We start from the raw sequence: 288,358 nt of genomic DNA, 5'->3' as shown, positions 1-288,358 counted from the left end.
GAGACTGAACCGGGCCTGGGGCAGGACTGCCGCCACCGGGCCCAGGGCAGAGCCGCTGCCACCCCCTTGATCGCTGCCGCTGCCACCCCTCTAATCGCTGCTGCTACTGCCCCTGATGGCTGCTGCCCCTCCCAATGGCTGCCGCTGCTGTCCCCGCAACAGGATTAAAATACTTTGGCTGGCGTGGATCCCAAGGCCCCGCCAGCAGAAGTTGTCTTCCTGCAGCACTGACTGCCTGCCCCTGCGGCTGCTTTTCCTCTTAGGGCATGCTCGGTTTCAAAATCGAGCATATGCTCTTGAGAGGAAAAGCAGCTGCTCAGCAATGGGCAGAAGAGAAGTGCTGAAGGAAGCTCCGGGTCCTCCCCAGCCTCCAAGGGGGGCCCGGCACCAGAGTTTTCTCTCTGATGCTCCTGTCGGGATACAATAACTCTGGTCCCATCAGGCGCAGGAGAGAGAGAGAGAGACCCCGGTTCCAGGGCCCCCTTGGAGTCCTGGCCCTGGAGAATTCCCCCCCATCCCCCCTCTCAGCGGCTCTGATTAGGGGTCAAGCTGCCAAATAGGGGGTTGTCACACATGGCTTTACTTTGCATAGTATTATAATGCATAATAACTTCAACAAAATAAAGTGTGTCTCAATGTATGGGGTTGGCACTTGCATTCTATACTGTAGCTCACGGTTATAAAATTTGTGAGCTTTCAGTCAGATGGGACCCTGAGAAAGGGGATTTTCCATAGCTAATTTGCACTGAATGTTTATTTTTGTATATACATCACTATGAAGATATCACATGCACTGGTGAGTCTCTTATTCTCGGCACTGTTAAATCCCTTGAATAAACAGCAACAGATTTATGGACTTCTCTCTTAGTATGTTATGAAATGTTGGCTCCTACCCTCAATGAGCTAGCAGTCAAGTTATATGGGCAACACCAGCTCAAGCTAGTTAACAGTAATCATGCATCACTACTTAGGATCAGTAGTTAACCTTGCTTGGCAACATTCTGCCTTGAAATTCAGTGCTGCTTTTTATATAGGTTATACCCAGTCAAATCTGCTTTGATCATGGACTCAGATATTCTTCTTACATGTCCATAATTTCTCCAACCTGCAAACAAACATTTGAAGAATGATTCTCTAGGGAAAAATAGCATCATGCATTTCTGGACTATGCACGGGGCGAATGTGCCGAATTCTGTTTAGAATTCTTACTATATTAATTACCTGCCTGACTCTAGATGACTAATGAAGCCATAGGGAATCTTTATTTTACAGATCATGAGTAAATCTTTTTGGTTTCATTTTTTTTATCAAATGGAATTTATGTGATTCATTTCCTACTGCTTTCAGAAAGTACATAGTCTCCATCATGTTGGGAGGTGTAGGATGTTCACCATAGCAACAGATGTTCCACATGGAGGCAATTATGTGATCCGCACTATCCATCTGTCTGTATTGCTATATTGCTCTGTCTCTCTCTTTCTCTCTTCGACAAGCACAGAAGAACAAAGATCCTCCACAGCAAAGTCACAAGAAAACACACACAGCGGGGGTGACACGAAAGATAATGAAGACAAAAATATCCAATGGACTATAACAGTTCACATCAGAGACTTTATTCACTGTAAAAATGGACTTGACACGAAATTGTGTTTCGGCCACAAGGCCTGCCTCAGTAGTCCCTAAACAAATGCAGAAAAGAAACATGTACATATAAAAATATCATAATACTTTAAAAATATATACATACATTAAAGAGGGGGTAATCCACCTAAGTGGATGAACACTCACTCCCACGAAAACACAAACTGTCAAGGGAAAGTGGGAAGATAAAAAAGTAAATAAAAAAGTTTAAATATATAGCAACAAAAATGTATAAATATAATCATAAAATGAAACCAGTTAAAACTTAGATATAAACAAGAGATGAGCTGCTATACATAATCAAAGAGTAGCAGCTCATCTCTTTTAAGTATTATGATAGTTTTATAATGTATGTGTTCCAGTGGCGTAGCAAGGGCGGGGCGGTGGGGGCGGTCCGCCCCGGGTGTCATTGGGTGGGGGGGGGGGGTGCTCTGCTCCCGCTGCTACGCCTTAAAAAAAATTTTTCGAAGCGCCGGAGAGTGGCAGGCAGCGCGCCTCGCGTCTGCCCTGCTAGTAAAGAAGATCTCGCTGACGTCGTCGCCCTTCCCACATTGAGTCCTGCCCCCCTCTGAGGCAACTTCCTATTACCGCGAGGGTGGGCGGGACTCAGTATGGAAAGGACGACGACATCGACGAGATCTTCTTTACTAGCAGGGCAGACGCGAGGCGCGCTGCCTGCCACTCTCCGGCGCTTCAAAAAAAAATTTTAAAGGCAGGACAGGGTAGGAGCAGCAGGAGAACGGATCTCAGCTGTCGGGTCGGGGGGGGGGGACTCAGAGGGGAGAAGGGGATTGGGGAGGGGTGGAGGAGCTCAGAGGGGTGCTTAAAGGGGATTAGGGAGGGTAGGGGAGCTCAGAGAGGGGAGAAGGGGATTGGGGAAGGGTGGGGGAGCTCAGAGAGGGGAGAAGGGGATTGAGGAAGGGTGGGGGAGCTCAGAGGGGTGCTTAAAGGGGATTAGGGAGGGTGGGGGAGCTCAGAGAGGGGAGAAGGGATTGGGGAAGGGTGGGGAGCTCAGAGGGGTGCTTAAAGGGGATTAGGGAGGGTGGGGAGCTCAGAGAGGGGAGAAGGGGATTGGGGAAGGGTGGGGGAGCTCAGAGGGGTGCTTAAAGGGGGATTAGAGAGGGTGGGGGAGCTCAGAGGGGTGCTTAAAGGGGATCAGGGAGGGTGGGGAGCTCAGAGGGGGAGAAGGGGATTAGGGAGGGTGGGGGAGCTCAGAGAGGGGAGAAGGGGATTGGGGAAGGGTGGGGGAGCTCAGAGGGGTGCTTAAAGGGGATCAGGGAGGGTGGGAGAGCATCAAGGAGGGGAGAAGGGGATTGGGGAGGGGTGGGGAGCTCAGAGGGGTGCTTAAAGGGGATTAGGGAGGGTGGGGGAGCTCAGATGGGTGCTCAGAGAGGGGAGAAGGGGATTGGGGAGGGTGGGGGTGATCAGAGGGGGAGGGGAGTGCTCAGATGGGAGAAGGGGTCTGAAGCTGGAACTGGGGTCTGACAAGAGGGCAGGAGGGAAAATGGGTCCATGCCTGGGGCAGGTGGGAGAATGGGTCTGGGGCTGAAAAGGGGGGATGCAAGGCATATGGTGGATGAAGGGGGCTGAAACTGTGGGGACTAGGGGCTTTAAAGGGGACAGGGAGAACTGGCTGGGGCTGAAGCTCGGGACTGGTGAGAGAAAAGGGCTGGGGTTGAAACTAGGGGCTGAAAAGAGGACAGGGAGAAGTGGCTGGGGGCTGAAGCTCGGGACTGATGGGAGAAAAGGGCTGGGGACTGGTGGGATAGTGGGGCTGAAAAGGGGGGCAGGTGGGAGATGTGGACTGGGGCTGGAACTAGGGGCAGGTGGAATAAGGGGGCTGGAACTGGGGGCTGAAAAGAGGGGGCAGAGAGAGAGGGGATAGAAGGGGGGAGCGTGAGGGAGGGCAGACCCTGGATGGATGGTAGAGGGAGGGCAGATGGATTGAAGGGGCAGAGAGAAAGGGCAGATGGTGGGTGGAAGGGGGAGAGAGAGAGATGGCAGACTGGGGCAGATGGTGCATGGAGGAGGCAGGATGGAAGGGAGAGAGGGCAGACAGTGGATGGAAGGGGCAGAGAGAGAGAGGGCAGACAGTGGATGGAAGGGGCAGAGAGAGAGAGGGCAGACACTGGATGGCAGAGAGAGAGAGAGAGAGAGAGAGAGAGAGAGAGAGCGAAGACAGATGCTGGATAGAAGGAAGACAGTGAAAAGATGAGGAAAGCAGAAACCAGAGAAAACGAACTGTAAATATATATTTTTATTTTTTTGCTTTAGGATAAAGTAGTATTGTAGCTGTGTTAATAAATGTTTATAATAGAACATGTAAATAAGGTAATATTTTTATTGGACTAATTTTAATACATTTTACTTTCGGAGAACAAAACCCCCTTCCTCAGGTCAGGATAGGACACTGTAACAGTACTATACTGAATTGACCTGAGGAAGGAGGTTTTGGCCTCTGAAAGCTAAATGTATTAGTCCAATTAAATGATATTATTTGTTTTATTTCTATTTGTTAATTTGTAAAGTGGTGATTGGTATTTGTTAGTTTTTTCAAATTTACATCTGCTGTCTTTATATTTTGCACAGTACTAGAGGACATTTTCTGTTTCTGTGGTGTTGCATTGTATGCAGAGTCTGGCATCTTGGGGGTTCAGATTAATTTTTGTCTAAATAGAAAGTTTATGATTACTTATTCTATAGTGGATTAGGGTGTATCTGTATTTGTGAAAAAGACATGGCTTTCGGTTGGCATTGACTGTGCAGGATCGACGATCTGTACTAATCTGTCTGTTTTCGTTTTACAATAGGTGAATTGATGTTCTAGTGCTCACTGTAGTGTTTAAGATGCTTTCCTTTTCCTTGTGTGACTCGTACAAATTACTGCTTATGGTATGGTAGAATTGTTCTACAGGTCCTGAGTGTTTTGTATTCTCGGTATGCCTAGTACTGGATTTCGGGGGGGGGGGGGGGGGGGGGTTAAAAAATGACCGACCCCGGGTGTCAACTACCCTAGCTACGCCACTGATGTGTTCTCTCTCTTCCCCATGCAGTATTCAGTATAGTTTGTCTCTCTTGTGTCCTCCCATCCAGTATGGAAAAATTATTTTCTTACCTGATAATTTTCTTTCCTTTAATCATACCAGACCAGTCCAGACCAATGGTTATGTCCATCCACCAGCGGAAGGAGACAGAGAAAATAATTCCAAGTATTTCTTCCCCTTAAGGGTGTCATGCAGCCTGGAATACTCAGTATTTCAAATAGCCAAGCAATGGTGCGCTCACCTTCTACAAACAAGAACACAGTAAACAGGAAAGAAAGCTTACCGGAAAGCCAAGAGCATCCAGATGGGAGTCCATCTGGGCTCTTGTGTGACCAATGGCCAGACAAACCACCCATTGAGGGTCAAGGGAAGGAACCAATCATTCCATGCATCTATCATGCAGATGCACCCCATAAGCAGGAGAAGCAGCTCATCAGTGAAGCACAATTGAGAGACGTATAGAGATGGCATCTCCAAATGGCATGGCGAGCAAAGGCAAATTCTGCCCTCCCGACATGGCCCCTGCTTCCAGAAGCTCAAAAGGGACTCAGTCACCGACATGGAGTAGTTGAGCCCTAGAAGAAGCAAAACAGACAGGGTGGGCATCTGGACTGGTCTGGTATTTATTTATTTTATTTATTTATTTGTTGCATTTGTATCCCACAATAAAGGAAAGAAAATTATCAGGTAAGAAAATAAATTTTCCTTCCTTGTCATCAATACCAGACCAGTCCAGAGCAATGGAATGTAGCACAGCAGTTATAGCATTAGGGCAGGAAATGAACAGCAGAAACAGAAGAACAGCAAAACTCCACAATGACAAAGGAAATGTCAACGAAGATACCAAGCCTCATAGGACCCGAACAGAAGCGGAGCCAGGTTGATGGCGCGGGGGGAGCGAGAGCGGACTTCCGCCAGCGCTGGTGCACATTTTCAATGCAACACATTGAGAAAAACATAGGTGCCAGCGCCGGCAGAACTCCATTTGGGGGAGCAGCCGCTCCCCTGGCTCCCCCCTAGCTACGCCACTGGACCCGCATCAGGTGGAGACACCAGAGGTTCCAAACTGTGGGAAGCAAGTAGATTCCTCAAAAGAAAGAGAGAGAGGCAGAAGCATCAGGAAGGAAGCCAGAGTCCTGAGATCCAGAGAATCTCGAGGAAGAAGCACAATGAGTTCTGAGGGCCCAAAACCAAAGAAGAGGAACCCCACAACTGACTGAAGGAAACCAAGGAGTCCCAAGGCTGTCTGAGATGAGACCCAAAGTGAGAAAGGATGCGCACAGGCTCCATGACAACACCATCTATCGATGGTGACACAAAGGAGAAAGGAAGCAATGTCTCAGTCTCTCAGCTGACGCTGCGTGAAGCTGTCACTGTAGCAGCAGACAGGGAGCCTCGAGACAGAACCAAAAGAGCCTGAAGCTGGCCATGACAATGACGTCCCCCCATGAAAGACGGAGGGAAATGCCACCAACTGAAAAAGAGGCAGGTAGCACCAACTTGAAGGCAGTCAATCCTAGAAAGGCAAAAGGAACCAACCCCCCCCCCCCCCCAGAGGGAAAAGTGCCAAAACCCAGCAGCAAACAGTCCGCACCCTCAAAGGAAAACGGGGGTGCACTCCCCTCCGAGGTAGAGTCAAAGCAACAATCAAAACCACGAGGAACTGTGACAATGCCCTGAGAATGGCCAATGGTTTGCAGAAGGGAAGGAGACTACTCCTCTGACTAGGATGAAGCTGCAAGAATCAGCAACAACAGAGGCCTGTGCCAAAGGAAGGAACGGTGCCCCATCCAAGAGCCAAACACAAAACTCTGATGCCTGACCAGAAGTTGGGACAGACACCTCAGGGTAAGAAGTAAGTATGGCCCACATATATTCCACGAACATAGGGAAGGCAGCCCACCTAGCAATGAATAAACACTCCATCTCTAGAGAGAAAGAATCTGTCCACGAGGAGAAATGGGAAAGAAGTGACGAGGCACAGCCAGAAACAGAACCCTGGAGGGGGCGGTCTAAGATGGCGGCATGCTGAATGCTAACGTTGGAGCTCTCTGCTAACCTGTTGAGCTTAACCTATTTTCCTTTAAAAAAAAATGCCTCATACTAAACGTAAGGGGAAAGTAGCAACCTCGGCTACTAAAACCTCTTCTCCGGTTCAACAGTCTACTGAGAGATACACCACGAAGCAACCTACCTTGGAGCCTGGAAGGGGCCCTGCTGTTTCCATCGGTGAAGACTCCTTTGGCGACTTGGGGCTTGAGGTTACACTCTCCCCTCCAGATCTTCATCCACCGCCGATTCCCGAAGAACGCCTACTCTGGCGAACCCTATCTGACCCGGAAGAGGTCGATGCGGTTTCGAATAGAGGAACAGATGCGGCGGTTTCTGAAGGCAGCCTGATGGCAACGGCTAAACATCTTACCCCGATTTGTAGGGAGAATACGGCTGTGACTCTCGAGAGCATTTGGACGGCTCTTCAGAGAGTAGAGTTAACGGTGGCCAATTCCGCTAAGGAAATCAAAGATTTAGTAAGTACTGTTGCAACGCTATCCCAGACTTTTACAATAGCACAGCAGGAAACAAGAGAACAAATGGAGGGCCTTAAATTGGAAGTAAAAAATATGAAAGAAGTCTCTGTAACACTTGTTAAAGAAAATATGGCGACACAACGAAGATTAGAATTGTTAGAAAACTTCAATCGGAAATTAAATCTTAGACTCTTGAATTTCCCGAAAGAAATGGGTATTAACCCCCTGGATCCATTTAAATTATACTTGCAGGAGGTTTTAAATTTTCCCCAAGACTCTATTCCACCTCTGAATAAAGCATATTATATTACTTCAAAAAAAATACCCCCAGCAACTACAGTGGTGGAAATAAGTATTTGATCCCTTGCTGATTTTGTAAGTTTGCCCACTGACAAAGACATGAGCAGCCCATAATTGAAGGGTAGGTTATTAGTAACAGTGAGAGATAGCACATCACAAATTAAATCCGGAAAATCACATTGTGGAAAGTATATGAATTTATTTGCATTCTGCAGAGGGAAATAAGTATTTAATCCCTCTGGCAAACAAGACCTAATACTTGGTGGCAAAACCCTTGTTGGCAAGCACAGCGGTCAGACGTCTTCTGTAGTTGATGATGAGGTTTGCACACATGTCAGGAGGAATTTTGGTCCACTCCTCTTTGCAGATCATCTCTAAATCATTAAGAGTTCTGGGCTGTCGCTTGGCAACTCGCAGCTTCAGCTCCCTCCATAAGTTTTCAATGGGATTAAGGTCTGGTGACTGGCTAGGCCACTCCATGACCCTAATGTGCTTCTTCCTGAGCCACTCCTTTGTTGCCTTGGCTGTATGTTTTGGGTCATTGTCGTGCTGGAAGACCCAGCCACGACCCATTTTTAAGGCCCTGGCGGAGGGAAGGAGGTTGTCACTCAGAATTGTACGGTACATGGCCCCATCCATTCTCCCATTGATGCGGTGAAGTAGTCCTGTGCCCTTAGCAGAGAAACACCCCCAAAACATAACATTTCCACCTCCATGCTTGACAGTGGGGACGGTGTTCTTTGGGTCTCTTCCTCCAAACACGGCGAGTTGAGTTCATGCCAAAGAGCTCAATTTTTGTCTCATCTGACCACAGCACCTTCTCCCAATCACTCTCGGCATCATCCAGGTGTTCACTGGCAAACTTCAGACGGGCCGTCACATGTGCCTTCCGGAGCAGGGGGACCTTGCGGGCACTGCAGGATTGCAATCCATTATGTCGTAATGTGTTACCAATGGTTTTCGTGGTGACAGTGGTCCCAGCTGCCTTGAGATCATTGACAAGTTCCCCCCTTGTAGTTGTAGGCTGATTTCTAACCTTCCTCATGATCAAGGATACCCCACGAGGTGAGATTTTGCGTGGAGCCCCAGATCTTTGTCGAGTGACAGTCATTTTGTACTTCTTCCATTTTCTTACTATGGCACCAACAGTTGTCTCCTTCTCGCCCAGCGTCTTACTGATGGTTTTGTAGCCCATTCCAGCCTTGTGCAGGTGTATGATCTTGTCCCTGACATCCTTAGACAGCTCCTTGCTCTTGGCCATTTTGTAGAGGTTAGAGTCTGACTGATTCACTGAGTCTGTGGACAGGTGTCTTTCATACAGGTGACCATTGCTGACAGCTGTCTGTCATGCAGGTAACGAGTTGATTTGGAGCATCTACCTGGTCTGTAGGGGCCAGATCTCTTACTGGTTGGTGGGGGATCAAATACTTATTTCCCTCTGCAGAATGCAAATAAATTCATATACTTTCCACAATGTGATTTTCCGGATTTAATTTGTGATGTGCTATCTCTCACTGTTACCAATAACCTACCCTTCAATTATGGGCTGCTCATGTCTTTGTCAGTGGGCAAACTTACAAAATCAGCAAGGGATCAAATACTTATTTCCACCACTGTATACAAGCAACTCCAAAGGAAATTCAGGAAGAATCTTTGAATACTACTAACATATTAGAGACTACTTTAAATGTGAACTCTGAAAGGTCTACTCTAATTGTTTCTTTTGTTTTTCAGCAAGATTTAGATGCAGTATTACGATTATACTTTAAAAAAATGCAAACAATGTTTAGGGGTAAAAGAATCTGGATATATCCTGATGTAACAAAACATACTCAAGAAAGGAGGAAGCTGTTTTTAACTTTAAGATCAGAAGTTATATCTTTAGGGGCCTCCTTCTATCTTAATTACCCCTGCAAATGTGTTATAAAATATCAGGGATTGAAATACATTTTTTACCAACCCGAGCAACTTAAAGCTTTTCTGAATATGAAGAAATTGACCAACCGTTAACCTATTGAAGATTATTATAATTGTATGTATTAGATAGGTCAGCATGTTAAGCAAATTTCTACTTTACGATTGTTTCTTTAATTTTAGTCTTCAGATGTGGTAGATCCCCCCCTATTTGTGGTCTAAAGAAGATAAAAATCTTTTCCTTTGATTTACTTTAGGGAGGGGATGTCTTTCTCATATAATATAATTCTGTTTGTATTTCATGTTAAAGGTAATAATGAATATTTCTTTAATTTCAGTCTTCAGATCAGGTAAAAGAAGATAAAAAATTTTTTTCCTTTGATTTATTTTATGGGAAGGGATATTGTTTCTCATATAATATAATTCTGTCTGTATTTCCTGTCAAATGTAACAATAGTTTAATTTGATTAAAATAAAAATATAAATTAAAAAAAAAAAGAAAAAAAAAAAAGAAACAGAACCCTGCTCGAGCTCCCGAGAGGAAGCCACGAGCAGGCCCTAGATAATCGGTATTGAGAGATTCACTCCCGACTCACAAAACAGAAGCCCGACTCTCAATGTCGAGCGATCAGGAAAGTCATCCTCTAGAGATTGAACCAGGTCCAACAACCAATGGTGAATCCAGTCTCCCTGGACAGAGATGAATCGAAGCATGCCCTGGAGTGACATCCCGAGGCTCACTGCCCAGAGACCCAGCTCATCCTAACTAGTCTCAGAGAAGGAGCAAGGCCCGACATCCAGAAATACAGCAAGGCTCGGCATCCAGAGAAAGGAGCAAGTCGCGACATCCACAGATAGATGAAGGCATGACCACTTGAGATGGGTCAAGCGCCAACAGCAGTAGAAGGGGCAAGTTTTGACACCTAGAGGCAGAGTAATGCTCAATTTCCGGAGACGGCGTGAGGCTCAACAACCAAAGATGGAACAAAGCTAGACAGCCATAAAAGGACAAGACTCGATTTCCAGAGATGGCGCGTGACTCAATGTCCAGAGGCAGAGCAAGGGTTGACATCCTGCTGTGCACCTGAGTTGATATCAGTTTTCGTGAACAAGACAAAGAATACCAGGCCAGTCACCGGTTATCCTGGTCTGGGAACAACTATTGCCCAGAGTCCTCTCCCACCACAACCAAACACCTCCCGTGGATTGATAGAGTCCATGCAAGTGGACCATCTTCCCTTATCTGCTCAGGAGAAACAACAATGGCATACCCAGGGGCTCTGCCTCTATTGTGGAGATAAAGGCCACTATGCTCAAGTTTGTCCCAAGAAACCAGGAAACCAGTGGCCCTAGTCCTGGCTGAGGAGGAAGGATTCGGGTGTAAAGAGGTTTCCCCTCAGATACAGGTTCTGGTACCAGTCCTTCTGGCTGTCCAGCTGGAAATTTGTGTTGAAACTTTAATAAATTCTGGAGTGGGTGGCAACTTTATTGATGAAACTCTAGTACGATGCCATCGAATTACCACACAAGAATTATCATACCCTATCTCTGTATCTTCAGTCTTCTGTCATATCCAGGGGGTCCTCCGAGCCAGATCTGTATTGGGGTACTTCACCAAGTACCCCAATTCAGATCTGTATTGGGGTACTTTGCGAAGAGACCATCTCCTAATATATTCTCCAGTCTGTATTGAACCCCCTCATCCTGGGACTTCCATGGTTGCGGCAGCATAACCTTCAAATTGATTGGCAACAAGGACAGTTAGCAACCTGGAGCCCAGCCTGTCAAGTATCCTGTCTTGATACCGTGACCCTTCCTAAGAGACTAGAACTCCAGGTGGCCCAGGCTGGTCTATAGCTTCCATCTCTATACTTGTCCTTTAAAGACATCTTCTCTAAGCGTCGAGCTGAGAATCTCCCGCCACATCGTCCATATGATTGTACTATTGAGTTGGTCCCAGGTGCCAAACCTCCCAGGGTCGAGGTCTACCAGTTATCCCAGCCAGACACAGAGGGAATGTCTCAGTACATCCAGGAAAATCTCTCATGAGGCTTTATGTGCCCCTCCAAAACTCCTGCATTGACTATAGAGGGTTAAATGCTATAACCATCAAGGATAAATATCTCCTCCCACTCATCTCCAAGTTATTTGATTGCCTTCAAGCGGCTAAAATTTTCACCAAGTTCAATCTCAGAGGGGCCTGCAATCTTAGAATTAAGGAGGATGATGTGTGGAAAACCACCTTCAATACTTGATATGACCATTACGAGTATCTAGTAATGCCCTTTGACCTTGCCAATACTCCGGCGGTCTCCCAAGCATTCATGAACAATATCTTCCGGGACCTGCTGTATAAATTTGTACTTGTGTATCTCAATGATATTCTGATTTTCTCTTGTTTTTTTGGAAGTACATTATCAACATATCAAGACAATCCTTCAGCACCTTTGAGATAATCTACTATATGCCAAACTAGAAAAATGTGCCTTCCATTGTAGAGAGCTGCCATTTTTGGGCTACATCATTTTTGATTGCGGTTTAAAGATGGACCCTAGCTAGCTTTCAGTGATTCTCTGCTGGCTACAGTCCACTGGGTGTAAAGCATTGCAAAGGTTTCTTGGGTTTTCTAACTACTATCACCAATTTATTATAAAATACTCCATGTTAGCAGCACTGTTGATGGCCCTAACCAAGAAAGACACTGATGCCCAACACTGGCCCCAGGAGGCTTGTGAGGCTTTTGAGCACCTCAAACAAGCCTTTGTTTCTGCCGCTATACTCCAACATCCTGATACGACCAACAAGTTCTTTGTGGAGGTAGATGCATCCTCAGTGGGCACCGGTACCATTCTCTCAGAGGCCCATGCCAGTGGCAAGCTACTACCCGGTGCCATCTTTTCCAAATAATATTTGCCTCCTGAGAAAAATTATACCATTGGGGACCAGGAACTACTAGCAATTAACCTGGTACTTGAAGATGGGTGACACCTCTTAGAGGGGGCTCATATACCCTTTAGTCTTCACAGATCATAAGAACTTATTATATCTACAGGAGGGAAGATGTCTCAATCCTCGGCAGGCTCATTGTTCTCTGTTCTTCTCTTGGTTCAATTTCGTCTTGACTTACCTCTCTGCCGACAAGAACACCAAGGCGGACTGTGTGTGTGGGTTTAAGCAGAGTTTCTTTGTGTGTGTGTGTTCCAGTGGTACGTCCAGTCTCTGTGTATGTGGGTTCCAGCAGTATTTCCAGTCTCTGTGTGTGGGGGATTCCAGCGGTACATCCAGTCTCTGTGTGTGTGGGTTCCAGTGATAAGTCTAGCTTCTCTGTGTGCGTGGGTTCCTGAGAAACATCTAGCTTCTGTGTGAGTGGGTTCCTGAGAAGCTGCCTGCTTCTGTGTGTGAGTTCCTGAGAAACCACCAGCTTCTGTGTGTGAGTGGGTTCCAGAGAAGCTGCCAACTTCTGTGTGTGAGTGAGCTTCTGAGAAGCAGCCTGCATCTGTGTGCATTTGGGTCTGAGCCCTGTGGCTTTACTTGTATCGGCCTACTCTGGCTTTGTCCTGTTCCAGACAGTTTGGGCCTGTTAAGTATACTGCTTACTAAGATTCAGTCAGTTCAGCCTACTGTAGATCTCCATGAACCAAGGGCTCACTATCCTGAAACATAACACTCATCTAGTATTGTTCAGTCTTTTTCTTCCCCCATCCAAGATTACCCCATCTTTCTCTCCCCCTCCAGTATTGCCCCTCTCTCCCCCTACCCTGCTGCAATGCTGCACCTTTGATTTCCTCCCTTCTGTTCCCACCTCCACTGGATTATGACAGTAAACAAATATCAAAGATAAGTGGGACTACTGCTCTCTTTGTGCTGCTACTGCTTCCTCTGTGAGCCCCACCTCCAAAGTGGGCAGGCAGGGTAGGTGAGAGAGAGGGGCAATACTGGATGGCAGAGAGGAGAGATGAAGCAATACAGAATGGGAGGGTGAGAGAGAGAGAGAGAGAGAGAGAGAGAGAGAGAAAGGGGCAATATTGGGGAAGCAGTGGGTATGGTAGGGGAGAAGAGGGATGATAGTCATCTAGAGAGAATGCTGGCCACCTCGGAGGGTAAGGATGGGAGGGATAATGTTGACCACCTGGGTAGGGAGGGGAAAAGCAGATGCTAACCACATGAGGGGTAGGGGCGGGTAGGGGGATACTGGCCACTTGGAGTAGAGAATAGGGAAGAGAAAGGGGATGTTGCCTACCTAGAGGGAATGCTGACCATCTGAGAAGAGGAAGGGGCCACCTAGGGGGTGTGCTGGCCACTTGAGGGAGGGGAGTAGGGAGGAGAAGTGGGATGTTACACTATGGTGGGAATAGGAAAGGGAAGGGGAGATTCTGGACTACAGGGGATGGGGTAGGGGAAGTGCATAGCTGAATGTTCGCATAGGGTGTCAGATACCCTTGGGCTGACCCTGCATAGAAATGAGCAAATCACTGCCTACAAGCACTTCTCCAAGCTACAGGTCTCACAACACAACCAAAAATTTAACATATTAATCAAATAATTCATAGGTTAATATACAATAAACTGATTCAGCAAACACTTACATTTTTGAGGCATGCCAATGAACCAAATGCACATGAATGAATGCATATCCATAATGCTTTCTCTATGAGCAAAATTCTGCTGATAAGTTTGTCCCTTTAGAAAATCACTGGTTGTGCATATTTTGCCCGTTACTGTTTGTAACTCCTTACAAGTAACAGGTAGCTATGTAAAGAACCTAAATATAATAACTAACTCATACAGAATACTACAATTCCTTCTATCTGATGGAGTATATAAACTGAGGAAAGTGAGCTTGAAAACTTTTACCCTAAGTAAATTCTTTAACATAGAAATATAGAAAATGATGGAAAATAAAGACCATATGGCCTATCCAGTGTGCCCACCCATACCAACTACTAAGCTCTACAATTCCTTCCTTTCCTTTAGAGATTCTTTGTACTTGTCCTGTGCTTTCTTGATTTCACATACAGTCCTTGTCTCCAGAGCCGAGATCAGTGGTGGAGGTGGAGGGTAAGGGCAGCTGTCCTGGGCATGAGATGGTAGCGTGTGCCTGAGCTCATATTCCTGAGCAGTAGGATGGGCTCTGAAGTTAAGACTCAAGGCCAAGCTGCTCAAACCTTTAGCCAAATGTGCTCAACATAGCAATATTGAAGCACTGCTGGAGTGCTGCACCCCAGTTGCCTCTCCCCAGTCATACTTTTGCAGCCCTGTGCCTCTGGCAGAATAGAGAAACAGGGAGGCTGCCAGATGATCTGCTGCTTTTCTGCCTGTTGTGCTGTATCGCCCCCACCTGTTGGGGAGCAGAGAAAAAACAAAGCAGAGTCGCCATCAAGTTGTTGATGCTAATGGGCTGGTTATTGGGGGAAGATACTGGAGGGGAGGGATGTGGAAGAGAGGGGGCGAGAAGATGGACACAGGAAAAAGGGGAAGGGGAAAGAAGGGGAGAAAGACATAGGCAACAGTAAGGTAGGAGAGGGAGGTGAGATGCGCTACATACAGAAAGGGGGGAGGAGGGAGAGATGTTAACATGCTAGATGCTGGGAACAGGAAAAGTGGAAGGAAGGAGATGGGGTGAGATGTTGGATGCAGGAAAGGAGAAGGAGAGCTGGGGAGAGAAATGTTGCATTCTGGAAAGGGAGGAGGAGGGAGAGGGGGTGAGAGGCTGCTGTGCTACACTGTACAAAATTTGTTCCTTCTTTATAGCCTGCAGAATTTCTTCCAGACAATTTTCAGGCTGTGGCGGTCATCATTATTTTTAATGCTGGCTACCATGGACTGATTTATTTATGAATATTCAGTATCAGGCCACATCCAGCTATCTGGAACTGAATATCTGGGTCTTGAGCTTCCACTGGAACTTACTCAGATACCTCTGATACTCAGAGCTGGTTTCCGGAGAGCTATCAGGGCACATCAGGATTGCCATTTATGTGGACTTACTTGCCTGAATAGTTATCTGGCCACTGGCACCTGGATACCTTCTGACTCTACCTGTACTCCCCTCAGATTGCCCTGGCATTAAAGGGGCAATTCTCTAGCAGTTTGCTGTTCCTGCATCAGAGAATGAACATCAAATTCCTCTATTTTGTTAGAAATATTTGAAAATTGTACCGGTAAGGAGTCATCCATCTTAGATAGAACATCCCAGAGAGAGTCAAGAATGACTACTGCAGGCTTGACCAAATGCCTCTGAGTCCCATTGGAAGTCAATGGTTCCTGGGCTCCATCCTGTAAATGAATTTCACCCAGCAAAGCAGCTCCACTTTCCAATTTGGAGTCTCAATTTCGGGAATTTAGTGCTGCTGAAGCTAAAGAAAAGGGAATTCTTCAAAGTAGGATGGAATATTTAGAGAATCAAACTAGAAAGAACACTTTAAGATTTTTGAATGCCCCCAAATCTCCCTTAATGATTCCAACTGAGATGCTGAGGAAATATTTTAAGGACATTCTGAGTCTTCCTGAAGATAATCTATCCCCTATTGTGAGAGCAGTATATTTACCTGTCTCAATGTTCGATCGTGGTGAAGCAGCAGATAGACAGGGGTCTGAACAAGGTGACTTTTTAAATTCCTTGAATCATCATTGGCGCCAAAGCATCTAGATCTACACTCCTGGCTACTTTTGCGCTACAGTCTGACCATAATTCTGTTCTAAAGCTTTACTTTCATTACATGTCACAACAGAGTTTGGGATCTTTAATTCATGTATTTCCCGATATATCTAAGATGACCCAAGCCAGACGTTGGGAGTTCCTTGGGTTAAAAGCAAGGGTCCTTTTGGGGGGGGGGGGGGGGGGGAGATTTCTGTTAAAATTTCCTTGTCAATGTTTTATTTCTTTAGGTGGGCATAAGTATTCATTTTTTGATCCTAAACAACTACTGGAATTTTTGGTTGCAAGAACCCTCTGTAATAGTTTCTTAATTTCTTAACCAATTTGCTGACATCATTTAGGCACCTTTCATGTTACTGAATTTTTCCTTTTTAGTATATTTCTCTTTTTGACTTCTTTATTTTGCAGGTGAAAGCTTTGGTATTTTGATGACCCGATTGTGTATTTTTTCGCCTTTATTTATTTCCTTCATTCTCCAATGCTTTTGTGTAATGTAATTTTTGAAAGTTATAAATAATTTTTTAAATGGTCAATTCTATAACTGAGTGCCTCCATTTAGGCACTCCAAGGGTACTCAGGGGAGCCTATTCTGTAAAGGATAACTTGGTGTATATACACCTGACATTTAGGCATTCACACATTGGTTAACTAGGAAACCAATTTCACTACTCAGTAAGCATTGTGTTTTTCACTATTCTGTTAAAAATGTTACCATTGACTTTTCCTTTCCTTTTTTACTATTATCTTGAAATGAGCATAACATTTCTTCATTAGTATTTCTTTCCGTGCTAGCTCCAGTGCCCTTTTCTAGTGGGTGGCTGTGACAGCACCATGCTGTCTCAGGCAACAGGGATACAACAGAGTTCAAACTGAAAAAGGTCAGTGAATGCAAATGTGATATTTATCCACAGACATTTTGCTTAAATGTGGACTTCATAGATAGCAGTTAATGAATGCTGCTGAAGCCAAATCAAACTTTCTTTCACCTAATTGTTTTCCACCATATCTTATGAAGACTTAAGATAAGGTGATATAAACAGAGTGGTATTTATACACAATTTGATCCAAGGAAAGGGATGTCAGACAACTGGATTGCAGAATAATTTCATCCCTAAGCAATATTATCCATGGATATACTGAGTTCAACAAGCCATCCTTAAATAGTCTAATGCAGGGATACTCAGCCCAGTCTTCGGGACACACCAAGCCAGTCATATTTTCAGCATAGCCACAATGAAAACGCATAAGATAAATTTGCATGCAGCATTTCCATTGTAGGCAAATCTCTTATGCATATTTATTGTGGGTATCCTGAAAACTTGACCAGTGAGGTCTGTCCCAAGGACTGGGTTGAAAACCTTGGTCTAAGGCAAAAATGAAAGCTCTACCCTTGCCCCAGTGATGAATATCTGCTGTTTTCTTTCAAATCAGATTTCTTTTAAATCAGTTAACAATAAACAGACTCAGAAAATGTATTATAAGTGACACAAACTTTTAGAAGACATGGCAATCAAAACATCTACCATCAACAAAGAGAAACAAATTGCATTGTACAGGAATGTGGAATAAAAAAACACTGGCCACTTGAAGGAAAACCACAACGTGCATAGGAAGTGCTGAGAAACTGGTACTCATTTCCAGAATCAGAGCTTTCACTAAATTATTTTCCTCACAGAATTAACCCAATATACAACACCGGATTAATTTACAAAACGACTCTGTATGTTCTTGCCAGCTGGCCCCGTGCTGAATTTACCTTTCCAAATTACTTTTGTGGATGGAGAAGTACCACTATAGAGGAACAACGGTGACACTAGCATCAGTTGTTCTTTCAGTCTGTTAGACTGGATCAAATGTAGCAAAGCGATCTTAGCAGTTCAGAGGTGAAACCCTGTAAGATTTTAAAAACTAAACAAGCAGCTTTGAACTTGAGTCTTTCTGCTATGGGAAGCCAGTACAGTTTGTTAAGATGAGTTGAAATACTAGTATATCTATTCAATCTGTATATTAGTCTAGCAGCTATATTCTGTATGATTTGCAGTTTTTTTCTGATTTTTTTTTGTTACATTTGTACCCCGCGCTTTTCCACTCATGGCAGGCTCAATGCGGCTTACATGGGGCAATGGAGGGTTAAGTGACTTGCCCAGAGTCACAAGGAGCTGCCTGTGCCTTGACACTTAATACTAAGAAATAGAATGTTACAGTAATCCAAGTGAGGTAGGACTGACATTTGGACTAGTAGTTCAAAGGCTTTTTGGTTGAAGAATGATCTGACTAGATGTTTTCTTCCATAGCTGGTTAATATGGGAGGAGAAAGTGAGTGAAGAATCAAGCAAGACCCCTGGTACTCTGGTTTCAGATTCAACTGTAAAGCTTTGACCATTGGACAAAGATATTAATGATGGGACCTCAACGCCCTGATTTTGGAACCACAGGACCTTGTTTTTTTGCGCATTCAGTTTCAATTTATTGCTCAGAGCACAGGTGCTAACAGCAGTCACGCCATCCGCTAGAGACTGAGTTGTATCTTTGTTTGATGCTGTCACTGGTAAGAGAAGCAGGCTGTTGTCCGCATAGGATAATAGTAGTTCATTAAGTCCCAGGTGTATTGAGGCAAGGGATGACATAAAAAGGTTGAACTGGATCGGTGCGAGGGGAGATCCCTGTGGGACTCCGCAGTTAATAGACCAGTAGTTGGAAAGTTGGTTATTTTGCTTGACAGAATAGCTTCGATTTGAAAGGAATTCACTGAACCATTTGAGCACAGTCCCTGTTATTCCTATCTGATCCAGGTGTTTGAGTAGTAATATGTGGTCAACCACATTGAATGCTGCCGATATATCGAATTGGAGAAGAATTGCTTGTCTTTGCATAGGTGTTGTTTGAAATATGTAGTTAGAACTAGCAATAATGTTTCCGTACTATGTGATCTGAAGCCAAATAGTCTTTCTCTAATCCTGTGGAACCTCCCCTGTCCCCAACGATCTATTGAATGCATCCTGAGTTCCCTCAGTATCCTGGGATGTATCTCATCTAGCCCCATGGCTTTGTCTGCTATCACTTTTGCAAGTTGTTCATAAAATCTTTCTTCTGTCATCTGTGGTATCTTTGATCCTTCTCGAAGATTTTCTTCTGTGAATACTAAACAGAAGTACTGTATAGTATTTCTGCTTTTTCTTTTTCACTCTCTACATAGGGCTGGCACTACCACTGGGTGAATGAGGTGATCATCTAGACAGCAAAACTTTTGTGGTGGTGGTGGTGGTGAGAGGACAGAAAGTTCTCTCAAAAACCCCCTCCAGTGTTGGTCTTTGATCTCCCTTCCAAGATTATCATCTCCTTACCACAGCCACATCTTCAATGGCCGTGCAGTGGCAGCATTTGAATTAAAAGTGAAAAGATGCATCACAGTGCCTCTGAAGAGGAAGTTTGCATCAAAGGGGCTGGGCATTCAGATAGATTTGAAGGCTCCATGCTGGCTTCTTTTGGAGGAGTAGCCTAGTTAGTGCAGTGGACTTTGATCCTGGGGAACTGAGTTCAATTTCCACTGCAGCTCCTTGTGACTCTGGGCAAGTCACTTAACCCTCCATTGCCCCTGGTACAAAATAAGTACCTGAATATATGTAAACCGCTTTGAATGTAGTTGCAAAAACCTCAGAAAGGCGGTATATCAAGTCCCATTTGCCTTTCCCTTTTCTGTTTTATGTTCATTACTAGTAAAAAAGGCCCGTTTCTGACACAAATGAAACGGGCGCTAGCAAGGTTTTCCTCGGAGTGTGTATGTTTGGGAGAGTGTATGTGAGAGTGACTGTGTGAGAGACAGAGTGAAAGTGTGAGTGTGTGTGTGTGAGAGAGAGAGTGAGTCTGGGTGTGAGTGTGTTTGTGAGAGTGTGTGTGTGTGAGAATGAGAGTGTGTGCAAGTGTGTATGTGAGACACAGTGTGAGAGAGAGTGTGTGTGTGTGTGTGTGTGTGTGCGAGAGAGAGAGTGTGTGTGAGATACAGATTCTCTGTGAGAGTGAGTGTATGAGACCAAGCGAGTGTGTGAGTGACTGTGTGGCACATAGAGAGTGAATGTGATACAGTGTGAGACAGAGTGTGTGAGAGTGTGAGTCAGAAAGACATTGTATATGAGAGAGAGTGTGAGCCCTGCCCTCCCAATCCATGCCCATCTGTCCCCTACCCCCTCCATTCATCCTTTTCCAGCAATTGCCCTCTTTCCCTGAGCCCTGCCCTCCCAATCCATGCCCATCCATGCTACTCTGTCACCTGCCCCCTCCATTCATCCCTATCCAGCAATTCCCCTCTCTCCCTGAGCCCTGCCCTGCAATCCATATCCATCCATGCCCATGTGTCCCCTCCATTCATCCCTATGCAGCAATTCCCCTCTCTCCCTGAGCCCTGCCCTCCCAATCCATGCCCATCCATGCTCCTATGTCCCCTGCCCCCTCCATTCATCCCTTTCCAGCAATTCCCCTCTCTCCCTGAGCCCTGCCCTCCCAATCCATGCCCATCCATGCTCCTCTGTCCCCTGCCCCCTCCATTCATCCTTTTCCAGCAATTCCCCTCTCTCCCTTCCATGTCCCCCCCCTCGCATCCATGCTCCTCTCTCTCCCATGTCCCAGCCTGGCCAGGCCTCTTCTCCCCCCCACTTCGAATCCATGCCCCCCCTTCGCATCCATGCTGTCGTTTCTCCCCTGCCCTCCTGCTCCCATTGTTCAACTTTACTGCCCACCCTCTTCTCTCCCCCAACATCTCTTTTTGTTTTTTTTTTCTTTTTAAATTTACCTCCGTGGCGGTTCCGGCAGCGCAGCGTCAGGGAAGGAGGCGGCGCTCCCGACGTCTAGCCTTCCCTTCGCTGTGTTCCGCCTTCTTCTGACGTCATCCTTGACGTCAGAAGAAGGCGGAACACAGCGAAGGGAAGGCTAGAGACGTCAGGAGCGCCGCCTCCTTCCCTGACGCTCCGCCCTCGACATCATGTTTGACGCGTGGGCGGGGCAGACACAAAGCGATCTCACCCCCTTCACTTTTGGAACGTTGGGTAAGTGAGGCTTCATTCGAACGTTGGAGGTGCGTTTTATATAGAGAGATTGCTGCTGCAGCTCCTGGGCACATATGGAGCATTCCTGGAATGTCCTTCTCTAACCCTCATAAGTCAACTTTGTGTTGCATTCTTTCCTGTCTGAGGATGGTAGTTGGGACTCAAGAGAGGATTTCCTGGGTTTCCAGGCTTTGGGAGTTTTCTCTGGTTGCAGGAGGATCTTAAGGTAAGAGAACCAAGAGATCAAGGGGCAGTGGGGAATTAGTCCTTGTGAGGGAGTGGATGGTATAGGGAAGAGCACGCCCTCACTGATGATACAGTTCAGCTGCCTTGCAGCAGATGGCACTAGTCTGCCAAGGCTGATGCTGTCTGAGGGGTGGGGCTCAGATCAGGCTAGAGGTAAAAGCCCTGAGGCTGAATAGATCAGGGAGGCCTCTTTACAGAGGTTTCCAGGAGGGAGGTCCAGAGAGGAAAGGGGAAGGGACTTGATATACCACCTTTCAGTGACTTTTCCAACAGTTTACATAGTATGTACAGGTACTTATTTGTACCTGGGGTAATGGAGGGTTAAGTGCAGGGGTGTGCTGGTAAATTTTTAACAACAGGCTCTTTCTCCTGACGTAGCCAGCTCTGCAGTTGGAAGGGCCAGGGGTGGCCGGGTGGGGGGGGGGGGGGGGGGAGCAACGCCTCTCTCTCCTCCCTCCCTTCGTGCGGGCACGCTAAGAATACCTTTGCTGGCAACCAATAAATGGACTGCCACCACTCCCAACGTCTTGCTCTGAGCAGCATGCTGTAACTTCTCACACATGCTGGAGAAGTCCCAGCCTGCTGCTCAGAGCTGGAAACAAGGAGCTGGGAGCAGCAGCAGTCTATTTACTTGGCTGGCACCACCAGCAAAGTAAAAGAGAATTCAGCAGGGGGCCCAAGCCCACATTTTGGGAGCCAGTTGTTAAAGTAGCCATGGAGGGCCCTACTTTAACAACTGGCTCCCAAAATTCTTAAAAACTTAACAACCGGCTCTTGTGAGCCTGCTCTAGCACACCACTGGTTAAGTGACTTGCCCAGAGTCATAAGGAGCTGCAGTGGGAATCAAACCCAGTTCCCCAGGACCAAAGTCTGCTGCACTAACCACTAGGCTACTCCTCCACTTCAGAGGACTCCACTGCAAGCTGAGCTGGTGGGGGAAGAGAGGTTGGTGGTTGGGAGGCAAGGATAGTGGAGGGCAGACTTATACGGTCTGTGCCAGAGCCGGTGATGGGAGGTGGGACTGGTGGTTGGGAGGCGGGAAATACTGCTGGGCAGACTTGTATGGTCTGTGCCCTGAAAAAGGCAGGTACAAATCAAGGTAAGGTATACACATATGAGTTTATCTTGTTGGGCAGACTGGATGGACCATGCAGGTCTTTTTCTGCTGTCATCTACTATGTTACTATGTTACCTGAGGAGACAACCAGGGAAGTAGTGTGGCTCACGCTCCATTGGTATCAGAGTTGTGTGGGAAGACTGGCAAGGTAGGAGACACCTTGGTTACCTTCAGAAAGTACTTGTTTTGATGTGTTGGGCTAGGCTGGGAGCTAGCCCTAATTAGAGACTGGACTTGTGCTGGATGAAAGCCTGTGAAGTAACAGGGGGCTCGTGGTATGTCAAATAATAAAATATTTTCCCTTTTTCTTACAAACCCTGTGTGTCTGACTGAGTCCAGGCCATACTCTTGAACACATTACCACAGTCCTGCTGAAGTAGAGTTTACATTTGGAGTCAGAGGGAGGACTACCAGACAGGTAGAAATTCTACAGAGTTACTGTTTGAAAGGAAATCTGCAGAAGCTTATCTGCTATGTGTTCAGGGAAAGAACCTACATTCATCTACATGAAGCTGTACAGGAAATGGGGGGAAGAGTGATTGAGCCAAACAGTATGCTGCTTTCTGGTCCATCAGTCAGCTTGAAAACTGTAGCAGGAGTACATTACATTACACTTATATTCCACAATTACCTATCAGGCTCAGTGTGGATAACATCAAAGACAACCAGTTGATTTAAACTGGGAAATTACAGAAAGAGGCTTAACTTGTTTAACTATTCAAATAGTGGGTAAATAAGAATGCTTTCAGCTTTTTCCTAAATCTCAGATAATTCATTTCTAATCTAACCCCATTTGGCAAGAAATGTCATATTCTAGCTGACTGATAAGAGAATATTAAAATATGTACCCATTTGTATTTCACCTGAGACACTGAAAGAAAATGAAGCATTAGCTGACTTTCAGCACGGAGACCTTTCCTTAAAGAAGGAAATGATAAAAGGGACATGTGCGGAGCAGGAGTTAAGCCATGAATAATATTAAATATAACATTACACATAGCTTAAACAACACCCTTGTCTCTATGGGGAGCCAATGCAACTGCCTAAGCAAAGGAGTTGCATGCTCCCATTTCGCATCCTGATACCTTGCTGATGTATTTCGAAGAGTCTGATGCCGCCGACACAATAGGTCACAACAACCTATATAAAGCAAGTTACAATAATCAAGTTGACTTATTGCTAAAGACTGAAAATTAACCTAAACTAATCAAATGAGAAATACTTTCATATTCTTCTTAATTGTCTTAAATTCCATAAATTGTTTTTCATTATAAAATTAAACCTGAGTCTCAAATGATAATAGAGGATCAAGTAACACCCCAAGCACTTTTATCCCCTACTCATTCTGCAAATCGATATTTGTCAAAGATAAGACACTATTTTTCAGTCGTGGAGTTAATGTACCCATCCACATCATCTTGGTCCTTTCCACATTTAACTTAAGATGATAAATATAAGCCCATGCTTCCACTGCATTCATACATCTCTGTACTAGTACTGTTGGAATCAACTCCATCTGCACATATATAATAGTTTACTGTCAAGGAGCACAAGAATTATCTAGAGAACTCATCATTATGTTACAGTACTGATAAAAAAAAAAAAACAACCTGTCTGGGGTTAAAAGTAAAATAAACTTCCCCTTGCAATTCTAGGCTTGGATGAACATCTCTAGTTTTCTCTTTCCATCTCATCCTGAAAACAGGTTGCAGCCACTTCCGCACTTCCTCTTTTCTTCTCCCATCCTTCAAAAAACCTTGCACCTAAAACTCAGCAGGCTCATGTAAAACCGGGTACTGAAACAGTCTGGACAGCAACTTTACGGTTCCTGTCAGGAAGTATAGTCTCTCTTGGCTTAGAGGCACAGGAAGCTTATCATTGGCCTTTGTGGGGTCAGATGAGTTCAGACACTCTGCAGTATAAATTATAATCTCTCACTGATACTGGTCAGAGGGAGAATTAACTCCATAACTACTGGAATTTCAAAGCCTGAAGCAAAGTGGTGTGGTAGCTGTGTTAATCCACTTTTAAAGGTAATAAAATAAAAATAAATCAAAACATAGAAAAGAAAATAAGATGACACCTTTATTATTGGACTAACTTAATACATCTTTTGATTAGCTTTTGAAGTTAACCCTTCTTCTTCAGATTGGAAATAAGCAAATGTTGGCAAATATCAGAATATAAAGTGAAACACTTAGGCATTCCAATGACAGTCTCACAGGAAAAGGGAGAGGTAGGTTAGGTGAGAAACAGGGAGAGTTGGGTGGATGAGAGAGAGGTGTATGGTAGATAAGAGTGACAAAGAAGTAGAATGTTATGGTTTATAGTGGGATAGAAAGCCCAGATCTTTGTTAAGTCCCGTCTGGTGGGTGTCAAAATATTTCATCATTTTAACTTCAAAGGTTTTATGTTCCTGGATTGTCTTAAAATTTCCTTTTAGTGTTCTTACCATAAGATCATTGATGCAATGTTCTGGTTTTGTAAAGTGCTGTCCCACAGTGGTGGCATCATGATTGGCGTTGGAGTGTTTAATATTGTGCCTGTATAAATTTAGCCGTGTCTTTAGCATCTGGTTTGTTTCTCCAAAATAGCACCCTTCTTCACACTTTTTACATTGAATGTATACCACATTGGAGGATGAGCATGTGAATGAGCCCCTTATTCTGAATGTTTTCCGCATGTGAGTGACTGTAGGATCCTGTGAAATGTGTTGGCAGATTCAGCTGGGAATATTGTAGGGGCGTGTGCCATTTTCTTCTTTTTGAGCTTTTATTGGGAGTTTGCTTTTCCCTAATTTCTATTTCAAATTAGTTGGCTGTCGGAGGGCCAGCACTGGTAGGGCTGGGAATATCTCTTTCAGTACTTCATCTTCCTGGAGTAGTGGCTGTAGATCTTTTATGATTCTTTTCAATTTTTCTAGCTCTGGATTGTATGTCACTACAAGAGAGACTTTCTCTGTGGCTTTCTTCTTTTTGTACTGCAGTAGGTTTTCTCTAGGTATTTTAAGGGAAGAAGCAATATTCTTGGAGATTAGTTTGGGGTTGAAGCCTTTTTGTTTGAAGGAATCAGTCAGGATTTTGAGGTGTTGATCTCTGTCTCTTGGGTCAAAGCAGATACAGTGGTATCATCTGGCTTGGCTGCGTATAATGGATTTTTTTGTACATGAAGGGTGGAAGCTGGAGTTGTGGAGATAGCTAAATCTGTCTGTAGGTTGTTTGTATGTAGCCATTGCTGATGGAAACTGTGGTATCTAGAAAGTTGACTTTTTCTGGGGAATAGTCAATTTTATTGTAGGATGGTATGTATTAAAGGAACTGTAAAATTGTTTGAGCGTGCTTATTTCTGATATGAAGAAGGGCTACCTTTGAAAGCTAATCAAAAGATGTATATTGTTAGTCCAATAGTAAAAGGTATAATCTTATTTTATTTTCTCTGTTTAGATTTATTTCTATTTTATTACCTTTAAAAGTCTGAAGCAAAATCATAGTCCTATTCGCTGCGTCTAGTTTCAGCCTGCAGAATCTCTTCCTTAACTTGAAGCACAGCAAATAGGAGCCAATGCCCAAACCCCATGCAGTGGCAGGGACCTGCATTCTTTAACGTATCCTTTTCTGTTTAGGAATTCATTGAGCAAAGGCTCAAGTATTAAAGGTGAGATGTGACATCAGTGGCTTGCTAGAAGTCAAAAGAATAGCTTGAAGAGATTCTGGCATTTACATGATGTAAAGCATCACATTCTTTCAAAACCATTGCCACTGGCTGGTATAATGGTTAGCATGCTGGACTTTGACTTCAGTAATGTGAGTTCAAATCTTAGTGGATCCTCTGCTTTCCTGTAATCCTCACTACCAGCCAACAGATACTTTAAGAGGTGAATTCTAAAGGGCATTTGCCTCAGGTAAATAGTTGGAACAAAGTGGCAGAAAGTCATCCCCTCCTCCTCTACCCAGGCCTGGACCAAGTAGATTGCCTGAATTGTGGTGGGTTCCGCACACTAGTTCATATGTTTAGGAAATATATGCAGTCCAATAGAGATTATGTCTATGTTTTCAGTACATTAAGCTGGTAATACACCAATTAGCGTGTGTTTATTTCCATTCTTATGCTGGATGCTGCCAAAATTCTGGTAAATTCAGAAGTGCAATATTTGAGTGTGCTCGTAGATTAGTAGTTAACTCTTTACTCCATATCCATCAGTTGGTCCTTATGGACTTGTATAAAATACAGATTTTGGATTGATTGTGCCTATATTTGTCATGGAATGATTTTTGTACTCTCACATTGCTAACCAGATAGGACTTCAGAAAAGGAAGTCCTATCTTTGCATGGTTAGCTGTGCAGGTGCAGGCACTGAATATTGGTGGGCACCCACATAACTTCTGAATCCATAGCTGACACAGATATTCAATATTGGTGACTGGACATGGCCACAGCATTGAATATTTAAATCTATTTATTAAGTATCCAAAGCAGTTGAAAATGAGGATTAATACGCCAAGCAAGGCTATGACAAATCACTTCAAACATAGTTCTTCATAAGTATTGACAGTCTATATAATAAACACGAGAGAACCTAAAATCCCTCTATAAAGAGTCCCCCCCCCCCCCATCCCTCTCACAATTTCCACTCATCAAACAAGTAAATTCTAGGAATGTGAAGAACTGTAACTTCTTATTCAAGATTCAGAATTCTACTATAGGCCAAAAATGGTTTCCAAATGGTTGGAAGTGATTCCATTTTAGGGAATCTGTCTCTTTAACAGTGAATTGTTGACCAGAGAATTGAATATCCAGGCTATTCAGCCCGTAGCAGTCATTGGCTTTAAAACTACTCACTGCCATAGACTGAATATTGGGGGGATGGTTTTTAGTGACCTTCTATGAGCATTTGACTTACTTCCTCTTGTGTCATTTGTTGCCCTTTTCCTTTCTGTGTATATGTGTGCCCTGACCACGGGTGCTACTGTGAGGCAGGCTTGGAGGCTGGGTTGGTGCAGGAGTTGGTCCACTGGGCCCAGCAGTTAATGACCTTGATTGCCCATGGAAGTTTGGGAGGTCCAATTGGTTGGCACCGGGCCCTGATTGTTCCAAGATAGGTGAGGAGCATGATCGAGACACAGGGAAGGCAGAGCTGTCTTTTAGATTGTAAGCTCCTTGAGCAGGGACTGTCCTTCCATGTTAAATTGTACAGTGCTGCGTAACCCTAGTAGTGCTTTAGAAATGTTAAGTAGTAGTAGTAGTAGAGTTCACTGCTGACTGGCGGCCTTGAGGGAAGGTTGAGGCCAGGGTGTAGTTTTGGGTCCCTAGGTTTGAATATACAGTTGCATGAATTGGAAGATCCTATCTTTGAGGTCTCTCTTGGCCCTCATATACTCCCTCACAGTTGCTATCTCCTGCTAGACCTCAGCCAGCTCCTGGCAGAGGCTCTCAACTCCTGCTGCATGCCAGTGGCCTCTGAGCAGGACCTGCTGTTCAATGACCTTCCAACAGTTCTGACACTCTCTGCCTCCTTCCTCTCCTTCTTGTTCCTGCTTAGGGTGGCCAAGATCTTCTGGACATGCAGGGGCCTCATCCTCCTGATCTTCTTCCTCTATTGGTGGTGGCTCCAGCTCCTGATCCTCCTCCTCTTCCTCTCCTGCCCTGTCTCCACACCTGTGTCCCTGATGTCATCATCTTTCTCCAGAGGCAGAATGTTGGCTTTCTTCGCCACTACTGGACCCTGCTGTTACGGACCATGGGGCTGTGAAGGGCCAGCAGCATCCTCCACCTTTGAGACAGCCTCCTCTTCATGGCCTTGCGCAGCAGCAACGTGCATGAAAGGATCAACAGACACATTAGCATAACCAGACCCATGTCAATATGGGGTGTCTGCACACCAAATAGGGACCATGCATGATCAACTAACTATATTGCAGAGTACTGGACACATCACCTCTATTACATAGTTTGCTGGAGCCACCTGTATCACTGGAGGTCTGACAGTGAGCCCTTTGGCATGGCATTAAGAGGTTATTGGCAAGGAAACTGTTCATTTGCTAAACAATTGCTGTAAATGTTTTTGTAATAGATATTGTAACCCAAGGTTCTGCAATGCCTAACTGTTAAGAAATAGTTTGTGGTGGGACTATTAGCTACACAGTGGTGACTATCACAGTGGATACAATGTGAGGTATTGTGGGGGTTGGGAAGTGGTATGCTAGGAAGGCACCCTGAAGCAACTGTTCTGATGTGGTTATCTCTCACCAAATAGGGAATGAGAAATATAAAGGAGTTGTTAAGACAAGTTTTGGAGGCTGGTCCTAATATATTGGCGCTGATATATCAGTGTGGAAAATTGCTGCTGAAATTTTCGGCACACATCTATTTTAGGGCGAGCACATATCCGCGCTGAACACTATTCTATTCATGGCATACAAAATGACCTGCCGAGAGCTATTCTATAAATGGTGCATAACTTGATCCGTTTATAGAATACTGTTCAGTGTTGAATTTTTTTAGTGACAATTTTTGAGCGCCATATATAGAATCTAGGCCTATATGACTGTGTCTCTTAATTTAATACCACTGACTGCCACTTTCATATAAAATACAGGTTAACATTTTGACTCAAACTCATAAGGTTATGTATTCTGGTATTCCTGCTTGCATGGCTTCTACAAATTTTCTTTATGCATGTCCTAGATTGCAATAATCTCTTAATGATCATCACTCACATATTTCTCCTATATGAGATGAAAAAAATGAAACTACAAGACAGTATGCTTTTTATTATGTAGTGCCTATGCTCTTCCAAATAGTATTTCCCTGGAATGCTCCTGTCTTTTTTAAAGGATTTTTTAATCATTGTATTTGTGTGTCTATTTGATTTTGTTTTCTTTTCTAATTGTTGTAATTATGTATGTTGCCTGTACTCCACCTAGTTGAGGGAGAATAGAAATTTGTAAATAAATAAACTCCTTCTGCTGCATCCTTTTCTTGAAAGGTGGAAGATAATATGTTTTGGAAACCAAAGGTATCCAATTCAGAAGGCAAGGACATATCTCGATGACATTTCTATGGGAGATAAACCCTGGGCCTTTGATACATCTCATATTATGCCTTCTTATCACTTTTTTCAAACCTTATAGTTTACCACAAAGAAACATCATCATGGTTAAGAACCTCTTGAGAGGTCTCAACCTTTTTTTCAATATAAGATCCAATTCTCCTCCATTTCCAGTTAAACTGACTACTTGAGACTGCACAGCTCCCAAATTATTCTCCAGAGATCCTGTCCCATTGCTCAAAGCAATTAACTGAGTAGATAATGATTGACTAAGGCTTACTACCACATTCAAAATATTTTCCAGTGAAAAGGAAGCTCATCTGACAGGCTGAAAAACCGATACCTGCTCCTGAGCTAACTGCCGCTGTTGAGGAACTATCTCTATAGCCTCCAAACACCCACTTGCTGGTTTAGCTAAACCTGGTGTTGGCCCTGTCATAGTTTGTAATCCTCCTTCACCAGAAAACTGCTCTTCCATCGTTTCAGAAGCACATGGTCAACGTTGCACTCCCTACAGCCAGAGCAACTTCATTTACATCATCACTCAGTGACACAAGTGACACAAGTAGCTCAGTTATGCCCAGTGCATTGCCAGGTCTGGGGAGGGGGCATCTACTCCTCAGGGGTCAGCAAAATGATGTGGTCTAGAGAAGCTGAAAGCCCTCCTTCTTCTAGGCTTCTTCTCAGTGACCCATCCTCAACATTTGATGGCAAAGACATAACATTCCAATCCATTGGCTTAGAAGGTGCGGAAGGAACAGGTACAACATGGACTTTCCCAGTCCTAGCTTTACACTTGTGAACTATGCTCTTTTACTGGATCACAGGTATGACTTGCACAGCTTCTCTCAGACATTATCTTGGATTCTCTAAAGTTCCTGGTCAGACTAACTATTCACTATCACAAGTCATCCAGACTTCAACACAAAGTTTCAATCATCTAACCCATATAACATATAATTATGAATCTCAGAGCTCAAAATATCTCATACAAATATTGTGTATTAATAATATTCAATTGATCTATGTATCAATAATGTTCAATGAATCTGTGCTTCTTTCATCCCAAATAGCACTTCAGAATGACAAGCATCATATATTTATTTATTTGTATCCCACTTTTTCCCACCTATTTGTAGGCTCAATGTGGCTTACATAGTTCCGAAGAGGAGGTTACAGACTCCGGTGTGAACAGATTGGTTTGTTCAAGTACAATTAATTAGAAATTGGGGTGATTCATCCCATGCAGAATGCAAGGATGGGAACTGCGGCAAGGAATAGGGTATTGTCTGTTTCCTAGTTTGATTATTGTGCTTCTTATTCGGTGTTTATGTCTGTTCTGTGGGGTATGCCTTTTTGAAAAGGTGAGTCTTTAGATTTTTTTCGGAAGTTTAGATGGTTATTCGTGGTTTTCAGATCTTTTGGTAATGTATTCCAGAGCTGTGTGCATATGTAGGGAAAGCTGGATGCATATGTTGACTTATACTTCAAACCCTTGCATCTTGGGAAGTGAAGGTTTAGGTACGTTCTTGCTGATTGTGTTTCTAACTGGTAAGTCGATTAAATCAGTCATGTAGCCCGGAGCTAAGCCATGGATTATTTTGTGAATGAAAGTACAAATCTTGAAGGCAATGCATTCTTTGATATGTAGCCAGTGCAGTTTTTTGCGAAGGGGTCTTGCGCTTTCAAATCTTGTTTTTTCCATAAATGAGCCTGGCTGCTGTGTTCTGAGTGGTTTGGAGTTTCCTTAACATCTGTTCCTTGCATCCCGCGTAAATTCCATTGCAATAGTCGATGTGGGTTAGTACCATTGTTTGAATCATATTATGAAAAGTTTCCCCTTGGGAAGAATTGTTTTACCCGTTTGAGTTTCCACATTGAGTGGAACATTTTCTTTGTGGTGGCAGTTGCTTGGTTCTCTAGAGTTAAGTTGCTGTCTATGGTAATGCCGAGGATTTTCAGGTTATCTGAGATTGGGTATGTATGGCTGTGGCTCTGGGGTGGATTGTGCTGTGTTGGGATGAAAGAATGAGACCGTGTGTCTTTTCTTTGTTGAGCTTTAATTTGAAAGCCGATGCACAGGAATCCATTATGCTTATGCTGTTCTTTATTATGTTGGTAATTCCTGATGGGGTCGATTTGAAAGGTATGTATATTGTGACATTGTCTGTGTACAGAAATGGGTTAAGGCCGTGGTTGACAAGTGACTTGACTAATGGGGTCATCATTAAATTGAACAGAATGGGAGAGAGGGGCGATCCCTGTGGTACTCCTCAATCGGTTGTCCAGGGTGGTGAAATGCTCGAGTTTGACTTTACTTGATATGACCTTGTGGTTAGGAATTTCTTGATCTATTTGAGTACATTCCCTCCTATTTCTATTTTGTCTAGTATTCTTAGCAGTATATTGTGGTGTACCATATCGAATGCACTTGATATGTCGAATTGGAGTAGGAGGATGTTTTTACCTAATGCAATTTCCTGCTTGAATTTGGCCATAAGAGTAATTAGTACAGTTTCTGTACTATGGAGGGACCTTAAGCCTGATTGTGATTCATATAGTATTGAGAATTTGTCGATATATTCCGTGAGCTGTTTGGCTACGATGCCTTCCATCAATTTTGCTGTTAATGGGATGGATGCTACAGGACGGTAGTTGGTGATTTCATTTGTTTTCTTCTTGGTGTCTTTTGGTAACGGTGTGAGTAAGATGTTCCCTTTGTCCTTGGGGAATAAACCTTGTTGGAACATGTTATTTAGTTGGGATGTGAGATCTACAATGAATTGGTTGGGGGGAGATTATTAAATAGTTGGGACAAACATCCAGTTAACAGTAAGCAGTGTACAGCATATTGGTCATTTGTGCAACTATGTCGTCCATGATCTGGTTGAAGCTTGGCCAGATTCGGTCTGTTGGGTATTCTCCTGAGTGTGGGTCTAGTTCATTGAGGAAGGTATCAAGGTTGGTGTTCTCCTGAGGCATGGTGTTGCGTAGGTTGACAATTTTTTCTTTGAAGTATTTGGCAAGTTCATCTGCTGGTGGAATGTCTGTGTACGATGCGGTAACTGGTTTGGTGTCTAGTAGTTTGCTCAGTAGTTTGTATAGTCTCTTTATGTCTTTGTATCCTGTTCCTAATTTTGCTTTATAGTAGTTCCGTTTGGATTTTTTAATTTCCTGTTTGTATTTTCTTTGTGATTCTCTCCATGTGTATAGAGTTTGAGTGTTTTTGTTTTTCCTCCATGCTTGTTCGAGTCGTCTGGACGTTGTTTTTAGTTTCTTCAGATTGTCGTTGAACCATGGGGTTTTATCGAGCTTGTGTGAGGTTTTTGTTTGTATGGGGGCTATTTTGTTTAGAACGAAGATGCATCTTTTTTCCCATTCTGCGAGGTAGTTTGTAGAATCAGTTGGAGCTGACCAATTGTTGTCGTATATCAATTTCCAAAATGTTTCAGCGTCCACATGACCTCTTGTATTGTATGATGTTTTTTCATCTGCTTGGTGATATCCTTTCTTCAGCCATTGTAGGGTCAGATTTAGTTTGAAGTGGTCTGACCAAGGAGTTTCTGACCATTTAAGTTCTGTTATTTTGAAGCTTCAGTCTGTTGTAAATTTATTTGTGAGCAAGTCTAGTGTATGACCTTTTATGTGGGTAGCATTCGATTGTGGCCATTTGAAGTCCCAGAGTTGAAAGAATTCCTTGCATTCTCGTACACCGTTAAGTTTGAGTCTTCTAAATAAAGGTTAATATCTCCTATGACTAGTATGTTTGAGTTATATGTACAAGAGGCTGATATGAAGTCCATGAAATTTGTCTGGGCTTCATTCCAGTTACCTGGTGGTCTATAGAATATGACACAATTCAGATGGTCAGTTAAGATTTTGTGTTGTATCCTGATTGTTGCAATTTCGAGTTATGGTGTTAGTGACTCGGCTGTGGTTTCAGAGGTGGAGTGAGATCTGTATATTAGTGCAATGCCTCCTCTTTTTCCCTTTCTGGTCCAGTGTGTGATTTTGTATCCTGGAGGGCATAGGTCCAGGATTATGGGATCATTTTGGTCGTGAATCCATGTTTCGCTGATGAACAGTAAGTCAAGGGCTTCTGTTGTGATCCATGTATTAAAGAGTCAAAAATTAAAATAAAGATAAATAAATCAATCCAATAGTTGAAAAGTAGTGCTATAATACTAGACATTCAATAAGAAAACAGATAAAACCATCAAAATGTGCAACTTTCTTTAAATTAGTCACCTTAATTTCTAACTCCTCTTTTTTACCTACCTATATGTTCCATCTTTGCTTATACCCTACGCTGTCTATTAAAATGTTCTATTACATATTGTGCTGACATTTTGTAAGTAGGATACTATGCAATACTTTGTATTGTTATTTGAATATTTTTACTGCTGTAATTGTCTATTGCTTATGTTTGGTTTATTCTTACTGTACACCGCCTTGAGTAAATTCTTTCAAAAAGGTGGTAAATAAATCCTTATAATAATTAAATAAATAAAAATGCAATAACACATCATCCACAAAGTTTCTGCAGCAGTACCTGTTTAACAAAGTAATTAATAGCTTTCTGTTAATTTTAGACAACCAATAACAGATCAATCAATCAATAATTCATTAAATTCAGCAACCCAACTGCAAATAACAAATATATAGCAGCAGCAACATATCAAACAAATATCTAGACTTACATTGGCTAAAGGCCTTCTTAAATAACTAGGTCTTCATCCTTTGGTGGAATACTAAATAGCCCCCAGACTCTCTGACTTCAAGTGCTAACTGAGTCTCTATTGATGGACTAATCCATTTGAAAGCATTCTAATGAGTAGTAGGGAATGATAAATTGGAAGCCCAGGGAAGATCTTAGCAGTTAGCTTGGTGAATAAGAAACCAAGCAATAATTTAAAAAGCTAGGAACCTTTCTGCATATAGATTAAAAAAAAAAGAAGATAAATCAACAAGCCAATGGATAGTCAATATAATTTCTATAATAAAGGGCTGATACTGTCTCTAACATTTGCACCAGAGATGTTTCTTGTTTTGACCTCTTTTATATGATTATTTATGTTTCTAATGGGGCAATGAATATACTGATTGACCTAATGTGAAAACTTTTATGATGACCACAACTGCCAATGGCATCACTTAGGAGATGTTCAACAAGTTAACAGAAACCTGAATGCTACTTATGATTCTTCAATATCTGATGGACAGGCTGGTTAAGAAATCAGCTAAAGGGGTAATTGGGGGAGAATCCCAAATGACTGCTGCTTACGAGTCCCTGCTGCTGAAGCTCATTCATCTTCCTTGCAAGGAGGCAATCAAAGCTTACTCCTCTGAACCTGATCAGTGTTCTGATCTGTCTGTGATCCTTCCTGAGATCTCTTGTTCTAGATGATTTCACTCCAGTAGTCTTCTTACAGCATGTTTTTGGTTTTGTGTTACAAATATTAAGGTCAAAGTTAAACCGTTTCCGACAATGTCAATAAAAGCAGTGAAAAAAAGCACTATTGATAAATGGCATAAGAATGAGTATGTATGGCTGGTAACCACTTGAAAGTAGAAAGATATTAATTACAAATACTGAAAAATTCAACCTATTCAACACCAAAATGTTTTCAGGAGATTATAAGTGAAAAAATGTAAAGAGAATATGGGATACCCTTGTTATGATAAGAAGAAAGGCAGACAAACCATGTCTACTTCATGTCTTTTCTCCTAAAAGAATGTCTGCTTTAAAAAGAATTATCACATTCCTTTCTTCAGATAGTTTATGTTCCTGGCATTCAAACCACAGTTACAAAGAGGGACATGTGAAATAATAAGTATAATAGCTTGGGCATGCAACAATTGTGCAGGAGTGGTATAGAATTGTGAGATTTACATTCACTGATGATGCTTTAAATAACCTCGTAAATAATGGACATTTTTCAATAGGCTTTGGGAAATAAATAGGATATGAAAATAGCCACATGGCCGCCAAGAAACAAAGCAAGGCCTGGGGTAAACAATCTTAAGGGCCCTGCTGCCCCCCCTGCCACACCATCAGACTACTCTGCCAGCCATGCTGTGTTCCGCCTCCTGTGAAGTAACTTCCTGTTTCATGATAGGCGAGACACGACAGGAAGAAGGACCTGAGGTTGTTAGAGCAGTCTCTCTTGATCACTGCTGCCTACCAGCCAATGACTCCAAGGCAAGTAGAGGGCTGGGGGGGGGGGGGGGAGGTTGGAAGGATAAAAAAGACGCTGGATCTGAGCAAGGCCGACAGGCTGGCTTTGGTGTCAGTCACCTGGGCTTCCAGTGCCAGCCTCCCTTGCCCCCTTCCCCCTCAGTGGCCTTGAGTAGTCATAACAAACTGTAGCAAGGCATGCTATTCCTCTAATGAATGAGTTGCAGTCTAACATAAAAAATAATCATGGTATGTTGGATGCTTAATAATATTGTTTTTTAAACCACCAAATCTTGATAAGCTGTGACTGACCTTTTGATAGTTCTAGCCTCTGCAGTAAACATGGTGAAAGTGTTCCCAGTGGATAAAAGTTACAATACATAAGCTATGGCTGCAAGGTAATCACAGTTAAATCTGTGATGAATGCATTAATTATTAAACATGATTAAAAAAATTAATCACAATGTTAAAAATTAATCACGTTGCAGCATCTCCTGTCTCCTCCAAACATCTCTCCTGCTCTCTTCCATTCCCAACCCCTGTCTTCTGTGCAATCCAGCATCTTTTATGATTCAACATCACCTCTCCCCATGCCGGTCTAGCTTAAAGGTAGTCTTCTGTTGGTCCCTGGCAATGGTAGTGTATGGAAGAGTAGCCTAGAGGTTAGAGCATCAGTCTTGACATCCAGAGGTGCTTGGTTCAAATCCCACTGCTGCTCCTTGTGATCTTGAGTGTGTCACTTAACCCCCTATTGCCTCAGGTACAAAATTAGATCTTGGGCAAGTCACTTAACCCTCTATTGCCTCAGATTAGATTGTGAGTCCTCCAGGGTCAGAGAAATACCCAGTGTACCTGAATGCAACTTACCTTGAGCTACTACTGAAAAAGGTATGAGCAAAATTCAAGGGGATAGGATTTGATATACTACCTTTCTGTGGTTACAATCAAAGTGGTTTACATATTATATACAGGTACTTACTTTGTACCTGGGGCAATTAGATGTAACACAATCTTGGTTTCAGTACTACTCTGTTTCAGTGTCAACAGCTGATAAAGCTACAGGTCACAGTGGTCAAGGTAAGTTGGTTTTCCCCTGCCTAATGCATCACAGATGTTTTAAAGAAGAACTCTATTAGTGCCCTGAGTGTGTGCCCCAGCAATCACTGAATGAAATTCTGTTTTAAATGACTGCTAGCAGTGAATAAGTGCTTAACAAATTAAACAAATAATGCTTAAAAACATTTGCATTAGACAACCCTGTGAGTTATTGATAATTAAAGTTACAGTGCTTCTTAGTCCATTCTTTTCAGAAGTATACCTCAAACAGGCAGAAATACAGCATAGAGAACATGGAAATCACCCGTTTACAGAATCAGATAAAGCAAAGATACTTACCTGTAGCTGATGTTCTCCGAGGACAGAAGCTGATTATGCTCACATCTGGGTGATGTCATCCAATGGAGCCTGGTGCAGATGTTGACTAGTGAGTAAGTGGAAAATTCTAGCAGTGTCCCACTGCTCATGTGCTGGTGCCTTCCAACCCGATGCACGAGCGCGGGTCCTCCAGTCAGGTGAAAAAACAAAAAGCTTACAACTAAATTCAACTCCTAGGGGAGGTGGAAGGGTATGTGAAAATAATCAGCTTACTGTCCTCGGAGAACACAAGCTACAGGTAAGTATTTTTGCTTTCTCCAAGGACAAGCAGGCCTTCATATTCTCATATCTGGAATCCCTAGCTACCAGGCTCACTGAAAACAAGAAAGCTAGGATAATTGAGTTTCAAATCATTGAGATTAAAAGTTCAATCAACCTTAAATTATATACCTACTAGCTGTGGAGATGCAGCCTGGAACAGAATAAAATAGAGCCTAGGAGGGTGGAGTTGGATTCTAGACACTGAACAAATTCTGCAGAACTGCCTGTCTGAACCGACTGTCACATTGGGTATCCTGATCCAAACAGTAGTGGCAAGTGAATGTGTGAACTGAAGCAGGGCCGTGCCGATGCGGTAAGCGGGGTAAGCGCCGCAGGGGGGCGCCCACCTCTGGAGGGCGCCGCCGCGGTGCTTACTCTCGCCCCGCGCCGCCGAGGCCTTTAAATCTTTTACCTGGTCGCAGCAGCGTCAGTGAAAGCGCTGCCGACGTCTCCCTTCCCTTGCACTCATTGGTTCCCTCAGTGTCCCGCCTTCTAGAAGAAGGCGGACACTGAGGGAACCAAGAGCGCGAAGGGAGATGTCGGCAGCGCTCCGCTTTCACTGACGCTGCTGCGACCGGAAGTAAAAGATTTAAAGGCCCCAGGGTGCGGAGGAAAGAGCAGAGGCATAGGCGCCCCGTATAAGAGGCTTGGGGAGGCTAAGCCTCCCCAGCCCAACCATGACCTTTAAAACCGGCTCCGGTCCCCACCTGGCAGTGTTGACGGCGTCCCCTGTGCCTTTGAGCAGCTTACCGGCACACGCAGCACTTCTCTTGTTTCTCCTCTTCGTTGCCGTCGCGTCGTCCCACCCCCCACCCCCCCCTTCACGCGATTTGCGAACCGCGCTGCCGCTTAGCACTGCTTAAAAAAAAATTTACACGTCAGCAGGAACAGGCTGCTTCAGCCAATCCCAGGAGCCTTCCTTCAGCCCTTGGGCGGAACACGCTGAAGGAAGGCCCCTGGGATTGGCTGAAGCAGCCTGTTCCTGCTGATGTGTAATTTTTTTTTTAAGCAGTGCTAAGCTGTTCGCGAATCGCGTGAAGGGAGAGGACAATTTGCTGGAAATGGAGGGGAAGGGAGAGAGAGGAGGATTGCTGGTTATGGATGGAGGAGGGAAGGGCAGAGAGGGACAAGGATGGACATGGGGGCCCACGGAGAGGACAATTTGCTGGAAATGGAGGGGAGGGGAGAGAGGAGGATTGCTGGCTATGGATGGAGGAGGGAAGGGCAGAGGGGGACAAGGATGGACATGGGGGCCCAGGGAGAGGACAAATTGCTGGAAATGGAGGGGAGGGGAGGAGGATTGCTGGCTATGGATGGAGGAGGGAAGGGCAGAGAGGGACAAGGATGGACATGGGGGCCCAGGGAGAGGACAATTTGCTGGAAATGGAGGGGAGGGGAGAGAGGAGGATTGCTGGCTATGGATGGAGGAGGGAAGGGCAGAGGGGGACAAGGATGGACATGGGGGCCCAGGGAGAGGACAATTTGCTGGAAATGGAGGGGAGAGGAGAGAGGAGGATTGCTGGCTATGGATGGAGGAGGGAAGGGCAGAGAGGGACAAGGATGGACATGGATGGGAGGACAGGACCCAGGGAGAGAGAAGAAATTGCTGGAAATGGATCTAGAGCAAGAAATGAAGAAGAAAGGAGGAAAGTAAAGAAATAAATGGAAAGGAAGCCCTGGAAATGGAGTTAAGAGGACAGATAGCAGCAGACTCAGATACTGGGCCAGCATGATCGGAAAAAGAAAGTCACCAGACAACAAAGGTAGAAAAAAATCATTTTATTTTCATTTTAGCGTTTGGAATATGTCTACTTTGAGAATTTACATCTGCTATCTTATTTTGCAATGTATAGCAATTTGTTTCTAAGAATATTGCTGACAATTCCTGTCAGTGTAGCAAGTGGTGAGCGATCATTTTCACCGGGGGGGGGGGGGGGGGGGGGCGCCAACTGATAGTCTGCAGGGGGGCGCCAGAGACCCTAGGCACGGCCCTGAACTGAAGACCACACTGCAGCCTTGCAGATCTCCTCTATGGAGGCTGATCTCAAGTGGGTTACCGAAGCAGCCATGGCTCTGACATTGTGAGCTGTGATATGACCCTCAAGAGTCAGCCCAGCCTGTGCATAAGCAAAGGAGATGCAATCTGCTTCCAATTTGAAAGTGTGTGTTTGCTGATGGCCACCCCCAACTTGTTGGGGTCAAAAGAAACGAAAAGCTAGGTGGACTGTTTATAGGCTTTATTCCACTCCCTTGCAATCTAAAAGTATGCAGTACATTTTTGTCAGGATGGGCATGAGGTTTTGGGGAAAATATTGGCAGAACAATTGACTGGTTAAGATGGAACTCTGATGCAACCTTAGGAAGGAACTTAGGGTTCATGTGGAGGACTACTGTGTTGTGATGAAATTTAGTATACAGTGGGTGAGCTACCAGGGCCTGGAGCTCACTGACTCTGCAAGCTGAAGTGACCGCCACCAGCAACACAACTTTCCAGGTCAAAAACTTCAGATGACAGGAATTCAGAGGCTCAAAAGGAGCTTTCATCTCCTGGGTGAGGACTATGTTTAGATCCCATTACACAGTGGGAGGTTTGGGGGGGGGGGGGGGGTTGTCAGCAACAAACCTCTCATGAAGCAAACAACTAAAGGCTGTACTGAGATGAACTCTCCTTCATGGTGATGATAAGCGCCAATTGTATTAAGATGAACCCTTACAGAGTTGGTTTTCAAATCAGACTCAGAGAGGTACAGATGGTACTCAAGTAATTTTTGTGTAGGGCAAGAGATGGGAATAAAAGGCCTTGGCCTCACACCAGATGGCAAACATCTTCCACTTTAAAGAGTAACACCTCTTAGTGGAATCTTTCCTGGAAGTCAGTAAGGTACGGGAGACACCCTCAGGCAATCCTAGGGGTTTGAGTTCTATGTTCTCAACATTCAAGGTGTGAGGGCCAAGGATTGGAGGATGGAATGCAGAAGAGAATCCTTGTTCTGCATGACGAGGGTCGGAAAACAGTCCAATGTTCATGGATCCTTGGAGGACAACTCCAGAAGAAGAGGGAACCAGATCTGCCATGGCAAGTAAGGAACAATCAGAATCATGGTGCCTTGATCTTGCCTGAGTTTCAGCAAAGTCTTCTCTATGAGAGATATGGGAGGATACGTATACAGTAGCTCTCCCCACAATGTAGGAGAAAGGCATCTGACGCTAGTCTGCCATGTGACCCGAGCCTGGAGCACAACTGAGGGTCTTTGTTGTTGTGATAAGTGGCGAAAAGATCCACAAAAGGGGTGCCCCACTCTCAGAAGATCTTCCGGGCTATGCCCATTTTTAGAGACCGCTTGTGTGGTTGCAATATCCGCTCAATCTGTCTGGCAGTTGTTCTTGCCAGGTAGGTAAGGGGCATGGAGATCCATCCTGTGAAGTAGGGCCCACTACCACATGCCCACCACTTCCTGATACAAGGGGTAAGATTCCGTACCCCCCTGCTTGTTGACATAAGACATCGCAACATGGTTGTCTGTTTGAATGAGAACAATTTGGTTCGGGAGCTGATCGCTCTTCACAAAAGCGGTCCCTCTTCACAAAAGTTGAAACAGGGAAGAAGTGGGAAACTACAGACCGGTAAGTCTCGCGTCAGTGGTAGGAAAAATAATGGAGTCGCTGCTGAAAGAAAGGATAGATAACTTTCTAGAAGCCAACAGGTTACAGGACCTGAGGCAACATGGCTTTACCAAAGGAAAATCCTGCCAAACAAATCTTACTGACTTCTTTGACTGGGTGACCAAAGAACTGGATGAAGGACGTTCGCTAGATGTAATCTACTTGGACTTCAGCAAAGGCTTTGATACGGTCCCCCACAGAAGACTCGTGAATAAGCTAAAAGGGTTGAACTTAGGATTGAAAGTGGTGAACTGGATAAGAAACTGGTTGACCAACAGGTGGCAGAGGGTGGTGGTAAATGGAATCCACTTGGAGGAAAGGAAGGTGAGCAGTGGAGTTCCTCAGGGGTCGGTTCTGGGGCCTATTCTGTTTAATATATTTGTGGGAATATTGCTGAGGGGTTGGAAGGAAAGGTGTGCCTTTGTGCGGATGACACGAAAATAGCCAATAGAGTGGATACCCTGGAGGGAGTAGAAACAATGAGAAGGGATCTCCGAACCTTAGAATGGTCGAGGGTCTGGCAGTTAAAATTTAATGGGTGGAACAAAACAGCGAAGTTGACTAAAAAAAGGACGACGCTCCAGGTTAAAAAACTTTTTATTGATCGATGAACAAGACTCGACACAGCTGTGTTTTGGCCTATGGGGCCTACATCAGCAGTCTTGTGTGATCAAAAATTCACATTTTCAAATCCAGGTCCACTCCTGAGATTAGAAAAGTTTTTAAGAGCATTACTTTGATTTGACGTAGAAGACGCTACAGCTCCATTTCAATACCACCCACTGAATGACGAACACAACGAGTGAATTTTTGATCACACAAGACTCCTGGTGCAGGCCCCATAGGCCAAAACACAGCTGTGTCGAGTCGTGTTCATCAATCAATAAAAAGTTTTTTACCCGGAGCGTCATCCTTTTTTTAGTCGACTTCGCTGTTTTGTTCCACCTTCTATATCCTTGCGAAGATTTGTTTCTTCTGTTTTTGCATCAGTTAAAATTTAATGCCAAGAAGTGTAGAGTGATGCACTTGGGGTGCAGAAACCCAAAAGAGAGATATCAGATAGGAGGGCAGAGATTAGTACGCTCGACTCAGGAGAGAGACCTTGGGGTGTTGGTGTCTGAGGATCTAAAGGTGAAGAAACAATGCAACAAGGCGATGGCTGTGGCCAGAAGGATGCTAGGCTGCATAGAGAAAGGCATAACCAGCAGAAGAAAGGAGGTGTTGATGCCCCTCTACAAGTCGTTGGTGAGGCCCCACTTGGAGTACTGTGTTCAGTTTTGGAGGCCGTATCTTGCTAAAGATGTAAAAAGACTGGAAGCGGTGCAAGGAAAAGCTAAGAAAATGGTATGAGATTTGCGTTGCAAACCGTACGAGGAGAGACTTGCTGACCTGAACATGTATACCTTGGAGGAAAGGAGAAACAGGGGTGACATGATACAGACGTTCAAATATTTGAGAGGTATTAATCCGCAAATGAACCTTTTCCGGAGACGGGAAGGCGGTAGAACTAGAGGACATGAATTGAGGTTGAAGGGGGGGGGGCAGACTCAGGACTAATGTCAGGAAGTATTTTTTCACGGAGAGGGTGCTGGATATGTGGAATGCCCTCCCACGGGAGGTGGTGGAGATGAAAATGGTAATGGAATTCAAACGTGTGGGATAAACATAAAGGAATCCTATTTAGAAGGAATGGTTCTGCAGAATCTTAGCGGAGATTGGGTGGCGACGCCGGTAATTGGGAAACAAAATGGGAGCTGGGCAAACTTCTACGCCCTGATTGTGACTGAATAGATAGGGATGGGCTGGAGTGTAAATTTTAAGGGGCTTCGACATTAGCTTCAGAACTTAGTACAAGAACAGTGCTGGGCAGACTTCTACGGTATGTGCCCTGAGAAAGGCAAGGACAAATCAAACTTGGGTATACATATAAAGTATCACATACCATGTAAAATGAGTTTATCTTGTTGGGCAGACTGGATGGACCGTATAGGTCTTTATCTGCCGTCATTTACTATGTTGCTATATAACTTTTCAGAATAATTCTTATATTCCTATGGGCATCTTGGCATTTACCGCCTGCTGATTTCTATAGTGAGCCAAAAATGCTACCACAGCTTAGTAAAAGACCCGCTAAGTGTGGTTTTGGTTATGATGCTGTCAGACTGATGTCCATCTCGCTTGTTTTGTCCCGATCATAGTTTAAACGTTTCAGTTTGTAAAATGGATGTTCATGTTGGATGTAACCAGCACATGGATATCCATTTCTTATGTATTTTAGAATAGGCTGTATGTCGGAAGACCCTGTTCTAAAATACTAGTACTACCAGCAACGTATCAATCTGGACGTCCGCATTCTGAGTTGGATGTCGTTTCTAAAATTTCATTCAGTTGTTAAGATATCCAACATAGCTGGGTGTCCAGGAGTAAAAGGAATTAAGATTCTGAGAGGAAAAGTCCATAAATAATTACCAGTCAAGTTGACCTCGTGAAGCTGTTGGTCACCTCTGGAAGCTGCAAGAAATAGATCTAATCTTTTGGATCTGTTGTGTACTTCTTTATTATCGTTTATTGAACATTTGCTATACCGCTCATATTGAACACAAATCAGAGCGGTTTACCAAGAAAATAAAAGGAACTCCAAAATCATGGAGATAGAAAAGTAAAATATACACACACACACACACACACACACACACACACACACACACACACATCAACCAGAAGGAGGAAAAAGGAAAGGGATGGGGGTAGGAGATACTTAAAAAATTAAACAAGGGTGGGATGGGAAGGAGTCAAGGGAAGTGGGGAAGAACTGTTCATTTAGTCAATCCCTCATGGAATTCTACTGTTAGGCTGAAGGGAATGCTTTGTGATCCTGATTAATCACTGATGGTGAAAGGATGCTGAGCTTTGGTCTGACCCAGCATGGTGTATCTATGTTTTTATGTACTTTTATTTAACAAGACCTGACTGGGCAGTGTTTGTTTTTGGGTGACAGATCTGGGTGACCATCTCTGCAAGAGTGTCTATGTGGTAGGGCCCTGGAAGAAAACATCCTCTCATAGTAGAAAGGGAAAGGAGAAATCCCCAATTTGCCTATCACACCTACAGTCCTCTGAATCCTAAGAAAAGCAGGTACCCTCTGGATACGTTTTCATTGTTTTTTTATTCATAAAATGGAAAAGTAGAAAAAAAGCAATAAGTGAAAATCCCCCAAATAACAATAAACAATAACAAAAAATTGGGCATCTGACAGCATCAGTACTGCTACAGTCTGACAAACTCTTCATTGTTTGGATCTTCTTCCCTGTCTCCTCTATTTTGTACTGGTCTGGCAGGCATCTGTTTTCTTGGCAGAGTATTTCTTGGAATTGCTTGTACCCCCTGCTTCTTTCTGTCCATCCAGCTGGCTCTAAGGCTGTTCGTGCAGTGCTCACTCTCCCGCTGTCCCCCAGATAAATTGTATTGTTCGATGCCATGGTCCTAATGCCCCTTTGCTGCTTCAGCTCCTTGCTTTCTTTGTCTTGGCTGCTGTCTGTCTGTCCAGAGCTCTTCTTCTCAATCTTCCACCAAGGTGCTGCAGTATAAAGACAGTCACATCACAAGAGAGACAGCAGCTATTTATCCTTGACTTCAAACCCTTAATCAGTATTTGACTTTTTTTTCTTTTATTGCACCTGTTTGACACTGTGTGATGTCATAATCGCTTGCTGCAAGTCTCTGCCCTCCTGCCCTGCCCCCACCCAGCCTTTTTTTTAAAGTGCTGGTGCAAGGGAGTGTCAAGGCTGCCCGATAGACAGCTCTGAAAAGTAATATGAGTAATTGAAAAAACTCTATTTCATTGCCAGGGACAAGGGAAGAAGAAAGAAACTGATGTCTGGAGAGAGGGGGAAGACAGTATTGACCGTGCTTAGAGGGACAACAAAAGCTTGAAATCCCTCACTGTCTGAGATTACATATGGTTCAATATGAGCTAGGTTACAGTGAGCCCAAAAAGCAAAAAAGAATTTCTTGTACTCTAAGGAAACCCTATACTACTACTACTACTACTACTATTTAGCATTTCTATAGCGCTACAAGGCATACGCAGCGCTGCACAAACATAGAAGAAAGACAGTCCCTGCTCAAAGAGCTTACAATCTAATAGACAAAAAATAAAGTATACCTGCTACAACATAAAAGATATTTCAGAGGTTTTCCCACCCATCACAGCCCATAGTCGTATCTTATCACTGAAGTGTAATGGAAGGGGGGAGGGCAGCATTTCTATTTGTGATAAAATCCTAGACCCCTAGGCAACATTTCTGAGCAAAGAAATGTGTGTTTTATGTTGGCAGTAGATATAGATGTAACAACAGACGTACGGGAAAACCAGCCCAATTAGAGGAAAGGCACAGATATGGATAGGAGCTGGCTGAACTCACTCTCTGCATCAGGGAAGAATGGAAAGTCCAGATTCTAGATCAATTAAGGGATCAGAGTGCAGAGAGAGACAGAGGTTCTTCTGCTTGCTCTGCAGCAAGAACCGCAGCACCATAGTTTTAAAAGTCTTGTGATTTGTTGGTAAGCACCAACAAGGGCATCTCTCTGCCCCAAAGAATTTTGGAGACCAAAAACTTTCCAGTTCTGTTTGCAATAGGAGAGGTAGACAGGCAGCAATGTGCAATGTGTTTGTGAGCTAGTAGGAAGAGGGTCTCTGCAAAACAGCTTTGAAAACAGAAAACATGCTGCAAGCTGACTGCCTGCAATATGACAGCAAGGACTGCTTCTTATCTGATGGAACCCACTGGAATGGTGGTTGGGATGGAGATGAAAACAGTATCTGAATTCAAGAAAGCTTGGACAAGTACATAGGATCTCTAAGGGAGTGTAGGGAGAGCAGATGGCATGGACGGGCAGACTGGATAGGCCATATGCCCCCTGATACTCAGTTGGTGGTGGTCAACATTTTTTAAAATGCCGATCGTCACCAGCTAAATTATTCTCCGATATTCAGTGCCAGCACTGAATATCGAGGATAATTTTGGGCCACTCGGAGTTTATGCGGGTCCAGCCGATATTCAGCCAGGACTGGGTAAGAGTAATGCGGCCTCGGCTGAATGTCAGGCCAATCCCGCATAACCTTCTTTTTTTTTAAGCCAAAGCCCCCCGAGCTCCCCAAAGGCAATGTCCCCTCTTTCCCTCCTTCTCTAACCCAAACTGCATCAAGAAGACCCCCACGCAAAACCTCCCACCCCTCCACCATGAAGGTAAGTCCCCTGGGCTTGCCTACATTCCTGGTGGTCAAGCGGGGTCGTTGGGGCAGGAGCACAGCCCCCTCACTCTTTGCGGTGCCTCTGTAAAATGGCTGCCATGACCTCTCATGGTAGCTCACGGTACAAGTCACCATGCAGGCTGTCAGTGAGGCTCTCAGCTTTGAGTTCATGTATACCACTAGCCATTATCCTGCAAAGCCCATGAGCAGGGACTGTCTCCTTTAAGAGAAATAATTAATATTGCCCTCTCTGATGTATGCCCTCCTTCAGCTACTTTTCTAGTTCTTACAGAAGAAAGAGGAGGAATCCAGGTAGCTGATACTGAGCTTCAGCGTTGAGAGACTTGGAGTGGCATAAATGAAAGAGGTGCCCAAGTTTTCCTGAGGACGTCCTCGCAGGACGTCCCGGTGAAGGGGCGTGGAAACCCATATTATCGAAACAAGATAGGCGTCCATCTTTCATTTTGATAATACGGCCGGGGACGCCCAAATCGCGAAATTTAGGTCGACCTTAGAGATGGTCGTCCTTAGAGATGGTCGTCCCCGATTTTCGGCGATAATGGAAACTGAGGACGCCCATCTCAGAAACGACCAAATCCAAGCCATTTGGTTGTGGGATGAGCCAGCATTCGTAGTGCACTGGTCCCCCTCACATGCCAGGACACCAACCGGGCACCCTAGGGGGCACTGCAGTGGACTTCAGATATTGCTTCCAGGTGCATAGCTCCCATACCTTGTGTGCTGAGCCCCCCAACCCTCCCAACCCCCACTCCCCACAACTGTACACCACTACCATAGCCCTAAGGGGTGAAGGGGGGCATCTACATGTGTGTACAGTGGGTTTCTGGTGGGTTTTGAAGGGCTCACATTTACCACTACATGTGTAACAGGTAGGGGGGGGATGGGCCTGGGTCCACCTGCCTGAAGTGCACTGCACCCACTAAAACTGCTAAGGACCTGCATACTGCTTTCATGGAGCTGCCAAAAAATATTTAAAATATTTTTTTTAGGGTGGGAGGGGGTTGGTGACCACTGGGGGAGTAAGGGGAGGTGATCCCTGATTCCCTCCGGTGGTCATCTGGTCAGTTCGGGCACCTTTTTGAGGCTTGGTCATAAAAAAAAATGGACCAAGTAAAGTCGCCCAAGTGCTCATCAGGGATGCCCTTCTTTTTTCCATTATTGGTCGAGGAGGCCCATGTGTTTGGCATGCCCTAGTCTGGCCTTCGCTATGCTTACGACACGCCCCCGTGAACTTTGGTTGTCCCCGTGACAGAAAGCAGTTGAGGACGCCCAAAATCGGCTTTCGATTATTCCGATTTGGGCGACCCTGGGAGAAGGACGCCCATCTCCCGATTTGTGTCGAAAGATGGGCGCCCTTCTCTTTCGAAAATAAGCCTGCAAGTGTGGCTACAACTGTCCTAGATACTTGCCATTCTGCTGGGTTGGGTACTGTAATTTTCCTTCTCTTTGCAGCTTCCACTTTGTGTTCCCAGAAATGCCAAGGGTGGTCCATCTCAAAGAATGAGATTTAGCATGCCAGTGAGGAACATTGAAAGCCAAAGATGTGTGTCTGGTGTTCAGATTTGAAGCTGGGCAATCTGACCTCCATATTAGGAGTCAAAAACCAGGAAAAGGATCTTGGAGTCATTGTGAACAATATGCTGAAATCCTCAGCTCAATGTGCAGCAATGGCCAAAAATGAAGACAGAATCTTAGTGTAATCCTGGTCCTGAGGATGCAGTTGGTCTAAGCCTTACATCAAGACCCCATTAAGCATGAGAAGGGCCTGGTCCAGGGTAATTTCCAGTAGGCCAGAGAGGCATTCACCTATGCCCAGTGTCTGTAATTGTAAATACTCCACTCTACACCAATGGGTTATGAAATTAATGTTAACTTTACTGAACAAGTTAATGTATATTAAATTCACAGGAGCAACCACAAAGGGTTAACTTTGTACATTTCTTTTTACATGTTGAATCTCACAGATGATGACAGCTTCCCGCTTCAAATTTTACTCATGCTCAGTCTTATGGCAGTTTCTTCAGTCACTTGGAAATGCCAGACCTTGGAAATCTTTGCACCTCTTAATTCAGTACCCTTCAATTATTCTTTCTCTGATCAGGTCCTTTCGAGGGATCTCTTATGGCCCCTCCAGCTATTCTTCCAGCTCAAGAGCAAGGCTTCCCTGTCACCTATTCTCCCTCCCGGTGTGTATTTTCCCTCCAGGATCTCATCATCAGTATTCCCTCTTCCTTTTTATATGGGAGCAAGCCACTGTTTATAATCCCTGCTTTGTCCTCTATCTCCCTATGCTTCCTGAGTCCAGCCTCCTCTGTCTCTCAATTCCCACGCTGTGCACCTTCACTCTTTCCCAATGTCCAGCATATCTTGTCCATTTTCCTATGCCCCCATGTCCAATAGTTCCCCTCTATCTCCTTATATCCCCTTGTCTCCATATGCTCCCCTATGTCCAATATCGCCCCATTATCTATCTAGGTGCTGCATCTCCTTTGTCCCTGTGCTCAGTACCACCCTATAACCAGCTTATGGCCAGCATTTCCCCTCCATCTTCATATGCTCCCCATCTCCCTGTATCATCCTATATCTAGAATTTTTTCTCTATCTCCCTGCTCCCACCTCCTATATGTCCACTATCTGCCCTCACTCTCCTGATCTCTCCCCATATCTGTTATATGCAATCTCCAGTTTCTCCCCATTTCCCTCTTTCTGTTTAGCATCTTCCTCCATCTCCCTACGTCCTTATTGTGTCTAACACCTACTTTTACAACCCCCCCCATTCCAGCATCTGCCCTCTCTTCCCATGTGCAATATCTCCCTTTGGTCCCCTTATGTTCCTCCCATGTCCAGCATCTTCCCTCCTTCCTCTCTGCCCCCATATCTAACATATCTCCCTCTCTTCCCTCCCTTCCCTTCATCCCTAGGTCCAATATCTATTCCTCCGTCTTCCCTCTCTACATCTCATGGTCCAACTTCTCTCCATTCTCCCTCCCATTTCTAGCATCTCTCTCCCCTCCCTTCACTTCTGGGTCTGGGTGCAACATCTCTCCCTCTCCCTCCCCTTCCTCCACCCTGGGGTCCAGTATCCCTCCATCTCTCCTTCTTCCCTCCCATTGTTCATATTTTCTCTCTTCCTCCACCTCCATCTCTACGTCTGAGTCCAATATCTCTCCCTCCTCTACTTTTCTCCCTTCTTTCATTCCTCCCATTGTCCACCACGTCTCTCTCCCTTCCCTATGTGTCTGGGTCGGTTATCTTCCCCTTCCCTCTCTCTCAAACCTTCCCCCACCTCAGTGGCATAGCCACAGGTGGGCTTGGGTGGGCCAGGGCCCACTCATTTATGGCTCAGGCCCACCCAACAGTAGCTCATGTTTAGTGGTAACTGGTGGGAATCCCAAGCTCCGCCAGCTGAAGATTTCCCCCTGATGGTAACGAAAATGCTACTCTCCACAACACCGGCACCTGCGCATGCTCAGTTTTCAGTGCATGCCTGCTGCCAAGGTGGAAAGAAGCGTTTTCCCACCAGCTGAGATCATTTTTTTTTGGGGGGGGGGGGGGGGGGAGAGCACATGGTGCCCACCCAATTCTTCCCTAGGCCCACCCAAAATCTGTTGTCTGGCTACGCCCCTGCCCCACCTGCAATCTGGGAGCTCCCCTAGGTTATCTTTAAAGGGATTTTCCCCTCTTGAGCACCAGCTGCAGTCCAGGCATCTTCCCTCTGCTGCACCCTTGCGGAAACAGGAAGTTATGTTAAATGCTGTGGGGAGCAGCAGAGGGAAAATTCTGGGGCTGCACGGGCAGCATTATGTGAAATGGTACCGTTGCCGGTACTTGGGAGGGGAAAAACCTGTTTAAAGATAGACGGGGGAGGGGCAATGACTGAGAGAAGGGGGTTGCCAGACCTGGGGAAGGAGGAGAGGGAGAAAAGTGAGATATGCTGGAGTGTAGGAGACACTGCTGCTAGCTGGAGGAGCAGTGAGTTGTTGCTGCAGAGGAGCTGGTGAGGCAGGCTTTTAGCAGCCTTGAGGCTTGGCGCTCTGTGCCACAGCTCACACCTGGTCCAAGCCTTGAGCCAACCTTATCCTTAATATATGGTACAAACATCACAGTATTGGTTTTACCACTTTTTTTCAGTGTGTTCTTGATAAAACTAATACACATTTGAAGGATGAGAACTAGTCTGCAACTTTCCCTGTATTTACTTTTCAGGAAAGAAAGAGTTTAATGATGTGGTGAGCTTGCATTTTCAAATGTGACATCATGCACTGCTCTGTAAGAACATTTTTGGAACCAGATAAAAATGCTTTAATAAGCGTAATGTTCCTATAACAGGAAGCACTTAAACGATTATATCTGAGATGTTGTTATAACTTCTTTAACAGGAATTCTGAGTGGCAATTGTAATCTGCTGTTGCATGTTAGTGACCTATGAGTAATAATGTACATTTAACTGAAAATCATTGTGTTCTTCAAATGCCAATCCCAGGATATATTATTAGTCTTAACTCAGATATCAAATATTAGAAATTATTATGTGGATGATAACCAGAAATCCCTAATGCGAGTTTTTTAAATATGAGCAAGAATATGTCTGATAAGGATTTGCACTGAATATGTTTTATTTCCTTTTTCATTTATTTTTCTTTTGTTTATTTTGTTTCTTTAAAATCAAACAAATGAAACTAACAAGGAAAAAATGTACAAAAAGAAAAAATATCTGGACCTTTTCTTCCTGGCCACTCCTGTCACAGCTTTAATTGTTGTTATTAAGCCACGCTGGATCTCCTTCAGACCCATCTCTTACTTTTTGTAGCGCCAAATTCATACTGGCCAAATCAAGGCCAGTGCCTTTTTAATGTATGGCACGTTATGCAAGTATTTGTCTCCGTCTTTGTTTGTATTTTTGCATATGTGTATGGGTTTGTGCAGTGCCGTAGCGAAGGCAGCTGACACCCGGGGCGGGTCGCCGCTGCGCACCCCCCACCGGGTGCAGCACGGGCACCCTCCCCTCTCCGGAGCGTACCCTCCCCCCTCCGAAGCACCCCCCCCCCCGGAGCGCGTACTTACATAGGAAAGCAGCAAGGGACGGGCAGGAGGGCCGAACTGCCCCAAGTGCATGTCGCTGGGAGCTGCGTCGGCTCCGCTGGTTCCTTGCTCTCTCTGCCCTGGAACAGGAAGTAACCTGTTCCGGGGCAGAGGGAGCAGGGAACCAGCAGAGCTGACACCCCCCCCAGTGGCGTGCACCCTTCCTACGCCACTGGGTTTGTGTCTCTGTGTGAGTCTGTGCACATGCGTCTGAATCTACATCTATTTATTTATTTATTTGTTTATTTTATTAGGCTGTCTGTGTGTTTGTGTATGCCTATGTGTAGGTATGGGTATGAGTGTGTGCATCTGTATATGTGTGTTGGTTGTGTGTATGGGTCTACAACTGAAAGAGTATAGGAGAGAGGAAAGGCAGGAGCCATTGTCTAACCACTCTGGGGGGGCAGTTACAGGGCCGTGCCGATGCGGTAAGTGGGGTAAGCGCCGCAGGGGGGCACTATCCTCTGGGGGGCGCCGCCGCTGCGTGCTTACCCTGCCCTCCCGCTCCCATGTAGGAACTGCCCGCCCTCTTCACCCCCCCCAGATCCCGTTCCTTTTTTTTTTCTTTTAAATTTACCTTCCTCCGGCAGAGCAGCGTCAGTGAAGGAGGCAGCGCTCCCAGTCCCGACGTCTCTAGCCTTCCCTTGTTCGCTGCTCACTGCCCCGCCTTCTTCTGACGTCAAGGAAGGCAGAAGGCGGCACCTATATGTGGGTACTGTGGGTTTCTGGTGAGTTTTGGAGGGCTCACAGTTTCCACCACAAATGTAACAGGTAGGGGAAGTATGGGCCTGGGCCACCTGTCTACAGTGCACTGAACCCACCACTACACTACTCCAGGTACCTGCATGCTGCTTTGATGGACCTGAGGCTGTCATACAGGCTGGTGAGTACTATTTTTATTCACATTTTTTGGAGAGTGGGAGGGGGTCAGTGACCACTGTAGGAGTAAGGGGGAGGGGGTCATCTCTGATTCCTACCAGTGGTCATTTAGGGCACCATTTTGTGTCTTATTTGTTATAAAACAGATCTAGACCAAAATGTTGAAGTTTTCACCCTAGACATTTTCATTTTGTTCCATTATGGCTGAAAAATCATCCATGTGTTAGGCACGCCTTAAACCCACCCTAATCCTGCCTTCAAAATTCCCCTAACATACCCCCTTGTGATTTGGATGCACTATGACAAAATGCATAGATAAATGTCTGCAAAACAGGTTTTGAAAATACCGATTTGGACGTATTGAGAAGAAATCTGTCCAAATGATGCTTTATGACACATTTTTGGACATGTTTCTCTTTTGAAAATGAGCCCCCAAATCACTTAGCCATATGTCATCCTCCAGAAATGAAATATCTTTCTTCTTTTCTTCCATGAAAGATTTAATTTCATCTTTCAGAGACCAGAATCTTACAATCGTTGCTACTCTACTAAGCCAAGGAACTTGGCTGAAGTAGATTACATTGCTAAATTCAGCATCCTGCTCCTGAAGAAAGCATTGAAATTGTCTGTGATTAAGACCTCTTGATCTTATGAAATTGATGGTAGTGACAAGTTTTTCCACAATGTGTTTCATATCCAGTGTTTTAGCACACAACTGTTCTTGATGGAGGATGCAGTGATAGGAAATCACTTCATGGAAACAAGATTATGTCAAAAGAGTCACAAAACCAGGGGCATAGCTAGGTGGGGCCACGGGGGCATGGGCCCCCACAGATTAAGTCCTGCCCCCCTCTACTTTGGACCCCTGCTGCCGACCCTCCCCCGTCGCCGCCACCACCAGGTACCTTTGCTGGCATGGGACCCCCACCAGCAAAGGTACCTGGCGGCGGCGAAGGGGAGGGTGGCGGTGGTGGGGGAGGTCGGCGGCGGGAAGGGGGTCCAAAGTGGCAGGGGGGTCGGCAGCTGGGGGAGGCGGGCTAAACTATGCCCCTCCACATCGGGCTGTGGACTCCCTTCCCGCCGAGTCCCCTGCACAAAACCACTGTATTTGCCTATTATAGCAGGAACTTCATTAGTGATTAAACCACACAGCATTTCCTGCGAAAGGTTCAATTTTCCAAAAACACTTTGCACCTCATTTAATATAGCCCTCCCAGTTGTACCTTCCATAGGGCAAAGGTCAAGTAGCTCCTCTATAACATTGAACGCCCTTGTCACTCCATGCACAAATATGACAAGCTGAGCTGTTTCACTGATATCAGTACTTGTATCTAGCAGTGGCGTAGCCAGAAGTCAATTTTTGGGTGGGCCAACAGGTTGGATGGGTGGGCACTAGACAGTGGTGTGCTGGTAAATGTTTAACAACAGGCTCTCTCCCCGGTCCACCTCTGCGCTCCCCCCCCCCCCCCCCCCCCCGTCCACCTGTGCACCTCCCCTCAAAATTGCAGAGCTGGCTATAGCCGGGGAGAGGGCCTAGGGGGAGGGGGAGGCAATGCATTACTCTCTCCAGGAAAAAAAACATTAAATGATCTCAGGTTCCAATCTAATTCATGTTTAATGTGGGATAAAATGCCATTAATAAATAAGTAAATAAATATAAACTTTTAATGTTGAGCACCTGATTCTCAAAGTGGACATGTTCCAATCATTATAATGAAAATAAAATGATTTTTTTCTACCTTTGCTGTCTGGCGACTTTGTTTTTCTGATCATACTGGCCCAGTATCTGATTCTGCTGCTATCTGTCCTCTTTACTCCGTTTCCAGGGCTTCCTTTCCATTTATTTCTTTACTTTCCGCCTTTCTTCTTCATTTCTTGCTCTGGGTCCTCCGTAGACTTGACTGTCCGGTGGATCCAGCTTCTGCCTATTTTCTTAATCCATTTGCAATTTTCTCCTCTCTTCCTTTCCCCTCATCTCATCTCCTTCCTCACTCTTCCTTCCCCTCCATCCAGCATTTCTTCTCTCTCCCTTCCCTCTCCTCCATCCATATCCAGCAGCCTCCTCTCTCCTGCCCTTCCCCCATCCATCCATGTCCAGCAACCCTCCTCTGCCTCCTGCCCTCCCCTCCATCCACCCATGTCCAGCAACCTTCCTCTCTCCTCTTCCCTCCCCTCCATCCACCCATGTCCAGCAACTCTCCTCTCCCCTCCATCCATCCATACCCAGCAATTCTCTTCTCTCCCCTGCCCCTATCCATCCATCCCCAGCAATTCTGTTCTTGCCCCTTATCCCCTCCATCCATCCATTCCCAGCAATTCTCCTCTCTCCCCTGCCCCTCACCTCCATCCATCCATCCATCCCCAGAAATTCTCCTCTCTCCCCTACCCCCCCACCTCCATCCATCCATCATCCCCAGAAATTCTCCTCTCTCCCCTGCCCCCACCTCCATCCATCCATCCATCATCCCCAGCAATTCTCCTCTCTCCCCTGACCCCCACCTCCATCCATCCATCCATCATCCCCAGCAATTCTCCTCTCTCCCCTGACCCCCACCTCCATCCATCCATCCATCCATCCCCAGAAATTCTCCTCTCTCCCTTGCCCCCCACCTCCATCCATCCATCTACCATCCCCAGCAATTCTCCTCTCTTCCCTGCCCCCACCTCCATCCCCAGCAATTCTCCTCTCCCCTGACCCCCACCTCCATCCATCCATCCATCATCCCCAGCAATTCTCCTCTCTCCTCTCTCCCCTGCCCCCCACCTCCATCCATCCATCCATCCATCATTCCCAACAATTCTCCTCTTCTCCTGCCCCCCCACCTCCATCCATCCATCCCCAGCAATTCTCCTCTCTCCACTGACCCCCACCTCCATCCATCCATCCCATGACTCTCCTCTCTCCCCTCCCCTCCCCTCCCACTCCCACTCCCATCCATGTGTCCAGCGATTATCCTTCACCCCCATGCATCCTTCCCTCCCATTCCACCTGCCCGCCCTCTCTCTGACGGCAGCACTTCCCAGACGCTGCCTACCGCCGCCACGATCTACCTCCTCTCTCTGTCTCACTCTCAACAGCAGCGGTAGCGATTCAAACACGCTACCTCCTGCTTCTAACCCGGAAGCGTCTCCTCTGCAGAGGAGACGCTTCCGGGTTAGAAACAGGAGGCAGCGTGTTTGAATCGCGACGCTACCGCTGCTGTTGAGAGTGAGACAGAGGGAAGTCGGGAGGAGGTAGATCGTGGCGGCGGTAGGCAGCATCTGGGAAGCGCTGCCGCCAGAGAGAAGGAGGTAGATGCAGGATCAGCGCTGCCTGCTCCCTCCGCTCCGCTGCTGGGTGGGCCTGAACCCAAACTGGGTGGGCCTAGGCCCATCCAGGCCCACCCGTGGCTATGCCCCTGGTATCTAGGCACAGGCTAAAAAAACTCACGACTTAGTCTTCCATTCAGAGTTCTCTGGATGTTGGAGACAAAATCATTACCTCTTCGACCAACAGTCTAATGTGAAGGCTGATGTTCTCTACCAAACAATCTTAGCTAAGACTTCAGATATTAGAAAACTGACTTTAGTTGCAGTTTCTAATGTTTGTCTTGCAATCTTGAAGAATGACTGTTGTCCCACAACACTCTGTCTTAATATGTTAACTTGATCAGTCATAAAAATGGAGCACAACGTGGAGCATTTGGGAGGCTGAGAGAGTAACGATTTTCACTGAAGGATTATAAATTTGACTATTCTGGTTTGGAGAACTGACTTAAAACCTTTTGCTAGTACATAAGAACATAAGAGTAGCCATACTGGGTCAGACCAATTGTCCTCTAGCCAAGTATCCTGTTTTCAACAATGGCCAAGTCAGGTCACAAGTACTTGACAGAAACCCAAATCGTGCCAACATTCCATGCTACAAATCCCAGGGCAAGCAGTTGCTTCCCCATGTCTGTCTCAATAGCAGACTATGGACTTTTCCTCTTGAAACTTGACCAAACCTTTTTTAAACCCAGACACGCTAACCACCATTACCACATCCTCCAGTAAAGAGTTCCAGAGCTTAACTATTCATTGAGTGGAAAAATATTTTCTCCTATTTGTTTGAAAAGTATTTCCATGTAACGTCCTTGAGTGTCCCTAGTCTTTGTACTTTTGGAATGAGTAAAAAATTTATTTACTTCTACTCGTTCTACACCACTCAGGATTTTGTAGGCCTCAATCATATCACCCCTCATCCATCTCTTTTCCAAGCTGAAGAGCCCTAACCTCTTTAGCCTTTCCTCACATGAGAGGAGCTCCATCCTCTTTATCATTTTAGTCTCTCTTCTTTGAACATTTTCTAATTCTGCTATATCTTTTTTGAGATACGGCGACCAGAACTGAACACAATATTCAAGGTGTGGATGCACCATGGAGCAATACAAAGGCATTATAGTATTTTCGGTCTTATTCACTATCTCTTTCGTAATAATTCCTAGCATCCTGTTTGCTTTTTTGGCCACCACTGCACGCTGAGCAGAAGATTTCAGCGTATTATCTACAACAACACCTAGATCTTTTTCTTGAGTGCTGACCCCCAAGGTGCACCCTAGCATCAGGTAACTACGATTCAGATTATTATTTCCAATATGCATCACCTTGCATTTGTGCACATGCTAAAAATGTTAGCGTGGCTCAGTAAATGGCCCCATAGTCTTTTGGGGGCCCTTTTTAGTAAAGCAGCTTAAAATGGTATACCATAGGATGCTGTCAGGTGTCCTGTGGTGTGCCATTTTAGCATTTGCTAAAATAATGTTTCTATTTTTTGGGAGGGGGGTGTCAGGGAACATTCCTGTGCTATTTATCGTTGCTATATTACTGTGTGATACCTGGTTAGCGCAGGATTACGCTTGAGCCTGTACATAAGTACAGAAGTATTGCCATACTCGCACAGACCAAAGGTCCATCAAGCCCAGCATCCTGTTTCCAACAGTGGCCAATCCAGGTCACAAATACCTGGCAAGATCCCCAAAAAAGTGCTAAACATTTTCTATTGCTTATCCCAGAAATAGTGGATTTTCCCGCCTACAAAATTGGTGGTGGTAAGTGCACATGTGGTAATTTTTTTAGTTGCCATGTTTTTCAGCTCAGATAAGACAATTATCCTCATTTTTTTAATATTCACATATAAGCTTAGGAATGTGTGGGAATGTTTTTTTGCAGATTTGAAGTTTTTGTATAACCTATTTTCAATCCAATTTGAAATGGGGTCAAATTAATATTTTTTGAGGTAGTATATCCAAGATTTGGTTTTTGAAGAAGTGGTTTTTATACTGCTGTTTTTCCAAATCTGGTGGAGTTGATGATGAGGTGTCTGTTAAGGGTTGCTATAAAAGTTATTTAACTTTCCCTGGACAGTTCAAGCTCTTATTGTTTAAAGATTTATTCTTAGAATTTGACCTGACTCCAATTGGTTTTAAGCAAACAGTTTTTAGATTATAATTTATTGTTAGTTTGCTGTCCATTTTTGAAATTTCTTTTATAATTTTAGCACATGGTCATTAATACAAAAAATGGAAAATTGACCATTTTATGGCTGTGGCAAAAATGGCCTTAGCACGCAGGAAAAACCACTACTATTAATCATTTCTATAGCACTACTTGATGTATGCAGTGCTGTACACATTGTGGGGGAGATTCTATATATGGTGCCTAAAAAAAATCGGCGCTGAAATCAGACTAAGCATATTCTATAATTGGCGCCTAAATCCAGGTGCCAATTATAGAACATGCTTAGTTATCTCAGCGCCTAAAACTACGTGCATCCATGTATACCAATGAAAACATGGTGTAAATCCCAGCACGCAGATTTACACACACTGGGCCATATTCTATAAATACGTGTGTAAATTTCTGAATGCCCATAACCACGCCCCTTTTTACCTGCGCTCATTAGAAGTTTGGTGCACTTTGTTACAGAATACACTTAGAGGGGCATTTTCGAAAGGTCGTCCAAGTATGAATTAGGACGCCCTCACGAAGTCGTCCAAAATCAGGTAGGTATAATGGAAAAATAGTATGGATGTCCTTAGACATTGGGATGTCCAAAGTATAGTAAAAAGGACACCCATCTTCCAGAAACGCCAAAGAACGTCGCCAATACAAATGTTAGCAAATACATTCACTGTACTTGCCAACATTTGTCATATGAACGTCATTCGGCAGTTCTATGAGAAAGACGTCCTTATTAATATACTTTGGACTTCTCTGATGTACCTGGTTGTTCCGCAAGTACAGTGCATGTAGTTGCGGACATCCAGGTAAGGGAAATATAAGGAAAATTCATAGTGATAAATACAGTAACAAGGACGTGTTTCTTGCAGAACTGCCGAAAGGACGTCCATCTTACTAGGCCCACCGAAGGATGTCCACGTGCTGACCCATTCATATATGGGATGGTCGTCCATATATGGAACTGTGCATGTAAGGATGTCCATCACGCATGGATGTCCATATAAGACGATGCACGTTTTCCAACGGATATTCACTGAGATGGCGCTCAGAAGAGAACCCAACTTTAGCACAGCTGAGACCCTGCTTTTGGTGCACCTCTGTCTGCGGCACCGTCGTACTTTATTTCTCCACCATCACCACCTTCCCCCAGGACAGTCTCTATACGAGCCTGGAGTCATAGAAGAGACAGGTTGCAAAGGTAACTGTTTGTTCCCCCCCCTGGTCATGGCCTATCAGGTCCCCCTCCTGTAGCTACACATATAAGAGCTCCCTCAGCAATGTAAGCACTAACTGTAGTCTGCATTCAAGGGTAATCAGTATGTGCACACGCACATTCATTAATAGAATCAATGTACTAGAAAGGAAAAACATTCTCCCTTCCCAACAATACTGCACACAAACGATACTCTCTGTCCTCATGTCCACCTCAATGATATCACCTGTACCAATGTCATGTTCCCCCCCCCCCCCCCCCCCCCATCATCAGTGTTGTGTGTCTCTACAATTTGGCTGCCAAATGATTTTATGTTGTGAAGGCAAGAAGGGCCATCCCCTGACTCCTGGTGTACAAACTTGTATCTTACAGACGTTTTGGCATTAGGAGGGACCTGGAGTCCCTGAGGAGAAGGTTCTGCCACGTATGGCGGGGCCACCCCGATATAATCCAGAGCGTGCGATGGCGCCTCAGGTCTCAACGTAAGTATTATAAACAGGGCACCTGGACTCCTTTGTAAATGTATTTATTTAATAATGCAAATTTCATGTTCAGTTTCCACGTGGCTAATAGGCAAATAGTAAGTCATAACACCTCTGTCCCAGATCAAGGCCTGAGGTTGCAGCTACCCTCCCATGAGTGTGGCTGTAACTTCCAACTAACCTCCTCTGAGATGAAGGAGATGACATGCCTCACTTCTGTATATCCCTTTCTGGGGTGGGTACTGTTTCATGGTATTCTTGCCTGATGTTCTGCTCTTAGTGGATCTCATAGCATGATTTGAAAGTAATGTAAAGAAATAGTGCTTCCACCCCCCCACCCCCCCAAATGGCCATCCAACCATAGTCACAACTCAAAATGCTAACATGCTGCTGAGGAATGAGTGTGCCCTGCCAACACATCTTGCGCACTTCTTTTTCAGACCAGCTATCATGTCATCTCATGCATCTCACTCCCCATGTATCTAGCCCAGGGCTCACCACTGACCCCACCTTTCCCCATTCCTGCCTCATGCCAGCCAGCCAGCTCCTGCACTATGCAAGCCATGTTGAATGTGCTGATCTCAAGGACAATCCTTTTACATACACAGGGCGCCAGCAGCAGGAGCAGGAGGAGGAGGAGGAGGAGGAGGAGGAGGCTGAGGCAGCACCAGTGGTGTAGGAAGAGGAGGAGGAGGAGGCTGAGGCAGCACCAGTGGTGGAGGAAGAAGAGGAGGAGGAGGAGGCGGCGACAACAACAGAAGGGCCAAACCGGTGGCAGGATATGCCTCCCCTTGTGTGTAGCAAGCTAGTCCAGATGCAGAATGAGTGTATAGTCAGTCACCCTATATATTAAAGGCTTGGAAGAAGAGTCAGGTTTCCACCTGCATTCTGAAGTAGAGGTAGTCTTGAGTTTCATGTAGCCCCTCTGGGAGTAAGTTCCAGAGCATGGGGGCTACTCTTGAGAAGGCTTGCAGGTGGGTATCACATCGTACAATTTATTTTGATGAGGGTACAGATAGTGATGAATCTTGAGAGGACCTTAGAGGTCTCAAAGATGTGTAAAGGGCTAGCTTATTCTTTTAGTACTCTGGCCCATTTTGTCTGTGGACCTAGAAAATCAAACATAGAGTTTTAAATTTAGCCCTGTAAGGTACTGGTAGCCAATGTAGCTTTCGCAGGAAGGGTGTGGCGTAGTCATGCCACTTGTAGCCTTCTATCAGTCATGCTATAACACTCTGAATTAGCTGGAGCTGGTACAAACTGTTTTTGGTTTGGCCAATGTACAGGGCATTGCAATAGTCTAGTCATGATGTTATCATGGCATGGACCATTGTAGTCAGACTCGTCTTTTCAATATATGGAGAGAGATTTTATAGCTGCCGTAGGTGATAGAGACAATTTTTGAAGGTTGTTTGAATTTGTGGGATCAGAGTGTGTGATGAGTCTAGCAGTATCCCAAGATTACTGACCTGTGATTTTAGGGGGAGTTCATACTTCCAAAAAGGTATTTTGAAGTTGAATATTTCTCCACTTGTGTTTGGTATCCAAAGAATCTCTGTTTTATTTGGGTTCAGGCAGAGTTTGTTGTTGTTCGCCCATTCCTGAGTTGCAGTTAGGCAGACAGTCAGTTTACTCAGAGCTGAGGGTAGATCTGGTTCAGTGGGTATGAGTAGTTGCACATCATCAGTATAAATGTAGAATTTTGTGTCCATTGACTGAAGCAGCTCAGCAAGAGGCTTGAGGTAGATATTAAACAAAATGGGAGACAGTATAGACCCCTGTGGCACTCCACAATTCAGTGCCCAAGGTAATGATGTGCTGTTGCTGAGTCAATTTTAGCAGACAATGAAAAAGGTGCCAGTACTCAGTACCCCCAAGTACCCCCTCAAAAAAAGCCCTGCTTCTATGTATAAAAACTGCTTTATATGCAGAAAGAACTTGCATGGTTCTATACATGCAATCTGTTTGTCGGCATTTCTGAGATATAGTTTGGCTGGAGGCGGGGTCATGATGCACACACACATTTTATAAAAATATGCAGATGTAAGCATAGAGTACGCAGATATTTATACCTTTTTCAAAGCAGGTATACAATGTGTGCATGGGCATTTGTTTGGTATTGAGGCACATAGGCACTTTTTGAAAATCCATCCATGTGAGCTATGCTAATTGACAAGGAAAACACAAGTACTATCCTTTATGTACCTTTCAAACAAGCCTTAGTTAATCGTGAGAACTGGGCTTTGGATGTGTTTCAGCATTGCCAAATGTCCAGTCCCTTGATCTAGCTCTCAGACCAATTTTGGGCTTTGTATAGCAGCAACACAGAAATATATCTTTCAAAGGGGCACAAAGAGACACTATAAAGGGACTTTTTTCAACAGTGCTTTCTGGCTTTGATCCCTGAGTCATGAGACAATAAAAGGGGATAACGTGTTTGAATTGTCATCTCCCAGAATTTTCTCTGAAAGAAAATAAAAATTAAAAAAATCCATTTTTGTTCTATGGGCAATAGGAGTGGAGGAATAGCCTAATGGTTAGTTTAGTGGGCTGAAAACATGGGGAACTGGGTTCAATTCCCACTTCAGTTCCTTGTGACCCTGGGCAAGTTACCTAACCCTCCATTACCCCAGGTACAAGCTTAGATTGTGAGCCCAACTAGGGATGTAAAAACTACCTGCATATTGGTCTGAGATATGTAAATCACTCTGGGGTCCTTTTAGTAAGGTGCACTTAAAAATGGCTTGCAGTAGTGTAGGCGGGGGGTTTGGGTGTGCGCCGATCCATTTTTTAGCACGCCTGTAAAAAAAGGCCTTTTTGCTGTAACCAGTATATAAAATTATATTTATTTATTACCTGACCCTGGGGGGGGGGGGGGGGGGGGGACTCCAGGAGGTCGGGGCGTGTCTGGGGCGGGTCTGTCGCGGGATCACGTTTTCACCATGATCCACATTGTTTCGGACTTCCCCTGGTGAAGAGGAGGCAGGGCAGACCTGGCAGGAAAAGCCCCAGGCTCCCTGAGGCCTGCAGGAGCCCGGGGAAAGCTGAAAGTGAGCGTGCAACATCGAAGGACGCACTGACATCATCAGTGACGTCTGCGGCGCATGCGCAGTGTCCCTTTTGGGTCCGATGGCTCCAGAGTTGAAATGGACCATCGGGGACCACTGAAACACCAATGTTTTATTAAAAATATCAAAGGGAGGCTTATTGTGACCCAAGGAAGGGTCAAATTAATAAATTATATATGCGGGCAAAATTGGGGGTTATGTGCAATTGCGCAAGCGCGAGTCACGTTCCTGTGGCGCATTTTTAATTAAACTTGGCTCAGAGACTTCTGGGAAGTACAGGGGGTGTTTGGAAGCGTCCTTGGTTGCTATGGTTACACCAAAATGGCACGAATTTCGGCACATGCACAGTACAGTTAAAGGAGACCTGTATTGACACCTGAAAATTTAAAAGTATTAAAAATAAATTTTAAAAAGTGTTTGCATGAGTTTTAATGGTAGAATTCAGGTCCTGGAAGCTTATACTTGCTTGCTATGGGGTTATTGAAGCTTAGATTTTATGCAAATTAGTCCGATTTTATGATGTTCCAGTTTGGCTATTTGGGGCGGGGGGGGGGGGGGGGGGTCAATTTTAATGAAATATTTTATAGAATAAATGTTAGGGCATTGCTATGACCTGTGCTATGTAATTAAAATCCAAAAACGAAGGTTTTATAGACTGTTTTTAACTAAAAATGCACAATAGAATGTCAGTATGGCAGTGGCATACCCCCCCGGGTGCAGCACGATGACATCCCCTCCCTCGGCGCATCGACACCCCCTCCCCCCAACTAGCTCCCGCACCCTACCTTTAAAAAGAATGTCAGAATCCGAGGCGAGGCGCAGCCCCTTGCGCCTGCCCTGCACGTAAAAGAAATGTGGACCGTCGGGCCTTTTCTCGCTGTCTGTCCCACCCTTGCGGAAATAGGAAGTTGCGTCAGTGGAGGGCGAGACAGATAGAGCGAGGGAAGGCCCGACGGTCCACATTTCTTTTACGTGCAGGGCAGGTGCGAGGCGCTGCGCCTCGCCTCAGATTCCGATATTCTTTTTAAAGGTAAGGTGTGGGAGCTGGTCGGGGGGGTGTCGATGCGCCAAGGGGGGGGGGAGCTGGCAGGGAGCACCCCCCCCCTGAGCTGACACCCGGGACGGACCGCCCCTCCCGCCCCCCCTTGCTACGCCACTGCAGTATGGAAATCTGTTCTCAAAAGGAGCTTCCTGATTGGCTGCCCTGCTCAAGTTAGGGTCCTAACTAGTGACAGTTGGTGAGAGAGCAACGGAAGACTTTGATAAGAGAAGACCTGCATCTTGATGTGTCTGTGTGAGAGGTCTGAAAGGAAAGAATATATGAATAACTTTGAGTGAAATAATAAAAGAGTGATTGAGAAGAGTTTAACTGAAAGTACTGAGGATATTTAGAGGTTTGTACTGAATTTAAGAGGTTCAGATTTCTCTCCTGAGAAAGCTTGTGCTTCACAAGTTTATTTTGAAACAATTGATAGCACCGTATTTTTCGGACTATAAGACACACCGGACCATAAGACGCACCTAGGTTTTAGAGGAGGGAAATAGGAAAAAAAATTTTTTCAGACTATAAGACACACTTTTTCCCTCCTCTAAAACCTAGGTGCGTTTTATGGTCCGGTGCGTCTTGTCCGAATGCAGGGCCCCCGATCTCTCCGTTTTCCAGGGGGCCCCCCTCCCTCTGTCCCTCCCTCCGTTTTCCAAGGTCCCCTCTCCCTCGCTCGCTCTGTTTTGCAAGGTCCCCCCTCCCTCACTCCATTTTGCAAGGTCCCCCCTCCCACTCTTGCTCCATTTTCCAAATTTTTAAAGTTTTACCTGGTCATGGTTGAGGCAGCAAAAAGCATGCACGCTGGGTGCGTCAGTCTTCCGTTCTGACGTCTCTCTCTCTCTCTCTGCTCTGGTCCCGCCCCTTGAGGGCGGGACCAGAGCTGAGAGAGACGTCAGAACGGAAGACTGACGCACCCAGAGTGCATGCTTTTTGCTGCTGCCGCCGCAACCACGACCAAGTAAAACTTCTTTTAAAATTTGGAGGGAGCGAGGGGGGACCTTGCAAAATGAAGCGAGGGAGGGAGGGACCTTGCAAAACGCAGCGAGGGAGGGACCTTGCAAAACGGAATTACGGTGCTTTTAAAACTACATTCGGACTATAAGACGCACCCCCCATTTTCCTCCCAAATTTGAGGGGGAAAAAGTGCGTCTTATAGTCCGAAAAATACAGTAGTTCATGTTAAAAATAGTTTGAATACTGTTTAAGAAATATTTTATTCTGAAAAGTGCAGGAAAGCATTAGATTTCAGTAGCCCTTCAGTGGGTTGAGGTAACTGAAATAGGAATTGATATGATATTGTCCCTGAAAGATATCATCTGAGTTATAAAGATATTTTTTAAAGTATTTATTGAAAACCAATAGATTAATATCTGAAGCCTGAACTAGATAGATAATTAAATTAAATTATCTGATATTAAAAAAGTAAAGAAAGGATTTAATTGAAACAAAACCTCTTAATGCTGTATGAATCCAGTGTGGCTGTGTGTGTGTGAGTGATATGAATATTTGTAACCTTCAAGAATTCAGCAACTTCCTGGAAGAGGAACTACTCTCTCCATAGTTAGGGTTAGGAACTAAAAATTTATTAGAAGTCAGGAAAATAGACTCAGAGAAAAATGTATTTTGTTTTATTTTATTTATATTAGAATATCCAGTCCAGGCTCATGTGACAGGTAGGCTCATCTATAAATACATACACTGTAGGAAGGCAGATTCTTTCATTTTATTTTCTTTGTTAAGAATACGTTTAGGGAGAAGATCAAGACAAAGACAACCAAGACAGATGAAAATTTCCTAAAGTCAAGAAAACTGGAATTCAAGCTAAGTACTGAGGAAAAACTAATTCAACAAGACTCTGAAACTGACAGAGAGACATTGTACATTTACATTATTTACTCATTCTTACCTTAAGGAACTGAGGACCTGACAAAAGAAAAAGAAAAAGTTAAATTCGTTTAATTACTTATTGGTAGTACAATTGATTTGTGATATCATTACTGAATACTTACCTTAAAAGTAATTCCTATAGAAGAAAAGAAAATTGGAATTATTAAGTAAAATTTTAATATGACTATTTATGCAAGATTTGTTAACTGTTTATGTGCAGTGCTTGTGGTTTTAGTAATCCTATTGATTTCTATAAGAAAGAAAAATATTTTTGAATGTAGACCTGGATCCAGGAGGGATTTTAATTATTTATTACATTTAATATATTTAAGGTTTTAAATGTTTTTAACTAGTTCTATAAAATTATTAGTGCAATATAATCATTTATTTGCACTTTAATAACTAACTTATTTATATTCACTAGTGTTTGTTCTTAAATTTATGTAAATCAAATTGATTCTCTTCACAGAAATCAAAACTTAATTATTTTCATCTGGTAACAACTTTTTAAGGATGATGTTTTCTTGTATGAAGCCCGCAGAGCAGGTGACATTGTCGAAAATGGATGTGTGGCAAAATCAAAATTGCCGCGTGCCCATTTTGGGTCTGAGACCTTACCGCCAGCCCATAGGCACCCAGCCACAAGCCCCCAAAGTACCAGTACTTTATTACATCTCTCATCCCCCCACCCCCGATGCAGCGTCTATCCCTCTCCCTCCCTCCCTGCGTCACTCTAATTTGATTTCGATCACTGCCAGTAGTGGCACGCCGGTATCCTACTAACTAAAACAGCTTGCTTCGGGGCTCCAGCCTGACGGCATTCCTTGTGACACGTACATCCTGATGCAACTTCCTGCTTCTGCTAGGGCAGGATGCATCATAAGGAAGGCTGTCAGGCCGAAGCTCCGAAGTGAACTGTTTTAGTTAGTATGCTGCCGCGCTACCAGCGGTGACCTAATCAAATTAGAGGGAATGCAGGGAGGGAGCGAGAGGGATAGACACTGCATTCGGGGTGGTGGACGAGGGAGAGGGATAGATGCTGCATTCGGGAAGGAATGAGGGAGAAGGATAGATGCTGCAATGGGGGGAGAAACGAATGAAAGAGATAGATGATGAATTCGGGGGGGGGGGAGGTGGATGAGGGAGAGGGAGAGGGATAGATGCTGCATTTGGGAGGGAATGAGGGAGAGGGATAGATGCTGCAATGGGGAGGAGAAACGAGGGAGAGGGATAGATGCTGCAACGGACAGGAGAGAAACAAGGGAGAAGGATAGATGCTGCAACAGAGGGGGGAGGAGAAATGAGGGAGAAGGATAGGCGCTGCAATGGGGAGGGGGTGAATGAAAGAGACACTGGACTAGAAATAATGGAGGAGGAAAGAGGTACTGGACCCAGGTAGAGTGAGATGCAGAAGGTACTGCTCTGCTGGACCTGGGGGTGGGAGCAGACAGGAAGAGGTGCTGATACTGGAGGGAAAGAGAAATACTGGGCCAGGAAGAGGCAAGAGAGACTGCTGGACTGAAGGAGGGGGAGACACTGGAATGGGGAGGGGGCAAGGAAAGAGGAGAGACACTGGTTCTGTAGGAACAAAACTTAAGAACAGACATACTGGGTTAGACCAATGGTCCATCTAGCCCAGTATCCCCATTCCAGCAGTGGCCAATTCAGGTCCCAACTACCTGACAGAATCTCAAAGAGTAGAAAGATTCATGCTACTGATCCCAGGCAGGGGCGTAGCCACGGGTGGGACCGGGTGGGCCTGGGCCCACCTAATTTCGAGTCAGGCCCGCCCAGCAGCAAAGTTCCTGATGGCGATTCCAGTCGCAAGCTCCGCTCGCAGTCGCAGCGATTCCCACACGCTGCCTGCCAGTGCCGGCTGCCGCTCAATCTCCTTGCGCTACTAAGTGCTAACCCGGAAGTCTCTCCTCTGCAGGAGAGACTTCCGGGTTAGCGCTTAGTAGCGCAAGGAGATTGTTGAGCGGCAGCCGGCAGGCAGCGTGTGGGAATTGCTTCGACTGCGAACGGAGCCTGCGAGTAGAATCGCCGTCAGGAACACTGCTGCCTGGTGGGCCTGCAAGGAGGGTGAGATGCTGCAGCTGCATGGGGGGGGGGGGAGGGATGATGGGGGAAAGATGTCGCAAGGGGGAGGGAAGACGGGGGACAGCAGCTGCATAGGGGGAAGGGAAGATGGAAAGAAAGATGCTGCACAGGGGGGAGGGAAGATGGAAAGATGAGGCTTGGTTGGTGGGTGAGGGAGATGCACGGGGAAAAAGGGAGAGATGCAGCAAAGGGGTGGAGGGGTGAGGAAGGGAGAAGTATTGGCTGTGTATGAGGTGGAGGGGAGGGACACATGCTGCATACAGAGGGGATAGGTGGGGAGGGGGAGAAATGGTAGGCAGAGGGGTGGAGAGGAGGGAGAAATGGTGGGTATAGTGGTGGAGGGAGGGCGGAGCAGAGAAAACTTTGTGCCCACCCACTTTGGGCTCAGGCCCACCCAAAACTGGCTGTCTGGCTATGCCACTGATCCCAGGGACAAGCAATGGCTTCCCCCATATTTATCTCAATAGCAGACTATGGACTTTTCCTCCAGGAACTTGTCCAAACCTTTTTTAAACCCAATGCACTTGTTCTGCCATGCCCACAATCTACATAGCCTTCCCAAAGTATACCCATAACCCCTACTCAGCCACAACCCACCTTACCGCGCACACCCTACTCAGTTTTACCTGTAGAAAAACTTTATAACATTACATTCTTGAAGTACTCCAACAGTAAACCTTCTCCAGAAACACTGAGATAGGTTAATAAGCCCTAGAAAGGCTTATGCTAAGAAGTCCCAAAGATACTTGTACAAATGACTGCCCAATACTATCTTTTTCAAACAGATAAATGAAAACAGGATTTTCAAAGATGAATGCTGGAAAACAGCTGCTCTGAATTCAGACATGTTTTTACAAACTGCTATGGATCAGCAAAATGAGATGGCATACACATGAATAATGTAGCATGCTATTCGGACATATAAACCAGATGCTGTACCTCTCATTTCACATGACTGGAAATTAAGGAGTCCTTTTACTAAGATGCGCTGAAAAATGGCTTGCAGTAGTATTTTGGGCGTGCGCAGATCCATTTTTCAGCGCACCTGTAAAAAATGCTTTTTTAAAATTTTTGCCGAAAATGGACGTGCGGCAAAATGAAAATTGCCACGCATCCATTTTGGGTCTGAGTCCTTACCACTAGCCATTGACCTAGCAGTATAGTCTCATGCAGTAACCAGGTGGTAATGACCTACGCGTGTCAAATGCCACTTGGCGCGCATCCAATACGCATGTCTGAAAATAAAGATTATTTTTTGGATAAACCTATAATGAAATTACTGCAAGAGCCACACGGTAACTCCATTTTGGCGTGCATTGGGTGCGTGTAGACGCTTATGCGGCTTAGTAAAAGGGCCCCTAAAATCTGAAGGAGATAAAATCTGTTCTAATAGAAAAAGAAGAGGTGTAAGTAGGGGCTTTTATGATACAGAGAAGAGGTAGATAGAAACAATACACTCATAATGCTTTTCTTTCATACAGCCTGTTTTTGTTTTCATGATGCAATGGCTTACAGTAGACCATGAACTTGCAAACATAGAATTACCTCATCCTCTCGTAGGAAGACCAAATGCCAAGACTGTATGTCTAATTCCTTGTCTATTGCTTGGGTCATAACCTATTATTATTTTGTTGTAACTAAGCCAGCCGTGTCCATTTTCCTTGTCAAAGATCCAGCAGTGGATCTCACAGCTAGCTTTCTTTTTTCCCCTTAGCATTCTTTTTATGCATATATCTTTAGGTTAACACACATTCACTTAGTACACATTTTCACCTTGCCTAACACAATTGATTATCTTTTGGCTATAGGTCAACCACTTAAAAAAAGAACAAAAAAACAACTTGATTCATTCATCACCCTATGATGCTGTGAATACAAGTCCGAGTGACAAAGAAATTAATGTATGTGAGTAGCAGAAGGAAAATTTGACGCTTTCCTCTTCTGAGACCAGCTTTGGATGGATATGGCTTTTTTTTTTCTCACCCTCCAAGAATATGAGACATGGTTTTCCAAGATTCTTTCTAGATGAAGCAGCTGTACTTGAAAATCACAGCAAAAGATCCATGCTCCCTGACTGAAAGGGACACAACCTATGAGAAATGCAATTCAGAGCTGAGGGTAGGTGCAAGAAGGCAGCCAAGGTTCACTTCTGCAAATCTACTTCTGAACCTGAATGGCTGTAACTCAATCCAGTTAAAGATGGCTGCAGACAGAGAAAAAGAAAAGCTTTATCCTAATCATAGGTAATAGCTTCCAAAAATACTTGCAAAGTATGCCTTATACTGAGCCTGCTTATGCATTTACGTTCTGTATGAAAAGCTGCTCAGAATTTGTATAATTTTTCACATAACAATGATCCTAACCCTTATTCACTTGTTCAGAACCCTTATTTTATCATCCTCACTTTAATATTCCCTTATCTCTTGTTTGTCCTGTTTGTCTGTCCTAATTAGATTGTAAGCTCTGTCGAGCAGGGACTGTCTCTTCATGTTCAAGTGTACAGTGCTGCGTACGTCTAGTAGCGCTATAGAAATGATAAGTAGTAGTAGTAGGTTAGCAGTTCAGAAAATATGCACATACCGGGTAACTCTGTAAGGTGGGTTCTAACATGTACATGCTGATTGCACATGCAAATATTTGGAATACCAATCCACTTAAGCACTATTTTGTAAACATGTGCATATCTTACATAGCACACGTTTTACAGATAGGCAGACAGATAAGGCAGAATCAGGGTGGGACTCACATTTACATGTGCAACTTATAGAATACTGTAAATTATGTGTGTATCTCCAACATTTATACTGGCTTGATGGTATTTTCACCTTTTCCTCAAACTAGTTCTTTGGACACATCCAGCCAGTTTGGTTTTTAGGATACCTGCAATGAATGTGCATGAGATAGATTTGTATAAAGTGCATGCAAATTTATCTCATGCATATTTGTATGGTCTTTGAGAATTCGGCAGAAGGGATGCCTGCTTGAATTCCCAGTGCCTCTATTTTAAACCTATTGCTCTGACTTAGGTTCCAGATCCTCTCCGACCTCTTGACCTCATGCCAAGCTTTTGCTATATAGGAGCCGATATTCAAGCCATGGGAGTTAGCCAGACTGTCTCCCGTGGTCAATGCTGAGCCCAGCTATTCAATGCCGGGTCATTTCCAGTGACTGGCATTGAATATCCAGTTTATTTTTGACCAGTTCCAACTCAACCGGTCAAGCTGGTATTCAGCACTGGCCAGTTAAGTTGGAACTGGTCAAAGAAAGGCCTGCTATTGATGTGACAAAAAAAAGCAGAACAGACAAGGAAATCCATATGAAGATGAATTTATTTAACCAACAATGCTCGGCACAGGCCATGTTTCGCCCATACATGGGCTGCCTCAGAGGCAAATTATATTGAGAACTGCTGTTTTAGCAATGACGCTGGAGGATTCACAGAGCCATCGTGTGGATTCCCTTGTCATATGATTGCAGACATATGAGTTACAACATATATGTGAAGAGGTGTCCAGTTCTCAACATAATTTGCCCCTGAGGCAGCCCATGTAAGGGCAAAACACGTCCTGTGTTGGGCATTGTTGGTTGAATAAATTCATCTTCATACAGATTTCTTCGTCTGTTCTGCTTTTTGTGTCACCATCTTGGATCTTGCAGATAGACTGTCCTGTTGTTTTCTTGAACCTGCTATTGAGGCGGCCACATTTGGCCACTAAACATAGCCGGCAATGCGCTGAAAATCTGCAGATAGCCAGTACTATCACTAGACACTAACTGGTGATATTCAGTTGGAGCTAGCCAACTCTCTCCTGCTGAATATTGCCTGATAGCCAGCTAAGTACCAGGTGCCATTCCTGGCCGGTTAAATGGTATTCAATATCGGGGGGGGGGGGGGGGGGGGGGGGATGGGACCCAGCAATTGAAAGCCTGCATGCTGTGTTACTCAGACTAGTATATTAGCAGGCATTTGGCATGAGATTAAAGACTGCAGGAACCAGAACCTATAACACTTTTGACCTTTTGGATGTATGATGGTGGAGACCCCTCTGCATCTGTTCCTCCTATCCACATAAAAGTAGGAGGGGAAAGTGGGCTATACGTGTGAATTTCATGAAGGTGCTCCGACCATCTCAAGACTGAGGATAATTTTTATTTTTGAGTAGAAAAAAAAGGATAATCTTATTTGTCATCTCTGCGAGATTGCTGGGAATCCAAGTCATCTTTAAAAGGATCCTAATCAGTGACACAGCACTAGAACTCAGAAACCCTGAAGCTCACAGCTACTAGCTGCAGAACTGTAAGTTAATTCAATCAGACTAAATCTTCCTGTCTGTTCTCACTGCAGAACCAAAGATAAGGAGAACTGAGGTTAAGCTGCTATTCCCATGGTGGGAAAAAAGAGATAAAAATGTAGAGCACTACTGATAGTAATCCTCGATAAAACCCTGGTTCAGAACAACATATTTGGAGTCAACTGAGTTATTGAATGGAGTATGCTAATAGTCTGAACTGTTTATCTTTCCTGTTTTTATTTACTGGTGTTCTTTTTGTTTACTGTATTTTCTTATAGATTGTACACTGCTTAGATTTGCTTGATTAGTATATGCTATATAAAAAGTTTTAATAAACTATTCCTATCCCAGCCGTGCTCCCAACAATCATTGTATGTACCTTGTTCCTAGCACTCAGAGCATGCACTAGGCATAAACCCAACATTATATATTCATTGTGGATATCATAAAAACTTGACTGGCTGGGTGTGTCCCAAGGACTGGGTTGATAATCCCTGCTATAAAGAAAGGTAGAGGCCACCTAGGCATCCTCTGAGCCCTTACATATAATCACACTGTTATAGAATTTCCACCTTGGTGATATATTACTTGACTTCACACTCATAGTGAGGACTCAAGAAATCACTATCCACCTTATAATTGAAAGAGAAAAACGCCTAGATTCCGACCCAAATCGGGAGATAGACGTTTATCTCACAAAAACGAATAAATCGGTATAATGGAAAGCCGATTTTGGACGTTTTCAACTGCACTCCATCGCGGAAGCGTACAAAGTTGACGGGGGGGGGGGGGGGGGTGTCGGAGGTGTGGCGAAGGTGGAACTGGGGCGTGGTTATCGGCCGAGGAGAGATGGGCGCCTTTCGCCGAAAATGGAAAAAAAGTATGCGTTTGTAGCTAGAATTTAGGGCACTTTTCCTGGACCCTGTTTTTTCACAAATAAGGCCCCAAAAAGTGCCCTAAATGACCAGATTACCCCCAGAGGGAATCAGGGATGACCTCCCCTGACTCCCCCAGTGGTCACTAACCCCCTCCCACCACAAAAAATGATGTTTCACAACTTTTTATTTTCACCATCAAATGTCATATCCACCTCCCTGGCAGCAGTATGCAGGTCCCTGGAGCAGTTGTTAGGGGGTGCAGTGGACTTCAGGCAGGTGGACCCAGGCCCATCCCCCCCTACCTGTTACAATTGTGCTGCTTAATGCTTATTAGTCGTCCAACCCCCCAAACCCACTGTACCCACATGTAGGTGCCCCCCTTCACCCCTTAGGGCTATAATAATGGTGTAGACTTGTGGGCAGTGGGTTTTGAGGGGGATTTGGGGGGCTCAACACACAAGGGAAGGGTGCTATGCACCTGGGAGCTCTTTTACCTTTTTTTTTGTTTTTGTAAAAGTGCCCCCTAGGGTGCCCGGTTGGTGTCCTAGCATTTGAGGGGGACCAGTGCACTACGAATCCTGGCCCCTCCCACGAACAAATGCCTTGGATTTATTCGTTTTTGAGCTGGGCGCTTTCATTTTCCATTATCACTGAAAAACAAAAACGCCCAGCTCACAAATTGTCGAATAAAACATGGAAGTCTATTTTTTTCAAAAATATGGTTCGGTCTGCCCCTTCACGGACCCGTTCTCGGAGATAAACGCCCATGGAGATAGACGTTTTTGTTCAATTATGCCCCTCCACATCTCCTGAAATTGTTGGGTAAAGGAAACAGGGACAGTGGCAAAGGGGAGACTCAAACTCTTGAACTCTAGTGTCATGAATTGGGGGGGGGGGGGCGTGAGCCCTTGGACACAGCCAAGTTTACACTGCTTAACTAACCTGGAAACTAGCTAGGGCCCGACTAGCGGCAGGCGAGTCACACCCAGGCTAGGAACAGGGCTGATCAAGTCTTGAGGTTCACCAGGTGAGTAGGGAGTACTGGAATGAAGGCCTACAGCAGGTGAGCTGGTCCAGATACCAACAATGGTACTAAAGAGGCTCAAAAAAGTCCAGACATTCCTGTAGTACAGAGCAGACTGCAATGAAGGTATGGTCAGGCAAGCAGGAGTCAGGACAGGTGGCAGTCCAGAAGAATCGAGGAGACAAGCTAGGATCAGAACTGAGAAGAAAGTCCGAGGAAGAGAGCAGGGGAAGGACAGGCTGGCTGGAGATGCTTTAGAACAAGGGCAGACTGGCTGGAGGGGCGGACTGGAATAGGAGATTTGAACAAGAGCAGGCAGGCTGGGGACAGGACCAAGGCAGGAGTGGAAGACAAGGATCAAGGCTGGAGCTGAAGACAAGGAGCAAGGCTAGAGCTGAAGACAGCAACTGACACCAGGCAGACGCTGGGAGACCCATTGCAAATGCAAAGCAGGAGAGTCCCTAGATCCTTTATAAAGGCCTTGGCTCATGACATCATCATCGGGCGTCCTGATGTGCCTAGGGGAGCCAGTGTCAGGCGGAGGCAGCAGTGGTAGTGCTCTGCCTCGCACGGGAAGTAGCCTGGTGTCCCAGAGAGAACTGCGGAGACTGACCCCGCTGCCTGACGACTGTGGGAGTGGCCATGGCCATGGCCGTGACACCTGGATTCTCTCAGTACAATAATCAATACACTATCCCTTGGATTGTGTAAAATAGTGTGCAAATTTCCAAATGCAAAATTACACACAATCCTGAGATGTACATGCAACTAAATTGGCTAAATTGACCCAGCATTGAATATTCGGGTTTCATGCTGGTGGTGGACAGCAAACGCACTGCCTGCCACTGGCTGAATTTCAGGCCCCATAAATTTATGTATGTTGGATTTATGTTTGCATTTTGCTAACTATTATTCTATAATGATCCACGCACAAATCTTATAGCACACAACTTAAAAGGAGGTGTGGCCATGAGAGGGGCCTGGGTGGGTCAGGGGCAGGTCAGGGGCGTTCCCCAAAGATGCACGCAGTATTATTGAATAAAAGGCGCACAACTCAGAGCGCCGTTTATAGAATAGTGCTCTGTACAGATTTTTTCAGCACCATTTTATGAGTGCTGTGTACTGAATTTAGTCCTATATTTTCTCCTGATGCTTTGAGATGTGATGAGAAAGGACCTTACAACTGTACAGATTTTTCCTGGTTAAAGCCAAGCTTTGCCCTAAATACATGGTGGTGAACTGAAGCATGTAGTCCTCTATGCACAAAACTTTGGTTAAGTTTAAAATGAATGCGCTTATGTTGTACTTTCCCTAGCTTTACCCCCATCATTACTCTATTCACCTTTACAGCCTAAATGTGCTACATTTGTTATTTAAGAAAAAAATCAATAAAAATATAGTTCTAAAAAGTGAGCTGCTGCAATGCAAGATCATATAAAGCAGCTGACAAGAATGAGGCCAATAATCCGTGGAAAGTCCTGTGGGTTAGTACATGACCTCAGTATTTTTAATCAAAGTTAGTCAATTGCAGCAATCCCTGGTAGACCACAGAAGCACTACTGAACATGAAGAAAAACCACGATATAGGGAATGAGTTAAACAGACAAGATGAGCAAACTGTGAGAAATGCCAGGAAGCTCATTTGCTGGGCAAACAAAGTGAACAAATTTTGTTAATTTTATTTCTTTCATTTTGTTTTCAAACTAAATGAAATTGGAAATTTCACTGACACTTCCTTTATTTATTAGGAAGCATTTAAGCCATCTGTGATGTCCTTTTTAGGAAGACTGCATTGCCAAAGGGGTACTCTGAGGGCTAGCAGGGCTTCCTAGGCGCTGTTTCATTGACCAGACATTAAAGTTTCGATTTTAGGTGTGTTTCCTATAAAGGCTGGAGCACCTATTGTTGAGGGTCAGTCAGTCTGCCTGTCTGTGCTTGGCTACCCAGTCTGGCTTAGATCCATGGTGGTGAAGGCATCTGGTGCTAGTGGTGCTTATCAATCCCTACTGGCAGAAGTGGCAGCTCCCACAGCAGAGAACCTACCTACTATGGGACTGGCCCTGCAGCAGCTGTAAATGTATGCTATGAGGGGTTCAAAATTAAGATCAGAGGCGATTGGACAACACTTCTCCCTTCTTTGTGCTAGCAGGGATTGAGGACCTCTGATAGCACCAGATACTTTTATCACCCTGGGAGCTTCACATTTTAAGGGGGTGATTATAGAATCAAATTAATGCTTTGTGTACAGCGCTGCGTACATCTAGTACTGTTATAGAAATGATAAGTAGTTGTAGCAAATGCCAAATACTCACATGAGTGATTAGACTTATGGTATATATGCATGTGTATATGCTGGTTTCTATACAGGTCGCACAAAGTTGGGTGCAGATCCCAGATGTGTGTTTAAGTGAATTAGTCAATTAGGCATTAGCAATCAATTATTGATGTTAATTGGCAGTAATTAGTAGTTACGCATGCATCTCTATGCTCCATTCTATAACATGCATGCCTACATATCATAACCCACAACTGAAAAGGGTGCATGACCATGGGAGGAGCATATCTGGTTAAGTTAGACCGGCCCCAAAAAAACCCAAACATTAAATGCTGGTCACCAAAAATGACCTGGTAATGAATATTTGGGGTGAGCTCTGGTGGCAGCAGCTAATCGCACTGCCTGCAACCAGCTGAATATCAGGGGGATAATTTTCATTTTAATCATAGTTACTTATCTTGTATAAGTTTTTTATTTGAGTTATTTTCTTTTGTTTCCCTACAAGTGTTAAATCCTTGGTTGTATTTTGAGAAATTTCAGTAAATATATATATAAAAAAAATTTATCTCCAGCAGCTAATATGCTTTCTCTCACACATTTATACCTGGTAGTGTATTCTATAAAAGGCCTGTTATAATATTAGAACATGCCTAAAAGTATGCACAGTTCAAGCTAGTGTGTCCTTGTACATCAGGCATACCCAGGGAAAAGTCTCGGTGGAGTTCCAAATATGCACATACTAACATTTAGACCTGCTCCCAGGTAGTCGTAAATATCAGCACCTACAATCTAGGCACTGTCCCCCGGATTCTATATATGTCGCACAAAATTGTTGTCATAACTTGGGGTGAGCCCTTGGACTGCAGTTGAGTTGATGCTACCCAGCCAACCCAAGGGCTAGCTAGACCCTGACTGGCGGCAGGCGAGATACCCAGGCAAGGCTGGTCTAAAGATAGGGCTGGAGCTTGAAGAAAAGGATAGAAATGAACTGGGAGCAAAGCAGGAACAGGACTGGAACACAGGTAGTTAAAGGAAACAGGCTGGAACAAGGCTGCAACACATACTAGACAACTCTAGGAGACCTGTTGCAAAGGCACTGGCTGGGAGTCAGGCACTTCCTTATATACTACCAGACAGGAAGTGATGATATCAGTCAGTGCCCTCTTGCAGGGCTATAAAGGAAGTGCTAGGGTTCCAGGACGTAAACTGATTCATCTTGGCACGGAATACTGCTGGAACAGTGAGGGACGTGACAGTACCCCCTTCCAGAAGCCCCCTCCCTGGACCTGTGGGTTCAGTTTTGAAGGAATAAAAGTGATGACCATGTCTTATAAGTGTAGGGGCATGAACACTGGTAGCAGGTTTCCACATATTATCCTCCTTATCCTTCTGACATCTAGAATATTGGGCATAACATAAGACATTTGGGGTCACCAGTATTGATGTACCCCCCAATTGAATGGTCTTCTTCTTTCCTGGGCATCCAGTAGACTTGAAGTTGCACATCCCATGCAAGGTCTGTTTCTTGACCGCTTGGGAACCGGAGTTCTTTCCAGAGGTACAATGAACTGGGAGACAGCAAAAACCTTTGCAGGGTCAAGAGGCAGGGGTGAATCCATCTTGGGCAGGGTTAGCTGAGGTTGAACAGACATTATGCAAGACTGAGAACAGGTTGGAACCAGGCTAGAATATCTCCAGAAACCCATATTAACATGAAATCAAATGAAACAAAATGTAAATAAAGAACAAGTTTTCCTGAATTGTAAAATAAGAATGTTTCCAGGTGTCTCTAAGACAACACAAAAGAAAAGACAAGAGTTTCTAAAACTACGCCCTAAAGCTTTGCAATTGGGTGCTTTATTTTGGTTAAATTTTCCTTGCAAATGTGTCTTAAAGTTAAATTCTATTAAATATGTAGTTTTTGATTCAAAACAGTTAAACTCTTTCTTGGAAACTTGGATAGCTGACTCACCAATGCCACAACCAAGGACTTTAATCACTTCTAATCCATAATAAGTATTAGTATTACTGGGCTCTCTTCTCAGATGTGTAAATTTGTATGGTAGAGATATTAATTTCTATTTCCTTAAGTATTGTGTACTGCCTCCCAATATAGTGGACTATAGATGAGTAAAGGATCATGTGCTTGAAATAAGTTGATATAATAACCATTTCTGTTAGAATTTATTATGACAAATAGTCATCTTTTCATTTCAAGATTTGTACTTGAAGTTAAAATGTAAATTCAATAAAATAAATAAATAAATTAATAGATTTTAAAAAAAGTGTCTGGGAACCAGTTATGGTGTTCATGCATAGATAGTTGTACATATGAATCATATTGCAATCCAAATTCATCAATAAATATTTAAATACATATACACATGAGGTCAAATAAAATAAATTGTATAAGGGGGTTTTCTACAAAGGCTAGGTAGTGTTTTTAGTGCATACTATTAATTAGCACTTGCTAAACACTAGAGATGCCCACCAGCAACTTATTATAATACCGGTGACAGCTTTAACCCGAGTCCCTGAGGAAAGCAGTGTAAAACCTGCGGCATCGGGTGATTCCAGGGGAGAGCAGTCTTTTGCTTCAGCATCTGAGAAGCCCTTAGTGTCCAATCTGCAAGGACGCGGGCTCAAAAGATGTTTATTTTCATTTTTTGATTTTGCAATTTTAGCGAAGTGATAGCTTGGTCATTGTTTGACATGGGTTTATGAAGGTGGTGAAGTGTGCTTTTTATGTTTGATCACATAATCACAAGTGACACGAATAGCACTAAGCATGGTGGTAATTGAAGAGTAGCTCGATGAATACCACTAGGCAAAGGTTATTATCAAGGAGGGCACTCCTTGAAAATCTGGGGTGCCTTATAAATCCGTAACCCCCGAGGAATCTGCTCAGGCTTGCAGTACTACTACTACTACTACTTAACATTTCTAGAGCGCTACTAGTTTTACGCAGCGCTGTACAATTTAACAAAGAGAGACAGTCCCTGCTCAAAGAGCTTACAATCTAATAGACAAGTGAACGGTCAGTCCAATAGGGGCAGTCAAATTGGGGCAGTCTGGATTCACTGAACGGTAAGAGCAGGGGTGTGCTGGTAAATTTTTAACAACCGGCTCTTTCTCCGGACGTAGCCAGCTCTGCAGTTGGAAGGGCCAGGGGTGGCCGGGTGGAGGGGGGGGGGGAGCAACACTTGTCTCTCTCTCCTCCCTCCCTTCGTGCGGACACGCTAGGTATACCTTTGCTGGCAACCAATAAATGGACTGCCACCACTCCCAACCTCTTGCTCTGAGCAGCATGCTGAAACTTCTCACACATGCTGGAGAAGTCCCAGCCTGCTGCTCAGAGCTGGAAACAAGGAGCTGGGAGCAGCAGCAGTCTATTTACTTGGCTGGCAGGGCTCAGCATCCCCACCAGCAAAGTAAAAGAGAATTCAGCAGGGGGCCCAAGCCCAAATTTTGGGAGCCGGTTGTTAAAGTAGCCATGGAGGGCCCTACTTTAACAACCGGCTCCCAAAATTCTTAAAAACTTAACAACCGGCTCTTGCGAGCCTGCGAGAGCCTGCTCCAGCACACCACTGGGTAAGGGTTAGGTGCCGAATGCAGCATTGAAGAGATGGGCTTTAAGCAAAGACTTGAAGACGGGCAGGAAGGGGGCTTGGCGTAAGGGCTCAGGAAGGTTGTTCCAAGCATAGGGTGAGGCGAGGCAGAATGAGCGGAGCCTGGAGTTGGCGGTGGTGGAGAAGGGTACTGAGAGGAGGGATTTATCCTGTGAACGGAGGTTACGGGCGGGAATGTAAGGGGAGATGAGGGTAGAAAGATAGTGAGGGGCAGAAGACCGAGTGCATTTGTAGGTAAGAAGGAGAAGCTTGTACTCAACAAGCGCAGAGCTGTTCATTTCCAACTTGAGAGATGACTTGAAATTTGATAGAATGGATTCCCATTCTGCCTCTAGGATATAACCACCTAATGATGAAAACTCAGTCATATTCTACAAAAGTTCAGAAGCTGCATCAGCACTAAAACTGAAGCCTGTTCGCCAAGAGCTAGTTGCCATTGTGATCAGTGAACTGCCAAATTGATAAGGCACTACTCTACAAATAATATTATACGTACAAAACAGAAGTGGTAGAGATCTAACTAGGAGTGAATCTAAATCATATCTGTGTATTGGTTATCAGGGGAAAGACTCATATGATTATCACGGCAATTTTCATTTCACCTTTCAGGTGAACCTCTGCTCATGCCAGTTTTAATCATAGACTGAACCCCCAACCTTCCTAGATGTGTTCGGCAGAATTCAACAGTTTGTAACTTAATATTTTATAATTTTTAATTTTCACTCATTAATTATAGAACTGTATCTTTGCTTATAATTCTCATGTCTGCCCTACACATTTTTCACTGTTAACACTGGTGGCTCAATAGCACTTATCTATGTATGCCGGTGTGCTCATAGTCCCCGACAGGTGCCAGATTTTACTGCAACAGGAACAGAAATGGATATTTTGACTGCAGTCTTTAGAACCAAAGGGCCTCAACATGCATATAGAGTGGTGCCACTTCTTTTGAAATCTTCAAGAAATTAATTTTTTTCGACATAATTATTTTTGACACACTTTTAAGTGTATTTAAATATCTAGGTTTTTGACTTCAACTGATTGGTTCTAATCAACTTCGGCGTCTGACATCAATCAGTCTATAAAAAGTCAGCCATTTTGCAATGGATTCAGTGCTAGGCACAGGCACCATCAAGACAGAATCAAAGACCGATTCCAGTACAGTTAGTTTGAGACATTTCTAGAACACTATAGACATCGTGATTGTAAGTTCGTAAGTTCTTCTCTTTATGCCCACAGAAACAGTCTCGCCACCAAGACCCTGAAGCAGCTAGACGAAATGCTGGCCATCGTTGGCTTGGGGCGAGGGGAGTGAAAGAACGAGTCAGAATCATGGAATTTCCTAAGTGCTGGCAATTTGAAAGATAAGTGTTCTTTTGAACCCTCTATATTCACTGTAGCACTATGTAGAGCAGTTTGTTATAGTGTAAACACCGAGAGTGAAATCTGAGATTAACCACTGCATTCTACACCTGTATAATTGTGTAAAGGACATCCAAAATACCACACACTATAGAAGGTTTTTGGCCAATGATGAACAGAGGATCTGTATAGATCTGTTTAAGCTCCGATAGATGGTCATAATCTAGGAGCTCTGTGAGGCCTTTTTTTCCTTCTTAATTATAGAACGGTACTACTGTTGAATACTTCAAACTTTTTCATCCAGTGGAAATTAATGAAGTTTGACAGTATCTAACGATTGTATATTTCCACATCCTAGATATTCTTTACACATTTTAACAGATAGATCTCTTACATCTTCTTCCGTAAAGACCGAAGCAAATAATTCATTCAATCTTTCCATTATGGCCTTGTCTTCCTTGTGTGCCTCTCGAGGTGAGAGGAATAGGAAAAGCGACAGCAGTGAGAGGAACAGGAGTTCCACCTGCAGAAATTAAAGATGGAGATGGAAATAGCTCATATCCAGAGCTCCAGCCCAACCCCTACGCTGAGGTCCGAGGCAGGATCAGCAGCCCAGATCGCGCCCAACTTGTTTTCTCAGTTTGATGATACCAGAGGTGACATAGATGGATATCTAACTGCCTTTGAAAAAATTTGCTGCCTCAATGAGATTCCTCAGAAAGACTGGTTGCGCTATCTGGGAGGAAAGCTCGCTAGTAGAGCACTTGAGGCATTCCAAGGACTGTCTATGGAGATGTGCTCCCAGTTTGAGAAGGTGTGCAAAGCTTTGTTGAACCGTTATGCTATTACCTCCGAGATCTACAGACTAAAGTTCCGGACTTTGCAAAAGGGGGTGGATGATACTCACAGTCAGTTTATGATTCAGCTAAGATACCAGCACCAGTGGTGGATCAGTGGAGCTGAAGTTAAAACCCTGGAGGACTGCCAAAACCTGATGGTCCTGGAGCAGTTTCTTCAGCATTGTCATCCAGAGGTGAGGGAACAAGTTCAAGATCACCAGCCCCATACTCCAGAGAAAGCAGCTGAGTTGGCTGACATCTTCATGGATACCATCCCTGGTTGGCAAACAGAAGCTGTCCTTATCCGCAGCAGCCAGGATCTAAGGGCAGCCAGGGCCCTAAGCCAAATATCCGTGTAACCTCAGAGGCTGTCAGCAAACCCTCCAGTGTTCCCCCCAAACCTAAAGACTTTAGGCATGAACGTCTTTGTTTCTAGTGTGGGCGTACAGTGTGGTTTCTCAGATCTTGACAGGAGGCTGAGTAACCAAAGACCCCATCACTCTTTCCCCTCTCTCCTTTATCCCCCCACTCACCCTGCCCCTATCTGGAATCTCTGCACTGGGCTCCTCCCTCTGCTCTCTCTCCCCCAGTAACAATGCTGTTATAGGGATCTCTTTTCCCTTTCTAAAGGATTGTGACTCACAGGAAATTCACTATCATAAAGGTCTAGTCAATAATTGAATAATAGGTCATGTACAAAGAACTATTTAGTTCAAATTCATTTTAAAAAAAAACAATTTTTTTAAACTTGGAGGAAATAGACCTCAGAAACCATGCAGGTTGATATTTACTGTCTGCTAATCTAGGCTCAATTTCTCTTTCATCAGTCTTAAAAAAACCTCCAGTTATTTTAATTATCCATGATTCAAAAGGGATTGAGTGCTTTCAAAAGATCAACTCAAAACTATTAACAAAATGTATAAAACAGCATACTGTCATAAAATTATCCATGGGCTGATTCTCATTCCTATAATAATGCAATGAAAGCACATATCTTAAACACCTGACAAGACCCTTTTTACCTCAGATATTGGCTATGTCAGGGGTCTCATTCGGTGCAAACACTTAAATCCAGCCCCAGTGCATTATTCAATGGGATCATATTCACTTTCTGGCTTGCTGCAGTTGAAAAACATGGTGCCAGTATATAAAACAAATGCTGTGGTTTCTGAGGTCTTTTTCTTCCAAGTTTAATAAAAATAGGTTTTTAAAAAATGAATTTTAACTAAATAGTTCTTTGTCTATGACCTATTATTCAACTAGTGACTAGACCTTTGTGATAGTGGATACTGATTTTTTGGTCTATCTATATCTCAGATTGATATTATTCATAGGAAATTTCTCCACCCTCAACCCAGCAGGAAGGGAATTCTTCTGGGGGTTACACAGAGATGGCTGTGAGAACTGCAGTACTGTTGGTGAAAACACAAAACTGTGTTTCAAACCACTGGAGCTATTCCCAGATATTCAAAGCAGTGTGAGAAAAATGCTGAAAAGTAGTCTTAAATATAACCAAATGAATGTCATCAACTGACCGCTATGGCAGTATTGAATATTGGTAGGGTTACCATATGTCCAGGTTTCCCCAGACATGTCCTTCTTTTGAAGGCACCGTGAGACGTCCTGGTGGGTTTTTCCAGCCTGCCCATTTGTCCAGGTATGTGGGCAGGCTGGCTGGTGGGTGGGCCTCAGGGTGCCCTCCCTTCATGAACCTTATTGCGCCCTGGTGGTCTAGTGGCGCGATAAAGGCACATTTTATATATTGGATTTGGATCTGCTCTCTTTTTGCATCTGCTTTGTTGGGGATCTGTGTAGCTTCTTTGTGGATTCCTTCATTATTTTGCTGCCACTCTTGTTTACCCCTCTCTTCCTGAAGCAGCCAGATGGAAATGTTACAAAGAGTTTAGAAATCATAGACTGCTGCCATAGGAGACCTACATTCCAGACCTTCCAGGGCACCAAACTATCCCCTTCCATCCATGTAAAGAATTTATTTTTGTGCATTGATTACAGAAATAATACTGGATAATTGGATTATTGGACTTTAAAAAAATTTATGGATATTGATTTGACTGTAAACAAGCAAATACAAATCCTCTGTGATTTATATTTCTTTGTAAAGAAATAAACTTTACAGAATAAGTCCTGAAAAAAAATGCTACCTGGTTAGGGGTTCCAACCATGTCCTGTTGTTAGTGAAATGAAAATATCGGTTCTAGACACCCAGTCATTGGAACAAGAGAAGTTTAACAAGCTGCTAATTTATACATCAGTGTGGGAACATAGAGGGGTCTTCGCCAGGACTGGGCAGCATTTCTACAAACAGACTTTAATTATAGGAGGAGAGAGGGGGAGTGGAGGAGTGGCCTAGTGGTTAGAGTGGTGGACTTTGGTCCTGGGGAACTGGGTTTGATTCCCACTGCAGGCACAGGCAGCTCCTTGTGACTCTGGGCAAGTCACTTAACCCTCCATTGCCCCAGGTACAAATAAGTACCTGTATACAATATGTAAGCCGCATTGAGCCTGCCATGACTGGGAAAGCGCGGGGTACAAATAATAAAAAAAAAGTCTAGTGTAATTCCATCTGCTAAAGTTCTTGGACTAAAGCAGGAAGTAATTGAAAGGGCACTTGAGGCCTAGAGTTGGAAATGTTACAAAGAGTTTAGAAATCTTGGACCTGAGAAAAAGCAGGAAGGGAAGGGGGGGGGGGGGGGGGGGGTTGGGAAATGATAGGGAGGGGAAGTGTTCTGATAGTGTATTATGCACTGAGACAAGAAAAGGTTTTGTATTTCTAACTGGCTGTTTAGATTTCAGTTCAGAGAGTAAGGTTTTCGATTCAGGCTGATAAGAAGAGCACACCAGGAATTCATGTGTGACAGAAACAGAGGCAACTATGTGAAAGGAAATTCAGTAAAGGGCACCTAAATATAGGTGCCAATTACACTAATAGATTTATGGAATAGGCACACTTATCAGACCTGCCAAGTCTCCTGATTTCAGTGGGAGACTCCCACTTTTGTGGGTTATCTCCTGCACTCCTACAGGAAAGCTGGGATCTCTTATTGAGTGGTCTCCCCACCAGGGTAAAAGGGGCCCTGTGGTGGCGTTGGTGCGCGGGTTTGCCACATGCCAAAGCCCCCTTTTCCCAGTGCTTGGTAAAAGGTATTTCCAGGCCCAGAATGGAAATGGTCATGTGGTATCTGCAATACTTGCTGTGCGGCCATTTCTTAAGGGAGCCTGGTTGTAACAGGGCAGTGTGTGGCACTGCCCAATTACTGTCATGGTTGTGGCCATGCCCTTATGTTCAGACCTACTGTTTCTCCTTATCTAGCTCTGTGACCTCTCCAGTCTGCTTCATTTCCTATTGTTGTTCTTCCTGTAAGCCAAGCCTCGCTTTGGTCTCCCTGCTTCTGCTTCATTTCCTACTTGTGACATCATCAGCCTACTCCTTTATAAGGACCCAGGGAGCTTTCCTACTTTGCCTTTGCAAGGGGTCTCTTAGTTTGCCTCTGTGTTACCTGTATAGGTCATATCCCTGCTTGGCTTTGTTCCTGAGTGTTTTGCTCCTGACGGTCTGTGCTGTGTTTTTCTGAGTCTTGTGTTTCAATGCTTTCCTTTGTTTCTGTGAGTTTGCTTTTGAACCTTGATCCTGAAGGCCTGGCTCTAGAGCCACACCCTGCCCTTGGTGTCTGTATCTGTTTGACTTCCCTTGGCTTCTGCTTTTAGTCTAGCCCTGTTTTTGACTCTTGTTATAGTTAAGCTCCATGTTTAAGCCAATCTCTGTGTTTAGTCAAGCTCTGTTCCCGTTTTCTGTTTTCCCTGTTCTGTTTCCTGTGTGTGTAGCTCTTGTCTGTTAATTCTGAGAATCTGTAGAAGCCAGCATTGTCCCTAATTATCTCACTGCTATGCAGGTGTGTCTGCTGCCTCTCAATCTGCCTGGCCTTTCCCTTCCAGCTGTGGATGCTGGTAAGCACATTGCTTCGTTGTTTGTTTGTCTTCCCTTAGTCTGCTTGATCCTTTGCCTGCTATGTTTGCTTCCTGGCTCTTGAGCTCTGTTTCTGCTAAGTTCTGTTCCTGTTGTGTGTTTGAGCCAGGTTCTGCCCCTGCTATGTGTTTGAGCTAGTTTATGTCCCTGCTCTCTGTCAAGCCATGTCCCTTTCAGACTCCTGTTCCAGTGAAGCCAAGTCCCATTCCAGAATCCAGTTCCAGTCAAGCCAAGCCTGTTCCAGAATCCGGTTCCAGTCAAGCCAAGCCCATTCCAGAATCCTGTTCCAGCCAAGCCTGTTTGAGAATCCTGAATCCTGTTTGAGAATCCCGAATCCTGTTCCAGCCAAGCCTGTTTGAGAATCCTGTTTGAGAATCCTGAATGCTGTTTGAGAATCCTCAAGCCTGTTCCAGCCAAGCCTGTTCGAGAATCCTGAATCCTGTTCCTGCCTTGTTTATTGTCTTGCTTCTGTTATTCTAGCTCCTACCCTGTCTTGCCTGTCTAGGTGTGCTTTGTCTTGTCTCTTTCAGTCTAGTCCTGTCCGGATCCAGTCCTTGCCTTGTCCTTGTCTTGCCCTTTTCTGGACCCAGTTTTAATCTACTTTCATGTTTTGCCTTGTCTTGCATTTCTGGGTCCCAGTTTTAATCCAGTTCTGAGTCGTGCCTTGTCCTGTCTGGGTTCCAGTTCTGGCCCTTTGCCTTCTTTTCCTTGCCTCATCTGGATCCGGTTCTTGTGTTGTCCATTGTGTTTGGTTACTTCTGTCCTGCCTTGTTGAGTCTGTTTATCCTAGTCCAGTCTGTTCTGATTCCTGCCTGTGTCAGCCCCGGTGATTTGTCTGCCAAAGCTCCGGCTTTGGTTCAAGGGCTCACCATTCCTGACAGTTGTGACAATTACTGCTGGGTAGCCCCCCACCTATGCTACAAAAAAATTAAATAAAATGACATGCTGGAAATGGCACACACTGGGGGCAAGCACTACTGCTGGGCTCCTGCAGTAGCTGGGCGGTAGTCCCGAATTGGCGTATGGCAAACCTGCGTTGGGCTTGCTACACCTTTGTAAAAGGGTCTCTAAAAAAGAAGAGTCTCAGATACATAGATACGTAGAAAAATATTCAGGATTGTCATCAGAAAGAGATATATGAGATGAAAGATTTGACTGCAGTACATCAGAGACTGGAAGCTTTACATAATGCTAACAGGATGAGAAATCTGAGACTTATGAATTTTCCTCATGTTCCAGCTATATCAGCTTTGGACATCTATAAGAAGTTTGTCATAACGGTTGTGAAGGTCACTGCAGAGTCAGTTCCTGTTACTATACTATCTCCCACAGGTGAAGAAACAAGTGAGAGCAGAAATTGCTCCTTCTCTGGCAGCTGATAGTTTGGACTTGATAGACTTTTTGCAAAGATCTGATTTGGACCCTGTGGTTTCTACTTTATTGATTACTTGTGTGCTTGATCCCGATAGAGATTGGCTTCTTAAAATGTTTTTTTTTTTTCGGGCTAAAGATACTACTTTTACAAACTCCAAAGTTCAACTTTCCTTGGATATATTCAAGGAGACGCAGAAGAGAAAGCACTAGTGTCTCCTACTTAAGCCTGCAATTTTGAAGCTAGGAACTTTATATATTTTCTTTGTTACCCTTGTTACTGTTTAATTAAATTCCAGGGTGTGCGGTACATTTTCTATGAACAACAACATTTGTCTACTTTTGAGTCCTCAAAATCTCTAGAGTTTCAAGTATTATATTTTTCTTTGTTCACTTGTCCTGGAAATTGTGAAATTGATGTCTCTAAATTGAGGACTAGTGAAGATTGCAAGTCATATTTTTCTTTGCTGTAACTGGAAGGGAGGGAGGGACGGAGGGAGGGACGATGACTCTGGAACTGGGAGGGAGGGGGGATGCTGGAACTGGGAGGAAGGGGGGACGGACGACGACCCTGGAACTCGGAGGGAGGGAGGGAACAAACTTCTGGTGGGTGAATATTGGGGGTGCTCGAGCACCCACAGCACCCACAGAGTTGGCGCCTATGTTTGTTCCTGCTTGTTTCCAGCTCTGTTTGTTCCTGCTTCTGGCCCTGCTTGTTCCCACTTCCGGCTCTGTTTGTTCCAGCCCTGCCTGTTCCTGTTTCCAGCCTTGCTGTTCCAGCTACTCCCTGTCCTCGATTCCATTGGGCCAGCCCCAGGCTCTTTTAAGAGCCACTCTCAAGGGTTCTTGAAGAGCCATCCTTTAGACCGCTCTGGTCTTGTTCAGGCCAGTCTGCTAGGCTCTGCCTAGTCTTATGCTTCAGCCATCCTGAATCAGGTCCTGCCTTCTCCAGCTTCTGGACTCTGCCAGGCAGTCCAGCCAGTAGTTGTTGATGAGGGCCTGCTCAGTGTATGCACCGCACAGGTAGAGCCAATTTCGTCACAGCCCACGGGCTCACCTTCCTGAATGGAACATAAGAACATAAGAACATAAGAACTTAAGAACATAAGAGTAGCCATACTGGGTCAGACCAATGGTCCATCTAGCCCAGAATCCTGTTTTCCAAACAGTGGCCAAGCCAGGTCACAAGTAGCTGGCAAAAATGCAAATCGTGCTTGGCAAATATGATGCAGACTATTCAAAATGAAAGAGCTGCGGTGCATTTGCCACGCTGGGAATTGCTAGCACGGTTTAGTAAAACAGGCCCTTTGTGATTTATCACAGCTTATTTTATATCCTACTGTATTGCCTACTGTAATTGTCTAGTACATTAGTTAGTGCAAGGGCAGACTTACTAACATATGCAGAGTGTTATTTTATTGCAATGGCTCATGACATTTAAACCCAGTTATCTCTGGGGTTTGGCAAATGTTGTAGATCAGTGGTTCCAAAGCAAGTTTAAATAGGAAAGGTGAAAGGGGTACCTTTTTCTGAAGCCTCAACAAATTGAGAAAGGAGTGGATTATATTCTCTTAGTCAACTTTCGGAGTCTTGTACAAGTCCTTATTCATAGAACAAAACTTTCTATTAAATACTGCAAATGGGAAATTTTCTGCATCTAACAATATTACAAGGCTGGATATCTCTCGCTGCTTGGCTAAATAAGTTATATTAACGAACTGTTTAATACTATTACCTGAGGATCTCCATTTACAAATCCCATTTGATTTTTACAAAGTAATGGAATTATCTTTTCCAATTTCATCTGAAGTAATTTGGCCAGTATCTTCATATCTGTATTAATTAATTAATGAAACAGCCCTGCATGAAGTAGAACCTGTTGTATCTTTATCTTTTTTGTGAAACAACATAATTACAGTGTCTGTTATTGTCTCTGAAGTGCATCAGGAGATATCAAATAATTAGATAATTCATACAGCTGTTGGACAAGATCTTCACTAAAGTGACCACAGAATTTGAGATGTGTCCGTTGTGTTCTGGGCTTTTTACTTGCTGTACCCTTGTCAGGACTTCTCCTGGACAAAAGCATGGATGGAGAGGCTAAGCCCAGGGCAGAGTCAAGCAAGGAAAAAACAAGGCAGGATTGGTAATCAAACATGGAGACTGAATTAGGCAACAGAACAAGAATTACAGCAGAGTGAGAACCAAGTGTGATACAGAAATCAGGTGTGAGACAGAAACCAAGGGGAGAGTGTGGGGCATACATAGATAACAGCCTTTGGGGTGTTATTGGGGAACCTGACAGTGTGAATTACTAAAAGAACGGGAATCTTGTCACGTTCCAGAATAAGACAATGTAGTGTCAGAAGCAAATGTTCCCTCTTATCTCTAGATCCAAGCTCACAATGCCCAAATAATAACAAATCTATCTCTGCAACTAAGTATTATAAAAGTAAGGTACTTATTTATTTACAATAGCAGCAAAGATAATGTGCATAAAGACACAGGAAGTCCTATCATAGAAATAGATCAGAGTCAATGCCCATTACCCTAGACAGAGTTCTAATTCTGTCGACTAATATAAACCCACAGCATTACACAAGAGTACATGGTAAACATACAGCCTGATGCAGACATCCAGCAGGTGGCAGAGTGTTCCTCAGAGGGTCAGTCAGATGCAAAGCAGGGCACAACCTCGGATGGAATGTCAACACAGCAACCTTTTGTATCAGATATGAGCCTTCGGCTAACGACATGCATTCTGGCCTTAGGGCCAGATCAACCTTTTGCTGATCCCCCAAATGTTGTGGCTCCAAGGGCCATAGGATTGTCTCACTGGCACCACATTGAAGGGGCCACCTTGACAAGCAGCCAAGGTTTCATAATCAAAGTGTAGTTTTGCCAGCCACAGCGTCTCTACATCTGCATGGGAGATTCCAAGAGTCCTTGGCAGGTCTGGCCATGACATTGGTGCTGATGACAACATTGTTATTCTGGTACATTGGCCATCCTTGTCAGCATTCCTTTGTCTATATACAAGGCCGAGACTCGTTAAACAACAGGCTTTAGCAATGAAGGATGAAATAAGTCTGAGTTTGCATTTTAAAGTCAAGTTGTTAATGCTGGATAGTGCCATGTAATATAATCTCATGTATTTTATTATATAGGAAAATACAGTGCTGTATATAGTGCCCTATAGTGCTTGTTTTGCTCCTACAAGAGCAGGGATCAAATTTGTAGCAGGTAGGGAAGAGCTTGCGCTTGAAGCTGTGCAAGTTGCTGGGGATAGTAGTAAACAAAGGTCAGTCTCACCAAGAACTGTTGAACCAGCTACTCTAGGAATGGGCTGCGCATTCTACTCCTCATGGTCACATTTTTGGAAGCTCATATTGTAGCTAAGCAGCCTCAGTGTTTCAGCCATGAGTCTCTATCTCTTAGCCTATGAGGCCATTGGCCTGATTCTCAGGAAATTCTTACATCCCTGTGGACTGCCAACTGAGAAATTGGGGTCACCAAGGTTTCCCTTAAATGCACAGCTATCCTGTTTAACAATCCAGACATAACTTTATTAGTAGGTCTCCCATATACAATGAAGAACTCCTGAAATAATTTAAATATAGTAATATACAAGAAGGTTTTTCATACCATACCAGACACTTTCTTTAACCATTCAAGAAAACAATGAGCCTAATTCATTAGCAAGTTCATAACATTTCTGCCATAACATAGATTTTTAAAATTTGACTCCTTTGCAAGGTTTTCACCAATTTACAATGAGTTTTACCAGAGCAATTTTATTTCTTAAAACATTTATAGACTGCACTATCATGCAATTTTAGTTTAAAAAACAACAAAAAAACATACCTAATAAAATGTATTATGTGGTGGTTGGGAGGGGGGGGGGGGCTGGTGGTTGGGAGGCGGGGATAGTGCTGGGTAGACTTATACGGTCTGTGCCCTGAAGAGCACAGGTACTAATCAAAGTAGGGTATACACAAAAAGTAGCACACATGAGTTGTCTTATTGAGCAGACTGGATGGACCGTGCAGGTCTTTTTTCTGCCGTCATCTACTATGTTACTATCAAATAACACAAAAGATCTTCAGATACATATCTTTAACATTGCTTTTGACTCGTAACCACTTGTAACCACTCGCCTCCACCTACCCTCCTCTCTTCCTTCCCGTCCACATTAATTGATTTGATTTGCTTACTTTATTTATTTTTTGTCTATTAGATTGTAAGCTCTTTGAGCAGGGACTGTCTTTCTTCTATGTTTGTGCAGCGCTGCGTATGCCTTGTAGCGCTATAGAAATGCTAAATAGTAGTAGTAGTAGTATATTTGATTTCTAATTCTTTAATCTGCTCTGTAGTTTACACTGCCTGTGGCACATTGCTGTATTAAAATGGCTGGTATATACTATTATTCTGCCCCTGAATATTGAACTGTTTTTTTATCAGTATCAACTGGCTTTTAAGCACTTCTTGAACAGTGCAGAGTCTTTTTTTAACTGAAAGAACTTCTAACTCAAATATTATCTCAAATGGTGGCTTTTTTTAATAGGCTTTCTATGTAACTACATATTCTCTTTCCCCCTTTGTAGGAATGCCAAGTGCACAAGCACAGATATAGGGTTATTCGGTATAGATGTTAGGAGAGTTCCTTTTAACTACATGTGTTGGCATTCAGTTTTCTGGTGATCTTTATTATTTAAGCAGACTAACAGAATAGAATCCACTCCTTTCCCAATTTGTTGGAGCTCCAGAAAAAGGTACCCTTTCACCTTTCCTATTTAAACTTGCTTTGCAACCACTGGTCTACAAGGTTTGCCAAATCCTGGAGATAAATGGGTTTAAGTGTCATGAGTCATTGCATAAAATAACACTCTGCATAAGTTAATAAGATTACAGGAAGTGGCTTGTTCCAGAAATGATGAAGAAACAGAGAATGGTAGAGCAAAGACACGAGTTCCCGCCACTGTGAAGAGACACTGTTCCAAAGGCCCATTCCAATGACATCATCTGCCTATAAAGGCAGCTGCCAGGTGATGTCATTGGAACACCCAAAGAATGGCAATTATTTGGGGGTTTTCAGTGATAACTGATGTAGCTCCCACCCAGAGGGAGCCCTTACCACTGCTATTTTCTGCTGTACGGCAGACCAGGGGTAAAACTTCAGGCAGATAACACTAGCTTTGTTCTTTAACTCTCTGTAAATTTAGGGTTCCAAGCTGTAACCAGTAAAAACTAGGAAGCTGTTAGTACCCCAAAATCCACTATCTCCATGACTTCCCCTTCCCAATAAATCAGTTCACACCAGATGATATTCTGACCCAAGGATTTACTGAAAAAAAACCTTAAGAGGTTGTGGACAAAAATGAAATAATGGCAGAGTAGAAAAGCTATTAAACATTTACTGTCTCTTAGATTACACTTGGACTCTCCTCCATAGGTGGAGAATCCCCCTTCTCTAACTCCTTTCCCCAGACTGTCTTAAAGAGCTGGTCTGAATTCAAATATGGTCACAGGTGAAATAAATTACAGCCTTTGTTGCTCCTTGTCACAGATCTCAGTGATATCCCCACTATCCTTTCCTTATTTTCCAGGATCAGGGCTCCATGCAGCACCTGTATGGTCTAGAGATGTGTACTTTCTCTCAATATTTTACTCCTCTGTTAGCAATGGTGCACTGGCTTATCCAGCCTCAACCCCCCTCTCCTTCTGGGGTGTTGGTTTAAACAGTCTCATATGTGCCCCATAGGGATACACTAAAAACAATTAACATCCTTTTGGGCTTAGCATTTATACTAGCTCCAAATTCCCTCCAAGAAAGGTCTTCCACCATTACCTCACTGGTCAAGAGAGCCCTCCCCTGTCCTGGAAAATGCAAGGGTATGAACAGGTCACAATGCAATACTTTAGCAGAGCCAGTAGAAGTAGAATCTTTGAGGTTTCTACACCAGAAAACCCACATAAATATTAATGCTTAGTTTATAGAACTGCGCTGATAATGACCACACAAGTGCTTTTGAATATTGACCTCATTTATGTAAATAAAGAGGGTATTCAATGCTTGCATAAAATACATGCATTAATGGATAAGCCCCCTGTGCCTATATTTGAAAATGACCTGCATGTACATAGTTTTAGTTTCCAAATATGCCCCTAAAATGTCTCAAGCATGCCTCTTTGCTATGTAGCCAAAAGTGCATATGTTGTGAAAGTACGCACATACTTTTAAGCACTTGAAAATCCACTTGTGTATCGAGTAATTACTTATACTAGGCGCATAGACCCATAGACCCTGACCAAGTCTTTGAACATTTACTTGCAATGTCCCTGATCCTGACAGGTGCATATTTGTGAGCTCTAGTTGAACACTTGTTTTTTGTGGTATTTATGACTCCTTCAGGAAAAGACAGTGATCCTACATACCCTTTATCATTCATTTATTTGATTCACTATTCAACATATAATACATTTTCATTGCTTGTTCACTCCTGTGATAAACATTTTATTGTTCTGCCAATGTGCCAGTTCATACAGATGTGCAATCTATTCCTCATTTATAAGGAGTCCATTATAAATCATCACCTTTTGAACACAAGTGCCAAAGATCACAAAAAACCTCCCAGGCCCAATGTACACTGCAATGGCCGTTTGTTTACATTTTGGAATTAGTGGGCTTTCATTTGGTTGAAGACCAGTTTCTGACAATGTAGAAAAGAAATGTTCTGGAACAAAATTAAATAAGTAACACAACTTACCAAAAATAAAAACCTGGAAAAGGTTGATTCTTCTATGTCCAGCCATACAAGTCTTGCACTGATCTTGTTTTCTTACTCAATTGCTTATTTCATTTGGCATGATTTCACAGGTCTGTAAGCCCATTTCCATGGGTTCTCACAAAGGGGCTTTGTTAAGCTTTCTGAAGTGGTTTTCCAGCTGGTGCCCCTTAATCCAGTTGTTTGGAAACTAGTTTTTCTAAAAACAAAAAAAATATTAAGAAATACTTATTAATTAAAACTTGCTGACAACTGCTGCAGCCTGTTCTGTAGTGAAGGGATCTGAAGGACAGAAACAAAAGATGGTTCCTCAATTTTTAGGGCCAGTCCTACCACTAACTGAGCTAGTCATCTACCAAGAGTGACACAATTTGGGGGGGGGGGGGCAGCACTGGCACGGCAGTCAGCATCCCTAAACAAGATTCAGCACAGCCAATGTTGGGCATTGATCACTTATGTCATTCAAGGCCCTGCACCGGCTATGCTGAGCCATGTGTGAAGATGCTGACTGCTGTGTTGGTGCCACCCATCAAATTTTCCTCTTAATGGGGAGGAGGAGGATTGGGAGGGGAAGGGGATGCTGGACACACTGAGGTGATGGGGGGCTAGGGAAGGGAGGAGGCTGGGCACTTGGGAGATAGGTAACAGGAGAGGCGAGACACTTGAGGAGGATAAGAAAAGGTTGATGGTGGACACTTGGGGGGTAGGGAAGGAGAAATGGATACGAGGGGCATAGGGAAGGAAAGGGAAGAGACTGGACATAAGGGGAAAGACTTTGAGCCCCCCCAGGGGGTTGGTGTATAGATGAAAGTTCACTTAGAGCGTATGATACTCTTGGGCTGGGTCCTTGAAATATCCCCTGTAAGTTTTAAAAACCACCTTTGAATGGAAACAAGTAGGGTGGAAGTGTTTTATAAGGGGGAAAAAATTGAACCAATTGACCCCAATGTTTTCCAGTTTAAGGACCTCCCAATCCCTCTATATTGGAAAGGCCGTTTGCAGCAAACGTTGGTACAGCAAGCCAGTATGTTCTCATTGTCAGAACGGGATATAGGAAGTATAAAAGGTGTAGAGCACCACAGATATGTTACCCATTATACCCCATTCTGAGAAAGTCAAGGAGGATCACTCCAGGTTAACTGACTGATATGAGAAGACACCTGGAGGATCTCATGGAGGCAGGGATTATTTCTGAATCCCATAGCTCATATGCATCTCCTATTGTAGTTGTAAAGAAAAAGGATGGGTCAGTGAGACTTTGTGTTGATTATCATACCCTGAACTCCTGGATCATATCTTACCTGTATACTATTCCTCCCACTCCTGAATTGAAAGTACCTTTGATTCTCTGGCTGGAAGTCAGTGTTTATCTGTTTTGGATCTATGTAGGGGGTATTGCCAAATACCCAAGAGAAAGGCTAATAAAGAGAAAACATCATTTATATGTCCCAGTTTAATCAATTCCTTCGGGGGGGGGGGGGGGGGGGGGGTTATCAAGGGCTCCCACAATGGGCCAAAGATTAATGGAGCAGACAGTGGGGAACATGAATCTACTAGAAGTCGTGCTGTACCTGGATGATCTAATAGTATTTGGGAAAACCTTAGAGGACCATGAGGAAAGGCTATTTAAGGTACTTGAATGATTGGTACAATATGGTCTAAAATTGTCATAGAATAAATATAAATGGAGATGCTGATGTATTGTGCCAATGTCCGGGGACTGGGGTAATTTATCAGAGACTGGAGTGGCAGCCATGTTGGTTAGGCAGGGAATGCCACTGAGCTGGATATTGAGAATGACCACCAGGTAGCAGACAGCCTGAAATTTCCCCATAAAGGCATCACTACTACCTACTGGGATTTTGTGTCTTTGGTTTCCACTAACAAGTCAAGCTTGTAGGACATTCAACAAGCACAGTTAACTGACACCTTGACTGGTAATGTAGGTAGGCCCAGATAATCCAGCTGAGACATTCAGACAACCGGTTGATGATCAGAGAGAGGGATTGCAAAATCAGGTACTATACAGAGAAAGGAAATACACCCACTCAAGTCACCCTGAGCAACTGTGTTTATCACAGGAATTCCATAACGTGGTACTACAATATTTCCATGATGATCACATAGGAACAGAAAGAGTCCTGCAACTGGTAAGTGACAGATTTTATTGACCCAAGGATTTACAAGATGTTGAAAGATACTTCAAAATTATGTACCATTCTATTAAAAAAAAGAAAATAAAAAGAAGACTTTTTACCACAAGGAGCAGCAAGGCTAGTAAATATCACAAGACAAACCCTAAGGACTTGGTATGCACAGACCTTTTGACTCTAGAATGGACTTCCAGTATAAGGTGAACATTCTGGTTGCAATAGACCATTTCAATAGGTATGCACAGGCATTTCCCACCTAGGATGAGGGCAAACAGTGTCACCAAGGTACTGTGAACTATGGGCTCTCAGCTTTCATATACCCTGACCAGGTCAAGGACTTTGAAAGTAGACTCATTAAGGAGATATTACAAGTAGCTTGCATTAGAAAGTCACCACTTCTCCCTGCCATCCCCAATGAGATCCCCAGATTTAACAGAACACTTTTGAACATATTGGGTACTTTAAAAGAGGAACTTGAACCTGTATGTTACTTACCTGGTAAATGCTTACAACTGCACTTACAATGATGCTACCTAATTTTCAACCTACTTTTTAATGTTTGAGTGAGAAGCCTGATTACCAATGGATCTGATTGTACATTACCTCAGACTTTTCAGATTTATTTAGAATGTTAAAAGAACAATTGGGGGAGGCCTATAGATTGGCTGCAGAATTTCCCTACACACTGAGTCAGAGAAACAAACACTAATATGCCCAGAGGGTGATGTAGCATATGAGTCTCAGAGGGCCCCGTGAGCAGTGGCGTAGCTGGGGGGGGGGGGGGGGCGCCAGGGGAGCAGCCACCCCCCCCAAATGGAGTTCTGCTGGCGCCTATTTGTTTTTCAACGTGTTGCATTGAAAATGTGCGCCGGCGCCAGTGGAAGTCCACTTTCGCTCTCCCCGCACCTTCAATCTGACTCCGCTTCTGCCTGTGAGCTCTACCATTACTCGTGGCTGAATACCTCAAGCTCACAGCTCACCCCTGAGCTCAGAGACAATTAAAGTAACTTCATCTCCAAAGTCTTAAACTATGGAGAGGAATGGAAACTAAAAGGATTTTAAGACCCAGTAACCAGACAGATGGTAAGTGTAAGTTACTTGTTTTTATTTTAAACCCAATTGGGGGTATAGAAAAGTTGTTCACAAAACATAATTGGTTCTTTTGTTGCATAAACATATATTCAAACAATTATTCTGGTAGAACACTTAACTAACAACTTAAATTTATTTAACAGGTACAATAGTATTGCTTTGGAACAATAGCGAAACCGTCAGATAAGTATTGACCAAATTATCTTATTTTCTTTCTCTTACTCTATAGCTACAACTTTCTTTTGTAGTGTATGTCTTAAGAATTGATTTATTTTATGTCTTTCAGGTGCAGACACCTAGAACCAGTCTCTAGAAAAGGTAAGCTTACTGAATTAAATGATTTATCAATGTCCTTTCTTTTGCTGTACATGGAGGTGCGACTAATCTTTACTTTGGTCTTTCTATGTGCTTCTTTTTTTCATCTTGCTTGACCATTGGAGCTCAGGTTCTTTTCTTCCAGCTTTGGAACTAATGCCTCACACTTTACAGTAAATCAATAAAACATACTTTCTTCCTGTTTAACACCAGGAACAACTCTGGCTAGTGCACAGGGATTAGTGGGGCATTCTAGCTGACAAAACAAAAGATAATTTTGCAACCCTAAATAATTATCCTATTCTTTACTGTATACCCTGACTAAAGAAGGGCAACTCTTCTTTGTACATTGCAGTCACACTGCCCACAACTATACGGTCTCTCCAAAAGGGTGCAAGCTCCCACACTGACACACTAGAAAATCATGCAGAACACACAAACTGCAATATTCCAGGCCCAAACTTAAGCCTTGGAGACCAGTTTTCCTAGTAGCTTAACTGGGATTAATCCACTTAAATAAACCTGTCTCATTCAATTACACAATTGGTTTCTCTTCCTCAGTCTTAACTGTAAAACTTTCAAACAGCATATAAGTAGCAAAAAAAAGTTTCAGATTTTTCCTGAACAAATCACAGACCTTTCACTTTCAACTCACTTCACCTTCACTCAGCACTAAAGCACTTGGAGAAAAACTCAACCACTCTTCAACACAGTCAGAGCTCTCTCACACAGGTCTTCACTCTTTGGTGTCTTTAGTCCCTCTCTCCACTCCCAGGCAAGCTGTTGCTAAGGGACATGGTGACTCTGAGTCAGCAGCTGACCTCTGCTAGCCAATCAAGTCTCAGATCACAGGATGTTCTGAGGCATGGACCCTAATTGGACTTTTTCACAATCTCCATTTTGAAAAAGAATTCTCCATAGAAAATAATAGAAAAGTTACATTTTTAGTAAAAACACCATAAAAATTACTATAAAATTTGGTCAAAATATCTTCTAACCATTAGTGCTGTCGAATTACACATACAGTACATTTTTCATACATTTAAACACAGATTTAAAGACGTTCACACATTTTTGTTATAAATCACTATCAAAACCGCCATAAAACCAGAGATGTTCACTCTAATAAAATTCTTCATCACCCCATGCACATGCCCAAGCAACACCCACTCAAGACCATTGATCTGACCCTGTATAGCTATTCTTATGTACGTTTGTTCCTCAGCCACAAAGGATTCAGTGACTGATAGATCGTGCCCAAAGAGGACTCCAGTCAGGTCAGCCCCAGATGTATGCCTACTATCTTAGATTTCACTGCTTCAGAGAGGCTATCAGTTGATCCATGACTCTTCCTGATTGGAATCCATCATAGCTAACCATCTTCGCTGGACCACCCAATGAAGAAGTAGCCCAGCAACTTTAAAAGAGGACTGTTAAGTTTGGGCCTTTCTCTTGTTCTTACAATGGGAAAGAGTATTTAGGCTGTGGAGGTGTAGCCTAATGGTTTGTGCAGTGGCCTGAGAACCAGCAGAACTAAGTTTGATTTCCACTGCAGCTCCTTGTGACTCTGGGCAAATCTCTTAACCCTCCATTGCACCAGTTCCAAAATAAGTACCTGTATATAATATATAAACCACCTTGATTGTAGCCACAGAAAGGCAGTATATCAAATTCCATCCCCTTACTGACTTAATTTTTTCACTGCTTGAAAAAGGCCTCCTGTTGATCACTGCTGCCCTTTATGGCCAGATACCACTGTAGTTTCCATGGCCCTAGATGACAGCATCACTGTTTTGCTTCTTGAAAAAGTAGCCTGGTGCCTTTAGCTATTTGCAGGCAAGTAGAATACAAGAAAGATCACAATAAAAAGGTATGCTGCTTTGTATGTGGTCAGGCACATAAGTACATAAGAATTGCCATACTGGGAAAGACCAAAGGTACATCAAGCCCCGCATCCTGTTTTCAACAGTGACCAATCCAGGTCACAATATACCTGGCAAGATCCCCAAAAAGTGCAAAACATTTTATACTGCTTATCCCAGAAACAGTGGATTTTCCCCAAGTCCATTCAATACCGGACTATGGACTTTTCCTTTAGGAAGCCGGCCAAACCTTTTTAAAACTCTGCTAAGCTAACCGCCTTTACCACATTCTCCAGCAACAAATTCCAGAGTTTAATTACACGTTGAGTAAAGAAAACTTTTCTCCGATTCGTTTTAAATTTACTACATTGTGGCTTCATCGCAATGTCCTGTTATGTTATGATAAGTACATAAGTACTGTAAAGAGTATGTAGGACAGGCCCCAAAGGAACCCTGGGATAGGCCAGAATACCCCCGTTATAGGCAGGCATTCCCCAGGAAAAAACTAGAAATAAAGAACTACAACTCCCAGCATGCCCCAAGGGAGACCGGGGATAAGAGAAACTATGTGCATTCCCAGGAGTCTCCAGAGGAGGGCCGCAGGGGAAGGAATAAGGCTGATTCTCCAACCTGGTGGAAGAGGTGGTGGAAGAGGTGGGTGGAGAAAGAAGAGCCACCAAAGAGCTTTAATGAAAGAAAGGGTGAGCAGCTGGGAGAAGGGCGGGGCGAGGAGAATATGGATTGGGCTCCTGAGGAGAGAGAGGCAGAGAGTGAGCCTTGCCCTATGGAGTTGACTGAACCAGAGAACACCCTGGAAGAGCCGATGGACTTTTCAGCTCTGGCTCAGCGAAAGCCAAGGAAGTAGCGGAGCCCAGGCCGGGTCAAGCGGGAGGAGGTCAGGTAGGAGTATGACTGACCAAGAGGGTGGGACCCTAGGCTTTGAGCCCGCGCAAAGCCATTACTGTGTGTTTTGAAAGCCTGGCTGAACTGAGCTGTGTTTTGAAAGTTTGGCCTAAAATTGAACTGTGTTTTTTGAAAGCCTGGCTAAATTGAGCTGTGTTTTGAAAGCTGGGCTAGAACTGAACTGTGTTTTTTGAAAGCCTGGCTAAATTGAGCTGTGTTTTGGAAAGCTGGGCTAGAACTGAACTGTGTTTTGAAAGCCTGGCTAAACTGAGCTGTGTTTTGCAAGCTTGGCTAGAACTGAACTGTGTTTTTGAAAGCCTGGCTAAACTGAGCTGTGTTTTGCAAGCTTGGCTAGAACTGAACTGTGTTTTTGAAAGCCTGGCTAAACTGAGCTGTGTTTTGCAAGCTTGGCTAGAACTGAACTGTGTTTTTGAAAGCCTGGCTAAACTGAGCTGTGTTTTGCAAGCTTGGCTAGAACTGAACTGTGTTTTTGAAAGCCTGGCTAAACTGAGCAGTGGGGTAAAGCTTGGCTAAAAGTGAACTGTGTTTTGGGAAAACCCCACTACACTGAATAAGGTTTTTTTTTGCTGCAACTCTCCCCCAGGAGGGAGGGAGAGGAAGCAGTTGTGGAAGCCTGGACTGGGCAACTAACCAGCTTGAAAAAGGTGAATGATAAATGTGCTTTGTTTTTGTGTTTTGGTGCCACAACCGAGGGAAGGAGGGAAGCCCCTCCTATGCAATAAAAACCTTCATTGTTCTGAGGGAAAAAGGAGCAGTACTGGAAGGTGTTCTTCAGGTTGTGGAGAGCTGCAATCGCTGAGGGAAGAGGATAAGCTTTACAGTACATAAGTAATGCCATACTGGGAAAAGACCAAAGGCCCATCAAACCCAGCATCCTGTCCCCGACAGTGGCCAATCCAGGTCAAGGGCACCTGGCAGCTTCCCAAACGTACAAACAATCTATACATGTTATTCCCGAAATTGTGGATTTTTCCCAAGTCCATTTAGTAACAGTCTATGGACTTATCCTTTAGGAAACTGTCCAAACCCTTTTTAAACTCTGCCATGCTAACCGCCTTCACCACGTTCTCCGGCAACGAATTCAGAGTTTAATTACGCGTTGGGTGAAGAAACATTTTCTCCTATTTGTTTTAAATGTACTACACTGTAGTTTCATCGCATGCCCCCTAGTCCTACTATTTTTGGAAAGCGTGAACAGAAGCTTCACATCCACCTGTTCCACACCACTCATTATTTTATATACCTCTATCATGTCTCCCCTCAGCCGTCTCTTCTCCAAGCTGAAAAGCCCTAGCCTCCTTAGTCTTTCTTTATAGGGAAGTCATCCCATCCCTGCTATCATTTTTGTCGCCCTTTGCTGCACCTTTTCCAATTCCACTATATGTTTCTTGAGATGCGGCGACCAGAATTGGACACAATACTCAAGGTGCGGTTGCACCATGGAACAATACAACGGCATTATAACATCCTCACATCTGTTTTCTATACCTTTCCTAATAGTACCCAAAATTCTATTCGCTATCCTAGCTGCAGCAGCACACTGAGCTGAAGGTTTCAGTGTATTATCAACAACGACACCCAGATCCCTTTCTTGGTCTGTAACTCCTAACGTGGAACCTTGCATGATGTAGCTATGATTCGGGTTCTTTTTTCCTACATGCATCACCTTACACTTGCTCACATTAAACGTCATCTGCCATTTAGCCGCCCAGTCTCCCAGTCTCGTAAGGCCCTTCTGTAATTTTTCACAATCCTCTCGCGAATTAACGACTTTGAATAACTTTGTGTCATCAGCAAATTTAATTACCTCGCTAGTTACTCCCATCTCTAAATCATTTATAAATATATTAAAGAGCAGCTGTCCTACCACTGACCCCTGAGGAACCCCACTAACTACCCTTCTCCATTGTGAATACTGGCCATTTAATCCCACTCTCTGTTTTCTATCCTTCAACCAGTTTTTAATCCACAATAGGACTTTACCTCCTATCCCATGACCCTCCAATTTCCTATGTAGCCTTTCATGAGGCACCTTGTCAAACGCCTTTTGAAAATCCAGATACACAATATCAACCGGCTTCCCTTTGTCCACGTTTGATCTTTTGGAAATCTCAATAGCCATGTAAGCTCCTAGTGTCAGAATCATTCCATATATAATGAGGAGGTACAAACCATTCTGTTTCACTTCCCCATCTGGATTTGCTGCAGTGGTTCATCCTAAATCTGTATAAACTGATGATCCCTAAGTGACAGTGTAGATTTGCTTGTGGTGTTCGAGACAGTATTTGTTTGATTCTGATTTTGAGCTTATGAAGAATCTCCCTTGAATCTTATGTTGTGTCGTTGATGAAGTGCATATCTAGATAGAAGAGGTTGCACCCACCCCCTCTGTGCTGACTATAACATAAGGAGTAAACTGTACAGCTGTGGAGATTCTGGCTTGATTTAAATGAGAATGAGTGAAAACTCCTGTCCAGTGCCAACATAAAGAATGAGATACTGTTTGAGGAACAATTCTATGCAGGAGCTTTGTATATGCTGAAGAGAATCCTGGCATGGAAGGGGGGGGGGGACCTATATAAGAATAAATGTGATGCCTAGTACAAGAGATTAGGATTGTCCAGCAGCTGGAAAAGTCCTAAATCCAAAAAGATTGTTGGAAAAAAGAGATCTTCGGTGCTGATTATGAAGCTATTTCTTTATTTAAAAGGAAGAGAGAGTGTTTAATCAATGCTGCACAATTATGGAAAAACACTACTGCAAAATACCTGTTTAGTTTGGAGCACCCCAAAAAAAGATGTGTGGTAAGTCTAGGACTGAACACCTCGAGCCTTCTAGAGAAATCCCTTCTCCTCCATCGAAGAATCTATCTCTGGAGATATAAGTCCATAGTACTGAGCAAGGTGGAGAGAGAATGGGGCAACAAATAGTTTTTTCTGCATATCTCTTAGACACTATCAAGCCAATATTTAGAATGAGTTATACTTTGTTGGTGGCAGGTGAACATATAACTTCCTTATCCATGGAGTATTGAGATGAAAATCTACCTGAATGGCCCGATACTATTTGTATAGTAAAGAGGCAGAGGGAGGGGTGGGGCAGTTTTCAGTCCTGTTTTTTTTTTTATATTCCCCATTGATTTCCATCTGTTTTTCTGCAATGGCACAAAAAGAGGAACAGGTTGAGAAATTTATTTGGAAATTATAATGTTGCAGTTCTCTGATCATCCGTGTGAAACAGTGAATTCTAGGGTAGAAATAAATCACAGTAGGGTGCGCATCAGATGTTGTAGTTTATGCCATAAAAGGCATAATTATATATCCTAACCACAGACTTTAAATGAACTAGACAAAACCGTACCCCCACACCTGACTGATAACCAAATGACTACTAAGGAAAATTACGCAACACGCACTATCACTTTATTTCTTATGTCAGAAACGAACTCTCTATAGCTGACTATCCAACTTATACCATAATTAACTCTATCACTCAGGAACCTCTATGCAATATCAAATTGTATCATATTTTATTTACCATGTATGCACCTTAAGGTAACATCATTTGTAATTCTCGACCCGGAAATGGCGATCGCCAATACGGCATAATGTAAGCCACATTGAGCCTGCAAATGGGTGGGGAAATGTGGGATACAAATGCTACAAATAAATAAATAAATAAATAAATAAATAAATAAAGTGGTTGCCAACATATAGGCTCCAAGTATGCATGTGAATGACCTGAATACTGGCATATATGCACTATCTGTGCACATGTGTGCATACATGCCGATTTTCCAACTACATTTTATTCTCTTAAATGGCACCTATATGCCATAGTTTGAAGGTGGGAGTATGTAGGGTGGAATCTGGACAGGTCGCAAAGTTACAGCCGTAAATTTTAGAATATTATCATTTGCATGTGCTTCCCGGTAAACTAGACACAAGCATTTACACCAGCACTATGGCTGGTGGAAGTGGGCACTCCTACAATATAGGTATTCATGGGATCTAGGCATCATCATTGATGATACGTTGAAACCCTCTGCTCAGTGTGCGGTGGCGGCTAAGAAAGCAAATAGAATATTAGGTATTATTAGGAAAGGAATGGAAAACAAAAATGAGGACATTATAATGCCTTTGTATCACTCCATGGTGCAACTGCACCTCGAATATTGTGTTCAATTCTGGTCACCACATCTTAAAAAAGATATAGTGGAATTAGAAAAGGTACAGAGAAGGGTGATGAAAATGTTAAAGGGGATGGGACGACTTCCCTATGAGGAAAGGCTAAAGCGGCTAGGGCTCTTCAGCTTGGAGAAAAGACAGCTGAGGGGAGATATGATAGAAGTCTATAAAATAATGAGTGGAGGGGAAGGGTTAGATGTGAATCGCTTGCTTATTCTTTCCAAAAATACTAGGACTAGGGGGCACGCAATAAGCTTAGCAGGTTTTAAAAAAGATTTGGATGACTTCCTAAAGCAAAAGTCTATAGACTATTATTAAAATGGACTTGGGGAAAATCCACTGCTTATTTCTAGAATAAGCAGCATAAAATGTATTATACTTTTTTGGGATCTTGCCAGGTATTTGTGACCTGGATTGGCCACTGTTGGAAACAGGATGCTGGGCTTGATGGACCTTTGGTCTGTCCCAGTATGGCGATATGTACTTATGTACTTATACAATAGGTGCCAGATAGACACTCCATTACAGAAATGCCCTCAAAGCACCCATGTAATAGACTTTATACAGTATGGGCAAAATATACAGACAATTTAGAATGAGACTCTTACTTGTGGTTGTGCAATTTTTTAACATTTTATTAGCCTAGACAACATTTGGATTATATTGTTTGTAAGGAAAGTTTCATCATTGTTCACGGCTTGTACATTTCAATCTGCCTCAGGCCGGCTGTTTGAATTTTCTTTCAGCACAACCGTAAGGGATAATCCTATTTTTTTCTTTTTTACTTTCTAATTGATTACTAATATCTTGGATCCTAGTATTGTAGACTAAAATGATTTGTTATTGTTTAGATAATTTTGTGTTTTTTAATTATTTTTCTTATTTCCTTATTCAAATACTAGATGCATTTTGAATATGGGGGTTGTTTACTAAAGCTTAGCTCAAGTTATCTGCAGCAGGGTCCATTTTATTCCTATGTGCCCTGCTGCAGATAACTCAAGCTAAGCTTTAGTAAACAATCCATGTTGAAAGTCAATAAATAAATAATTAACAAAAAACAAGAGTGAGGCTGTGCACTGTCATAGTTTTAAGAAAAGGCGAACAGAAGCACTGCTGGGAATATGGACATGAATTTTCTTCACTATGTTGCTTTATTAGTGATTTGATCCCTAAGAGTGATCGAGGGGGAGACTAAGGCAAAATTGTTTTGCAATTGGAGCAAAAATGGATTTACAAATTAAGCATGTTAACACCATATGGTTTAAATGATCAAATAGATTGACAAGTATTTTTGTAGTGATGTAGAACAGGGATTACAGTTTAAATAATGACAGGGTTGCACAGTCACATGGTTTGGAGTTTCATATTTAATGTTGGAATCTATGCTGTGGCTTCCAGTCTGTCAAAGAAGAGAGCTAAAGGTTTTGTTAATTATCTGTTATAGTCAGTGGAGTCAATATTCAAAGTGCTTTAACTGGCTAGAAACAGCACCTGGCCAGCTAAACCTCCTGTTTGGGGCTAACCACTAATTTTCAGCAGTACTTAACAGGGCGAACTGAGGGTGGTCTGGTCCTCCCGCCCGGCCGCTGCCTGACACCCCCCTTATTGCCATACTGCTGCCCCTCTACCGCTGTAGCCACTGCACTCACTTCCCCAGTCCTAACTGAAGGGCCCTGGTGGTCTAGAGGTCTCTGCGCTGCTGCTATTCTCCCACCTGCTGGTGCTGCCGTGTTTTCAAAATGGCAGCTGAGACTTCCCACTGTAGTTTTGCGGGCCTCGGTAGTCTCGCAAGACTTCCGCAGGGAGTCGGCCACCATTTCTAAATTACGGCGGTGCTGGGCAGGGGGAATAGCAGCAGCACAATGGGCAGGAAAGAAAATGTTCCCCCCCCCCCCCGCCCCGCAAAGGCCACTAGATCACCAGTGGTGTGCCTTTAAAGGTAGGACCGGGGAGGGCTGTAGTGTGTGGCAGGCATCTGGGCAAAGATACTGGGCCCCCTAGTGCCTCTGGGCCCTCGAGCACTGCCCAGTTGCCCAAACCTCAGTCCACCCCTGCGTTAGTGCTGCTGAAAATAACCTTTTAACGCCAAACTCGAAACTAGCTATTTTGGGGGCATTCTGGGGCAGAGTCGGCACTTGGCTGGTTAAATGCTGATAACCGGCCAGATTAACTTCGTACATAGGATTACATAAAAGTCAGTCTTATCTTTATACGGTAACCCATAGACAGTTAAATGCTGAGTATTGCACATATTGCACTTAGGGGCTCTTTTATCACCTGGTGGTAGGGCTACCACCGGGTTTGCATGTGGGAAATCAGCCCTACCACTCTCCCAGGAGGCCAATGGTAGTTTTTGATCTGCCGCGCGCCATTTCCGGCGCTAGAAAATATTTTTTATTTTCTAGTGCCAGTGGGCAGGGAGTGGGCATGCCTGGCAGTAAGGGCTCCAGCAGTAAATGACTGTGTGGCAATTTTTTAATCACCACATGGCCATTTACTGCCTCCTGCAAAAAAAATCCACTTTTACCCGTGGTAGTAAAAGGTGGCCTTAGCGTGCGGTAATCCCATGCGCCAGAACCACCGTGGGTCATCTTTTACCGCCACTTGGTAAAAGGCCCCCTTAACCGGCAATGTGTTAGTTGCCTCTGGAAACCCAGAAATTCAATGCCAGTGTCTGAACATGGCCCATCACTGAATTTCTGGGTTAATGCTGGTGGCAGCAGCAAAACGCTAATCGATGCCAGCTGAATATTGGGCCCAGTATGACTTACCTGGGTAGGAACAGCTCCTACCTGGATAAGTCCCACTGACTGGGCCAATACCTGGATTTTCAGCAGCATTATCTGGATAATACCACTTGGATATCCTGTTAGGCCATGTTAGCACTATCTGGGTGGTCCAGATGTAGACTATAGGCAGAACTGGGAGTTAACCAGGTCACTGCCCTGATAGAGTTTGAGAAAAGCTGTCCTTACTTTATCCAGTTACTGATCTGGGTATTGGTCTGAATATCGGCAAAACTCAGATAAAGAGCACTGGCCAATCTATGCCCGGATTTTTAGCGCTGGTACTGAATATCTGGGTATAAAAAGCTCACAGTGGCTGGAATTTAAAAAAGGCTGACCACTGTGGGCCAAATATTAGGGGATTGCTCCCTCAGAATTGCATGCTCATATTTCGTGCTGTAATTTTGTTAGGTCTTTAAGATCTTCGCAACAAGCTCTATGTCTGATCCCTAATGATGTGGGACTTGTTTTGACTAACAATAGGGATTTCTCATATATAAGCTTGAGACTATGGAATGCTCTTCTTCATGAATTAAAACTATTTTGGATCTTGCTTCTTTTCCAGAAGCTTTGTGAAAACATACCTGTTTGAACAAGCTTTTGATGCAGGATAATATTAACGTAGTAAATGACAGAAGGAAAAACCAGTAGAGTCAATCTAGTCTGCCTAGTAAGGTGGCTACAGTTGTATTCACTGTAGTCTTGTTTGAAGTTGTACCTGCTGCTCTATACAGGTAACATAAAAACATTAAAAATGATGGCTGATAAAAGACCATATGGCCTATCAAGTCTGCCCATGTATATCATCCCTTCCTCTTCCTTAGAGATCCTTTGTGCTTATCTCATATTTTTGGAATTCAGAAACAGTCTTTGTTTCCATTACATCCACTAGGAGGCCATTCCATGCATCTGTGACCTTGTTTGAGACTGTACCTGCTGCCCCAGCTTACATTTTACTGAAGACTATATACTGCTCCTTCATCTGTATCTATGATCCCTTTATGTTTCTTTTCCAGTTCTTTTCGGTTAGTGCTTTCCTGATTGCTGGATATATTTAGTCCCTCTGACTGACCTTCATAGCAGAAATATACAGGGGCCTCCCCTCCACTATGGGATCCTTTTCAACACACAGACTCTATCCACAAAGGAATTTTCCACAGAGTTCCTTCTCTCCTTTAGTCAAGCTCCAGTTTGATGCCTTCTCTCTCCTTCACTCTTTGTTCATTCCTTGCTTTGTAGTCAGGCAGAAGGGTGAGTAAAACCTCTTGTCTTCTCACATGCACTTCACAAAGTACATTAAACTCAAGTGAAGCTTGTTGACATGTCATAAAATATATGGGCTCAAGGACTGCAAATATACAGTGCTTCTCACTGCAAGCAAATAGAAATCCACACCTCAACAGAACTGCTATGTCTCCTGCATTCAGCAGAAGATCCTACTTTAGCAGGTCTTCTGTCACCCTCCTGCCAAGGAGGTTGGCACTCCCATTCATGCAGGAGAGGGGGTGTGGATTTTAAGAAAGCACTCTCTAAAATGGCAGAAGTGAAAGAAGGGGCAGTGTAGGACCTTTGAGTTTGTGCAAGCTCTCAGCATCTACTGGTCCTGCCTCCTCTTATATAGGAAGTCTGTGTTGGAGAGGTGACCTGCAGATGATGAGCATGTGCTCCTAGGTCATGCACTCTCTCTTTTTAAACTTTTGTGGTACAGGTATGACAATGATAGCACTGACAAGGAAAAGGTGAAGGTAATGCTGGACTGATGGGGAGGGGAAGAGAGGAAGAGATGATAGATGGTGGGGGGGGGGAGAGAAAGAGATGCTGGATAGAGAGGACAGAGAATGATGGATATGGGGAAGGAAGAGACAGGGAGATTCTGAAGTGGAAACATGATGCTGGAAATGGAGTAAGGAAGAAAGAGGAGGGAGATACTGAACATATAGGGGATGAAGAAAAGAGAAGGGAGATATGTCTTGCATGGTTGGAGGGTAAAGGAACAGAGAGAGGGGAGATATTATGCTGGACATGGATACTCTGAGTGGACAGAGGCATAAAAATGAAAAAGCTGAAAGTGAAAGATCAGTGCCAAAGGACAGGAAGTGAAAAAGATAGGCATGAATTAAAGAAATAGCAAATGGACAGGAGGCCTTGAAAACTGGGTCAAGAGGGCAGACAGAGGAAAGGAGAACCAGTAACTGGGGCCAGCAGGATTAGGAAAGAAAAAATCCCTAGACAACAAAGGTTGAAAAAAATAATGTTATTTTCAATTTAGTGATTTGAATATGTATGTCAATTTTAAGAGAATTTAGATCAGCTATCTTTATATTTTGCATAGCAGAGGAGGAAAAGTATCTCTTTCTCTTCCATCCCTGCTATCTCCAGTGTAAATCAAGTATTTTATGGAGTGGTTGTGGGGTGGAGGTGGGTCAGATGGTGAAACTAGGTGATGGAGTGGGGCAGGGCAGGGCGTGGAGCTAGAAGGCAGAGTATGGCGGGGCAGAAGGGTGTATGCTTAAAATCTCCCTCTCAAGAATTGTTCCCTCTTGGTATCATTGACTACAATTCATACTACCGCTAGGGAGTCTCTGGCTTATGCAGAATCATTGCAGCCCTCACAGAAAGGGGTGCGATAGTAAAACAGTTTACAATTCTTCACTATACCAAATTTCTGTGCCAGGAGCTCATGGGGTTAGTCAGAGGCCCAACAGGATCCATATATAATATTACAACCTCCACGGGAAAGCAGGTCAAGGGGTTACATTTGCCTCCCAGGTGCTAGGACTAGCAGAATATTGCAGAGGCCAGGTCATCACTTTTATGGGAACTTAAGAATTTGAAAGGTGAATGGCTTTATCACTATGAAAAATAAAAGTCCCTTGGTAAAACAAGGAATCATTGTGCACATAAAAACTATTTCACCACCTGCATCTTTTTACAAAGGTTGTCACTGTATTTTGCCTAAAATGCAGAGTTATCTGAAGTGCAGAATGTCTATAAACATATCTTCTTAAGATAGAGAGCTATAAACTTTACACACATGCTTCATTCTTCTGGAGTTCATCAGCAATGCACTGTTGATTTTTTTTTCCTTGGGATCACTCAAGATAATAAAAATATAGACCAAAAGATCCCCTGCAGACATAAAAAAACAGATTGCATGTTAGTGTTAACTTCATTCCCCCCCCCCCCCCACCCAATTTTTGTCTAGTTTGAAAAGCATAGTCAGACTTGAGTTGAACCATATGCTCCAAGAACATTTTATGGGCTGCAAATATTTTTTGAGAAACTTTCTGAAGAAGTTTAAAAGGTTCAGAGGTAAAGTACAAATGCCTCATTTAACAAAACAAAAATAATATATCTATGAAAGAGAGAGGGGAGAAATTATGCTGGACATGGATGGAGAGTGGATATAGGCAGAAAAATGGAAAATAAAAGCTGAATAATATATCTAACAGCATCCCAATATGGACTAGATTCTATATATCACACCTAAAAAAAATCAACAGAGCAGTGCTGATGAATTCCAGAAGAAAGAAGCATGTATGTAAAGTTTATAGCCTTCTATCTTAAGAAGATATGTTTATAGTTATTCTGCAGTTCAGATAACTCTACATTTTAGCCAAAATACAGCGACAACCTTTATAAAAAGATGCAGATTGTGAAATAGTTTTTATGTGCACTATGATTCCTTGTTTTACCAAGCGATTTTCATTTTCCTCAGTGAAGAGTTGTAAGCTGTTTTACTATCACATTCCTTTCTATAATGGCTGAGCCAGAGATTCCCTAGTGGTAGCATGAATTTTAGTCAATGATAACAAGGGGGAACAATTTTATTTTTTTTTGTTACATTTGTACCCCGCGCTTTCCCACTCATGGCAGGCTCAATGCGGCTTACATGGGGCAATGGAGGGTTAAGTGACTTGCCCAGAGTCACAAGGAGCTGCCTTCTTGAAAGGGAGATTTTAAGCACATACCCCTCTGCCCCGCCATACTCTGCCTCCTAGCTCCACACTCAGTCCTGCTCCACTCCATCACCTAGTTTCACCATCTGACCCACCTCCATCCCACAACCACTCCACAAGATACTTGATTTACACTGGAGACAGCAGGGATGGAACAGAAAGAGATACTTTTCATCCCATACTGTGCAAAGTATAACGATAGCTGATCCAAATTCTCAAAATTGACATACATATTCAAATCATTAAATTGAAAATAAAATTATTTTTTCCACCTTTGCTGTCTAGGGATTTTGTTTTCCTAATCCTGCTGGCCCCAGTTTCTTGTTCTCCTGTTCTCTATCTGTCCTCTTGACCCAGTTTTCAGGGCCTCCTGTCCATTTGCTATTTCTTTAATTCATGCCTATCGTTTTCACTTCCTGCCCTTTGGCACTGATCTTTCACATTCAGTTTTTTCATTTTTATGCTTCTGTCCACTCAGAGCATCCGTGTCCTGCATAATATATCTCTTCTCTTCCTTTTCCCTTGCCCTCCATCCATGTAAGACATACCTCTCTTCTCTTTTCTTTCATCCCCCTCTTTCTTCCTAACTCTATTTCTAGCATCATTTTTCCACTTCAGAATCTCCCTGTCTCTTCCTTCCCCATATCCATAATTCTCCACTCTGTCCAGCATCTCTTCCTCTCCCTCCATCATCTCTCCCCATCCCCTTTAGTACAGAATTACCCTCATCTTTTCTTTGTCAGTGCTAAATTTTGTCATACCTGTACCACAAAAGCTAAAATAGAGGGATCACATACTCATCATCTGTAGGTCACCCCTCCAACACAAACTTCCTGTATAAGAGGAGGCAGGACCAGTAGATGCTGAGAGCTTGCACAAACTCCAAGGTCCCACACTGCCCCTTCTTTCACTTCTGCCATTTTAGAGAGTGTTTTCTAAAAATCCACACCCGCTCTCCTGCATGAATGGGAGTGCCAACCTCCTTGGCAGGAGGGTGAGAGAAGACCTGCTAAAGTGGGATCTTCTGCTGAATGCAGGAGACATAGAGGGGCATAATTGAACAAAAACGTCTATCTCCATGGGCGTTTATCTCCGAGAACGAGTCCGTGAAGGGGCGGACCGAACCGTATTTTCGAAAAAAAATAGACGTCCATGTTTTATTCAACAATTTGTGAGCTGGGCGTTTTTGTTTTTCAGTGATAATGGAAAATGAAAGCGCCCAGCTCAAAAATGAATAAATCCAAGGCATTTGTTCGTGGGAGGGGCCAGGATTTGTAGTGCACATGCCAGGACACCAACCGGGCACCCTAGGGGGCACTTTTACAAAAAAAAAAAAAAGGTAAAAGACCTCCCAGGTGCATAGCACCCTTCCCTTGGGTGTTGAGCCCCCCAAATCCCCCTCAAAACCCACCGCCCACAAGTCTACACCATTACTATAGCCCTAAGGGGTGAAGGGGGGCACCTACATGTGGGTACAGTGGGTTTGGGGGGCGGTGTGGAGGGCTCCCATTTACCAGCACAAGTGTAACAGGTGGGGGGGGGGGATGGGCCTGGGTCTACTTGCCTGACGTCCACTGCACCCCCTAATAACTGCTCCAGTGTCCTGCATACTGCTGCCAGGGAGGTGGGTATGACATTTGAGGGTGAACATAAAAAGTTGTCAAATGGCATATTTTTGTGGTGGGAGGGGGTTTGTGACCACTGGGGGAGTCAGGGGAGGTCATCCCCGACTCCCTCCAGTGGTCATCTGGTCATTTAGGGCACTTTTTGGGGCCCTATTCGTGGAAAAACAGGGTCCAGGAAAAGTGCCCTAAATTCTCGCTAAAAACGCATATTTTTTTCCATTATCGGAGAAAGGCGCCTATCTCTGATCGGCCGATAACCACGCCCCAGTTCCGCCTTCACCACGCCTTTGACACGCCCCCATCAACTTTGTTCGCATCCGCGACGGAGTGCAGTTGAAAACGTCCAAATTCGGCTTTCGATTATACCGCTTTATTCGTTTTTGTGAGATAAATGTCTATCTCCCGATTTGGGTCGCAATATAGGCGTTTTTCTTTTTCAATTATAAGCTGGATAGCAGTTCTGTTGAGGTGTGGATTTCTATTTGCTTGCTTTTCAACTAAGTGACTTAGAATTTATGCACATCACATTATAATTAGATTGTAAGCTCTGTCGAGCAGGGACTGTCTCTTCATGTTCAAGTGTACAGCGCTGCGTACATCTAGTAGCGCTATAGAAATGATAAGTAGTAGTAAGTAGTAATAAAATAAGCTTAGATAGTTCTGCGCGTAAATTCTAATTAATGCCAATTAGTGTCAATAATTTCTTGTTAATTGGCAATTATTGGCACTGATTGGCTTGTTAACTAATTAAGTTGCATGCACAAATCCAGAATATGACTCAATTTGCATGCGCAACTTAAGTCCCACTATATAGAATCCAGGGGTATATGCATCAACTCATAATTCGTCCTGCTAATAACAAAGCTACTATGTCAGTTCAACAGATTTATTTGAAATATTCAGCAGTAAAAAAATGTAAAATATAGGCATTTTTTAAACTTCTGCTTTCCCTTACTTTTCTGTAAATTTGTGGAATTCCTTACCACAACTTATCAGATTTGAGAGTGATTATGACGCTCATTTTTGAAACAAAAAAATATCCAAAAAGTGGCACAAAGTAGCGAATGGACATTTTTGTTTGCCAAAACATCCAAATTGCTATTTTCAAATAAAACCCATTTTTAAGATGGTTTCCTATGCAGTGTATGCAGTGCATGCAAATCACAAGGGGCATGCGTGTTGGGGGCCGGATTTGGGCATTCCCAAAATTTGGATGTTTATCTGCCACAATAGAACAAAGCAAAAGTGTCCAGTTACTAGATATATGAACAGTCACTACTTGTTTTCAGTAACTCAACCCACAGCAACACAGCATGTTATTTTGCAGAACAAAATATTGGATTTATGAAGATCTATGCAAGATCCAATTATTGCAGAAACTTTTTTCACATTATCAGAGGATACACCAGATAAAGATCGAGTCAGAGGATAATCAGCATGAATGTTGAGGTCCCCAAGAATGAGGAAAGGGAAACATGATTTAAGATAAAAAGGAAAGCCAGAAGTCAAACAGTGAGAAAAGAAGAGAGGACTTATAGGAGGTTGTTAAATGACACATTCCTGAAGAGCTAGTGGAGTGAATAGGTGCATGGAATGGACTTCAAAGGAAGAAAAGAATGAGACTGTTGTAGAAGAAGGGCTGGAAACCTAGACGAAAGGAAAATAGGGGGTTGACACCATCACCACCATGATTGACCAGTGAGATACATGGGAGAAAATGTAACCTCCATGACAGAGGGCAGCAACTAAAGCAGGTAAAAGCCAAGTCTCAGAGCAAGAAGATGCAAATTATGAGAGATAAAGAGGTCATGAATGTAGTCAAGCATGTTGGAGACAGAGCAGACATTCCACAGGGAACATGCAACAGGAAGAGAAGAGGGAAGGAGAGGAATAGAAATAAAATTGGAGGAGTTGCAGGTAGATTTGTACAGGTGGGATGAAAATTGCCTTGGAGGGCCAGGATCAAGATTGGTATCCCTCACTGAGAGAAGGAAAAGGAGCAGGACAGTACAGAGAAGAGTAGAAGAGGCATAACAGCAATGAAGAAAATGAGCTGTGCTCATTGAGCATGGAAATGGCTGAATGAAAGGGAGAAAACATTAAAGATCAAGAGCAGAGGAAAGTATTGAAGACAAATGGATTGTGAGCTGATAAAAATAGAGAATGGGCAGTATAGTCTTGAGGTATGTAGTAATTTGAGATAGAGAATAAACTAGGGAGAATTATTGTCATGTTTCAAAGCTGGAACTAGGTTTGTGAGCCCTTGGACCACTGCCGAGGAGCGGCAGCGGCAGGCAAAACCACCCCACACCAGAGGCAAGGCAGAACTCTGACAAACAGTGAGACTTCACCTGCACTTAGCCGCCCTTCCCCAGGAGTTGAGCCCCTGGCTCTAGGCGGCTGGCAGGACTTACTGGACAGGGCCAGGACTGGATATCAGCTAGGCAGCATAGGGACTGAGGGTCAGAGGGGAAAGGAATGAACAAGGGCAAAAAGGCAGGAAACTGGGCTAGGACTCACAGACAGACAATACAACACAAGGCAGGGAGTGGACAAGCTGGGGAAAAGAGACTGACAGCTGCAAGCAGCCACTAACATAGGAAACAAGTACGGACAGAAAAGGGCCAGAACTAGAAGCTGCAAGCAGCCACTGAATCAGGGAACAAACACAGACAGACAAAAGACAGAACTGAAAGCTGCAACCAGCCACTGAAGACAGACAACACAGACAACCTAAGAACCACACAAAGAACTACAACCAAGGAACAAGACTAAGAAACAAACAGTAACCCTAAACTAAACTACACACAGACTAACTAGAATCAGACAAGAATCAATACAATAAAACCAGACTAGGCAGACGTGCACACAGCACACCGACAAACCTTGGGGCCTTAGGCGATGCAAAGGCAAAGCAGAAATGTTTCAAAATGGCTAATAAGCCCAGCAGCAGCTGAGGCTCAGCTGCAGCAATCACCAGGCAACTACGGGAGCTGTGTGGGTTCAACCAAAGCAAGCAAGTCCGGCAGCCCGGAAGATCCGGACTGGACTGGGCTGAAATCTGGACAATAACCAGACAGTTCATTGCAGCCACCAGGTCTGGCCACCAGGTGGCGAGAAGAAGGAGAGCACGAAACATGGGCACAACCGTGATAATTATCACCAAGAAGAGAAAATGTAGTGGGGCCATAAGAAATAGAAGAAGAAGAAATACAATCTTGTGGAAATAATATGATATGATATACATCTTCTAGCAAGTGGCTGGATAAAGAAAAGGGTAGCAGAAGAGAAGGCCTGAAAAGGTTGGGGTGGACATGGTAGTCTCCCCATATAACGTAAGGAGAAATGGGCAGATGGGTTCAAATTTATTTATTTATTTATACTTATATCCCACATTATCTAAAAAGTAAATTTTGGTTCAATGTGGCTTACAATAAAACAGTATAACAGTATACATATATTGGAATAATAATTCTACAAATTAATGATTACATAGAGAAATATTTTTTTAAACAGATAAGCTTTTAAAGCATTATGGAATGAAAGATATGAGCTTATGCTTCAATTTCTTTTGGAATGAGATTCCACAATTTCCAAATCTCATCAGCACTTGGTAAGCAGCTGGATGGAGTGTTGGGGTGGATGGAGTGTTGGGGTAGCTGAAATGGAGGCCCAAGTGGGTCAGGAGAGGCCTAGGTGTCACCCTGGAGAATGCTGGGAGAAATATGCACATGGACTGCAAACCTCCCCAGAACCTAGGGTATATGCAATATGCAAGCCTTACTAGATCATATAGATTAAAGCTGCATATTGCTTACTATCCCTTACTAATTGTAATATTAACAGACAGTGGTTAGTCTGCACACTTAGAGAACGGACTCCCAAATGCTGTGAACAATCCATGACCACTTAAACTTCAGGAAATCACTCAAAACTCATCTCTTCAAAAAGGCCTATCCCACCAATCCAACATAAATCTCAGCACCCAGCAGCACAGAATAATTAATGATTGTACTGGACAATTTATAATCTTCACTTCCTTCGACCCTTGATGCCTGATCCACACTTACCTCATCTGAATATATCTTTGTATCTGTTGTCAACCAAATTGGCAAATGCCTCTACGGTACTATGTAAGCCACATTGAGCCTGCAAATAGGTGGAAAAATGTGGGTTACAAATGAAACAAATAAATATTTGATGACTTTTACGTTAATAAACAGATTTAAACATAAATAAATAAAAATAGACCCTTCTGAACTATCAATTAGAGAGTATCAATATATGTTGAAATCCCTGTTGCCAATATGATTTTAATCTCAATAAACATTGTAGTATATGAGTGTATATATAACTTATCCTCTGCTACTTAGGAAACCACCTTAATATTTAGGAGTGGGTATGTATTATAAAATGGAAACAGTCCACTACACAGAACCAAAGTGTAACACACTATACAAATGAGTGGAACCAAAACCTTAGATGCCTTTCATTTTAGGAAGAAAAGGACCTCATATGGCCAATAGCAATGACTTCTGTACAAATCAAGCTTATACAAGTTAGTTTAAAAGGCCCCTTTGTAATCATGGGTCCAAAAAACTCCCAATTTACATACCACATAAACAATTTTTGTCTTTTTTTATCATTTTTCTGTATATCATTATTACAACTTATTATTGTTACTAATGCCTCTGCACCCCTGGACTATCCACAAAATAGCTGGCTTTCAGTTTAGTGGTCTATGGTGATATTATTATTATTATTATTATTTATTGCATTTGTACCCCACATTATCCCACCTATTTGCAGGCTCAATGTGGCTTACAGAGTGTTGTTATGACATAGTCATGACAGGATCTAAGATACAATCGGTAGTATTCAGAAGATGTATGAGGGATTAGAGAGGTAAGTGATTAGGTAGGGTGGTGTAAGAGGTGTATTTTAATCCTTAAGTAGGTTGGGTGGGATTAAGTCATTAAGGGTTCTTTTTGTAAGCTTTGTTGAAGAGATGTGTCTTCAAAGATTTGCGAAAGTTGATTAGATTATCCATGGTTTTCAAGGTTGTGGGTAGTGCGTTCCATAGCTGTGTACTTCTGTAAGAGATGGTAGTGGCGTATGCCTGCTTATATTTAAGTCCTTTGCAGCTGGGGAAGTTCAGATTGAGGAATCTGCGGGCTGATCTTTTGGCATTTCTGGGTGGCAGGTCCACTAGGTTTAACATGTAGAGTGGGGCATCTGCGTGTATGATTTTCTGTACGGTCGTGCAGATTTTAAACTCAATGCGTTCCTTGAGAGGGAGCCAGTGTAGTTTCTCTCTTAAGGGTTTCGCGCTTTCGTATTTAGTTTTTCCAAATATGAGTCTGGCTGCGGTATTCAACAACACTAACTGGTTAAATGCTTCTGATTATCAGTAGCCAGCCCACACAAGAAATTTAACTGGCCATGAGCAGTTTCTGGCCCTTTTCGCATTCTTCTCTGTTGGCAATTAGAAAAGTCTCCCAGTTAGGAAGACTAGTGTGTAATCCCTTTGCTCTTGTTATCACTAGCATTATACTGATTTCTCTGTTACCGTTTGTGAACCACCCCGAAAATAGTGGTATGCAAGAACCCATATTATTATTATTATTGTACCTTGATACAGGGAACGGTGTTTAAAGGTTCTCAGTTCAACTGAGAACCCAGGCTGCCTTCCTTTGGGCCACTTAATCACCTGCCTCTTGTGATCATTTTTTTTTAAATAACTCTACCTGAACCTAAGACTCCGGGAACACAATAATCACTGCCCCAGTTTAGATGAGGGGATCTGTTCCGGATTAAAACAGAGCAGAGTTAGTAAAAGAAATCATGTTTTCACTGTTGAAAGGCAAGAAAAGATTTGGGATGTGGTAAAGGCTAGGTGATAAGATTACAGAAAGGCTTATAAATATTGACAGGCCTCGATCTTTTATGACCTCCAGTTACTGAATCCTCCAGCAATATGAGCGATACCTAGCAAACAAGAAAAAAATCAGTCTATGCAAAATTGCAATCACGTTTGGAAACTAGACAGATATTCTGTTTTACGTTAATTTGCAGGTGAAATGAGTTTGGAGGTCTTTCAGCCTCCTTTAAAAGATATTTTATCATTTTACAGTGTTTCAACACTGTTTGCAATAATCCACAATAGCTGGCATTCTTTCACAAGGACTAAAATGGATTCAAGAGAGATACTGTAGGTCATGGTTAAATTAGCAAACATTGCTGGGAAAATGTATACATTTGCTAACATTATCTGCCGGATACAATATATCTCGTCTAGTGTTCAGCACCTAAATCTAAGCGCATTCCATAACAATGTGCGTACGTTAATTAGCTTATCAAGCCAACCAGCATTGTTAACAACACTTAACAAGCAATAATGAGCACTAATTGGCAACAATTAGAATTTACGCTCTTAACACACTAAACGTATGGTGTAATGAACTGCGCCTAAATTCTAAAGCGCGCAGTTCAAAGGGGCGTGGTTATAGGCGGGGAAATGGGCATTTCGTGGGCATTCCCAAATTTTGGAGCGTGCTTATAGAAAATGGCCCAGTCCATGTAAACCTACGTGCAGGGATTTACACCACGTTTTCATTGGTGAAAATGGATGCGAGTAGTTTTAGGTGCTGAGATATTTAGTAAGTGTATTCTATATACCACACCTAAACCTTATGGAATACGCTTAAGCAAAGATGATTTCTGTGCAGATTTTCCAGGTGCCATATGTAGAATCCCCCCCACTCCACCCCATATGAATTTCTTTTCTCTGGTGTAAGTTTTTCACTTGTGAAAACCACAAGATCAGTCCAAATACAGGGCTTCTCAACTCAATCCTCTGGACACACCAAGTTAGTCAGGTTTTCAGGAGATCCCCCACATGAGACAGATTAAATTACACTGCCTCTACTAATCTATCTCATGCAGTTCACTGGGGATCTCTTGAACACTTGACTGGATATATGTATCCCACAGATTGGGTTGAGAACCCCTGGTCTAATAAAATCTAAAACTAAAATAAGAATTACAGTTTAAAATTCTTCCTTTATATTTTCCTGCAGTTCTGCCTTTCTTCAGTGCTCTCTTACTTGCTGAGCAGATATTATGCGTGTATGTTTTCTCTGTCTACCCTCTTGGAGCCTGGTTTATTTTGATTTATTCTCACGTCACTAGGGTAGTTCGAATTACAACTTTGAAGCAAACAGTGACTTCAGTGCCCTTGGCATCTGGATGCTTCCTTTACATAAACCACAGCAGGCTTTCTGCTCTTAAAGAAGGAGGCCTTTCTTTCATGCCTGGAAGCCATGAATGCTCTAAAATCTTGGTATTCGTAGACAAATTATAACACCAAGGCCTAGGTATACTAAGAGGTTTGTCCTGTTTTACACTATGGGAAATTACTCAGTACTTTGCACTAATTTGGATTTGCATGTGCATCTACCTGCATGATATTCTGTAACACTGCATACCTAAATTGTCTCATGTGTAACCCAAAGGGGGGGGGGGGTGGCCATAGGAAGGACATAGGCGGGTCAGGGGACTTCCCAACATTTAGCCGCAGTGTAGTAGAATACCGGGGTAACACGCCCAACTTGCGTGCCAAGATTTACACCAGGCGTAAGCTCTCATGCCTAAAGCTGGGTGCAGGAATTTGCATTCAGTGATATTCTATAAAGGACACTCAGCCCGGAGCGCTCTTTCTCCAGATGACCTGGCTGAGTCTGTCTGATTGAGTTCACTAGATAGGCTGTTCCTCTATTTCTGCTTCTCTCTCCTTGGCAGAGCAGATGGTAGATTCTAATTACAACTCCAAAGTGTATTGCTGCTAATTACAGGCCACAGCTTGACTTTGCATCATTTCTGAATCATATCTTCTGCACTTGTGATTACAGAGAAAGCCACAAAAGCTGCATAGATAAGCCATGGTACGTGCCATCAGTCTCACAGTGCCTCTGAAGAACCAGGACGGAAGAGTGCAAAAAAAACTCTTTTCTCCCCAACTTGCAGCAGCTAGCATGCCCTCTCCAGGATTATTCCTGTCCTGACCTGAAGAAAGAGGTTTTGACCTCTGAAAGCTATTTATTTATTTATTTAGATTTTGCTCACATCTTTTTCAGTAGTAGCTCAAGGTGAGTTACAATCAGGTACTCTGGATATTTCTCTGTCCCAGGAGGGCTCACAATCTAAGTTTGTACCTGAGGCAATGGAGGGTTAAGTGACTTGCCCAAGATCACAAGGAGCTAATTGAAAACATGTATTTAGTCCAATGAAATGGTATCATCTTTTATTTGTATTTGTTAATTTGTAATGTAGTGATTGGAATATGTCAGTTTTTGAAATGTATGTCTGCTTTCTTTATATTTTGCAAAGTAGAGGGGGACATGCATCACTGTTTCTTTTTCTTTAGTGTTGCACTATTTACAGATACTGGCTTCTTGGGGGTTCAGTTTAATTTTTATTTACATATTTCTGTTTTTAGTTTGTGGTTGCTTATTCAGTTCTGGGTGAGGTTCTATCTGTGTCCTGCAAGTATGAGGAGACTCAGAGAGAACAAGGACTGGTGGGAGAAAGAGGCCTGGTTATAGGAGAAAATGAGTGGAAGAGTAGGAACATGGAGGGTAAAAGGAGGAGGAGGAGATTAGGAAAGGGAAATAAATACGGGAGAGAATGATACCTTGGGAAGGAAAGTATGGATTTAGACTGGGTATAAGGAGGGTGAGTGAGTGAGGATTGTGAGAATGGGAACTTGGAGGGGAGAGAAGAGACTGTGGGATTGAGTGGGAGGCAATATAGAGTCCTGGGGTGGGGAGGAGAAAGCCAGATCACATGGGTAAGTAGAATGAGCATGAACCAGGGTGGACTGATCATTCGGGCAACCGGGCAGTGCCCAAGGGTCCAGAGGCTCTAGCGGGCCCAGAGGCTCTGCTCGGATTCCTGCCGCTCTCTCCACTTCCACCCAATACCCCATTGCCACGGCCATCACTGCTGCTGCTGTTTCAGCAGTGGCGGCAAAAACAGTGAAAAAGATTGTGGGGCCGCCCTGGTCCTGCTGAGATGCTAGATGTAGGGAGAAGAGGAGGGTCAGAGGCTGGATGAAGGGTAGAGAGGGGTCAGACGCTGGATGGAAGGGGAAATAGAGGTGGCAGACAATGGATGTAGAGAGAAGAGGAGGGACAGATGCTGGATGAGAGGGAGAGAGGGGACAGATGCCAGATGGAAAGAGGAAGAGGAGGGACAGACACTGGATGAGAGAAGGGACATATGCCAGATGGAAATGGGGAGAGGAGGGACAGAAATTGGATGAGGGGGAGAGAGGGGATAGATGCTGGATAGAAGGGGGAGAGAGGATGCAGATGTTGGATGGAACTGAGGAGAGATAGGGGCCTGAGTGGATGAAAGTGAGGCGAGAGAGGGGCCAGATGCTGGATGGAGGAGGGAGAAAAAGAGGAGAGACTCTGTATGGAAGTGAGGAGAGAGAATGGTCAGATGCTGGATGGAATGGGGGAAGAGAGGGGGCAGATGCAGGATGAAAAGGGGGAGAGAGGGGGCAGACGCTGGATGGAAAGGAGAGAGAGAGAGAGGGGCAGACTCTGGCGAGAGTTAAGAAGAAATTGAGGAAAGAAAAAACAAGAGACTGGGACTAACACAATTAGAAAAAGTAAACGGCCAGACAACAAAGTAGGAAAAAATGATTTTTATTTTTACTTTATTTATTTATTACATTTGTACCCCGTGCTTTCCCACTCATCGCAGGCTCAATGCGGCTTACATCAATGCGGCTTACATACAGTGGGGGAAATAAGTATTTGATCCCTTGCTGATTTTGTAAGTTTGCCCACTGACAAAGACATGAGCAGCCCATAATTGAAGGGTAGGTTATTGGTAACAGTGAGAGATAGCACATCACAAATTAAATCCGGAAAATCACATTGTGGAAAGTATATGAATTTATTTGCATTCTGCAGAGGGAAATAAGTATTTAATCCCTCTGGCAAACAAGACCTAATACTTGGTGGCAAAACCCTTGTTGGCAAGCACAGCGGTCAGACGTCTTCTGTAGTTGATGATGAGGTTTGCACACATGTCAGGAGGAATTTTGGTCCACTCCTCTTTGCAGATCATCTCTAAATCATTAAGAGTTCTGGGCTGTCGCTTGGCAACTCGCAGCTTCAGCTCCCTCCATAAGTTTTCAATGGGATTAAGGTCTGGTGACTGGCTAGGCCACTCCATGACCCTAATGTGCTTCTTCCTGAGCCACTCCTTTGTTGCCTTGGCTGTATGTTTTGGGTCATTGTCGTGCTGGAAGACCCAGCCACGACCCATTTTTAAGGCCCTGGCGGAGGGAAGGAGGTTGTCACTCAGAATTGTACGGTACATGGCCCCATCCATTCTCCCATTGATGCGGTGAAGTAGTCCTGTGCCCTTAGCAGAGAAACACCCCCAAAACATAACATTTCCACCTCCATGCTTGACAGTGGGGACGGTGTTCTTTGGGTCATAGGCAGCATTTCTCTTCCTCCAAACACGGCGAGTTGAGTTCATGCCAAAGAGCTCAATTTTTGTCTCATCTGACCACAGCACCTTCTCCCAATCACTCTCGGCATCATCCAGGTGTTCACTGGCAAACTTCAGACGGGCCGTCACATGTGCCTTCCGGAGCAGGGGGACCTTGCGGGCACTGCAGGATTGCAATCCGTTATGTCGTAATGTGTTACCAATGGTTTTCGTGGTGACAGTGGTCCCAGCTGCCTTGAGATCATTGACAAGTTCCCCCCTTGTAGTTGTAGGCTGATTTCTAACCTTCCTCATGATCAAGGATACCCCACGAGGTGAGATTTTGCGTGGAGCCCCAGATCTTTGTTGATTGACAGTCATTTTGTACTTCTTCCATTTTCTTACTATGGCACCAACAGTTGTCTCCTTCTCGCCCAGCGTCTTACTGATGGTTTTGTAGCCCATTCCAGCCTTGTGCAGGTGTATGATCTTGTCCCTGACATCCTTAGACAGCTCCTTGCTCTTGGCCATTTTGTAGAGGTTAGAGTCTGACTGATTCACTGAGTCTGTGGACAGGTGTCTTTCATACAGGTGACCATTGCCGACAGCTGTCTGTCATGCAGGTAACGAGTTGATTTGGAGCATCTACCTGGTCTGTAGGGGCCAGATCTCTTACTGGTTGGTGGGGGATCAAATACTTATTTCCCTCTGCAGAATGCAAATAAATTCATATACTTTCCACAATGTGATTTTCCGGATTTAATTTGTGATGTGCTATCTCTCACTGTTACCAATAACCTACCCTTCAATTATGGGCTGCTCATGTCTTTGTCAGTGGGCAAACTTACAAAATCAGCAAGGGATCAAATACTTATTTCCCCCACTGTAGTAACAAGAGAATACAATCTATAGTAACAGAATCAACAAAGGAGGTATGTGATAAGACAAATGAACAAGGAGTAAATGGGATAGAAGAGGTATGAGAAAAAGGATAGGGATAGATAGGTCAAGCCACTTGGGTAAACCTGTTTGAATAGATGGGTTTTCAATAGTTTCCTAAAGGGAAGATATTCATTAATTGACCGAATGTATCTAGGTAGAGCATTCCAGAGTTGGGATCCCAGGTAGGGGAAGTTAGATGCATGGTAGGTTTTGTACTTCAGTCTTTTGCAGTTGGGAAGGTGAAGGTTAAGGTATGATCGTGAAGATGTTGACATGTTTCTTTATGGAAGGTTTATTAGATTGACCATGTAACTTGGTGACACTCCATGGATGATCTTGTGGATTAGTGTGATGGCCTTAAAGTTAGGATAAAGTACAGAAAATGGAAATAAGGTGATAACTTTATTGGACTAATTTTAATACATTTTTGACTAATGTTTGGAGACCCAACCCTCCTTTCTCATGTCAGAACAGAGTACCTTAACAGCAGTATACTATCCTGACCTGAGGAAAGTGGTTTTGGCCTCTGAAAACTATTTGAAAAATGTATTTAGTCCAATAAAATGGTATCATCATATTTTTCCATATTTTGTTTTATTTGTATTTGTTAACTTATAGTATAGTGATTAAATTTATCAGTTTTTGAAATTTGCATCTGCTGTTGAGACCCATGAGACTACCACAGGAAGTCTCGGCTGCCATTTTGAAAACACAGCAGCGCCGGCAGGCGGGGGAATAGCGGCAGCAGAGAGGCCACCAGACCACCAGGGCCCTTCAGGTAGGACTGGGATGACAGGGACATCGACTGCAGCGGTAGGGGGGATAGCAGTGCGGCGGTAGGGGGGGCATTGGGCACCGGCTGGGCGGGAAGCCCAGACCACTCTCAGTCTGCCCCTGGCATGAACAGAGGGACTGAGTTGAGGGGGAAATGCCAACAAGAGGAATGTGACAAAAGAAGAGACAATGAGATATGAGAAATAAAATGTATGTTCATTCAATGAAAGCAGAATGCTAAAACATGGCCATATTATAGGTTGATTAAATTGATGTTATTTTTACACTTTATTTGTACCAATAAATAAATTACTTAACTCTTTTATGTATTATTCACAGGGAAGGGAAAGGCGAAGGGAAAGAGTAGATGGGGAGTACTTGGGGACAGGGAAGATAGGGAGAGAGTGCAAGAAGGAACAGAGGAAGGGAGTAAGTGAGAGGGAGTAGCAGGGAAAGTAGAGTTCAAGGTTGGAAGGCAGGAGAAGAAGGAGAGTTCATTGGTAAATGGCAGGCAGGAGGGGGATTGGCAAAGGGAATGGGGAGAGGCAAGGAGTGAAGGCAGAGGGAAAGAGAAAGTTGCCTACAGTCACACACACAATGCCATCCTGTACCAACCTCAGGAGAAAGTACAGGAAATGAAAGGAGGGTGACAGGGAAGAGATAGGAAGAGAGGTGGGTGGCAGAAAAGAGTGGGGAGAACAGGAGGGAGTGTGGCATAGGATAAAGAGGGCAAAGGCTTCATGAAGATGGGAGGAATACAGTGAGTGCAGGACACATGAAAGAAGCCTACATCCCCTCCTTGCACAGCCCCTACATATCCATCTCCTCTACCCCAACCTGCTCCCAGATACATATCCCCCCATGCACATATTCACACACTCCCAACATACCTATCCCGACTCATGCATCTACTCGCATGTTTGTCCCTCCCCCCTCCCCCACTCATCTGATCTTTTTGGAAACCTATGCACTTGACATCTTTTTTGGCTACTAGGGGGTCTTTAATAAAATACCAAATAATCAGGTTGACCCTTGATTGCCATTGGCAGTGAATTCCACTACTTAGCACCCTGGTATCTTAAGTCAGCAGAGTGAACTGACTTATAACGTACTCTCTTGCAATCTGGAAGATGAAGTCTAAGGTAGTCCCTAGAACCAGAGTTTATATTGAAAAGGGGAATAGTTATTAAACACTGCATATAATCCGGTGTCATGCCATATAATATTTGAAAGACAAAAACATATAATTTAAAACAAATCCTGGCTTTAATGGGCAACCAGTGCAGCTTCCACCCTACTCTTTGGTTTCTCCTACAGTTCTGGAGACCACATCTTTAAAAAGATAAACAGGATGGCGTTGGTTCAGAGGGTGGTTGCTAATTAATCAGAAATTGAATGGGCAAATCACTTAACCCTCCATTGCCCCAGGTACAAATAAGTACTTGTATATAATATGTAAGTCACATTGAGCCTGCCATGAGTGGGAAAGCGCGGGGTACAAATGTAACAAAAAAAAATAATCAGTGGTCTTCATTATAAAGCATTTGAAGACAGACTGAAAAGATCTCAGCATGTATACTTTGGAAGAAGGGTGGGAGAAGAAAGGTATTAAAGAGACATTTCAATACCTCTGTGGCATAAATGAAGAGTAGGTGGGCCTCTTTCAATTGAAAGGAAGCTCTGGAATGAGGGGGCATAGTATGAAAGTGAACAGGGATAGACCCAGGGGTAATCTAAGGAAATACTTCTTTAAAGAAAGGGTGGTGGATGTATGGAACAGCATCCCAGTGGAGGTGGTGGAGACGAGGACTGTATATGAATTAAAGAAAGCATGGGGCAAGCACAGAGGATCCCTATGGGATCTCTATCTTTTATGGGAGAGGAAGGGATAGTAGAGGTTAGTTAGTAATGGATGAGTAGATTGGATATGCTATGTGGTCTTTATCTGCCCTCATTTTCTAATGTTTCTATGTTAGGGAAGAACAGGACAAGGAGAGCAAAAAAAGCAAAAAACCGTTGTGCAATGAGAGCAGTTAAACTGAAGTAGAAGAAGAGAACTGTGAAGTGAATTTGCAGAGTGAGGTCAGCAGAAACATGGAGAAGAAGCTCAGAAGACAGCAGACAAACTGAAGACAGCGTTAAGAGACACTATGAGAGAGAGAACAGTGAGTGAGGTTGCAGTACAAAGCAGTGTTGCCCAGCCTGGGAGAAGCAGTGAAGTCCAAGCTGGAGACAGAGATGAAGTGGAGCAATGGAGTGTTTCTTGAAAGAGACCCAGGCCAGCAGAGAGATGTAGAAGCTGAAAGGCCAATTGGAACAGTGCTCAGAACTGCCAAATGTCCCAGTGCTATGGACCTGAAAGTTGTGCTGTAAGCTACAGTTACTCAGTAGAAAGAGAATAAGACAAATTATGTGGAGGCACAGACAAGAAAGCAAACTGTCAGTGAGAGTGAGTTGCTGTGAACTGTAAGAAAGACCATCTGTATCCTTCAGAGAGAGAAACACCTGCTTCAGAGGAACTGTGAAATCTGTCTGTCTGTCTGGAAGCTAGCAAAGATCTCTGAAGAGAAGTAGATGGCTAGGGCAGTAAGTAAACTTGGGGGAGGGGGGTGTTGCTTGAGCTCCCCTCTGCTCTAATGGCTGGCTGGTATGCCAAGCCCTGCCAACTGAAGAGGTCTCCTACACAAGTCCAATCTCTGATGTCTGAGTAGCACTTAAGTCAGTAGGCATACTTTGGCCACCAATGTCAGTTCTCTTGCACATGCTCAGTTTAGCAACTGAATTGAGCATGTGTGGGAGTGCCAATGTCAGCAGCAAGTTATTTGAAAGAGACAAACCTGCCACTTGCTGCTGTCCATGCACCATCCTTTCTTGTCCCATGCTCTGCTCATATCTCACTTCCAACACTGTAGATAGTAGCTTTGAAGGCTTCAGTACCTGCAAGCCACATTGAAGGAAGGAAAGTACAAGAGATTGCCCCCTTCCATCCCAATGAGTCACAGTCCCCTCTTCAATCCCACAAAACATATGCTCTTCCATATGATATTAAATCCAATATATTACACAACTATAATCCCTTGTTCCCTCCCCCAGGAATGGGTGTAGAACAAAGCTAGACATTGCTCCATAAATCTTACCATACAAAATCATGTCTAATTCTAACTGCATCTCAGTAAGAGCAACATAAATCCTCTCAGTACCAGGCACATTATGAAGTAATACAACATTCTACAAAAACTCACTCAGGACCTACAGCAAATCTACTATTCCAGTATAACTTATAAAAGTCACATAACAGGGACCCTATCTAGGAAAAAGTAGCACCATAAATATGCAGTGGATCCTAGAACATCAGTACACTTGTGGGAAAACTGAAAAAAAAACCAGATTAATACAGATCCTTACATAGAAACTTCCTGCTAAGAGAATGCCCAGTCTTAGTCACACACACAGAACAACAACAGACCCTCACCAAATGTGATCACAAACTGAAAGGAGAAATATATAGACAAAAATTAAACTGAAACCCCCAAAATCACCCTTGCATGCAATACAATATTTTCCCTTGTACTGCACAAAATAAAAAAGATAGGAGATGTATATTGAAAAAACTGACATTCCAATCACAAAATTGAAAATATAAGTTTTCAACCTTTCTCTGGTCATTTTATTTTTCTAACTGTGTTGGTCCCAGGCTCTGATTTTGGCTTCCTCTGTCCAACTTTTCTTAAATCTGTTTCTAGGGTCTCCTGTCCAGTACATTTGCCATTTCTCCTCTCTCCTTCTGTCTTCGCTTTCTCCTCTATATCCTGAGGGCCAAAATGGCTTAGGACTTGAAAGGATGAGTGCCTGGAGTTTTGGGGTTGTCTCCTACATATTCCAAGTGGCTCAGAGAGCTGAAAGAAAGGATTGGCTTTTGGGGGGAGTTTGTTTTCATGGATTCCCAAGTGACTGTGGTGAAAAGATTAAAGAGCATCCATTTTTGAAAAACCCTTTCCAGGTCCCTTGAAGTTCCAAAAGCCTAAGACAAGAAGGAGGAACTCAATGAACTTGAAAAGTGAAGGAGTCTGTTACCAGAGAAAGGCATTCTGTTCCAGCATTTAGAACATAGTAACATAGTAACATAGTAGATGATGACAGAAAAAGACCTGCACGATCCATCCAGTCTGCCCAACAAGATAACTCATATGTGCTACTTTTTGTGTATACCCTACTTTGATTTGTACCTGTGCTCTTCAGGGCACAGACCGTATAAGTCTGCCCAGCACTATCCCCGCCTCCCAACCACCAGCCCCGCCTCCCAACCACCGGCTCTGGCACAGACCATACAAGTCTGCCTAGCACTATCCCCGCCTCCCAACCACCAGTCCCGCTTCCCACCACCGGCTCTGGCACAGACCATATAAGTCTTCCCAGCACTATCCCCGCCTCCCTACCACCAGCCCCGCCTCCCAATCTTGACTAAGCTCCTGAGGATCCATTCCTTCGGCACAGGATTCCTTTATGCTTATCCCACGCATGTTTGAATTCTGTTACCGTTTTCATTTCCACCACCTCCCGCGGGAGGGCATTCCAAGCATCCATTACTCTCTCCGTGAAAAAATGAAAAGGAAAGAAGATTTTACACTGGGGAAACTGATCCTGCTTGTGTTAGATTCACTGTTGTTCATCTTGTACTATTATTGTTTGGTTATTTTGTTCAGCCAAGTCCTCAAGCTCTGTGTGCACATTGCACTTCTTGGAATGAGTGGTTTAAGAGCCTGTTGGGAAGAGAGAAATTTCCCGTCCCCTCCCCCAGGTATATCCAGGCAAAAGGAAGGAGGGAGATGCATGTAAGGCACTTATTTCAATAATCCGTTTAGATTTTTGTCAGATCTGCCTTTCTAATTGGTGCAGAGAAGGCTTATAGTTAGAGTTCTCTTTAATAAGTTTCAGATGGAGCTTGGAATTGGCTTTCTCTTCATGTATAGATTACATAGGAGTTACAATCATCTGAAAATGAAAAACGTGTAGGGACTAAATGGGAGTCTGTTCACAATTCACAGTCCAATTTTATTTACTATACCACAAATAAAAATATTTCTAAGTGGTTCTCAGCAATGTAATCATTATCCAGGGCCATTGGAAAGCCACATTAGGAGGCCTAGGTAACATTCATATTATAATTGGCTATAGGTAAGGAAAATTAAGGTTATTAGCTAAGACACACGAGGAGGGAATATCTATTATACGTGATCCATGTTAATAATAATACAGATGAGAGCAGAGGCAGGGAAACTAGGATCAAACAAAATGGGCCAGGAGGCTCCATGGTTCTGGATTGGAAAACTTGTTATATGGGCAAAAACAGACCATTAAGGTTTGTTTATCTGTGAATTAAGAAGCCTCAGATTTCAATATTGTCCTTTCAGCAAATCCTTCTGCATCATATCCCTGTTTCCCACCTCACTACCCACACCACTCCAGGACACCTAGTTACTCTGTTTTTCCAGTTGTTTCTAATCTTATCATCTCCCAACTAGTCCATCATTATCAGTTTTGATTCGGGCTTTCACTCTGCAGACGTGGTGCCAGAGTTTTATGTTCAAGGGCATTTCATAGAATAATTCTGTAACAGGCTGTCAAAGCACACTTTGCAGCTGTTATCAATTACTGATGCAGACAGCAGATCAACTTTTTCAGGGGCCAGAACACTCAACCATAATGAAACTAGATCTTAAATAGCATTAATGTAGCTTTGAAATTCTACAAGTCAAAGAGATCCTTTTTTCTTATGAATAACGCATATGTAATTTTTTTTGTAGCTGACCCTCCAATCAATTGGGCTGAGGGTGAACCCAGAGGAGGGTACAAAGAATAACGTTAGTGTCTAAGGTTATAACTGTAAAAATCTCCTCCATCATTCTCTCCCAATGCACACTCTCTGAATAAGGCACAAAAAGGTGCCCTAAATAATGAGATGACCACTGGAGAGAATCAGGGATGATCTCCCCTTACACCCCAGTGGTCACTGACCCCCCCCTCCCACCCCCCAAAGATGTGAATAATAATAGTACTTACCAGCCTCTATGACAGCTTCAGATGTTATAGCCAGTTCTATTTATTTATTTATTTATGGTATTTATATCCTGCATTATCCCAAACAACTTTGGGTTCAATGTGGTTAACAATAAACATGTACAAAAAGCACAATACAATTAGTATACGTAGTAATAATATAATACACAAACTTCACTACTATTGAATAACAATAGCAGGGTTCCAAGTATGCCCGAGAGCTAAGGGATTTAGTAAATAAAAATGCTTTCAACAGCTTACAAAATATGAGGTAATTGGTAACATATCTTAATGGATTAGGCAGTGAATTCCATATATTCATACCTTGATAGGTTAAGCTGTATTATGAATAGATTTATAATGAAGCCTCTTACAACTTGGGTAATGAAGGATGAGATAGTCCCTAGATATAGGAAAAGCATTTCATAGGCAGTTCCAGTGCTTTTTTTGTGCCGGTACGCAACGGTACGGCATACTGGCACCTTTTTCTCCTCTTCCCCTCCCCTCCCATTATTTCCAGCGATTCTCCGCCTCTCTCCTGCCCTCCCATCAACGTGCAGCGATTTTTCCGTCCCTCCCCTGCCCTCACCTCTCCCATATCCAGTGATTCTTCGTCCCCCAGCGTCCTCCTTCACTGCCTGCCAGCCAGTCGGACTCAGAAGCGAACGGTGCAGGCAGCAATTGGCTGGCAGCATCGTAGCTTCCCTCTGCAAGTCCCGCCTATGCGTAAACAGGAAGTTGTAGGCAGGACTTGCAGAGGGAAGCTACGACGTTGCCAGCCAATCGCTGCCTGCACCGTTCGCTTCTGAGTCCGTCGCTGGCTGGCAGGCAGTGAAGGAGGACGCTGGGGGACGAAGAATCGCTGGATATGGGAGAGGTGAGGGCAGGGGAGGGACGGAGAATCACTGCACGTCGATGGGAGGGCAGGGGAGAGGCGGAGAATCACTGGAAATAATGGGAGGGAAGGGCAGGGGAGAGAGAATTGCTGGACATGGGATGGGATGGGAGGGAAGGGCAAGGGAGAGAGAATTGCTGGACATGGGAAGGGCAGGGGAGAGAGAATTGCTGGACATGGGATGGGAAGGAAGGACAAGGGAGAGAGAATTGCTGGACATGGGAAGGGCAGGGGAGAGAGAATTGCTGGGCATAGGATGGGATGGGAGGGAAGGGCAAGGGAGAGAGAATTGCTGGACATGGGAAGGGCAGGGGAGAGAGAATTGCTGGACATGGGATGGGAGGGAAGGGCAAGGGAGAGAGAATTGCTGGACATGGGATGGGAGGGAAGGGCAGGGGAGAGAGAATTGCTGGACATGGAATGGGGGGGAAGGGCAGGGGAGAGAGAATTGCTGGACATTGATGGGAGGGCAGGGATGAGAGAATTGCTGGACATGGAGGGGAGGGCAGGGAAGAGAGAATTGCTGGACATGGAGGGGAGAGAGGAGAATCACTGGACGGAGAGTGGAGGACAGGGAAGAGAGAATTGCTGGACATGGAGGGGAGAGAGGAGAATCACTGGACGGGGAGGGGAGGACAGGGAAGAGAGAATTGCTGGACACGGAGGGGAGGGCAGGGAAAAGAGAATTGCTGGACATGGAGGGGAGAGAGGAGAATCGCTGGACGGGGAGGGGAGGACAGGGAAGAGAGAATTGCTGGACATGGAGGGGAGAGAGGAGAATCGCTGGACAGGGAGGGGAGGACAGGGAAGAGAGAACTGCAGTACATGGATGAGAGGGGACAGAGGAGAAATGCTAGAAATGGATGGAGAGGAGAGCAGGAGATAGAGGAGAATTGCTGGACATGGATGGATGGATGGAGGAGTTGGCTAGGAGAGAGTAGAAATGCTGACTTGGATGGAGGAGAGGGGAGAGAATTATTGCTTTATATGGATACAGAGGAGGGAAGAGAGATGAGAAATGCTGGACATGGATGGAGGGGAGGAGAGAGGAGAAGTGCTGGACATGAATGGAGGGGATGAAAGAAAAAAGAAGATGCACATGGATGGAGATGAGGGAAAGGGAAGAGGAGAAAAACTGCACATGGATGGAGAAAATAGGCAAAAGCTGGATCCATGTTATACCTCCTCCAGTCAATTCCATGGAGGAGGACCCAGCTTTTACTTATGGATGCAGGGCAACAAAAGAAGAAGAAAGGAGGAAAGTAAAGAAATAAATGGAAAGGAAGCCCTGGAAATGGAGTTAAGAGAACATAGTAACATAGTAACATAGTAGATGACGGCAGAAAAAGACCTGCACGGTCCATCCAGTCTGCCCAACAAGACAACTCATGTGTGCTACTTTTGTGTATACCCTACTTTGATTTGTACCTGTGCTCTTCAGGGCACAGACCGTATAAGTCTGCCCAGCACTAGCCCCGCCTCCCAACCACCGGCTCTGGCACAGACCGTATAAGTCTGCCCAGCACTATCCCCGCCTCCCACCACCGGCTCTGGTACAGTTAAGAGAACAGATAGAGAGCAGCAGAATCAGAGACTGGGACCAATATGGATAGAAAAACAAAGTCACCAGACAACAAAGGTAGAAAAAATCATTTTATTTTCATTTTAGTGTTTGGAATTTGTCTTATTTTGCACTGGGTATACTGGAGCTGTAACAGCTTACAGAAATTATTTATAATGAAAAAAATCACATTATTTTTCTCCTATACTAGTATAATATTTTCAATGATGTCTGTTTATATGCGCCATGGCTGGTATAAGGGGTGTGGCTAATGTGGGTGTGGCTATAATAGAGGCGGTGCCATGTGTGGTGACCCCGCCCACAATGAGTACCGGCACCTTTTTATCTACAAAAAAAGCAATGGGCAGTTCTATCAGGTTTTGCATGTAGCAAGGTAATAAACCATACAGAATTTGATAAACAAGTCCACAAAATTTATGTTAATCCGAGAATTTATTGGAAGCCAATGTAATTTAGCCAGGAGAGGCGTTGCCTTGGTATAACGAGGAACTCTACATACAAGATGGGCAGTGGTGTTCTGTGCTGATTGAAGTTTCACGACTAAAGAGTACTTTAAACCTGAGTAAATGGCATTACAATAATCAAACTTAGAGAGTACTAGTGTTTGGATCAATGAACGGAAGATTGAATTCGGAAAGAAAGGTCTCAATCACTTCAGCCTCCACAATATATTAAAGACACCTTAATCACCTTAGACACCTGAGGTTCAAATGACAGATACTGGTCAATAGTTATACCTAAGATTTTCATATTGGTAACTAATGGGTAAGTCATATTATCTATAGAGAAGGGGGGGAATTTAATAGGAAAGAAGGACAGTTTCAAAAAAGAAAAGCGTCTATCTTTTTTTTTTTTTTGAAAATAAAGTTTCTAACAAGGTTTTGTGCTTTGGACATTTTGTTTTTTGGTCCATTTTTGAACCCCCCCCCCCCCCCCCCGAATAAGTGCAAAACAAAAATCAAGCCATTGGGAAGTAGGAGGAGCCAGCATTTTTAGAAGACTAGTCCCCCAGACATCCCAGGAGAGCAATGGGGCATCCTAGGGGGCACTTCTGTACACTTCATAAAAATGCTCCCAGGTACACATCTCACCTTTGCTCCCTTATCTGAGCCCTCCAAAACCCACCCAAAACCTACTGCTTCTCGCTATACGCCACTACATTAGCCCTTATGAGTGAAGGGGGCACCTATGTAGGTACAGTAGGGTTTTGGTGACTTTGGGAGGGGTCACAGTTTCCATTACAAGTCTGACAGGTAGAAAGAAATAGGGACCCGAGTCCCCCACTCCATAGTGCACTGCACCAACCACTACACTACTCCAGGGACCTGCATGCTGCTCTAATAGACCTGGCTATACCATCTGAGGCTGTCATAGAGGCTGGTAAGTCACATTTTTGGGGGGTGGGAGGGGGTCAATGACCACTGGAGGGTATTGGGGGAGTCATCCCTGATTCTCGCCAGTGGTCATTTATTTATTTTATTTATTTTTATTTTTGTTACATTTGTACCCCGCGCATTCCCACTCATGGCAGGCTCAATGCGGCAGGCAATGGAGGGTTAAGTGACTTGCCCAGAGTCACAAGGAGCTGCCTGTGCCTGAAGTGGGAATCGAATTCAGTTCCTCAGTTCCCCAGGACCAAAGTCCACCACCCTAACCACTAGGCCACTCATCTGGTCATTTAGGGCACCTTTTTGTGTCTTATTTGTTTTAAAAACAGGTCTAGCTCAAAACATCTTAGTTTTAGTTTTGTTTTGTTCCATTATGGCTGAAAAACGTCTAAGTCTTAGGAACACCAAAATCCCGCCCTTAACATGCTCCAACACGCCCCCTTGAGATTTGAACACACTGCAGATGAACAATATAGATTAACGTCTGAAAAATAGGTTTTGAAAATACTGATTTGGACGTTTTTGTGAGAAAAACATCCAAATGCTGCTTTATTTCACATTTTAGACATTTTTCTCTTTCGAAAATGAGCCCCGTAGGATGATAGGGATTAGTCAGGATTTGGAACTGGGTTTTTGTCTTTGTTTAGTTTTAATTTGAAATCATCAGCCCAGGATTCCATCATATTCAAACTGGATTTGATAGTGGGCAAGATTTCAACTATATTGTCTATAAATATAACATCATCAGCATACATAAAGGTATCCAAATCTCTGTATTCCAGTAAACTACCTTGTGGAGCCATCATTAAATTGAACACAATGGGGAAAAGAGGGGAGTCCTGGGGAACATCACAAACAGAGCACCAAGGTGGAGACATAATACCAATCTGCTTTACTTGATATTGTCTAGATTTCAGAAAACCATTGAACCATTGCAGGACTAAGGCGCTACACGCGTCAACCTTTTCCTACATGAGCACGCAGTACTGGAACACACTTCCGCGCAACCTGAAAACGATTTACGAACAAACCAACTTCCGCAAATTACTGAAAACACATCTTTTTGATAAAATCTACGGAAAGAACCAAAACATATAAAATCCACACTCACTGCTCCGTTATACATCAACACATCCACTTATAAATTCTCAATCCTGAAATCTCACCACACTCATACCTTTAATCACAGAAAATGTATACCATAGGTTATTCGTTATTATATGCTATATATTGTCCTCAGACCCTCTAGTTTCTCGTTGTTTTCCTTCCAATGTTTCAATGTTCTTTTCCATTGATATATTCCTTAACGATACTTTGATTTTGTCTCGTATAACTCTTCACAATGTAATCCATAACCGAATTGTAACAAAATGTAATTTCCATCATTCATAATGTATTGTAAGCCACTTTGAGCCCGCAAAAAGGTGGGAAAATGTGGGATACAAATGCAATAAATAATAATAATAATAATAATAATGCCAAAATGATCTGTCAAACTTAGTAAAATACAATGGTCAACTGTATCAAAAGCGCTAGACATATAAAACTGTAGAATTAAAATGTTCTTACCTAAGCTCAGTTCTTTCCTAAAATTGGCTATCAAGGTAGTTAAGACAGTCTCTGGATTATATCCAGATTTGAACCCAGATTGAGAGCTATGCAGAATAGAATGTGAATGAAGATATTCCATAAATTCAGACGGCACCAATCCTTCCATTGTCTTTTCTAACAAAGGTATAGAAGCCACCGGCCTATAATTGGATACTTCACTCCTACCAGACAAGGGGTTCTTTGGAATAGGAATAAGAATTATTCTGCCTTTGTCTTTAGGGAATAAATTTTGAGATAGCAAAACAGAAAGATTTAACATAAGATAATGAATGAATAAACCTGGTGCTGACTTCAGTAGATAACTGGGGCAAGGGTCCAATAATATGAAAACGAATACTTAGAAAGAAAGAATTTGACTGAATATAATGATGGTAGTGAAAAACAGGACCATATCCTATCTTCTGGTAGGCACGTTGTAGATTTATTAAGTAGGCTAAGATAATCATCCAAGGCAGAACTAGGGGAATTTAGTTCAACTTGGATTTTATCAATTTTCTGTGCAAAATGTTAGCAAGTTGGTCTGCAGATGGGATAGGTTCATTAATAGCTGATACAGATTGAGTATTTAGCACTTAATTTAGCTAAGGAATAAAGCTTCCTAACATTTATAGAGGAAACATCTATATGCTTTGCATAGTAAGGGAAAGGGGATTTGATATACCACCTTTCTGTGGTTTTTGCAACTACATCTAATGTAGTTTACAGAGTATCTACAGGTACTTATTTTTACCTGGGGCAATGGAGAGTTAAGTGACTCATCCAGAGTCACAAGGAGCTGCAGTGGGAATTGATCCTAGATCCCCAGGATCAAAGTCTGCTGTAGTAACCACTAGGCTACTCCTCCACTCCAAGTTTTGCCTTTCTTGATTTTATGTTTATACTAGTAAAAAAGGCCCATTTCTGACACAAATGAAATGGGCGTGAGCAAGGTTTTCCTCGGAGTGTGTATGTTTGAGACAGTGTGTGTGAGAGTGACTGTGTGAGAGAGAGAGTGAATGTGCGAGTGTGTATGTGTGACAGAGAGAGAGAGTGTGAGACTGGGTACGAGTGTGTCTGTGAGAGAGAGAGAGTGTGTGTGTGAGAATGAGTGTGTGCCAGGGCCCCCCCTCCCTCCCAGTTCCAAAGTCCCCCCTTCCTCCCGCCCTCTGAGTTCCAGGGTCATCCCCTCCTCCCTCCCTCCTTGCCTCCGAGTTCCAGAGTCATCCCCTCCCTGCCTCCCTCCGAGTTTCAGGGTCCCTTCCCTCCCCTGCATTCATCCATATGCAGGCAACGTCCTCTGTGCCATGCCCCCTCCATCCATGTGCAGCATCTCTCCTCTGCCCCCTCTACCTCCCTCCAAGTTCCAGTGTCCCCCTCCCTCCTTCCCTCCCATTTCCATGGTCCCCCTCCCTCTGTTGCTCCGCCTGTCCCTCCCAGTTCCAGGGTCCCATGGAACTGGGAGGGAGGGGGGACGGAGAACATTGGAGGAGTGACGTCAGCAGGTGGTTACAATCCCAGTGACACATATTGGAACATTGGAGGAGAACGTTGGAGGAGTGATGTCAGCAGGTGGTTACGATCCCAGTGAGACACATTGGAATGTTGGAGGAGCAAATTATTATATTAGATTCCTTGGATAATTTTTTTCCAGGTAGACCAATTTTCTGCAGTTGTAGACTTTGCCCAGATGCGTACTTGATGTCTTTATCTCCTCTTCGCTTCTAAGAAGAAGAAGAAGAAGAAGAAGAAGAAGCTGTCAGTAGCTGGTCAAACAGTATGTGAGACCAGAACTCAGTAGTGTTAACTTTGTCCCTTGTTCCAAAGGTGAACAATTTGTTTACTGACTTGCTGAAAGTTACAGGTTCTTTCCAATAAAGTGTTACAGTCAGCTTGCTGTGGTCAGACCAAGGAGTGGGAGACCAAGATGGTTCTGAGATGTAAAAATGTATAGGATCGGTAAATCTATATGCTAAGAGGTCTAGCTGGTAACCTTTAATATGAGAGGGGCCTCCAGTAAAGAGGGAATATTGCCAATGGTTTAAGAAGCTAAAGAAACTTAATATGGAAGTCATTAGGTTTCTCCAAATGAAGTTTAACATCTCCTAGCAATAGAACATTATCAGAAAGGACGCAAGCGTTGAAGATAAATTCAGTGACATCATTTTCTACATTATTCCAGCTACCTGGTGGACACTTCAAATAAAACAATATTTAAAACAATATATTGCAAAAAAATGTAATAAAAATAAACATGGTAATAATTATACGAAAAAAGGAACCATAAAAAACAATAAAAAACAATAATACCATGGACCGTGAGAACTTAGTATAGCTCTATATTAAAACAATTTAAAGTACAAGTGCTGCCACGGATGATCTTTTATAAATATAAAAAATTAAGAAGATTAACTATCTGTATCTGCATGCAATAAAAAAAAAAAATCAAACATATAAACGGCAAGTGACCGATTCACCTGCAAGTGCGCAGTAGAGTTGGAACGCTGAGAGTGTAGAAGTCCAAGCCCCGCCTCCACCAGCAGTACAGCCCAATAGGGAGGAGGGCTTGGACATGGGCGTGGAAATCGGAGGAGGAGGGAGCAGGGAGGGAAGGAGGGGGCAGAACTGAGGGAAACAGACGCTGGGGGGAGGGCAGGGGAGGGAGCAGGGTTGGTGGACGGGGGGGGGGGGGGGGGGGGGGGGGGGGGGGTGGGGGGGGGGGAGGCCATAGGAAAACAAAAAACTAGCCCGTTGTTACGGGCTTAACGGCTAGTATATATATATATGACAGAAATAAAATGAAAAATGTGCTGTGTATATGTAACATGTTCCGCTTATATAAATAAACCTAATACATAAATAAAGGACTAACCTAGTAAGTGTTAAATGTTTATTCAGACATATGGTGCTGAAACAGTATTAATGACAGAAATAAAAGAATGTACTGTGTGTATGTGACATGCATCACTTGTACAAATGAACATAAAATGTAAAAAAAGATCTAACCTTGCAGATATTGGTACAGACATATAATCCTGGAGCGAAAAGCATATGTAAATGTAGACTATAAAAATAGAAATAAAATAAAAACCATATCAAATACTCGTAAAACACAGAAGAATTCAAAATTGACAAAATAATTGTAAAGAACATAAAAAACCAAGACAAATATGGTATATACATGATGCTTTAAAAACATACTACAGTCAACATGAAGGAGGTACAAAAAAAACTTGATTGCTAAATAAACATGATCAAAGGGTGGCACTAAAAAGAGGAGAAATTGATATGAATGTTAGAAATACCCATAGGAATGCATTGGCATCTCTAATGTTTAGCGCGTGCCCAATTTTAGCGCACACCAAAAACATGAGCGCACCTTAGTAAATGGCCCCCTTAGAGCGGTACGGGGAACTGCACCTAATTTACAAATGTAAAAAATGGCACGAACCTCATAACACTAATGTATAATGTTAGTCTCTTGAAAACATGTAAACGACCAGCTGTTATACATTACACAGTATCTAAAAAACATGGGACTTACTGAACGCAGCTCACAGAATGGTGCAGGAAATAGCAAAGCTTGAAAAAGCTGCAATGAACAACGGAGTCACAACAGTTAAAACCAAACAGAAAGGATATGAGATCAAGGGTGATGTCTTATATACATTGCCTATGTAAAATTCCATAAATATTCAAAATAAATAGCAAACCAAAAAGGACAATTTAAAAGTGTAATAAAATTAAAAAATAAAAAGGATCATATCAAAAAATGGTGGAGGGGGGGAGTTAAACTCAGAGAACTCTTTGGTGCATGTCTCGTTGTACTCGTTTGCTAAACCGGCTAGAACCTACTACTACTACTATTTAGCATTTATATAGCACTACAAAGCGTACGCAGCGCTGCACAAACATAGAAGAAAGACAGTCCCTGCTCAAAGAGCTTACAATCTAATAGACGAAAAATAAAGCAAGCAAATCAATTAATGTGTAGAGGAAAGAGGAGAGGAGGGTAGGTGGAAGCGAGAGGTTACAAGTGGTTACAAGTCAAAAGCAATGTTAAAGTGGTGGGCTTTCAATCTAGATTTAAAGATGGTCAAGGATGGGGCAAGACGTAGGGGCTCAGGAAGTTTATTCCAGGCGTAGGGTGCAGCGAGACAGAAGGAGCGAAGTCTGGAGTTGGCAGTAGTGGAGAAGGGAACAGATAAGAAGGATTTATCCATGGATCAGAGTGCACGGGAAGGAGAGTAGGGAAGGACGAGTGTGGAGAGATACTGGGGAGCAGCAGAGTGAAAGCATTTATAGGTTAGTAGAAGAAGTTTAAACTTCCTGTTCTGGGGCAGAGGTAGCAGGGAGCCAGCGGAGCCGACAGCCGCGCGGCTGCTCCCAGCAGCTAAGAATGCACTCGGGGGTGGGGGTGGGGAGGGTGTCATGCTGCACCCTGGGGGGACGAACGCTGCTGCACCTGGGGGGGGGGGGGGGGGGTGCGCAGCGGTGATCTGCCCCGGGTGGCAGCCAACCTAGGATCGTCACTGGCTGCAGCCACTTGTTTATGGTGTGTCCCTCTTTGTGTCCCTGTTGGTGTCCTATAGTTTGTGTGTTTGTGGGTGTGAGTGTGTTAGTGACTGCAGCACACAATCATGGCAGATGTGTTTTTTGGAGTTCCTGATGGTCCATAGGGTGGTTCTTGTGTGGATTGTCTGTACCTTAGCTAATCTTATCTTCTTTCTCCTCAATACAGGTGACTGTGGCTATCCGCTAAGGACATGGCTCATGACCCCGATCGTCAACCCCCAGAGGCCAGAGGAGGCTCACTACAATAGGGCACAAGCCACGACAAGGGTGGTTATTGGGCATGCATTTGGCCTGCTGAAAACCAGATTCCGCTGTTTGGACCATTTTGGTGGTAAGCTATTGTACAGTCCCACCAAGGTATGTGAGATAGTCACAGCCTGCTGCATGCTTCATAATCTGGCTATTAGAAGACGGATGCCAGAACCTGGGCAACAGGTCATGGAGGAGGAGAGTGACAGTAAAGAAGAACCCCGCCTTGGAGATCTGCCACCACGCCGTGCCCGTCAGGATCCCAGCAAGTCAGAGAAAATCTCCTGCAGACACATTTCTTGTGAAACAAGTGAGTGTGTTTAGGAGATACAGGTGACAAATGATGGTGAAATGTGACTGTAGCCTTCCCCCTTCCTCCCCTGGCTGTACATGGTGTCAAATACCTTCTGTGACCCCAACCTTTGTTCCTTTCCCCCTCCTCCAGTGCTGTACATGGTTGAAAATATGAAATGTGACCACCAGCTCAATCTTTTTCTTGTGACTTCCTAGTCAGGGTGTGCAGGAAGAGGGCATCCACCTTGGAGATCTGCCACCACACTAGCCCACCAGAGATCCCAGCAAGACAGTGAATCTTATCTGGACATGTGTTGTTTTGGAAAAGGTGAACATATGTAGGATATACAGGTGACAAATGGAGATAAATATGACCCCCAGCTCCCCCTCCCTTCCCTCCCATTTCCCTTTCACCTCCCCCATGCTGTACATGGTTGACCTTACAATATGTGACCCCATTTGTGTGTGGCCTACTGCTCAGGGTGTCTAGGATTTTCCTGCTGATGTGCAGCAGCAGCATTTGTGTCATGTTTCAACTCCCCCTTTTCATCTTGCTCCTCCTCCTACTCTGCCTCAGTGCTGAACATTGATGTGCTAAGCTTTGAGCATTGGAAAGCTATGTTTAGTTAGATCAGACAATTGTGTTGAGGAATCTTAAGTGCAGATGGAAGTCCCAGACTTAACCATCTACTGCTGTCTCCTCTCAGTGGCTTCCTGCTGACTGTTTCTCAGCTACATCAGGGTTGTGAGTACTGAATTGACATTACTCTACCATGCGTCCCTATAAATGGTGACATAGTGGTTCTAGTTTGGTGTGTGGGCTTGCCCCATACCCTCTCAGAAGTGCTATGAATTTGAACAAGTGATAGGTGGTAAAGAGAGCACTGGCTTGGTTGCCTCATGTTGTACCTGTTGGGCTGTTTTGTTCTCTACCTCATACCAGTTACTAGTCTGCACTGGGGTAGCTGGTTCAAATTCCATCAGTGGACCTAAATTCTTAAACATGCTTTTGCAATACTGAACTGTTACAGTAAGATTCAAATGGGTGTTATAAGGACTGGACCTTCTGCCAACCTTGCCAGGTTACATACGTACGTAAGTATTGCCATACTAGGACAGATCGAAGGTCCATCAAGCCCAGCATCCTGTTTCCAACAGTGGCCAATCCAGGTCACAAGTACCCAGCAAGATGCTGCTTATCCTAGAAATAAGCAGTGGATTTTCCCCCAAGTCGTTTTAATAATGGCTTTTAGGAAGCTATCCAAACCTTTTAAAATCTTGCTAAGCTAACTGCTTTTACTACATTCTCTGGCAATGAATTCCAAAGTTTAATTACACGTTGAGTAAAGAAACCTTTTCACTGATTCGTTTTAAAGTTACTACTTTGTAGTTTCATTGCGTGCCCCCTAGTCCTAGTATTTTTAGAAAGAGTAAACAAGTGAGTCACATCTACCCGTTCCACTCTGCTCATAATTTTATAGACCTCTATCATATCTCCCCAAGCTGAAGAGCCCTAGCAGTTTCAGCCTTTCTTCATAGGGAAGTCATCCCAACCTTTTTATCATTTTCATTGCCCTTCTTTGTACCTTTTCTAATTCCACTATATCTTTTTTTGAGAGGCTGTGACCAGAACTGCAAACAATATTTGAGGTGTGGTCGCACCATGGAGCGATACAAAGACATTATAATGTCTTCATTTTTGTTTTCCATTCCTTTCCTAATAATACCTAACATTTGATTTGCTTTCTTAGCCGCTGCTACACACTAAGCAGATGGTTTCAACGTATCATCAACGATGACACCTAAATCCTTTTCCTGGTCGGTGACTCCTAATGTGGAACCTTGCATCACATAGCTATAGTTCGGGTTCCTTTTTTCACATGCATCACTTTGCACTTCCTCACATTAAAAGTGAGGAGACAGCAGTAGATGGGGCCTGGTTAAGTCTGGGACTTCCATCTGCACTTAAGATTCCTCAACACAATTGTCTGATCTAACTAAACATAGCTTTCCAATGCTCAAAGCTTAGCACATCAATGTTCAGCACTGAGGCAGAGTAGGAAGAGGAGCAAGATGAAAAGGGGGAGTTGAAACATGACACAAATGCTGCTGCTGCACATCAGCAGGAAAATCCTAGACACCCTGAGCAGTAGGCCACACACAAATGGGGTCACATATTGTTTTTTTTTTTTAATTTTGGCCGGCGACGTTTGATTATGCCCCTCCACGTTACAGTACAATATTGAACATGATGTTTAAGGATTTGGGTCTGATGACAAAGTTTGTAATGAAATGTTCTCTCAAAATATCTGGGTGAATGATGGGTAGGGTACTACTATACTAAACAGAATTTGGAACTAAGTATGCCATAGGTTCTGTGGATTTTTGATACAAATAATGGGAATTCGAGTCATTTCTACATACTCTTCAGTTGGTGTTCCACACTATAGTTTGCTGGGACACATGCATCATTCTTAATAGGGGAGGAAGTGAAGTACTGCAATCAGAAACATAACTTGGGGACACTACTTAGTATACTCACATCCCTGCGGACTAGGGCTTCTGCATTGTAGGTGGCAGTCAGTCTTTTCCAGGTCCCTCTGTATTTGAGGTATGACATCCTGCAGCTTGGGATGATGAAATACTGTTCCTTGTGGAGGAACAGCCCGGAGTCCTGGGGTCCAAAATTGGGCATCCTCCTCCTCTGTGGCATTTTCGCGAATGTATCCACAGATCTGATGGCATGACATCTTTGAGTACTGCAGCACTAGCCAGTGCAATAGAGTAACTGATTCTGGATTCTCCAATGATGATGGGACAGCATAGCTTCTAGACTCCAGGGGATTATGACTGTACTATAGAGTGTTATATTCCACTATTGTCACTAAGAATCAAGGGGCCCTATTTACTAAGCCACGTTATAGGCACGTTAGTGTCTTTAACGCGCACTAACCATGCACGTGTGTTAACTGTGTACATGCCTACAATAATCCTATAGGCGCCTACACGGTTAGCACATGTGCTAATTGTAGGTGCGTTAAAAACACTAACGCGCCTTAGTAAACAGAGCCCAAAGTGAATCACAACAAGAATGTCCTAGGACAATAGAGAGAAAGTACAACTTTAAAATACCATGAATAAAATTGCTTATATATTTAAAGAAAAACAAAAAAAAAACACACGATACAAACGTTTTTTGTCCCAAAACAAAAATAAAATTTTCTGACACAAAATAGAAGCAGTGAAATGGTACAAAAGCCAGAGTTTCAGCAAATAAACATCAGAAAGACATTGGGCGGGATTTGCTAAAAGGTACTGCCACGTTACCACCTTCTAAGGTGCAACAATGCACATTATTTACCACAGGACCCGTTTTATGCAATTGGATCTATTACAAACAACACAGGTTAATGGCATTAGTAAATCCAGCCCACAATTCCTTATGCTATTTAAAAAGCATAGGAGCTGGAAAAGCGGGACTTTCAATGGAAAGTTAAAGTAACCCTCTGAAGTACTGCTTGGAACCCATTCCATCACTAGAGAGAACAAACAACTCTCTGTCAGAGGAGATACAAATCCCAATCAGTCTTTTATCTCCTGGCATAGGAAAACCACAGCCCCTTACTGCCTCTTCCTTGCTGCCTTGACTGGCAGTTTATCTTGTGCCTTCTGGAGAAGTCTATATACACTCAGAGCAAAGGACCTATCGTGAGGGCATAGCCCAGTAACTCACGCACAATACACTTTACTCTGGACATCTCCCAAACTAGAAATTTCCATATTTTAATTTAGGGGATAAAAGCTCTAAGTAAATAAATGTACATTTAAAATGAAAGAATGAATAAACATCAACACTAAGATCATATCCAATACTACGCTGGAAATTTTGTGGCCTGTTTTTTATTTGTATGGAACATGATTTCCAAAGGTTGCTTCTGCCCACTTTCCCTGGCTACTGCTGTATTACAGAGCCTGCTTGGTCTCTGGATTTATCTCATCTTTTCCACCACTGGTGCCTCTCTGTGCTGATCCCATGCCCTCCTGAATTCTGTTACTGTTTCTGTTCATTCTTTGGAAGGCTGTCCCTTGCATCCACAAGCCAGGACTAACTCAAATCAGCAACAAATAGAAGCTTCAGTTCTGGCTTGAATAGACTAAAGTGCTTTGCAGTGCATCACATCACTTTTGGCAGGCATGTCATGGGGAAAAAAATCTTCATTGTTTCTATCCATAGGAGCACGGCTGCAGCTACTGTTGTGGTAAAATGCTGAATTTTCCAAGCATTTCATCAATAAGTCTTTGTTCTGCTGCAGATGGTGGAAAAAATAAGCACAAGTGAGGCCAATTTTTTCTCCATATCTGTTTAAGAGATGTAATGAGTATTACAGTACTTTCACAGGATGGACCTTAAAGGGGAACATCCCAGACTAATAATTCAGAGCTCTTTATTGCACAGGCTGAGGAAAAATCTTTTAATTAGACAATGTGTTGTATACCCCATTGCTCTGTAAATTTCCTTTTTAGACTGAAAGAGGGTTTATACTGTTTCTGGAGGCTTTTCTCTAGATAACACACCACTGATTTTAAAATGTGTACCCCGGTGTCTGAAGTTAGCTTCTGCAGCTCAAAATCAATGCCCTCTGTTTCTTCTCTGCAAATAGGGACAAGTTAATAACACCGAAATTGGGACCATATGGTTTTGCTGAAGAGCAGACTCTGGCCAGCAGCTATAAGTAAACAGTAAAAGTGAAACCTGACCCAGATCTGAAAGGATTCATGAGCTGATGCAGAAAGCTACTGAAGGCTGTAGTGCGCTTTTAATGAGCGGTTTACCTGCTTGCAAATGGCCACTCATGTAAAAGGGGTTTCTGCACTGATGTTTACTTCTTTTGTAGAGATCTGTGCACAGCATATTAAAGTACATACATAAGTACATAAGTATTGCCATACTGGGACAGATCAAAGTTCCATGACATCCAGCATCCTGCTTCCAACAGTGGCCAATCCAGGTCACAAATACCTGGCAAGATCCCCAAAAAGTACAAAACATTTTATTCTGCTTATCCCAGAAATAGTGGATTTTCCCAAGTCCAATTTAATAATGGTCTATGGACTTTTCCTTTAAGAAGCCGTCCAAACCTTTTTTAAACTCTGCTAAGCTAACCGCCATTACCACACTCTCTAGCAACAAATTCCAGAGTTGAGTGAAGAAACATTTTCTCAGATTTGTTTTAAATTTACTACTTTGTAGCTTCATCGTATGCCCCCTAGTCCTAATATTTTTGGAAAGCGTAAACAGATGCTTTATGTCTACCCGTTCCACTCCACTCATTATTTTATAGCCCCAGCCGCTTTAGCCTTTCCTCATAGGGAAGTCGTCCCATCCCCTTTATCATTTTCGTCGCCCTTCTCTGCACCTTTTCTAATTCCACTATATCTTTTTTGAGATGCGGCGACCAGAATTGAACACAATATTCGCGGTGCGGTCGCAGCATGGAGCGATACAAAGACATTATAACATCCTCATTTTTGTTTTCCATTCCTTTCCTAATAATGCCTACCATTCTATTTGCTTTCTTAGCTGCCTCAGCACACTGAGCAGAAGGTTTCAACATATCATCAACGATAACACCTAGATCCCTTTCTTGGTCAGTGACTCCTAACGTGGAACCTTGCATGACGTAGCCATAATTCGGGTTCCTCTTTCTCACATGCATCACTTTGCACTTGCTCACATTAAATGTCATCTGCCATTTAGACGTCCATTCTCATAAGGTCCTTTTGTACTTTTTCACAATCCTCCTGCAATTTAATGACTTTGAATAACTTTGTGTCATCAGCAAATTTAATTACCTCACTAGGTACTCCCATCTCTAGGTCATTTATAAATATGTTAAAAAGCAGCGAACCCAGCACAGACCCTGGGGAACCCCACTAACTACCTTTCTCCATTGAGAGTACTGACCATTTAACCCTACTCTCTGTTTTCTATCTTTTAACCAGTTTTTAATCCACAATAGGACACTACCTCCTATCCCATGACTCTCCAATTTCCTCTGGAGTCTTTCATGAGGTACTTTGTCAAACGCCTTCTGAAAATCCAGATACACTTAAAATCAACTGGCTCACCTTTCTCCACATGTTTGTTCATCCCTTCAAAGAAATGTAATAGATTGGAGAGGTAAGATTTCTGTTCACTAAATCCATGTTGGCTTTGTCTCATTAATCCATGCTTTTGAATATGCTCTGTAGTTTTGTTCTTTATAATAGTATCTACCATTTTGCCCGGCACCAACATCAGACTCACTGATCTATAATTTCCCAGATCTCCTCTGGAACCTTTTTAAAAAATTGGCGTTACATTGGCCACCCTCCAATCTTCCGGTACTATGCTCGATTTTAAGGATAAATTACATATTACTAACATTAGTTACGCAAGTTCATTTTTTAGTTCTATCAGTATTCTGGGATGAATACCATCCAGTCTAGGAGATTTGCTACTCTTCAATTTGTAGAACTGCCCCATTACATCCTCCAGGTTTATAGAGATTTCATTCAGTTTCTCCAACTCATCAGTTTTGAATACCATGTCTGGCACCGGTATCTCTCCTAAATCTTCCTTGGTGAAGACCGAAGCAAATAGTCTATTAATTACTCTGCAGTAATGCAGAGCTATGTGATGATGTCTACTATGGGGAACAATGCTAGAAACCTACCTCCAGGTCTGAGGCAGCATAGAGAACCCCACAGTCTGCATTGGTCCTGATCTCCCTTCCCCTGCTGACCTGATTAGATGCCCCTGACTTACTTAAAATAACATATCCCTGGTGTCCAGTGCAACCCCACCCCTCAACCTGACACAAATAAATCCCCCAACTTAATTATAATAAACATGTCCCTTGTGTCTAGTGCATCCCCTCCCCTAACCTGAATCTCCTATATCCTAACTTACTTAAAATAAATATGTTCCAGGTGTCTAGTGCCTGACTACCAAATAAGAGAAAAACATCCCTTATATGGCAGGCTGACCTTGCCTGGTGTATCCCAGGATGCACTATGTAGGGCCAGACACTGCCATTTTTCAAGATGGTAGCACTGGAGGCAAGAGAATGAGCATCAAATTGCCTCAGTGGGGAGTGGGGGATGCACTAGATAGCAGGGATATTTTTATTTTGAGTAAGTTGAAGGGAAGGGCGATCAGGTCAAGTAGGAGGGAAAGGGATGGACTAGACATTATGGACATTTTTATTTTGAGTAAGTCAAGGGGAGGGGGGGGGGGTCTAGTCAGGTAAGAGGGATCGGGATGCACTAGAGACCAAAGACATTTTTATTTTAAGTCGAGGGAAAGGGGGGATCAGGTCAGGTAGGAGGGATATAGGGGTGCACTAGACACTAGGGACATGTTTATTTTAAGTAAGTCAGGGGAAGGGAGCATCAGGTTGGGTCGGGTAGAGGGAGGCTGGGCCAATACAGACTGCCTACAACTTTTTTTATCACCCTTCCTTCAGTGCCTGAGCTGATCACCACTTGGGCACTGACAGAAAGAGTGACGTTTTGCAATGAGCAGTGGATTACTGCGGTTTTTTCAAAGCGGCAGTAATTTGCATGCTCATTGCATACTGCATACATTGGTATTTTCGAATTACAAATTTAGTGGTAGGAGCTGCGCATTGAGCTTCAGCTCCTCATGATTTAGGACCCTTTTACCAAAGGGTTGTAGGGCTACCGCTGGCTTGGCATGCGGCAAATTGGCCCTACCGCTAGGCTCACACAATTTTCCTGGCGGCAGTAAAAAATGGCCTCAGCACACAGCAATCTCACGTGCTGATGCTACCATGGGCCACCTTTTACCACCGTTTGGTATAACGGCCTCTTAGTCTTTCTATAGTTATCTGTGCCACTTTCTGAAATATAAGCTGTACTATGCTTAATACAGCAGGTTACTTCAGTTTTAGTGCTCATTTTTATTTGTGTGCTAAAATTATTTCCCTATGTAGTAAGCTTGGTACTGCACAAATTTTTGTTTGCTAACTCACAAATATAATTTTGATGGACTTTGCATATAAATGAATATTAATAAGTTATCAATAAAATTCCTTCAAATGCACCAATGCATGCTAAATTTTAGCACACTTTCTAAAATCTTTTCTATAATGCTGAAACTTCTTCCCCCTGAGGTAAAGAATTTAATAAAAACATAAGAATAGCCATACTGGGTCAGACCAATGGTCCATCTAGCCCAGTATCCTACTTCCAACAGTGGCTAAGTCAGGTCACAAGTACCTGGCAGAAACCCAGACAGTAGCAACATTCTATGTTACCAATCCCAGGGCAAGCAGTGGCTTCCCCCCATGACTATCTCAACAGCAGACTATGGACGGTTCCTCCAGGAACTTGTCCAAACCTTTTTTAACCCAGATATGTTAACCACTGTTACCACATACTCCGACAACAAGTTTCAGAGATATTTCTTCCTATTTGTTTTAAGAGTATTTCCATGTAACTTCATTGAATGTCCCTTAGTCTTGTACTGTTTGAAAGAATAAACAATTGATTCACTTCTACTTGTTCTATACCACTCAGGATTTTATAGACTTCAATCATATCTCCCCTCAGCCATCTTTTTTCCAAGTTGAAGAGCCCTAACCTCTTTAGCCTTTCCTCATATGAGAGGTTTTCCATCCACTTTATCATTTTGGTTGCGCTTCTTTGAACCTTTTCTAATTTCATGTATCTTGTTTTGAGATAATGCGACTCAAGGTGAGGTTGCATCATGGAGTGATACAGAGTAATCTTGGTCATATTTACCATCCTTTTTCTAATAATTCCTAGCATCTTATTTGCTTTTCTGGCTGCTGCCACAAACTGGGCAGAAGATCTCAGTGTATTGTCTACAATGACATCTAGATCTTTTTCGTGGGTGCTGACCCCCAAGGAGACAATGGATGGAAGGATTGGGAGAGAGGGAGACACTGGATGAAATGATTGGGACAGAGGATAGATTGGTGGAAGGATGGAGAGAGAAAGACGGAAGATTCTGGATGGAAGGGTAGGAGAGAAAGAAGGAAGGTGCTGGATGCAGAGTAGGAGAGAAAGAGGGAAGATGCTGGATGGAAAGATAGGGAAAGAAAGAGATGAGATGCTGGATGGAAGGATGCAAAGAGAAATAGGGGGAAACACTGAAAGGATGGGGAGAGAAAGAGGGAAGATACTGGATGGAAGAGTAGGGAGAGAAAGAGGGGACCTGTTGGATGGAAGGGGAGAGGATAGAGTTAGTGAGACTGCAGAATAAAGGAAGGGGGCATGGGGAGAACAAGGGTGAGGAAAAGATGAAAAGCTATAGGTAAATGAAGTAAAAAGAAAGAAATTAAAGACTGGATAGTAAGAATGAATTAAATCTGGACAGAGAAAGAGAGGCAGAAAAATAAATTGAAGAAAATAAAGAAAAAGGCAACCCTGGCAAGAGAGGTAAGAGAAGACGAAGGAAAGCAGAATCAAGAGACTCGGACCAACACAATTAGAAAAAGTAAATGGCCAGACAACAAAGGTACAGAAAATAATTTTATTTTTTAATTTAGGATAAAGTAATGTGGTAGCTGGATGGAAGGGTAGTAAATAAGGTGATACCTTTATATTGGACTGGTTTTAATAACATTTTTGATTAGCTTTCAGAGACCAACACTTCCTTCCTCAGGTCAGGAGAGGATACTATAACAACAGTATAATAATGTCCTGACCTGAGGCAGGAGGTTTTGACTTCTGAAAGCTAATTGAAGAAGGTATTAGGCTAGTACAATAAGAAGGTATCATCTTATTTTCCATTTTCAAGTGCCTGAACTGAGCATATGCGGGAGGGCCGACATTGGTGGCTGAAACACCCTGCCAACTGCTACATTGCTTAAACCGCTTGGTAGGGTAGGCAGTGGACCTCTTCAACTAGCAAGGCTTGGGCAGCTCTGCTGGTAATTCAACCAGTGCCACAATTTTGGAGAGAGCTTAAGCTCAAATGGGGGGGGCCAAGGCCCCCTCATGGTTATGTCCCTGGGGGGAATAGATGCTGAATAGGGAGTGTAATAGAGTGAATTGAAACACTCCTTTTTACCCATCCCTGCTGTCACTGATGTAAATAAAATATTTTATGGAATGGCCATGGGACTGAGGTGTGCCAGGGGCAGAGCCATGAGGTAGAGTGGACGGAGCCAAGGCAGTGTGGGGCAGGGCTGGAGGTGTGTTCTAAAATCTTCCTCTCAAAAATCGGGACCCCTTGGTAGCTCTGCCTTTATAATTTGGATGTTTCAGTTTGTAAAATGAATGCTTATGCTAGATCTCATGAGAATATGGACATCCATTTCTCATATATTTTGGAACAGGCCATATGTCAGCAGATCCTGTTCTAAAATACATAAGAAACGGATGTCCATATGTGTCATTCAGACTTGGATGTCCATGTTGGAAGTCCTTTCTAAAATCTGACTCTATGTCTCAGTGGTTTTCCTCATATTTATCTAATAAATCGTATGTCATCTCTGTTCTTTTAATTTCTTTCCTGTACATTAGGGACTATAATCAGGGATTCTCCGAGGACAAGCAGGCTGCTTGTTCTCACTGATGGGTGACGTCCACGGCAGCCCCTCCAATCGGAATCTTCACTAGCAAAAGCCTTTGCTAGTCCTCGTGCGCCGATGCGCACCGCGCATGCGCGGCCGTCTTCCCGCCTGAAACCGGCTCGTGCCGGCCAGTCTTCTTTGTCCGCGCTCGGTACGGTCATGTTTACGCCGTTCGTGCCCCGAAATTCGACCTCGCGCGTCTTTTTTGGACTTCGCTACGAAAAAAAAAAAACCCATTCGGAAGGAGACCTTTTCGGTCTGTTCCCCTTCCTATATTTCTAGTTTTTGCCCCGTTAAGTTTTCTTTCGTCGTTGGGGTAGGCCCCTTGGAGGCCTCGGCTCGAAGTTTTTCTTCCCCTATTTTGTGGTGCCATCTTCGCCATTACGAGTTTTGATCTCGCCGGCGCGATTTTTCCGCCCATGACATCGAAGTCTCCCAGCGGCTTCAAGAAGTGCACCCAGTGCGCCCGGGTAATCTCGCTCACTGATAGACATGCGTCGTGTCTTCAGTGTCTGGGGGCTGGGCACCGCCCGCAGGCCTGTAGTCTGTGCTCTCTTTTACAAAAGCGGACTCAGGTAGCGAAATTGGCCCATCGTTTTGTTCTCGGGCTCTTCGTCTGCATCGGCACCGGGAGTATCGAGTGCATCGACGTCGCCAGCGTCCAGACCTTCATCCTCGGCCGCGATTGCATCGAGTGCATCGAGGCATCGACCCTCTGCATCGGGGCTGAGACATCGGAAGGCTGCGTCGGCGTCAGTGGTACCGGGACCTCCTCGTCTGCTGATGTCGTCGGACGGTGGTGCTTCGTCTGGAGTGCAGGTGAGGGCTGTCCATTCCCCTGCTGGTGGCGGTGAGCCTTCGGGTGGGTCTCCCCCTACCCTGAGGGCTCCTGCGGTACAGCCCCCCCGAGACTGACCTTCTTCGGCCTCGGCCCCGAGGAAGCGACGGTTGGATTCTACGTCCTCCTCGTCGGTGCCGGGAAGCTCCGGTGACATGCTTCATCCCAAAAAGTCGAAGAAGCATCGACACCGGTCCCCTTCCCGTGTCGGCACCGAGAGCTCTGGGTCGCCGAGGGAGTCGGCACCCAGTAGGCATCGGCACCGAGAGGACCGCTCACCCTCTGTTCAAGAGGTGTCGATGCACTCCACTATGGACAGCCCGGAACAGCCTCCACGCCCGGAACAGACTCTGACATCGACACCTGCATCGGCTTCCATGTCTTTCTCCACAGCCGCTCTGCACGAGAGTCTCCGGGCCGTTCTCCCAGAGATCCTGGGAGAGCTGTTGCGCCCTTCCCCTCCAGTACCGGGGGTGCTTGCGCCACCGGTACCGTCGAGTGAGGCGCCGGCTGGCCCCTTCCCAGGGTGAGGTCTCCGATATTGGTGCCACTTGCGGTACCGACTGCGGTAGCCTCCCAGGAAGGCTCCCCGACGACGTCGGTGGAGGTAGCTTCGCCGGTGCGGGCGAGGGAGTCTACCTCTCGACGCTCCCACCGTGGCCGTGGTTCCACGGAGTCGAGCCGGGCACGGCTTCAGACACAGGTCCGCGAACTTGTGTCTGATACCGACGGTGAAGCCTCGTGGGAGGAGGAGGAGGACATCAGATATTTCTCTGACGAGGAGTCTGATGGCCTTCCTTCTGATCCCACTCCTTCTCCTGAAAGGCAGCTCTCTCCTCCCGAAAGTCTGTCTTTCGCTTCCTTTGTCCGGGAGATGTCTACGGCCATCCCCTTCCCGGTGGTTGTGGAGGACGAGCCCAGGGCTGAAATGTTTGAGCTCCTGGACTATCCTTCTCCACCTAAGGAAGCGTCCACAGTACCCATGCATCATGTCCTAAAAAAGACATTACTGGCGAACTGGACCAAGCCACTAAGTAATCCCCACATTCCCAAGAAGATCGAGTCCCAGTACCGGATCCATGGGGACCCAGAGCTGATGCGCACTCAGTTGCCTCACGACTCTGGAGTTGTGGATTTGGCCCTAAAGAAGGCTAAGAGTTCTAGGGAGCATGCTTCGGTGCCCCCGGGCAAGGACTCTAGAACCTTAGACTTCTTTGGGAGGAAGGCCTACCATTCCTCTATGCTCGTGGCCAAAATTCAGTCTTACCAGCTCTACATGAGCATACACATGCGGAACAATGTGCGGCAGTTGGCGGGCTTGGTGGACAAGCTCCCCCCTGAGCAAGCCAAGCCATTTCAGGAGGTGGTCAGGCAGCTGAAGGCGTGCAGAAAATTCCTGGCCAGAGGGGTGTATGACACCTTTGATGTTGCATCCAGGGCCGCTGCTCAAGGTGTGGTGATGCGCAGATTCTCATGGCTGCGTGCCTCCGACCTGGAGAATAGGCTCCAGCAGCGGATTGCGGACTCGCCTTGCCGTGCGGATAACATTTTTGGAGAAAAAGTCGAGCACGTGGTAGAGCAGCTCCACCAACGGGATACCGCTTTCGACAAGTTCTCCCGCCGGCAGCCTTCAGCTTCTACCTCTACAGGTAGACGATTTTTGGGGGGAAGGAGGACTGTTCCCTACTCTTCTGGTAAGCGTAGGTATAATCCTCCTTCTCAACAGCCCTTTAGGAAACTACTGAAAACACATCTATTCAAACAGGTTTACCCAAGTGACGACCTATCATAAGCACACATAAACAAACCATCTATCTACCGGTTCAAATAACCATTAACAACAATGACTCAGAAACTCTCTCCTACCAACCTTCTTACCCTCCATGCTCTTCCCATCTTCTCCTTTATCGCTCCACCGCCTTACCTATCCCTATCCTTTTTCTCATACATCTTCTATCCCATTTACTCCTTGTTCATTTGTCATATCACATACCTCCTTTGTTGATTCTGTTACTATAGATTGTATTCTCTTGTTACTATGTAAACCACATTGAGCCTGCGATGAGCGGGAAAGCGCAAGGTACAAATGTAATAAATAAATAAATAAATAAAATAAATAGACCTTTCTTCAAGCTTTGCTTGAGTCCTCCACGTGCTATCCACACCATCAAGGGTGTCTACCCTATTATAGAGTTTGGTATCATCTGCAAAGAGGCATTCTCGTCAGAGTGACCTCCATTTATCATTACCCTTTTTCACTTTACAGTCAACCAGATTCTAGTCAAGTCAGTCACTTTAGGGCCTATAGTGAGGGCACTCAGTTTATTCATGAGTCACCAAAGTGAAGACTGCTGAAATCTAATTACGCCACATCTAGTGCTCTACTTTGATCCAACTGACAGAAATTAATTAGATTCATCTGACAAGACCTACCTCTGCTAAAACATTCTGTCTTATGTCCCCTAATACACTGGATTCTAGAAACTTCACTATCCTCTGTTTTATAAGTATTTCTATTAATTTACTTATCGCAGAGGTCAGACTAACTGGCCTGTAGTTTCTGATCTTCTCCTTACTTGCGCTTAAAAACTAGAGGACATGCCATAAAGTTGCACAAAGCTAAACCTAAAAGCAACATCAGGAAATACTTTTCACAGAAAGGATGGTGAATGTCTGGAATGTCCTCCCGTTGGAGATGGTAGGAACAAAAACAGCGCCGGACTTTAAACAAAGAAGATCCCTTTATAGCATGAGGATGCAAAGCAAATCGAAAATGGCCTTCTCACTTCATATAAAGTATAGAGGGGTGTAACCTGTATAGAGGAGCAGGCACAACCTCAAACAATGCTACAGAGAGGTTAACCTGCAAGGAGAGGAGGGTATAACTCTAGTCACCTTATCTGCCGTCATTTACTAAGGGGCCCTTTTACTAAGGTGTGGCAAAAAGTGCTTCTCCAGCTGCTACTATACATACTAGAGACTGTTTTAACCTTCATCTGCTATTAATAAATAGAAGTGACTATTTTACTCTTGGACTCCACACCTTTTTTAGACCTCACTTTTTCTTTGCTGCTTTTACATGTGTAAGGTGTCTGTTCTCCTTGTTTTGCCTACAAATACATGAAAATCAGAATTATTTTTTCAGTGGAACATAGGCTCCGAAACTAGGGTCACAGGATGGGAGTGGAAAGAGGTAGAATCAGGAATAATGTAAAGACATATTTAGTTACAAAAATTGCCATGGAGGAATGGAACAGCCTTCTGGTGAAGGTAGTGGAGATAAGGACTATCTGAATTCAAAAAAGCATGAGAAGCTCAGAAGATCTCTGAGGGAGAAAAGGAGATTGTGAGAACTGAGCTGTTGGTTTGGATGGGCAGACTGGATAGGCAGTGTACCCTTTTTCTGCCATAATTTTCTCTGTCTTTATGGAATGATGCCTCATCTTCTGTGCTTCAAATATCTTTTTTGCAGACTAGCTAAAATATCTCTCAAACATCTGTCTTTTTTTCTCTGTTCACTCTCCAGAAGCCAAAAATATTTGGAGTAAGTTGAGCCCAAGTAGTCTAGCATGTAGGATAAGCTTTTCTGTGCCTTCTGTTGCAACTGCATATTCTCCTTCCTTCCCCAGGCTAAAGAGGATCTGGATCAAGTGTTTATGACATAGGTAGACGTGGTACATCATTTATTTATAGAGCATTTTCCTTGTGATCTGAACTGTTTCTGCTATTGTTTTATAATACTTTACTGTGCCTTCCTAGGTTTCTCCAGAATCAAAGTCAAAATTATTATTAGAACACAAACAGTCCCAGAGGTATGTGAAGGATCATACTAAATATTTATCTTATTTTTCTGTTGTAAATTCTTTTTTTTTTTTTAATGTTTATTTTATTGCAATGGTCAGGTGCCATGAACAATAAAAGTTGTAACATTACATAACTAGGTAGCACAGTGGCATAAACATGAACCCGAGAGAGCTCTGGGGAAGGGAGTTAGGACAGGTTTACACTGATTGGCAGTTTTCAGAGTTTCTTGTTATCTTGGTTGAGTTTACCAAATCTGTGCCCTTGCAGGAAATCCAATATAAAATTTTATATAGAGCATATTTGACTAAGGAGAGGGGGCAGGTCTGGGATTGTGGGAGGATAGTGTAAGCATCTGCCTGGGACCCTGCTACACACTTTTCTGGAATGTGATGCCCTTGTTATTTGGCGTCAATCCCTAACAGTGCTGGCACAATTCGGTCAGTGCACTCCTGAATGGGACCATGGTTCTCTGCTTTTGGGATTCCAGGAGCCCCTGGAATCGCAGGGTTTGTCCGTTCCACAGAGGGATTCCTATTCAATGTGACCTTGCTAATTAAAAAATTGATCTTGTCCTAGTGGCATCTGAGGAGCCACTGCTGTTGCATCAATGGATGACAACTATGAAAGAATTAGCTCTTTTCAAAAATGAAGCTTACCGCCATATACCACATAGAGATAAGTGTTCATGTGTAGCCTTGTGATGGAGATTTTTGGATGGCTAGTCTGCAATGGAACCACATAGCTTCTAGCTATATAGGCCTTTGGGGGAGGGGTTGGATTTTTGAAGAGGTGTGGCTGTGGGGAGTGTGAGCGGGAACAGATGGGGTATGGGTGGTGCTGTGTGTGTGTGTGTGTGTGTGTTGGGATTGCTTGTGGAGCTTAGCGGGTGTGTTTGGTTTACTTAAATAATAAAAGTTCAATGGTGGGATGTGGGTTCCTATTGCATCTTCTCTTTGTTGTTATTTATATCAGCCAGGGGGGCATAAGTTGTTTCTACTGACAATATTTAAGAGAAGTTTATTTGTTTCTATATTGTGTCATGAAAGGGTTTTTCAGTTATGGGACCCCAGTTTAAGCTAATACTGGCAACGAGTCTGATTTGGGATCATGGCAAATTTATCACAAGGAGGAGTTGCTTAGTGGTTAGAGAACCAGGCTGACAACAAGGGGAAGTCTGGTTGAAATTTCCATTGCTGCAACTTATGATCTTGGGCAAGTCACTTAACCCTCCATTGTCTCAGGTACAAACTTAGGGGGCAAGTCTATAACTTGGCACCTCCAGTTAGACCAATGCTGTGCACTGAGAACCGATTTTATAATGGCACCTATGAACCAAGATGCCCTCATAGAATAGTAGCACAAGTCCAGACTGGTGCACCTAAATTTAGGTGTGACTAGCTATGCCTGCTATTGACCTGGCATAAATGGACTATATGAATATATGAAAACATTATTCTCATGCACTGAATAAATAGGACATTTTTCAAAAAAAACTTTAGGGGTTTTTATTGACCAATGAAAGATAAAATGAGCTTTGAGACAGCAGATTGACCCTCCCCCCCTTTACTAAGATGCGCAGCAATGCTGACACAGCCCATTTAAATGAATGGGCTGTGTCGACATTACCGCACGGCAGCCGCTAGCACAGCTTAGTGAACGGGGGGGGGGGGGGGGGGGGTGAATTTGTTATCTGCATTCGTGACATCTGAAGTCTTTCCCCTAAATTTACATGATACAAGAATTTAGATTTGTCTTTAAATTATACACACTGTTTTGGATAGATCTCATGTGGTAGAATTTAGCATTTGGTCTATTCACATCCAATTCTTTTGTAGTAAATGGACATAAGTGCGCCATGCAACACATGTAACTGACCTTGAGCTACTCCTGAAAAAGTAGGAACTAAATTAAAAAGTAACCATGGACCCGCACACTGCCCAACTACTACTACTACTACTATTTAGCATTTCTATAGCGCTACAAGGCGTACGCAGCACTGCACAAACATAGAAGAAAGACAGTCCCTGCTCAAAGAGCTTACAATCTACTAGACAAAAATAAAGCAAGCAGATCAAATCAATTAATGTGTACAGGAAGGAGGAGAGGAGGGTAGTTGGAGGCGAGTGGTTACAAGTGGTTATGAGTCAAAAGCAATGTTAAAGAGGTGGGCTTTCAGTCTAGATTTAAAGGTGGCCAAGGATGGGGCTCAGGAAGTTTATTCCAGGCGTAGGGTGCCCAAGATCATGAACATTGCCCTTACCGCTTACCTCTTTTGTCCCTTGTTGTAAGGGACAGTGGCATCACTCTGAAATGTGTCTCCTGGTAGCAATGTATATAGCAGCCAGATAGAGTGCATGATCATCAGTCAGGAAGAGAGTCTGTGTGCTCTTCCTGTCTTTGCCTGCTTTTCCTTGAACTGATGCTCTCTTTCTCTCTTGATGTCAAAACCAAACAGATGTGATGAGGAAGTGCCTCAGTTTATTGCTGTTTTCCAGCTTGATGCCAATTTCCTAACCCTTTTCAAACCTGTGTAATTCAGTTTGGGGAGATTTACTACTTTCAGCAGGTTTCCATGGATTCCAGTATCAGTGGCGTAGCCAGAAGGCAATTTTTGGGTGGGCCAACAGGTTGGATGGGTGGGCACTAGAGTTGCCAACTTTTTTGAAAGAGAAAAAACAGCAACCTGATGCACTCATACTCTGTCCATACCCCACTCCCCATAACTTCAATGAGGGTTCTAGTGCAGGCTTCAGTGGCTGCAGGCCAATTTAGAGCTAAGGGAAGTACAATAGACTGCACTATTCAACCCCACTGAGCTATGGTCCTCCAACACATATATGGTATTGAAGCCAAACACATTCTGCATCCAGAGAACCTCCTGGCCATCCACCAACAATGGATACAGAGCACAGCAAGGACAATTCTCCATAAAACTCATCATATAAAGAAATTTTGTTTTCTAGTGTAATCTCAATTACAGACATATTATAAATTAACTTAAAAAAAAATCTATAAAACAAAAGTCACTCAGAACCTAGAGCAAATCTACCATGCCAACACTAACTTCCAAAAACAAAGATCCTACCTATGAAAAAGAAGTGCCTTAAATATTATAGTAGGGCCCTAAAATACAAATACATTTATCAGGAAAGCTGAACAAGCCAAATTACTACAGAATGCTACATGGAAACTTCATGCTAACAGAATACCTCAGTCACACACACAAGACACAAATGCCAAATACAGAATAAGTGACCACAAACTCTAGAAATATAAATTAAACGGAAACCCCAAGAAACTAGACCTTGCATGTAGTACAACACCAGAGAAACAAGAAAGAAAGGCATTTGCTCCTGTGTAAAATATAAAGATGGCACATGCCAGGGATGGTGTTAGTGGTTGCAACCAGGGCAATTGTGCCTGGTTCCCTGGCCAGAGAAAGCCCACCTGCTGGAAGCTGAAGGCATAGCCTGGTAATGGACTTTGGGGTCATTTCCTAGATTTCTGTCCTGGACCCCAGCCATGTTTAACATCAACTTTGGCAAGATGTACATTTCAAATCCAACATGTTATATTCACAACAGTGAAAATAAAATATTTTTTTATACCTTTTTGTTGTCTGGTCATTTTTTCTCAAATCATATTGGTCCCAGTCTCTGGTTTCTGCTTCCCTCTGTCTTCTCTTAACTCACTTGCCAGTGTCTCCTATTTGACATTTCTTCTTTCTTCATGTCCATCATCCATCTCCCATCTCTGTTTTCCTATATTTCCTTATCCAGAATCTCCCCTGTGTTCATATCCCCTCATCCATCATCATTCCTCTGTGCACCTATGCACCCTATGCCCAGCATATCCCTTCTGTGTTCCTATTCTCCCCCTTGTCTGGTATCTCCCCCCCTCTGTGTCCATATACCCCCCTCTCCAGTGTCCAGCATTTTATCTCTATTCCATACCCCCCCCCTTGTCAGGCATTACCCCTCTGTGCCCATGTGCCATCCCCATACAGCATCTCACATTTGTGTCCCTGTCCCCATGCTCCCACCTAATGCCCATAATCTCCCTTCTGTATCTGTATACTTCCCTATGTCCCCTTTCTCCCTCCTCCACACCAATGTGTCCCTCTCCTCTCTGATCCCACCCCCCCAACCAGCTTCTCTTCCTCTCTTTCCTTCCCCTTATGCATCTGGCTCTTTCTCCCTGCACCTCTCTCCCTTCTCTCTAACCCCTCCCATAGGTCCAGCACCTTTCTCCCTTTGCTCCAGCCCTCCTTGCAGATCTACATCTGTCTCCTTTCCTTTCAGCCATCATCTGCATATCCAGCACCTCTCCTTCAGCCCCCCCCCCCCACATGTCCAGCATCTCTCTCCCTTTCATCCAGCCCCCCCTACATGTCCAGCATCTCTCTCCCTTTCATCCAGCCCCCCTACATGTTCAGCACCTCTTTCTCTTTCATCCAGCCCCCCTACATGTCCAGCACCTCTCCCCTTCACTTCAACCCTCTGCGTATCCAGCACATCTCCTTTCCCTCCACCCCCCCCTGCATATCCAGCACCTCTCCCCTTCCCTCCACCTCCCCCTGCAAATCCAAAACCTCTTCCCTTCCCTCCAACCTCCCCTCTGCAAATCCCAAACCTCTCCCCTTCCTTCCAACTTCCCCTCTGCAAATCCCAGATCTCTGCCCTTCCCTCTAACCTCCCCTCTGCAAATCCCAAACCTCTCCCCTTCCCTCCAACCTCTCCTCTGCAAATCCCAAACCTCTCCCCTTCCTTCCAACTTCCCCTCTGCAAATTCCAAACCTCTCCCCTTCCCTCCAACCTCCCCTCTGCAAATCCCAAACCTCTCCCCTTCCTTCCAACCTCCCCTCTGCAAATCCCAAACCTCTCCCCTTCCTTCCAACCTCCCCTCTGCAAATCCCAAACCTCTCCCCTTCCCTCCAACCTCCCCTCTGCAAATCCCAAACCTCTCTCCCTTCCCTCCAACCCTCTGCCCCAGTGCCCCTAGCAAGTCCAGCACCCTTCACCCTTCTGTTCCCTCCCCTTCCCGGGCCAGCACCCCACTGACTTCCTCACCCTCTCCCACCCCTGCAGCGCTTCTTTTAATGCTGTCGGCTGCTGTGCACAGTATCCCACCCCCGCGGCAGCGCTTACACTTCGCTATGGCGCTGCCTGCCTGACAGCAAAGAGTAGTTACTCACCTGTAACAGGTGTTCTCCGAAGACAGCAGGCAATATATTCTCACTGATGGGTGACGTCACGTCGGCCCGGAGGACTTTCCAGCAAAGTCCATGACAAAAACAAAAATGTCTCTCGTCGCGCGGGTGGATGTAGTGCGCATGTGCGCGTCCACTTTCCCGCCCGTCGCGCGAGCACATTCCTCAGTTAATTACCAGAATCAGAGGAATACAACTCCAAAGGGGAGGTGGGAGGGTTGTGAGAATATATTGCCTGCTGTCTTCGGAGAACACCTGTTACAGGTGAGTAACTACTCTTTCTCCAAAGACAAGCAGGCCAATATTCTCACTGATGGGGTATCCCTAGCCCCCAGGCTCACTCAACACAACAAAGAAAGGTCAATTTGGTCCCGCAACGGCGAGGACAAAAACAGAATTGACCTGAAACCAAATTCAACTAACTGAGAGTGCAGCCTGGAACAGAACAAAACGGGCCTAGGGGGGTGGAGTTGGATTCTAAACCCCAAACAGACTCTGCAGCACCGACTGCCCAAACCGACTGTCGCGTCGGCTATGCTGCTGAAGGCAGTAATGTGATGTGAATGTGTGGATTGAAGACCACGTCGCAGCTTTGCAAATCTCTTCTATGGTGGCTGACTTTAGATGAGCCAGTGACGCCGCCATGGCTCTAACATTATGAGCCGTGACATGGCCATCCAAAGTCAGCCCAGCTTGGGCGTAAGAGAAGGAAATGCAATCTGCTAGCCAATTAGAAATGGTGCGTTTTCCGACAGCAACTCCCCTCTTATTGGGATTAAAAGAAATAAACAGATGGGCGGACTGTCTGAAGGGGCGTGTCCGCTCCACGTAACAGGCCAGTGCTCTTTTACAGTCCAAAGTGTGCAACTTGCTTTCGCCCGGGCTCATGTGAGGAGGGGGAAAAAATGTTGGCAAGACAATTGACTGGTTCAGATGGAACTCCGACACCACCTTCGGTAAAAACTTCGGGTGCGTGCGGAGGACTACTCTGTCATGATGAAAGACAAGGAATGGTGCATGAACTACCAGGGCTTGGAGCTCACTGACCCTACGAGCTGAAGTAACAGCCACCAAGAAAATGACCTTCAAGGTCAAGTACTTCAGATGACAGGAATCCAGTGGCTCGAAAGGAGTTGTCATCAGCTGGGTGAGAATGACATTGAAATCCCATGGCACTGGAGGGGGTTTGACAGGGGTCTTTGACAAAAACAAACCCCTCATGAAACGCATGACTAAAGGCTGTCCAGAGATAGGCAAGCCATCAACATGAGAATGATAAGCACTGATTGCGCTAAGATGAACTTTAACCGAGTTGGTTTTAAGGCCAGACTCGGATAAATGCAGAAGGTACTCAAGCAAGGTCTGTGCAGGACAAGAGAAAGGATCTAGACCGTTGCTGTCACACCAGACGGCAAACCTCCTCCATTTAAAAGCGTAACACTTATGTGTGGAATCTTTTCTGGAAGCAAACAGGACTCTGGAGACACCCTCAGAGAGACCAAAGGAGGCAACCTCTATGCTCGCAACATCCAGGCCGTGAGAGCTAGAGACCGGAGGTTGGGATGTAGAAGCGCCCCCTCGTTCTGAGTAATGAGGGTCGGAAAACAGTCCAATCTCCATGGTTCTTCTGAAGAAAGCTCCAGGAGAAGGGGAAACCATATCTGACGGGGCCAAAAAGGCGCTATTAGAATCATGGTTCCCCGGTCCTGCTTGAGTTTCAGGAGAGTCTTCCCCACTAAAGGGATGGGAGGATAAGCATAAAGGAGTCCTGTCCCCCAAAAAAGGAGGAAGGCATCCGACGCTAGTCTGCCATGGGCCTGAAGCCTGGAACAGAATTGAGGAACCTTGTGAGTGTCCTGGGAAGCAAAAAGATCTATCGATGGAGTTCCCCAAACTCGAAAGATCTTTTTGGCAATAGTCATGTTCAAGGACCACTCGTGAGGCCGCATAACTCTGCTCAGCCTGTCGGCCAGACCGTTGTTTACACCGGCTAGATAAGTGGCTTGGAGAAACATTCCGTTTTGATAGGCCCATAGCCACATCTGCACGGCCTCCTGACACAGAGGACGAGAACCGGTACCCCCTTGCTTGTTGGTGTAATACATGGCCACTTGATTGTCTGTCTGAATGAGAACAATTTTGTTGGCTAGCCGATCTCTGAAGGCCTTCAGAGCGTTCCAGATCGCTCACAATTCCAGGAGGTTGATCTGGAGATGCCTCTCCTGAAGAGACCAAGCTCCTTGAGTGTGAAGCCCATCTACATGCGCTCCCCACCCGAGGAGGGATGCATCCGTCGTCAGCACTTTTTGAGGCTGAGGAATTTGAAATGGGCGTCCCAAGACCAGATTGGATCGAATGGTCCACCAACTGAGGGAATTGCGAAAATTGGTGGACAGCCGGACAACATCCTCTAGATTCCCTGTGGCCTGAAACCACTGAGAAGCTAGGGTCCATTGAGCCGATCTCATATGTAGACGTGCCATGGGTGTCACATGAACTGTGGAGGCCATGTGGCCAAGCAATCTCAACATCTGCCGGGCTGTGACCTGCTGAGATGCTTGTACTTTGGAAACCAGAGACAGAAGTCTGTCTGCTCTGGGTCCTGGGAGATAAGCACAAGCTGTCTGTGTGCACAACAGAGCTCCTACGAATTCCAATTTCTGAACTGGGACGAGATGGGACTTGGGATAATTGATGACAAAGCCCAGCATCTCTAGCACCTGAGTAGTCATCCGCATGGACTGCAAAGTTTCTTGCGGAGAGGTGTTCTTCACCAGCCAATCGTCTAGATAAGGGAACACATGCACTCCCAGTCTGCGTAGCGACGCTGCCACAACTGCCAGGCACTTTGTAAAAACCCTGGGTGCAGACGCCAAGCCAAAAGGCAAAACACAGTACTGAAAGTGCTGTGATCCCAGCCGAAATCGAAGATACTTCCTGTGAGCTGGAAGTATCGATATGTGAGTGTAAGCGTCCTTCAAGTCCAGAGAGCATAGCCAATCGTTCTCCTGAATCATGGGAAGAAGAGTGCCCAGGGAAAGCATCCTGAACTTTTCCTTGACCAGATATTTGTTCAGGGCCCTTAGGTCTAGGATGGGACGCATCCCCCCTGTTTTCTTTTCCACAAGGAAGTACCTGGAATAGAATCCCAGCCCTTCTTGGCATTGGCGCTGAGAAGGGCGGAGAGTTCCTCTGCAAGTACCTGCCTGTGGTAGGAGCTGAAAGACTGAGCTCCCGGTGGGCAATTTGGAGGTTTGGAAATCAAATTGAGGGTGTACCCGTACCGGACTATTTGAAGAACCCACCGATCGGAGGTTAAGAGAGGCCACCTTTGGTGAAAATATTTTAACCTCCCTCCGACCGGCAGATCGTTCGGTACAGGCACTTTGACTTCGGCTATGCTCTGCTGGAGCCAGTCAAAAACCTGTCCCTGGTTTTTGCTGGGGAGCTGCAGGGGGCTGCTTCGGTGCCCGCTGCTGACGAGAGCGAGCGGGCTGGGGTCGAGCCTGAACCGGCTGACGGGAATAAGAAGTGTACCTGCGGTTCCTAGAAGCGAAGGGAGCACTTCTCTTTCCCTTAAAAAACTTCCTAGCAGTGGAAGTGGTTGCAGAAGGCGCCCGGCGGGAGAGAGAATCCATAGCGTTATCACGCTGGTAGAGATGATCAATCATCTCTTCTACCTTCTCTCCAAAAAGGTGATCCCCCCGGCATGGGATATCTGCTATCTTCCGCTGAGTTCTTTCCTCCAGGTTAGAGGCACGCAGCCATGAGAGCCTGCGCATCGCTATACCTTGAGCAGAAAAGCGAGATACCACATCGCAAGTATCAAAAATGCCCCTGGACAGGAACTTGCGACACGCCTTCTGCTGCCTGATCACTTGACGAAAGGGTTCAGCTTTCTCCTCAGGGAGTGTATCCACCAAACTCTCAAGTTGCCTCACAGAGTTCCGTAAATGAATACTCGTGAAGAGTTGGTAAGACTGGATCTTGGTGGCGAGCAGACCGGCCTGATACACCTTCCTCCCAAAAGAGTCCAGAGTTGCAAACTCCCGCCCCGGGGGCGCCGAGGAGAAGTTCCTGGAACTCTTGGCTCTTCTGAGGGCGGAATCCACCACCGCTGAATCATGAGACAATTGGGTCTGCATGAGACTGGGTTCCCCGTGGATCCGGTATTGGGACTCAACTTTTTTGGGGACGGTTGGACTAGAAAAAGGCTTCTCCCAGTTCCTCAGCATAAGTTCCTTAAGAGTCTCATGAAAAGGAACTGTGGCAGAAGATGAAGGTGGAGATGGATAGTCCAGAACCTCAAGCATCTTGGCCCTGGGCTCGTCCACAATTTCCACTGGGAAGGGGATGGCCTCAGACATCTCCCGAACAAAAGATGAAAAAGACAAGCTCTCGGGAGGAGACAACTGCCTTTGAGGCGAGGGAGTGGAGTCAGATGGAATGCCTTGAGAATCCTCGCCAGAGAACTCCCCATGCACTCCTTCCTCATCCTCAGATGAGGTATCATCAGATGGGGCTAAAAGCTCAGACAGAGCCGCCCGGATCTGAGCCCGTCTCGACGCAGAGGCTTGACGGCCTCTATGATGATGCCGAGAAGTTGAAGGTCCCTGAAGCTCCAGAGAAGCTTCCCGCTCCGATGCCTCGGAAGAGTCAACTCGGGAAGTCAAAGCCACCGGCGCCGGGGGCGACACCGGTGACACAGACCTCACCACAGGCTGAAGGCCTGATGCAGAAACATCCGGCATCGGTAATGTCGACACACTCGACGCCGTCGGCACCGGTGCCTCTGAAAGCATCGACACCGGCACCGCCGACGCCGTCGGTACCGACAACCTCGATGCCGACTGCCACTGCTGCATCATGTCCATAAAAAATGGGAACATGGCCTGCATACGCTCATCCAGAGTTGGTGTCGGAAGAGGCTGCGGGGTCGGTTGAGACATCGGAGGCAAAGTCTGCTGAGGTTGGGGAGTGGGGACTCGGCTGCCAGCGACCCCACGCGTCGGAACCTCAGTAACAGAGGGAGAGCGATCCTCTCGGCACCGACGCTTCTCGGGTATCGAGTGCATCGATGACCCGGAGCTCCCGGTGCCGTGTCTCGAAGGAGACCGACGACGATGCTTCTTGGCCTTCGCCCGACGCATGTCGTCGAGACTCCTCGGCACCGGAGAGGAGGACGTGGAATCCACACGTCTCCTCGGGGCCGGGTCCGACGCAGGACGGTCCCGGGGGGCCTGCAAAGCAGGAGGCGCCGAGGCGGGTGGAGACCCACTCGATGCATCACTGCTCCCAGCGTGCATCGGTCTTAAGGCAGCCTGTCCCCTATCTCCCGGTGCCGACGCCTCCTTCGACGTCGACCTCGACGACGCTGGCTCCAAAGACATCATCCTCGACGGCACCGACTTCACCGGCGCCGACTTCCCCGGCGCCGATTTGGAGGGCGCCGACTTAGACGACGGCGCCGACGGCGCCGACGCCGAAGCACCGGGCCCAAAAATCTTTTCTCTCTGGGCATCTCGAGAGAGCAGTGTCCGCTTTTTCATGGCGAGACACAATTTACAACTCTCCGAGCGGTGGTCTGGCCCAAGGCACTGGATACACCACGAGTGTGTATCAGTGCCAGAGATGGCCCGATGGCAGCGGGCACAAGGCTTGAAGCCGCTGGGCGTCTTCGTTGACATCTCGGGAAAAATAGACCCTGCCAAATCAAAAGACGCGATTGTGTCTATAAAAAGATGACACAGAAAAATAAAAGAAAAACGGGAAAAAATACCCGACCGAGCGATTTAAATAAAATCGCAGCTAAAAGAAAGGAAACTTAATAAACGAAAAAATATCTAAGATAACTATAAAAGGATACTTCGCTTTTGTTGAATCTTCACCTCCGGGCATAGGAGGAACACGAAGACGAAGGTCGAGCTCCGTGTCACCTCAGACGCGGAGAAGAAAAAACTGAGGAATGTGCTCGCGCGACGGGCGGGAAAGTGGACGCGCGCATGCGCACTACATCCACCCGCGCGACAAGAGACATTTTTGTTTTTGTCATGGACTTTGCTGGAAAGTCCTCCGGGCCGACGTGACGTCACCCATCAGTGAGAATATTGGCCTGCTTGTCTTTGGAGAACTCTATAGATGCGTCACCGACGTCCGACGTCCTGCTCCGGGGCCTTCCCTCTGCCGCGCCGATGTAACTTCCTGTTTACGGAGGCGGGACGCGGAAGGCCCTGGAGCAGGACGTTGGATGTCTGTGATGCATCTGTAGAATTGCTGTCAGGCAGGCAGCACCGTAGCGGTATAAGCGCCGCCGCGGGGGTGGGAGACTGGACAGCAGCGCCGACAGCATTAAAAGAAGCACTGCGGCAGGGGTGGGAGAGGGTAAAGATCTTCTTCTGGGCGGGCCTGAGGCTAAACTGGGTGGGCCTGGGCCCATCCAGGCCCACCCGTAGCTACGCCCCTGTCCAGTATGCTTTTATGTTGGAAATGGCATGGTTTTAGTTATGAGCCAGAAAGGTTTCCTTGGGTGAAATTTCTAGCCATCCATACAATAAGTGGAATTGGAGGAAAGGTTTTGGTGCTATTTAAAGGTAAATCAAGCTAAATTGTAAGATTAGATACTGCAGTTCATCATGCATGTGTACTGCACTGACAGTTATCATTTAGTGAGGAAAGAGTGCACACTTATGGCTCAGACCATTAAGCATACACCCCCCCCCCCCCCGATATTCAGCACTTTTTAACCAGCCAGAAACAGCTCCTGGCCAGTTCAATAGCCTTAAGCCGGCTAAGCGCTAATATTCAGCCCAAGATAGCCAGCTATCTTGGTTGAATATTAGCACTTAGGACTACATTCTATATATGACACCTAAAAAATCAGCGCCAAAATAAAATACAGTTAAGCATATTCTATCAAATATGCCATAATTTAGGCATACTTTATAGAATAAGCCTAAATTTCAGTGTAGTTTTATAGAATATGCTGGGCGCCCATCCGCATGACTAAATTAAGCTGCGGGCAGTTACACCAAGTAAAACTTAGGTGTGGACTGGGTGTATTCTATAACAATATGCATAGTTTTTAGAAACGCCCATGACTGGCACATTCTACACCCATGGCCACTCCCCCTTTTCGACTATGCAACTTAGAATTTACGTGCATCACATTATAGAATACGCTGAGACAGTTGTGTGCATAAACTCTAATTAATGTCAATTAGAGTCAATAATTGCTTGTTAATTGTCAATTAACAGTGCCGATTAGCTTGTTAACTAATTAAGTTGTGTGCACACATAGAATATGACTGTATTTGCACATGCAACTTAAGTCATGCTATATAGAATCCGGGGGTTACCAGCTAGCCTGGTCACTGGCTATGTTATATGATTTAACCAGTTAGCACCAATATTCATCCGCTGACCAGCAGTTCAGTGGTCATTGGGCAAGAGTGATCCCCAGTTGTTCTTGCCCTGGCTAGCACCATCTTCGAAATGGTGTTTCTAGTGGTATTCTCTGAGGCGTAGCCAGGTTTTGATCTCAGGGGGTGCAGACTTTTATAAAACAGGCACCAGTTGGTGTCAGCTAGACAGCAGTGTCTGTGTTTTTGCTCAGGGGCTGTGGCAGGCAATGATTAATACAGGCTGTCTCTGTTGCATCCTGCCTACAAGGAAACAGTAAGTTACATCAGGAGGCAGGACACAGAAGAGATCCCTGGACTGGCCAGAGCAGGCAACCTGTCTGCTTAACTTCAAATAAAAATATTCAAATCGTGACCTCACCTCAGGAATAGCACACCCAGTCCTTCCACTGCTAGACACCTTGTTTAAATCAGATGGGCTTTTGTTTGTGTGGTGACTCTACAGGATGTGAAGAACACTAGTCTTGAGCACTTTTATTTTGGGTGACAAGGGCCACCAAAGGTGGCCCTTGCCCCAGAGCCTACTTTCAAATAGGGCTAGACACTGTGTGAAATAACACAAACCCCTGCAAAAAGACACCCAAAACCTATACTGAAAACTTACCATACCAAAACAGCCCTACCCCACCTATGAAAAGACAATGCTATAAATATTACAGTGGGACCTACAGAAGTGTTTCCCTAGGTGGTCCTGGAGTACCCCCTTGCCATTCAGGTTTTCAGGCTATTCCCAATGAATCTGCAGAAAAAGATTTGCATGTAATGGAGGCAGTATATGCAAATCAATGTCATGCATATTTATTGTGGATATCCTGAAAACCTGACTGGCAAGGGGGTACTCCAGGACTGCCCTAGAACACAAAATTTACCACACCATAACAGCCATAACCCACCTATCAGAAGACAGTGCTATATATATTACACTGGGCTCTGGAGCACCAATATACCTACTATTGGGAAACTGGAACAAGCTGAACTGTTACACATTCCTATGCAGATACTACGTGCTGGCAGAATTCTTTACCTCAGTCACACATGCAGAACATGGACAGACCCTCATCTATATAACATAAGAGTAGCAACACTGGGTTAGACCAATGGTCCATCTAGCCCAGTATCCTGTTTTCAATGTGACCAAACGAGGTCACAAGCACCTGGCAGAAACCCAAATTGTGACAGCATTCCATGTTACCAATCTAATGCAGAATAGGGAGCTACAAAAAAAAAAAACAACAACAACAAAATTTGAAATAGAGACCCCCTCCTGCCCAAGGAAGCCAGACTCTAAGCAGTGTAATACTGCTAAAAAAGAGATAGACATGCATTTTCTCCTGTACTTTGCAAAATAAAACTAGAAAAAAATGTACATTTTACAAGCAGGTACATCTCAGTCCTTACAAAGTATTAAATAAAAATAATTTTTTCTACCTTTGTTGTTTGGGAATTTGGCTGGTTCCAGTCTATTTTTCCATGTTCCATGAGTCAGCCTTACAAATTCTTTTCCAGGTTGGCCTTTCCATTTCTTCTCTCGCCTCTTGTCTTCTTCCTTTCCTTCTCTACATTTGTTTGGCACCGATCTTTCATTTTATGTCCCCACTATCAAAAAGCTGTGTATAGAGCTGCCAAATGATCCAGTTCCAGAAAGGGAGATTTTTCAACCAGTCATAGTGTGAACTCACATCCCAAATTCATGTGGGATTTGCAGTCCCTGATTCTACCCATCAAAATCTGTGCTGCAGTACATCCAAAATGACTTAAGAAAATGCACTCGGACCCCTCTACTGTTGTTTGAACAATTTATTTTCTCATTTGCTTTGGTCCCACTGCCTCTTTTCTGTTTTTCTCTGTTTCTTCTGCCTTTATAGGGTCTGTTGCCCATCTGACATTTCTTCTGTCTCCAAGTGCACCTTTTTCCCTCTGCACCACTATTTGTCCTGTCCAACATCTCCTTCCCCTCCCATGTGATAATCTTTGAATAACTGTCTATACTTATGGCTATGATTTCTGAACATGTGGTATCAATAAAGGACAAACTTTTAAATGCCCATTTGGGTATATATGCTAATCTCAATTTTGTTAAATGTTTCAGACATATCCATCTATTTATTCCCATGATATAACTAAATTCTATTATTCTGTCTCACTGTATTTTCAAATGTAAGCCACACTGAATTCGACTTTGCTTGGGATAAAGTGTGATATAAATATTTTTTTAAAAATCCTTTATCCTCCACCTTTCAAGACACTGCCTATCCTGCTGGATAGTGATGGCACAAGGAAAGCAAGTTTGGTCCAGTGAAGACTAACTCAAAATAACTTGTTCCTTAGCTGGGCCCTAGTATTACCATATTCTACCAGCAACAATAATTTTTGACGCTGTTTTAGTGATACTCAACTGTTATTTCTTTACTCCTCCAGCTTTTAAGGCACTGCCTATCCAACTGAAACAGCTTTAGCATTGTTACAGATGGACCAACAATAAAGAACGACACCGACAATGTGTATGCAGCAGATCATAAGTTTGCTTGCTTTGAACTGAATGGCAACGATAGCTGTGCGGGGGGGGGGGGGGGGGGGGGGTGGAAACAGATTATTACGCAAATTGGCTTCCTTGTTAAAGTGGACTAGATAGGCTCACTTCCTCTCCAGTCAATTAAACCTCCCTGGGCAGCTTTCTCCCTTCTCCAGCACCCCCCCCCCCAGGTTTTGCATCTTTTACCCTCTCTTCTGCCCGTCTCTCCCATCCGCGTGGTCACTTTTTACTTCCCTGAAGCCTTCTCCCTCCGGCACCAGTGATTCACAGTCAGCCTTCTGCCAGCGTTAGGGTCTCTGCTCAGGCGTGTCCCACCTCTGCGGAAAACAGGAAGTTGCAATAAAGTAGGTGGGACGCGCCTGAGGAGAGGCCCCAATTCTGGCAGAAGGCTGACTGTGAATCGCTGGTGCCAGAGGGAGAAGGCTTCACGGAAGTAAAAAGTGACCACGTGGATGGGAGAGATGGGCAGAAGAGACAGGAAAAGATTAAAGACTCGGGAAGGAGGGAGCAGAAAAAAATATTTATTGGCACGAGGCGCATAGGCGCCATTTTTTCTAAACAGCTGTTTGGGGGAGCGACTGCTCCCCCTGCGCTCCACCTAGCTATGCCACCAATTCTCGTGTTTCTTTGGACATCTCTTTGACTACCTTGAAAAACCCCACACACATTTACCACCCTAGCCAAACAGGATTTCATCCAGGACACTGAATTAGATCTGGTGGATTTGCTAAATAAAATCCATATTCATTTTGATGCCAGAAAAACTGCTGAACCTTGTCAACCACTCACTTTTATTTCTGCAGCTTGCAGAACTTGTCCTGTGGGTACATATTTGACTGGTTTACCTCGCTAGTGGTAGTCTCATGCTTCTACTGCTAGGGGCTCATGTTTCCGTCATTTCCCAATGTGACAACTTGGAAAAACATAGACATGGAGGTTTCTAAAATGGCATACATATAAATCTATGCTCTGGCACATACACATGTATGTCCTGAAATACCTATATACATAACTAGGTGCTGCATGTACACATCTATATAGCAGTGTTTTTGCCTATACTGTCCAATGTAATATCTCTGGAGGAACTATACCTGCCCATCTCTGATATCCCTTTATGCTTTCCGGAGTCCTTATCCTGGATGATCTCAAAGTACATGCTGATGAACCCCAGAGATCTCACGGTCAAGGCTTCTTCTATACAAAGTCCATAGGCTTTGCTCAGTGTTCACTTTACTTCCCATATCACCAGATATTCCTTGGACCTTGTGTCCACCTCTGATTCTTCTGTTCTGCAAGATCATTGATCTTCTTTCTTGGAAGGATCACTCATTACTTATTTTCTGCCTTTTGCTCCCAAGATCCTCTCCCAGAAAAAATATAGGTGGTCCAGAGTGTTCAACATGTTAAACCTAGAAGTGTTGACTCTGAAATGCAATGAGCGATACCTTGGACACTGCTGTTAAAGAGCTTGCTCCCCTCCCAAAACACTGTTTAGCATCTAAAAATGATCACCCATGATTCCATCAGGGCTTGTGCCTGCTAAAAAAAAAGCAGGCCTGCCATGCAGAGAGGAAGTGATGAAATACAAATCCTTTACTAACCCAGCACTTCACAAGCACTGTTGTTTTGTCTACCAAAAGGAAGTGTACTCAGGCAAAAATGTTTATTTCTCTCCTATTTCACTCACATGAAAATCAGCCAAAAAAAAAGTTTTATTGCATTTCAAAACATTCTGTTCCATCATCAGTCTAATGGGACAGAGTCAGCATGGATTCAGCAAAGGGAGGTCTTGCCTCACCAATCTGCTTCATTTCTTTGAAGGAGTGAATAGACATGTGGATAAATTTGAAGTAGTGTGTCTAGATTTTCAGAAAGCTTTTGACAAAGTCCCTCATGAGAGTCCTGAGAAAATAAAAAAGCCGTGGGATAGAAGGCAATGTTCTGTTGTGGATTAGGAACTGGTTAATGGATAAAAAACAGAGGGTAGGGTAAAATGACCATTTTTCTCAGTGGAGAAGAGTGAATAGTGGAGTGCTAGGACCAGTGCTTTTTAACATATTAAGTATAAGTGACTTGAAAATTGGAACAACACTATTCAAAGTTGTTAAAAACACATACGGACTGTGAAAAATTGCAGGAAGACCTTAGGAAGCTGGAAGACTGGGCATCCAAATGGCAGATGAAATTTAATGTGGACAAATACAAAGTGATGCACATTAGGAAGAATAATCCAAATCATAGTTACTTGATGCTAGGGTCCAGCTTAGGAGTCAGCACCCAAGAAAAACATTTAGGTGTCATTGTAGATAATACACTGAAATCTTCTGCCCAGTATGCAGTGGTGGCAAAAAAAAAAGCAAACAGGTGACTAGGAATTATCACGAAAGGGATGGAAAATAAGATGAAGAATATTATAATGCCTCTGTATCGCTCTAAGGCGTGATCTCACCTTAAATATTTTGTGCAATTCTGGTCCCCATATCTCAGAGAAGGTTCAAAGAAAGGTGATCAAAATGGTAAAGGGGATGGGACTCCTCTCATATGAGGAAAGACTAAATAGGTTAGGGCTTTTCAGCTTGGAAAAGAGATCGCTGAAGGGAGATAAGATAGAGGTCTACAAAATCCTGAGTAGTGTAGAATGGGTAAAAGTGAATCGATTTTTTCCTCTTTCAAAAAGTACAAAGACTAACAGGCTTATTTTTTAAAGAGAAGGATGCCCATCTTTTGACACAAATTGGAAGATGGGAGCCCTTCTCACAGGGTTGCCCAAATCGGCATAATCGAAAGCCGATTTTGGGCGTCCCCAACTGCTTTCCGTCGCGGGGATGACCAAAGTTTATGGGGGCGTGTCGGAGGCATAGCGAAGGTGGGACTTGGGCGTGCCTAACATATGGGTGTCCTCTACCCATAATGGAAAAAAAAGGGCGTCCCTGACGAGCACTTGGACAACTTTACCTGGTCCTGTTTTTCCAATGGCTTAAATGTTTTGTCACTTTTGGTCACTTTTTACTTCCCTGAAGCCTTCTCCCTCTGGCACCAGCGATTCACAGTCATTTTATTAAATACTGGTTTATATGTTTTGGCTACAAAAACACATAAGTGCTGGGACTGAGATATTTAAAGCATGGATAGTGCTTGTAAAATGACTGCCTTGGTATTTAAAGAAAGATTGCTTAATAAATGCAAATAAATTAATACAGATAGAAAAATCCATTTTTCTATCTTAGCCAAACAACTCCTGACTTTGCAATTCTCATCATAATGGTGGCTTAAGCTAGATCAAAGTATCAGGTAACATATTAGAGCTTGAATAATTTCTATTATACATATGTTTTTTTTCTTAACATTTATTTCCCTGCAACTTAAATGATAAAATAATAAGACTGTTGGTTCAAATGAATAGGTAATAACTTGACCATCCTTGTGTTGAAAGAGTACTCTCAGGTTCCTAGAAAATACCGTAATTTAAATGTTCAGGGATGCTATTTATTGCCTTACATGGTGTTACATTGCAGTTCTTAGATGAGTGAATCTTTCTCGGTTGATCGTGAGCTTTTGATTTAGCTACGTAATGACCATAAATAAAGCGATTCTATAAGATGACTTCTAAAATTAGGTGACAATAGCACACATATGTTACAGAGCTCTAGTACTTATATGTTTCGTTGGTGCCAATAATTGAAAACTACATATCAGTGCTACACACTATTCCTTAACTGGCACATGCAAGTTGCTTAGGGCTAGGTTTACTAAGCAGTGCTATGGGCGCATTAGCGTTTTTAATGCACGTAAATGGTGTACGCGCATTAAACGCTAATGTGCCCATAGAAAATAGGCGTGCTAGCGTTTAACATGCCTTAAATTTACAGGCGCTTTAAAAACGCTAACGCATCTTAGTAAACATACCCCTTAGTGTACAACTACCAGGGGGACATACATGTGGGTGGCGCATGGGCAGGTCACCAACTTATGCACACATCACTTAAATTGTGAGCCCACTAGGGACAGAGGAAATACCTGTAAGGTTAATTCACTTAGGGCTCCTTTTACAATGTGGCAGTAAGCCCAACGCGGGCTTACCACTCGCTATAAAGGAAGTACCGCCGGGCTACCACAGCAGCCCGGTGGTACTTCCCACCTCTAGCATGCCATCATTTCTGGAGCTACAAAAATGTATTTATTTTTGTAGCGCCGGAGTGTACCTGGTGGTAATGGGGCAGAGTTGCATGTTGCCCAGTTACTGCCAGGTTAACGCGGGAGTACCGCCACCTCAATGGGTGATGGTAAGGACTCCCTCCGAAATGGCCACACAGTAAGTGCTTTTACTTGTCGCACGGCCATTTCCTGCAGGAAGTCGAGACTTCCTTTTTATGAGCTGCGGTAAAAGGGGGCCTCGGTGCACATGTAAAACACGTGCTGACGCCAGTGCCAGCCCTCTTTTAGCCCTAGAGGCACGCTAGCATTTTTATCGCATGCTGTGTAGATGACCATAATATTCCTATGGGCTCCTACACAGTTAGTATACACTAATATTTGGCACGTGCTAAAAATGCTAATGCACCTTAGTAAACAGGGTCTCTAGACTGTTACTGTAGAGAGAAGTGTGCTTTTGACCCTACCTCTCTAGTTTTGCCTCTGATGCAGTCTTTGGCGAAAAGTGGCCACATCAAGCAAAGTGTATTTGGTAGAATTAAAGTCCTTGTTACTTCTGTCTACATGTGTTGGTCTGTTGTTTGTTCTGCTGTGCTTGCATCGCAGAGCTTTTCCCTCTATTGTTTTCTTATAATAAATGTAAACTTCTTTGGTTGTACCAAAGAAAGGTGGCATATGAAACCCATGACCTTTACCTTTCAGAAAACTATCATTAGTGCATATTGCATGGCACACACACATAGATGCATTAAGTTACACCAGCCATTGATGTGATAGAAGTTGGCATGCAAAACCTTTGACGTGCCACAATGGCTTTGCACTAGTATTCGAGAATGATTTAGGCATGCATTGCCCAGAACCAATTATAGAACTGGTGATAATGCACTCGTTCGTGGTGTCTACATCTTGGTGCTAATTTTTAGAATTGCCCCAAAAGAGTCTGCAATGTTAAAGCAGCTCTTGGTTTAAAGCAGTAAGGTACTAGTAGTATAGTACATTCCCCTAATTTTATTTTAAATTATACCCTGGATATGGGGCTTGCTCTGATACACAGATGTTGCTTAATGAGCATTGTTAACAAGTATAAACTGTCTGTAGACATGTTTGTTTTATTATTGGTCTAATTAGCTGAGAATAATAATGATGATGTTGCAGCTGAGCTAAAAGACAGCTTCTCAGAAAGTTGAACGGTTGCCAGGATGTATAAATGGGGGTATGTGTAAGCAGTCACACATGACAGGATATACATAACCCGTTACACTACCAAGGTCAGGTAGCATAAGGACAGGGTGTAAGAGGAAATAATTTCTCCTGTCAGTTAGAAAGTGTTTTTCCTAAAACAATTTTGAAAGGGGACCTAGTTGCCAAATCCATCTGTTGCTCCTTGGATCACCTGGATCCAAGGCAGTACTTCTTTCTTTTTCCCAAAACTTTATAACCCACTATTTCCAAATGATCAATGCAGGATACAGCACACTTATACATGTTAAAACATAAAAGAGAAGACTAAAATATATTAAATATAAACGTAAACTGAAAAATAATACTCAGAATATAAAATACATAAAATATTAAGGACTCCATCCTAGGAGGGATGGAGTCGCAGATACCATGTAATACCACTCCCTATGGTCTGCTCCAGGATGTATGTGTGTTGAGTTCTGGAAGGAGGGGCAGCCTCTGCCAGAAGATGATTACTGCAGAGGTGGGACTTGATGGAACACGGAATAATATGCCCCCCCCCCCCTTCAACACAAGGCTGGAAATAAAGGCTCATGGTACCTTTCTCCAGTTAGAAAGGGTCCCATTTGAGAAGGGAAACTTAAGGAGTAGAATGGAATTGCTGCTCTCAGAACATCTTTGCAAGCTATCTTTTGAGATTCAATCAGCAGTGTTCCTGTAATCAGACAATGTGAAAACATAACATAGGAATTTAAGGTTAAACGGATGTATATTATAGGAAGAGAAAACAAATGGAATTGTGTATTCAAGATGAAAGTATTTGGTAAGGGACAAAAAAACAGGGCTGGATCAAAGATAATTAGGTGCCCTGGGTTAGGGATGCAGGAGTGCAGGCCTTGAGTGCTGCAAACAGGCCAGGTTTCCGTATATTCCTAATGAACATGCATGAGAAAGATCTCCATTTTGTATGCAAATAAATCCTTGCATATTCATTGTGGATAATCCTGAAAACCTGACTGGCTGGGTGTGTCCCAAGGACTGGGTTGAGAACCCCTGCTCTAATGAATATGCATGAGATACATCTGCATGGATACTACCTCCATTGTATGCATATCTATCTCATCTATATTCGTTAAGGATATCCTGGAAACCTGGCCTGTTTGCAGCACTCGAGGCCTGGACTCCTGCATCCCTGACCTAGGCAAACCTTCAGCCTTGCACCCTTTCTCCTTAACCAACTTTCAGGTCTTGGGCCCCTAATATTGACATCTTAATATTTATACTCAACAATTATGATCACCTAAGTACCAACTCTCCAAGTAAAATCTTATAAAAGGCCATAATTGGGTATCATACTTTTAAATATGAAATATTATATTGTATATAAATATATATAATAGGGATAATTCTATAAAGGGTTACCTGTTTGGAGCTTGTTCTATAAAGGAAAGTAGGCACTTTTTCTGAATTCTTTTCTAGTATTGTGAGAAAGGGAGAGTGCAGACAATATCCGGTTATTTCTGTGTAACTTGACGTGATAATAAATCATCTCTATCTTCTATGCAAGCTTTAATGAAGCACTTTTTAAACATATTTTCCCAGATAACCCCTGTTTACAAAATGGCGTGATAGCACATTAGCTTGTTGTGTGAAATCATCAAAATTAGTGTACAGGCGCCGAAGACGTAGAAATTGAGAGTATGGAAGATTGTTCTTTAGACTACGAGTATGAAAACTTGTAAAATGTAGATATGTATTCCTATCAGTAGGTTTCTTGCAAACTTTTGTAATGAAAGAATAATCTTTTTTCATGATGAGTATGTCCGGAAAAGGGATGTGATGATGGTCAAAATGCATTTTAAAACATAGATTTTTGTCACAGGTGTTCAGTCAGTCATGAAAATCTTTCAATCTCACTTCTCTTCCTCTCCATAGTAGGAGCATGTCATCGATATACCTCTTGTAAAAAAAAATTATCCCTTCATTGTCAGGTGTGATCTTGTAAAAAATTTTTTTTAATTCGGCTATATACAGATTTGCAATATTTGGGGTCATGGCTGACCCCATGGCCGTGCTGCGTGTTTGTTGATAAAAAGTTTTTTTCAAAGTGAAGTAATTCTTGGTTAATGCTCTGGTAGCGAATGTGATAATAAGAAAATTTGGAATACGGCGATGTGTTTGTCTGTTTTTCAGTGTTTCCTCAATTATCAGGAGAGATTCCAGCTGTAGTATATTTGTATATAGAGATTCGATGTCAAGGGTGACCAAAATGACATGACTGAGGTCTCCTGTAACTTCTTCTAGGAGATTAATAACCTGTGTAGAATCTCTCACAAAGGATGGTATCTGTGGAATGTAAGGTCGCAAGAAGAAATCAACAAATTGTGACAAGGGTTGAAGTAGGGAGCTATTTCCTTAAACGATTGGACGGCCAGGTGGATTAGTGAGAGATTTATGAATTTTAGGCAAAACATAAAAAGTAGGGATCACTGGGTGTGAAGTGAGAAGGAAGTCTCTTTCTTTGGATGTTAAGAACAACTATGGGATAGGAGAACAACTTCTCTAATTTCTTCTTGTAACTGTGGAGTGGGGTCTTCATTAAGGCGGATGTAATAATCCATATCAAGTAATTGTCTAAGCACTTCGTTGACATTCAGGCACAATTTCAAAAGAGATAGACGTCCAAAAAGTGACATAAGTCAGCATTTGGATGTTTATCTCACAGAAACGTCCAAATCAGTATTATCAAAACCTTTTTTGGAAGTCTTTCTCTGAAGTGAGTCAGAAGGACGTCCAAATCTCAAGGGGGTATGCCGGGGGTGTGTTCAAGGAAGGACTTGGGCCTTCCTAAGACATGGACATCTTTCAGCAACGTCCAAGACTAAAATCTAGACATTTTTATAGCAAATAGCTCCAGTGGGAATTGAATCCACTTCCTCAGGATCAAAGTCTGCTGCAGTAACCACTAGGCTACTCCTCTACTCCACACAAAAAGGGGCCCCAAATGACCAGATGACTACTGGAGGGACTCGGGGATCATCTCCCCTTACTCCCCCAGTGGTCACTATCCCCCTCCAACCCCAAACAAATGTGGTTAAAAATATTACTTGCCAGCCTCTATGCCAGCCTCAGATGTTATACTCAGGTCAATTAGTATAGCATGCAGGTCCCTGGAGTAATCTAGAAGTGGTGCAGTACACTACAGACAGGTGGACCCAGGCTTCTACATCCCCCTACTTGTTACACTTGTGTAGAAAACTGTGAGCCCTCCAAAAAACACCAGAAACCCACTGTACCCACATATTGGTGCTCCCTTCACCTATAAGGGCTATGGTAGTGGTGTATAGTTGAGGGTAGTGGGTTTTGGGTGGGTTTGGGAGGCTCAGAAGACAAGGTAAGGGAGTAATGGTGAGATGTGTACATGGGAGCATTTTATGATGTCCACTGCAGTGCCCGGGATGTCACTGTTCCACTATTCTACCTGATGCCAAGCTTTCAATTTATTTTTTTATAACATCTGATCCTTGTGTCTATTGTTTATTATTAGATTTGGGCTTTGAATTCAGATCTATAGATGAAAAGGAGGTCTCATTACATATATCTAAATATAAATCATTACATATATCTACAATGACCTTCTTTCCTGTTTGAAATTTGGACGTCTTTGTAAAACGTCCAAATTCTGATTTAGACATTTCTTTTAAAAATGCCCCCTCATATTCACTTCTATCCTGTAAAAGAATTCAACCGCATTTGTCTGCTGGTTTTATAACAATGTTGGCGTTTCTGAATAAGGCTTGCATTTCCTCATGTTCAAGCTTAGTAAGGTTGTGGAAACTTTCCTTAGGTTTCAAAGTTTCTATAGCCTGTATGTCTTTGAGAACACATTTATGAAAAGTAGATATAAGAGGATCTGAAGTGCCTGGGGGAATCCAATTGGAATGCTTCTTTATGGTGGAACTATCTGGAGCTGATGTTTTATCTGAGAAAAAAATGTATGATTTGAAGCTTCCTATTAAAGCGGAATAGATCTATGCATGTTTGTAAAGGGTCATATCAAGGTGTAGGAACAAAAGATAATCCTTTCTGCAGTAAGGCCATTTGTGCTGTAGACAGTTCATGGCTTGAAATATTAAGTATAGGGATTTACTCTGTTACAGGGGCTGCCATGGTTTCTGCTAGTAACCTTCCCTTCCTCTTCCTCTGCCTCTCCATATTCCTCTGGTCGAGTGAAAGGACCTGTTTCTGTAACCTTGGTACCCTTGATGATTCTGTCTGGGTGCTTGTTGAAAATAATTCCTGTTGGATAAAAGGCGTGTCCATATGGATCGTTGGTTGGGCTGTTCCGGTAAAATTCTGTCTAAAAAAGCTCTTGTATCTGGGCTTTTAGGTGAAAAAAATGGGACTAGTAAGGGGGGGGGGGGGTCTAAAATACTCACCTGATTCACTCCGAATTATTTTCCTACTTCTATTTTCTAAAGTACCCTCTAAGCCCTGGGCCTCATGATTTTGTATTCTATGATTTTGTGTATCTACCTGGGTATTTACAGGGGCCTTAGTTCTAGAAATAGAATGTGGTGGTTTATGATGTTGAAAGATCTTAAGTTTAGACCACGGGTAGATAGAACCTTTCCTGTAATCATTTTCATCCCTATGCAATTTGTTAGTCTTTACCTTTTTAATGTCATTCTTAAAATTAGAAAGACATTTATTTTTATTCACAATGACTGTGTCAAAGTTCATATCTTTTCTCTTGAGTAGTTCAAGTTTTTCTTCAACCAATGGTTTACAAATCTCATTTTTCTTTTTAGAGGTTTCAACTGCAAGAATCATAAGATCTAATGCACATTTATTAAGGATAGAGCACCATTGGTGAAAAAAGTTGGCATCATCTTGAAAGACAAACAATACAGGGGATGAATCGATAGGTTTCTCTTATATGATTATTATAAAGAAAACTTTAGAAACCTGAATGTATACTGTCAGCTCATTAACTCTAGGACATTTAGCGTAGTGTGTACTAGTGTTCTATGGTGCTCAGAATAAAGTGCATGAATTTAAGCCATAAGAATGCTTACTGGTAATCACCATCATTGCACCAGCCCTCCCGACCTTCCTGCTGGTAGAGCTATAAACACACTTTCTACACTAGTTGCTTGGCTTAGCCATGTAGACGATATCAATACAGAGGGTGGGCTGGGTATACCAGCGGGTAGAATGGCTATCCGTTCTATTACCTCCTTTTTTTTCTTTTTGGTATGCTTGTGCTAGTGAAATAATAATGTGAAAAATAAATGTGGCATTAAGCCATTATACTCATATGCTCTGCATTCAGCAAACCATGAATGTCTCAAAGTGGACCTCCGTTAGATGTCCTAGACATCCTAGCAAAATAGAGCTTCATATGTCAGACAAAGGGTTTTATTTTTAAACATTTTTTTACAAAAGGAAGAGCAGCTATAAGGAGCAATCATGTGAGAGTTTGGAAATCATACCATGAAGATAAACAGTTCCATTGTGTCTTGTTCCTTTTGTAACGATATCCTCGTTAGTTACACAGGTCTTGTGTTCCATGAAGTTTTATTATTTTACCATTTCCACATGTTACTAGCAGCTTGTTTTAATCTGAAGTGTCATTCGTCTTATCTTTCCTGGTGATCCACATTTTGGAGCTGTCTCTGATTGACAACAGCTGTGTAGGCATCTGTGTGGGTTTCCTGCCACTTTATGGCTATTGCGTATCACACTTCTGGAACATTTATCCAACACTGTTGTTTGTTTCTTCTTTAAAATCTATTTAGAAAATATCTGGGAGTAGGGGAAATGAGGGGTAGTGGTAAACTTGAGGGTATAGTAAAGAAGCATTTCTTCCCAGAGAGGGTAGTGGATTCAATGAGCAGCCTCCCTCTAGGGGTAATAAGGTCAAAAACAGTAATGTAAGACCAGAAGAATCTTCGGTGGTGATGAAATAGATAAAGCTAGAGACCAAGTGGGATCTGTAGTTTTGCTGTTGGAGGGGAAACTGAGCAGTCGTGATGACCCTGTTATTCTTATCTGCTTTCATATTCTCTGGTTTTATATTTTAATGGTTAAAGGGCCTTGGCTGTTTTCCCCATAAAGTACAGAGGGAGTGTTAGGTACAATATAGAACAAGGCAGCAAGATGGGTTTTCTGGAATTAGGGATACTGCCTTGTCGAATTCCACAGAGTGCTGTGTTTACACTCTTTGGAAGAAAGACTCGTAAGATGATTAGTATAGATGCTAAGAGACAAAGAAAGAGCAAATGTATGTTTTTAAATTGTAAGAAATGAATTCTAAAATCAATGATGGAGAATCAGTGAAAAATCTGAGATCATAGATTTGAGGTGAGGAAAGCGGTATTTGTAGGTCTATTCAAAGCTAAGGTTAGCTTTTTGTTTTTATCTTTTGCTAATCTTTCTTCCTAAGTAGTCTCAAGCATTACACTTCCCTCCACAAATGTAGTGTTTAAGTGACTTGGTGATGTGTTCTGGCAGCAATTGTTGGCTGGTTGAAGTAGCGGCACCCTTCCTTTGTTCCAGTGCTTCTGACTGGAAGGTTAGGCATGTACCTGGGTGAAAGATCCCAATCCACAGACCAGGCTTTAGAGGAGGCAAAATAGGGATACACCTGCAATTTTGGTCCCTTGCTAAAGTCTTTAGTCTTTTCCCTTACGTCCTTTCAGCAACAGAATTATAGACGATTACCTCTCTCTCTACAGACTCTGCCAATCTCTTCTCCCTCATTGAAGCTCTCTGCTTGCTCAAGCTTTGCTGGTTTGAAATAACTGCTCTTCTATAGGTAATGCCTGTCCCAGCACCCAGGCTTAGCTGTGCCCTGGCAGTGGCCTCAGTTAGTCACTCCTTTACTCCCCAGACTCCTGTAGACAAAAGACCCTGGGTGCTAGCTTTCCAGGCCCATTATAGTTTCCTCCAAATTGTGAAGATGAGTCCTCCAAATTGAGAAGATGACTCCTCCTGTCCCTCGGCTGACAAAGGAAAGTCACCCTCATTACAATACACTGGATTAGGGATTAACATAGGAGCAGAGACTCTAGAATGTTTCTTATCATAGATATAGAGGGTACATTGATGAGGCTTCTGCTACATATGTTTTGGCCAGCTTCCCTGTTGTAAAACTTCACATTTCAGTTTATTACACAAAGCATCACACAATATCTGAGGATTTTGAACTACAAATAAAGCCACATGCTAGGTTCTTCTGGATTTAATTTGACACAGCCTTGGTTTCATGTCCAGATATGTACAACAACAGGGTAGCATCATACCAGGCAAGAATTCAATGGCATATTCACATTCACAATGTTTGTGAAGAGTCTCAGCTTGTTTTGTCCTAAAGCATTGGCAAAAAAGTGGTATTCTGTCTTTGTAGGCTCTGATGGCAGAGGCTACAAAGAAAGGATCCATAAGTCTGAGATTAGAGACGCAAGATGAAAAACAGGAAGGAGATCAGGAAACAATCTGTCCCTGTCACATGTCAATAAGGAGTTATTTATTTATCACATTTATATTCCACCTACCTTCCTAGATGAATTACATTCATAATCAAGTAAAACCAGATTAAATAATCACTTTAAAACACATAAAAATTAAGACATATGCAAAAGGCTGCACATAAATACATTAATGTTTCTTTATTAAGTAACAAAACACTGACACTGAGTACTTTTTAGTAGGTAGTAGGAAATCAGTTAACCAGCTTCCACATCCTGGACAGGACAAACCTCAGTGTGACTTTAACATCCTATCCTCCACACCCTGCAGTGCTTCTCCTTATCCTTTCCTTGCTATGTTCCTGTAAATCAGTGATTGTGTGCTGAATCTGTTGAAAGTGCTTTTCACATTTAGGGGTTGTTTCATTTCTCTTTCATCTCTCACTACGTATAGTTACTTCATTTCTATAGCATAGGAATTTCCATCCAAGGAGGTTAGATTGAGAGAACAGGAGACAGTATGAGGTTATCTAGCCCATTATATGGGTTGAAGGCAGTAGGCGGAGTCATTAGTTCACCCCAAACAATAGCAAACGCTATTGAAAACTATAGTAAAAGATTGTTAGAAATAATGGACTGCCTATGCGTGATCCATCTGTAAAAATTCAAAAGCTGTTCCAGTAGGATAGGTAGTGCCTTAAAAGGTGGCGGACAAAACATTTTTTAAAACTTATTTGACAGCTTTTTAATTTGCTTGAAAGCTATCTATATGTAGATAGAAATATCATGAAATAAAAACTGAATATCACTAAAACAGCTTCAAAAATTATTATAGCTGGTGGAAACAGCACTAAGGCTGTATTTTGTGCTTATTTTCCTACACTGTTCTATGCACTACATGGCCATATTTCAGTGAGGATATCCTGTTTCCTAATAGGTTCATCTTAACTGTTGTAATCTGCCTTGGGAAGCCTGGTGTTATAAAGTAAAATTAAACTCTACTTTCATTGGGTACATCTTCACCTCATCACTTGTAAATGGATTGCTCTGTTTTGAGCATGTTTCAGGAACAAGTGGTTTTCATAAGTCAAAATAATAAAAATAAATATTTTCTTTCATGTGGATCTCTCACTTGTTTAAACATAACTAAATGGGCTATAAGCCCCTGATGTAGTCCAAAACTGGAAATACAGTGAGACAGAATAATACAATTCAGTAACAACTACAACTTATTTTTTGTTTTACTCATCTTTATTCAAAGCACAACGTGTTGGTTGATAAGCTTCATATAGAACAAGAAAAAAAAAAAAACAGTGAACCGTCCAACATGGCACAATAAAAACTTTCACTGAACTCATTCGGACTCATTTCCGCTCCACCAAATTTGTTCCTGACATTCAGTTCCAACTCTTTTACTGCTGCTTTCCCTTAGCCATCATTATTCCCAGGATGCATCTATATACATTATTCAATATCTCTCTTACAAATAGTAGTAATAAACAATATTAAGTGTGTTTTTATAGTATACCACTGAATTCCACAAAACAAAAGGAGCAAGTTCCCACAAACCATCTTTCTCTTTTGATCTAGGCACATGCTGGATCCTATCTATAGTCTTCCCTGCTAGTTACCCTGGAAGTAGGCAGGCATGTTCACTCACAAGAGGGAGGATTAGAGCTCTGCAGATAGTTTTCAAACTGAAAACTGGCTATACATTTTAGCCATTTTTTTTTAGCTTTCAGACATAACTATAGAAAATCAGCAAAATTCTGAAAAAAGGGAGACAGTTGTCAATAAGGGTTAGTGGGTCAGTTGCAGGAGGGAATAGTTTCTGGAGGTGGGGCAATTTACTGGTGGTGGGCAGTTGAAGAGGGATAGTTTTTTGAGGTGGGGGTTAGTTAGTAGGATTGGGAGAACAGGAAACAGAAAGGAGACACTGCATATAAGTATTTGTGTTACAAAAGTTGGAATTTTTTGGGCAGTGGTTCCCAAACCCCTGGTCCTGGAGGCACCTTAGTCAGTCAGGTTTTCTGGATATCTACAATGAATATTTATGGGAGAGATTTGCATACAGTGGAGGTAGTGCTGTTCAGTTGTCTTTCATAAATATTTATTGTGGATATCCTGAAAACCTGACTGTCTGGGGTGCCTGCAGGACCAGGTTTGGGAACCATTGTTTTAGGGGATGCATTTTTCTGGAATCTCTAGTTCCATTTGGCCCATTTTTTAATTCAATATCAATATTTACTTCTATATCCCACTTTATGGTCCAATGCAGTTTACAAAAAAAAGAAGGTGAACAGAAAATTACACATTTAAAACAAAAACCAGTTAAGAATTCTAAAAGAAAAGAATTACAACAAACTGAATGATATACTCAATGATTATCAAATAAAAAGGTCTTCAGTTTCTTAAAAAATAGCAAATAATTAGACTCTAATATCACAGCAAAAGAGAATAATGTATTGAAAAGTCTCAGAAAATAAACACCTCTTGAATTAGGAAAGTGAAGTAGCAGTTGATAATGCAGTGTCTGAACAAAGCAATCCTCACTTAGGGGCCCTTTTACTAAGCCGCGTAGGCACATACATGCGACCTACGTGCATCAATTTTGAACTACCGCCCGGCTACCGTGTGGCCCAGGCGGTAATTTCATTTTTTACGCGCATCCACTAAGCGCGCTGGTAAAATTTCCAACTCGACATTGTACACATGTAGACCGTTATCACCCTGTTAACGCCTGAGACCTTATCGCTAGGTCAATGGTGGCGGTAAGGTCTCAGGCCCAAAATGAGCATGTGCCAATTTTTATTTTGCCGCATATCCGTTTTCGGCCAAAAACAGGCCTTTTTTTGCAGGTGCGCTGAAAAATAGACCTGCGCGCATCCAATACATGCATTTACACCAGCACAGACCATTTTTCAGCACACCTTGGTAAAAGGACCCCTAAATTCATTATTAGTTCTGAAATACTAAACAGGCTCATTTGAAGAGAATGTGCTTGTGAATTGAGAGCCAGTGCAACTTTACCAAGAAAGGTGTAATGCTGTCAAAATTCTAGTTGTCTTTTTACTGGTTTTCCCCCCATGCCAAGTTTCATCCCATTCCATGAAATTTTTAGAGCATTTTTTGTGCCTCCTCTCCAAACACACAGACAGACAGACAGACAGACAGACAGACAGACAGACAGATAAATAGGCATTTTTGGCCCCTTTTATATAACTCTTCACAACTTCCATTGGGTTGAAAAGAATAATAAGAAATCTGTTGGTACTTTATAACTGCCTTACTGCTATCACAAATTGATTACTTTAATATCATTTTCTAGACTGTTCTAAACCTGCTCTACAAAAAACTTCAAACAAAACATATCTATCTCCTCTTTCCTGATGCATCTTCATTGGCTTCTGGTTGAGGCAAGAATTATATTTAAGTCCTTTCAGGCCGCAAAACTTTGGAGATCAATTTCAGAGTACAGAAAATTTAGAAAATGTTAAAAACCTTTCTTTTTCAGAAATATATTTAGTGTCAGTAGACTCAAACTGAAGTCAGGCTAAATTTTTATTATTTTTCTTGTATTTCCTGGAATTTTGTCCATCGTCTTTAACTTGTAATCCGCATCGAACCCCATTCTAAAGTATATTGTGAGTTAGAATGAATGCTAAATGCTATGCTATGCTATGCTATGCTATGGGAATGTGGGTGAACCTTCCTCATAATTTTGAACTAAAAAAATTCACTTTGCTATACTTGTTACAATTGAGTTGAAACAAACGTCAATACTTCCCAAGGCACATAAGGTTTGGAGGTGGGTGTGCAAATTACACAACTTTTCGGCAAAAGCCACTCCGTTCATATCCATTTGTGACAATCCTGCTTTTCCTCCAGGAGAGATATATAAGTTTTAAACAACGGCAAAAGAAAGGAATCAAATACATCTATCAGATCCTGATGGAGAAAGGCAAGCTACAACCATTTTCAGAACTACAAACCAGACATTCTTTGCCGGAATCAGATTTCTTCCACTATAGCCAATTGATGCATTATGCGGACAGTTTAGCATGGCAAAATCTGACCAAGGATGTACAGGAGGAAATCTCCACAGCTTACTCTTTGACTGCTCAGCAAAAAATCCCACTATCCTTTTATCATAGACACATCCGCGATACAGCTTCAGAATTGACCTTTGAGAGATTGGCAAAAGAGTGGTCATCAGAGTTAGGCACCATTGTGCCTACTCATATTTTCCAGGAACATGTTCTAAAAATGAAGAAACAAACTAATTTTACCGGGTGTTGGGAATTACAATATAAGTTTGCGTTGCGCATGCATATAGCACCGAGAAGGGCTTTCCACATGGGGCTATCCCCAGCGGGGGAATACCCAAAATGCAATAAAGTAGGCGCAGCCCTAGGACACATGTTTTGGACTTGTCCATACATCAAAATCTTCTGGAGACAACTTTTATGAACAACTTCATCTCTGTGGGGGATAACCTGGATACAGGATTGCCAGCTATTATTTGGACATTATAGACTAACCAAGCAGGTGTCCAAAGGCTTTAAAGAATACATTAACCGAACAATTATTGTGGCTAAAAAAGTGATTTTGCTGGAAGGCTCCAACCATGCAGCAATGGAGAACCCAGATGATACAGTTTATGAGAATGGAGAGGTTAGAAATATCACAGATGGACAATAAGAGACACAAGACATTTGCGAAGCGGTGGTCAGCATTCTGGCAAACCCTAACACCATCAGCAAGGAGTTATTTGTTAAATTTTTAATCCACTGGGAAGGTTGGTGAGAGAGTGAGGAATGATTTTCATAATTTGATAGGCCCTGAGATAATGTGGAGTCTTGAGTTCAGATTGTGTTCGAGAGAAAGGGAGGGAGGTGGGAGGAGTGGGGAAGGGAGGGGGTGCTAAAAAATTAGAAAAAGCCAAAGGTTTTTTTTGAAGTTGGATGCTTTACACAATGCCAAGTAGACTTGATTCTGTATAACTTAAGCCTGATGTGACTAATGAAAATGTATTTAATGGCACTGTAATGTTACAGTTGCTTTAATAAAAAACATTAATCATACTTGTTACAATTAAAATGCCAAAACCTTCAATCTTATTTAGATTTAGCTCACCCCTTTCCAGTGGTAACTCAAGGTGAGTTACATTTAGGTACAATAGGCATTTTGTATCCCAGAGAGCACACAATCTACCCCCCCCCCCCCCCCACACCTTTTACAAAGCCACGCAATAATGCCAACACAGCCCATTCACTTGAATGGCCTATGTCGGCATTACTGCATTGGCAGCCGATAGCACCACTTTGTAAAGGGAGGGGGGGTAAGTTTGTACCTAAGACAATGTAGAGTTAAGTGACTTGTCAAGATCAAGATCAGAGGGAGCAGAAGTAGGCTTGAGCCCTGGCTTCCCTGGGTTTTAACCCACTGGTCTACTAGAAACAAGGCTACTCCTGTACTAAAATGGAGCTCTCATAAAACAGATTACAGTAGTGCAGAAATGTTAATAGTACTGCACATCAGAGCAACTCCCTACCTGATCCTATTCTTTACCTAGATGATATGTGTCCAGGCTCACTTGGTGGCATTTGTTATTCAGCTGGTGATGTTCCAGTGCTTAGGAACTGGCTCACTACTTCTGACCCAGATTTACATAGTTATTTATGACTGCTGTGTGCAGTGTGACTAAGCTCAGCCATGTGCTTGGTCTTCTCATTAAGTCCTGGCATTAGTAGGCAAAGCTCTCATTCCATCATAGCGTAGTTTCTGTAAACAGAAATAAACACTTTATGCAGCTCTTTTCCATAGTTAAAATCAAGACAGCAGCTTACTGAAGTTCAATTTTGTACTAAGTTTCAGTGGTAGAAAGAGCTAGTCTATCCTGAAGCTAGACTCACCTCACCATCTGTGAACAATCTAGAAGCAGCGAACCAACCTAGCAGGCAACCACTATGTTTTACATGTAATGCCCCCATGGAATGTGTATTAGATTTTTCCAGAGCCCTAGCGGGAGGGAGGTCCCTGTAGAGGGCTGGAGAGGTGGGACGCCACTGGGTGAGAGGAAGCCCAGCCCAAGGGGAGTAGTTTGAAATAAAATGCAGAGAAATAGTGCCCTGGTACTGAAGAATGAAACAGGGGTGGGGGTGGGGGAGGAGTTTGGAAGGAGATAAAGCTAAACCTATGCCCTTTCGGGGGGGGGGGGGGGTCTTTTGGTTGCCTGCGGGTCTGGAGTTGCTTGATGGTCCCCTGCAAAGAGACCAGGAGGAAGGAAGGGGAATCCTGAGTGAGGAGTGTGATCTCTGGCTGTACAGGAGGGTTGCGGCCATAGGCGGTCGGTGGCCCAACTGTTTGGGGAGGCTAAAGGGGGTGGGGTTAGGGGTGGGGCCGGGGGCAGAGCTTACATCCATAATTGTCTGACAACACACAGAAAAAAAAATAAGTAAAAATAAAATAGTCACAATTAATACCTTTTATTAAATTTAGATATTAGATATGTTTCATATGTCAAAGAATAAAGTGGTTGCTCAAAGCATATACTAACCACAATTGCTCAACTGCAAAACACTATGCACAACTTTGTGCAAAAACACACTCAGAACCTTACTGTACCATAAGTATTACACTGGGCAGATCCTAATACACCATATACCACCCAAGCAGACAACATCACAGACCGAAGACCGTCAACAATATGAAACATGGAATCATATCACAATTCTCATGTACAACCACAAAACATCCTTTTAGGGTGGAAATTCACAATGAGCTCCTTTTATTAATGACCAGATAGAGATAACAGTTTTCAAATTTCAATTTTGGCACAGTATAAGTCATCACAAACAAAATATAGGAAAACCAAAAGCATTAGGGGCTTATAGCCCATTTAGTTATGTTTAAACAAAAGAGATCTGCATGAAACAAAATATTGATTTTTTTATTTTGACTTTAACCTTCAGAGTCAGCACCTACCACTCCTGAAATCCAATGTGCGCTGTGTGCCACAATTTCCTTATTATGGTCTGGGTCTGGGAAGGAAGTGGGAACACCTCAGACAACCACTATTAACCAGCCTTGAGCGTTGTTGAGTCTTCCCTTCCCTACTCAGTGACGGCCCCTCCCGCATGGAACAGGAAGTTGCAACGCTCTCATAGGGAAGGCTGACTGGCTGAGGCGGCGAAGAAAGAAGCACGTCATCATGAATATCCCACCCAGTCACTCACATCGTCAGCGTCAGTCAACCCAGGCGCCGCCGATCCATGCATCCACCCATCGCTCCTTCCCAGCGCGAGCTCTGACTTACTGTCCCCATCCGGGATGATCCCCGCGTCATTAATCTCTAGGCAAGAAGAGGAGGAGGAGGGACACGACGGAACTGGGCATGGCGCTCAGGTGATGGTGAGCCGGCTGGCAGCACTTAGAGCACTGCAGAGAGAGGAGAGGACGGGTCTAAGAATGGAAAAGATAATGAAAGACGGCATGTCGGCGTCACATCGGAGAATGAGACTGCTGCGGCTGCCGGCTGGGGAGGCTTAGCCTCCCCAAGCCTCTTATACCGGGCGCCTATGGTTGCGGCTCCTGAAAGTGGCAACAGGGAGTATGTGTGCTACGGGTGGGAAGAGGAGAGACCCAGCCCGGGAGCAAGGGACTAGAGCCAGGGACAGCTCAGTACTGAGACCAGGGTGGTTCAAAAGAGCGGTCACCGCTGAAAGAGTGTCAGACCGGAGGAGGGTCTGAGCCCGCAGGGATTGAACTTGTACTGGGAGGAGGAGGCGAAACAGCCATTGAAATAGCACTGCCGTACCGGATAGGCATGGACACGAGAAGTTGTAAATATAATACCAAGCAGAGTCACTGAGGAGGGGGGGGGGGCGGTCAAAATTCCCCAGGCCCAGGCCTGCAAGGGGGTCCAGCACTGGGTTCTCCCGCTCTCTCCTGCTCCTGACGGGACCCGGGTGATTGCATCCTGACAGGAGCAGGAGAGAGAAAACTCCGGCACTCTGTTGGAGGCTGGGGAGGATCCGGAGGAGTAGAAACAGCAGGCTGGTGGGGGGCCCTGCCAGCAGAAGAGATATTCCTCCAGCATTGCTCTTCTTTACAGTCTGTCGTATTGCCTTCAGCAACTGATTTTCCTCTCAGGCCGCGGATGCTCGGTTTTGAAACCGAGCATGTGTGACCTGAGAGAAAAAGCAACTGCAGGGGCAGGCCATGCGGCAGAGTGAAGAAGAGCAGTGCTGGAGGAAGACTCTTCTGCTGGCGGGGCTTTGGGATCCCCGCCAGCCAAGGTATTACAGTTGCAGCGGGCAGGCAGGCAGGGCGGTGATAGCGACGATCCTTTGGGTGGATGGGGGGATGGTGATAGTGAAGATCCTTGGGGCGGGCAGGCGGGGGGGGGGGGGGCAGTGGCGACGACGATCCTGGGGGGCAGCGGCCTTGCCCCGGGCCCGGCTCAATCTCTTGTTGGCTGTGATACCAAGTATCCTGTAAATGTGAGTCGGGGGAAGAAGGGGAAAAGGGAGTTCCCTCTTGGGAATAACAACAAGGAATATTTTGGATTGATAATTTGCCAGTTGCTGTTTGCCTATTGCAAGAGTTCAAATAAAGGTTTTGCACTTGTTTGAAACTTTCTTAGTACTGCCTGGTTTGTGGAAGAGAGAGAGCTGAGGGAACCGATCAGTTCCAGAAGATAAAGTATAGCTTCTAAAACCCTCAGATCTCTATTCCGGACCATTGACCCACTCCCAAGCTCGACTGTATGTGTGCTAGAATTGATGAGTGAGGGGAGATTGGCCCTGAAGGTGAAGCTGAACTACACTGAACTAAACACTGCTTTGTGGCCCGGGGACGGAGCTAGTGAGACCCTGGTTATATACATATCCAAGAGACATTGAGAAGTTCTTTTATTAAGTTGAAGTAAGCACTAATGAATGCCTAATGCAGCAAAAAATAAAGCATAACACAGGATGAGCTAAAGCATCTACATTAGTTTAGGCATGTGTGGTAATTATTTTTTCTGACATTTTTTTGAGGGGCATTTCATTTCCATAAGTTAACTGGTTAGCACATAGTTGAGAGCCCTGACCACCACCTAAATAGGTGGCAGTAAATGCATCAAGCAGTAATTTTTTAAAATGGCTGCATACTAGGAGCACGAATCAGAGTAGGGTGGGTTGGCTCTTCCATAGAACACAAGGGAGACGTCAAAGTGCTTGTACGTAAGGATTTATTGAAATTACACCAAAAGACTTGACCCAGAAGCTGAGTTTCGGCATGGAGGTGCCTGCCTCAGAAGTCTAAAATAAATATATGTAACAATACATAAATATATTGAATATAAAATAACAACAATATAGAATAAAATGTGATAACATATGAATGAAAATAAACATGAACAATCTGAATATATAGTAATTAGGAAAAAAACATTCATAAACAATAACAAACACTCAAAAGCTGTAAGTCTGTGGTATATATGCAGGGCTAGAACAATTAGTATAAGAAAAATATGTTAAATTTCTGTGATAAATCATAACACAACGACTCTGTACATAAATAAATGACATGGAATAAGAATAAAAAATGTCAGTGTTATATTATGGTAATATTTGTGGTGGGATTTCAATAAATCCTACATATAAGCACTTTTGGGTCTTCCCTGTATTCCTTGGAAACCCACCCTACTCTTTGATTTGTGTACACTATGGTCACAGGGATAGAGCGTTCATCCACGTTCTGTGGCTGATCTCTCTTGCATACTATTGGTAACATTAGTGCATGGCCATTGGCTGTGATAAAAATGGCCTTAGCACGATGGGAAAGGTCCATATAGGGTGCATTAAAGGCACCCTGTGACATAACCACCAGCACTACACCAAGAGATTTACACTTCAATCAGCTTTCATGCCCAACAATCATAGCCACTCATTAGAAGTAGGATTAGGTATGACAACAATTTTTGTTTCATTTCAATTTTTCATTTAGTTTTTAAATTCATTTCTCATGTCATTTCTTTAAATTGTCTTGTTTCACTTTTTAAGAAATCAAATAAAAGAGCAAAAATAAACCCCCACAAAAACAGAAACACAAAGGTCTGCCTCATTATCATAAACCCTCACAGGTCTTCCTTTTGGCCCTCCCTCTCCCCTTTTTGGACCCCTCTTGCTCCATCTGTGGGGTTTCAAAGGTTGAAATGGGATGGAAGTGATCCCTAATTGTTTCTACCCTGTTGGGTCCCATTTTTTAAATATGGCTGTATAAGAAAATAATGCCAGCCTCATCTTGAAAATGGGATCTGGTTGGGCAAGGGAAATTGGGGATCTCTGTTCCCTGATTTCGACTGTTGTGACCCTGTGGATGGAGTCTAGGGGGTGGGGAGAGGGTATTGGGCTTAAGCAAAGACCAGGGAGAGGATTTCAATCTCTAGTGCTCAGGTTTTCTTTTTCCATAATAAAAAGAAAACAAACAAAACAACCCCTGGAATTTCCAAGGCTTTTATATTTCCTTTTCTAACAATGGGGTCCTTTTACTATGTTGCAGTAAGAGCTAGTTTGCACTTACCACACCTTAAAAAGGCTTACCATGGGAGGTACTCAGGCATTCTGTGGTACGTTCAAAATCGGTATGCACTAAAGCATTTTAAGGGGGTGTGTCTGGGGCATTCCTGCGCTAATCGATTAGCACCTCCACATTACTGCCTGATAACTAGTTAGCATGGTATTACCATGTGAACCCTTACTGCTACGGTAAAAATGGCCTTAGGATACGAGAAAAACCCGAGCAAGGGGAGGCTAAGGCCACTTTTTACCGCAGCTTAGTAAAAGGACCCCAAAATGAAACATACTTAAGTTTTTCACTGTGCTTTTCATTATATTAGGAAATGAATAGACCCCTCTAATTACAGTGCCCTCCTCTAGATTCCTGATGTGCTGCTGTAACCGTGTTTAAAGCAGGAATACGCAGTGCAATTTATTTCAAGTACTGTAGCATGAAAATAATCCCAGTTAATCAGAAAGAAAACCCGATCTTTCATAGTATATCCAAATAAAATCCCATCTCACTTCCTCCAGCACCATCTGCTCAGGTTCTTGGATTCCTGGGAGTACCATGAAGCCTATTTGCAAGTCTCCGCAGAGCTTCTCAAAGTCTTTTAAATCTGAACTCGACATCTGCACCCCACCCTCTTACATTTCCTCTTGCTCATCTTCCTTCTTTGTTGTCCATCTTTGGCCTTTTCCCCAGTCTATGTTGTCCATGGGTGTGTTTAGTTGGCTGTCTACCTGGATGCTTCTAAGGCTCATTGTAACCCTTTTAGTGTTTCTAAAGAGGGACATAGTTCACAGTTCAATTTTTGATAATATAAACACAAATAAAAGTAACTGTATAAGCATTTTACAATCAATCTTAATTAAGGTGAAAAGAGGGGAAGATAGACACAGAAGGATGCATACGATACAATGGGAGACAAGTATCAATCTAATAAGAGAAAACTAAACTTTCATTTGCGTGAGGAATACATAAGGTGGGGAGGGGTAAGTTTTAGCATCCTGCTGACACAAGCTCTGTCAATTTGTTCCACACATATGTTCTGCACAAACATTATAGTTACTACTATAATTTGAAACATCTGGTCACTGCTGTTGCATGGGGTTTCTGCAAACCAGGTCAAAATAATTATATTACTGCTTGGTTATTCTTTTTCCTGTTACACTTTTGCTATGTTTTTTAAACTTTGTATAACAAGCTTTTCTCTGTAAAGGTGGAAGCATTCCACATGGACTTTTACGAGTCCTTTCCAAACTTTAACCAGACAAGGTGCACCTCAAGGAGCTATGGGACCATCACTTAATTAAATTTAACATGGTCATTTATAGGCTGTTTAACCAAACAAAGCTCAAAGTGGCTTACAGTCATAGGCGGTCGGTGGCCCAACTGTTTGGGGAGGCTAAAGGGGTGGGGTCAGGGGTGGAGCTTAAATCCATAATTGTCTGATAACACACAGAAAAAAAATAAAAATAAAAGTCACAATTAATACCTTTTATTAAATTTAGATATTAGATATGTATCATATGTCAAAGAATAAAGTGGTTGCTCAAAGCATATACTAAGCACAATCGCTCAACTGCAAAACACTATGCACAACTTTGTGCAAAAACACACTCAGAACCTTACTGTACCATAAATATTACACTGGGCAGAACCTAATACACCAATATACCACCCATACAGAAAATGCAGACCGTCAACAATATGAAACAAGGGATCATATCATCACAATTCTCATGTAGAGCCACAAAACACCCTAATTCATGTTTAATGTGGGATAAAATGCCATAAATAAGTAAATAAATAAATATAAAATTTTAATGTGAGCATCTGATTCTCAAAGTGGACATATTTCAAACACTATAATGAAAATAAAATGATCTTTTCTACCTTTGTTGTCTGGTGACTTTTTCTGATCATGCTGGCCCAGTGTCCGATTCTGCTGCTATCTGTCCTCAGTGCAGGTCAGGAAGTCATCCTCATTAAATATCTCCCTGGCAACCCAGGACACCTCCAGCCAACCCCCCCTTGCTATCCCAGCAGTAAGGTAAACAAACCATAAACCAATTTCTACAACTGGTTACACAAGGCTAGAGGGCTTTCACTGCAGCTCCTGCTGTGAGGATGGAGGTAAATCAACAATTTAAACCCCTCAGAGCACAGCAGGGGAGGCTTAGCCTCTTCAAGCCTCTTATACCGGGCGCCTATGCTTACAGTACAAATTGTTCTACGTTACAATTTCACACACGTAAAATAAACACGATAACATTTCTGACATCAATACAGACTTTAAGCCAAGTATTTACAAAGAGACAAGACAAGTTTTTAAAGCTCATCTGAAAGTAGAATAAGTTGGAAGAGCACCCCAAGGAGCTCCCTAGGGTTTTTCCACATGGGGAGGAGATTTGCTTCAAAGATCTGCAGGCATGGGAGGTTACTTTGGGGATCCAGAAATAAAGACACATTCATAAGTTCATAAGTATTGCCATACTGGGAAAGACCAAAGGTCCATCGAGCCCAGCATCCTATTTCCAACAGTGGCCAATCCAGGTCACAAAAATCCCAAAAATGTACAAAAACATTTTATACTGCTTATCCCAAAAATAGTGGATTTTCCCCCAAGTCCATTTAATAATGGTCTATGGATTTTTCCTTTAGGAAGCCGTCCAAACTTTTTTAAAACTCTGCTAAGCTAACAGCCTTTACCACATTCTCTGGCAACGAATTCCAGAGTTTAATTACACGTTGAGTGAAGAAACTTTTTCTCAGATTCGTTTTAAATTTACTACATTGTAGCTTCATTGCATGCCCCTTAGTCCTAGTATTTTTGGAAAGCGTGAACAGATGCTTCACATCTACCCGTTCAACTCCACTCATTATTTTATAGACCTCTATCATATCTCTCCTCAGCCGCCTTTTCTCCAAGCTGAAGAGCCCTAGCTGCTTTAGCCTTTCCTCATGGGGAAGTCATCCCATCCCCTTTATCACTCTAGTGGGTGTTGTTCCAAAACTAAAATTATTTACTGAAGGATTTGGTCAAGTGTAATTAGTTGACTGCAAATTTATAAACAAAATCCACACAGCCAACTAAAGGGACCTCCTCCATGCCATCATATCAACGCGTGGACTTTTACACTAGCTAGTATTCAATAAGAGGTAATTCACACCAAATGCACATGAAGATGACTGTGGAACTGCCCCCAGAGAGGGCAATTTCCAGCACACATTTATCAGTGTAAACAGATTATTTAAATACTGCCACACTCCCCCTGCTAGTAAACGTTTTCACTGATGGTTCTTTTTTCATTCAAATATTTTTATTGCTTGTCTCATATACAGTTAAATGAAACGATAACAGAGAACATGCCATATACATCTGAAAAGTGGCCCTTAATCCTCGGATTCTATATAGCGTGCCTAGAGATCCGTGCCAAAATCCAAGCGTATTCTGTAACAGCGAGCGCAAGCTAATTGGCTTAGCAAGCGAATCAGTGTTGTTAACAGCACTTAACAAGCAATAATGAGCATTAATTGGCAATAATTAGAATTTATGCACAAAACACCCTAAGCATATTCTATATTGCACTGCACCTGGAGGCCCTTTTACTAAGCCGCGTAGGCGCCTACGTGTGCCCAACATGCAATTTTGAGTTACCGCCCGGATACCGCTTGGCCCTTGTGGTAATTTCATTTTTGATGTGTGTCCTCTACGGATACCGGAAATTAATTTTTATTTGCTGGCGTGTGGCAGAAACCGGGCAGTAATTGTCATTCTACGTGCGTAGGTGATTACCGCACGGTTACCATGTGAGATCTTACCACTAAGTCAATGGCTGGTGGTAAGGTCTCACACCCAAATTGGACGTGTGCCCATTTTTATTTTGCCGCATGTCCATTTTTTGTCAAAAATTTAGAAAAGGCCTTTTTTACAGGCGCGCTGGAAAATGGATCTGCACGTGCCCAAAACATGCGCCTACACTAGCGCAGCCCAGTTTTCTGCATACTTTAGTAAAATGATTCTAATGCATGCAGGCAAAAAGGGACATGGTTATGGGAGGGGAAATGTGCGTTCTATGGGCTTTCCAAAATGTATGCACGTAGATATAGAATATTGCCCAGTGCGCATAATCTACGCGCTGGAATTTACACCATTTTTTCATTGGAATAAATAGAGGCACATAGTTTTAGGTGCTGTATTATCAATTAAGCATATTCTATATACCACACCTAAATCTAGGCACCACTTATAGAATATGCTTAGTTGACACTGTTTTCTGCACTGACTTTTTAGGTGCCATAAATAGAATCTCCCCCCTAAGTATCCAAAGACTTTTCAAGTAATGTCCAGTTCAGCATACAGGTACATAAACAGTTCCATCTTTCCACAGCAATCATTTCATATCTAGGAGTCAAGCATGCCATATCCTCCATATGTGAAGGGTCAGTACAGTGCTATCCTTCCAATTATTCAGTATCACCTTGTCTTTCCTTTACATGAGAAGCATATGCTATATCATTGTGAGAGTGCGTTAGCTTTACAGTTTTCACTGGGATCCCTATGGCTTTGTGTGCAAGAAAGAACAAGAACTAAACAAGAACAGGGTAATTGAGAGTAAACTCAGTTTGTCTTTTCCCAGAGGATGTCCCACTCTTTAAGCTCCTGTCAAGATCATTGTCCCAAATTATCTCAATCCCAGCTGAGGGATGGCACAATTTAGACCACAAAAGCTTATAAAATTTAGGCGCTGCTTCCAGTACCATAGAAATACCTTTAGCTACATCTTCCAGAACCCAGATTTCCGAGAACGACATTAAGGGCCCTGTTTACAAAGGCGCATTAGCGTTTTTAGGGTGTGCTAACCGTGTAGATGCCCATAATATTCCTATGGGTGTCTACATGGATGATTAGTGAGTGCTAGTTTTTAGCGCGCACTAAAAACACTAGTGCGTCTTTGTAAACAAGACTCTAAGTTATCTTTACTGGTTTTAATACAATGTTGAATCTGCAGCCATTGGAAATATGAATTGGAGGATATCCCAAATTCCTGCTGTAACTGTGTAGAGAACCTAAGGTAATTTCCCTGCATAAGGTTGACCTTTTATCCAAATGCTCTTTGATGGCCATGAGGCCCAATTAATAAAGCGTGCATTCCACCATAAAGGCATTTTCATAAAATAAGACATATCTTCTAACCTTCTGAAGGCATCAGGACTCATAGCTAGGAATAAATGTTTCCAAGCTTCAGGGGGAAGTTCATTCCAGGAGCTAAATTTATTGGGAATGGTGCAATTAGCCTTTCCAGTACTCACAATCATATGGCTTTGTCTTGATCCTCCAAATTCCCATACGGGGATCAAATAAATTAACTAGAAGTACAATCATGCATGCACATCCTAATTCACGTACTCCTGTTACACTTTTTCACAAACTTTATTATGAATAACGACGTTTCCATAAAATATTCCCAATCCTCTATGCAGACTCTGGAACTCACTCACGCCAGCCTTTCATTTCATCATTTAACCCAACTACATACCATCTAAAGGCATATCATATATAACACAGTACTAACTCACTACTACATAGCCAGGAATATGGTCACCATAAACATGAGTTCATGTCCTTATGTCCTTATACCATTCACATGTCCCGTAAACAAGTTCAAAAAGTTTTTTTCCCCCGCAGTGAGTGATATAAAGCTCCAATAAGATCGAATAAATGGAACTCCTTCAGCTCCGTAGCCAATACGATATCCTCACAAATTTAGATTCAATGACCCAGCGCGGCTTGGCAAGGGCTTCCTGATGACTGCATATACCATTCAGCCTTTGAGGAGCGAATGAGGAATCACTGCGGGGGAAAAAAAACTTTTTGAACTTGTTTACGGGACATGTGAATGGTATAAGGACATAAGGACATGAACTCATGTTTATGGTGAACATATTCCTGGCTATGTAGTAGTGAGTTAGTACTGTGTTATATATGACATGCCTTTAGATGGTATGTAGTTGGGTTAAATGATGAAGTGAAAGGCTGGCATGAGTGAGTTCCAGAGTCTGCATAGAGGATTGGGAATATTTTATGGAAACGTTGTTATTCATAATAAAGTTTGTGAAAAAGTGTAACAGGAGTACGTGTATTAGGATGTTGATCCTCCAAATGACAGAACCGTTGACCTTCCTGCCTCAACATGAAGGTGAGATGAATCAAGCAGAAATTTGGAAAATTTACTCCATCTTGCAGCTTGGAAAATGTCAACTTCTGAAATGCAATTCTGAAGGGCTTAGGGTGCTACAAAAATTTTACTAAAATGAAATGTAAAAGCCTACTGCAGCTGCCTGTGAATCTGGGCAAGTCACTTAACCCTCCTTTGCCCCAAGTATAAAATAAGTACCTGTGCATAATTTCATTTCCTTTATTGATATTTATATTCCCTATTTATCCAGGGCGGAGCACAACAAAACACACTCAATAATACATATACAAATACAAATGTTACAGCAAAGACATCATTACTCAGAGCAGTCCATCAGAATGCAATCCAAAAAGTAGGGCAGGCTTTATGATACATGTGCACAATGGGACAGGCACAACAAATCTTCTTTAAGCTGCCGCCTATACAAGGTTGATTGAGATTGGTTCTTTAAACGAAGTGACAATTTATGTCATGCAACTGGTCCAGACACTGAAACTACTCCACTCTGTGTGTGTGTTCCAGGTGAAAGCACTGCAAATGGGGGACAGTAAGGTCATGACCCATGGCTGACCGCATGGGCCATGATGGCACATACCAATGCACAACATCTCTCAAATAAACAGAAGTCTCTTGATAAAGAGCACAATGTAACATTATCAAGAATTTAAACTGAATTATATATCTAATTGGCAACCATTTCAAATGCTTCAGATATGTTGTCACATACATGCACAGACCTGGATAAACCAAACAATAAACACACCACTGAATTCAACACAATCTGAAGCGAGTGAAGACAGGTTGCTGGCATGCCTAAATAAATAATATTGCAATAATCTATCCCACCTTGCACGACGGCCTGCAAATCCTGTTGAAAAGCAGAACTAGGCAACACAGATTTCAATGTGCTTAACATTTGTAATTTACAATGCAAATTATGAATCAACAATTGTATCTGTGATCTAACAGAAAACCCTGAATCTAATAAAATCCCCAAACTCCTTACCTCAGTAGACATTCTAACTGGAATTCCAAATAAAGACACAGTATCAGGTAAAACAGTAGTAAGGTCAGCAACAACACACATAAACGGACTTTTCTGTACATTCATTTCAATCTATTCTGAGTTAATCACATGAGAATGGCATGGAACACTCCTTGCAATGTATGAATTGAATCATCATCAAAATCAATAAAAGGAAATAAAACCCTGAATATCGTCAGCATACACCCTATATCACACACCCAACGAATGTAACGAGTGATACAAAGGGCACAAATAGATGTTGAAAAGCACTGCTGAAAGCGCCAAACCCTGTAGCATCCCTATACATAACAGGTGTAATGCTGACGTATCATCTCGAACCGTTTCAGGGCAGTGTCCACAAGGCCAACAGAACGAAGGTGTTGGATCAAAATCACATGATCCATGCTGCAGAAATATAAAAAAAAACCAAAACAATAATTTTTCTGACTATCCAACTCCAAATGTACTTCATCAATGGTAGCAGCAATTAAAGGCCTCCATATTACGTGCCTTAACCATACTGGAATGGATCAAGAAAAGAATTAGTTATCAAAAAATCATCAAGTTGAATGTAAACAACATGTTTCAAAATGTTTGTCAACACAGGTAAGGTAGAAATGGGCCGATAATTAGAAAAATCATCATTCCCCAGGATGTACTGTTGCAATTTTTTTTTTTAATTCTTTATTTATCATTTTAAAGTTAATACAAAGAAACATTCTTTGAACAGATACATCCATTTTAGATACATGAAAATTAAGGAAATATTTCTACAGAAAAAAAACTTTTCCAAATTGGATTTATAGTCCTCAAGAAGAATGGATTCAAGATGGTTATAACCAAAGGAAGTTGGTATAATAAGAAATAATATATAACAAAAATCAAACAGTGGTTCCCTACATTTACGGGACTCTTATTGGATTTAGGTCTAGTCACTCTTCTTATCAAGGAATGATCTCAATTGTTCAGGTTCGAAAAATATATATTTCTTCTCCTTAAATATCAAAATACATTTACAAGGAAAACGTAATTGGAAAACAGCCCCTAAGCTAACAGATTCCTGTTTCATATCTAGGAATTTCTTCCGCCTCTGTTGGGTCCAACGGGCAATATCTGGAAACACTGAGACTTTGCTTCCTTTAAATACCGGGTGAACATTTTTAAAATAAAGTCTCATCAAAGATTCTTTATCTTGTATAAAGACAAACGCTACGATTAAGGTTGCCTTAGTCTCAGTGTTGTCTATAGACTGTTCAAGAAGGTTTGTTAGGTCCAAAGATTCTTGTAAATTAACTTGTTTAGGAATATCTTGTTGCGAAGGAGCTTTTGTTTCCAAGTAGTAAATTTTTTGTAGTGGGGGCAGTGATTGTTCAGGATAATTATATACCTCCTTTAGAAATTTGGCAAACATATCCTTGGGAGCTACAAATTTAGATTTTGGAAAGTTTAATAGCCTTAAATTCAGGTTCCTTGTTTGATTCTCCATATTTTCTATTTTCCTGTGGATTAATATTCGGTCACCTGAAATTTGAGCTTGTTGTTGAAATACTTTTCCAATTTGTACTTCCAAGTCTGCTTGCCTTGCCTTTAATCCCTCAGTCTGATTTTTCAAAAAGTTTATCTGTGAGGCATTATTCAAGGAGACAGTAACAAACGAGGTACAGACCTTGTGAAGAGATTCTAACGCCATCCAAATCGACTCCAGAGATACTTCTTGGGGTCTCACCAGAGGTTGGATCGCTAAAGCGCGGGAAATAGCTTCCTGCTCAGCTGTTATCAGCGATTCCACACTGGTTTCCCCAATTGCTGTTCCTGGTAATCTCTGGGTTCCCGGCGCCAGCCCCTGGTTCGCATCGGGCGTCGCTGCTATCTCCGGAGCGCGCCACTCCTTGGAAACCACCTCACTATCGGGTTTCGGCACTGCTGTTCCGGGTGCACGCGGCGGCGTCGGGGTCAAGGGTCCCAGCGGACTGAGCGATAATTCGCTCTCCTGAGTGGGGCTCTTCCTTTCCCCGCTAGCGAAAACGTCTGCATTTGGAGTTGAAACCAGAAATGTAGCCATAGACTGCTGTCCCGGTAAGGGAGGAATCGGCTTCGGGAGGGGTAGTCCCCTTGGCTTTCCTTTCCTTTTCGGCATTGATTCAACGAAGGTAGGCTTAAGGAAAAAGAAATTTTCAGGAGCGTCTATGTCACACGTCCTGCTTGGACGCCATCTTGAATCAACCCCTACTGTTGCAATTTTTTAAAGCATCAGGAATAAACTCATTCTCTAAAAACATGTTGACAATGTTTGTTAAAGCCGGAACAACTGCCTAATCAATTCCCTTCAAAACAGTAGAGGAGCAAACGTCACCCACGGATCCAGTTGGACAACATCTATGCAGACAAGTCTTAACTGCCACTGTACTGACAACTGAAAAAACATCTCATCCCACTGCCTGGGGATCTTCCAATTCAGCAGATGATTCATATGCTGGAAGACTATTTACAATAGTACTAACTTTCTTTTGAAAATAAACACTGCTCTTCAGCAGAAAAAGGGGAGCTATCAACAACAAAACTACTATCTTGCGTTAAAGCACAGACAACCCAAAATAACTTCTTGGGGCAACTCAACAATTACATAATGCATTTTTGATAATATAGCGTCCTCTCCTTTGAACCTGTTACTGAAAATTCCTGAGTAGAGAGGTGTGGTAGCCGTGTTAGTCCACTTTTAAAGGTAATCAATAGAAATAAAACAAAATAAACCTTGGTAAAGAAAATAAGATGATACCTTTTTTATTGGACATAACTTAATACATTTCTTGATTAGCTTTTGAAGGTTGCCCTTCTTCGTCAGATCGGAAATAAGCAAATGTTGGTAGATGACAGTATACTTATTTTCTTTTCCATGTTGTATTTTGTTTTATTTCTATTGAAAATTCCTGCAAATTTATTAAATAGGATTCCTTAGAATCAACATCTTGGGCTCGCTGCCATTCCCTCTCAGCTATCCTCAACTCAATCCGCACTTGCCTTAAACCACTAGAAAGCCACAATGCAGATTGACTCACAAATCTCATTTTAACAACCTTCTTTGGAGCTAAAATATCGAGAGCCCCTAACAATGTATTAACCCAATGACATACAACATCCTCCACTGAAAGAGCAGAGACATCCCCCAGATTTGGCACACAACTTTACAACAATTCAGGATCAACTCATAGCTGAATAACCTTAGCTTTACTATGACATGTCTCCATCATTCTCACCCAAACTATAGCTATGTGATGCAAGGTTCCAAATTAGGAGTCACTGACCAGGAAAAGGATCCAGGTGTCATTGTTGATGATATATTGAAATCCTCTGCTCCATGTGCAGTGGCAGCTAAGAAAACAAATAGAATGTTAGGTATTATTAGAAACAGAATGGAAAACAAAAAATGAGAATATTATAATGCCTTTCTTTCACTCTGTGCAACCGTGTCTCGAATACTGTGTGCAATTCTGGACCCCTCATCTCAAAAAAGATATAGCAGAATTAGAAAAGGTACAGAGGAGAATGAAACTGATAAAGGGGATGAGATGACTTCCCTATGAGGAAAGGCTAAAGCAGCTAAGGCTCTTCAGATTATCCTTTATAGTCTGTCTCATGACAATAACTCCTAGTGCACAACAGAATAGAAAGTTTGGAACCGATCCAGGTCTGTGTGTGCAATGGATGCTGATGGGGTCGGCAGCACAATCGCCCTTTCGGGGCGAGTAAGTCAGATTCGTATGAGAACCGCTCCAGGGCTGGGCTTAGTCAGACATACCTGAAAAATGAACTATAGTCCAACTGCTTCTAGGAGGCGTGGGCCTGACCACTGGTACCTTAGTGGCCCTCTTTCCAAACATAGGTGCCAACTGTTCAAAATCATTGTGAGTACTAAACACAATGCAAATTACCCATCACCTGACACAATGAAGGCATTTGCTCCGCAGTGCACCAGGTGTCCAACTCCAAGCTGTACGCTGGTGCACCACGCGTTCACTCACTCCTTCCCGCCCTTTTCCCGCCTCGCGCAGCCAGGCCTCACCAACCATTGCTCCGCGCATCTTTTGTCTGGGAAGCACGCGTCACGCTGCCAGCCTGCCACGCTGTGCGCAATCGCCGGAGCGCGTGAAGGTGTCAAAGTGAGAGGTGGGAGCCGCAGAGCTGGAGCCGGCCGGAGGCCCCGGGTATCCCCCGCCGAAATCCAGCATCTCCCGGGGAGTCGCTGGGAACCTCCTGGTGCCCCTCGCAGCCCCTCAGAGCCAAGGGGAATTGCGCGGAATTTCTTTGCGCAAGTTGGAACCATTTGGGGTCTCACTGAACAGAAAAGCGGCCCTTGGGGTGTCCCTTTGACGGAAAGAGCCGCTCGGTATCTCACCCAGCCGACCTCGGCCTCTAGCGGTGTCCAGGAACCGCTATGCAATGACTCATCACACAGTGGAAAAAGGCTGCTGCAGACTCGTGCGCTTGGGTGGGCGGGCCTGAGCCGAGATTGGATGGGCCTGGGCCCACCCAGGCCCACCCGTAACTACGCCCCTGGGGGGCACGCAATGAAACTACAAAGTAGTAAATTTAAAACAAATCAGAAAAATATTCACTCAACGTGTAAATGCTGAAATTTGTTGCCACAGAATGTGGTAAAAGCAATTAGCTTAGCAGGGTTTAAAAAGGTTTGGATAAGTTCCTAAAAGATTATTAAGATGGACTTGGGAACATCCACTGCTTGTTTCTAGGACAAGCAGTATAAAATCTGTTTTACAGTTCTGGGATCTTGCCAGGTTCTTGTGACCTGGATTGGCCACTGTTGGAAATATGATACTGGGCTTGATGGCCCTTCAGTCTATCCCAGTGTGGCAACAATTATGTTTTTATGAGTTGATATTTGAGAAGGCTAAAAACCAATTTGACTTTACAAAGACACACTGTGTGCATTATTCATATAAGATTGCTGATTTAAAGAAATCATGGTTACCACACTTGAATAAGAGCAAGCCTCTCACTGCTGCTGAATTTTTAGTACACTGGAACCGGACATTGTTGGATTCCCTTAATTCTGTAGCCCCTGTACTTATTAAATGCAGAAATGTAGCTTGAACGATTCTGACATAAAACATTAGGTTATATTGAGAAAAAGCAATAGTTAGATGTCCTTGCTGAATATCATAAGGCAACACAAGTTTCTAAGGGCCCCTTTTACAAAGTATGCCCAATGTGGGTTTAACGCTCGCTAAAAAGGAAGTACCACTGCCGGTGGTAGTTCCCACCTCCAGTGCGCCGTCATATCCGGAACTATAAAAATATTTTAATTTTTGTAGCACAGGTGTGTGCCCGGTAGTAATCGGGCAGTGCCATGTGCTGCCCGGTTACTGCCGGGTTAGCGCAGGAGCCCTTACTAGCACCTCAATGGGTGGCAGAAAGGACTCCCCCCGAAATGGCCACACGACAAGTACTGTAAAAAAAAAAAAAAAGACCTACCTTTTACCTGTTGCAGTAAAAGGGGGCCTAGGTGCCCAGCCCCCTTTTGCCACAGCTTGCTAAAAGGGGCCCTAAGAGAGTATTTTAATATGAAAATTCAATCTGCCTCTGCGGGTTCTAAAGAATTATTTTCAGTTGTACAAAAGATCCCATGATTTCCGCAACCTGTTGTTTTATCTCTTCCTTCACCTCAAGCTTTTGCGGATAGAGTTAAGAAAAAAGTTGAAACCATTGTTTCATCTTTAGAAAATGAAGTATTTGAGAAAGCTACTCCAGGTAAAGTCATAGAAATAATTAAGTACTTGAATAACACTTCAAATAGCTTGAATCTATGCTCTATTGCTGTGTTAAAATCTGTGGACACCTTTTACAAAGCTACGCTACTAATTATCGGCATGCTTAATGTGAAGAAGCCCATTCTGTTCCCTTTGGGCTTCTTCGCATTCACCATGCTGCTAATGGTAGCACAGATTTGTAAAAGAATATAAGAACATAAGAATAGCCGTACTGGGTCAGACCAATGGTCCATCTAGCCCAGTATCCTGCTTCCAACAGTGGCCAATCCAGGTCACAAGTACCAGGCAGAAACCTAATTAGTTGTAAGCTCTCGTAACAAAGTCATAAACTAACCCCTCTGTTTACTACGCTGCGCTGGTGGCTGGTGGTGTGCTAGTGCCGACACAGGCCATTCACTTTGAATGGTCTGTGTTGGCGTTGCTCTGTAGCTTAGTAAACGGGGTTGGGGGGAGAGAAATGGTATATAAAATGTCAAAACACAAATTAATAATAAATACCAGATACTTAGGGAATCTTAAAGAGACACCCTCTCAAATTTTTAATAGTTATTAGTATTTTGCAATTTATATGTATAGCAAATCAATGTATCTATCTATCTATCTATCTATCTATCTATCTATCTATCTATCTATCTATCTATCTATCTATCTATCTATATATATATATATATATATATATATATATATAAGAGAGAGAGAGATGAATATGCATAAAGATATAGATATTGGGAGAAAAAGGCTTCAGAGACCTCGAGGAAGCATACTCATACTCTTTTGCTTTCCTAAATTGGGTCCATTTCTCAATGATTGGTCTTAAAAACTCCCATATTTTTTTAATGACAACTTTAACTTCTCATTTAGGGCCCTGTTTACTAAGCAGCGTTATAGGCGAGTTAATATTTTTAAAGTGTGTTAACCATGTACGTGCCTACAATATCCCTATAGGCGCCTACATGGTTAGCGTGCGCTAAGTGTAGGTGCGCTAAAAACACTAACACACCTTAGAAAACAGGGCCCATAGACTTTTAGCAAAATCAAACATTTTCAAAAAACTCTCTATTTTGTGCAGTAAAAAGTGGAGACATTTGTTTGTAACCACTATAAATTTTCAGTTGGTTACAAACCAATGTCTCCACTTTTTACTGCACAAAATAGTCAGAGTTGTTAGAAATTTTTTATTTTTTGATTTTGCTAAAAGTCTATCCCCCTTGTTTACAAAGCCGTGCTAGCGACTACCGTTGCACTAATGCCGACACAGCCTATTCGCTTTGAATACGCTGTGTCGGCATTGCCACTCAGCTTTGTAAACAGGTGGGTATATGAGAAGTTATTTGAGAAGTTATTATTAAAAAAATACGGGAGTTTTTAAGACCAATGATTGAGAATTGGACCCAATTTAGAAAAGCAGAAGAATATAAATATGCTTTCTTGTGGTCTCTGAGGTCTTTTTCTCACAGTCTCTCTCTCTCTCTCTCACTGCTACTGCTGTAAACCCTACGCCACCTCGGAGCTGGTGTTACAGTTTACAGAGAGCATTGGGGAGGATTGGCGAGCCCTGTCAAGCATGCATTTGCATACTAGCATGCTCCTCCATTCCCCCAAAAGGAATGGAACCCGACCACCCCACCCCAAGCTAGCAACACAGGGTCTGGAGGTCCAGCGGACCTCCAGTCACCCTGAACACCCCAACTCAGGAGCACGGGGGGCTGGAGATCCGGTGGATCTCTACCCCCCTAACCCCTCACACCCCAAAAATAAGGCTCTGGTGGCCTAGTGGGCTGCATGCACAACCTCCCCCCCCCCCACCTGGTGGTCTAGTAGCCCCCTCTTCCCCCCATACCTTTCTGGTTGAGGAGGGAGTAGCACACTCCCTCCTCTTCAGCGCCACCCTCAAAATGGTGGTGCCCAGCCCTGCCCAGTGCATTCTCCCTTATAAGAAACTCCCTTATATGGTAGGGAAGCCCCACCCAGTACATCCCGGGATTCACTGGGCAGGGTTGGGTGCTGCTATTTTGAAGGCGGCGCTGAAGAGGAGGGAGTGTACAGCCCAGACCTGTCAAACAAGTGCGGGAGGACTGGACCTGAATGCATGCTCAGGTGCAATCCTCCCGCACTTTTACCCCATGATCAAAGATAATAGTGTGCTTAAAAGTGCATGCTATTAACTGTGATCCTAGGGGCTGTATAGCCCTGCGCTGTTCCAGTGTTATTTTTTAGAGCACTGTTTGGAACAGCCAGGGCTTCTGATCATCTGCCCATTAGTGCGTGGGAAAGAATTGCGTAAAGGTGTGCTATGGCCACTTTTTAGTGGAGCTTAGTAATAGGTTTAAATTGTGCAGCTTATGAACCCCCACTAATGTTATATTGACTAAGGACATTAAAATTTTAAACACACATTTATTTTGCAAGTTGTAGTGCATCAGATTCCCATGGTAGGTTAATGATAAAAAGTGCTAAACCTTTTAGTACAGAAAATGGAATAAAAGACATGCAAACAAATACAAAAAAAAAGGATAAGAAAATGAAAAGAAAAGAAAAGAGCATGCTAGACTTTCCTTTGTGATTAATGTGAGGGGTAGTTATGCCGTTCAGATGTAGTAGCATGCATACTCCCAGCTCGGCTGATCAAACATGAAATCACTCATGGGTAGACTAACAAAGAATGTAAACTTTATCTAAATTTAGTAAGTGGCAATTTAGTTTACAACAACAATAGAGTACAGTTTAGTTTACAACAATAGGAAACAGTGCATACAAACAACTCAACTTTTCTGTCTAAAGAACCAAAAGTACAGGAGAAAGGGCTGAAGGGACCTCAAAAGTTGATTTAAACTATCTGTTGCTTCCAGGCAGATTTAACAGTTCCAGTATCATGTAACCATGGGGCTCGTTTGCTAAAATGGGGTACTTTTTTGTACTTACTGTATGTTAAGGGTGAAAATTAACATGCTGTAAGAGCAAAGTCTGTGTGGTAAATGCAGGGGATGTGCCCAGGACAGATATGTGCTGAATGGCACCCCATGTTATATGCTGTGCCAGACAGCAAGGGAATACCCACTCTATCAGGCACTTCATGTAATGTGGTGTGGGCCTACTTAAATAAAATAAAGAGAGAAAGAAATGTTGTGGTGCCCCCCCCCCCAATATCTCTCTGCCAGTTCGATTCCCCCAAAGTCAGATCCCACATTCTCCTGACACTCCCTGGCATACTCAGTCACTTCCAATCTCACCCATCCAGACATCCCCCCCCCCAACATACCCATATCCTGTTGCAATCCTCCTGATGTCCCAAACCATGATCTCTAGGTCAAAAGCCCCACCCTCTAGGCATAAGCCCCTCATCCTCATATGGAAGGATGCTCCCTAATGGTAATGCTGCAGGATTATTGGTAAGGGTTGAATCATCGGCATCATTTTGAATCCTGGCGCAGTCAAAGGCAGGAATGGAGGGACATCGCTCATGCCTGGAACCACTGAAACCACCAGTGATGACCTCTGGGTAAATCCCGAGGTCCCAGAAGGTGGGGGAGGTCCCATTTCCATGGGGGATTATTATATGCTGGGGACAGGGTTTGGAACTTCAAGGGGGACAAGAAGGATGTGACAGTATCATGGGGTGTGGGGTATAAGTAGTGTCTGGGTGTACTGGGAGGGATTGGATGTGATTAGGGACGTTGGAGTATATGGGGGGGATCAGAAGAGACTAGGGTGTCAGGGAGTGTGGGGGGAGAAGATCAGAATTGACCAGAGGTGTTGGAGAGTGTGCTGGAGGATTGGAAGTGACTGGGGGTGTTGGAGAGTGTGGGAGATGGGGATCAGAAGAGCAGGTGAAGCACTGTCAACTAGTATTGACACCATCTGCACAACTGGACTGCCAGTGGTGCGGTTGCACTCGGTGTCTCCTCTTGAGGTGTTGCTAAGTGCAGCTGTGCTCTCAGAAGTTATGACAGCTAGCGCGTAGTACCGACCCACATGCTAGCTGTCACAGCCAGCCACTTCTCTAACCTACCCATCACACCCAGCTACTGCCCCTACCTATGTTAATCAGCTAGAGTGGGTTTTTGTACCCTGCTGCTGGTATTAATGTGTGGTAGATGTTGGGAGGTCCACGCTAATGTTTACTGCACAGGAAAATCCTCACTAGCTGTTTAACACAGCTTGTGTTTATTTACCCTACTTTTTTAAACCCTCAGTAGTAGAGCCTTGAGTTCCAGTACTTAAATACCCTTATATATTCTTCTAAAATGTTATCCTTAACCTTCCATACTGTTATCCTCTCCAAGTGGAAATGGAAGACAACCGAATAAAATGATTAACCAATTTCTGAAGTTTAGAATGAAATCTGTTATTTTCTCAGTTACCCAGTAAGGGCCAGATTCTATATTTGGAATAGAAAAAAAATCAGTGTGGATGGAAAACATGCCAACATGTATTCTATAAATCATGCCTAAAGTTAGGTGCAGTTTATAGAATACATGTAGCGCCGTCCACGCGACTAAAACTTAGGCACAGCCATTTACACCAATGAAAAGCTGGTGTAAATGCCCACTCCTAATTCTAGATAGTAATTTCTTCCACAGTCTAAAACCAGTGTCAACTTATTACCAACACATTAATTAGTTTTTAAATGGGGATCTTCAGAGTTTTTGACAGCATACACCATCTGGGAACAACGCCCCAATATATTCATGGCGCTGCACACATCATCATTGATCTACCTGTATGTTATCTCTTATATTATAACAAATTTTCAATTTTTTAGTTTTCTTTAATTTTTATAGGGTTCTCCGTAATAAACATCTTCCAGATTTGTTTCAAAATTTAGCATTTGAGATGCATATATAGTAACACTTAGCTTTAAGTGGCTTCAAGCAGTGATTTTTCACCCGACTCAAACTAATTAATGTGTTGGTATTAAGTTGACACTGGTTTTAGACTGTGGAAGAAATTACTATCTACAAATTCAATACATCTGGTAGTGTTTGGGACATTAAATATAAATATACAGAGAAAATCCCCACACTGGAATTGAAAGGTCTTTACAATTAGACACACCTAATTCTAGGCATGGAATGGGTTATTCTATAACACTGCACATAAATTTTAGGAATGTCCATGACCCACCATGGCTATGCTCACTTTTGAGATCTCCGCAGTAGAATATATGCGGACTACTTTATTGAATACACTTAGGGCCAAATTCTATATAAGGCACCTGAAAAATCAGCGCTGAAAAACCATGCACTTAGTGCTATCCTATAAACTACGCCTAAACTTAGGTGCACTTTATAGAATATATGCATGGGCCATTCTTGCTCCTACAATTTAGGTGCACCCATTTAGGCCACCTAAAACCTGGCCTAAATACCTGTGCCTAACTTAGGTACAGATCGGGTGTGTTTTTAGGAATGCCCATAACTCGCCCACTCCGAGCCCATGGCCACACCCCTTTTCAGCAGTGTGCATTAGAATTTACGCACACCGTGTTATAGAATATGCCTATAAGGTTGTGCATGTAAATTCTAATTAATGCCAATTAGTGCTGCTAATTGGTTGTTAAGTACCAATTATCGGTGAGGATTGGCTTGTTAATCAATTAAGTTGTGTGCACAATTTGGCCTTCACACAACTTAAGGCGCCATGTTTAGAATTTGGGGGTTATCAAGTCATAATTAGTGACAATTAGTGACAATAGTTACTTGTTAGCATCCAATTATTAGCGCTGATTGGCTTGTTAACTGATTGAGTTGCACATGCAAATCAGAATACATCCAGATTTGTGCAAACAGTCTAGTCGCACTATACAGAGTTTGAAGGTAAATGTATAAAGTCATGTTTCGATTTAAGGTCTGACATAAGTTTGGTTCTCTTCCAAGAAACTATAACACATGGGTCTTCCAGTGAGGGAGAGTGCAGTACTATTCAGAACAATTCACTTGATTTTCACAACATGACTCACTGGTTCCTGGGTGGTTGTTTTATTTGAAACAACAAAATGATGCACAGTTCAGTTTCTGCAGCGTCATTTTTTCAGTGGAATAAAGTTTTCTGCCTTGGGTGAATCTTTCATAGAGGCAGTTAATAAATCTTAATAAAGAAATCATTTCCATGTATTGCCAAACTGGAAGCCTTAAAGATTTGGATCCAGCTTAATTAAAATCGAAAGAAGATGTAATAACCAGCTTCACAATTCAAAAATGGCATCTCTATCTGCCTCTATACATCAGTGAGCCAATATACTAATCTATGTTAAAATCATCTATCCATATACACGCAAATAAACTAATTTTTTAAAAAAATCAACAAGAAGGGGATGTTGAGAACAACTGCTGGCCCGGATGCCTCTTTCTCCAGCAATTGATAATGTTGATTTCAAGGAGAGCAATTTTTCTCTGTATAAAATGTATCATCATCATATTTATTTGACATACCACATTTCCCAACAGAATCCACATAATTTACAATGCATTTAAATTAGAAAGGGAGAGGTTACAAAGTACAAACTAATACTATAGGGGCAGCAAATAAGGAGGCCTAGGTTGCAGTGAAATGCTCGCTCTTTAAGAGATAACCTACAATGAGGCAGGGAGGGCTAAGTAATACAGTCTCTGTCAAATAGCTTTTAACGCCATGCACAGCTGTTCTGTGCTCTTTTCAAGTAAGAATATTTGTTTTAAATTTATTTCTGAATTATAATTGACTATGAGTTCCTGATCAGACCGCCACCATCAACTGCTAGACAGACCTCTGGGAAGCAGCAGAATATCTTCTGCTCCTACTAAACCACAAAAACATAAGGCCAGAGAAGTGAACACTGACATAGAATAAAATGATGCATCTGAGGCACCTGCGCCAAAAAACAGAATGAACAAACAAATTAAAAAAAATAATTCACAACAGCTTTTAATAGTTTTGGGGGGAAGACCTAACAGATCCATTATTTTATTTATTTATTGGGATTTACTAAACACCTCTATGAAGAGATTCACCCAAGGTGTTATGCAGCAGGCACAGTTTAACATAAAGCTTACAATTTTGTTAGCAGCATAACAATAGTAAAATAACCAAGAATAAACTAAATACAATAAGGGCCCCGTTTACTAAGCCACGCTAGAGGCGTGTTAGTGCTTTTAGCGCGCGCTAACCATTAGTGCGTGCTGTGTAGGCGCCTACAATATTCATATGGGTGCCTACACAGTTAGCGTGACCAAATTTTGTGCACGCGCTAAAAACGCGAGCGCACCTTAGTAAACAGGATCCTCAATGAGGGAAACTTGAAAATAGTAAATTGAAACCTAATAATAGCACTACCGTGAAAGTGGAATTCAAATACCAGAGATATAATACAATGTTAGCATAATACTAATGATACACCTAATAAGCATGCATTAGACCATTCAACTAAGAGAGATATGATGCTAAAGATTTTCTACAATATGGCTTACCACATAGCTGAAGGACCAAGAGCAGATATATGATGGGAATAAGATGTGTGGCACAGAGTCAGTTGGGATATTTGATAGTTAGCTAAGCTCAAGGCAAGTTCTTTGTATAGTTAAGCAAGATATAAGGGAACTGGTCTAAGTTACAGTAGTAAGCTAGTCCAGGTGCAGAATGAGTGTATAGTCAGTCACCCTATGTATTAAAGGCTAGGGAAGAGCCAGGCTTTCACCTGCTTCCTGAAGTAGAGGTAGTCTTCTTGAGTTACCCGTAGCCCCTCTGGGAGTAAATTCCAGAGCGTGGGAGCTACAGAACAGAATCAGATCTCTGAGTAATTTTATATAATAAACAAATTCAAAAAATGCAACTAGAGAAGGAAACTCTTACCAAATGTGATGCCACATGCCTTCCTTTTGACCCCCTTCTTTCGCATTTTGCTGACTTACATTTTTAAACAGCTTGATATTACCTGGGGGATTTTGTGCATGCACATCTTTCCCTCTCAAGATTTTAGATTCATTTATTGTATATCTTCTATGAATGTGAATCTTTCTGCAGAAAGTTGCAAATGGAAGATACCTGTGACCTGAATATGTGAATATGGCTCTCTGTCTATTTTCTCCCATGTCCATTTCCAATGCACAGCCACACAGTTTTTCTAGTTTCCAAAGATTCTGTGTTGGTTTTGTGGTTTATACGTCTGTTGGTCATGGAAAGGAAATATGTTTTCAAGTAGTGCAGAAGTAAAACCCACAGTGCAAGGTCACAAGGTGGTGCCTCAGGGCAGTGAAAGCTGAGTCCAAATAAACGGGGCTAGAATAATACAGACAGGGATTCCACTAAGTATTCAATTATGGGAAAAGGTAGAAATGGCCGACAGACATGTCTCAAGTCTGGGAGAACACATGGTTTTATTTTGTCCCAAAATGGTGAACTTTGGTTACAAATTTGAGGATAACATTTTATATTCTGAAATAAATATTGTTTTTCTTATATAGACTTTTAGAGGCTAATAAATTATATTGGTCCCTACTGAATTCTGGAGGATTACAAGGAACATAAAATAATATTAAATCAACACTGGGCCCAATATTCAAAAAAACCTGAGCTACTAAATTTGTGCCCTGTTTTCAGCCCAACTTAGGAGCCTAATCATGGGCCAATTTTCAGTAAACCCTCTTGGGAATAATTGGAAATGTCTAATACATTTATTTCTATATTCAGCAGCACTATAGGCCAGATTCAGTAAATGGCGCCCATTCATAGAATAACATTGGTTGATGAATTTTGTGCCCAACTTTGGGCGGGAGGCCTTACACCAACCGAAACCAGGTGAAAATTCTGGCATGCAAGTTGGGTGCATATCAGTGATATTCTACAATACTGCGTGCAATTTTCCAGAATGCCCTGACCTGCCCATGCCCCTGCCATGTGCCTGTGCGTGAATACACTTGCGCTATCCTATAACTGGGTGCGTAAGTGTATTTCCATGCTAATCTGCCATTTCAGCCCCGTTTCAGCACCTTGCATCCATTAAAATGTGGTTCTAAACCGAAAGTTGGGCTCAGAATTAGTGCCTAACTTAGACACCAGTTAAGGAATTCCCCAGTAAGAGGTGAATTCTATAAATTGAGCCTTCAAAATCGGTGCTGAAACTCCCCCCCCCCCCCCACTTAAGTGCCATTCTATAAGCCACGCCTAAAGTCAAGTGCAGTTTCTAGAATAGCACTTGTGTGCATGGGTCATAATAAATAAATACATTTTAGGCACGTCCATTTGCACCAATAAAAACAGGGTGCAAATGTCCCCACCTAAATTTACACATAGAACCCCCTTATTCTATAATTGCGTGTGTAACTGGAATCCACGCCCACCCTTCACCCTGAAACTCCCATGACCCTCTCATTACCACATCTCTTTTTTCTGGGACATGTGTAAAATTTAGGCATGGATCATGCACCTAAATTTACCCGTGTACATGTTAATGACCGCTTTCCATTAGCACGTGAGAGAAGTTAGGCGCACTGCTTATGGAATAAGGACACAAGTCTGTTATATGCACAAGAGCAAATTGCAATTACTGAAACTTATCACCAGTAATTTGTCAGTTTAATGCTCTTAGGGGCCATTTTAGAAAGGTGTCTACGTGTGTTCAATGCACGTCAAATTGGCACTACAGCCCAGGTACCGTGTGCTCCAGTGAGTAATTCCATTTTTGGTGCGTGCCCAAATACTTTCTATTTTCTACCATGGGGCACTTACCCAGTGGTAATGGACAGTTGGCACGTGCTGGATGCCTACCGCTCGGTTAGCGTGTGAGAACTTACCGGTAAGTCAATGGCTGGTGGTAAGGTCTCAGGCCGAAAATGGAAATGTGCTGGTTTTCATTTTACCACACACCATTGTCCGGCACATTAAAAAAGTCCTCTTTTTCCAGGTGCGCTTGGAAATGGCCCAGCACGATCCAAAACACATGCCTACACCAGTGCAGGCCACTTTTGGGCGCGCCTTAGTTAAAGGGCCCCTTAATTAATTACATTACACACAACTGGGCTTAGTCTATAACAGCATGTCTAACTGTGGGCTTAACTTTGGGTGTCCTTTATAATATTTGCAGGACAAGATATATGTATAAGACCCCAAACACTGGCACCTATACCAGGGGCGTAGCCAGACTTTGGCAGGAGGGGGGTCCATAGCCCGAGAAGAAGAGAACCTTGGCTGGCGGGGGTTGGGGTCCCACACCAGCAAAGGCAGGCGATGGCGATGTCGGATTGGCGGCGGGAGGGGGGTCGGGCGGGTCGTCGGCAGGGGGGTCCAGGGCTAAATCTATGGGGGCCCAGGCCCCCTGGCCCCACGTAGCTACGCACTAACCTATACATACATGCTTGGCTCCAATAGCCCAAATTATATCTGTTTTTTTCACATTTGAGTAACCTTTTCTGGCCCAGTGAGCATCAGGCCACTTTAGAAGCATAACTTTTTACAAAGCCGCACTAGTGGTTGCTGGTGCAGTAATGTCAACACAGCCCATTCAAAGTGACTGGGGCTGTGTTGACATTAGTGTGTGGCTTTGTAAAAGGGGAGAAAATTGAGAAGCATAAATCCTTTAAACTTCAGGGCCCACCAATTCTTCTTCTTTCTGCTTTCTAAAACTTAACTTCACTTTATGTCTTCACTAGAGTGTAAAATCCGCATGGCGAGGGCTCTCTCTTTTATATGTCTGCACAGTGCTGTATATAATTGTAGCACTAACCCCCAGGTTCTATCTATCGCGCCTAGAGATCCACGCCAAAATCCAAGCAGTCTATAACAATGCACGTAACTTAACAAGCTTAACAAGCTAATGAGCACTGATAAGAGCACTTAACAAGCAATAATGAGCACTAATTGGCACTGATTAGAATTTATGCACACAACTTGCTGAGCGTATTCTGTAACAAAATGAGCTGAACTTCTAACACTTGCAGGCAAAAAGATGCGTGGTTATGGGCGGGAAAATGGGCATTCCGTGGGCATTCCAAAATTTACGTGCATAGTTATAGAATATGGTCCAGAGCGTGTAAATCTATATGCAGGGATGTATGCCACATTTTCATTGGTATAAATGGATGCATGTAGTTTTAGGCGCTGAGATATCAACTAAGCGTATTCTAGGCTCCAATTATAGAAAATGCTTAGTCGGCACTGATTTCAGCGCTGATTTTGTATGCGCCATATATAGAATCTCCCCCTATATGGATAATTAAGTAGCATGTAAAGCATTCAAACCTCAAAGGTACATTTCTTTCATTGTTTCTCATCTCCTATTATTATTATTATTATATTACATTTCTTACTTAACAATAACATTTAAGAACACAAGAATAGCCATACTGGATCAGATCAATGGTCCATCTAACCCATTATCCTGTTTCCAACAATGGCCATTCCAGGTCACAAATACCTGGTAGAAACCCAAATAGTAGCAACATTCTATGCTACCAATTCCAGGGCAAGCAGTGGCTTCCCTCAAGTTCCTGGAGGAAAAGTCCATAGTCTGTTCTGCTAGACCCAAATGCTGTAAACCTCCTCATTCTATTAACAATGCTGTGTAATTAGCATTGTTACTGCACAATTGGCTAATTAGTTTATGTGCAGATCTGTGATCTGTGCCCAGAATTGCATACCTGACTTTGGCCGACCTATACAGAATTTGGTGGAAAGTGATTAAAATGGTGATAGTGCCACAGATTAACGTTTTACTAAGCTGCGTTAGGCACTAACATACACCTAACACAACTAAAATGAAGAACTGCAGAATGGACTCAGGCATTCTACAATAACTTCAAAATGTTCTAATCTAATCAAATCTGATCCGGGTTTTATAAACTGCTATTTCCTCCAAGGGTTCAAAGTGGTGAACAAGTAATAATAATAAAATAGAAAAAAAATTACAATATAAAACATGCAATTAAATGTACAAAATCCAAACTACACAGTGCAATTATACAGTACAAAGCATCAATTAGACCAGACCTACAATCAGATACTCATTAAATAAAATGTCTTAAGATTCTTACAAATCAACTCATAAGAGTTCGCAGATCTTAAGTTTGATGGTAAAGAGTTCCATATACAGGCTGCCTGGTAAGAATAAGACTGATTGTGATTTCTTTTAGAAATTACATGTTGAGTAGGTGGATATAAAAGAATATTATTATTCTTAAGCCTGAATGCTAATCTAGATGTAGAACGATACGATAAATCGTATGTATGTATGAACAGAAATTTGTCCATATAAAGATTTTAAAAAACAGGAAATCTTATCTTTATCCTAACTATTACTGGCAGCCAGTGCAGCTCAACCAACAAAGGAGTAACCCTGTCAAATTTATTATTTCAATTTGTTTATTAATTTTCACTTTTAACAAGAATACACTTGTTTTGAAATACAGCAATAATTAGTTAATCAAAGTATTATAACTCTTCATATAAACAATAAGCAAGAGAAAATATTAACATACTTTTCAGAATCTTATCAAACAGAATAATCATGCTTCCTTAGACCCCATTTAAATCATGAGGCAATCAGAGTTAGGGAAGAATTTTTTTCATTTCTATATACTGAAGAAACTTGGTGGTATTATACTCCCATTTACTTAAATTGTTTACAATTGCTTAGAATCTAGAAATGATTTAAGACTTTCTGGTGAATAAAAGGTATAGTTAACCTGACCCAGCCTAACTAAACATTTACACGGGTATGCGAGAAAAAACAACCCGCCTATCTCTAAAGTTCTTACTTTCAATGCTAAAAAAGCTTTCCTTCTTTGCTGGGTCGATTTTGTAACATCAGGGAAGATTTGTACCTTTACCCCACCAAAAGAGGTTTGTAAATTTTTAAAATAGAGTCTCATAATATTATTCAAGTCCTGTTCAAAAATGAAAGAAACTATCAAAGTTGACCGCTCTGCTTTTTCGTCCACTGTAGATTCTAGTATTGCTGAAATATTTTCGAGGTCTAAATTAGCTTGTAATTCGTCTTGTTTTTTCCCTTTCTCTCCTCTGGGATTAGGAATATAGTAAATCTTATTTACAGGCGGCATCGCTTCCAGGGGCATTTTTAAGACTTCATTCAAGTATCTTTTAAATAAGTCATGAGGATTAATCCCCGGGAGTTTGGGAAAATACAACAGACGCAAATTTAATCTTCTGTTAAAGTTCTCAATTTGTTCCAACTTTCTTCGAATATCTGCATTGTCTTTAACCAAACCAAATTTAAATTCTTGAAAAGAATCTGCTTTATTCTGAAGATCAATTACTTTTTCAGCAAAATCTGTTTTTAACTGGTCAACTTTAAAATTCAATTCTTGGAATTTTTTTTCAAAAGCACTCACTTCTCCTGATGTTCGTTGTAGTGTCACATCCATTTTATTCAGCATTGTCCATATCATTGCCAGATTTACCTCCTTCGGAGTTCCTATTGATCTTTCTTCTGCTTTCGGCGACTTCCCCGACGTTTCCCGCCCTCAACAAACAGTTTCGCCCGTAACACTTCCGGTAGGGCGTCTCTGCTTCTCGGGCTCCGTCGTAGACGCCGGGCATGGAGGTTTCTCAATTGCAGGTGGAGAAAGAGATATTTCTTCGCCTTGCAGGGCCTCGGCTTCCCCAGAGAGCCCTGCTAAAGGCTCCGTATCTCCTGTTGTATGGGAGACTGGCACAAAAAAGCGTCCGATACCCGACAAAGGCACCGTAGGAGTCGAGGTAGGTGGGGGAGCTACCCGCGTTACCCCTTTTCGTTTTGTATGTGGCATTCTGTTATAGAAGTATTTTCTGCCGAAGCGGGCTCAGAACTGCTTTCTGTGCATCTTACTATGCCGCCATCTTGGATCGCCTCATGTCTCGGTATTTTTCTGTCAAATTTATTATACCCAAAGGTCATTCTAGCAGCAGTATTCTGCAGTAGTTTTAATCTATCTAATTTTTTCATAGGGAGTCCAATACAAACCGAATTACAGTAATTCCACCTATGACAAAACAAAAGATTGTACCATAACACCAAAATGTTTTTTTTATTAAAGAAGTAGGACTGAATTGATCTTGATTGCCTCAATTTAAAAAACACTTTTTTCATTAAGGGCCTTGTTTACTAAGGTGCGTTTACATTTTTAATATGTCTACAATTAGCACATGCTGTAACCGTGCAGTCGCCTATAGGGATATTGTAGGCGCATACACAGTTAGTGTGTACATGATTAACACTCGTTAAAAATGTTAACACACCTGTAATGCGGCTTAGTAAACAGGGTCCTAAATTATTAATCTGAGGCTCAAATGATAAAGTAGAGTCAAAACCAATTCCCAAAATATGTGAAATATGTACCCCTGAAAGTCAATGATTGCTCAACTGAAATTATTGATGGAATAGATTCCAGAGTATTACCAAGCTATAAAACTTTTGTTTTATCAGCATTAAGGCTCAGCATACGTTCAGTCGCCCATGTTCTTATATTTTGTAGGGGCGTGTTGGGGCAGAGAGTGGGCATTCCTGAGCTAACCAGCCAGTGCATCTACATTACCACATGCTAACTGGTTAGCGCATGGATATAGCATCAGCCCTTACTGCATAGGCGTAGTTTGACTGTTTTATTTGGGGGGGCAAGGGATGGGGCGGAGCATATTAGCATATTCATTTGCATATATACATATGCAAATGAATATGCTAATATGGAGGAAGGAAGGGAAAAAGAGCTGGCTTTTTGGGGGAATAACCATAATGAATATGTATGAGATATCAAGCCAGCTCTTTCTCCCTCCCTTCCTTCCTTCTTTCCTCCTTACCCAGCACTCCCTCTTCATCTCCAGTAGTATTTCCCGCCCCCCTTTCCCATACCATACCAGTGTTGACCTTAGAAATGCATAGGCTCTATATGTAAATCCTTCAAGAGGTAGTGTGTCGTGATTTAGGCTCTACACCCTTTCTGATGTTTTGGTGCCACCTCAGTAAGGCCAACACACAATCTCTCCACTGCAAAACGCTATACACAAACTTGTACAAAAACACACTCATATTCTTACTAAACCATAACAGCACTAATTCCAAGGACAGACTCAGCATGCAGCAATACCAGAAAAATTGAACCTTACATGCAAAATATCACAGATACACATTTCCAAAAGCTGACATATTCCAATTAATAAATTCTGAATAAAATACTTTTTTCTACCTTTGTTGTCTCATCATTTAGTTTTTCTATTCGCTTTGGTCCCAGTGTCTTCTGTTTTATGCAGTGCCTTCTTTATGCAGTAGCCCTGTCTCTACCCTTCCTCGAGTTTCAGTATCTGCCCTCAACGTGTCCCTCACCCCAATCTTCATCCTGTTATTCCTGTGTTTTTTGTTAATTCTCCCCTCTTCCAGCACCCTCTCTTTCTATTTCCTCCTTTCTATACAGCACCCTCTCTCCCTATTTTCACTCCTCTGACCAGTATATTCTCTTTCTCTCACCCTCTTCTATCCAGCATCCCTCCATGTCCCCTTCCCTTCCATGTCAGCTTCTCCATTATATCATTATTTCTCCTATGTCCAGCATATCCCCTCTTTGTCCCCATCCCCATACAATGTCTAGCACACACCCCCATCATTTTCTTACCTCCCCATTTCCAGCATCTCCCCTGTCTTCTTACTCACCCTATGTCCATCATCTTCCAATATCCCTTTTTCCCTCCCAGCATTGTCCCTGTATGCCCTTATCCCCTCTGTCCAGCATTGTCCCTTTGTGTCCCTGTCTCTATGCTCCCTCAATGACCAGAATCTCGCTTCTCTGTCTCCCTGACACTCTCTTTTCTCTTCCCTTCCTCCTACCATCCATTCTCCCTTCTTCTCTCCTACCAGCTAATCCACATCTAACAATCCCTTCTCCCCCCCCCCCCCCAATCCATCACCTCTTCCTCTCTGTTCATCATCCCCCCCAAAAAAAATATCCAGCACAGCAGACCTGCAACCTCTCTCCCTCCATCCTGTAGATCCTCCTTCTGCCCTCCATTCACCCCTACCCACATGGTTCCATCACCTCGCTCCTCCCAAAGGTGCAGCTGAACAGTACCTCCATTTTTCTCCTTTTCTCACCCCCCCATCCCGGTTCCAGCGTCTCTCCTTTTTCCTTCCTCCTCACTCACTTGCATTGATCGCTGCCGGTAGTGGCACTGCAGCCAGCCAGCAATAACAGCAGTCTGCCTCGGCCTTCCCTGCTACATGTCCCGCCTCCTCTGGTACAACTTCCTGTTCCGCATAGGCGGGACGTGTGGCAGGGAAGGCCGAGGCAGACTGTTGTAATCGCTGCAGCGCCGCTACCAACAGCCCCTGGTACCGAAGTTGAAGCGGCGAACGGGCGGCCGGCAGTAGTAAAGGCAGCAAGTAGCAGACAGGCTCGACTCCGCTTTCCTGCCCTCTCTGCGTCCCGCCTTCCTCTGATGTCATTTCCTTTCGGGCGGGACGCAGAGAGAGCAGGAAAGCGGAGTCGAGCCTGTCTGCTGCTTGCTGCTTTTACTACTGCTGGCCACCCGTTCGCCGCTGCGGGTCGTCGTCGTTTGGGGGGGCAAAGCCCCCCCTCGCCCCCCCCAGTCTACGCCTATGCCTTACTGCCTACAAAATGGGTTGCGGTAACTGCTCACAAAGTAATTTCCAAAAATGGTCACATGCTACTGGCAACATTAGAGCATGGATTTACACAAATATATAATGAGGGTTCTCCTATAAAGCTCAATTTATAGGCAGTGTGAGATTACAAGGAGGAAAAAGTCTCAAGAAGTTCCCAGCTAAAATAAGCATCGGGAGCAGGGCTGCTTCATCATTGGCACAAAAAACCTCCTTGTAGAATTTAAACAGTTCTTACAAATGTCTTCAAAAATACTTTTTCAATGCAAATATGTCTCATGCATATTTATTGTGGTGGGCTGACCTTTTCAGTGTATGATTTGAAGACCGAAAGCTATTGCCCAATTCAAGCAGTCCTTTTGTCTAGCAGTAAATCTAGATGCTTGCTTCAGAACCTCTCAGCTACTTCTGAAGAGGTTCTGCCACCAGGAGATGCCAAAGACAGCTCCTAAGACCAACTGCCCTTGTGAGTAGAAGCAGGCTAAAACTACAACACAGATCCCTCATTTGGCAGAATCCCTTGATACCAGTGAGTTACTGGGTTGACTGTTGAGCTCAAAGAGTTTCACAACCTGCATTTGGAGTTTAACAACCTGCTTTTGTTTTCTGATATATGGTGAAAGACTTTTGATGGACCAGAGCCTTCTTCCAATCTCTTATATGTCAGCAAGTATTAATCGCTCCAGTGTTTACACAGCAGAATCAGATGGTTTGAATTTTAAAAATCAGCCTGGAGTTAGTAAACCTTTTATTTGACTCACAGTGTTCTTCTTGTCTGATGAAGGATAATTGCTGCTTTAATTTTCTCATCAATTTTAATGATGCTGTTCTAGGCTTTAGGTCATCATATTTTGGGAAAGGAACACATAAATGCCCTTTTTCTGGTGCAGACACTTATTCAAATAGCAGTTAAAACTGTAGCAAATGATGATTTTCATTTAAGGGCAGCTGTGGCATAATGTTTGTGTGCTGAGACGGATCGTGAATCTCTTTTATAAGAGCATTTTGTTCTTTCCTCCATCTTAAAATACGACTCTACAATATTGCTTCACCCTAAATTTTAGGATCTACTTTTTACACTTGGTGGCCTATTTCCTAAGCTCTTCTAACTTTTGTTGCCCAGTGAGCATCAGGGGGTTACTTTATAGACGTTTGGACTAGCAAAGCTAGGAGACTGGTTAGCACTTTGTAACATAGCAATATGGTAAATGACAGCAGATAAAGGCCTGTCCGCCCAACTAGGTGCAAGAAAACAGTAAGGCAGATGAACTGCAAACTCCAAGATGGAGTTTTCAGCCGCTACTGAGACGCGAGGGTGTATGACGGCTCCTGCATGTCATCATCTGTCTAAGTCATATGGTTCGTGCTGTTGTTTTGAACTTTAAGCCTATGAGGAAAAACGTTTTTGCTTCCTGAGCATTTATGGTTACTGGTACACACACTTATAAACATTGATAGTAAGGATCATCGAGTAGCCCCTGATGCAGCCCTGCTGGGTGAAACACGGCCTGTGTCGGGCAATATACTCTAGATGTTATTTTATTAATAAAGTCTATTTCAATTTTCTACTGATCTGCTTCGTTGTTTTCCATGCCCAACTAGGTGACCAGAGCCACACCGGCCACACTATGCAGGTTTATGATTAAACACTGATATTACAAACAAGGCAGTCAGCAATTCACCACCATACTAATCACATAAGCAGTTACATATGACTCAATCTTGGAACACAACACCACACCACCATGCCAATAATCTGAACAGTAGTTTTATTATTATGCCTGTAGCATAGTCACATTCATTATCGATGCAAGATTAAACCAACAATATTGCTGACAATGTTTTGCTCACTAATTTCAACCTTAAGATGTCTTCCACCACTTCCCCCATCAAGATACAGAGCTCCTGCACTGATAGCAAATGATATGAATGTGAAATAAAATAAAGTATGCATATGTAACCCCTTGCTGTATTGGAAGCTATGAATGGAGTCCTGGGTGGGAGAAGCCCAGCAGAGAAAAGCCATGAGTCCATCTAGTATTTGAGAGTAACCTGATTTGTGGAATCTTGGTGTGGGGTAGAGCTGGTAATTAATATATAAGGGAAGTAAAGACTATAGAATTTGTCCTTGGTAGCCTGTGTTTAAGAATTCTATGTCCCTGCCAAGTGACCCGGTGAAAAGAGAGAGGAGTACCTGCTGAGCCAATCCTGATAGAACAGCAGGATCATGGTCATTGCTGTTAATCTCCTTAGCCAACAGAGGAGCTGACCTGTGGGCTGAGATTGAGGAGTCTCGCCGCAAACTGGGCTCAAGGGTAGGATACTGTCTGCTTGTGGCTGGTGATTTCTTTTAGGGTAGACCCCTGAAAGGCTGGGATGGTAATGCTGGATCCAAATCTCTGATGGTAATGGTGTTGCATTTGAAACTGACTGTGGGGTGTCATCTGGCTACAGGTCAGGCTTAAAGGGTTTTGCTCACATGCATAAGCCAAGAAGGAAAGGTTATCTGCTCTTGTGACTTTGTAAGATCAAGCCTGTGATGCCATCATAACTGTATGTTCAGGACTTTTGTGACAATTGCTATTGCGTTCTAATTTGTTAAATAAAGTTCAGTTAATTTTCTTGACTCTCCTGATTACCGAGTGGTTCCTAACATCTAATATGGATGTTTTGCAGTTATCATGCATTAATTTTGGCAGTGAGCATGCAAAACCTCACTATACTGCTGCCATCGTACCGCCACTGCTCCTTGAGATTGACAAATTAAAAAGTGTAAGGTTTGAAAATGGACCCACTGATATTCAGCAGGCGGTGGTTAGCGTTTTTTTTAAATGTTGATCGTCGCCGGCTAAATTATCACCCAATATTCAGTTCTGGGCCATATTCGGGCACCAGAACTGAATATTGGGGATCATTTTCGGCAGGCATGCTGATGGAGCCAGGACCCGCATAAAAAAAAATTCTTGTCCCCTCGATTCCCCCTCCCACCCAAAGTCTGTAGGCACCCCCTAGTCAGCATCTCCACCTCCCACCCCCCAATGAGGTCTGTAGACCCCCCCCAAGTCAGCATCTCCACCTCCCACCCCCCAGTCAGCATAGGACCCCCCAGGACCTATCTTACCTCCCTGGTGGACCAGCGGAGTGTCGGGGGCAGGAGTGAACCCATCTTGCTCCTGCCTGTAGTGGCAGCTTCGTCAAAATGGCTGCTGTGACCTCTCATGGCAGCTTCATCAAAATGGTTGCTACAACCTCTTTCAGCAGCCTCTTGGTACTGCAAGTACTGAGAGAGGTCAAAGCAGCCATTTTCTGGAAGCTGCCACTAAATGCAGGAGTGTTGGGGGTTTGCTCTTGCCCCCAACACCCTGCAGGACCACCAGGGAGGTCAGGTAGGCAACAGGGGATCCTATCCTGACTGGGGGTGGGAGGTGGGGATGCTGACCGGGGAGGAGTGCCTACGGACCTCATTGGGGGGGGGGGGGAGGGAAGAGGACAAGAACTTTTTTTTTTAATGCAGATCACTGCCCAATATTTAGCCAGGGCCCACATAAAATAAGTGGATGAACTTAAGACAGCTTTTGAGCTGTCCTAAATTCTCCTGCTTAACTTATGAGAGTCTTGGCTCAATATTGCCGATTCCCACATAAGCCCCAGCTTCTCCCCAGAGCCACCCCTGGCCCGCCCCTGACCGGTCCACTTTTTTGGGGATCTGTCAGAGGCGATATTTAGTGGCACTCCCCACTTTAGTGTCACTGAATATCGGCAGTTTGGGTGGTGACAGGCAATTTAAGCTGGCAGGAGAGGCTCCTGCCTTCTTAAATCACTTTGAATATCGGTCCCAGAGTATTTAGAGAGGAGGAGAAAGACAGAAAGATGAGAGAAAGATGGCAGGGAGTGCAACAAATGAAAATATAAGAAGAATGAAATGAAGGAAGGAAGAGTGACAAGAAAGGTAGGGTGATGACAGGGAGAAGGGACATTGCCGGAAAATGGGGAGGTAAGCAACAGAAAAGAAGTTGAAGGAGTAAGCAATATGGTAGGTGTGACAAATAAGAAGAGACTGAGTGTGAGTGTAAGTGGGAACAGCTGGGATGAGTGATGGTGAGGATATACATATTGTGATGACTGAGCTGTCTTAGACACTTCTCTATCTTCCTGAGAAGTTCCGAGAGAAGAGGACATTTCTCTGGTAAGTGAACGCTATTTTGCTTTGTGCTTTGGGAACTTAAAGATTGGGGTTTAAAGGAGGAATTGTAGGTTAGTGTTAGGCAAAATAAAAATATAAAAAGCAAATTTTATCAACTAATCTCCATAGTCTTTTCCACTTAGTTTTAAAAACTCTGTACCACAGCATTAACAGATAGAATCTAGCAGGCACTGTAGGATCTAGTTTAGTCCTCGGTCATCTAGTGGTCCAACTGATTCTTTTGCTGGCTTTCTACTTTTAATATACCTAAAATTTTTACTATGTGTTTTTGCCTCCAACACACGCTTTTTTTCAAAGTCAAAAATTTACATCAGGCGTGGATACTGTTGAAAAACACCATCCTGGAAGCCCAGGCCAAATATATTCCGCGTATTAAAAAAGGAGACGGAAGACCAAATGACAGCCGGCGTGGTTAAAAAGTGAGGTGAAGGAAGCTATTAGAGCTAAAAGAAAATCCTTCAGAAAATGGAAGAAGGAACCGACTGAAAATAATAAGGAATGTCAAGTCAATTGCAAAGCGCTGATAAGGAAGGCTAAGAGGGACTTCGAAAAAAAGATTGCATTGGAGGCAAAAACACATAGGTATATTAAAAGCAAGAAGCCGGCAAAAGAATCGGTTGGACCGCTAGATGACCGAGGAATAAAAGGGGCGATCAGGGAAGACAAAGCCGTAGCGGAGAGATTAAATGAATTCTTTGCTTCGGTCTTCACCGAGGAAGATTTGGGTGGGATACCAGTACCGGAAATGGTATTCGAAGCTGATGAGTCGGAGAAACTTAATGAATTCTCTTTAAACCTGGAGGATGTAACAGGGGCGTAGCCAGACAACAGATTTTGGGTGGGCCTAGGCAAGAAGTGGGAGGGCACCAAGTGTTCTCTCCCCCTCCCCTCAACCATCACTCAAAAAATATCTCAGCTGGTGAGAAAATGCTTCTTTCCATCTTGGCAGTTTGCAGCAGGCATGTACTGAAAACTGAGCATGCGCAGGTGCCGTTATTGTAGAGAGTAGCATTTTCGTTACCATCAGGGGGAAGTCTTCAGCGGTACCGGCAGACTGGAGGTGGCCAATGTAACGCCAATTTTTAAAAAAGGTTCCAGAGGAGATCCGGGAAATTATAGACCAGTGAGTCTGATGTCGGTGCCAGGCAAAATGGTAGAGACTATTATTAAGAACAAAATTACAGAACATATTACAGAACATATTCAAAAGCATGGACTAATGAGACAAATCAACATGGATTTAGTGAAGGGAAATCTTGCCCCTGAAACATGCTCAAAACAGAATAATCCATTTGTGTATCTGAAAGGTAAACTTCTACAAAAGAGATGAAGATGTGATTCCGTGTGCCCAATGAAAGGAGAATTCTACTTCCATTTAATTTCAATATATTCCATTATCTTTCTAACACCAGGCTTCCCAAGGCAGATTACAACAACAGTTAAGATGAACCCATCAGGAAACAGGATATCCTCACTGAAATTTGGCCATTTGTATTGTATACAGTGTATTTAATTATTTAATTATTATTTTGTGTGTGTGTGTGTAGAAAAATTAGCACAGAATACAGAGTGTAAAATAGCTGTTTCTACCAGCAATAATAATTTTTAAAGCTGTTTTAGTGATATTTATATCTACAAATGGAAAGCTTTCAAATAAATTAAAAAGCTGTCCGATAAGTTAAAAAGAAAATCTGTTGTCCTCCACCTTTCAAGGCACTGCCTATCCAATTGAAACAGCTTTAGACTGCTACAGATGGACCAACAATAAAGAATGACAACGTGGATGCACCAGCTCATAGATTTGCTTGCTTTGTTTTGAGTGTACTAGAGTTGACGGCTATGCAGGGGGAGAGGAAACAGAGATTAACCAAATTGGCTTCCTTGCTTACAGTGGATTAGATAGGCTCGCTTCCACTCCTGTCTATTAAACCTCCTTGGTCCCGACGGTGTCCTTTGACTGCCGCGTCCTGCCTACGCGGAAACAGCAAATTGAATCAGAGTAGGCGGGATGTGGCAGCAGAAGGACCCCAACGCCGGCATCCTGTCCTAATCACTGCCTGCAAGTACGGTCCGGTCCGGAGGACTGCTGGGAGGAGAGAGGTTGAGGGGGGGCGGGCGAATGCGGGGAGGAACAAAAAAGAACAAAGTTGAACACATGGGGCAGGGCAGGGGAGAAAGAATCGGGCATTTGGTGTTATAGGGGGTGCAATGCCCCCCTCGACCCCAAACCATTCCACTTGTCCTCCCCCTCGGGCCCAGCAAGTCTCTCATTATCTTACAAACAGCTGCCAGGTGGGAGGTTTTCTCGCTCAATTGGGTGGGTTTCCACGACCGTTTGCGGGAAATTTTTGACGACTGCGGGAAATTGGGCGGCTTTTTCTCGGCCACATTGCGGGTTTGGGTGCTTTTCCGACGGGGCTTCTATTGGTCCAATTTGGTCCAATAGAAGCCCCGCGGAGGCAGGGTTAATGACGTCAGAGGTGGGGTTAATGAAGTCAGAGGTGTGGGTCGGAGGCGGGGGTTAATACATCAGAGGCGGGGTCGAAGGCGGGGTTGATGATGCTGGAGGCGGGGTTAATGATGTCAGGGGTGGGGTTAGCCTTTGTGCGGTTTTGGGCTGGTTTGGGGCTGGTTTTGGGCGGGGAAAATTTTTTCAATCTGGCAACCAGAGTAAGACGTCACGTAGTAGTGCTCTTCTGCAGCAAGATCTCTGGCTGTGCCAGCCCAGGGCTCTCCTCTGTCCATTCAACCTAGATCATGGGGAGGCTGCAGGCAGCTGAAATCTATCAGGACAGCAGCCAGGCAGCCAACTTGAGGCTGTCGGTTGGACGGTGGTGGACCACGGGTCCATGACCACCCAGCCTGCAGCTTGAGGTGAGCACACAAACCTCCTGCCTGCAGTGCAGCATGAGACAGGGTTGCCACATACCATGCATGCACCAATATCGGGTGTATCTTCACAGCTGGTGTGTTCTTTGGCATGCGTGCCTCCGGCCTCCCACTGCAATTTGTGAAAAAAAAACCTCAAGCCCCGGCTGACAGCACAGCAACCGACTCACAAATAATTTGTGGGAAAAAACCCCCCTCCCACCTAACAGCACAACAACCGGCTAGCAAAATTGTTTTAAAATTAACAACCAACTGCAGAGCCGGTGCGAGCCGGCTCCAGCACACCACTGGCCTGAGGTTCCATATCTTGAGTACCTGGTCTACTTCTGGAAGGCAGAAAAGAGGCAAAAGACCTCTTCCCTCTAAAAACACCTCGTAATTCCATCCTTGACCACCTCTCATTGAGAAGAGCCAACTACACAATCCACTCCCCTCATATTAGTGCTAGACAATCAAATTGCACAGAAGAGCAGCACTGGATACGTTGAAAACCTTCAATACAGACTGGCCATGTGACTGACCTGGGTCACATTTAATTTAAAACTGTTTTTCATTACCTGAGAAAGAAAGTTACTTGTTCCCCAGACAACCTTTGTGGAGGTCAGAGAGAACAATGACCTTTTAAAGGTGGGGAATTCTAAAGCTGACAATGCACTACTATAACTATATATCTATGCCGAAAGAATATTTAGAGTAGATATGTTGCATGAAGGCAGTAAACTTATGCTGCCTCAACAGCAATCCCAACTTCTTCCAGAAAGCTATCAGTTTCTCCCTTGATTTTATGTTTTTTTTCTAAAAAGCAGAGAAGGGGAAATCTAAGGGGCCTTTTACAAAGCCACTGTAAAAAGTGGCCTGCGGTAGTGTGGGCGTGTTTTTTAGGCATGCGCTGGGCCATTTTTTACCAAGGCTGAGAAAAAGGCTATTTTTTAATGGGCCAGTGCTAATATTAAAACTACCGCATGCCTATTTACGGCCTGAGCCCTTACCACCACCCACTGACCTAGCGGTAAGGTCTCACACGCTACCCACAAGGTAGCCATGCAGCGTGTGCCAATATGGGTGCGCTGCAGGTTACCACCGGGAATGCCCCCATGGTAGAAAATAGAAAATTATTTGTACCGTGCGATTTTGGCATGCGCCAAAATCAGAATCCCCACTGGGCGCACGCGCTACCCCGGCAGCAGTGCCGATTGGACGCATGCTACTTGCGCGCTGGCCTTCCTGTGCTTTGTGAAAGGGCCCCCTAAGTGTTTTGCTTCGTTTGCTACTTTCTCCCTTTATGAAGTCTAAAAGTCTTAATTTACCTCGATGAAGCTTGGTTTTCTTTGCTTGCTAGAGGGAGGAGTGGGAACTAACTCTTAAAATCTGGCCACAGTATTATATTCTACCATTTTGATCCAGGCCCTGCTAACAATTATGCTTAAGATCACTGGGCTGGACTGAAAATGTAACAAAGAAGCAGAAATCCCTAGCCCTGGGGCCCGGCAGACCTTGGGTTGTGAAGTGCACACTTTCTAATCAGTCCCCATTCATGTAAGTTGAAAGTTGTAGGATCCATCCAAAGCAGAAAAACTAATTGACTTTTAAGTCTGAGAGGAGAGCATGACTGCAATAAAAGAAAATTTTTTTTTGTTAATGAAGAGAAAGCCAAGAAATATAATTGGGTCCTGATGTTCCATATACACATGACATCTAGAGAGAGCTAGAAATTCTTTGTATTTAATTTATTAATTAAAACAAATAAAAGACTGCTAGTTTTTTTTTTTTTTTCATTTGAGCTATTGAAGCCACAGTCTGGAAACTTCCGTGTGGGGCAGACTGCTTTGATCTTGGTGTGTTCACCTTTCAAAGACTTAAATGATTTTTTTTTCTTTTCTTGTAAAGCGCTTTGAGCTGCCAAACTCTAATACAGAAGAGATGTCTGCAGGCCTGGCACAAAGATTTCTTTCCTCTGTATTGTCAGCCCGTAATGCCTCTGAAGTGGAAGCAGGCAGTGGCAGATGAGGAAAGTTTAGGAGGAGGTCACTGAACAGTTTGTTTTGAAAAGGACAGAGGGGAGTGTGAGAGTGGAAAAGAATGGAATGGGTGATGTCCCCTTTCGGACCTTCTTGCCCTGTCTAGTGTCACCTGATCATTTCAGCACTGTAGCATTCTCTGAGTGACTGATTTTGTGTCTCAAAACTTACCAAATTTAAATACGAAATCATTGTGAAAAGCAACAGTTATTTTAAAGGCCTTGGGCCTCCTTGGTCAGGATTCAGGAAATCAGGAGGACCTTAATGTCAAATGCGACAGAACTACAGCAACAGGAGAGGGTGGCCATATTTGGTGTGTTGAGGGACGGGAGTGCATATTACTTAGACTTTATGATTTCCAGCTTATCTTGATTGATTTTGAGAAATGTTATTCTTTTTTTAACATTGTATTTCTACCCCAAATATTCTTTTTCCGTATTCAGAGCTATTTCTCCCTCCAAGATTTTGTTGCTCCAGTGCTATATGCGTTTGTGGTTTCAGTCGCGTCAGACCAATGCTGCAGGAGAAGAGAGGTGCTCCTTTGCTCTTCACCTGAGCCCCAGTTCCTACTGAACAGGTTAAACATATCGGGAATTAATACTAACAGAATGAAGATGTTTTAACCATGCCGTTGGATGCTTTCCTGATGATTTGAGCCCAGCACACTTTTTACCACTTTCATGAGGAAAATAATGTCCAGATCAACCTCTGAATTTCCAGTGTAACCCTTAAGAGTAGCCGGTGAGCATCAGAGCAGGATACTTAAAAAGAGCAGTTGGAGTCAAGCAGGGGCGTAACCAGACAACAGATTTTGGGTGGGCCTAGGCAAAAATTGGGTGGGCACCAAGTGTTCTTCCCCCCCCCCCCCAAAAAAAAAAAAAAAATCTCAGCTGATGGGAAAATGCTTCTTTCTACCTTGGCAGCAGACTTGCACTGAAAACTGAGAATGCGCATGTGCCTGTGTCATGGAGAGTAGCGTTTTCGTTACCATCAGGGGAAAATCTTCAGCTGGCGGAGCTTGGGATTCCCACTAGTTACCACTAAACATGTGCTACTTACTGTTGGCTGGGCCTGAGCCATAAATGGGTGGGCCCTGGCCCACCCAAGCCCACCTGTGGCTACGCCACTGGAGTCAAGGCTGGGACTAGCAAAAGCTAGGTGGCTGACTTGCATTTTAGTCCACACACTCAGCTCACTCTTTGCTGTCAATAAAGCTGTACACACAGGGATGTATAGTCCAAACATTATCTAAAGCATAAACATTCTTTCTATAATGCCTTTCTGTAGTACAACCAAAACAGTTTACATTTAACATTCAGGTACACTAGGTATTTCTCTGTCCCTGGAGGGCTCATAGTCAAAGTTTGTACCTTGGGCAAAGGAGGGTTAAGGGGTCCTTTTGCAAAGGTGCACTGAAAAATGGCCTGCGGTAGTGTAGACACGTGTTTGTGGCGTGTGCAGATTCATTTTCCAGCGCACCTGTAAAAAATGCCTTTTTAAAATTTTTGCCGAAAATGGACATGCAGCAAAATGAAAATTGTTGTTCGTCCATTTTGGTCTGAGACCTTACCACCAGCCATTGACCTAGTGGTAAAGACTCACGCGGTAACCAGGCGATAATGACCTACACGCATCAAATGCCACTTGGTATGTGTCTGATACATGCGTCCGAAAATAAAAAAATATTTCTCAGATGCGCGTATCAGATGCATGCCAAAAATGAAATTACCGCAACAGCCATGCGGTAGCCAGGCGGTAACTCCATTTTGGCGTGCGTTGGATGTGCATAGACGCTTACGCGGCTTAGTAAAAGGGCCCCAAGTGACTTGCCCAAGGTCACAAGAAGCCACAGTGGGAATTAAACATGATTACCCTGGTTCTCAGCACAGTGCACTAACCATTAGGCTACTCCAGCCCACGCAGGGTTTACTTAACCTTGGAGTTCAAATAACTGGGACTTGGCTTCAATGCAACTATTCACACCAATTGCAACCTTTAGACAAATATAAGTAAGTTAGATAAGCATAATTACATTCTTTTAGATTCTCCACTTTAATTCTCTGTTCTTAAATGCAATTTCCCCTCTTGGTTTGCGGCTTGTCCTGTTGCAAGGGCATGTGTGCACCAGTGGTGCTAGGTTAACTACTGGCAGGGTCTCAAGGCAGACAGGTCTCAACTGAGGTGCCAGACTAACACACACCACCCATCTGCGCAGCAGCAGTATGCAAGAGTGTTGTTGACAGAGGGTTACATTCCTGTGATACCTGTATGGAAGAAAGGCTTGGCAATCTACTTCCATATCATGCCATGAAAATGGATAGTTACAATGAAACAAATTGCAGTATAATATTGTAATATGAGCCCCTGATGTCTGAAAGCAATGAGCTACTTTCCAGAGTAAACCTTGCATTTTTAGAGCTGTTAGAACAAAGCCCGCTTGGGATGTCTGACTGCTGAAGGAGCTGCACATGAAATGAGTCAGATCAACTACATAATAACCTCTCTTAGAGTTGAATTTATGTATGATCATGACTTGTTATAGCAATAATTCTTGTATAATCTTAGTCTGAACGTGTATGCTGATGCTTTGTTATTGTTAATCTGTTATGCTGGTTATTTGCTTTTATTTTAGCCATTTGTTATTGACTACAAAACACAATAAAAATATTGGAACAGAAGCTGCAAAGACATCTTACATATGGAACATACAAAGCATGAACCAAGAAAAGATTGAAATGGAATGCATATAGCTTGATCTGTTGGGTGTCAGTGAACTGAAATGGTCTGGAATCAGCCACTTTGAATCTGATGATCACATTATACTACACTGGAAAAAACAGAAAGAAATGGTGTTTCCTTTATAACTACAAAGTAGTTTGTGCAAAGGGTTTAAAAAGTACCTGGGGCCGAGTTTGGAGCAGTAGGTTCAGCTGGAATGTTTCCGGTCTGATCTGGGGGCTGGTCTGGCAGCTGGAGTCATTTTCAGACCCGTTGTAGGTCCGGAGTCCACATGGGGGTTGCCAGCATTAAAAACATGGGAGGTGTGGCTGGCCACAATGGTACGCTGCCACTGATTGAGAGGAACCAGGAGGGAAGGAAAATGGTTAGTATCCTGCTTCCAATAGTGGTCAATCCAGGACACAAGTACCTGGCACAAATCCCACAAGTACCTGGCTTCCTCGTGTCTGTCTCAATGGCAGACTATGGACTTTTCCTCCAGAAACTTGTCCAAACCTTTTTTAAACCCAGATACACTAACTGCTGTTACCACATCCTCTGGCAACGAGTTCCAGAGTTTAACTATTCTTTGAGTGAAAAAAATATTTCCTCCTATTTGTTTTAAAAATGTTTCCATGTAATTTCCTTGAGTGTTCCCTGGTCTTTGTACTCTTTGAAAGGGTGAAAAATCAATTCACTTTTACCTGTTCTACTCTACTCAGGATTTTGTAGACCTAAATCATATCCCCCTTCAGCCATCTCTTTTCCAAGCTGAAGAGCCCTAACCTCTTTAGCCTTTCCTCATATGAAAGGAGTTCCATCCCCTTTATCATTTTCGTTGATCTTCTTGGAACCTTTTCAAATTCCGCTATATCTTTTTTTGAGATATGGTGACCAGAATTGAACACACTGAATATCTGGGGCTAATTCTATAGAACAGGCTACTGAAGCTTAACGGGTCCTGGCAAATATTTAGCTGGATTCAGATAAGACAGTTATGGGAGCCCTGGCTGAATATCGGGACAGAATAACCCCATCCCAAATCCTCCCTCCCACCTCTAGGTACAGCATAACCCCCTTGCAAATGTGCACTATGTAAGTTAAGTGGGTATTGGCAGAATAGCACTTAGGAACAGTGGCGTAGCCAGAAGTCAATTTTTGGGTGGGCCAACAGGTTGGATGGGTGGGCACTAGACAGTGGTTTGCTGGTAAATGTCTAACAACAGGCTCTCTCCCCGGTCCACCTCTGCGCCCCCCCCCCCCCCACCTCCCCTCAAAATTGCAGAGCTGGCTATGGCCGGGGAGAGAGCCTGGGGTGGGGGGAGGCAATGCATTACTCTCTCCAGGAAAAATAACATTAAATGATCCCAGGTTCCAATCTAATTCATGTTTAATGTGGGATAAAATGCCATAAATAAGTAAATAAATAAATATAAACTTTTAATGTTGAGCACCTGATTCTCAAAGTGGACATATTCCAAACACTATAATGAAAATAAAATGATTTTTTCTACCTTTGTTGTCTTTGTTTTTCTTATCATGCTGGCCCAGTATCTGATTCTGCTGCTATCTGTCCTCTTAACTCCGTTTCCAGGGCTTCCTTTCCATTTATTTCTTTACTTTCCTCCTTTCTTCTTCATTTCTTGCTCTACATCCGTAAGTAAAAGCTGGGTCCTCCGCAGACTTGACTGTCCAGTGGATCCAGCTTCTGCCTATTTTCTCAATCCATGTGCAGTTTTTCTCTTCTCTTCCTTTTCCCTCATATCATCTCCTTCCTCTCTCTTCCCTCCCCTCCATCCATGTCAGCATTTCTTCTCTCTCCCTTCCCCTCCATCCATGTGCATCTCCTTCCTCTGTCTTTTCTCCCCTCCATCCATGTTCAGAATTTCTTCTCTCTCCCTTCCCCTCCATCCATGTGCATCTCCTTCCTCTGTCTTCCCTCCCCTCCATCCATGTTCAGAATTTCTTCTTTCTCCCCTCCATCCATGTGCATCTCCTTCCTGTCTTCCCTTCTTTCATCTCCATCCATGTCCAACAAATCTCCCTGCCCTCCCCTCCATCCACCTATGTCCAGCAACTCTCCTCTCCCCTGCCATCCCCTCTATCCACCCATGTCCAGCAACTCCCCTGCCCTCCCTCTATCTATCCATCCATATCCAGCAATTCTCTCTCCCCTGCCCTCCCCTCCATGTCCAGCAATTTCCCCTCCATGTCCAGCAATTTCTCCTCTCTCTCCTTTGAGCTTTGACCATCTCCCTCTCATTCCCTCTCCAGCACTCTCATTCCCTCTCCAGCACTCCCATTCCCCCCTCTGTTTCTCCCTTACCCAGTCTCCTAAATTCCTCCCCCATCTTTCACCCACTTCATTAGTCCCCCATACTCTGTACTCACCACCCCTCCCAGACCCATCCTTCCCTCTGCTTACCAACAATAAAGAACGACAACGTGGATGCAGGCAGCAGCTCGGGTTGCTTGCTGTGTTTTGAGTAAACGGCGACGGCTGCGTGGGGGAGTAGAAAAAAGATTTTCTAAATGGCTTTCTTCCTTCTCTACTCGCAGCGGCGAACTGGTGGGCGGCGGCAATAAAAGTATAAAGCAGCCAGGCTCCTCGACTCCGTCCCATCCTTCGCTTTCACTTCCCTGCTCTCTCAGCGTCCCGCCTTCCTCTGATGTCATTTCCTTTCGGGTGGGACGCTGGGAGGGCAGGGAAGTGAAAGCGAAAGATGGGACGGAGTCGAGGAGCCTGGCTGCTTTATACTTTTATTGCCGCCGCCCACCAGTTCGCCGCTGCGAGTCTGGAGAGATCATCATCAGCTGAGCCAGAGTGGGTGCTGTTTCTGCCCTGGAGCCGTGGTTGCTAAGCTGGTGCAGTGTGTGGGCGCTTGGGTGGGCGGGCCTGAGGTGAAATTACCCAGGCCCACCCGTAGCTACACCCCTGCTTAGGAAGAATATTGGCATTTATGAACGTATGTGACCATCTCAGGGAAAAGGTGACTAAAGTAGCCGATCCAAAATGTTGAGAATGGCTGACTTTTCATATCATGGGTCCATAAGAAATCTGCAAAAGTTACAAGTTTGAACTTCTGTAACTTTTTAATTTTTATGTAAAGATAGGGGTTTGGACTACTGTATTATAAATTGCTTGCTCTAAAACAATTCATTAAAACCTTGTTGGGAGGATCCAAGATGGCGTCTTAGAGAGGAGCTGCATCAGATGCTCTCAATAGCGCTCTGTTTTGCTGCCGAGGGGAATTCTGAACCCTTCGAGGATGGGTAAAATAAGAGGAAAAGTAAGGGGAAATCCCTCAACCCCTACCGGAACTCATCCCCCGAAGCAAGCGACGCTGGAGCGTTTTGTGGTTGCTTCTGGACCCCGACAGTGTTCCCCTGTCGTTGGAGCCGATTCTTCTGTAACGGCCGACAATGTAGACGGGGTTTCCTTAAGCCCTGTTGAGCATGCGGCTCCCCCACAGCCAGGAACGGCTACGGATGTGGAACCTGTTATTCTGCCTCCAGAAGAGGGTCAGAACGTACAGCGAGGGAGTTCTTCCATACCGGAGATTCAGGAGGAAGAACGGATAGGATTACAACCTTTGAAAACCCCTCCTAAAATGATATCTAAACTGAAAATAATCCTTGAAACACCTACTCCTGTGCTGACTTTGGGGTCAATTAATAGACAAGCCGTAGTGACATTGGAGTCACTCTGGGACTTGACTTTCAATTTACATACTTCTCTACAGTCTTTAATTGTTCAAAATTCTAAAGAAATTAAGATATTAACTGAAGCAGTATTAATCCAAGATACAATAAGTAACACACCCGTCTCCGAGGTGAAACAAATGGGAGAAAACTTAAAGAAACTAGAGTCACTAAATCAAGTTGCTATTAAAGAAAGAAATTACACCTTAAGAAGAATGGAATACTTAGAGAATCAATCTAAGTATTTTCTCTCCTCTCATGCCATCCTCGATCCGCTTCAATCCGGTTTTCGCCCTCTTCACTCGACAGAAACAGCACTCTCTAAAGTCTGTAATGACCTGTTCCTTGCCAAATCCAGAGGCCACTACTTCATCCTCATCCTCCTGGATCTATCCGCCGCTTTTGACACTGTCAATCATGACTTACTTCTTGCCACACTGTCCTCATTTGGGTTCCAGGGCTCTGTCCTCTCCTGGTTCTCCTCCTATCTCTCCCACCACACCTTCAAAGTTCACTCTCATGGATCTTCCTCCACCCCCATCCCCTTATCTGTTGGTGTTCCCCAGGGATCGGTCCTTGGAACCCTTCTCTTCTCAATCTACACCTCTTTCCTGGGCTCCCTGATCTCATCTCATGGTTTCCAGTATCATCTCTATACTGATGACACCCAACTATCTCTCCACACCAGACATCACCGCGGAGACCCAGGCAAAGGTATCGGCCTGCTTATCCGACATTGCTGCCTGGATGTCCAACTGCCACCTGAAACTGAACATGTCCAAGACCGAGCTTATCGTCTTTCCACCAAAACCCACTTCTCCTCTTCCTCCACTTTCTATCTCAGTTGATAACACCCTCATCCTCCCCGACTCATCTGCCCGCAACCTCGGAGTCATCTTTGACTCCTCTCTCTCCTTCTCTGCGCATATCCAGCAGATAGCCAAGACCTGGCGCTTCTTCCTCTTTAACATCAGCAAAATTCGCCCTTTCCTCTCTGAACACACCACCCGAACTCTCGTCCACGCTCTCATTACCTCTCGCCTGGACTACTGCAACTTACTCCTCACTGGCCTCCCACTTAGCCATCTATCCCCCCTTCAATCTGTTCAGAACTCTGCTGCACGTCTCATATTCCGCCAGAACCGATATACTCATATCACCCCTCTCCTCAGGTCACTTCACTGGCTTCCGATCAGATACCGCATTCAATTCAAGCTTCTCCTTCTTACCTACAAATGCACTCAGTCTGCTGCCCCTCACTATCTTTCTACCCTCATTTCCCCTTATGTTCCCGCCCGTAACCTCCGTTCACAGGATAAATCCCTCCTCTCAGTACCCTTCTCCACCACTGCCAACTCCAGGCTCTGCTCATTCTGCCTCGCCTCACCCTATGCTTGGAACAACCTTCCTGAACCCTTACGCCAAGCCCCCTCCCTGCCCGTCTTCAAGTCTTTGCTTAAAGCCCACCTCTTCAGTGCTGCGTTCGGCACCTAACCCTTACCGTTCAGTGAATCCAGACTGCCCCAATTTGACTGCCCCTATCGGACCGACTGTTCACTGGTCTATTAGATTGTAAGCTCTTTGAGCAGGGACTGTCTCTCTTTGTTAAATTGTACAGCGCTGCGTAACCCTAGTAGCGCTCTAGAAATGTTAAGTAGTAGTAGTAGTAGTTTTACTAATGTTCCTAGATCCCCAATAATTTCACCGGTGGAGATGGTTAAAAAATAGTTGGTAGAGGTTCTTGGAATGTCGAGTGATCTACTACCTCCTATTGTGCAAGTAATACATTTTCAAAGTCAAAGTAATAGTGATAATGACTAATTTCTCAAGCACATAGGGGAGATGGTATGAACTTAACTTCCTTTATTGAATCCTCTTTGGAAGTGATTACTCAAAGAACTGCTGTATTAGTTGCTTTTGCTTTAGAAATGGATCGTAACACTGTTTTGAGACTTTTCTTCAGACATTTAGATTCACTGTTTTTAGGATCAAAAATAAGAATATATCCTGATCTCGCAAGAGAAACTCAGAAAAGACACAAAGCCTTTTTAGGGCTGTGCCAAAGGACTTTAAGTTTAGGAACTAATTTTGTGCTCAAATTTCCATGTATATGTCGAATACTATATCAATCAAAAAATTACCAATTTTTTGTACCTAAACAGTTAGAAGATAGAAAATCACATTTACATTCTTTAGAAGTCAGAAAAAGAATGTAAATGTGATAGTCTAGAATCAGAATGTAACACTGTATAAGACAGCTAGGAGGAAGTTAATGGGTCAGCAGAACTCCCAAATTGGAATTTATTTAAAGTTACTTAGAAGTATTTTATTTCCTTCCTTGGATCGATATTTCAAATAATTTAGGACGAAAAAAATTAAGATATATTTCCATATTGTTAAAAGTAATTCTGATTAATTCTTTGTGTAAGCCCCGCCCCCTCCTGAAAATTTAACCTCAGAACAAGGAAGTCTGAGTGCCTCTTTAATGTAGTCGAGCCAGGCACTCAGGAAATTTCTCAGGAACAGAGGGAGCAACACAAAAAAAAAAAATATCAGATCAAGATGGAAATGGTTTTTTTTAAAGAGAATTTTTATTTAAACAAAAAAACTTCAGCTCAAATAATAAGAATTCAGTAATGACTCTATTCACAGAAACATTCTAACACCTAAAATTCTGTGTTTAAATTTCCTAATACCCCCTATTTTCAATTACCTAATAAAAAAACATTCACAAGATTTAACAACAGAAAATTCTAACGTTTGTTTTCTATTCCCTCCCCAGGTTTCTTTGTCCAGAAAAATATCAATATCAGATACGTATCTCTTCAATTAACTCCTAAGCCAAACATGCATGCAATTAAATTAGCTTAGTAATGGTGTACTGTCAAGAATTGATCCTTTTCTTTCCAGGTTCCTCTTCAGATGGATCTCAGGTAAGTATATATTCTACAATTCTGTCCTCTTCCTTCTCTCTTACTTTTGTGATACTCAAAAGGATACTTTTTCTAAGTTTGACTGTGTCAGCTTTCTTTCTTTTCTTTCTCCGTGGACGGTGGGTACCATTTGATGAGTTGTCACGTTGATCCCTGGCCAGGGACTGTACCTACTATCCTAAGCTTTTAATTAAATCAATAATAGAAAACCCTAATCCCTGACTGATAAGCAATAACCCATTTTCATCAAACTTTAAACACTTTCCTAACTAGCTGTCCCTTTAAAAAAAAACATATAATTGAGTTTCCCTATTCTGTCCCTCCCACCATTAATTAAAAAAAAAAACCATTAAGTGAATGTGAAGCTCTACCTTGAATCACTGGAAGCATAGACTTCTTTAAAAGTAAAATTGCTTCCAATTTTTTATATACCTCTGTCCCCTCAATATAGTGTACAAATACCTTTTTCTTCAAAGAATTGTGTTCCACAATTCTAATGAAACTTCTCAGCTTAAATACTCCTTATCAAATTAAACAGACTTTAATCCTATCAGCACTTATGTTATTATATGAAATAAGCGCTTTATCAAACTAAAATCCTACTTTGTCAGTTTATAACTAATATTATTACACTAACAGGATTTAGATGCAACTCATATTTTGTTTTCTCAAACTGTCAGGTAACCCAGTCTCTCACTAAAGCCCTTTATCCGCGTCTGGCTTTTTAATACTAACAGGCACTCACTTCACATTCAACCATTACCTTCCCAACCCTCTCAAATCTGTTTTTTTTTTTAACAGATTTTCACTAAAGCTAGAGACAGACAGCTAACATATGTCTGCTCTGCTCTATCCTTACCTCCCAACTGTCTAACAGTAACATTTGGAACTCTGTCTATGTCATACATAGCACAAGCCCAGCACAAGCCTTTGCACTGCTCACTGTCTCCACATCAGATCCAGAAGGAGCCAGGTAATTTTTTTAAACTTTAACCCATAGGGTTACAATTGTATTTCAGTTTTCAATATTATATTGTTTTTGTGCTGTATAATGATATAATAATAAATTAAACATAATTAAAACCTCATTGGTTCTGGAGACTTTAGTCACCTTTCCCCCAAAACAGTCACATATATGTGCACATACACATGTAAATGCTATTATTCTAAGCACGAGTGTAATATGCATGTAACTATTAGCATCTGTGTTATAGAAATGCCTATTTGTTGCCAACGGTTCTATTATTAATGCTGTTCATGTGCTTTTTTTCCTTTACCACAATGTTTGGTTTTCTTGCATCTAACTTTGTGTTGGTGGGAATGGGAATAATCCAAGGTAACCACATCTTCATTCTCCACAGTTATATCACAGTCTTTATCTGGTATCATGATGTTCTAGTGTTTATGCATTTTCCAGAGGATGAGACATGCTAATCTATTGTGCCTTTCTGCATGGAGGCCTTCTGACATCATCACCAGTGACAAGATGCATAACAGTTTCTGGTTCTGTGCTAAAGAATTGGATTGGCCACTGTTGGAAGCAGGATACTGGGCTAGATGGACCATTGATCTGACCCAGTATGGTTATTGTTATGTTCTTATGTAAAATTGGAGCTAAGTAAATCCCTTTGTGGAGCTTAAAATGAGGTGCCACCTAAGTTTTCAACAGTTATTCACAGAAACATAGAAAACTAGTGGAACCATGTCCGTTTCCTCAACACATCCACTACCCTTTCTGTAAAGAACTATTTCCTTAGATTACTCTTGAGTTTATCTTCTTTAACCTTCATCCTATGCCCCCTCATTCCAGAACTTCCAAAGTATACATATTGAGGTTTTTCAGTCTGTCCCCTTAAGCTTTATGATAAAGACCACTGACCATTTTAGGAACTGCCCTCCAGCCTGACTTCCTCTATAATTATACACAATACTGTGAATGGGACTGTGGGAACGTGAGTAAGGGTGGGCCTGGAGCCCTGATAAATGGAGCCACAAAGCAGGTTAAAGGTGAACACAAAATAGTTTATTAATGTGCCTGGGTGAATGTGTCCTGTTTGGTTCACAGGAAGGGAAGAATGAACACAACAACTCAATTCTTAGACTCACAAAACTCCACCTGTGGTCTGCTCCTCTAGGGCCCTCTGTGCACTACTGTCTCTCAAAACGAACCCAGTATACTCAGCTTGATTCTGGCCTGGGTCCAGAGATACAGTCCAGTTTCACACAAGGTATCATTTCTTAGCTGACCTATGACCAGGTTTTCTTACAAGTTCTGCAGGGTTCTAAGATGAACTTGACCTACCTGAAATTAGTGTCTGTAGACATCTGAGAGTCACACATATGTGGTGGAGGCATAGGCAGTAGGGCTCTGCTTCTTACCTCTGGGTTTCTTTGATCTAGTTGTTCCCTGAGCTTTTATTCTCCCCTCCCAGTTCTGCCTTCCTGTGTCCCCTCTGCACTGGGCAGGAGTCTGAGGGTTAAGGTGACTCTGGAGCTGTGATGGAGTATCATTAAGGGGGAGCAGCAGCTTCCTATAGACTCCCTCACCAGAGTTAGAGGCACTATCACCTCCTTTTTTCTATTATCCATTCTCCTCTTGCTATGTACTAAACATTCTTCTGGTTTTTGATGTCATCTTTTCTGTTTTTGCTACCTTAAGATTATCAAATACAATCATTCCCAAGTCTTGTTCTTCTTTCATGCATGAAAGTACTCGCTTTGTATCACTCTCTTCAGGTTTTGCAGCCCAAGTGTATGACTCTGCATTTTTTAGCATTAAATCATAGCTGCCAAATTCTAGAACATTCTTTATGCTTCCCCAGATCCCTCCTCATGCTACCTACATTGTCAGGGGTGTCTACCATATTACAGAGTTTGATATCATGTACAAAGAGGAAAATCATACCAGACAGCCCTTCTACAATACTGTTCATAAAAATGTTAAAAGAGCCGGTACAAGTACCGAACTCTGCGGCACACCACTGGTAACATCCTTTTCCTCAGAGTGAACTCCTTTCCAGTTCCCTCAACCAGTTTATTCACTTGTCAGTTTGTTTAAAGAAACTGCCCAAGTAAGGCAAATGACAGCCCTTCAAGAAATGTATTTTACTGGATCTTATAAGGCTTTATAGAAAAGAGAAGCTGACATTCAGAAAACAAGGGACTTTGAAAATGGACAACTGAGTTAATAAGTGCATCCCTTCACTAGCTATCAGAAAGTAAGTTATTCTGTAATCTTGGTTTGTGACACCCACATTGCATTTTACCTGACCACAAGAGAGCCCAGGATGCTATAATCAGTATGACTCAGCTTTGCTTGTTACCACAGCTTGTTTGGTAGATAGCTAATTTTAGAGTATATCCTCACCAAATTGCAAATTAATGTCCATGTCATGAATAAGCCTTATATAAATCCAGCTCTACAAAACATAATGTGCAGACAGAACTCAGGGTTTCAGTCTACAAAATGGGCTCTCTCTCTTTCTCATATAGGTCTATTTATGCGTGTGTGTTTTTATATATATCGACCTGATTATCAATCAGGTCGATAATCAAAAGCACTTTAAAAAAAAATCTGTGGAAGTTGAACAGTCAATTGTATTTATTTTTTCATTTCTTGGGATGTATTAACTACCTTTATGATGAGATTTAGCCAAGGTGGTGTACTTCAGGTATAACTTGGCATCCAAAATTCTTTTAGCCTTGCTTGATAATCTCCATAGACATCATGATCTGCCTGGATTCTAGTGTTGCTGGATTTCTCAATAGCCTTTGAAGCAGGAGACCATAATATCATGTTTTCATGGCTGATGGAAACAGGTATCATTAGCATAGTACTTTCACGGTTCAGGTCCTATTTGTCAGACAGACAGCAAGCAGTTCTGTTCAACAACATCACATCATCATCCTGAGCACTGAACTGAGGAGTACCACAGGGATCCATATTGTCAATTATTTTATTTAATATCTACCTCAAGCCTCTACCTGATCCAGATAATTTTCACCCAGGGGTGGTCAGCGTTTTATTTACACACTGACTGCCGTTGGCTTAATTAGGCCCCAATAATCAATGTTATCTATGTCTTTCCAGATCTAAAGATGTCTGCAAACAGATTATGACACAGGATTGGGCTTTTATAACACTGGCAGCCAAATTTAATCTTCTGTTGGAAAAACACTTGCATTTTTAAATCAAATTTGTTAATTTTCATGGCTGTCGCTGACTTGATGAAGAGAGGATAAGTCTTGAAAGACTGTCAAAGGTGTAATAAGTTAACCCAATAAATAAAGTATCACCTACAGCTTGTTTGTTGACCCTTAACACATTAATTTTCATGGAAAGCACAGTCAAAAACGCCCATGGGTACTTTGCTTCCATGCCAAGTTTAAAAAATAACATACAGTTTGCTTTTGAAAATTGATGTAAAGTGTGCATTTTGAAGGCACTCACAGACTGTGCCACAGAGATTTAGGGCCCAATATTCAGCTGGCTGCGATCGGCATTTTTCTGACCACTGCCGGCATTAAACCAGGAAATTCAATGCCGGGCCATGTCTAGGCACTGGCATTGAATTTTTGGGTTTCTAGAGTCAGCTAACCGCATAAAGGGTAGACGTGAATAGCTTGTTTATGCTTTCCAAAAATACTAGGACTAGGAGGAACGCGATGAAGCTACAAAGTAGTAAAACATTGGAGAAATTGTTTTTCACTTAACGTGTAATTAAACTCTGGAATTCGTTGCCAGAGAATGTAGCAAAAGCAGTTAGCTTAGCGGGGTTTAAAAAAGGTTTGGCTGGCTTCCTAAAGGATAAGTCCATAGGCCATTATTAAAATAGACTTGGGGAAAATCCATTGCTTATTTCTATGATAAGCAGCATAAAATGTATTGTACTTTTTTGGGATCTTGCCAGGTACTTGTGACCTGGATTGGCCACTGTTAGAAACAGGATGCTGGGCTTGATGGACCTTCGGTCTGTCCCAGTACGACAATACTTATGTACTTATAAGGGTCCCTTTTACCAAGCTGCTGCAAAAGGGGGCCAGCGCTGGTGTCGGCACATATTTTATATGCTCTCTGAGATCCCCTTTTACCGCAGTTGGTAAAAGGGAAGTCTCGCTTTCCTACAAGAAATGGTCGGGCAGCAAGTAAAGCACTTGCCATACGGCCATTTTGGTGGGGAGCCCTTACTGCCACCCACTGAGGTGGCAGTAAGGGTTTCCGCATTAACTCAGCGATAACTGGGCAGCACGCGGCACTGTCCGATTACTGCCCGGTACACTTTGGTGCTTCAAAAATAAATTTTTGTAGCACCAGAAATGACAGTGCACTAGTGGTGGGAAGTACTGCCGGGCTGCTGCAGTAGCCTGGCGGTACTTCCTGTATAGCAAGCTGTAAGCCCGCATTGGGCTTACCGCTGCTTAGTAAAAGGAGCACAAAGATAGGATTGAGTTTTGTACTGTCCTATTTATGCAGTTAACCTGGCTGGTTAAGTGCTGTATATTAGCATTTAACCGGCCAAGTGACAACTCCACCTCCAGAACACCTCCCAAAATATCTGTTTTACAGTTCAGCATTAACCGGTTATTCTCAGTGGCACTAACCGGTTAAGTGCCGCCAACAATTATAACGGTTAGCCTCGAACAGGTGATTTAACGGGCCAGGATCCATTTCCGGCCAATTAAATTGCTTTGAATAGTGGCCCCTTAGGTGCAAAGTTCCAAGACCTGCTCATTCTGATCTCTGAATAGGAAGCATACTCTGTCTAAAACATTCCTTTTTTTCTGTGGTGGATTTGTTTATGTCTAGGATTTTAAGGAGCTAATGTGTGAATGAAGTGGAGGACGTGGAGAAGCAGATTGAGAGTATATGCTATAGTAGCAATGAGAGTGAAACATTTTTGCCTAATTCTCTATTTTGTATATTTCATCAGAATAGTCTACCATTACCTTTCAACACTGATGTCTGCTTGCTTAGAGCAAGTAAAGTATATGATAAATCCAGTGTGTTTTTTCTAGCAAAAAAGGTGCCGGTACTCAAATGCTAGGCCACCCTTCAAGGGTGGGGTGATCACTGAAGGACCCACCCCACAATAGCCAGGCCCCCTGCAATCACTTAACCCTCCATTGCCCCAGGTACAAATAAGTACCTGTATACAATATGTAAGCCGCATTGAGCCTGCCATGAGTGGGAAAGCACGGGGTACAAATGTAACAAAAAAAAAACTGTCACAGAATCTATGACAAGGCAGAATTGGTGTGTAGAACCTGAGCTCTTTCATTAAAACTTGGGGTCCATGGGTCAATTTTAGCAGACAATGGAAAAGGTGCCGGTACTCAGTACCCCCAAGTACCCCCTCAAAAAAAGCCCTGGATAAATCTCTCCCATTCAAGTGAGGTCAGGGCTTGAAATCAAACAAGAAAAAGAGGTAGAAACGAGAGCTGTAATTTTAACCAGCTACAAAGGGACAGCAGAAATTTAGATGCCCATTTTCCAATGTAACTTTGTAAGTCTATGTGCTTGGAAAATGAGCCTCCTAGTTAATGAAATCCCTTTCCTGAAGGTAAGAATGGATCTTTAATGTATGCCCAATGACTGTTCAATCAGGGAGCATATGAATACCAGATGGCTGGAACTCTGTTGCTAATAGACTGATGATGCTTTCATTGTTATGAGTTGGATTCCGTAAATCTGTGCTTACAATGATTTGATTGCAACGTTTTCAGCCTTCTACCTTTGCTAGCTTTCTTGTAAATTATTTAGTCAAGTACACATGTGACCTTGCTAATATAGGGGTCCTTTTACTAAGCTGGGGTAAAAGGGGGCCTGCGCTAGCATCAGCACGCGTTTTGACGTGCGCTGAGGCCCCATTTTACCGCAAAGGGTAAAAGGCTGTCTTTTTTCTGGAAAAAAATGGCCATGCGGTAAGTGAACTGCTTCATGTGGCCATTTCAGGGGGAGCACTTACCGCCACCCATTGAGGTGGTGGTAAGGGCTCCCATGCTGAACTGGCAGTAACTGGGCAGCCCACAGCACTGTCCAATTACCGCCGGGTAAGCACTGGTGCTACAAAAATAGAAAATATTTTTTGTAGCGCTGGAAATGGCGTGCACTAGGGGTGGGAACTACTGCCACGGTAGCCTGGTGGTAGTTACGGATTGGCAATGGACAAGCCTGTTGCCGCACGCCAACCCTTCAGAAAAAGGGACTTATGGTGAATAGCATCCGGTAAAGATAAAAATGACCCATCCAGTCTGCTGAATTGAGATTCATGTACTTATATAGATGCAGGTATGAGTTCTCACATTCAACCCTATCTTTTTATTATTTTTTATTTATTTAGATTTTGCTCACACTTTTTTCAGTAGTAGCTCAAGGTGAGTTACATTCAGGTACTTTGGATGTGTCACTGTCCCAGGAGGGGTCACAATCTAAGTTTCTACCTGAATCAATAGAGGATTAAGTGACTTGCCCAAGATCACAAGGAGCAACAGTGGGATTTGAACCAGCCACCTCTGGATTACAAGACTGGTGCGCTAACCACTTGGCCACTCCTCCACTCTTTAGGTTTATTAGAGTCTAGATGTAGCATCTTTCTGTGGTACAACCAAAGTGGTTTACATATTATATACAGGTACTTGCTCTGTTCCTAACATTTCTTTGCAGGTTACCCCAATAGTTGAATAGTATAAAAATCTTGATATACCACTCTTCTTTATCAATCAGAGTGGTGTACAATAATAATTTTATAAACATCAAGAAAAGAACGCCAATCTTGATAGGTTAGTAACCATTCACCAAGACCACTGAACTTCATTCTCACCAGTAACTAAAACGGGTATTTTTAAAAAACACTTAAAACACTTAAAAACTACCCTTTGTATAACGTCTTCTCGGAAGCACTATGCTATTATGGCCAGTGCTTGGTAGCCTTAAAAATATGACCACATAATGCCTTTATACAAACACTATCATTGGTTGCCAAAAGCTTACAGAATCAGATATAAAATATTTTAGCTAGCGCATACTGCATATTATCAAAACAGCCACCTTATTTACATTCATTAGCTATTCCATACACCCTTAGCAGAATTGTAACATCATTGCGGAACCACAGAATGGTCACACCACACTTTACTAAATCTTCAGCAGAATGGACCCAAAAGAGGGCTTTTCTCTGGTTGGCACCATCATGTTGGAAAGACCTACCCAAAGCAATTCAGGGTGAAGCAGATCCCCAAAATGTTTAAGTTCTATTAAAAACATTTTTGTTTACTCAAGCATTTGATATTAACTAACAGTACCAGAGGTGACATTTCGGGTGGTTCTGCAGAACACATTCAAAGAAATTATAACCTATGATAATGATATGATTGTTTCTTATATGATTGAGGGGTTCTTTTACCAAGCAGCGGTAAAAGGGGGCCTGTACTAGTGTCAGCATGTGGTTTTGAAGTGCGCTGAGGCCCCCTTTTACCGCAGCGGGTAAAAGGCTGTCTTTTTTGCTGGAAAAGAAATGACCATGCGGTAAGAGAGACAACCACACAAAGTGGAGGCACTCAAAGTCCCTACATACACCAGCAAGAGAGAGTGCAACGAGTAGGGTAGATAGGCTCTTCCAGAAAACCAAGGGAGACGTAGGTTCAACAAGGTGATCTTTATTGAAACAACTTACAAGACTCAATCTACCCAAGTTCTCAGACTCTAATGTAGTAAGTGAACAACTTGAAGTGAGGCCATTTCAGGGGGGAGCACTTACCCAGTGGCGTAGGCAAGGGTGGGCCTGGATGGGCCCAGGCCCACCCAGTAGCAGCATACACATGATGTGACTGGCAGGGGTCCCCAAGCCCCACCATCCAAGAACTCCCAACAACTGCCCCTCCTGCATATCCTGTAAATAGTAGATATTCACCTGCAGCGAGCAGCGACTGATACACTGTTTGCACCAGCCCCACAGCCTTCCCGCTGTTATATTCCCGCCTATGCAGAAACAGGAAGTTGCATCAGAGGGAAGGCTGTGGAGTCAACATGAGCAGTGTGTATTAGTTGCTGCTTGCTGCTGGTGAAAAGCTGCTATTTAAAAAGTATGCAGGGGAGGGGTGGGGGATGTTTGAGAGACCATATGGCATGCAGACGAGAGAGGGAGAGACCAAATCACTTGTGGGACAAGGCAGAGTTCTTCTGCCCACCCATCTTGGACCCAGGCCCACACAAAATTGGGTGTCTGGTTATGCCCCTGCTTACTACCACCCATTGAGGTGGTGGTAAGGGTACCTGTGCTAACCCAGTGGTAACCGGGCAGCGCCGGGTAAGCACCGGCGCTACAAAAATAGAAATATTTTTATAGCGCCGGAAATGGTGCATGCTGGGGCAAAAACTACTGCTGGGCTCCTGCCACACGCCAACCCTTTAGTAAAAGGGCCCTTGAGTTAGGCTTTCCTGTCAAAAATAGCGTTCTGATTTCTTTTTTGTTTTTAATTTATTGTAATTCAATTTGTAAACCGCTTTGTAATGAATAAGTTAGGTGGTATATCAAGTATAATAAACCTAAACATAAATATATTTCTGATAGTTCAGATCAATGTCTGCAGAATGAGTGGTTCGCCCACCCAATCAGTTCATGCTCTAGAGTCTTTTTCATGTGTATATCCACCAAAAAGTAGTACTTGTACATGTAGGCACCCTAAGGGCCTTATTTTATAAAAGTTAAACTCCTAAATTTAGGCTCCTAAAATTACGCTCCTAAATTACGAGCTTAATCTATGCTCCTAAATTTATGCTTCTAATTTAGGGCCTATTACGCTCATAGATTTAGCATACATTTAGGAGCCTAAATCACTCTCCTAAATTTGAGCATAAATTTAGGAGCATAACCTTTTATAGAATAAGGCCCTATGAGCTATTCTATAAAGGCACATATAAGCGCTTTAGTATGCAAATGCAAGGGGATGTACACATCAGAGGAGCATGAGCGGGACAGAGGCGCGTTTCCAAGTTGCACGTGTAACTCATAGAACACTGCATTTAGGCCTACCCAGTTCCACCACCTTTAAGGTGTTAGAGAATAGGCATTCCCCATGCAACATTAGGGCACCTACAAGGAGATGAGATGCAGCGATGAAAAGGTACAAATCAACTAAAATGCCAACAGTCTTTATTAAACAATGAACCAAAGTATAAAAAGACCAAAGGAGGTCCCACCTACAGAACTGCAACATCGGTGTTTTGATTAGGATTAGAACAGTAGCTCCCTAGACATATGTAGATTCATAACTATGAAATAAGCCAGTTAAAGGTTTTAAGTGCCAATCTGTCATCAGGGATGAAATAAGAATCAGGAAGTGCAGTTGGATGGATCTGACTGATTTGCTTAGCTTTAACTATCAATTGCACTATCATAAAACATTTTGGCTAGTGTTGCTTCTTTAAAATGTGTGGTAGAGACCATTGAAAGTAAACCACAATATATTGGCAAAGGAAGTCACTCTTGGATACTATTTCATCTTCTTTAATTAATGATTGATTTTTATTCCATTATGTTTGTAGAGATACATTTATTCCAAAGGAAATGTTTGATTTCAGCACAGGGTGATATGTTATTATTATTATTATTTTTGAACCAGTAGTTAAGGAAATCAACTCCTCTTAAGATCTGTAATGATAGGACTAATTTAACACTCTCTCTCTCTCGCTCGCTCTCGCTCTCTGACTGATATCTCTCAATCTACAGCTCTGTATTAGTCTTTCTTTCAGTTTTCAATATGAGAATGTAACTGAAATAGACCTGTATAGATTCGGTCAAAAGAACCAGATATTTATCTATAATTTGTATTTCCTGGGCAACAGACTAAAACAAAACTGAAATCTTAAAAAGTACAATAGCTCTTAAATGCTAGTTACTCCCATCTCTAAATCATTTATAAATATATTAAAAAGCAGCGGTCCTAGCACAGACCCCTGAGGAACCCCACTAACTACCCTTCTCCATTGTGAATACTGCCCATTTAACCCCACTCTCTGTTTCCTATCCTTCAACCAGTTTTTAATCTACAATAGGACTTTTCCTCCTATCCCATGACCCTCCAATTTCCTCTGTAGCCTTTCATGAGGTACCTTGTCAAACGCCTTTTGAAAATCCCAGATACACAATATCAACCGGCTCCCCTTTGTCCACATGTTTGTTTACTCCTTCAAAGAATTGAAGTAAATTGGTCAGGCAAAATTTCCCCACACAAAAGCCATGCTGACTCAGTCTCAGTAATCCATGTCCTCGGATGTGCTCTGTAATTTTGTTTTTAATAATAGCCTCTACCATTTTCCCCGGTACCGACGTCAAACTCACCGGTCTATAATTTCCCGGATCTCCCCTGGAACCTTTTTTAAAAATGGGCGTTACATTGGCCACCCTTTAATCTTACGGTACCACGCTCGATTTTAAGGCTAAATTGCATATCACTAGCAGTAGCTCCACAAGCTCATTTTTCAGTTCTATCAGTACTCTAGGATGAATACCATCCAGTCCAGGAGATTTGCTACTCTTCAGTTTGCTGAACTGCCCCATTACGTCCTCCAGGTTTACTGTGAAGTCAGTAAGTTTCTCCGACTCATCCGCTTGAAATATTATTTCCGACACCGGTATCCCACCCAAATCTTCCTCTGTGAAGACCGAAGGAAAGAATTCATTCAATCTCTCTGCTACATCTTTGTCTTCCTTGATCGCCCCTTTTACCCCTTGGTCATCCAGCGGCCCAACCGATTCTTTTACTGGCTTCCTACTTTTAATATACCGAAAAAAATTTTACTATGCTTTTTTGCCTTTGATGCTATCTTTTTTTCGTAGAAAGTATGGCAAGTATCCTGTGGTATCATTATATGCATGCACCAAACAACATACATATTGACTCCAGCCATGTTTTTTTATTGATTGTAGTGTACCCAGCATGTTTAGAAGTGTCCTGTTAACCTCTCAGGTTGGAAACCTCCCTGAGGGTGATAAGGAGTGCTGTGTGATTTCCTTATCCCAGCCTCCTGAAGCACCTCTTTTATGAGCCTGCTTTTAAAGTCTCTCCACTGGTCAGTATAATTGCGTGCTAGGAGAACATAATTTACAAATAGCGTTTCCCATAGTACCTTTGCAACTGTGTGGGCTTTCTGGTCCTTAGTTGGGTAGGTCCTTAGTTTGGTCAGTTACTAACAAAATATTCCTCTTATATTGGGAGTCCATTTCCAATGTCAAAATGTCTATTATTATTATTTATTTATTGCATTTGTACCCCACATTATCCCACCTATTTGCAGGCTCAATGTGGCTTACAGAGTGTTGTTATGATGCAGTCATTACATGATCTTAAATGCAGTCGATAATAAGCTGAAGGTAGGTGATTTAGATGCAAGGTGCTAGGTAAGGTGTTGTGAGAGGTGTTTTTGATGCACCTGAGAAGTTTGAGGAATGATTTATTAAGGATGTCTTTAGTAGGCTTTGTTGAAGAGATGTGTTTTCAAAGATTTGCGAAAGCTGGTTAGATTGTCCATATTCTTCAGGGCCATGCACACCAAGTCCAATAGGACCCTGACTTGTAATGTTTATCAATCCAGCTGCCCTTTGAGACAAAGTATTTCTCTTTATAGAAGTTGTGTACTGCTTGCAGTAGTTTTCGATGTCCTGGGACTGTTTAGGTCAGCAAAACTGGTCTCTTACCACCTGCAAGTCTCTCTCAGTTCCCATGTGGCCCATATCATCATGTAAAAGCTGTAATACCATACATATTGTGAAACACTCTGGTTAAATACAATTGCTCAGGGTACCCAAGTGGGTGTCTCTCCTCTCTCTGTAAAGTACCTGTTTTCTTACATACAACCAATCCCAATCTCTTAGCATTATCTTAGTATCTGGGTGGCTCATCTACACAGTTTGAGGTCCCATACCTCTCCCCTTGGCTTTCAACACAGAGCTCATTACTGGATCAGTCTGTTGGACCTGGCGAATGTCCTGTAAAGTCAAACTGCGATGAAGCTACAAAGTAGTAAATTTAAAACGAATCGTAGAAACCTTTTCTTCACCCAACATGTAATTAAACTCTGGAATTCGTTGCCACAGAATGTGGTAAAGGCGGTTAGGTTAGCAGAGTTTTAAAAAGGTTGGACGACTTCCAAAAGGAAATGTCCATAGGCCATTATTAAATTGGACTTGGGGAAAATCCACTATTTCTGGGATAAGCAGTATAAATTGTTTTGGGATCTTGCTAGGTATTTGTGACCTGGATTGGCCACTGTTGAAACAGGATGCTGGGTTTGATGGACCTTTGGTCTGTCCCAGTATGGCAATACTTATGTTATGTACTGGGTAAGATGTTTTAGATCTCAAACTAAATTTATTCTCAGATTGCAGATCTACAAATTCATTTGTGACAATCATAATATCGCACATCTGGCATGCTCCACATTTATCATGCCCCCCTTACTACTACTACTACTTGACATTTCTAAAGCGCTACTAGGGTTATGCAGCGCTGTACAATTTAACATAGACGGACAGTCCCTGCTCAAAGGAGCTTACAATCTAAAGGACAAATGTACAGTCAGTCAAATAGGGGCAGTCTAGATTTCCTGAAAGGTATAAAGGTTAGGTGCCGAAAGCAACATTGAAGAGGTCGGTTTTGAGCAAGGATTTGAAGATGGGTAGGGAGGGGGCTTGGCGTAAGGGCTCAGGAAGTTTATTCCAAGCATAGGGTGAGGCGAGGCAGAATGAGCGGAGCCTGGAGTTGGCAGTGGTGGAGAAGGGTACTGAGAGGAGGGATTTGTCCTGTGAGCGGAGGTTATGGGCGGGAACGTAAGGGGAAATGAGGGTAGAGAGGTAATGAGGGGCTGCAGACTGAGTCTATTTGTAGGTAAGAAAGAGAAGCTTGAACTGTATGCGGTATCTGATTGGTATTATATATATTGTTGTTTGATGGTCTCAGCGCTGCAGGCAATAAAATCTCTTTCAGGTTCCTACTCCTTACTTTACGCAAATTTCAGTCTTGTATCCCCAAATATTGGTAATGTTTGTATAATGTGCCAGTGTCTCCTAATGGCACTCGACACCTGGGACACTGTAGTTCTAAATCTCAATACACAAGTTGCAATATCTTCCACTTCCACGTCTTTATTTTTCACGGTTAAAAGGTGGTCCCTATTGTTAAACTTTGCCTGTTTATATGCTCTATTCACTACACATTTCGGATAACCTCTTTCCATTAATTTCTTCTTAAGGTCAGCTGACTGCTCCTTAAAATCATCGTCATCTGAGCAGATCCTTCTAAATCTCAAAAATTGGGACAGAAGTAGCCTGTCTCTGAGTTAACCTCTTAAAGCAAATATAAATGAACACCAATGGTACTGGCACTTAACCTCTTAAACCAAATGCATTCTAGTATTAGGTTAGGCTCTCCCTGAGCTCTGGAAACCGGCTGCCCTCCCAACAGCTATCCTCCTCCGTTGGGCTCCTAAAGCCACCCACACCCTCGCTGGGCCCCTAGGGCTGATCACACCACAGAGGCCTTCACCCTTGCTGGGCCCCTAGTGCCAACTGCAACCCAGAGGCATTGTCGCTCGCTGGTTCTCAAGAGGAGCCTCTGGGGATTCTCTCTGTTGGAGTTCAAGATTACCAGCCCTTAACAGGGCTCTGCAACCACCAGTTTCAGGGTTCCCCACTAGAGGGCTGCCTCTGCTTTTCTCAGCCCTATGCACCAGTAGTGGCCACTTAGGCCATTTTCTTCTGTCCTGAGCTGTGCCTGCACTCAAGGGCTGCTGCTTCTCATTCAGCCCTGAGCTGCTGTGCTCCCAAGGGCTTCCACGCTCCATGTCTTCAGAGAAGCCTCTAAAGGTACTTTCCCTACTGGGATTCAGATTTATTAGCCTTTATCAAGACTCTAATCACCAGTTCAAGGGTTTCCTCACTAGAGAACAATTTCTACATCCAGCCAGAACCATATAGATGGTTCAGCATGAGCCAAGCTCTTTACCAAACTTTTTTTCTCAAGCTTCCTTCACTATTTGCCCTCCCCTCTGAGTTCATTGGCAGTAAATTTTCTTTTCCCCTGTTTGATTCAGCTTTCTCCATACAGTGTATAGGCATAGTTTGACCCACAAACTTTAATACCTTTAGCGAATTAATCCCCTCAAAGTGTGTGGAAATGCTCCCATCAACCTGTCTGCTTGTCCTTATTTGCATACAGGCAGAGCTGTGGGGCCCATCCCCCTCCTGCAAAATGTAACAAGTTCAGCACTTCCTGGGCAGCTCTACCACAGCAAGCAGACTGACAGTTCACCTTTGAAAGAATAAACCTGTTTGCATTTTAAAAGCATTTTACCCATATTTTTTCTCTTCTTATTTCTTAATAAAACACCACCTGCAAAGGGGGGGGGGGGGGGGGGGGGGGGGGGGGGGGGGGGGGGGGGGGAGGGGGTTCACGTATATACTCGACTATAAGCTGAGATTTTTGGGCCAAAAAAAAGCCCCAAAATTGGAATCCTGGCTTATAGTTGGGTTGTTACACATTTGTGGTCTTCCTCCCTCACCCCATGTCATTCTCTCCCCCTCCTTCCCCATGGTGACCGACGTTTCTTTTTACTGCTACTCGGGTAGTGCAGGGAGAGGTCCAATAAGTTTTCCAAGTGCTTCTGTCACTTTGTCACGCCAGAGTGACAACACATCTTTCTCTCTCCCCCCCCCACCAGTGACCACCTGCACGCTGTCTCTGATGCTACCGCTGACACCAAAGTACAGTAACTGCAAACTGGGCCTATGCAGGGACCTAAGCATATGCAGATTCTCAAGGCTCCTTATCAGCCGAGCTTACAGTTATGGTTCTTCGATGTCAGTGGTAGCATCAGAGGCAGCGTGCAGGTGGTACCAGTAAGGAGAAATGCTGGTGGGCATGGTGATAAAGCTATATTTTTTTTATCAAGGAAAATAACTGTAAAATTTTTAAACTGGTTTGATGAACCCATTCAATTTTCCTTTTTTAAGAAAAAGCAATCTCTACTTTCCACCACCAATTGTTGCTCTCTCTCTTCCCTCTTCACCACCCACCATGCCTCCCAATTCTACTGATACTTCCTAGTCTTGCACCTCCTATCCATGCTATTCTCTCATACTATGGAATGCTATTCTTCCCATGAACTACTTATGCTGCATAGTCCCTTTATTTTGGGAGAAGCGCTCAGTGATATTGGTGGGGGGTGGGGAGTGGCAGAGGGGGCAGTTTACAGTAGCTTTAACTGGAAAGAATGAGAAGAAAGAAGGCTCAATGCCATTTTCATGAAGAAAGAAGGAGAGGGTAAGATTTCACAGTATCAGTGGGGGATGGAAGAGAAGAAATGGTGGAGCCTGATGGCCTTAATGGAAGTAGAAGGTGGGTGAAAGAGGGTTTGCCAGCTCTGTAAGGGGGGTGTGTTTGTTAACACCAGTGCGGGAGGAAGGAAGCGGCAGGGCTTAATTTCATCAACAAGAAGGAAGGAGAGATTTGGTATCCCTTCCCACCCCCAACATACAGTGGGGGTGGGAAGGGATACTATCAGGCTTATTTTTGAAAGAGAAGGACGTCCATCTTTCGACACAAATCGAGAGATGGGCGTCCTCCCAGGGTCGCCCAAATCAGCATAATCGAAAGCCAGATTTTGGGCGCCCCCAACTGCTTTCCGTCACGGGGACGACCAAAGTTCCCGGGGGCGTGTCGGAGGTGTAGGGAAGATGTGTTTTGGGCTTGCCTAACACATGGGCAACCTCGACCCATAATCGAAAAAAAGGGCGCCCCTGACAAGCACTTGGGCGACTGTACTTGGTCCTTTTTTTTCGTACAACCAAGCCACGAAAAGGTGCCCGAACTGACCAGATGACCTCCGGATGGAATTGGAGATCACCTCCCCTTACTCCCCCAGTGGTCACTAACCTCCTCCCACCATCAAAAAAAAATTTTTTAAATATTTTTTGCCAGCCTCTATGCCAGCCTAAAATGTCATACCCAGCTCCATCACAGCAGTATGCAGGTCCCTGGAGCAGTTTAGTGGGTGCAGTGCATTTCAGGCAGGCGGACCCAGGCCCATCCCCCCGTACCTGTTACACTTGTGGTGGTAAATGTGAGCCCTTCAAAACCCACCAGAAACCCTCTGTACCCACATCTAGGTGGCCCCCTTCACCTGTAAGTGGTGTACAGTTGTGGGTAGTGGGTTTTGGGGGGCTCAGCACACAAGGTAAGGGAGCTATATAGCTAGGAGCTTTTTCTGAAGTCCACTGCAGTGCCTCCTAGGGTACCCAGTTGGTGTCCTGGCATGTCAGGGGGACCAGTGCACTATGAATGCTGGCTCCTCCCACAACCAAAGAGCTTGGATTTGGTCGTTTCTGAGATAGGCGTCCTTAGTTTCCATTATCGCCGGAAAATCAGAAACAACCAAGTCTAAGGATGACCTAAATGTTAAGATTTGGGTGTCCCCGACCTTATTATCGAAACGAAAGATGGACGCCCATCTTGTTTCGATAATACGATAATGCGAGGACGTCCTCAGAAAAACTTGGGCGCCCCTTTCGATTATTCCCCTTCACATCTCCCAAGTTTCTATCCTTGGCTTATATTCGAGTCAACCATTCCCCCCTCCTTTTGGGGGGAGGTGCCTCAGTTTATATTTGGATGGGCTTATATTTGAGTATATACAGTAATTAGAAATGGGGAGGAGTGGGGTTCCTAGATATTAAATTGTACAATCTGGCCTGTTACTTTGTCCTTTAAGTGATTAGTTGGGTAATAGGGAAGAGTGTACTCCATTATTTATGGAAAAGACCTTTTGTCATCCCTGGCACCTTCATTTTATTCTACATGCAAAACAAAAATCACCCCCAGTGTATCTCAGGTCTAGTGCTTTAGTGCAGCCACTTAGAGCTCTTTGGAGGGACATGGCTAAATTGTGGGGATTTACTTCCGGTTGTAGCAGATTATTACCTATCCATGGAAATGCAGATTTTTTTTGTGGGGTATTGATAATCCTAGAGTGGGTCGTTAAGCAGAAAAGGGTATAGACCCCTGACATTTTTTTTTTCGTAGGTGGGGGACTTAAATCACTGCCTTGTTTGGAGCAGAACTAGACCAGGCAGACTGGTTTATCTTTCAACAACTTTCTCATGATATAAACTTTCTGGATACTTTTTTACTGCAAAATGAGGTGCAGTCTAAATTTCAAGCCCTCCATGATACTCCCATTGAGGGTTCAATCTCTATTTCTCTTCTACATAAGAGGCTGTTGGATGATAGACCTTCTAAGGATCTGCATTTGTTGGCAGCACGTCGGAGTGAAGATTTACAACTACCTATAGGGTCAAAGGACCTGTTATAGTTGCTTCGTATTATTTCTTACTGGGTTTGAAGTGCTGAGTTAAGGGAGTGTCAATATTGATTTATTCATAGAACGTACGTCTCACAATTGAGACTTTATTTAATGATACTTCAATGTGCTCAAAGCGTACTGGTCAATTGAATACCTTTTTTTCCATGTATTTTGGGGTTGCCCTGGCATCCGTTCTTTTTGGAGAACAATAATTAGGTATTTAGAATGCATACTCAATTGCATTTCTTCCTGAGGGTCTTTTATTGGGACAGGTTTCAGTATTAGGGATCAAAGGTAGAGGTTTTAGGATTTGGGCTATGATGGTACGCATATTGGAGAAAACATGTATTTTATAATATTGGACCCACAGGGTTATCCCTCTCATTGGCACTAGCGTAATAAGTTACATGACTTTTTAATGGCATTGTGAGATACAAGTCTCACTGTGTTCTATTCTATATGGGGTCCTTACATTCAATCTGTAGCACCAAGAGCCTGTAGCTATATTTTGAACTGACTGGATGATTTCCGTCTTGCAACTGTTTTATAACATTTAGTTCTCTTACATTTAATAGGGGGAAGGGAGAGTGGGTGGGTGAGGGCTAGGGGGGAATAGGTGGTTGCTCTGAATTTGAGGGGAAGGGAGGGTATACATAGGATATAGGAAGCTATCAGAGCCCAAGCTCTCTATTTCTATACAACTGAAAACTGGAGAGGGAAGAATTTGTAATCTGAAAACTTATACCAATAATTCTACAATTGTGGATAAGGTATTTTAAAGGCGTGTATGGCAAGTTTCAATCAGCATTTTGTGAAAGTGCTGTACTGAGACCGACAAGGCGAATAAAATATCTTGGATGGATGTATGAATGAAACTTCCCCTGAAACAGCCTGTTGTTGGCGAAACAGGGTTCCCCTGTTGGGAGATTTTGATTACCACTGTACAAGAATACCAGGAGATTGGAGTATTACCACATGACAACACCGGTCAACTGTCATCCGAGATAAATAACGGTTGATCGTTTACTTTTCACTTAAGAATTGAGTCTCACCCCATAGGTATTAGTAAAGGTGGTAAGGCATTTGTTTTCATGAATATAAAAGTAAAGTGGAGTTTTTTTAAGATTAATGACGGAGTCCTCTTTATTCAAAAAGGTGTGTCCTTTAAAGGGAGGGGTCTCTGAGTCTACTGAGGTCTTTTTTTTCTCCACAATTTTTCATTGAAACTTGCTATACACACTTTTAAAATACCTTATCCACAATTGTAGAATTATTGGTAAAGTTTTGATATTGAATTCTACAAATTCCAAATAACGCAGTGTAAGAATTTGTAATCTCCAATTCTTTATTTATATTACAGGGGGGTAGGGGTTGCTGGAGGGCAGAAGGAGGAAATTAATGGGGTACTCAAAATTGAGCTAGGTTAATTGTTAACATTGTAAAAATGGTGGCAGTTGCTACTTTCTATATGAGAAGTCTCATTGTTATGCAGGTTTTGTGGTACTTGTTCACCAATAAAACAATGTTTGAACTAAAATGGCAGTTCAGGACAGGCACTCAGGATCCAATTTGCTAAAGTTGTTTTTCCCATTCTGCGTGTATGGGAAAAAAAAGCTCAGTGAGGTGAGCTTTGAATGTTAGTATCATGCTAGATGAACTGGACAGGATTTTTTTCATTTTCTGCTTCTCTTGTTTGTCATGATGACAGGCAGTGGCATTCTGTCTTGCCAATTCAGGGCTTTTTGTTGTGAAGCCAAGGACAACGTCATTCATTACAGATGAATTATATTCAAGTGCCACAGTTAGGCTGGTGGTGCCAAAGTGTTCACAGAAGAAATCTCTGATTCAAGTTCTGTCATACAAGCAGCACATTGTTTGTTGAGGTGGGGGTGGGAGAGCAAGGGCGAGAAGGATTTCCTAGAGTCAGTGCTGAAATATTTCCACCATCAGAGGAAACCTTTATGGGTTTTCTCCCGGCATTGATTCTAAAGTGTGCCCTAACTTCACTTTCTCACCACTGAGCCAATTATCACCACAGGAAGGATTATTATTGTATTTGTTATTCAAGTTTGATTAATCGCCATGTCCAAAAATGCTCATAGCAATGTACAATAAACTTATAAATAAGCAACAGTGCAAAGAAATAACAAAAAACAAATAGCAAATCATATACAATATAAAACTAAGCTGACAATTACAAACAACACCATTTAGTCAACAATAGTGTGACTTGAAAAATGAATCAATAAATTACAAATTAAAAGTTCTAATTTTCTGCCCCCTAACCCCAGACCTAGCTCATATTACTGGCTCAACAGGAAAACAAACAAACTAACAAAAAAAAAAAAATCCCATTCTCTACTCCCATAAATCCAGCCCTTAATAAGGAAGGGCATCTGATTCAGAATTCCAGTTTGATTTCTGGATATGTAGAACCTTCTGCTCTGGTTGTATATATAATCCAGCACGACCTTGCTGTCAGGTAAAATTCAATTGCATCTGGTTGCATGTCCATTTCACTCAGTATCAGCTTTGCTATCTCTATTTCTAGTACTGCTGTACCAAAGCTGCCAGGAAGCCCAATGTTTGTTTCAGAGGGAAATTTCAAGACCTGCCCCAGCCCCGCCCCACTCTACCCAACCCACCCCAACTGCACCCACTGTCTCCTGGCTTTACCCCAGGCTCACCAATATTCTGTGGGCCACAACACCATCAAACCATCTCCCCCTCTAGAATCCATCAGCAGTAGGAGATGCATTAATAAAACATCATCCCCTGCTGTTGCGGGACCAGTCTCATAATAAGAGCTGTGAGATTTTGCAGATCACAAGATTTATCCCACAGCAGCAGGAGATGGTGTCTTGTTAATGTAACTCCTACCGTTGGTGGATGTAGTTGCCAACTTTTTGACAGAGAAATACTCAAACACCTGCCCTGCTCCATGATCGTCCCTTGCTCCATCCATATCCCTCCTTTGTCCTGCTCCCATGGTCCTACCCCAAGTCCCTTGCCATGTCTACTTTTGCACCTTTCCCCCACCCACTCCTCTACTGTTATGGTATAAGCCAATCATCAGAATTAAATGTGTAGCATGATGTTGTGTTGGATCAGATACATATATATACACCAATATATTTGTGCAGCTTTTAAATATATATATATTTGACACTGCAGCAGAGAAAATAGTCTCATTCCAAAAGCCCTCTTCCCTCTCCCTTTGGGGAATATTTACAAGACAAAGGTACTGCTGCAGTGGCAGGGACCTCACCTTGCCTTTTCTCATTCCTTAAACAAAAGACTTAAGACTGCTTTAAAGTTTTAAATTGACTCTATTCCTCTGATCAACACAACAAAGATTGGACCTAACCAGAGGATGCAAGGAGACAAGCAAGTGGGAAAGGTGTGAATACCCCATTGAAAACAAAGACTTCAGAGGGGAAACCATAAACAGGACATTTGTTTGTCAAAGGTATACCTGCCCCTCCCATCAGCTTTCAGACATGTGCAGAAAGGAAGGACTTGTAATGTGTACATCAAAAGACCATTTGCCAGCAAAATCCAGACAGCAAGTCTTGTGATGTCATAAGACATGAGACCAACTCAGGGGTCATGTGCAGACATGAGACCAAGATACCACAATGCTTTGCAAATGCCCAAGGGTCATGTGGAAACCAGGACAAAGATCCACATGGCATATCCTCCTGCAGCTTGCAAGGTATAAAAGGACAAGCTGTTTCCCCAAGACTCAGATTCTCTTCAACTGCAAGCAACTCAGATTCTCTTCAGCTGCAAGCAACTCAGATCCACTCACTGCAGAAGCCCTGATGCCTTGCTCCTCAACATGTGCTCATCAATCAGCTGGACCACAGCATGCTTGTAACAAGGACTTGTAAGTTAACCTACCTGCTACTTTGTTCTATTTTATGCACAGATTATCTGTAAAGATCTCTTAAAACCTACCTCTCGTGTGCAATTGTATATTAAATCAACCTTTTTGAAGCTAAAAATACGGTCTCTTTGTGTTCTGAGTATATGGTATCTTTTATATATATACTTAATCTATTTAATTCATTGCAATTATCACCTTTGGTGATTGGTGGAGAAATTAATATCCTAAAACTTATAAATACAGCATCTGCTCTTAAATTATAAACAGTAGCGAGTGCTCTCAAGCTATTTTCCCCAAAATAAATAATTTCTTGTAACACTACAACCAACTGTCTTGCACCAGGGTTGCCACATGTTTTAATATTCTTTCACAAACACTGTCTGATGTTATAACAAACTAAAATTATTATGTCCTGTCAGTAAAGTACTACTACTATTACTACTACTTATCATTTCTATAGCGCTATTAGACGTACGCAACGCTGTACACTTGAACATGAAGAGACAGTCCCTGCTCGACAGAGCTTACAATCTAATTAGGACAGACAAACAGGACAAACAAGAGATAAGGGAATATTAAAGTGAGGATGATAAAATAAGGGTTCTGAACAAGTGAACAAGGGTTAGGAGTTAAAAGCAGCATCAAAAAGTGGGCTTTTAGATTAGATTTGAAGACGGTCAGAGTTGGAGCTTGACGTACCGGCTCAGGAAGTCTATTCCAGGCATATGGTGCAGCAAGATAAAAGGAACGGAGTCTGGAGTTAGCAGTGGAGGAGAAGCGTGCAGATAAGAGAGATTTACCCAGTGAACGGAATTCCCTGGGAGGAATGTAGGGAGAGATGAGAGTGGAGAGGTACCAAGGAGCTGCAGAGTGAATGCACTTATAGGTCAATAAGAGGAGTTTGAACTGTATGCAGAAATGGATAGGAAGCCAGTGAAGTGACTTGAGGAGAGGGCTAATATGAGCGTAACAACCCTGGCGGAATATTAGTCGTGCAGCAGAATTTTGAACAGATTGAAGAGGGGAGAGATGGCTAAGTGGGAGACCTGTGAGAAACAAGTTGCAATAGTCTAAGCGAGAGGTGATAAGAGCGTGGATGAGGGTTTTGGTAGTGTGCTCAGAAAGGAAAGGGCGAATTTTGCTGATATTATAGAGAAAGAAACGACAGGTTTTAGCAGTCTGTTGAATATGTGCAGAGAAGGAGAGGGAGGAGTCGAAGATAACCCCAAGGTTACGAGCTGATGAGACAGGAAGGATGAGAGTGTTATCCACAGAAATAGAGAATGGGGGAGGAGGAGAGGTTGGTTTAGGGGGAAAGATAAGAAGCTCAGTCTTGGTCATGTTTAGTTTCAGATGGTGCTGAGACATCCAGGCAGCAATGTCAGACAGGCAGGCTGATACTTTGGCCTGGATTTCAGCTGAGTCAACACAAAATCCCTCCACTAGAAAACTCTGGGGTTCTTTTACTAAGGTGGGCTGAAAATGGCTTGCAGGAGTGTAGGCGCAGGTTTTGGGTGCACGCCAATCCATTATTCAGCACGCCTGTGAAAAAGGCTTTTCTTTTTTGCTGAAAATGGATGTGCGGCAAAATCAAAATGGCCGCATGTCCATTTTGGGTCTGAGACCTTACTGCCAGCCATTGACCTAGCGGTAAAGAATCCGGGCGGTAATGACCTATGTGTGTCAAATGCCACTTGGCGCGGTTCTGTTATGCGTGTATGAAAGGAAAAAATATTTTTCAGATGCGCGTATTGGATGTGAGCCAAAAATGAAATTACCGCAAGACCCACGCGGTAACTCCATTTTGGCGCGCGTAGATGCTTATGTGGCTTAGTAAAAGGACCCCTCTAGGCACAAGCTTGTGCAAAAACACACTAAGAACCTTACCATACCTTAACAACACTAACTCCCAGGACTCAAAGAGCAAGAACTTTATTTTTGAAAAGGAAGCACTATAAATATTATATAGGGCCCTAAAACACACCATCTGGTGAGAAAACAGAACAAACAGGACTGCTATAGTAGATCTCTTCACAGAAACTACTTGCCTGCAGAATTCTGCACCTTGGTCACACACACAATACAGACAGACCCTCAGCAAATATGAAACAATGGACCAGAGATCAGTAATCGATATATGAAGTAAAAAAAAAACTGTGAACCTCAATAAATCAGACTTGCATATATAGCATATACTTAGAGAAACAGAAACTTTTTAAAAATAAAATGTACTTAGTTTCTCAGCAAAATCTCAAGGTCTCCATTTAACTGAGAATCTAAGTATATTTTATTAAAAAAAAGTAATTAAAAATGTTTAGAAATACAATTTAAAGTGAAAAGAATAAAAGGACGATGAAGAAGGATTTTATGCAAATGATTGATATTTAAACGGGAATTGAAGAAAGAGACCTGTACTATGTCTGATGCTTTTCCTTCTTGTTATTGATATACTGTGTGGGAACAAATATACTCAACATATCATATGAAGTGAAGTAATTGTGGTTGTAGTAGACAAGACTCATATTTATACACATACTGCCCGATATTTAAAACTATTTAACCGGCCAGGAACGGCTCCTCGCTGGTCAAATGGCACTGAATATTTATTTATTTTATTTATTGCATTTGTATCCCACATTTTCCCACCTCTTTGCGGGTTCAGTGTGGCTTACAATAAGATATGAATAATGGAAATACATTTGTTACAACTTGGTTATAGGTTACATTGTGCAAGTTTTGTGAGACCATCGAAGTATCATTAAGAATATGACAATGGGAGATCAACATTGAAACGTTGGAAAGAGACAATGGGAAGCTTAGAAGGCAGTGTTAAGACACAGAGATATATGGTGTACATATTCCTGTGAGCAGATGTATGAGTGATGTGGAATTACGGGGATGAAGGTTAGAAGTGGATGTATGGAGCATTGATGATCAGTGAGTGTGGACTCTATGTGTTTTGGCTCTTGCCATAAATTGTTTCAAACAGATGAGTCTTCAGTAATTTGCGGAAGGAGGCTTGTTCGTGAGTCATTCTTAGGTTGCGCGGAAGTGTATTCCAAAGTTGTGTGCTCGTGTGAGAAAAGGTTGACGTGTGTAGCGTCTTGTATTTCACACCCTTGCAATTAGGGAAGTGGAGGTTGAGGTATGTTCTGGATGATCTTTTAGCATTTCTGGTTGGAAGGTCTATCAACTCGAACATATAGACAGGGGCTTCACCATGAATGATCTTGTGGACTAGTGTACATACCTTGAAAGTGATGCGTTCCTTAAATGGAAGCCAGTGTAGTTGCTTTAGTAGTGGTGTTGCCCTTTCATATTTTGGTTTTCCGAAGATGAGTCTGGCTGCTGTGTTCTGGGCTGTTTGCAGTTTCCTCATCACTTGCTCTTTACAGCCTGTGTATAGTGAGTTACAGTAATCCAGATGGCTTAGAACGAGGGATTGCACTAGGTTGCGGAAGACGAATCTTGGGAAGAATGGTTTAATCCTTTTCAATTTCCACATGCAGTGGAACATCTTCTTAGTTGTGTTATTTGCATGAGTTTATTGGTGGTTAGTGCTTAGAGGATAGCCAGTTATATCACGCGATAAAACCAGATATCTACCAATATTCAGAACATCACCGCCTAAGTCTGGTAGCCAAATTAGGCCTCCAAAATAGCTGAAATTATCTTTGTATAGTTTAAACTTATCTGGCCAGCCCTGAATATCAGCTCTACTGGTTAAATTTAAACTGTACAAAAAACACCTGGATAGGTCACCAGAAATGGCCTGGCATCGAATATCTATCTGAATATCGGTCCCATACTGTCCAATATTCAGTCTGCAGCAGTAAACGATGTCTGAGCCACTCACAACCAAAGGATGAACTGACCCTGGATATTCAGTGCCTGGGCACGAGTGGTTCCCGACATTGAACATCCGAGTATCTGTGGTCACCTGGCCAATATTCAGACCACTTAACTTTAGCACATAAAGTTAGGACAGTCTTTTTGCTGTCCTAACTTTATGCGACTACTTAGCCGGTTAGCAGACTGAAAATCGCCACTAACTGGCTAGGAAAGCATTCCTCCCAAACTCCCCCCTTCCCCCCCTCCCCTTGGTTAGCATCAGTATTCAGTTGCACTAACCAGTAAGTGCCGCTGAATATCGTGTGCCAGGTCGCTCAGTGGGGTTTAACCAGGCAGGAGCCTCTGTAACTCGATTAAACCCTTTAGACTATCAGGTGAATAACTTATAGAACATTATAATTTATGCGCATATCACAGGAACTTAGGTGTGTGGCTGGTATAAGCGCTCACACCTAACTTATAGGCACAGATTTTTGTTTTTAAGCTAGCATTCTATAAAGAAAAGTAGGAGCCTACATTCCTTTATGGAATAGGCTCCTACCAAGTGCCCTTTGGGTGCCTGTTTAGTTAGTTCTGCTTGATATACCAGTACAAACAGGGAAAAAAACAGCTTTCACCAAAAACAAAAAATGGACCACAAGAGTGGAAGAAGCCAACCACAACCCTCAAATGGATCGCAAAGTCATTTATTCATTCAAAATTAAAAGACTAAACACGTCCCAATTCTGACAAACTGAACTCAACATGGGCTGTGTTTCGGCACCCAAAGTCTTTGCCAGGGGTTCTTGTAAGCCAGTGTGATTACCATGGGATATGAATGGATGATATACTACCATATGGCCTGTTCGAGGCTTCAAAGTGGTTTATAATACAATAAAATGAGAGAGGAGCAATCTAGTGAAAATCTGAAGCAAAGACTTGAGTAAACAGATAGGAGTGGACTGACTGTTCACTTGTCTTTTAGATTGTAAGCTCCTTGAGCATGGACTGTCCCTCTATGTTAAATTGTACAGCGCTGCGTAACCCTAGTAGCGCTTTAGAAATGTTAAGTAGTAGTAGTAGAGTTAGGTGATTTCCTAAATGCAGGCAGAGTTGATAGGTTTCTAATGTGAAGCAGAAAGTTGTTCCACAGTTTTGAAAAGTAGTGGAGTGTGAAGTGAGATGGAGCTCCAAAGGTGATGGCAGCCGGAGAAGGTTGTGGTCAGCAGAATGAAGAGTGTAGAGGATAAGGAGTTTATGAAGGCAGGGAGAGGCAGAAGACAGGTGTGATTTGTAAACTAGTGTGAGTAGTTTGAAAGTAACGTGAGCGGTAACTGGGACCCAATGTTCAAGCTTATGCAGGGGGTAACGTGGTGAAAATGGTGTGTATTGTAGGGCATCTTAACTGACGTGGATTAAATGAGCTGTGGGCGCTTGAAGGACTGAAGTGAGATACCAGGATAGAAAGAATTACGGTAGTCGAGATGAGAAATAACCAAGGCCAGGACAAGAGGGCGAATAAGAGAGATTGGAAGAAAGGGGCATACTGAACAAATACGGTGAAGAGAAAAGAATGAGGCTCCAATGACTGAGTTGATTTGGGGTTTGAAAGTGATTTTGTTGACAAATATGATGCCTAAGATCTTGATGGCCTGTTTGAAAGGGAGAGGTTGGTTATTATTGAGAAGAGGAGACGGAATAGGGCAGGGGTAGGCAACTCCGGTCCTCGAGAGCCGCAGGCAGGTCAGGTTTTCAGGATATCCACAATGAATATGCAGGAGATAGATTTGCATACCATGGAGGCAGTGCTCGCAAATCTATCTCCTGCATATTCATTGCGGATATCCTGAAAACCTGACCTGCCTGCGGCTCTTGAGGACCGGAGTTGCCTACCCCTGGAATAGGGCACCAGTTATAGAATTACTCCTTTTGTGGCTAGTGCCAGTTGAAAATCTTTTAACTGCGCTGTCACTATCTGTAGAGTGTCTGAGTGGAGTTAGGCTGGAGCAAAGATGGAAACAGAAAACTATCCATATAGCCATAGGAGCCAACTTTTCAAAATTATTGGGGGTGCTAAGCCCAATGAAAAGAACCCCTCCCTGGACACATACAAGGAATTTTCTCAATATTGGGGGTGCTCAAGCACCCATAGCACCCACAGAGTCGGCTCCAATGCATATAGCAGTGATATTCAGCCCCCTGTGGAGGCAATTCTACAACTCGGCACCTCCATGTAGGTACCCTGAGAGTGTGTGGTGGGACCTTATTCTACAAGGACCCCGGGCACCCAGATTCCATTATAGAACACTAGCGTAACCTGCTATCGGCGTGCCTTGCCATTTACATGTCTGCAGGTACACCAACCATAGACCTAGAGTAAACTTACACACCAGTTGCACACATAAATAGATTACTGCCATTCACATGTGTAAGTGCACACTTATCAACATACATGGCAGTATAGAGGTGAATTCTATAAATGGTGCCAAAAAACCCGCATAAGTGGAATTCTATAAGCCATGCCATACCTAAAGTTCAGCGTAGTTTATAGAATACATGCTTAAGCAGAGAGTTGCATGTAAATAGGCATTTGCACCAATGAAAACATGGCGTAAATGCCCACGCCAAAATTTACGCGCAGAGCACCATTCTGTAATTACACATGCAACTTGAAGCCATACCCCCGTTCTGCCTCAAAAAGCCCATGACCCTCCCATTTACGCACCCCCTTTTTTTTTGAAAGTGAGTAAATTTTAGGCGCAGATCTCGCACCTAACTTTATATGTGTTGGTCTAAATTACATCTAATTAGTGCCAATAATTGCTTGTTAAAAAGCCAGTTATTGGCACTAAATAGCTTGTTATTCAATTAAATTACACATGCATAATCAGGAATGCACCTAAATTTGCAGGACTACACCTAAATTTCCGTGTGCAATCTTTGGCGACCTTTACAGAATCAGAGGGATAGTGCCTAAATGTTATTATAATTACATGCTAATCTGCCACAGCATGTAATTTCCAGGGGAGGAGCAAACTGTTAGTGAGGTGTATAACTGCTATATTTAGGTACTAACTGGTGTACATATTTGTGCCTATAATTAGGCAATTTACTGTGAGCTTAAATTAGTATTCTAGAAGATCATATGCACATAAGTGTCCTTACAGAACAGGTGCATTGCTCATAGAAATATGGCACCTATATTGAACAGCCTACTTATAAAATTAAAAGTTATTTTCAAGTGGTAAAATTATATCTGCCAAATGTGTTCCGATAATAATCCACTTGATGAAGACCAGTCTCAAGCCACAGGATAATGAAACTCCTTGATGAAGCCTAACAAGTGGATTATTATTAGAACATGTCTGTCAGATATAATTTTACCACTTGGAGATACAGGGCTAGATCCATGCTAAGCTAATATTCTGCAAAAGGGTGCTCCATGCAGAATGACCTTTACCAAATGCTAGCTTAGCACACATTTCAGCTTAACTTTGGGTGCAAGTATTTATGGTGTAAATCAGTGGCGCTGGCCTTGGGGGCCTGGGCCCCCCCAAATTGGATCCAGGGACCCTCTCTGCGCATTGCCTGCCCTGCTTCCTCTCATATCGCGTGCATGCTCAGTTTCAATACAACCGAGCATACATGCAACATGAGGGGAAGCAGGGCAGGCAGTGCGCAGAGAACAGCACTGGAGAAAGGCTTCAGCTGGCAGGGTTGGGGACCCCCTCCAGCCAAGGTATGTGCGTTTGTGGTAGGGTGGGGGTTGTGGCAGGGAGGCGGGCCAAACTGTGCCCCCATACTTTGGGCTCTGGACCCCCCAAACATTGAGATCTGGATACACCCCTGGTGTAAATGCTCTCACCCAACTAAAGGGAGTGAGGCACACAAATGCAGGACTTCTATAACATCACACCTAATTTCTGAGAATGCCCCTGACCCATCCATGCCCATCCCATGGCCACACCCCTTTTGGAGTTGTGCACTATGGGCCTTTTTTATCAAGCCACGTTAGCGGTTCCCGTTCGGCAATGCAGACGTAGCCCATTCAAAGTGAATGGACTTGTCGGCATTACCGCATCAGGATCCGCTAGCATGGCTTGATAAAAGAGGCCCTATGAAATGTAGGCGTACATGTTACAGAATAGGGTGTAGGGAGGATCCACACTTAACTCCTAATTACTGACAATTAAGTGGTTGCTAACTCCAATAATTGATTTGTTAGCTCCTAATTAACTGAGGCAAAGTGTGGCGGTGGGGGGGGGGGGGGGGGGGGGCAGCACTCAAAATGTGTCCCCAACCTCGGGCTCTGGCCCCCTCCCACCGTGAGGTCTGGCAACGCCCCTGTCAAGGAGGGAGACGGGCTGCAGATATTGCAGCAGGACATGTTTATCCACTCCTACCCTAGCTGCGATAATATTTAACCATCTCTCTGACCTCATGTGCAACTTTCTTTAAATTAGTCACCTTACTTTCTAACTTTTCTTACTCTCTTACCTATCTCTATGTTCCATCTTTGCTTATACCCTTCACTGTCAATCAAAATGCTCTATTATGTATTGTGTTGATGTTGTTAATAGTATACTAGGCCATACTTTGTATTGTTATTTGAATATTTTTACTGCTGTAATTGCCTATTGCTCATGTTTGATCTATTCTTACTGTACACCGCCTTGAATGAATTCCTTCAAAAAGGCGGTAAATAAATCCTAATAAAAAAAAAATTAAAATATGGCGAACTGGGGGTTTGGTTGAATGGTTTATTTATTGGATTTATTAACTGCCTTATGAAGAGATTCACCCAAGGCGATGTACAGTAGGTACAGTTTAACATAAAAATAATTTTGTTACCAGCATAGCAATAGTAAAATAACCAAAATAAACATAAATACAATAAATGAGGTAAACTTAAAAACAGTAAATTGAAACCTAAAATAGAACTACTGTGAAGCAGTATAAAAAATATACATATTTAACAGCACTGGAATTCAAATATCAGAGATATAATACAATGTTAGCATAATACCTAATAATCATGCATTACAACATTCAACTAACAGATATGAGGATAAAGAGTTTCTACAATAAGGCTTACCATGTAGCTGAGGGACCAAGAGCAGATATATGATGAGAAAAAGATGTGTGGTTCAGAGTCAGTTGGGATAATTTGATGGTTAGCTAAACTGAAGACAAGTTCTTTGTATAGTTAAGCAACAGATAAGGAAGATCTAAGTTACAGTGTGTGCAGCAAGCTAGTCCAGGTCCAGAATGAGTGTGCAGTCAGTCGCCCTATGTATGTTATGACCTGGTAGTAGTGAGACCCTGTGCCCTGACTGAGCACGGCAGAGATGGAGTGTCACCGCACTCGGTCAGGCAGCCAGACAACCCCTAGCTTCACCTGGGAAGCGACCACCATTCACCAGGAGTTGAGCTCCCAGCTGCAGGTGGCCACCAGGACTTCTGGAACTGGCGGGGTTGCACGACCACTGACCAGACAGGCAGGCAAACAGACACAGTCCAAAAGCCAGGAAAATCCGTAGGGCAAAGAGTAGTCAAAAACAGTCCACAGTCTAGGCAGGCAGCAAAACAAGCGAGGTCTGGGAAACAAGCCAAGGTCTGGAACACTGGAACTGAAGATAAGGAGCACCGGCGTGGACCTCAAACACAATTGAGGCCGAAGCAACGAAGGACTGGAGGCAGGGCTTTAAATAGGGTAGGAATCAGTCTCAAACGTGCAGCTGATCCAAGATGGCTGCCCCCATCAGCAGAGTAGCACAACGCCCAAATATGGGCTTCCTTCCTGTTCTTGTATACAAGATGGCTGCCCCCTCCTGAGCTAGCCAAGGTGGCTACTGTCCTTGATCCAACCAAGATGACGGCTACCAGAAATAGGAAACAGAAACAGACCCATCCTGGAGAAACCATATCCAAAATAGCCGGCTATCTCTGCCGGATTGCGCCTCGCTGGCGAACCGGCCGCGCAAGCCTGGAACCAGGTGAGGAACGTAACAATTTATTAAAGGCTTGGCAGAACAGCCAGGCTTTCACCTGCTTCCTGAAGTAGAATTACACATAGCGCCTCTGGGATGTTCAGCTACTCTTCAGAAAACGTCTGCCTTCAAGTCTGAAGGCAGAAAGAGCAGGTATAAAATTAAACATTTGTTTGGCCTGTTTAATGTTATCCATATGCCTTCAACAAATGTGTTCAGGATCATATGCATACAATGAAGCAGATATGTTTTCCATGTCACTTTCCCCTGGGTTCTATATATTGTGCCCAAATTTCCATGCCCAACTTTGTGCAGGGATGCACATGCAACTAAATTGACTAATGAGCTCAGAAATATCCATAATGGGGTGCTAACAACCAATTATTTATGTTAATTGGCAGTCTTAAATATCTGCGTGTGCACTTCGCTGTGCGCTATTCTATAAAGCATGGCACCAAGGGTATCTGAAAAGGGGACGTGGCCAGGGGGACATATCAGGAGTATTCCAGAAAGTTGCATGTAGATTTACAGAATTCACCCAAATCACAGCTAAATTGGGCAGGCATAAGTATGACACCCAAAAGTTAGGCACTGGATCTGCACCGAATGCTATTCTGAAAAGAGTACACTCCCTTTATAATAGCGCTTAGCAGTCCATTTTTTCAGCCCCAAATTTTTGGCATCATTTATTGAATTCCTTCCTTTATGTGGTACCTATCCTGCTAATGATTGAGCTCATACTTTTTTAAATAAGAGCAGAGGTTCAGCTGGGGCAGACTGAGAGTGGTCTGAGCCCCTGGGTAATGAGGACCATTGGGCCCCCCCCCACGGTCCTGCTGCTACCCCCCCCCCCCCATCCTGCTGCCTCTCTCTCCCTCTGCCACTGATCTTTTCCTTTAGTCCTGCAACTAAATCGACTGCCGCTGACACTGAAACTTCCCTCTGCCATGGCCTGCACTTGTGGAAGAAGGAAGTATGTCAGAAGGGGGTGGGGCAGGCTACAGCAGAGGGAAGTTCTGGCATCAGCAGCAGATGGTCAATTTAGCTGCCAGTGCCCCCTCTTGTGAAGGGGGGATGGGGACGGGAGAACAGAAGGGAGAGGAGACAGAGTGTCCTGGTCCTGATTCCGGAGGAGAGAGAAGGACGTCATACATCGGGCACCTGGCACTGGGCCCTCCCACAGCCCTGGGTCCTTGGGCATCACCTAGTTGCCCATATGGTCAGTCTGCCCATAGGTTCAACTTTCACAAGTTCTCTTACCTTGGCTATCAAAGTACAGGGTCTCTTCCACTAGGTAACTTTTTTTATTTTTAGGGGTTTATCTAATAGCACCAAAAGTACTTCTACTGGCAAGATCTAAGACCTTTAGGATGGTCTTGTCCTATTACTCATGACAGTATCCACCTTGTAGTTGTCTTAGAAACATCTGATGAGAAATTAGCAACTCATGCTGCTCTAATAGTGTCTTAGACGGACCAAGACTAACTAATGAAGTGTTTTACTCATCATGAACTACTACTACTACTATTTAGCATTTCTATAGCGCTACAAGGCATACGCAGCGTTGCACAAACATAGAAGAAAGACAGTCCCTGCTCAAAGAGCTTACAATCTAATAGACAAAAAATAAATAAAGTAAGCAAATCAAATCAATTAATGTGAACGGGAAGGAAGAGAGGAGGGTAGGTGAAGGCGAGTGGTTACAAGTGGTTACGAGTCAAAAGCAATGTTAAAGAAGTGGGCTTTCAGTCTAGATTTAAAGGTGGCCAAGGATGGGGCAAGACATAGGGGCTCAGGAAGTTTATTCCAGGCGTAGGGTGCAGCGAGACAGAAGGCGCGAAGTCTGGAGTTGGCAGTAGTGGAGACGGGAACAGATAAGAAGGATTTATCCATGGAGCGGAGTGCACGGGAAGGGGTGTAGGGAAGGACGAGTGTGGAGAGATACTGGGGAGCAGCAGAGTGAGTACATTTATAGGTTAGTAGAAGAAGTTTGAACAGGATGCGAAAACGGATAGGGAGCCAGTGAAGGGTCTTGAGGAGAGGGGTAGTATGAGTAAAGTGACCCTGGCGGAAGACAAGATGGGCAGCAGAGTTTTGAACCGATTGGAGAGGGGAGAGGTGACTAAGTGGGAGGCCAGCAAGAAGTAGATTGCAGTAGTCTAAACGAGAGGTGACAAGGGTGTGGATGAGGGTTTTGGTAGAGTGCTCGGAAAGAAAGGGGCGGATTTTACGGATGTTGTAAAGAAAGAAACGACAGGTCTTGGCAATCTGCTGGATATGAGCAGAGAAGGAGAGAGAAGAGTCAAAGATGACCCCAAGGTTTCGAGCTGAGGAGACAGGGAGAATGAGAGAGCCATCAACAGAAATAGAAAAAAGGTCCAAAGTTGTGCAGTTGACAGTATCTTTCCTTTTTAGTGAAATAGCAAAATGTTTCTTGTGTTTTCCTTGAACCACTTCAGCTGACTTTATTCTCAAGTGATAACGTTATGTAAGAGCAGTAGTGAGTGGTTACTTCTTGTTTTGTTGTTTTTTCCTAGCTGTTGTGCCTTAGGTTTATTTCCTTGTTGTTCCTTGTGCAACTTTAATTTATTCTTGTGTATATCTTGGATGCCCCATTTTTTAAGACTTATCTGACCTAGGCATAACATTCTTTGCCTCATCTTTCTAATTTTATTTGGTTTGCATTTATGTGAACTCTGATGCTCCTTATTTAGTTATTCATGAAGTTGTACTGTATAAACAAAAAGAGGGTTGTTTTTTTTTTTTTTTAAGTAAGGTTACATTTGTGGTTGGTCACCTGGCATTGTGCTGTGGCTCAGGAGACTCAGGTTTGAAATTAGTCACCAACAGGTCCATCAAACATTGGGTGCACTTTAGAGCAGGGCCTTCTCAACCCAGTTCTCAGGGCATACCACATCCCATCGGGTTTTCTGGATATCCACAATGAATATGCATGAGAGAGATTTGTATATTTATTTTTTATTGCATTTGTATCCCACATTTTCCCACCTATTTGCAGGCTCAATGTGGCTTATCGAGGAGGAAGTGCACACCAATCTATCTCATGCATATTCATTGTGGATATCCTGAAAACCTGATGGGGCATGGTGTGTCCCGAGGATTGGGTTGAGAAGCCCTGCTTTAGAAGACGTATATTTAATGTTAGGGAAAGAGGGAGAGAGGGAAGATATGATCCCTGTTGATTATAAGAGAGATGCTGAAAATACATATTAAACAAAACTTCTCTTAGGTCTTCCTGCACAGCAAGGGCATGAGATGTTTCAGCAGGCTGCCTGGAGTGGAGAAGAATGTACAAAGATAGGGGGGAAAGGAGGATAGAAATGTTTAGTAAAAATATAAACAATTTTTCTGGAACTCTGCTCCCTCTTCATTTCATTTAATAACATTTTTATATCCCACATTATCCAAATTAAATTTTCAGTTCAATATGGCTTAGAAGTAAGCAGATATTATTACAATTATCAATTTACAAAGCAATGTATGCGTAAAGAAAAACAGATTTATGAGCCATCTAGTGATAAAAACGTCTTAATAAAAATGATTTCAGTGCTTACGAAATTTCAAATAACTCTGAATACATCTAATATCCTTGGGGAAAAAATTCCACCAGCTTATTCCTTGAAAAGAAAAACTCACAGAAAGAACTGATTTATAAATCAAGTTTTTACAACTCGGGGAAATGAAGCAACAAATAGTCTCTAGAGCCCGGTACAGCATTACAAGGCAAGAGTTTAATTAGGCCCAACATATAGCTCAGGGCCATTCCAAATAGAATTTGGTAAACCACTGTGCAGAGTTTAAATGCCAGTCATGCTTTAATAAGATACCAATGCAACTTGCACAACAAGGGAGAGGCTCTATCATATGGCGATACCTTCAGAATCAAATGGGCTGCCAAATTCTAGGCAGTCTGCAGTTTCTTTAAAATCGACTGTTTACAGCTGATATAGATCAATTACAATAATCTAGCTGAGCTAAAACTAATGTTTGCACTAATATCCTATAAGACCTAGATGAAAAGACAGATCTAATCCTCCTCAATTTCCACAATGTGCAAAATATCTTCCCAACTACAACCAACACTTGGGGTCCTGTTTACTAAGGTGCGCTAGAGTTTTTAGCATGTGATAAAAATTATCGCGCACTAACCGTATAGGCAGTGGTGTGCTGGAGCTGGCTCGCACCGGCTCAAGCGAACCGGTTATTGATTTTTGTCTAATTTTGTGAGCTGGATGTTGCTGTAATCAGCTGGGACAGGAGCAATCCTCATACGCTCCTGCCCATGCAGTCTCCACTCTCCTCCATAGTCTGTACTATTGAAAATGTCTGCCCTGAGTTCCTGCAGCAATCTCATGAGACTGCTGCGAGTTCCCATGTTAATCTCGTGAGACTGAAAGTTTCAGCAGCAGTTTCACGAGATTGCTACGGGAACACACGGCAGACATTTTCAATAGTACAGACTATGGAGGAAAGTGGAGACTGCATGGGCAGGAGCGTATGAGGATCGCTCCTGCCCCAGCTGAACACTGGACCACCAGGGCTGTGTAAGATAGGAGTTGGAAGGCTGTGTAAGGTGGGAGCAGGGGGGGGGGGTTGAAAAACATGCTGCATGAGGGAGAGGATAAGCTGCGTGGATGAGTGGGTTAGAGAGGGGACAAGTTGTGTGGTTGAGAGGGAAAGAAGAGGACAAGCTGCCAGGATGAGAGGGAGGGAAGGGGACAAACTGCGTGGATGAGACAGGAAGGAGACAAGTTGCATGGATGAGAGGAAAGGAACTTAAGGGAAAAGAGAGGGAGACATGCCATATATGGAGGGAAAGGAAAAAGGAGAAATGCAGCATATAGAGAGGGGGACATGCATGCTGCTCATGGATGGGAGGGAAAGGAAAGGGGATATGCTGCTCTTGGTTGTTTGCTTTTTTTTGGAAATATATTGCTCATGGATATTTACTTTTTTTGGAAATATATATCTTTTATAATTTTGTATTTAGCGGATTATGGAAGAAAATGCATTTCTGTTACTTTCACCAGTATTTTCATTGCATATATAATCTGGCTTTCTTGGGGGGGGGGGGGTCTCCAGTTTTTGCCTGCATGTTTCTTGTGACCCCATATTTTGTCTATTTTGTATCAGTTGAGGGTCAGTCCATGTTCTGCATGTGTGACTGAGGTGAAAGATTCTGCTGACATGTAGCGTCCATGTACAAATGTGTAACCGTCCAGCTTGTTCCAGTTTCCCAATAGTGGGTAATTGGTATAGAGGGTGAGAAATAGTCTGACAGTAAATCATCTGTCAGATTTAATGTCAACAAATTTATTGTGTAAAGAATTAGCAGATTGGAATGAATAGCAAACATAGGGGCCCTTTTACTTAGCCACGTAAGCATATACATGCTCCCAACGTGCGCCAAAATGGAGTTACCACCCGGATACCGCATGGCTCTTGCAGTAATTTCATTTTTGGTGCACGTTTCATACGCGTGTCCAAAAAATAATGTATCTTTTAGGACGCGCATATTGGACGCTCGCCAAGTGGCATTTGATGCACATAGGTCATTACTGCCTGGTTATCACATGAGACTTTACCACTAGGTTAATGGCTGGCAGTAAGGTCTCAGACCCTAAATGGATGCGCAGCAATTTTCATTTTGCTGCACGTCCATTTTTCAGCAAAAATTTTAAAAAGGCATTTTTTTACAGGTGCGCTGAAAAATGATTCTGCGCACGCCCAAAACACACGTCTACACTACCGCAGGCCATTTTTCAGCGTGCCTTTGTAAAAGGGTCTCATAGATTGGCTACAGATACAAGAGTGTGGCGAAAATCAATTGGCCATTTGGAATTTACAGTAAAGAATATTGTATGTTTTAATATTATTTGTAAATTGGTTGCTGTCTGCATGTATCATTTGTACTAAAAGAATGTATAATACAGTTATGAACATATCTAGGGGTGATTATTTTTTGTTTTTTTAGAGAGCCTGTTGTTAAAAATTTACCAGCACACCACTGCGTATAGAATATTGTGGGCGCCTACAGAGTTAGCACGCACTGTTTAGCACGCACTAAAAACATTAGCACACCTCTAATGTGGCTTAGTAAACAGGGCCCTTGATGTTCAAAAGTTAAGTATTGATCAACAATCACTCCTAAAATCTTCAATTTAGATTCTATAGGATATATCACTTGATCTATTACAAAACTGGTATATTAAGAGTGACAAAACGGGCTGGGCTGATATTCAGACCGCAGGAGTTAGCCCAGTTAACTCCCACGGTCAACGCTAAACCTGGATATTCAATTCCGGGCCGTTTCCGGTGACCGGCATTGAATATCCGATTTATTTTTGGCCGGTTTGAACATAACTGGCTAAGTCAATATTCAGACTTAGGGCCTGAGGCACAAAAGTCCCTGGAATGCTCTTTTTAATAGTACCGAGCTCTTTGTAATACATTTGCATAGGATTATCATTAGCTGCTACCCCAAATGGTAAAAACCAAGCAGAACCCCAGTGGAGTTCCTAGGGGGGCTGACACCCGGGGTGGATCACCGATGCGCCCCCACCCCCCTCTGGTGCAGAGAGCAGGGAACCAGCGGAGCCAACGTAGCTCCCAGCAACGTGCACTCGGGGCAGATCAGTCCTCTTGCCCGCCTCCTTTCCTTCTCTAGTGGTAAGAATGCGCTCTGGGGGGGGGTGCGCGCACAGAGGGGGGGTGCAGCAGCGAACCGCTCTGGGTGTCAGCCGCCCTCGCTATGGCACTGCCCCCACCAGCCAAGGTATGTGAGGAGGTGGCAGTAGCGGTGGTGGTGGGAGGCGGGAGGTGGAACAAAATGTGACCCCCCCCCACACACTTTGGGCTCTGGACCCCCTGCATGTTGAGGTCTGGCTATGCCACTGGCATCTTGGCCCCAGATTCTGTAATAAAATACTAACGTAACTTGGCATTGGCACACTTTACATTTATGCACCAGCAGTTACACTAACCATAGACCTGGCATAACTGATGGCACCTAAATGGGCAAAGACTCACTAACTTACAGTATTGTCTAATGATCGGGTTCTACAAATGAGGCTCAAAATTAAGCGATGGAAAAAATTGTCACTAAGTGCTATTCTGTAAAGGGCACACACCCTTTATAGAATAGTGCCTAAGTGCAGATCTCACTCCTTACTTTGGGCACCAGACTTATGCCCGCTGAAACAAATTTTGGAATGCCCCTGACATGTCAATGCTCCTCCCGTGGCCATGCCCCTATTGATATACACATTACGGGAGTTAGATGCACTGCCTTATAGAATGGCGTGCAGCCAGATACACGCGTAAATATTAATGAATGCCAGTTAACACCAATAACTGGTTGTTAGTACCCAATTACTGATGTCATTGAGCTTGTAAGCAATTAATTTACACACCCATCTAGGGCGCACACTCAAATTTGGGCACAGAAACCTAGGTACAACATATAGAATCCAGCCCTAAGTTATGCACATAACTTGGAGCCCCTTGTATGCTCCCCCCCTGCTCCTTCCACTTGTACACTCCTTACATTGTAGAACTTATGCGTGTCTTTGTAGAATAGCACATAGTACACTTACACGCATAACCATCGGCAGCTAGTTATAGGGTTGCCCTTATAGGGGGTAGTACAAGCAAAAAGAAAAAGCATTTACACTGTAGCTATCCATTTTCATTTTACAAATTAAATTACTTTATAGGTAACAGATCCAAGTAGGTAGCCATTTTGGGCAATTTCATAAAGATAACATTGAATCCTACTGCATGTATCTTTATAAAACAGCATCATAAATCCTGCAACAATCGGAGGTTAGAACAGCCATCTATGCTCGAAAGTTTGTAGAAATGTATGTGCATATGTAGAAAATATATACTCTGCTACTTTGCTTGTGCTCTGTACAGAGTCCTCCCTTGAATATGCCTACTCTTGGGTCGTGTAAAAGTAGGGCAAATATTCTCCACACCTGTGCAGGATACCACAATGTGCCTTCCTGCAGTGGCAGGAGGAACATTCTGGTCCCTGCTCCCCAGTAGTACCTGTCAAACTAATGAAGGGGCGGATATTCTAGGACAGTAGCCCAATAGTAGTAGATCTTTAAGAACTGGAGGGAAATATAAAAAGCTGAGTCTTGGGAGGAACCTTTGTCTTTCACCTGCAGAGAATTCCAGTAAGGAGGAAACATGTAGTCCACAGTGTGATGGATCTCCTGCCCTGGGGCCCATCAGAACCTTTAGTCTTCTACCCAAGAGGAAAAGGGAAAGGCTACTACTATTACTACTACTTCTTATCATTTCTATAGCGCTACTAGATGTAGAGTGAGGCCTCTTTGAATAAGTAAAGACTGGTTGTAAGCCTAAAACCCAGCTGAACCCCGGGAAACAGTGTACCTTAAGAAGGGAGAAGGAGGGATTATTGGGAAAATCTCATCTTCAAGGAGATGTTTAAAGGAAGATCCAAGTTGGGAAAATGATGGGAACCTAAAAGCAAAGTGAGTACATACTGGAAGCTTGTGTGGGACCCAAGTCCTGAGAGCAACCAACTTGCCTAGTCCAGAAAGGTTGAGCATAAGGAGCAATTGTTAAGGAGTAAAGAAAATTAACTCCTAAAGAGGAGAGAAGGGATTTTTCTAAATACCGATAGACTGCACTGTGTGAGGAGCATGAGACAGGAGAGGAGTGAGAGATGGGAGATCAGGATATATTATACGATCTTTGGAATTTGTAGAATGCGCTATCAAAATTATAACAATAATCCTACAATTGTATGTCAGGTATTTGGAGGCATGTCCAGCAAGTTTCAATGAAAAGTTAGTGGAGAAAAAAAGACCAGTAAACCCAGAGACACCTCATTTTAAAGGACACACCTTTCTGAATAAAGTGGACTCATTAATCATCAGTCTTCAAAAAAAGCTCCACATATATTCTTATATTCATGAAACTATTACATAACCACCTTTCCACAATACTTATGGGGTGAGACTCAGATTTTATAGTAAGAGTATATAACCAAACGTTACTTATCTTGGATGATGAAATATATGTGTTATCTGATGTCCTTTTTACAGTAGCAATGATCCAATCTCCCAACAGGGGAACCCTGTTTCGCCTACAACAGGCTGCTTCAGGGGAAGTTCATTTACAATTAAATACATCCAAGATATGTTCTTCACCACACCAGTCTCTGCTCGGCACTTTTACAACATGGTTATATACTCTTACTATAAAATCTGAGTCTCACCCCATAGGTATTGTGGAAAGGTGGTTATGTAATAGTTTCATGAATATAAGAATATATGTGGAGTTTTTTTTTTTGAAGACTGATGATTAATGAGGAGTCCTCTTTATTCAGAAAGGTGTGTCCTTTAAAATGAGGTGTCTCTGGGTTTACTGGCCTTTTTTTTCTCCACTAACTTTTTATTGAAACTTGCTGGACACGCCTCCAAATACCTGACATACAATTGTAGGATTATTGTTATAATTTTGAGATCAGGATATATCCCATAACCCGGAAAACTGACTACACATAAGAGTGTCTAGAAAATTGGAGCTGCTAAAAGTTCTGAGAGTGAAAAGGAACTTACCAAGGAGCAGAGAGGGATCGAAGTCCTGCACTAGTGAAGGAGCACAGGAGATACAGGAAAACAGAGGAGAGATTACAAGTCAGAGGAGATCAGGGACTGTAAATACTTTTCGCCTGATATTCAAAAGTATTTAACCGGCCAGGAACGGCACCTGGCCAGTTAAATACACTCAAGCCGGCTAACCACTGATATTCAGCGAGAGATAACTGGCTATCACCTGCTGAATACCCCAGTAAGCGGCTAGCCCGGCCACTGGCTATGTTGCATGACATAGCCGGTTACCACTGATTTTCACTGGCTGACCAATTAAGTTTAGTGGCTAGATAGACCCATGTAAATAGCAGATCTATCTTTGGCCGATAGAACCTAGCCAGTCAGCTGATGAATTTGAGCTTCTCTGGCTATGTTTGCAGCGCCAACCCCCCCCCCCCCCCCCCCCCCATAAAAAAAAATTTAATACTGGTGGCCAGATAAGGCCCCGGCATTGAATTTCTGGGTTCACTGGCGACAGCGGGAGTTAGCCGATCTAATTCCTACTACAGTATCTCAATATCAGGGTCTTTGAGCACATTTCATACTATTTGCCATCACTTTACTTTGTTTTTATGGGCTACCTGTATATGCCTCATTGTTTTTAGGGCTCTAGTTTTGTATATTTTTGTGTGCTGAGGAGGGCCTAATAAACAGGTAATTTTATTCTAATCCTTACTAGCTTCCTTCAGTTTTTTTTTTCCATCAGCCATCAGGGACTGTTTGTGCCAGTTCAGTGTGCTTTGGAAGAAGATTTTAAATACCCCATACTCCCTCCATATTCAGCCCACAATGTTCAGCAATTTTAAAGCTACTGACAGCCATGGGCTGAATTAGACCTCGATGTTTGTCGGGCCTAATCCAGGCAACAGCTTTGAATATCCAGGTCATGTACATCCACCAGCAGTTAACCGTGTGCCAGCCAATATTTACAACTGTGCCCAGAAAACTAACTCCCCGCCCCCTTTTTACAAAGCTGTTCTAGTGGCCACGCAGCATTGTAAAAGGAAAGGGGGTAAGTGGATAAAGGGGATAGTGCTAGGCAGACTTATACGGTCTGTGCCAGAGCCGGTGGTGGGAGGCGGGGCTGGTGGTTGGGAGGCAGAGCTGGTGGTTGGGAGGCGGGGATAGTGCTGGGCAGACTTATACGGTCTGTGTCCTGAAGAACACAGGTACAAATCAAAGTAGGGTATACACAAAATTAGCACATATAAGTTATCTTGTTGGGCAGACTGGATGGACCGTGCAGGTCTTTTTCTGCTGTCATCTACTATGTTACTATGTAAGTGGATAAAGTTAGAACAGTATTTGCTGTCCTAACCATCTGGGCACTTACTTGGTTTTAGCAGACTGAAAATCACTGCTAACCGGGTAAGTCCTTGGGATTCTGGCTTGAATTGTGCATGCCATATTTAATTTCAAGCTCACATGATCTGTGGAAGTAACAGATAAATCCCTTGTTGTATTAAGCTGATAAACCAGTTGTTCTGTTGATCTTGGAAACTTGGATTCTCCCATGGTGATTTGTTGACCACAAAATGAACTTGACTGTTGGACTTACATAACCTATAGGCAAAGAAAGTGAAACTAGGAATGCAAAAGAAGAACCATAAAATCTTTAATAAGTATCATAACAGCAAAGTCTATCATGTTTTAAAATATAATACATACAACTTGTAGTACATAAAACCTGACATGGTTTTTATTCCTGGATTAACTATCTTTGGTTCTCAACTTTTCTTCTTCTCAATACACCTTATTCCACTTCTATACAAATTGAATAAAATTCCTTGCTATTTCAATCTAATGAAACACTTCTCCCCTTAGTTTCTATAATACAAAAATTTCTGGTGTGGAGCATAATTTTATAACAGATCACCCAAGCTGGCAGGCAAAATATGCAGCTAGTCTGAGGCTATTTTGTGAAGTCACACGAAGGTCCATTTTACACAGAATGTTCAGATCAGAACTAAACATCCAGGTTGGGATGTGCTCAATTCTGGTGGTATTTTATAAAAAGCTCTGCTGAACGATGAGCCTTGTGTAAAATATGTATAAGAGCATTACAGGATTGCACATGTGTTTTTTGGCACACACATCAGGAGCAATCATTTTTCAATATACATTTGAAAAAAACATTTGTGGCACTAATTCAGCAGTTTCCATATAGTAATAGTGCCACTTTCACATATCGCCAGCTCATTTCACAAACTTATAGTTCTTCTAATTAAGTAACAAGGCTGAAAGTTTAATTTATTTCTCATTTTGGAGACAGAAATAAACATTGAGGGATTCAGGAGAATTACTCCTTTATGGGCTCTTCTACCAAGCTGCGGTAAAAAGGGCCCTGTGGTAGCGGTAGCGGCCATTTTGCTGCGTGCTGAGGCCCTTTTTACTGCAGTGGGTAAAAAGGTCAAAAAAAGACATGGCCATGTGGTAAGATTTCACTTACCATGTGGCCATGCTTGGGGGGGGGAGGGGGGGGAGAGCACTTAATGCCACCCCATTGAGGTGGCAGTAAGGACTCCTGCGCTAACCTGCCGTGTAACTTCCACTCTAAAAAATAGGGCCCCATTTTCCCTAGCATGGGAAATGTCACGCACTGGGGCTTGAACTAACACTGGCGCCTGTGTTGGGCCAGTGGTAGCTTCGGATTGACCTGCAGTAGGCCTGCATTGGGCTTACCGCTGCTTTGTAAAAGGGTCCCTTAACGTCTTAGATAAAGCACTAGCTGAAATGAGCACCATTTTAAAATATGTGAGCTCCTCTGAGCAGGTGTAAAACTTGAAGAGGAACTTTTTTCCATGTACACGTATTCCCATTATAAAATGAGGGACGTGTGTAGATTTTTGCCCTTCCAAGTCACACCTGAACCATGCCTCTAACATGCCCTCTTGAAATCTCGACATGGTTGGGACCTCCACATGTAAAGCAGAAGCTTTCTAACATCACGTTTCACACATGTGTGTGATCTACACATGTAGACGCTGCTATTTACATGTGAAGATGCTTCGAAAACGACTTCCAATTTTATATGGAGACA

The sequence above is a fragment of the Microcaecilia unicolor genome, chromosome 2, assembly GCF_901765095.1.
Source record: "Microcaecilia unicolor chromosome 2, aMicUni1.1, whole genome shotgun sequence".
Classification (NCBI taxonomy): Eukaryota; Metazoa; Chordata; class Amphibia; order Gymnophiona; family Siphonopidae; genus Microcaecilia; species Microcaecilia unicolor.
Note: the sequence above shows the minus strand (reverse complement) of the source record.